We start from the raw sequence: 260,656 nt of genomic DNA on the forward strand, positions 1-260,656 counted from the left end.
TCACCCCCCCCCCCCCGAGGTAAAATGTGCGTGTGAGTGTGTGAGCGCTTTCTTGTGTGGCATGTCCTACTTGAGTTTTTCAGGTCACTTGCTCCCTGCAGGCTCCGCCGCTTCAATGAAATAATGACCGTAATCTCCGTCCTTGTGTCTCCTGCCTCTTTGACTTTGTTTTCCGGAGAGCAGGTGCTGGTGTCAAGGCTTCCCCCGGCTTCAGGAGAGGAAAAGCCTGCTTCAGCAGCTCTTCTGGAAACGCCAGGCGCACCTCTCCTTTCGGGCCGGCTGCTGTGCTGCTGGCGTGTGTAAATGGGCCCAGTGGTGTCACGTTTGTCCTGTCAGGGCTCAGGGCTCAGGGCTCAGGGCTCAGGGCTCAGGGCTCAGGGCTCAGGGCTCAGGGCTCAGGGCTCAGGGCTCAGCCAGGTTTCCAGCCACGTCTCCCCTGCCACCTAGTAGGCTCTGCTGCTCTGCAGTATTTACCGGTTTTTAAACGCAGGGGGAAAAAAAGATAACCCTTCTGTGGTCTACTTCTGTCACTCAGAACTCACTTTTGCACAACAAAAGGAAAAGCCCAGCTACTGCTGGGTTTTAAGGAAGTAGCTTCTGGCCCTTGATGGTGTATTTTGTAAATGCACAGTTGATACATCTACGCATCAAAATTTCTTGCAGCTTCCACAAACAATTTGTTTTGCGCCACCTAGTTTTTTTTTAACCAAGCACTAAATTTTAAGAATCAAATGTTTCTTACGGTTAATTAGAGTTTTGACAGAGAAGTATGAGGAATTTGTGGGTAAATCTGGTAGATCTTTTTTTGTGAGCTGGATGGCAGTATAATGTCTGTACGCTCTTTGTGCTTGTGGGTTATATTTTCTGTTATAACATTTATTTATGGTGACAAGGGTATAATCTTAGCTGGGTGGGTACGATGAGTTTTACATTTTTCCCCCCCTCTTCCTCCAGAGCTGAAACAAGAACCGTATCGCATCAATAAAAGAGAAACAGATCAGCATTTTCCCCTATTATGCATCATATTCTCTGTGCAGAACAGGACAACTGTAATGCTTGGCACAGATGACTGAATACTGGACCAGGTCTGCACAAGGAGGGACACTCTACAGAAGTCACAGCTCTAAATGAGCACGCTGGCTCCATTAAGCATGGCCCTCAACTTAACCCGCTTAGGTCGGCAATGTGCTAAATTTAAACTTGTATTCCAGTCACAAGCCACAAAGGGCTTTCTTTTTTTTCACATGCTAAGGGCGGCCAGTTTGCATTGGACAGTCCAGTCCTAATGCATAGCTACCAATGTCTGCAAAAGAGTCCACCCCCCCCCCAGCCCCCTCTGCTCCTGAAAAGTGTGTCTGTGTGTCAGGCTGCAGGACGGCTGACCGTGGCCGTGGCATTATCCACGCCCTGTTCCTCCGGACAGCGCGTCGTTTTCAGTGTGTTGTACAGGACAGCTTTATTGCAACAGGGGCTCTCAGACTTATCTGTCAGGAACACACCTCTTTTCTGTCGTGTTTAATAAGGGCGTCCCGGTATCTCAAACACATCTGATTGGGATGAGTAAACAATGTTAATATTGATTCTGAATTTCAATTTAGAAGACCCACCTATACAGTGAAAAGCATACCAATTTTACACTAGTTTTATCTACTTGAAGTCAATTTGTCCCAATACGTATTCTCATCTGAAATGGGGTGGATTGAGCACAACTAATGACATTGCTCTAACAATGGCTAAACTTGTGTGCAAAATAATCCACTGAAAAAAGGTGAAATTCTCTCATTTGTCCTAATATTTATATTTTGCTAATTTTATTAGTACACAGCAAAAATGACAAATTTCACATCACTTATACTTTTCATTGTATTGTCAGAGCTGATCTGTTGTGCTGTATTAGAATATTAAGTAAAAAAATCACACTGATGCTTTGGGTTCTCTTATTTGTAGGGGTCATCATTGCCATCATAACGTTATAGTTTTGATAGGTTTCCAGTGTGAAATACTAAGACACTGACGGACTGACAGCAGTCTTGGGAATGTTGAGGTACAGGCTGGATCAGTCTCTGGAGTACTGTGGAGAGTACTGTGCCTGATATTTTGACTTTCTTCCAGTGCAGCTGCAGTCTATTCGGTTGGTAACATTGATGAAGTGGTCCAAAGCATGTTTTATTGGGCTCAGGTCAGGAGGAGAAGCTGGCCACAAAAACACTTTTTTCTTTAAGATGGATTGCAGCCATTGTGATCCTAGCACTGTGAGGTCTAGCACTTTCGTTTTTGGGAAAATCGACACTTACAGATTGGCTTGCTGGAACAGAAAAACTGTTGGCTCAAGCTGGCTTGAACAGTGCAACAGCCTGCATAACTCTCTAGCTCTCACCCCGACGTGTCTACATATGTTGTCTTCTGTCAAGGTTGTCCAGGGCAGAAAAGCATTCATTGCCAAGAAAAGCACTCCACCATTCCCTCTGCTACACTCTGTGATGTTGTGTGACGCCCAGAAAGACTGGGATTTCAGCTTGTCTTGTTTCTTCTTTGACTGTCTTGTGCTGTAAAAGCTAGGACCGTGCAGATTTGCCTGGATCTGATGGATGTGAGGGTCCGGGGATGGTCTGTCCCTCACAGGGCTGGTCTCCTGGCTTCTCCGGACTCGTCAGCTGATTGTTGAAGCAGAACATCTCATTCTCTGGGCAGCACCTCCGCGCAGACAGGCTGATTCTACTCAAGCTGATAGCAGCCAGGTGACCTTCAGCACTGAGGCAGGGCATGCTCAAGTCATTCGCTTTCTTGGGTTCGTTAAAAGCACGTCTTTCTGAATGGTTATTTCTTACCCATTCTTGATCAACTCATTCTGGCAATTAACTCGGCTCAAATTCCAAACGTTTGACGTTTTTATGAAAGTACGTGATCTGAGCTCTAGATTTTTCAGTATCATTCTCCCATTGTTCTGTATTGTTATCCAAGGAAGAAGTGCCATTCAAACAATTGTCAAGCCCCTCTGCTCAGTATATCAATTGTAACTTACATTTTATATGTACCCATTTAGCTATTAATATAAAACTTACACTGCTGATTTTTCATTGTGTATCATTAAATGATGATAATAATTTGTACATTTTATATTACGTATTACGTTTTTAATGGAGTTCTATTTTAAATTTAATCATCTTTATTAGCAGCAGTAGCATTAGTATGGTTTTTTTCTGCATTGATATCAGGCTTTCAATAGACGATCCCAAAGGCATTGCTCAGGACAGAGGGATGAGGTGAAACTAGAGGAGACTGGAAGTGGGCGTTTCAGCATCTGATTCTGACCCCCTGCAGACAGTAGAGGTGGCTCTTCTGACCTTGGGAAGGGGCAGAGGTGAGAGCATCGGAGCTTTGACAGACAGCAGGAGGTGGATGACGATTCCACTGCCTCCCCGTCACCGACAGACCACAGGAAGGTGCCATGAGGACAGACGTGTAGTCATTTGGCTCGCTGTCGAACAGGTCAGATGTCAACTTCCCAACCTCCGATTAGGCTGGGTGCCATTTCTAATTACTCAGTGCTCAACAGGCATCTCAGCAGGGAGCCCCAGCGCCCCTTGCAGGTGAAATAATGTAGAGAGTCTGCCAGCACCGGCAAAGTGGTATCAAACTCTCAAAATGCCTCATATCAGGTTGCCACCAAAAATATGGTAACACTTGATTCAGGCAGCCATGATATATTGGCATGGCCATTTACCCCTGACTGACTTTCAGATCAAACCGCAGCCTGCTGGAATTAAAGGAACTGGACACCAATTGAGCAGCCTAGTACAGCTGTGGTAGAATTACAGTAGATGCACCGTCGGACTGTGGGTAGAGAGTAAAGGATCCTACAGATCTTCCCCTGTGCCTCTCCATGCGCACCCCTGTAGCAGCTGGGGACACTCTGTCGCTTGAGAACAGGTGGAGGTCTGAGGCCCCCGATTCTGGATCACACAAATGGTCTCATCATTTGCTGACCTGGAACAATTTAGCTTGACAGGAGGAGACCTGTAATTTGGAGCTCAAACTCTGCCACAGTTGATCTGTGCCGGCCCCATGCCCAGACAGAGTGAAGCCAGGGTTGGACTAGGGCGTGTAGATAGTCTTGTCCACCAAAACAAAACCTGACTGAAGCCGAATGACCCACAGAGATTAATGATGATGATGATGATGATGTTTGCCTTAGCACTCTTGAATATGTTCTAGCCACCACCAGAAAGAAAGTATTATTTGCCACCCATCCAGAACCCCCCACCCAAATCATACCACTCACCACCCTGAACCCAAACCATTTCTTGAATTTCAGATCCAGTCCTGTCGACTGAGTCCAGATCATGTCGCGGACTGAGACAACTGTGTGAAAATGGCCGGCTTTTTCATTTCTTTTCCTGATTATCACAAACAGGCTTTCCTGACGTTGGTCAGTTTAGGTCTTTTCACAAGGCCTTTATATTTGTGATGAAATCAATAACCAAGCGACAACGTTTAGCAGAACAAGCAGCTCGAAGCGCTCTGCAAAGATCAAAAGGCTACAAATAGGTTGTGTCAGGCTTAGAAGTTAAGTATATTTATCAATGCTATTTTTAAAAAAATGATTATTGCCCTAATTAGTTGCTTGTTTATACAGTGTAGAACTGCATGTGTCGTCGAGCTGTCAGGATCACAGATGACTCACACATTATGGCCGAGGTAGTTTCCACGCTAACAGGTGTGATTCAGCTGCTTGACGGAGAACTGCATGCCCTATGATTTCTTGATTTATTGACTTAAATAAGAGTTTACAGCAGAAACGCCTGTAAAGGCCAGAGCTGGAGATCGAAGGCGTTCGGGCGGCTCTCTGCCCAGTGCAGAATAAAACTTGCTCCCCTGGGCATGTTTAATGCCATTTTCACTGCGGCACGCGGGCAGATCGCAGCTCCCAGAGAGCGGGAAGGTGGCTTGTTGGGGGGGCACTGCGCTGCCAACTTAGGCTGGACCCAAATCCCCTCAGAGCTCTCGGTGTCAGGCTGGAGGTTTAAAAATCAATTGTACTCTTGACTGGAAGCCAGCAGCAGCAGGCCCGAACGGTGCTGGCTGAATTTGACTCATGTCCGCACGTTCAGCCTCAAACGCAGCCATGCTGCAGATGTGGCGGGGCGGGTGGAGCACGTTCAGGTTTCGGAGGGACAGGGCGACAAGCTCTCTTCAGTGCACGCTGGCCACCGAGCACGTCTTCGGAAGCCTTGTGACATTTAAGTCATTATTTTGTGATGCCACGACCACGTACAGAAAAAGAGAGATGCTCAGAGTCAGGTGCTGTCCATATTTCCTGAGGTGCGGGGGGCTGTATCAGTAAGATCAATCAGTCACTTTCTGTGCTGCAGGGGAGTCCCGTCTGTCTGCCCGGGGGCCACAGTAGCTCAGACTTGCAAACGCTGTCTGCAACAGGTTCGTTTTCCGTCTTGGCGTCACATTGTCAAGGCATTTTTTATTTCCTTTCCCTTTCACATTAGGTATTGATACAGCCATATGGATGTGTAACTATAAATATCAATGATACCGCAGAAAAGGCAGCGCTCCGCGATCTAATGAATTCTCCGATCGTTGCAGACGTTTCCGGAGCTGTGAATTGCTGACACAACTCATTTCTGCTGTTTAATGAAACATTACAACTCCCCACGGACGCTGGTGCCAGTACAACTGGCTGCAAATGCTCTTCGGGGAGCTCTGAGGATAATGGCTCGGGATGAAGAGGATGCTTCTGCTCAGGCTGTTACTCCCTGAAGCCCTCTAGTGGTTACTCCCTGCAACTGCAGCTCTGAGAGTCATTAACCCAGATGAGGTCTAAACCTGGCACAGGTCCACCATGGTTTTGAAATGATGGACAAGGAGCACAGGAACAGCTGAAGCAGGCGAACCAAAAGGAATAATTTTCAATTTTATTCCCATTATAGATTTTGGGTGGGTCCTTGAATTTGCATAGGTGTTCTGACACTCTGTGTATTATAAACTAAGAGACGGCGGCAATGTCCAGATATAGACAGAGAGAAATACATAAAACCTTGAAGATAATTTGTCCTTATTGGTCTGGGCATGGAAGAGGACTTCAGACAAGTAGGTGTGACCTATTGCAGGGTTTCCTTGCTCTTGGGAACCCACAAACCTGTTGGCTATTGTTCTTTTAACTGTTACGTTTTTAAATTAAAAAAAAACTTCTAACCTTTGAGTAGAAAAAAAAAGATCTAACTAAGCAACTAACCGATTCCATTAAAATTAATTTAGTACAGAGCTCAATGGCAATGAAAACCAGCAGGTGTGGGGGTGCCCAGGGCCAAGATCGGGGACCCCTGGTTGTATTGCATTCGAAAGCAGGGCTGTAAGGAGAAGACTGAGGTTAGACATTGAGCAGTGGCAGTGCAGGACTCTGGTTGTGCACCATCTTCGCTTCAGATATGGGGGCAGTTGACAGAGAGAGATGACAGGACAGTACTGGACAGTTTTTCCCTTTTTTAACCTTCTGTGATCTAGCAAATTGTGTCTGAATCTCACCCGTTGCTGATGGGATATTTTTGATCAACTGGATAAAAGTCTGTCACGTATTTTAAAAGCAAACAGCAAAAAAAGCCGTTTTTTTTTCGTTTTCTTGCAGAGTAGTGTCAGTCCTTGAATATTCGAGGGCTGAGCTCCTATGCTGTATATCATCGATGCTCTCTTCCTTCCTCCTCAGCTTGTGTGTGCTGGTGGTTTCGAAGGCCCCCTGGCATGTCTGTGACTGCACGTCCTTTCTGACTCACTAGGTGTTCCTCCCTGCGACTCCTTCTGCGGCCATCAATCCATATTATGAGGCGTCTGAGATTAGCCCTGCCTGACAGGCACAAGCGCAGCTGACTCTCCTGATCCAGGAGGCCCTGTGCAAGGCAAGCGAGCCACACTGTCTACTCTTCCCATAGGGAGGGGGGCAGATGAAATTGGATTCGGATCGTTTTAGTTTTAGGAAAAAGTAAACCGCTGGAGGAGGGCGGCTCATGGCTTGATAGTTCGGGGTCCATGAAAAGGTGAGAGCAGGCATCTGTCAGGGGACTGGGCTCCATGACCGGTGTCTGCCAGCAGGCAGAGGAGTCTGAATTCAGGAGAGCCAGTTTATTTGTCTTGGCCTTCCCGAACCACGAAGTTTCGTGTTCAAGTTGACGAGGAGATCCGTCCTTCTGGCAGTGACACAGCACTCGGAAGCGCTCAGGAATAGTCAGCGTGCACACAGTGCAAGTCATTGGTTATTTAACACGAAGGAGTCAGGATAAATCAGATCAAACATGTATCTTAGTCTCGTGTCTAAATCCCATCTCCAGATGTCAGTTTATCAATTTCAAAGAGGATGATTAGAAAAAATATGAGTGCAGTCGGTGAAAAGCTGTAAATGCTGCATGAATCTCTCAAATAATTCACATTACGATGTATTTTCCAAAGAGTATTTACAAATGGGTTTGTAGACACATTATCTAATTGTATATGCTACAATACATCAGAAATTACCACATTACCAAAAAGACTGTATTACATGATGATGGCTAGAAATTAAAATAAATTAAAGGATTTGGTTTTTCCACTCTGGAGCTTGAAACCGGTGGAAAAGTCAAGGAATGGTAGGCAAAGAGGTTAGAGGATCACGCACAATCCTTTGAACTAGGCTGGAATTAGCATCACTTTGCATGATTAAATATGTAAGATTTATTGGACAGGCTTCAAATAGTGCCCATTCATAATGAATTCATGATAAGCTTTATATTTTAATACGTGTGGGATGATCCATTAATGGACATCTGATTCACAGAAATTCAATAGAGATCGTTTGTCACGTCATTCTGTTATGTTTGTATTAACAGCACCCAGTGGACCTTTTTGTTTTTGGAAGATTTACCTTTAACACAGTCTTTGGCTTTTTATTTATATAAAAAGGATATATAAAGGGCTTCTATCTGAATGATTGCCTTATTTGCATGTTTTACAGACTCTTAACCGTCAATGACATCCACTTCACATTTGCTAGGACATGAGGTCACAGTTTAGTACAAAGAGAATTGTAATATTAAATTGTATCTAGATAGATTGTAGGTTGCATCCCAAAAGATTACGAATGGTTTTAAATATCTTACTGATACTGAGGTGCAGAGCTCCCTGAGTGATGCCAGCAGATCAGATGGAGAAGCGAGTTACTTCACCAAGAATTTTAAGGGAGAATTTTAGAAAGATGGGATTGTGCGCCCCAAAGTGGAATTTAACCAGGAAACTGCAGTTAACAGTTTCACGGGATCTTTTATGCCCAAGTAATAAGGGCCTTGGGTTGAAGGCTGGCACGTCCCTCAGCACATTGTTCTCGGCCACCATACTGGGGCTTTGGATTGGAAATTCCTGTCCAGAAGGCCGAGTGCCCCCTACTGGTCTGTCAACACCACTTACAGCATTAAGCTGGTTTTCTTTAGAGCTTTCCCATCCCAGTAGGGAACGGGCCCAAACTTGCTTAGAAGCTCAAGGTGGGAAGGCTGCTGTTGAAGTTCGTTAGACGTTACTTCGTACACTTGTACCTGTTCCAGTTAATTCCACTCCAGAATTCTGTTAATTGCATTGATTTAATTATTTAATTGAAACAGATGAAGACTAATTACGTTATAAGCAAGGGTCTGGGAATATAAACCCTTAATTAATATGGATTGAGGGAGCCACAGTCTTGCCTAAAGAGCCCAAACAGGAGACTACATAAATTGTGCTGTTTTTTGTTCTTTTATAGTTTATCTTCCGCAGAAAGTTAAGACTTTTATTTTTCTGATAATAATGTCTGCAGTCATATGCCATCACCAGATGTTTGTTAGAACTAGAAATATTCCAACAAATTAGCAAAGAATGTAACTTTAACTTTTCTATCACATAGATGAAAATCATCCCTTCTACAAAATAAATACATCTGAAATTTAAGATTTTATCAAACAGATTTAGGATGATGTGCAAATCTTCTCCTGTTTCATTAATTTTGCCAATACCGGACTTGGTCGGATTTTAGTTCTCCAGATGGTTAAAAGGGAATGCATCTCCAGGGAGTTGATATTTCCCAGCAGGAGTTATTCTTGAATAATTAAAAAAAGGGAGAGTGCAGAGTTATTGACATTTTCCGGGAGGGGGGCATCAAGCTCATCACACAGCATAAATGCATGCGTGTGTGTTTGTCTGATATATTTTGATCATCAGGCGTATACGCAAAGCATCAAAGAGAAAGCAAGAAAAGTAGAAAATTCCATCGTCTGCAGGCGCAGTGAAATGCATGGTAAGATTTTCTACCCTTGGATTGCCCTAATTATACAGCGCATTGATTTTACAATGCATCCATAGATTGATTATGCTGCCATGCTCCTCCCACAGGAAATGGGCTGCACACAAGCACTTTTTGATCTTTTGGAATTATTCCCCGAGGTGAATCAATGGAGCTTGCATTTTCTTGTGTCTTTGCTACGGCACAGCGTTGCAGGAGATGTGTCCGAGCACCGAAATGATCTCTTCCACTGGATAATATATTTGAATAAGAACTGCCTTAATGGGTTTGAAAGAAGAAGTGGGCACAAAAAAAAGCAATTTGTTATATTCATCTTTCTGCGTGGGCAGCCTTAGATAACGTACTGTACCTCTCTTTGTCAGGAGGGCTCTATGAATGGAGACATCTTGAAACAACACACACAGAGAAACTAAAACTGCCAGCTCACCTTAAAATGAAGTGCACTGATTTAAGGGTTAGGACGATAAAGCCAACTGTGATTATGAAGTTTAAAATATTTGAATTAGCTTGTTATCTTATTATTTCTTAAAATTGTTCTTACATTCTTGGTTTAACTCCTTTCTTGCATTTTCTTCAGTATTATTCACTAGTATTAAGTAGTACTTTCTGTAGTCTTAAAGCATTTTTTTTACCTTTAAAATTATTGCTTAAATCATTAGAGTCTTTTTGCTTATTTTCACAGCAGTTGGTTGTAATAACCCGCCATATAAATTACAAAAGGGCAAGACAGTTAGGGGAATCTAATTATGGTAACATTTAAAAAGAAATAAATGCTTAGCTCGGTAAATGTCTAAGAGTGTTCTGTTCTTTTGTGTTATCCAAAAAGTATCATTTTAAATGTTATTCTTATAAAACATGATAGTTTGTAAGAAGAAAATGTTAGTTTAAGAAATGTAAATGTATTTGCATATGGCTGAAAATGTGCAGGCATTTTCATTTACCTGTTGATGAAAGGCAAATGCAAATCACACGTCACACTTGATCTTTATGTTAGGGCAGAAAGAAAAAGACCACTGGGATTTAGATTTAAGGGCTCTTCATCATTTTTTTCCTTGCAAAAGACCAACCTGCAAAATCTTTATCTGCAACTAGTGGGATTCATGATGGTTTCTTAGAGCTACACACACGCTCGTTTCCATGTGCTGTTTACTGGGGCTTTCTGAGATCACTCGCACAGCCTCAGAAGACCAAGGTCTAAACTGCTGAGACTTTGCAGAGTCTCGGCAGTGAGCAGCAGGCACGGCACTGCAAAGAGACAAGTTCAAATAAATGAGTTTCTTGATCCTGAAAGACGGGGACTTCAGGGAGTCTTGTCCAGAGAGCAGAAACACAGTTAACAGCTGGAAATGGAAGGAGCTGTCAGTCCAAAATGTATACCAGAGACATGTCTTTGCACACCTGTTAGAGAGTAAACTGAGTGAATTACTCCACTCTCTTTGTGTGAGGTCCTTGGATTACAATTCTGCAGCCCATGTGAGGAACAGAACTGGCTTTCTTGTTTGACATCCATCCATATATTTTCTTACATTAAGACATAAAGTATGTTGCTGTTTCCTGATGTTTTTGCCCAATGCAGAAAAATAGAGATTGTACCTAATTACTCAATGCAATCTCTATAGTTAATCAGTTTCTCTTATGTTCCACACCAGTGCTTTAAGTATCCTGATTCACATAAATGTGTGTCATTACAGTAATGAAGAAGCCTTTCAAATTGTTTCCGTCTCATCACATTGTTCAGCACTTCGTTGTTAAACAAATCAAGTGAGATCCCACTGAATAAGCATATGACAAATTTTAGAAATGTAGGAAAACACAAACCCTCTAGAAAGCACAAAATGCACTTCTGACAACACAGCATTTTTTAAGGATTACATTGTTCCTAATGAACAGAATTGATTAAACACCCCCCACCTCGACTGGTGTGTTATTAATGGGGTTGGTGTGAGCGCAAATTGTGTATTATTCTGCTGAGATTTAATTAACTATGGACAGCACCCTACATAAATGTGCTTATGGAGCTACCTGTCATCCAGAAATCATGTTAAACCACTATGTTAATTTGGTTTCCACCACCGGAGGGATGTAACCCTTTCAATACATTTTGACTTGATTTTTAAATGTTTTAATTAGGAGCACATTTCTTAAGAACCCTCATCGCGGGATTATTTATCAGACCATAGCTTGTTCTTTTTGGCAATAAAAGGAAGTGTTTTGCATTCAGAAAAGGCTAGGAAAAGTCCTTCAGGAAAAACATACTGGCTCCAAATAGATTTTATCTCTTCTGCAGCATCATTTCATAAGACATATTGGGCTTATTTCCAATAAGGGACAGCAAAAGATGAGAAATAACTGTCATGTTCTTGAGGGAGGACATTCTAACACAAGATAATCGCTGAACATTAGGTTTTACAATATAAAATAAGAAACCATTAATGATTTCATTGTCATAATTCCCAAGATAACTATGACTCATTTGTTACCTCTGAAGGAAAACTTACATTGTATGAATAACCTGTTTTCTTCAGTTTCTAAGTGTATCGTGTTCTCAGTGAGCAGTGCATACTATGGAAAAGGAGCAGGATTAAGAGATTTTCCTAAATATACTTAAGACTGAAAAAAAACCTCTTGGCTCACAGGCAGCGTCTGCTTGATAAACAGCTCCGTGTGGATCATTTGCAGATTTTGAATGGCTCTATTTTATTGATTTCAATTCTTACCTGTATGTCTCTCAAGCTGCAGCATTTATTTAAAATAACACTTGATTTGCATAATACAGGGGTATACAATATCACAGTAAATGTTTGTTCATGTTGCATGAGGTTTAAGTAGGAATGTACAGTATAATCCTTGTATAATCTTACACTATATGAAAGCAAATATTTCTTAATTATTTCCGACTTCTCCTACTTTGATGCAAGAATGCAGAGCTCTACCTTCTTCGGAAAAATTTAAGAGGCTCTCAGCACAGCATTCAAGCCCAGAAACAAGAGCTTTCCTTCATCAGATAAACTGCTTTCTTGTTGGAATGATAAATCACGCCTTCTTTAAATGACTTGCTAAAATCAGGCAACACTCTTTTGGTATTTTCTCCTATTTTCTGCTCTCCCCTCAAAGCCCAAAATGCTTGGCATCGGATGGAAACTGCCCGTCCTGCCTGAGCACGCTCCTGACCTTCATTCCCGAGGGTACGACACAAGTGCTTCATTGCGCAAACGGCGAGCGTTTCCGCAGACCTCTGCAGCTCGCTGCATCGTGCACCACCAGGAGTGAGAGCTGGGGGCAGACAGGACCTCACTCTCTCTGCCTGCTTGATGAAGGCAGGACGGGTGGATGAGGTGTTACAAAGGATCACTGCCCAAAGCAAATTGCTATGAATACAGATTAATACCGTGTGTACACTTTTTCAGTAATTACACTGGCTACCATAATGTGTTTCCATCCCTTGCCTTCTGTGACATTATGATTTTCCTCTAGGAAATATACGACCTATGTCAGTAAGAAGTGATTAGGTCTGAAAGGCCTTCTGCCACTAGTAGTCCTGAATGTTACAGCTTTATGGTGTTCCTGCAATGCCATCAACTTTATAGCTGTTGATTGTGCACGTTTATCATAGGGCTGTCAATAGAAATAACTCCACTGACATTGAATGCACCCATGAATCAAAAGAAACCCATCTAGGCTGAGTGTTTGGCCTTATTCTCCCAGCTTTACTCCATTTTTGAAATGAAGAGGCAACAGACTTTTTGCAGTTTGGTGCAAGCAGTTTCATTGGAAACATCTTACGTTGCAGATTCAGAAACTTAATTTGTTTAATTTGCGCCCCGACATGCACACTGTTCCCTTTGTGAAATACCACAGGTGTGAAAGTAGTTGAGTTTCAAATTACAAGGAAGTGTGCTGCACTTTAGAGAGGGACATTTCACGCAAACTCTTCACTGCTTTGGCTATGTATAATGAGAATAATGAGCCATCAGGTCCTGACTCTATCAATATGCCATGAACAGGAGGTTGGAAAGAGTGCATCCTGTGTTCAGGTTGAACATGAAACAAAAGACACGTAATACTGTATATCACTGTCACTGCACAATCATGGAAAGATGCTATAACTGCCAACCTCAGAGGGATTCAGATTCCTTGCACACAAAAAATCAGGTAAGTTTCCAGTTTAGGGAGACCGGGTCTAATTTTGTGCAATTATTACATAAAATCTTATGTGCATTGATTTTCATTAAACATCTGAGAAAAGAACAATAATATAATATAATAGGCCAAAGATAATAACCCTAGCTTCTTGACTCGATGCACTTTAACATTGTCATTTGAGGAACTCTCCTGGTGTGTCAAACCAGTGTGTTTTGCTAGAAGGGACATCAGAAATAGCATAAAACTACAGTAGGATTACTGAAAAATAATTGTAGCTAACAAGACATTAAAAAATGGACCCTGGAGATTTCAACATCCACAGCTACAAGGAAGACACATAGAATTACTGTTCTCTGTCTCTTCGTACTCAACCCAGAAAAGAAAAAAAGCAGAGGCCTTTTCCATAATGGATGAAAGGTACCAGGAGCCCTTTTTGGGATCGATGTCTATAAGTCACTTACCGGAAACTTCAGTTCCACCTGCATAATCTGATCTTTGACAACCTTATTTTCCTCATTTTCCTGTTTTCAACACTTGCTCCCTTTTTCATCACATTCTTCATGGAACTGTTTTACAGGTTTTTTCTTCTTTTTTTTTAGTCTCACTGCATGTTCTTTTTTTTTTGCTTCTAAAGTTATTGTTTCATACTTTCTACGCATATAACTTATATACTGTACAGTATGTCCCTACATGGTGCAGAATGTTAATGAATCCCACAAATATGACAATACTATAGAAAAACTAAAAATATATATATATACTATTTCAACTCCTAATGATAAAGAAGAAAACACAAAAGATTAACTGAGTGTATGTTGTAACAGTATCCGTTTATATGCCAATCCAGTTCAGGAACAGACTCCTTTTGAAGAAAAAAAATCTGACTAAATTTAGTACTGGATGATATGAAGCTTTTATATTCTTGCTCGATACACTTTACCAGTACAAGAAAGCAATTGCATCCTTTGGTAAAAGAAATCAATACAGTTATTAAAATTAAATAAAGTGTTCATATTATTGCTGCCCGAAGGAAACGTGTTCCGGTACACGATCTGTAGGGATACAAGCAATTCAGCTTAAGGAGCAGAGATAATACACCCGAGATTTAGCGCAGAAGTGCAGTGTAGGTGTCTGTGGCTACAGTTAAAGATAGAAAGAGGAAGCTGAAATGCGTTACAGGCTTAGATGTCCAGATTGAAGGTGTGACACGAGAGACGTCAAGGCTGTAAGTAATCCTGTGCCTGGCCTGCTAGAGATGATAACTGTATTTACCCAGCCAGCAGGAGGGATTATAGTCATCGGTCAGTCTGTCACCTATCCCGTGCTGCAAGCTATAGGATTTTTATATCATGTTTCTTGATACTCTGACAGTCCCAGGTTCTCCATGCCAGAGCGCCCCAGGCTGACCTCACTGTTGGCGTGACGTGTGCCGCCTCGCCTCTCCGGTGGGTAGGATCATGCTGAAATCGGACAGGAGCAGCGAAGACGTGATGTGTCGGGGGCCTCATATTGGACATTCCCACAACATCTCCTATTGGGTGACAGGCAGGTCATCATTATCTTAATAAGGAATTTTCAATGTTACCTAAAGGATATTGCTACCCTTCGTGCAATAAAAGAGTTGTGGGTGACTGGAACAGACAGATTCCTTTGGGAGCCTTGAACAAATGGCTGGATGAAATTCTTAGAGTTGTAAATCCCAAAGAAACAAGTCCTCTCGTTTGTAAGCTTGCCTGTGTTCTTTATGACAAGCAATGGATGTCTAGTTTCTCCTTTCTGCATGTGTGGAATATCTGTGGGGAGACCTGATTGGTGGAACTAAACTTAAAAGGAGACCACAGAGCTCTTCTCCATTTTGACCTTACATATCCAATTGACAACATATCCACGGAAACAAAAAAAAAAAACGTAAAAGGTGAGCATAGGATTTCAAATCCTTTTTGTGAGCCAGTTTTTATATTTGGTTTTCAAAAACAACAAAATATGAATAACGCAACAAGGGGTGTCAATTCTTGAAGTTTACAGCAGTAAATAACTGGAAAAGGACAATAACATTATTGTTTTAAGACCCAGATAATGGGCAAATTAGCTTCCTGTCACTTAGTTTTCAGGCAATTAGTGATGTTGTATTGCATCCTTATAGGAAGTAATTTAGTATTAAAGGGCTCTGTTGAAAAGTGCTAACTAAAGTGATGTCTTAAAATAGATAACGTGACCCTAAAACTCCACTCTGATAAGGAGCTGTGGGATTCCAGCAAACTGCAGACACAAGGCTTCTGGTTACTCATATATCATGTTCAAGCTGGTGCTAAACATGAAAGCCCTGCAGTCTCTCCCCTGAAGCCCACACTGGATCCAAACTGAGACACCAATGTATCCCAGGTGTCTTGGTGTTGTCAATCCCAACACTGTTTGTGTTGAGCTCTCTTCCCCATCTCTGATGCTGCATTCACAGTGTTAAACTCTAAGGAGGCTGTGAGAAGTAGATAATGGAGTTTAAGGCCAAAAGAGAGAAAGGACACAATATTATCAGCTACAGGAGAGGAGAAGTAGGGGCAAGACGAATTGTTGAGTGAATGAGCAGGGCACTTACAAAGATAGCAGGTCTGTTCTAGCACCTGCGTTATGAAAACTGTACACTTCTGAACACAAGCACAACGTACCGTTTGTTCATTTATAGCTGGAGGGTCACTGGCTCGAGCTGTAGCCCGATGAAATTTTGAGTAAGGACATGCACGGTGACTGGACATGCCACAGGGCATTGACATCACTGTTATCCATCAGCAGTGGTTTATTACAATAAACATGGTGGACAGGTGTATTCAAATTGTATGTATAAACATGGTCCCATTGGTCCAACAGTCCCATTTGCACACATTTCTGGCTTCGTTGCTTCATGGTGCGTACTCTTCATGGCACAGCTGTTGAGCAGAACAACACACATTGCATCTCTGTATCCTATCCTTTATCAGCAGTCTGCTGTTAAGAGCCACAGCTAATAGAGCCTGTCCTGGAGTTATGACTTGCACAGTGGGGCTCTGCCCTAGATGGGACGCAGTCTTGCAAGTAAGAAAGTCTCCAAAGGAGAAGAGGGAGGTCACCAGACCCATCGCGTTCAATTGGGTTTTAGTAAACTGGAAGTACAGAGGGATACTTTAGAGGTGCCAATATGCCAGTCAGTATGCCTTTGGGAGGTGTGAGGGAACCAAAGACATCCAGCCTATGGAATGAGAAACATGCAAACTCCACTCACAACGTGTCCCAAGCCCGAACAGAGCCTGGGACCCAAGGGCTGTGAAGTGACAGCTCGCCATAACACCCTGACGTTGTACTGTATGTGTTTTTAACATTTTTAATTCCAGGCAAGATTGAAACGGGTAGCATTTTGAGAGGATAGTTGTAGGATGTATCCATCCATTTTCGAACTGCTTCTTCCAATTTAGGGGTTGGGGCAGAACCAGAATTAGTCCCAGCAAGCAACGGGTGCAAGGCAGGATACACCCTGGATGGGATGCCTGTTCATCACAGGGCCCACACAAATACGCACACACTCACACTGGGGCAAAGAACCTCCTAGTATGGTTTTGAACTGTGGGGGAAACCAGAGCATCCGGAGGAAACGCACGGGAACATGGGGGGAACATGCAAATTCCACCCAGAAGGCACCCCATATCCACAATTGAACCCAGAAACCCGGCGCTGTGAGGCAGCAACGCTAACCACTGATTCACAATGCCACCCCACTGCAAGACCAGTTTAACTTAATTAATATTCATCGATGCTGAGGTTTTTCGCATCAGCAGTCCATCAGAAAGGGGGGCTATCCTGCAATGTGTTGATCAAACTACTTAGCTGAATCCCCCAGTGCATCGTTATTCCTGGACTGACAAACCCCCCTCCTGCTTCTGCACTGTTTCTGTAGCCTGCAGTCATCCTGATGCTCATGAAAAAGCTGGTCCCTTGTTTTCCATTTGCACCCACTAAGCAAGAATGCATCTTGCTGCAGAACAAGGCTGACTGTGTAGAGAGTTAAGCCATACCTTTGTGTGAATCGATTTTGTTCAAAGGGTTCAAAATAATATTTAATTTATGAACGACAACTTATATGACGTTGTGCATCTTATGTTTTCCAGAGACAATTTATAATACTCGTCTGACATTTTTAATGACTGTTTATTTATAAAATTAAAAAAAAATGTTCCAGGGGATTAAATTTAGCTGTGTAGTCCAAACGTTCCAGCTCTCACCCAGAAGGGCATAACTTTAAAAAAAAAAGAGTACTGCCTTTTTGCAGTTGTTTTTTTAATCCCTTAATCAATGCTCTAAATAATTGATTAATTGGCTTGTTTTGCAAACCTGCAAAATGCTTAGCTTAGTCTTCATCAGCAGCTCAGAGTCCATGTGCAGGGAGAAAGAAGTGTTTTCTTAGAGCAAAATACTTTTTTGACATTTTTTTTAATTAATAGCAGAGAAAGAACACTCTGACTGCAGACCTCTCTCACCCCGGCAATGTCACGTCTCTTACTCCATCTTCTTCACTCTCGAGAGTCGGGACGTACTGTAGGACTACCTCACTGCGCCTCTCTGAGAAAGTCAATAAGAAGCTGAATTTCTGTTCTTTGCCTCACGAGAGAGTTATTCTCTGTGTCTGCGTTATGTTTTTCATTAAAATTCAAATCAGCATTGCTGAGGATTTGGGCAGAACACGCTCACGAGTTTAGCTGTAAGGAGGGAAGGCCTGCGAGTTTTACATTTAGAAAGGGGTTGCTTTGAGCACATACCTCTGAACGTTGTTTCAGCGACCTTTATCTCATCCTTAGGAACAACCTCTTGCCTTCTTTTCTGATGTCGTCCAGGGCACGTTGTCTCCCGGTTCAGCCCTTTCAGTAAGAACTATGGACATAAAACTCAGTAAGTTCTTCATAGAAAAACTATCAGTCTTCATACAGCACTTTAAAAATATGACTCAAGTGAGATTCCCCTGATCAGGCCTCTTTGACTGGTGTGTGTGGTTGACCTTTGTGATGGACACGCATGAACACCAGTTCCAACAAGCCATTGCACTTGATTCGAAATGTGACTTGCGGTCCTACCGGCTAAGGTCCTCTTTATGGAATGGTTAGGAGATCAGCACACTAGCCATTCTGTTAAAGTATTTCTTGCTTGGATGGACAGTATTTTGAGGGTTTTTTTGCATCCCTCTCCTGTAAACAGAGATACAGTACACTTCAATGTGGCCAGAGTGCCTCAGAAAGACCCCACATTGTCATGATCAATTCCTGATATTAACATTCCTCCATTTTCGAACCGCTTTACCCAATACAGGGTTGCTGGGAGTCGGAGCCTATCCCAGAAAGCAACAGGGGCGAGACAGGATACTCCCTGGACGGGACACCAGTCTGTTGCCAGACAAACACACACACTCACGTCAGGGCTAGTTTTCCCAGAAGTCAGGTCTCCCACCAGCAGTCTTTGGACTGTGAGAGGAAACCCACGCACTCAAACTAGCATTAAAAATCCAGAACTGAACCCAGGGCCCCAGTGCTGTGAGGCAGGAATGATAACCACTGTGCCACTGTACTGCCTTTGCTATTAACACACTTGTAGTGATTAGAATGTCAGTACTGGTACAGATTTTACTTCTTTCCTCAATTCAAGGAATCTTTTGCATATGAACATTAATAGATGGGTCAATTTCAATGAGAATAGCTTATTTTGCAGAACTTCAGTGAATACTCCCAACTCTGATGAATGACGGAACCTAAGCTAAAATGATTTTCACGTTAATGTTTGTCTGAATCGACATGGCTCTGCATTTACTTCAGTTTCCAGTTGTTTCTTGTGAATATCCGTTCTTTTGTGCATAAATTTAGAAAAGTAAAAGAGCAGGGCCACATCCGCATCCGATGAGAAATCCCTGATTTAGAGCACAGCTTCTTGATAACGATTTTTTTCTGGTTCGCTTACATGTTTGGGAATTGTGCAAATTTGCATTAAATGAAGAGGAAGACTTGGAAAAAAAATCAATGGGGCTTAATTGTATTACATGTAACAGAGGGCTTACAGCAGAGTCTGTCAAACACACTGTATAGAAGCCTGGGCTCACATTGTGCTGTACAGCCAGCAAACTGTGGTTAGTGGCTGGAGCAATGTGATTAGACTGCATTTTCTACTTTATTTAGTGAAGTGCTGGCAAATATGATTATAGTAAGTAAGCGGGGCTGTTTCTCTCCTCTCAGCACATCTGCTCCTTTAATTAGTTAAGAAATCTCAGAAGACGGGGTCTCTGAAGGCCGAGGCTTCGGCAGACAGGAGCACGGAAATGCGCTCTGAGGCAAAGCGGGTCCCTCTGGCCTGAAGGGCGCGTCTCCTGCCGGGCCTGTCTGTGTCCACTCTTCAGTCACAAGACACGGGAGTCCAGCTGCTACCGAAAACCGTCGACTCGTCATTTTAGAGTTTTTTTTTCCACGAAATAGTTTAGTGATTGTTGTTTTTTTATGGGGGGAGGCTGATGTGTCAACAAAAAGGACGCGAGAATTTTATTTTGATAAGGGAGTGTGGTGTTGTGTGTACGTTACTTGGACAAGTCAGAAGGGAAAATATATATAAAATTAAAGGGGGGAAATATGGCTCTCGAGTAGACAGTGCGAGAAAAGATATAGCGTGTGCCGACACGACTCGTTCATTAAGGAAAAAGAAACCTGCTATCGCACTTCTTTATTCGGTCTTTAAATTAATGGCTGTCGCGATCATGAAACAAATAATTGTATGTCATTGCAATTCAGACATTAAATTAATATTCTCTCAATTTCTTTTTTTTATCACAGCCTTTTAACTTAAAACTACCTTTTGCTCCATAATCCACGTGGCTCTTCCATCATGAAGAGTGTCGAAAATGACACAGAAAGCCCGGGTCCCTGTTTTCCAGATTTCGCAGCGACAGGGAGCACTTAACATTGCGAGCCCTGAATGATTTTGTGTTTTTAAATAATGAAATAACACGGTGAAAATGAATGACTGCTGTCATGAGTAAATGCTGTTGAGCGGGCCTAATTAAAACCAGAGGCGTACTGCACGGAGGCCCCCTAGTGGACAGGAAAGGCGTGGACGCGCGGAGCTGGGTCCCACAGCGGGCTACCCCTTCGCAAGCGAGGCGTTGTTTACTAATCGCGTCTCCCGTGGAGAGATTTCCGTTTTTGTTAATTGCGCTGCTTAATAAACAAGGCTAAAGGGTTTCGACTTACATAAGGTTGGGGAATTTGAGGCCAGGTTAGTTAAAGCTCTTTCAATTAACTGGGAGCAAAGGCAAATTTGAATAATTGGAATAAAAAAAACCGTATTAAAACAGAACGCACGCCTCACGTCAGACTTTGTAAATAATTAATAACTGAATAAAAGGAAGTTCATTTGTATTTTTTATGGTGACGTCTGCTTAGATATAAATGTGTTTTTTTTCCCCCCCCAGACATGTTCGGTAAAGTGTTTTACAGAAGGGAATGCTTGAATTTGCTTTTCTTTCATGGGAGCAATGCTGTCAGTAACAGAGATACTGAGAATGTCTCTAAACGATACATGGCACCAGACATGGTCAAATCTTTTTTTTTATCATATGAACGAGAGATGGTTCGTTTGTGGCCTCCATCTTGTGAAAAGCTCCGCTTTCATTTAGAGGAGTATATCTGCACATCCAAGGATTTTTAAGGAGTGAGAATCCCATCTACAACTGAGTCAATCAGCTAACTCCCGAACCCCAGTATCTTTACTACTATACTCCCTTTGACCTGCCAGAGACCACTGCTTCACATCTGTATTGTGCCTACCACATAGATCAGGATCGTCCAGCTCTAGGGCTGGCTTCCTCAGTCTCTATAAAGCAGCATCTCCCACAGAGCTGGGAGAAGTTGTTCAATTAGTCCAAATAAGCTGATTTAGGCTATTAAGCGAGGCGCTAGAGTGGAAACCTGCAAGACCAGAAATGGGTCGCTTTGGTGTGGATCTGGACTTTGTGACTATGAGTCTCATCTGCTCACTGCCGAAACAAAGACTTGCTTTTATGCAACCTGTTAGGCAGAATAAAGCAGAAATCTGCTGGATTCAAGTGTCATTTCAGTCTCCAATGCTGGTCAATGCCACATGTAGCCCCATGAGTCCATTTCTTTGGAGCTTTTTCTCCTTTGATGCATTTAAAGTTTGAATCCATTCGTTCAGCAAGAAAGTCATGCATCATATTATAGACCATTGAAGCTGGTATTGGAAACTGACCATGTTGTATGTAGCTGATAGGTTTCCCAACAGAGCCAGAGCTAAATCCCTCTCTCAATCCCATATTCTATATACTGAGAGGTATGTAATATGTGACCTGTGCCGGACTTATCTGGTCTAACTATGGTCTGTTCCAACATTATGTATTATTCATATTGATAGGTCAATATGAAGTGTGCCACAACTACTCACTACATCATTAAGGAATGTATTAACGAGTTGTAGAGTTCCAATTGAATTGAATGTCGAGGCTGGTTTTGAAAAGTGTAGTTAATATTGTTTTGTAGTTTTCAATAACGCATTCCTCTAAATCTTCCTGTAATAGACCTATGGGGTCTTCAGTGCTCAAAAGAAGAATATGCAATCTGAAGTAATAGGCAGTGCATGGAGCATGTGACCTAATTCTTGGAAATTCCCTAGCAACTGCTGCAGAGGCTATATAAGGGGTCTCCCCAGGGAAAATTCAGCATGGATACAAGCAATGCTGTGGTGCAGATGAGAGCCATTATCCAGTACGGATGCTGAGAGACACTGCAGTTCAATAAACAGACAGAGCAGAAAGTGTTGGGAAGGACCCAAAACTGTTAAAGACGAAGTTGTTGAAACTCGCGGGGAATAGTTTTTGGTGTTAAACTTCAAATTACGTTATTTCATTTGGTGGGAAAGTTACTTTCCTGCTTCCCTGGAAATCCCCGCTGCTCCGTGAAACAAACTGACTAACAGGATAATGAATTCCTTCTGAGATTTTAGCAGCAAAGTTCAACACTGTCCGGATTGCAGAGGGCCGTGACCAGTGCCTGTGAAAATCTAGATGGTTTTCAGCACTGTGAAGAGCCGAGCATCCCTCACTTTGACCTCTTTACTGAGGACATCTTCATTTTTTATGGCACCATCTCTTTAAACATGGATTGGGCCTGCATTGAGCAGAGGCTGCAACAATGTCACTCAGCAAAGCTGCTTGTTAATGTGGTCCTACTGCACCCTTGAGCCAGGTACTTTAGCCATGTTGCTCTAGAACGCCAGTATAGAAACCAAATGAGCAACCAAACAACTGATAAGTGCAGGCTTTCACCTGCATTGATCATATGCATTATGTACGTCTAAATTAAAATATATCATGGAAACCTTCATGACTTGGTGTGTCTAGTTTGGGCCTTTGAATTGATCCTAGAAGCTTATTGAGGATTATATACATTTAAGTCAGGTTTCCTCAGTTGGTCCGTGCTGGACTTATATATAAGGTAAAGAACAGGCATCACAAGGCAAGCTTTTCCTGACGATTTTTCCATTCCCATTCCAGTCCTGCTCTAGAGAAAAGAGATAGTTCAGTTACCATGTCAGTCGATGCATTGTCTGATGCTTCAGGGTAATTGTCATGAAAATAGCTCTTCGCTGAAACATACTCTCAAAAATCAGCAAACCAAGTGGAAAAATTTTTTCTCTTTTTATCTACTTATATCCTGAATAGGATTCCACAAGAAAGGAGATTCTTCTGGATTTTCAGACTCATGCACATTGTATGTTGGCTTGAAAATAATTTGCTTGGAAATAAGAGACAAGGTGTGTGTTTTTCCAGGGTCATATGCCATGAAATGCACTGATCACTCACATGGGAATAATGAAGATGAAGTGTAACACTGCAGGTCCATGTAGGCAAATGCACAGACCTTTAGCAGCTTTAAACTGTTGCATGTGAAACACTAAGAAACAGGTAGCAGCAGAGACTGGCAGAGTCAAGCTTGTCTCAGACAGGCCACGGTGTTGTTGGCTTCAGCGTACGAGACGACCGCTGAGGATTTATTGCCAAAAGAGAAGGAGTTAACGAGCCAGGTAACCATGTGCTGTAGCATGTGCCCAGTTCTGTCACATTGCCGTTAAATTCTTTTGCTTGGAATTTGCTATTAATAAGGTAAACAGTTTGCCTCCAGCACCCTGGCTCTCAGCGATACTATAAAATTTTACAGAGGGTTACTGCTTAATTACCCGCTTGATGAAATTACACTACCAATCCTTCTGTCCAGCGGTTCAAAGTCTTGGGCCCCAGTCTTTCTCACTGCACAGACATTTGTGCACTTACACTGTTTCCATGTGCCGCTTTTAATTGAAAGGTTTCGATGACAAACTGTGAAGTGTATTCTCTTCAGCTCTTTGCATTCAGTTCTTTTAGTAACAACACTTTCAGTAACTGCTTATCGAGGTCTGGTTCACCTGCAGTGTTTACCACTTCCATTAATATACAGCTACTATTTGAATAATGTTTTATCATTATAAATATTTGAATTTCTATCAAATGCAACATGCCAATATCCAATATCTGACAATGATAAATAAGAGACAGCATTTTGTGTGCAAAATTAAGCAAATGTTAATGTACAGGACCCAAAAAACAACTGTGCATCTCACCGCGGTTTGTTGAGTGCGTCTTATGTTTGATTCTGCGTTCAAAAAGATTCGTGTTGGGGATGAAAATAAATGTCATTTATTATTTCCACTATATCGCCGTCCTTGGCTGCAGGAGTTTTCAGCTCTGGTCCTGGAGGAAACAGGTTTTCATTCCAGTTGAATCTCCTTAAGCTAATTGATGACTTAATTGATCTTCTTGTTTGTTGAAAACTTGTATTTAACCTGTTTCTTCAGTCAGCCCTGCGTGTCAGAAATACCCCACTTCAAAGCAACGTTCCTAACAGCGTCAGGACACAGAGCTTTATGCAGCGTCTCCTCTCCGCAGTTTGCTGGCTGTTACCTCTGATTAAACGGCTCTTACTGGTTCATCAATTGATGATGAACAGACACAGGTGGGAGTGACACTGTATCAGACAAATTGAGTGTCTTTCACTCCTGCTGAAGGCCAGTTGGTGAATGCGGGCAGCTCTGAAACTCAAAAATTGGTACAGTGTTGATAACAGAGCCCCATATTGCCCTTGAAGAGCTGAAAACAAATTCACAGATGTAGCCCCAAACAGGAAATGAAATAAATCAGCCTGCGATGAAGAACTCAGCTGGACCAAACCCCAGAAGACACCGTGTTCCTCCAGGACCATAGCTAGGGAACACTGCTCTGATGTATGTTAGAGGCCACAGATTTCTTTGAGTGTGATGCTTTGACTTAACAGCTAGATTTTCTTTTACGAATCCACCTGCCTACCGTGGGCGCCCTCTAGTGGCCAGTGAAAATGTATACTACTTTGTGAGCATAATGCCCTGGTGCAGCGATGACGAACTCCATGGATTCAATTGCGTGGAGTCTTTGCTCCTTCATGCAACGCCTGAATTATCATTAATAATCTGCAGCGACTGGGGCAATTAAGTCATTAAGGGTCAATTCAGTACTTATTGGAAAGTTCGAAGTCCTATAACATGGAGTCCAGATGCTCCAGACGAGAATAATTATAAAACAACCCGAAGGATGACGATTATCCATTTTAAGTAAAACCCCTGTGCCCATTGTTACAGCTAGCTCCCCCTGAGCAGAAAACAGCTTGAGAAAACTTCCGTTCATCACAACATGCTCGGAATATGAAAGGGGGATATGGATTGTTCTCTCAGCAACAAGGGGCTGTGATGGTTTTCAGTTCATTGTCGAAGCTAATCGACGCGGAAATGAAAGGATTCGCAGCTTTCTAACAGATGGTTGCGAAAGATAAACGAAGGAAAACATTCTGATAGTCCGGTGGTACCTGCGCACTGTGACAGAAAGCTCTCGGAGCAAAAGAACCTATTCGGATCGGCCAGAGGGCGACGCTGTTGGCTCCACGGTCCACGGTGCTCCCACAGAGTCAAGAGCATCTCAGCCCCAGCTGACAACGCAGCTGGAGCAGAAGAGACCGACTCCGTTCCGAAATGAATTCACCGGCGTGTGTTTTCTTTTATACCTGTTTGAACAATTGTCGAAACGTAATCAGATTTCAGATCACAGCTCTATTTGCCCTGACCAAATCAATATCAGTAGCAGCATTATTTTGCTGATTATAACTATATAACTTAACAGCATTACTTTTGCTAATTATAACTACATACAATAACTATATAATTATAGGTTTACAGACAACTTATATTCCTAAAGTACAAAGGTTAAAAACGTGGAGATCTTCAATGTAATTGTAATATCCAAGGAAACGAAAAAATCAGCGTTGAGGATTAAGAAGTGTACATCACTGGTAGCTATCACTGTTGTTATCGTTATTCTTTCGTAGATAAAATAAGGAGATTTATTACGTCAAGCATGAAAATATTTGTAGTAACATTATTATTATTATTATTATTATTATTATTATTATTATCAGTACAATTAGTGATAATTGTAATGATTACGCTGGTATAGGATTTTGTAGCGTATTTTTGTGACGTTAAGCTAGACTGTGCTTGATGAAATGCCCTGACATCCACCCAAAGACAATTATTTTTATCCATACAGCATAAATATTTCGTTTACAGTTGTATTTGTTCTTTCAAAAACAATCGCTTGCCTCAGCTGTGTTTTTTAAAGGTTTTCGAAACTAGTTCTGCATCACTTGTTCGTAGTTTTTCGACCAAAAACGTCGCCCACCAAAAGAAAAAAGGTTTGTTTTTGTCTTCTTAATTTTAAAATATCTATATATTTTAAAATAGATCAAATCGTCTTCTGGATTTTTTATTTTAACGACATATATATATATTGTATATCCTTTCCCTGCTGCAGAACACATATGAATAAAAAATCTACTTTATATATATATGTTATATAAATTATAAATATTCGTTAAAGATGTACTTATTCCTATAGTTATTCGTGTTTTATTTGATTAAATCTGGAAGCCCATGCCTTAACTCCAAAAACACGTAACAGAGATCAGTTGATTTTCGAGCAACGTGGGATTTATGGCATTTAAAATATTTTGTACTATAAAACACTAAAACATACATTTAAACATCGCAACTATTACACACGCTCTTGAGTAATTATAGAAAAAATGAGGACGCGTGTACCGTTTTAATATGTTACAAATCAAATGCTTTTGCCTTACGGTATGTAATCCATTGTAAATGGAGCCCATGTGAGTTATTGATAATTGATTGGATGACTGATTGGTTTATTTAATCGTTGACTAATTGATGCTTAAAACAGTATGCAATAAATTACGAACAGGAGTTTGTCGTCTCGTTTAATCTGTAGCGGAATTCAAAACAGCGGGGGAAAAAAATTGGCCTAGGCAATTTGCTTTGCGTTAATTTCCAAGTTAACCTTTAATTAACTTAATTTAATTAACCGTTAATTTCTTTCCGTAGTCTATTCATATCAGTCTGTATGATGAATATAACTTTGACATACTGTATGTAGTTCAGGTGGGGAGTTGCGTCAGCATGCGTAGGCTGCAAAGGAACAAGTAATAGGTTTATTCCCTGCTGAAAAGAGAAGAAAGAGAACACAACGTATCGGCCGTGGAGTCTTATTCAGATCTTTCTCCTCTTTTCAGCAGGCAATAAACCTATTACTTGTAACTTTCTACCTTATTTGATTTGAAAATGCGAATTTGTAAACGATCAAAAGAATGTTAAAACGTTGTTGAGAACAATAAAAGTATTTCCAATTTCATTTCGCAGTTTCGAAAATACATCTCTGACTAATTCTAAAGTTGAATGTTTTTCGATTGGTAAAAATAATGGGATGTAAAAATTAATGCATTGCTGCTAATTATTCTTAACAGTCAACTTTTGGTTTTGGAAAAGCAAATTCGACAGATTCAGGAATTAAATTATTCGTTATTTGGGTTAACATTAGACATGGTTTCTTAAGAAAGTGCATTGAAAGCAACCGTGGAATGCTTTTTTCACTTAAATATACATCGTCTGAAAGTACCGAATTTATTTTCTGATTTTTTGGGCACGGAAAGTTTAGCTTTGGTCACGAGATTTATAAAGCGTATAGAGGTTTCAGGGCAATTTTTTTTTTTAAACCCAAAGCGGCGTGTTAGTTTCAGAGTCTCTCCCTAGTGACGTTTTACAGCCTCGCCACCAGCGCACACGGAGAAGTAAGAACAGAAGTTTCCCTAAAACACAAAATGGGACAACTCAAACCATGTCTTCGGTGGGTCAAACGAGTGGCCATCGAGTGACCCGCGAGGTGGAGGTCAGTCAGAGTTCAGAGAAAACTGCAAGTGGCCTTACAACTGGTTTATTTGTTTAATTCCAAGGACTCGGCAAATATGTCAAACATTAGTCCAGTAAAAAAAAATGAATACTGGGGAGAACGCATAGATATTTCCATTTTATACCAACTTTCACAGTTAAAACTACCGCGCTTCCGAAGTCGTCACGTGAAAGCGCAACCTCTTGTTTTATCGGGAACTCCGCTAATTTGATATTAAAATCCGATAATCCTATTAATTATACAAACAAAGGACAAAAGTGCGTGTGTAAGCCGACAGTGTTACAAGATAGCGAATTTGACCAGAAAGGGCATAATACTTCAAAAGTTCTTGAAAATTGTTTCTAGGAACATTTGATGACTCATTTCCTTAAACTGCGTGTAGAAAATGGACACATTTTCCACAAATCGTGTCATCTCTTATCCGTTTTAGAAATATGCAGAGCAGTTAAATTCTCATGTTTTTTTTACATTATTTTTTTTTCTAACCAGTTGATGACTCATTATAAACGATTGAGACTGAAAAGGTTACTGCATGAGTTTCAATTCAAAGTCCAATTCACAAGTTAGCTGCTTTTGCCATGTATATTACATGCAAATGCGTAGTTTGTGTTAGACGTTATAATAATGGATCGTGTTACTGTCGGAGCCATTGTGGCGACCCGTTTACATTAATGAACCCCCTGCTGAGTGAGTGCATTAGAGGGGCGAAAATATTGCATCAATTGAGAAGACTGTATATTGGAGATCTCATTGCTTCAAAACGGAGCTAACGGGGATTTAAAAAAATACTAGAAAGCTAACAAATACCAATATTTTCCGTATTGGACATGTGAGTAAGGGGGTGAACAGACGTTCTTCTGTTTGGTGCGCAAATGCGCACACAGCCGCCACTACGCGGTATGTTTCCCCTACGTTTCTCACAAAACAATATTTAAAATTTACCACCATATGTTCTCAGCATGAAGACGTGTTCATATGAGGGCCGTTTCTCAGACCTCCTCTCCGCACGGCCCGCCGTCCCGCAGTAGGTAGAGACCGCTTGCGTGACGCCACTGGCGGTGTCAGAGAGGTTTAGTAGAAGGGTATCAAAGTCCTGAATTTCACCATCGAGTGACTATATACCAACACACGACTCCTGGGCTGGGTCCTATCGTTCAGGGACGCTCTTTAATTTACAGCTTGTTTGCGTGAGTGTGTGTGTGTTTTTAGCGGTGTTAAAGGTTAGCGAAATCGACCTGGTTCAGTTCAGCTGATGCCTGCAACAGTTCTTGCATAACCCTCTAATGTGGGGAGGCTGGCTAAACAAACAGCGGAGGCACTAAACCGTGTTTTTAACTACCTGATTGTATTAGGGATTAGCTGAATTGCTGCGCAGCCAGAGAGCCCAAGGTATTGCGTTAGGAGAGGCTGGGGGGTGGGGGGACATGCGCTTTTCGAGGAGCGTGGAGTCCGCGTCCTGAGGCAGTGGGGAGGCTACAGGTTAGGTCTGTGCGGTGCTGCGATCGGTGGAGACTGGCTTAGCTCTTCGTTTGTGTGTTGTATCATCTAAACGGGGACCCGAAATTGCCCGAGTCCTCCTGCTACTGCAGATTACTTCCAATTGAGTTGTTTTCACACGTCTTATTTTGATTTCTGCCCAGAATGTCGCTGCCAAACACAATCCATATTATCGGCTTTTGAAAAATGGGGGAATGTCTTAAGTGTGCTAACACCTGTTAGCTTTTAATTCCACTAAGGTATACTAGATACAGAGTCTTAGTCTGAGGTTCAGTGGATGTACTATGAATCTGTGTAAACAGTGATTAATTTTAAATATAAACTTTTTTGTTATAACCTTTTTTTATTTTATGTCCGAGCATCACAATCAGGAAAATAGAGTTGTTTTCTAAACTTTTGGGTTTTTCAGATATTTTCGCTTGCAGGCTACTTATGTAACTTCAGAGATTCTTACATAAATCACACTCCCTTTAGATTGAGTTTGCACCGTACAAGCACGTTTTAAAAACTAGCTGGAGTGCATCATACCTCAGCGTATATACTGTATCTTTATCCATGATGCACAGCGACCACTATTTGGCAATGTCAGATATTTCTTTTAAAATGCTTCTATTAAAAGCAGCACAGTGTACTTCATCAAGGTCACTAGACAGTTCCTGTTACCCTATGATATGATGTCATTTTTCTTATCTGTCTTCAACGTGCACCAGGGCAGTGTTAGCATTTAAGGCTGGAAAACAAATGTAAGTTTGCATTGCATTGAAGCACGGGCACTGTGGTGAGGAATCAGCCTCTCACCTGGTGTAGAAAGAGAGTGGGTATACGTTCCTCACCTTAGGCATGATTGAACAGCACTGTTCACCTGCAGCAGAGCTGCTCAGATGCCATTTCAGTTACATACAGTGTAGGGCTTTTGTTCTTGAATAAATATGTAAGCATGAGAAAAGTAGAATCAAGTACCAGTCAGTTGTGGCACAACTGAAATAAGTCCTGGCATTGCAATTTTCCCTGCTCCATTTACCCTTCGAAGGATCATTTCGAGAACAATATTCTTCAGAGAACGCAGTTTAAAGAGAGAGCTTATTTTCTTGCCAGTCTTCTGAGTTTACTTTTGCTGCTGAGTTGTATCAGGTGATAATGAAGAACACAATCATTTCCATCACAGGTATCTGAAAGCCAGGTTAGCTTTTTCAAAACTAAGCCTTCAGAAATTGAACTCAGAATTAGTAAAGAATTTCGCAATATGGACGTTGTTCTCAGGTTAAGGGAGTTTTTGCTGGGTGAGTATGTGCATATGGTTGTTAGGATAATGAGCTGATTTTTCTGCGAGTTCCAAGTCTTTAAACAGCACTGCTAATTCACTGGCTGTCACTCCAGTGCTGTAGAGTTGTGGATTGCTGCATTTGAAATGAAATGCCTGATAGTGTAGAAAACCAGTCTTTGTTCCAAACTTATTTCCAGGAATGTGGATTTAAGGCTTTGACAAGGACATAGAAATCAAGGAAGAGCCTACCTTCCTACTCCGCAGGCACATTAATGCTACATCTGTCTCCTGTGCAGCAGTTCAGATCCCAGAAACCTGTCTTGTTCCTGTCTCTACTATTATCTCACATTTCAGGAAAATACGTACTGTCAACCAAACACAAGGTGCTTGTGTGAAGCCTAGCTACTAGAAGAGAGCTTTAAACACCAGTCTTTTAGATAAATCACCAAGATCAATTCCCAGAAATAAATTGCTCATGTACATAGTAGAGGTTATCTTGCTACTAGTCTCAACATTTCATTTCAAAACTGTTTCCCTTCAAGCTTTTTATGTGTAAATTTGTTCCACCAGTACAGTGCTTGCAGGCTTTCTGTGTGTTTGACTGTATAGTGTAAATAACTGCTGAACGTTTTGTATTTTTGTTGTGTAATTAACAAGACTATTTTTCAGAAACATTGTGAACACATTTCTTCTTCTGACTGTATTGCTATCAATTTTGCAAATTAATTTGGGAATTTGTATCTCCTGTAATTATACTGCAAATCTAGTTATGGTTACAAAATGTTACAAAATGGGAATTCCACCAAGAACTTTATATTACAGCATATTGAGTTTATTAAAGTACCCAGAGCTTCAACTATTTAAGTTTTCAGTGAAACAGCAAGGACTGTATATTCATACTGCTTATTTCTGTGGAAATACATTTGACTGACACTATATTAATAGGAGATGGAATAATACCTACTATGATCTGCCATCTAATGTGGACGTTGCAATTGATACACAAAGATTTTATGTAGAAAAAATGTCATTTCAATAGAGACAAGCTTCAGTCTCTCTTCCAGGGGTGCCACAATTCAGCAAGTTTTACACATTTCCCTTTACTTAACAATTTCTAAACACTGTCTGTTTTGATTTCTGAACAATGGTTTTTCACCCCTTAAGCAGATTTCTTGATTTTTTTTGTACTGTGTACTGAAAACACCAACACATTATAGCTCTCAAACACCACAGTGAACCTGGTGCAACAGAACCAATTCAAATACGCATTTGATTTAAGCAGACATGTTCAGTGTCTTAACCAATGGAGGTTAAAAAGCAGAGGTGTCTTTCCAGATCCAGGAGTGGGCACCCCTTCACTCTTACCTCCAAGAAAATCCCAAACCTGCCTGTAAGATCTGTGGAGTTGTACAGTAGGTGCCATGCTGTGGTGTGAAGTATTAATGGAACATTGTGCCTGCCGAGGTTATCGCATTCGATTTTTTTACCTGGGTTTCCCTTCTCACCCAGCAGAAAGTTGCCCTCGGAGATGTGGAGATGCGCAGATGTGGTACCAGCTGTGGCTTTTGAGGGGCATGAGGAAGGGTGGCACCTCCCTCCTGCGTGATCGAGAGTCTGATGACATGGCAGGATACAAGGAAGATACTGCAGCACACCAGGGAGGTCGGGCTCCTCTCTAACTTGTATATGGATTACAGAGCAAGTAAAGGACTGAAGTGTTTCACTAAAATCTACAAAAACTGCCTTTGTTCTTTTAGTCACCCCAATGCTACAGTATCCTCACAATTCAAACAATGAGGAGGCACTGTGATGCTCAGGAGCTGGGAAAGGCTAACATGCTGGGGGAAATTCAGGAAACTCTCATCTTATTAGCTATCCCTAATCTAAGGGAAAAGAACATAGAAATGTGAAAATATGTGGATGCAGCAGAAGCAACACTGCTTTACAATTATTACTATAATTAAGATATTTATAAGCCTATGGTCACTAACTAGAAGGTTTTGATACAATTGGACAATACAAGAGGTTCAAATATATATGTAAACTTACACATTCTGTAGTACGTCTACTAGTATTCTCCTATAATTATAAAGTTTGTGAAAGACAGGCTTTGCACATCACAGCCATCAGCCAAAGAAGTTCAAGGGCATCATCACAGGCCCTTATCGGCCCTTCCTATGTAATTTATCACCAGGTCCCCTCGTTAGTGCCAAACTGTTTCACTGGCCCACTAGCTTAACACTGAGAGCTGTTTTTCCAGCAGTCAAGTGTGATGTAATTTGTGTGAAAGTAATTTACGATTTATAGGGTTAGCGCTCTGTCGCCCTGTCAATATTAACTTCCAGCACTTACTTTTTCCAAGGCCTTACTTGTGCCAGGCTGTACAAGTGTGTTTAAATTCCATCAAAACTGTGAAAAGCACACGCCATGCCACTGTATGTTTAAAAAAGTTAGGTTTTTTTGGACGCATGATTGATCTGACAGCTAGATTCCTGCCTACAGACATGCTTATTGCTTTGCTACTCAATGTAGTTAAGAGTTTTCAGAATAATACAACTTTTTTATAATGCAAAATGCAGTGCAAAAACCTGGTATTAAGGACATTTAAAATTGGGTGCCATTTGACTGTATGAACTGTGTGGATCACAAACTGTAACCCTTAAAATGGATGCATACAATGTGAAGTGTACATGATTCAGCTTCCATCTGTTTCCCCAATCTCAGCAGCATGGAGAAAAGACTCCTCATAGTCACATGAGATTGCTCTTCATCAGTACCATACTCTTCATTCTAGGCTCCACACTTGGCTAGTAGGTGAAAAACAAAGGTGAATCAGATGCAGGGCTCATGTACTTGAAAATGAGTTTTCCTGTTGAACAATTGGGGCTTTCTTGTTGTCATCTGTCAGAGTTTACACAGTGAAATGATTGTCCTGGATTGCCCAGTCTGCCATCTCTCCATTTTTCTGCCTTTTTTCAGAGTGAGATCCTGCGTTCACAAAATGAATTTGCAGCAGTGCAGTTGACACATTTTATGCTCTGGTCATATATGCATTCCATGCCCTCCATCATTGTTCAGATTTAATCCTTCATTTTTTTTTCCCTTCCTCTAGATTCATAGCCGGCTGAAAAGCATGACTGAAGAGGAAAGCGAACATTGCTTGTGCAATCCTTGCTGCTAAAAAAGAATCTTTAATATGCACACTTAAATATTTGTGGCCCCGTGGATCGTTTGCCATTAAACTGACAGGAATGTCCTGAATGTTGCCACATAGTCTTGAAAGCTGTTTGTTTTTACTTCAGATCAATGCAGCTGGAAACTTGTAAATGGTTGCAGTAGGATAACACACAGCCCTTTATTGGATCTGAACCCAAAAAATGACTGCAATTTATTTTTTCTCATCTGCTTTGGCATGCTTTGGTAGGCCATACCATGAACTTACTCCAGTGCACCCCAGATGAAAGAGTTGTATAGACAGTCTGGCCTTCCATGCTGCCCGATGTCTCTTGTGCACTGTTGTCTTTTGGGCCACCACAACCTGCTTCCTTCCTGAGAGCCGGGCGCGGGCCTCAACAATGGGCGGTGGTGTCTGGCACAGGGCTGCACCTCGCCATTCACCCGGGTGGGGTAGCTGTACCTTCAGCAGCTTGAGTATCTCCCTCCCCACACCGTTCTCCACTTGTTGCTCATTGTTCAGCATTTCACATTTGCCAGCCTCAGCCGTATCTCTCTCGTCACAGTCTACCTTCCCTGTTGCACAAACCCATAATAAAAACTCAGTTCTGTACGCACTGCGCTCTGTCAGCCAGTGACGTTGCTGAAGTGCTATTATAGACTTGGCATGAAGTTCACACAAAATATAATTCTGTTGTAAGAGTTAAATGAGATATATTGAATCAACTGTGTGCTTATTATTCATCTTTTAGTGATATAATTAGTACACTCATCATATGAGTCAGAAGTATAACTGTTTCGGTTCAGCATTTCATGATATCAACATTGTAGCAAAATCATTTTTTGATTTTTTGTGCTGTAAATTTTTTTTCAGTGAGGGGTATCCGCTGAATTTTTGGTTGACATTTTGATGTCCTCTATCTAAACGGTACATATTTAGGACTTGTTCACTCTGTTTACATTGCCCTGACAGTGCTATCTTACACTTAAGGGTTATCTGCCACCTATCTGTTAATATCAACTCATTCTCTACACCTACCGATAACTTATTCCAGTAGTTTTTAAGCAATCACATTTCTTTGGTGGATATAGTGAAGTCCTGTTACTTGACTGCATTAGGCTGAAGATAATTTGAAGATATTACCAAACATCTGTTCTAATTAGGAAATAACAGAGCAATGATAGTGCAATTCACCTCAAGTTTGCTAGACACAGCAGCTTCCTAAGTTGGTGAAACCTTTCAAATTTACTTGAATACTTTTAACAGTGGTCACATTACCATTCTGGGCTTGTTTAATCATTGCTGGATTTTAATATTGAAGCTGCTTGCTCTGACAACACACCTGGGCTGTATATCACATGTGCTGGCTTTTTATCCAAGACCTCTTGGGAACTGGAGCCTAACAATAGTGTCTCCTGAAATTTTGACCCAGCTTTCACCTCAGCCTACTGATTGTGAAAATCTGAAATGGCAACCCCCTTTCCCACCCCATGTATACACACACACAAGCGTATTTGTGGACTTTAACCATTAGACTACTACGTTGGGACAACTTGCAACTGTCACATCCGTTCTCTGAGTCCATTCCTAGTATACAGTAGGAACATGTCATTCTTTGAAATAACAGAAGAGGTTGTTTACAAACGTATCTGGAAAAATTCTGTTAACCTGTTGACAATGTGGGTTTTATTTTGACACCAGTTCTTTACAATATTGAGTTATTATATACTATATATACACTGATAAAATCCTAAATCACACATCACCCATCACCTATCTAACCCATCATGCATGGAGACTGTAAATAGCTTATTGTTTTGTGTGCTAGAATGTGATTGGTGCTCACTCTCACATGTGAGAGTAGACATGATGCTGTGCTGCAGTTGTTTTTTAAAGAAATTCCCTTGAAAGCAACTAGCTCCTGAACCAAGGAGATGTTGATATAATCTGCAGAAGGAAGGAAACTGCTGAAGTGCTGTAATTCCATTGCAAAGTCTTTAGGTGCTGCTTGATTCCAGCATCCAAGCAAACAGCAGCGAGAGCAGCATAGCCTATATGCAAGTGCATATCATGCATCATGAACTTTGTAACTCTGAGGATAATATATGTTCTGCATACATAGCAACCAATCTGTGTTGACATGGTAGGAGGTAATTAAACATGCAAAGGCTGCTCAGAACACTTCATAGCCATAATATAGCTCAGTAGTCTGTACTGAGCATGCATTGTAAATGGTGTTAATGTAATCTCCTTTAAAACTAGAGAGGTGTGGGACTACCAGAACAAGCCAAGGCTACTGATGGGAAAAAATAAGGTTTCATAATTACTGTTACATAGCCAAGTATGACACAAATATTGATAGCATTTGTATTTTCCCCCACCACAGCGTCTGGAAAGCAATACGGTTTTGCTTCCCTGACCTTTGCTAAGAGGGCACTGCAGGCTGAGCTCATGGATGGACTTAGCAGAAACCAAGGGGGAAATGTTTTGTTTTCTGCGTCACCAACTCAGGTGCCTGTTGCACAATGCAAGAAGTGCATCTAGTCTAGCATGATTCATGTTGCAAGCACCAAGGAATATTGACAGCAGCTACCAAACAGCTATATGGGCTGAATGGCTCCTCTCATTTCTAACCATTCTTGTGCCAGATAAGGGAAACTGAAAAATCCTGTATGCACTCACTAGAATTCGCATGCAGACAAAGAGAAATGGAGACAGTGTCTCCAAAACTCATACACTGAATGTGTTCAAAGAGACTTAAAGTTGTGCAGTGAATATTTTTTTTTATCCATCCATTTATCAGAAAGCTACTTTTTTCCTGCTGAGGGTCATGGCCACCCGGAGTCTGTCCTGGACGCCTTTTTTCAGTCTTTATAAATAAAACATAATATTGTTCTGGACTGATATTATCGCTTTATAGCTCTATTCAAACAATGATAACCCATTTTGTGTTTTTCTTTTTTTTTTTTCTGCAGCGGGTGTATAAATGAGCGCTTGGTGAAGGAGCTAGTGGAGTCTGGCAGGGAGCTCCCACAGAGAGGGAGAGCAGAGATAGCGAGTGACAGTGTGAAATGAAACACGCAGATAGGAAGCCCAGAGCAGGCAGACAGGAGCCGGGTTCTCCTCGCCGAAGATTAGTCAGACTCCTTCTGCAGAGACCTCTGCACTCCCCAGAAACCCAGCCTCCGAGCGGCTGTCTCCAGCCCTGGGATGACTCATGTGAGCCAGGCCTGCAGAATAATCACACACTCCTTTCAAAGGCTTAAAGGAAAGATGCTGAGATTATTGGGGCCTGAACTTTGCCCGCCGACCGACATGCTGGTTCCGCTGGTGGCACTTAGAAGTGAAGTGGCTGGTAATTGAACTGCAGCTACGTCAGCTTACTTTTAAACGGATGCCGAATGAAGCTGTAATTAAATGCTGATAAAGCTCTGGCTTGAGTACAGTGCACTGGCTTCCTCAAACCGCAGACTGGCACATGGCTCAAGCTTTGTGCCTGGTTTATTCTCGGTTTCGGTGGATATCTCCCTTTATGTCATAGAGGTGCTGTCTTTAATGATGATACACTTCTGATCTATAGCTCTTTTCCTCTTAAAGGATTCTCCTGCAGTACCTTTAGGAGGGGGCTGCTCTCCCTGTCATTCTCCGCCGAGAGGTAGTCCTTATGCCCCAGCAGCCACACTGCCCGGCTGATCGGGCAGACGGGAGAGGAATTGCTTCATCGATGAATTTGAACCGGAGCTGCTGAGAGGGAGGCAGGCCTGCTTGTGCAAACAAGCCCTAAGGGGAATTTATTCAAGGCGGCGACAATTTAGCGCTTGTCTCCCTTACACTTTTTTAATAAGCCTTGGCCCAGGCAGTCATGATTTAACATCTGTGGTGAAGGACAGTACCCCCTATTCCCCATTGGGTACCCCATTGGGTTGGAAAAAAGAGGGAAGAGCACCCCCTACTGGTCCACCAAGACCACTGACAGCAGCTATTGCTTTTCCTTTGTTTCCATCCCTGTACCCCCAGATCCAGCCCTGCTTCGGGTCCGAGCTGTGACGAGACCAGGCTGCATAGTGGTAACGCAGCTGTCAATTACGATCCTAGAAACACACGAGGGTCAGAGGTCGCATTGATACAGCGGAAAGATTAGGGAGGGGCATGTGGGAGAGCTCTGCTGTCTCACAGCTTTTGGTTCCTGGGTTTAATTCCTGGCTGGGGCTCCTTCTCTGGGGAGTTTGCATGTTCTCATGTGTAGGCGCTCCCATTTAAGACTGTAGGATTAAGACATGCTGTTCAGCCTGACTGGCATTTCTGAATTGCTCTACCTACTCATCTGTGAGTGAACGTGTGTGGCCCATCTTTCGCTCTGTGCCTTCCCGATTAGGTTCCTGCTGTCCGTGATCCTCTAAGGACAATCCTTTTTAATACAAAAAAAAAAAAATGAATAAATACATTGATTAACATCAGGCATATAAGAGGATTCATTGCAATTTGACTCAATTTGGGAAGTAAGCAGAAGAAAAATGAATGCCTTTTTGAACTGCAAATGAATACAAATCACACATGTTTCTGGTAGGTGCGTTATAAATGTACTTCTTATATTTACATAACCGGGGTTCACCAGCAAGGCCTCTGTCTCAGCTCAGTGGGAAATGTACAGTATGTAAACGTCAATTTAATGAGCTGAACAGAAATGGCTCACTAAGCACCTAATTTGAAAGTGCAGTATCAGCCATTTATAACGAGACATATATTGCAGTGCTTGATACCAATTGTATAGGTAGCCGGTGAAATATGTAGGATAAGATAACTTATCGCACGGAAAAACTGATTTATATCCGGAGGAACCACACAAAACTATTCTACAACCTGGGTTTATGAGGAAATGTCTGCTGTGTTTTTGTTCGGGGATAGACCATAAACGGAGCCTTTTTTATAAGAAAAAATCCTGTAGTTATGAATCCTTTCCTTTATTTTTAAAATGTTTAAAAGAAAACACAAACGCTTCTCTGACCGCTGATACTCAAAACATCTTAATTGAATATAGTACCCATTAATGCGTTTGAAAAATATGCAGTATGCGTCTTTTAGATTTCTCGTAGGTCTCGTAGGTATTGATAAATGGAATGTCATGTATTTGAAAAATTGAATTTTACTTGATGTAAACAGATGTAGTTTGGGAACTTTTAATTAGTATGAAGAATTAATTTCATGCCATGCGCTACACTTGTTCGACACAGATCACATCACACTTCTGCACGTAAATATGACCGCATTACCGAAGATTACTACAATAGCAGATGAATCCCGTTCGGTGCCTTTAATTTGGATTAAGAACGCATGGATGCTTGTTGGAAATTATCATGTATAAAGCAGTACACACTGCCATATATGTGGTGAACTCCATCCCTAATTCACTGGAGAAGTCTCTCGTGTATTAACAGATCACAACAGGAAAGAAACGAACTCGCAGTCTGAGACAAGGGGAATGGCCCAGCGGACGACTCCGTGTGGAAAAATTTAGTTTTTGATTTGTTCCAGCATTTCAAGATGGATCTGTTTTCGGCAGTATTCAGCAAATAAGGTATATAAGCAGCAAATAAGCATGTTTGAGAAACAAAAACTAATGCATTTCACATATAGAGCCCTTAAACGCGTTTCACGTGCTTCGTTTATGAAGAGGATCAGTTCCAATTCGAACCTGGTACCGCTCATTAAAAAATTAAACATCCCGTGGATATGTGTATAAATACATTTACAGACTTTGCTGAATGATTCTGGAGATTAAACCTTTTAAATCTAGAGGTGCAGACGAGTAGCGCTTTTTTACGGAGAACTTGAAATTCTCGCGAAGATGATAAAAAAACAGATTTTCTTGTTTTATATTTTAAAAACACGACGAGTCAAGAGACTGTTTGATTCGGTGGCCCACTTTATCCTCGCAGCGCCAGATGCGATGTACTTCACGGGTTGTGATGTCACCGCCTTCCCCCTGAACAGCACAGGCTGGCGTTTCCTTGTGCTGGAGTTCCTGCTTTTTTTCCAACAGGATACTACAATGCGAAGTGATGCTACAGTATTCGGTAACTGATGATGATGATAAACACCAAGACGTTTATTACTATCACCGGTAAGTGGATAATCTAGACAATAACAGATGATTGATTAGCGAGTAACAGCAGTCGATAGATTTTCTTAGGTCAGTTTTTTTGGCCAGCGTTAGAAAAACCTGCCAAGATTACCACAGATTTCGGACTCTGTTCCCACTGCCAGTGAGAAGCAGAGACATGAATGTACTTTCTACGACACTGTAAGAAATTCTCGGACATTACATTGAGAAAAAAAAACATTCTACCCAAAAATAAACCAAATCCCAGAATTCCCACACCTGCCAGAACAGCTTCCAATCCCAGCCGGGGAGGAGGGAAGAAACTCTCTAGACCTGCAGCCCGGTGTGTGCTCTGTGTGATCTCCTGTCACAGCCTGGGGAACAGAGCGTCAGCCTCTCAAATAATGTTATTGGTCTAAATGTAAATGTTGACTTTTTGTTATTGCTCCGGCAGCGCCGTAATTCATGGGTCATGCCAACAAAGCTCTTGAAATTTGAATTTGAAAAATGCTGCTTGCTACCTGGGTAAAATTTGTTTTCTAGAATTGAGCGTAGCCGCCACTTCGGACGTACGCTGTAAACCCAGAAAGAGGTACTGGGACCACACGCCCCTTTATGTGTGATCAACCGGTAGTTTTCTTTTAAATGTTCATATTTTAGGTTTTTTAAAAGTGAATAAGACTGAAGAGACGGGATGGGTTGTGTATATACTGTATATAGAGAATCACAAATATTTAAATATTTTTTCCCAGCGCAGTTATACTAGAAGTCCGTGTTTTTACAGCAAGAGGAAATGGATTCACCTAGGCTATAGTATAGAACAAAACATATAATATATTATATAAAACAAAATATTTATAGAAAATTCAGTTGTATTTCTTAAGCCTAGAAATGGTCAGTTTCCTCATAAATCGAGTTGTTGTAGGTTTAAGTATTAACATCCACTTTTAGAACCTTTTGCTTCTATCAAAATAGTGGGGTTTAAACTTCTTATGCAACTTCTCTTACTCGCTTAAATTATTTTCTAAGTAATTTTTAAAGTTCTACATACTGTTCCCTCACAAGTCTCAGTGCTACAGATCTGTATGAATTATTATGGAATTAGCGGAGATTTACACGGGATGTTTTTCTACATCTGGAGCTCTCCCGCTCCTTGGTTGCAGAACAAAAATAAAACCATTCTTTAAAATCAACCATTTGCTAAACCAAATACTTACGGAAACAAGAGTATTGTAACAGTTTTATTTCCTGTTATTTAAGCATGTACAGTAGCGTATCTTCAGGTAACTGCAGAAATACTGGAAATTTCAAAGGGGGGCTAATTACTAACCTTTGCAATTGAACTGTGCGGAATAATGTGCCAGAAACTAATATTTGGACAAGCACGATGAAATTGAATTATCTTGATTGCCCTTTTCATCCAGGCTCAACACGTTAGATTTACTAAAGCACAGAGCGGTCTTAAAATGCAGCTCCAGATTGTTTTAATAACAGCGATGTACTGTTTTGAACGCATGCTTTGTATGACGAAAAGCGAAGATAATCTTGTGTTCTGATTTTACAGTGTTAAATGCTGATTGGATAAATATTTCTGCACAATGCGTGCTTGCCCTCTTGTTATTAAAGACATCTCTACGCATGTTTAATATGCAAGCTGTTGTACTGGATAATTTATTTTTGTGACCTTTGTGGTGAGGTCAGTGTAAAAATGAAACATAAAAGTTGTAAAACACGGAGCCCAGACCCAGTCAGTGGTTTATGTAGTCTGGGATTAAATGCTGGACACGACACCGCGCTTTTCTGCCTCCCGGTTCCGTCGCTGTGTGCGCAGAGCCACAGTGGAACCAGGGTCGATAATAGTATATCCTCGTTTTTAAAAATCACAACTTAAAAAAAGGCAAGATTTACACGTCTCTTCAGAATATTTCATGCATGTTCTCCCGCAGGTCACCAGCCGGAGTGGAGTAAAACCTATATACTGTCGAGGGCGGTTATCGCCGCGCTAAACTCGCTTTGCATCTCCACTTTTAATTGATGGCTTCACACTCAATTAATTTTTATTTATTGCTTTATATATTTTTTTGTTTAAAATATATATATATAGTTCGACTTTGCCTACCGTTTATCTTCATTTTATGTTTCTGTTTTTCCCCAACACCCAATCTCATCATGTTGTAACCTATCGAATTAGCGCATGTTCTTGTAGAATAATCCGTGTGACATTTACAGATTAACATTGGTTTTTTTTTATCTTGGGTAGGTAGCCATGAATTAAGTGGGGAGCTGCTTGAATTTTGGTCTTATGCGCCATTATATTTTTCTGTGGGGTTGTAAAAGCTACCGCTGTGAATTTCCCGGTCCCCGAAATTCAAGAATAAGTACAATGAGTGCAACTCGTTTTTTGTAAATAAATAATTGTTGCGGTTGAAGTGTTCTTGCTTTTTCACAATTTGGAGGCGCTTTTACCCTTAAGTGTTGTCCACAGTTTTGCTTTTGATCGAAAAAGACGTAGATAATTAACTTCGAAAGGCCGAACGTCTCCATGATTAAAATGAAGCGTCTTACATTAACCTACTGGAGACACCCTGCTTCCATTGTGTTTTCCGAAGAATTATCTCTTTCTGGTAGCGATACAAAAAAATCAACACCAGAGTTCGAGTTATATTAATCCTGTTATCTGTCTTATCGAGTGAAATGATTAACGTCCCACGTATATTTAAAAAAAAAATACAGCAAGAGTTAATTACGGTTAGTAGGCTCAAAAATAATTTGATTCTTCATTCTTCAAAAATAATTATTCTTCATAATTCTAGGCGATGTTAGTACCTATTTCACGCCAAAGTGTCTATAAAGATCTAGTTTGTATATTGGACTAAATATCAGAAACTCTAATATTCTAATTAAAGGGCTGATAGTCCTCATTGTACAGTAACAACACGATTGCGATATTGTTGGTAAAAGTTCGCTTTTTGAAAACCCTCAAGTCCCTTAAACTTTGAAATACTGAAAATAAGTAATTAAAATGTAAAATCTAAATTACATTGGTGACGTATAATATATTACTCCTATCAAAGATTAGCCCATAATTGCGACGAATCAAAATCAATATACGTGACGATAATGCTTGACAAAATAGCTCCTACAAAAGCTCACTTTCAGACAAGAGGGAAAACTCCAGTGACTCACGTATTAGTGGTATCTAAACTCTTAACATTTTATCTCCAATCAAATTGTAGTTTTGATTTTGCATCCATAAAAATTGTCATCCCATCAAGCCCAGTATCGTGGCTTTGTTTTTTAACTACCAGTTATACATCCCGCTTATTATAATTATATTAGTTATCGTAACCTGACATATTTTACAGTTGAGATAAATTTGCAAATAGCGATTTTATTGGTCCCACTCGTCTTTTTTACAATGATTACATTTGATTGTAATAAAAAAAAAAACTATTCTCCCTATCGTCACGGACCTCGGAGATTTACACCGCTTAGGATTTATTAAAAACCATAAACCGGAGAAACCTGGAATTTAACAGAGAAAAAAAAACCCACGTTCAGATACAATTATTTTTAGCCAGATATAAACATTTACTAATTAACCGGCTCAGAGACGCAGATGTAAAATGTTCGGCTATTGTATGCAAAAGAGCCTGGAGGCGTTATCAGACCACAAGACTGGTTTCAGCGTATAGCTACGACGCGTCCGTGAGGAACTGATCATATTAAATGTGAAGTTAAGTATTGATCCAGAGGCGATCCGGACTGCAGGTAGACTCCCACTTTCTCCGAACTCCGTGTCCAACCTAGGAGTGGTCACGTGGCCCTGCCCATACAAATAACTTGCTGTAAAGTTCCCCCAGTCACAGCGAGGCGAACGCTTATATCCGAGATAATCAGACCCAGCAGCAATTTGCAGATAGAGCTTGTCAGCGTTTTACAAGGAACGCGCTGGGCTGTTCGGATGCAGTTTTCACAACGCGAGCTTCTCTAGGTTTTTTTTTTATATATTTTGTTTTAAAAACCTGTTTCAGCGGTATTTTCGTTGGGTTTGAAAGAAAAGGGAACCGGCGCGGTTCGCAGCTTTCCTGGACCCTGCGTGTGAGCGGCGAGCTGGAAGTCATCTGGGTGCTTCACTGAATGAAGTTACTGACTTTATCTACCAACACCAGTTCTTATCTGGTAAGATAATGCAACGAGCGATTTTGGATGAAATTGTATTAGTCTTTCGCGAACAGTTATCAATATTGTTATGTGATTTGTATGATCTATGATTAAAAAAATGTCTGATATGGTCCGGTTATCTGTCGTTGATGAGGCTGAATGCTTTTTTTCTCCCCCATGACGATATTTACAATGTGGAAGCGGGAGTTACCTTCGGGTGATTGAAATGATGTATTTTTTTAGATTAATAATTATTAAATTGTGGTCGATGGAAATTTAAAAGAGTTCAAATAGGAATATGTCGTCATTAGTATTATTAGTGCTACGTTTTGGGGAACTTCATCGCAACATAAGTAGTGCCAATTGGACAAAACTTCGATACGAATTCCAAGATGTATAAACATTATATTTCGGCACAAGTAATATAAAATGTTCATTTCTTAATAACGTTTTCTTTGTCAATATTTCTCACGTCTCAGCTGAACTTTATATAAAAGAGGTTGTTCGAATGGCGAGGTTTTATAAAACCAGGCTACGTCTGTGTTAGTTTAAGGTAGACGTTCTGCTCAATAGTCCTTCATTTAAAAAAAAAAAATCTGTTGCACTTTGGATCTTGAAGTTGGGATCTTTGAAGTTGTTTTGATGTGTTAAGGTGTAACTCACAGGTATAAGCACTTACACTCCTCAGGGTGTTGATTGAATTTTGTTTATGGTGACCCGCCATTGTCTTGTTCTGTTCCAGGTCCTGACGAGATTATAATTACGCGGACAGTTCTTGATTGTGATTTAAATTGAAGAGTTTTGTGCCTTGTTCACCCAGACCACGGGGATTTCCACTGAAACTGGACCGCTGCACCTGAAAACCTCGGGAGTGCTCTGACATTTACTCCGGACTCGACATCAGTTCGTGGTTCATCAGTGAAGGGGAAGCAGAAGTCCGCACCAGGCCGCTATAATGTACCAAAGCTTGGCTTTAGCTCCTAACCAACCTCCCTACGCGCACGATTCGGGAAACTACATCCACTCCTCTGCGAGTTCACCTGTGTATGTACCTACAACTCGGGTACCCTCTATGCTGCAAACCCTGCCTTACCTCCAGACTTGCGACTCCGCTCACCAGTCTCACAGCTTGGGTAGCCATCACGGTTGGCCGCAGGCTGGAACAGACACCTCGGCGTTTAACGCCGGCAACCCTCCGGGATTCAGTTACTCTCACAGCCCCCCGGTCAGCGGCGGTACCGTGAGAGAAGGAGCGTATCAGAACCCTTTAGTGATCAGTAACGGCAGCCGGGCAGAACAGTATGGAAACGCCTTGGTGCGCTCGGTCAATGGATCCTACTCTAGTCCGTACCCTACCTACATGAGCCCGGAGATGGCGTCCTCCTGGTCACCTGGACACTTTGAGGGCAGCATGATCAGCCTGCAGAGCAGGCAAGCGGGACTGTCGGGAAGAAGGTCCAGCCTAGGTATGTATCCGATGTGGTTTCAGAATTTCTCAGGGTGTAACGTAACGAAGAGACGTATTATACGGAGTACGACAGAGATCTGTTCAGTATCATCCATATTTGCATTGACTTGAACCGCTGAGATTAATATTCAAGGGAGGCTGCAGTTCCAGCTAACTGGGCCCCATTTTAGGCCTGTAGCAGAGAGCTCATGCAGATGTTTTCTTTATTATTATTATTAATATTAATTGCCCGATCTCGAATCCTCTTGTGCCAGCGCCTTCAACAGCACGACTTTTTCAAATCCGCATTTATTCGAATGTAATTTATTCGAGTGTAATTATGCCCAGTGACTTTACAGTGCATGTTATACCTAATTTATCCAAATCTCAAAATAAAAGCTTCCATAGTTTCTTAACCGTTTTAAGTCTTATGTCGTAAAAGTCGATTTCCTTCTCTTTTCACTCAGTCTGATAAGTTGTCTCTAAATACTGTCATTATTTTTTTAAAGGTGTCACATAGAGGTTAATGGCGGTTAGTCGCTAGGTCGTCGCGCGTTCACGATTGTTACTATGATTTTATTGACCGTATAATTACCATCTTCTTCCTGACCACTGCGTTTGAATCATTTATTTGGTTTGTAGCTGTTAAGATTAATTCTGAACAATCTGTGGCTACTTTTTATTCTCGTTAACATTAAGATTAAGTCCAATTTTAGACGTTCCTTTCACGTTGCGAGAAAAATAAATATTCCTCGGCCACGTTTTAATCACAGTCAGACGGTTACCAACCACAGAAATATGAAAACCTAACAGAAATTAGACCAAAATCAGCTGTGGAGTGTTGGGTCTTTATTTTGTTCGCCATTCACCAAGTGAATATGGAAATATGCAGTGGGCTTTTTACAGGAGTGTGTGTTTCGACATCTTTGTTTGAAGGTGATCGCACTTGTAAAGCGGAGAGCCCTTTCAAGTCATTTATTGGGGCAAATTGGTTTATATTGGAACAGACTCGTGGTCTCCTAAATTCACGTCGCCTAAACAATTCCTAAATAGCATCAGTCGTCTGGCCTCTCATCAAAAGACGGCGGGATTCAATCAACATTCGAGCATGAAATCTCATTACTTTCTAATCCACAATATCGAAATTACAGACCTACCTACAACATACCTGTTTTGGCACCGTAATTGAAATGCTAATTTGATTTGAACGGCTGTTTTTACCATAAGTGAATTCTGGGCGAATGACACTTTGTGCTGTTAAAATGAACCATTATCACCCTTTACAGCTCTTTAAATAGTTCAGTGTAATTTAATTTTAAAAGTACAAGGTAAAGGTTAAATTAACGGGTTAAACAGCATTTGGGAAATACATCTTATTGTCATTAAAATCCAAGAAAGTTCGAATACACACGAAATACACACCAAGGTAAATAATAAAGTGCATCGTTAACTGTGAATATGCAGTAGCTATTAAAAAATACCATTGCGGGTATGAATAACCACGAGCAGGAGAATTTTCTGTAAAACTCGATTATTTTTTTACCATATTTTTAGCCATAGGGTAATATTTTAACCGTCGTAACATTAGTGCAACGTCTAAGGAATATACCATGAGACTACCATGGACTATCGCAAAGATTTCTAAATTATACACACTATATGAACACCATTTTCTTTTAAGTCATCAGTTCTCAGTTTTCTTGACATTCGCAAAAAACTTTCGTTCGCGAAGTCACTAGTTTCATTTTATATCCGTGTGACTAAAAGAGAGGTTTTTAAAATGCAACCAATATTCTAGCCAAAGAATCCATTTTATTTTTAATATTATTTTATTTTTTACTGCCAGTCCTTCAATTATTTTAACCATTATTCGTTCCAATTTGTGGGTTTTTATGCCCTTCTGTATTATTAAACAAGTCACCTCTATATCGGTGTTTTTCAAATAAACAACCCTGTCGTTCGGGTCATATATTATACTATTGCACTTGTAATTTCTAAAGCACAAGTAAGTTGTAATTTCTGCAAATAACATGTTGTTTACATCCTTATTTCCGTGCTGAGAGAGGAAAATTAGATTTTTCTACCCATTTTATTTTACATATCGGCAATGTACACTTTTCTTAAACTGGTTTTGTAGATCTTGATTAAATGGGCAGACGATGTCGATTTTGTCCGCACCGGTGTGGTTATGATTATTTAATAAAAGGGAAACAATAGCGAGCGGTCTTCTCACAAATAAACTTAATCTTGCAATTTTTTCCTTCAGCTTGACTTTTCACTTTTTCTTGTGCTCAGCATTACAAACCTACAGTAATAGGTCCGGCGGTATTGAATGACGAATGAACAGCTGTTTTGTGGTTTTGTTTCAGAGCTGTTGGAAGAGTACCCGGGCGAGGGTAGAGAGTGTGTAAACTGCGGTTCCATTTCGACTCCTCTGTGGAGGAGAGATGGCACAGGACACTATCTGTGTAACGCCTGCGGACTCTACCATAAGATGAACGGTATCAACAGACCCCTCATTAAACCACAGAAACGACTAGTAAGTTGTGTTTTTTGTCGGACGCAGACATTTCCCTCTATCACAATGAACGACAAAGTTTGATGTTTTGGATAATTTAAGAAATCGATACTTTTAGAATAATAGACCTATAAAACTCATAAGCCGAAGGTTCTAATTCTCATGAATTCCATTTCTGTTTCGTTGGTCTGCTCTTAACGATAAAATGTTTCACAATAAGGTGAGCTCATTTGCGCCATACCGTTCATTATGAACAAGAATTGCAATAAAAGTATTGCGTAGACGAGGCAAATTCGGCTTTTCGTTATTTTCGGAGAAAACTTTAAATTTATAACAGGAAATGTGTACATAAAAGTATTTTGGCTTCAGGCGTTTCTAATGAGCCTTGGATACACAAGCCTATATTTCATACGTTTCTAATGAGCCTTGCATAGTCTTGTTGAATACACAAATTAGGCGTGTTAAGGGATGGAGGAAAACCTCATACACAATACAAGGTCAACAACTTCCTTGAGAAGGTCAAGTTTGCAATTGGAGTTATTCAGGGACCTCTTTCCCAGGAATAAACTACTTGAGAACCAGCGATAAATAATTTTAGTTTTCGTCCTTCAGAGATTGTGGCCTTGGTTACTTGTTTTTGGTGAGACTAAATGAAAAAAGAAAACAATGTACTGTGTCCTTTTCTTCTCTTTGGGATGTCTTCTAGTGTTAGTGCAACAGCCAATTTTTTTTTGTTTTAGAGACCGTATTTTGCATCTTAGTTTGTCATTAAAACCCCATAGCTCTTGGAATTCAGTAGTTATCACAATGTAGTACACCTGTAGTACTTTTGTGCTCTGCGGACTCTGTGGGGCTTGTATTGGTTAAATAAGGTAAATATAATTAATTGTAAAGGAGGGTGTGTGGGCTGGCAGTTATTGACCTTGAGCAATGAGAATGCGCAAGATGATGTTTAAATGGTGTTTTATGTGAAGGTTGTGATCTCGTGAATCAGAATTAAAAATGTGGGGAGGATACATTTAGCTGAGAACATAGGCCTTGTAATCACAAAAAAATACTTGACAGAACAGGAATTAAGTGTAAGGGTGAAAACACTAATTTATCCACTGGAAATAAGAACAAAAGTCTTCCAAATGATCAATACCAGACACATGTATGATTGTTTTTGTGGTATTGTTTTACACATCAGAGCTTGTGTAGCTTGTTAAATGTCATGAAGTAATGATAGGGCACATTGTGTCGCAGAGCCCTGATTTACAGCTCGGGTAGAACAACGATTTGGGTGTCGTAAAGGTGCGCAGACGATGAGGGTGGCATTTTGATGTCCTCAGAAACAAAGTAGACCATCTGGCATGTTCCCCTCTCAATCGGTGCATCACAGCTGTCAGAGGGTGTTCTTTAATTTGGTCATTTTGTTTCGTTTAAGGGTTGCGAGTTAACTTTGCTTCTGCGTCTCAAAAAGTCCTGCGAAAACAAAATCCTGACAACACCCACTCTGCTCGCTGTTTCGCGTTTATGGACCTGGTTTCCTCCTTCCCTTCTGTTTTGGGATTTTGAACTCCTGTTGAGCTTTCAGAACCACTGTTGTGTTTCCGCGAGAAACGGTGTTCGTGCACGAACGGCCGCTGACCGGCTGTCTGTCTCCTGTCTCCAGCAGACCTCCTCCAGGCGAGCTGGCCTGTGCTGCACCAACTGCCACACCACCACCACCACCCTGTGGAGGAGGAACGCTGAGGGCGAGCCCGTGTGCAATGCCTGTGGCCTCTACATGAAGCTGCACGGGGTATGTCTGCGTCCATTAATGCTGCTGCTGTCTGCATATAAACTGCTGTCTGTAATCCGCGCTGTTGAGGTTCTTGCTCAGGCTTTGATTTTTAAAATGCCTTTAAATAAAAGCTCAGACACTCTGGGCACAGCATAAGAAAAAGAAAGACAAACCAATGCATGCTTTTTTGGCCAGTGCATGGCATTTAGGACTGTTGAAATCCCACGTTGTGTTTACCCGTAGCAGCGCGTGATGGTTATTGTAACAGAGCAGTTACATGGATACCTCTTGTGAGCCACCTTGCAGGAAACGTGCAGTCGGGTCTAACTGTAGGGTCTTGTTTCAGGTTCCAAGACCACTGGCTATGAAGAAAGAAAGCATCCAAACCAGGAAAAGAAAACCAAAGAATGTTAATAAATCCAAAAATTCATCAGGTACATCTTATTTTCTGTTTTGGAACAATAGGCAATAGCAACCGTGCACAGCAAAACTGAGGTGTTACTACGTGGCTTTGCAATCTTTCATTCTTTAATGTACACATCTCATAGTGGAGCAGGGCTGGAGCAGGGATAGGGGACCCGAACCAGCCATTCAGATAATGTGCTGAATATTAATCTTGTGTTAGCTCTCAACAGCTCAAATTCACATCAGTTCTTCAATTAACCATTCTGATAAGAACAGGGCACCATTCAGCATCTCTTACCATGTTTATGTAAAGCTGTTTCTTCTCACATCGTTCTGCAATGTATCTATATAGCTTATTTCTACAAATCTACTGCAAAGCCTTATGAAAATGCAAGAGATTGTTATATATAGTTAGTTTTACAGATATTTGTATGATTACTACAAATACATGACTAACTTGTCACATATGTATGATAACATAGCAATGTGATTCTAAGAGGTTTGTGTTGCTTTGTTAATTTACACTTTTGCATGTGATTTAGGTTCCTCTGCCTCTGGTACCAACTCGCCTTCCTCCTTCACCCTCTCTGAAAATGCCTCCACCATAAAGAGCGAGCCTGGCACAGCCCCCTCTCCTTTCGCTGGCCAGACTGTGGTGTCTGCAACTCAGGTAAAGATGTGAAAACTGCTGTTTTGCCTGTTGTAGCTGAAGACCTCGTTAGACCTGCTCCGTAAAGTACTGCAAGCTCATCTTCAGTGCTGACGTTTAGCCAAACTGTGTTTTTGGTCCCCCAGGAAGAGTGGATGTTTTTTAGTTCACTCCAACACAGTGGATCTGTGCTCGCAGCATTTTTTCATTCCTAAACGCATTCGAAATATACACTAGACTAGTCTGTGGCCTCACTATGTACACAAGAAAGTGTTGTGCTAATAGTTCTACGGATTTATAAAACGTAATGCAAAATCTTGTATTTTATTCAGTACTAAGATCTTTAAAAAACAATCTCATTTCTCAGGCTTCATCTCAACTGGAGAATCTTAACTCTGGACATCCGGAAGTTAAATATGAGGATTATCACTTCCCTTCAACATCCATAGCTCAACAGAATGGACTTTCTGTGCGGCAAGACTCCTGGTGTGCTTTGACATTGGCGTGAACGCTGGGCTCTGAGCTTTAGCTTCTGTTTTCAAGACCAGCTAGGATCCTGATCTGGAAATTGCTGTCACACAAGAACTACCTAAAGACTTTTTTTCTGAAGAGGGGATGAGGAGCTTTTCAGCATTAATATCACGATCACATGTAACTCGGAACACATTACTGTTGGTTATCAATGCTTATTTTTATACGATCTCTGTGTGGTACTTGGTTTCTCCAGGGGTCAAAAGCTCAACAAGCCATTTGAGTGGAATTGTGACTGTAAATATTTCTTGACCTCTTGTGACTTGATTCCTTATTTTAGTGTACATTTATTTTTTGAAGGAAAGGATGTACTTTCTTGTGTACACTATATGTCACAGGATAATGGCATGTTTCAAAGAGCTGGCGAATCGCGGAGTGACGATATAAGGAGTAGCCAATGAGAATCTAGCTCAAGTGGCCAGAGCGCAAGAGGAAAAAATACTGGCAAAAGGAGAATATGCAAGCTCTACACAGACAGGCACCCCAGCTCAGCTCAGAACAGAACTCAGACCCCAGATGTTTTGGGGGTAGCGGTGCTACCCACCAATTCACCATACTACTTGGGATTCATTAAAATAAGGACATTCAAAATGTATAGAAATCGATGCTTTGTATTCTGTAATAAAATGCATGATGGGTCACAGAGGACAAAAACTAGAGTGAGAAGAATGGATGAAAGGCTTCCAGTGATTTTTACAGTACATCTGTATGACAATCTAAAGTGCAATGACTTTCACTTTTCAAGAATAGACGAAAAGGGGACACTATTAATAATTTTTAATTGTTTTGAAATAACCTAATTTTATTTGTCATCTTTATAAGCTGTAAGTGTATGAGGGGAGTTATAATTTTAATTTTATTTTGTGGCTTTTAAGACAATGCAAAGAAAAAATGATTTCAGCTCTGGACTTGAATGGTTTTGGCCTGGCCATTTTTTCTTTGTTATAACACTTTTCAAATTATATTTGGAATATTGTGGATTTTGTTCATGAAAAAATGAAGGTAAAAGCTATTGTTGAGGGAGGGGAAGAGAAACTGTCCTTTCTAATAAAAAAAAGCAAAAGTATTTCGCATTGCCTGTTATTCTTCATTGACTGAGGTTTGGTGAATCAAATATAATTCTCAAGGTCTAAAATGCATTTTGCAATGCATGGGATAACAATATTGAATTCAAATTTAGTTTCATTGTTTGTGTATATATAAATGAAGATATATCACACCTGAAGAAGGCTCCACGGCCGAAATGTTGTGTTTTCTTTCTTCTCTTTTCAGCAGGGAATAAACTTATTGTTCCTATATATAAATGTGCTTAGATGTATCTCAGTGTTTATATATAATGTTTTCTCTATATGTAACAAGGATCTTATCCTGAATTAAGCTTTGTGTACTTTGTCCCTACCAAACAAAACAAAAGGCCCTTTGGTGCAAAATGAGTTTGTTAAACCACTGCATTTAAGGAATATTTTTAATGAGTGCATAGAAAAGGGCTGTTTTATACTGTGCTGAATTCTTGGGTTTACATCTAGCAAAGACTACCGGGGTGTTGTGGAAATCCGCTGTAGTGTGACCGAAGAGGACGGGTCAGAAGCCTGTTATCTGCTCAGCCACATTTACTTGTTGGGATATGTTGCATTCAGCGGGTGAACAGGTTCTGGAGCAGTTGGAGAGTTTTTAGATGTCAGATGAATAAAGTTGGGGATCTTAGCCTGCAGATGGCTAGCACTCTGCCCATGGTGTGGTTGTGTCTTGTGCCTGCCAGGTTCAGCTTTGCCTCACCACAAGCCTCTAAAACTAACGCAGTGCCTGACAAAAACCCAGTCAGCATTTCTCTCCTTTTATGCATGATGTGTCTAAAATTGTTGTGATTTTGCTTCTCATAAGCCCTTTAAAGCCTACGAACCCTTTTCTAGTGAATAACCCAGGCACTGTTTGGTGTTGACTTTAATGTATGTGTTGACTGTATGCGCCAACCAAAAGCATGCACACTTTTTCAGCCCTTTCATACAAGCAACACAAAATAGTTTAGCCAGGTACAGAGCTAATGAATTTTGTGCAGCCATTTTAAGAAGTGTGTGGTCATCACATTGTCTTTGCATTCTAAGTTTTGATGCCTTGCAGCTTGTAAGACTACGGATATGCTTATGTCTTGGTTCAAATCTCTTAAGGTTCTGTTCTGTTTAATAGAGGAAGAAGTAATAGTTTTCCTACCAGGTGTGGAAGGAATGCTATGGACTTTCATTCCTTTGGTATTCGGGGTTACAGTCATTGAAGTAACGCCCTGAAGTTTTGGGTTTTTGGATGTTAAAGCAAAAACTTCTTATACTATAGACTGTTGTATAATTGGCTCTCAGCCAGAGGAAGAACACTGGCCAGTGTCTATCTTGATTCACTGAAAATGCTCCCATTCCTCTCTCTTTGAAACCCTACAGTATGTCAGAGCGCATTGGCTCCTTTTCTCACGGGAGAGGCTTTCAAATCCCGAAAGCCACAATTAAGGAAGCGGTGTGGAATAAAATCGTAAGTGAAAGGCTGTGGGTCCAAATATTATGTGAGTCACTGCTGGTGTTCCCTCGAGTATGGTACCTCACTCAGATTGCTATAGGACAATGCCCTTCTCTCTAAATGGGTACAATTGCAAGTTGCATTGGGTGGAAGTGTCTGTAAAACTAATAATCTAATGCAATACAATGATCACATACAATCGTAATGGATGCAATAATACATCCAATCAGCCTCTAGCGGCTTTATCCATAGGTGCAAGGCAGGAGACACTCCGGATGGGACAGGATAAGAATCCTTCTTAGAAAGCTCTTTATTCAGGTAAGGCAAGGTAGAACTCTAACCCTGCACAGGAAGCCAGTCTAAGGCAGCATTCGTAACTTAACTGAATGTAAATCCCATCAAAGTTTCAGGTTGTTGTCGAGTACACAGAAAGCTCAGGATAAATCTAGAAGCTGGAGGTCCGGAAGGGAAGGCAGAGGAGGTGTTTTGATTCTTCTTTTTCCCTGTCTCCATTGGCGCTGTAACCAAAGGTTAAACAACAAGGTTTTAGTCCTGCAGCAGCAGGTCAGCAGGTATATGTGCCGCTTATGACAGGTGTCAGCAGAAATCACAGGGGGGCACGACAGAGCTGGGGCTTCTCCTTCATTTGTTTCGTTTTTGTGTTGCTCAGCCCTGTTACCGTGAGAGAGAAATTACTCATGGCTCTCAACGTGTCTGTCGGCTCAGGCCCCAGGAATCCTGCGGCAATAAATCGGGTAAAGGCCAACTTTGTCATTCAGAAAGGCAGAGCTAATAAATTAATTAAGCAAATCTGACTTTGATCGCGCTGTTGGAGGATTTCTGTTTGCGACAACCGAAAATGGATGGAAAAGGCCCGAGCAAAACAAGTGACACATGTACAGCTCACAGACAGCTCTGAGTTCCTTGTTTGCTTTTCATGTGAGGTTTTTTTTTTCTTTTGGGGAAGAAACACAGTAGCTCCCAAACCAGCTTATACAAACACTAAGCCAAATGCCAACACGGACAACTGAGGTTTTCCCCACACATCTCAGGAGCGCTAGGTGTTATGTGAAAAAAAAATGGATTAAATTTGTCAGTAACCGTTGATTAAGAAAAATAATTTGGGACAATTTCGGCCATGCAGCTGTGGATAGGGTTCTTTCTGGTGTGGTAACTGGACAGTAGTTTCAAATCCCAGGTTTTGTGCCTGTGTATGAAGTGTGTGATGAAGTAACTTTGTGAAGATAGTGTGTATAACTGTTTTAAGGAAGCAAAATAGTTAATTTGGGTTCAATACATAACTGTGATTGGGTGTTTTTTATACCAGATGGCTTATCTGTGAGTGACATAATACAAAATCTTTGTAAGGATCATTTATAATCGTACCACAAATTTTCAGTCATAATACACAAACTCTGGCCAACAGTTCCATAACCTAAATACACAAACTATGGCTGACAGTGCCTTAGTTTGCGTATTAAGTTAATGATTGTATGCAGGCTTCAATCCCCTACTCCAGTGAAGTAGTTAAACACCATTGTTCTTGTGCAAGCATCACTTTCAGAGACTTCATTTCAAATGCTAAACACCTTTACCAAGACCATCTAAGGCAGGTTCTGTTTACATACACATTTGCATTGAATTGTCTGAGACCTAAGTGGATTGATACAGTGTAATCTTTTGTAAAGCACACATGCTTTCATGTTTGAAGTGGTTCACAAAGAACTAAATCAGTCTACGGGCTTTGCTGTGGCAGAATATAGCAGGACCTTAAACGGAAAAAAAAATCAAACTATTTTGAATATTATTTAAATTAAAATAATCTCAAAGCATAGAAAAAAGGTCCTACTAGAGAGAGAATAGAAGGTTTGGAGTGATTGAGCAAGGTTAGTTTCAGGGACAGGCTTGCTGTAAGCACACAGCAAGAAGACAGTACAAGCATGGCTTGTGAAATTACATTGCAGCTTGCTCTGCTTTAACATACAAATCATGTCCAGAAAACTGCAAGGAGAATGAGCTGGTTGAAATAATACGAATTAAATTGGGAAAATTCAATTGAGTCTCGAACTGACTTTTGTTGAATAGTTAAATAATTAAACTCACTTTAATTTGAGTTTTATTATTATTCGTGGCAGGGAGAGAAAGCCGGGGAGCATTTTCAATTAGTTTTCTTTAAAACTGGTTCTGGTTTTCATCTAGTTTTCATTCTGTTTTTTGAAAAACAATATCTGTATTTAATGGCAATCACTTAAACTATTATAGTTACAATATTAATTTAATCAAATATGGAAACGTAGATGTAATAATTGTATAAAAGCTGGCAAATTTAAATATATATTTAAATCAACAGTACCTTTATGACAGAGAATTATATTGTGTCGCCACCTGAACTGAGGCCCCAGAAAAAAAAAACTGCCCATTTATTCAAGTGTCTTGTTTCCATGATTAATGTCTGCCTTTCCTTTATGGAAGTCACCTTTTCCTCTCCTTTCCAAAACCTGGTCTGCCTCTTTAGGTTCTTGGTTTCCTACAGGTTTTGCTGTTGATAGATTTAATACCATTCTGTAATAAAAAAACATCATCATAATATAAAAAAACAACCTGCAACATTTCGAGCTGTGTAGAAGATTTCAAGTTTTCCTGGTCAGGGGTTATAGAAATAGAACTATTTTCCTGGGTCGTGCTCTTTGCGGTAATAACTTATACACTTGTATTCTTTATCTTCTGCAGCAAACAGGATATTGTTTTTGAGTTTTAAAATGAGATGGCTGTCCCGTCTAAAATATAGACGTGTTTTTCCGTGTAATCCCAAAGGTGCAATCTATTTCTGGGTTCTGGCATTCTGTCAGCGAGTACTAGGTAGAAGTAACTTACAAAACAAGAGTACCCCTCCCCTCTCCGATACTACGACGCTTTCTCTAGCCTGTGTGGTTTAAACAGCAGAAACGTAAAGTTGATAATGGTTATTTTTATTTTGCCATTTTAATTTTAATTGTTGCTGTAAAACACACAGAAAGACACAGAGCAAGTCTATATTGCCCTGCCTCAAGACAAGCAACCTATCTGACTTGCAGAAAAGAGTCCAGTCTAAAAAAAAAAGCTTACTATCATGAGCGATTTCTAATACTGTATTCATTCTTCAAGAGAATTGTGGTATTATTTAACCTTCGTGTTAAGTATACCAGCAAGTTTACTAGCCATTTCCCCTGCAGGGATGTTAAAAAATCTTGGATGTGAAGATTAATTATAATTGCACCATAATTTTGCATCAGATGGATCAATACAAGATAATATGCATAAAGAGGGACTGTTTATACTATTAGTATAATACTTATGGTCAATACAGTATTCACCGACTTAATTTTATTTGTTTCTAACATCAATACAATCTTTCTATAAAGAATATGAACTTTTCATAATCGTTTTGTAGCAGACAACGGTATAACATAAAAATGCTACTAACTGTTCCATGGCAACACAACATATCTGTGTATAATGGTCTGGAAGATATTTACTTAGAATACACACAAAGACTGCTTGTACTGCCTTAGTATAAAACAAATAAAACATTTTGGCCAGAGTCCTTGTACTTCTAACATTATCCCATTACATAATGTCTCGTAATACAAAAAGCATTTCAACTTCCTTACTTTGATGTAATCAAACACTAAGTTTCAAATTATTCTAGAAGTACTTTTCAAAATTACTCAAAGACTAAGGAAATAAAAAACAATATTCATCCTTCATCTCTGTTAGAAGACTTGGTGGGTGATATTTTCTTTACTGGGATATAACAGTTTGACAAGATAATATAGTCACCTAGTTTATGATCAAGATTTTTCCGGTATGGAACTGTGTTTTTGTTCTTAATGCCAAAGAAAAGAAATATATTTAAGAAAAAATCACAAATGGTTTGGCTACATGTCGGTGGAGACCCGTATGGTTTTCCAAGCAGTTGAGTGAAATGTAGTGATCTCAGCAACGTGCCGCTGTCCTGAACGCTGTACCAAAAACCGTGCAGCATGTTGTCTCCTCCCTGTCTTTATTAAATCTGTCTTGATAAATGTTGATGTTGCTAAATATTTAGGGAAGCCTTGAGGATGTTGTCTCTCCGTTCTCAAAGGGTTAAATCAGGCCTCAGTAAATCTAAATCTATAACCTGACGCTGGACAATAGTTGCTAAAAATACTCTGTCTGACAAAGGGGCCTGCCAGTAAGTATAAATAGAAAATGTGGATAACTGTGGTATTTCTTCTCTTAAATCTGATTCACCTATGTGTCATTTGGGTGTGTGAGTTTATAAAATCTAAAACCATAGATGTTTTAGAGACCATACACATTTGCTCAAAATTGGAAAATGTAATGTGTGAGAAAAGGTGAAACTTTAATGTCTGTTCATTTTAATTTATATGTTGACTTACATCAGTTTACAAGTTTACATGTGACTTAGCTCGTACTGTATTTACAACATCAGTTGTCGCTTTGTCTTTCTTTTCTCTCATACTGTCTCAAAGTAAGTAAGACTACTGGAGCTGTCTTATTTTAATAAGAACTGTGACGTTGAGCTTAATGCTTAAAACTGTCTGGAGTGACACAGGGCTGGCTAGCCTCTGGTTAAATTGTCATCCAGATAACGCAGCAGATTATCAGATTCAATTAAAGAGCTAATGGAGCTTTGCAACAAGCCTGCCTATTATCATGTGACAAGAGACACTGAGACTGGCCGCCTCTCTGTCAGAGTCTAGAGTGCGTCAGGCCTGCGGTGACTGTTTGATTGTTTGGCACCTTACTGCTTAAAACAACAAAGAAGTTCAGACGCCACGGGCTTTAATCTGAAAACATGAGGGACGAGCTCACACATGCAGCAAAGTTAGCGACGTACAGACTTTTGAATTTGTACACCACAGATATAAAATTTGGAAAAATAAATTGTTTTTTTTTTTGGGGGGGGGGGTTTGGTTCCATGAGTTAAACAGTGGTGAATCACAAAATCTGAGTTTTGCTTTTAAGGCATGTTCTGTCACACAAAAGCCACAAGCACACAGAACTAACAGCCTCGTCATCCAACCCGCCTGGAGAGCCGAAAGTCAGTCGTTCACTTAAGCCTTGGTGAAATTATCATCATTCCTTTTTGCATGCATGCTTTTGTCCAAAAGAACTTCCTTTTGTCTCATTTCTATAGCTGGACATTTTAGTGCCTAAAGCAATTTGCTCAAGGAGGCAATAGCAGTGTGCCACCTGGGTTTAGATCCCAGAACCTACCAGTATCAAGTCCAGAGCAAGAACCACTACTCCCTCTTTTATTTCCCACTTGCTAATCTCGCACACACTGGGCGTCGACGGAATCGAAATGGCTACACTTTCTGCCAACTATTTCTCCACAGCACACACAGTGCACAGATCGTTATGTTGGGTCACACAGATCAGGTGCTTTACCCTGAGCTCTGATGAATGCACAGCGCTCTGCAGCCGAGGAGTGAAAACAGTGGTCATGTTGATAATTCATCGTGACTAATAGAATTCCTTTTCTAAGTAATGTGCACGCCCTGGGATGGTAAACATGCACAGTTTTATTTGAAATGTCTTATCTTAATAAGTGCAAAAACAGTGGTCTGGCACTTGTGGCCATACAGTGACTATGCCATCAGTGTCCCTAGACACTTCAGGGTACAAATGTGAGATAGGAAACATGATGTATTACGATAAGTCCTTTTAAGAATGAGAAACTGACACCTCCATTTTTATTCTGCCCCTTGCTTCTTATCTGCACTGCAGAGTCATTCACCTTATTTGAGTTCCAGTCTCAGTCTGGGCTTCAAACTCAAGGTGTTTCTTGCTTTACAAGATCCTTCAAGGGAGATGCACATTCTAGCTCCAGAAGTCTTTTATGGTTGCTATGAGGATACAGTACAGAGCAAGTCCGTGAATATTCTTTGCCCACTGATGTTGTGGACCTAGAATAAGCTTGGCTTTATTGGTTAACATAAACTGAAATTGGAAAAGAGTCTTTTACAAGGAAGTGTGACTGCTCACTGTTTCATTGTTCTGCAAAAACGTTTCCTAAATCTGAGTTTGAAACCTGAATTTTAATGTGCTTTCATAATGAATGGTGAGATTATTAATATGCTTATTCCCAGTTCCCACAGCAAGATCAGGTCTCAAAAACCAAATAACTTTATACGCTCACACACCAAACATATTTTACTCACACAAATGTATGATTGTACAATTTCAACAGAATACTTTTGATTCAGAGGATGTAAAAGAAAAGAAAAAATGACAATTGAGAAGAGACTCATAATAAAAGTCCAGAACAGATTCAGGTGGCAGATTGTATCCTTGTGATCTTCAAACGCTTTCTTGAATAACAAATTCACACCGTCACTGAAACGCTAAAGTTTTCACTTAGAAAATAAGAGAAAGTTGTTATGTTGTGAAATCTTTTTTTTAACATTTGGATAAGACAGAAATCTCAAAGAGGAAAAAGTGTTGTTTTACCCTTAAAAATAGAGCTGCCAAAGAGCACAAATAAAAGAATTAACCATGTTTATAGGAATGAAACAGTCTAGCTAAATAAAGATCCCCCTTAATTTATTTTTCAGATGAGAAATTTCTCACTGTTCCGATTGATCTGCTGCATACTGTGGCTGCTGGCTTACAATCACAGCCACTTGCAACCCAGGTGCAAGCTGGACCTTGTTGCTGAGTGACCTGGGCCCCCTCCTTTATGTGAAGTCCTTTGGGATCCTGTGGTATGAAAAGCTCTATGTACTGTACATGCAAGGAATTATGGTGGTCTGTGCTGCAAGGTGCCACTGCAAAGGTAATGAGCAAGATATCCATCTTTCCCTGAAGCTTATTGTTATATAATACATCCATAAAAGTAACAAATGAAATATCAGCTTTTCTGAGGAATAAATAAGTTGTTTAATGGAGCAAAGATGTTGCATGTGCAAATAGCTTGCCTCTCAAAGGTCAAGAGGGTTTCAGAGCTCTGAGCAAAGGTTCCCTTACAACCAGCCGTACAATAAACCAAAGTACGTCTCCAGGCAATGTGCACTGCGGGGCATTCAATATCAATAATAGGAAACCAGTGTGCTCCTATGTTAACATATTAGACAAGAGTTTATTTTTATGACATTTAAAAGGCTCCATAATCTAGAAGCAATGACAGTCCATAAATATCAGTGTTTTGGTTATAGCGCTGTAAATGGTAATATAGGAGGAGGTAAACATTAATTCTCTTGGCTTCAGACACAGCGCACTTTGTGGCTCGGTGAGTCAACAGGCTCAGATGGGTGCCAAAGTCCTTGCATGGGGGGCACCTCCTGTTGTAAAGAGAGCCGGACTGGCAGCCACATGCCAGCCTTTCTCCCACACAAACATTCCCACTCTGAGTCTCCCTGAACCTTGGAATTGCTCGTGGAAGCTAAATAAGTGCATGTTTGCTTCCCAGAAGCCTGAAAGAATCTGAAGGTATGTGAAGGAAAGCCCACCTGGTACGGCTTTCTGACATACAGTATATGATGTTAGTCAGCACTGGGCTCACCTTCTGAGATCATCTGCGCAAATAACACTGGCAATCTGTATTCCAAAAGGAATATGAACATGATTAAAAACATTATGGTCATTATTAATATTAAGGAAATAGCAGTACTTAACACAATTCATAACGATAAGATCTGCTAATATATAATAATGCACAGCGAAAAAGCTCAAAACATGATAATGTTAAAAAAAACAAAGTAGATAGTCCCTTTTAACTTTAAATTGGTGGTTGGTGACGTTCCATATTCTGTCAAATATCTTCCTTTGTCTCAATAAAAGTAATTATATTGTTTTTGTATTTGGAAAGCACAGACCTAGATAAAAGGAGCTCTTGGCGCATGTTGAATGATACATATTTAACAAAGGCTTTTTGAACTCATTCTGTTGAACGTGAGGGTATAATCTGAACGAGGAGCGCTAACCTAAACTGTTTCTACATTCATGACAATTTTTGTTTTCCAATCCACATCCTAGCACAGGGAATTCAATTTCTGGAGATACAACCTGCTGAAAAAAAAATGCAGCAAAAATGACAAAATGAAAAGCTTTGGAAGTTCTTGCCCGTGTAAATTTGGAAGCATAACTTTAGAAAGCATGCACATGAATTCAAACAACAGGCTACGGTGCTGTAATCCCAGATTAACGAACACAGCACTTACATGGTTTGAACTCCATATGTTGACCTTGGATGGCAATACACAACTGACCTCAGTAAAGTCAATAGTCCTAGAAAATGTTTTACCATTTTCCTTGACCCTTGCAGAAGATTTCCTGTTGAAAATGATTTATTACAGGGTTATTATTAGGGATTGCTCGCACATTCCGGACTGTCCGTTATTTTTTCCTTCTTGTGGAGAACGAAAACGACGAAAGACACAAACAGGACAGAGCTGATTAAAAGCTGGCACCTTAAACGTGCTTCACAGCTTCCCACCATCCAGAATATGTGGTCTCCTTTGGAAAAGGGAAGTAGTCTGGGGAATGCTACAACAGAACACCTAGAAATTCGATCAGAGAGTATTATGGAGCTGGGGAAAGTTAGTTTTATGGATTATACAGATATTTCATTTAAACACATATTTTACACAATGTTCATAACTAGATATGTGCCAGGATTGGAAATCACTGTAGGATAAATGAAAATTAATTGGTTTTATATACAGCTTTGTGTTTCTCACTTTACAACATTGCCTGAAGTTCTTCAATACAAGTTAGTTTCTCAATACAATCCGCCTCTAGGAAGTATCCATAAAAAGGGGCAATAGGAATGATTCAGTGTGCTAAATTCAAATAGTGGATTGCATTTAGTGGTTTTCCACGATTACAGCTGCTGACTGTGAAATAATGAATCATTTATTCCCTTTGTCGATAATTCAGATAATTCGGACACCACTTTATGTATCAAAACACAGGAGCAAATTTGGAATTTAGACCCAGCCAGATCTGTATCATTTCCAGGAAGGGCAAGCTCCCTTTAAAAGGTATATGAAGGAAGAGCTCCAAAGATAATCTTCTAATTAATGAGGTAATTGCCCACTGTTTTTTTTTTGTTACCTTCAGGAATAGACACAGGGGAGGAGAGAGGTCTTTATTTAGCTGTCATCATGTTTGCTGTGCCAGTGTCTGCGGCAAGGCCTCCCTCTCCCCCCCCCCCCCAAAGCCATCCATCTTCACAGCTGACGGGGGTTCCTGCCCGCCAGGCTGTCCAGGAAGACACAGTGGAGCCAGGTCCCCAGAGGTCAAGTCCAGGTGGCCGATCTCGGTGGCACCCAGCCTGCCCACTCCTCCTGCCCCGCGCCCACCTCTGGGGTGGGGGACAACGTCAGGGTAAGGTTCATGCATGGTTCGATGACCAAACAACCTTTTAACGAACAGCTACCTTCTGCCGGTCATTTATTTCACTTGCACTCACCTCACTTTTTATACTGTTTTGTCATAATAGTGCCGTTAAGCATCCTGGGATGCCGCACACTACTGACATCTATCACTACAGTACTCCAATGTATTTAAGTTGCATTGTTATTGTATATATCATTACAAACAGGGCTGCAAAAAACTGATTTTGGGGGAACACAGGTACCAATGGCTTAAGGTGTGTAGAGAGATTTTTTTCTTGTTTCTTTTTTTGGCTGTTTTTTTTTCTGGTCTGATTTTCTATTTGTTTTTCACTTAATATCCCCCCATCTTTTTGTTTTTTTTATAAAGGGAAAACAGCATTGGCAAACGATAGGCGCTTTGAGAAGCTACCTTTAAAGGTGCTATATAAAATAAAGTGTATTATTATTATACAGTATGTCCCAGCGTGCCATCCCAGCATGCACCACTGAAACAGGCCTTTTCAGGAGGGTTAGCTCTCCGAGTTTTACTCTTGTACTAAACAAGCCAGTTTTTCAAACACGCACAGAGAAAAGCAGGATAAGGGAGTGATGTAATGTACCCAAGAATCTTGGGCGATTGTGCACACAATGCCAACAATCAAAACTTAGAAAGGAATTCTTGATATTTGCCTTTCGAAAGTTTAAAGCACATTCCTGACAGTTGTGTACTCCTCAGTTACAGACCCAGAAAAATGCTGAGTCCTGGAATGATCTTTCTTGATTTTTCTTGTTAACTCCCCACACAGAGAAGATTTAGAGTGACGTGTGGTCATTCTACACTTGATCATATCACAGCTTTGATCCTTCCCTTTCCCTGTTACACTAGAAAAAACAAAAGTCAATTAAAGAGGCCTAATTAAACTGTCACCAGCTGCTCTAACAGCATGGTTGCCGTAATGCAGTAATTAGCATGGCTTCTAAGAAACTATGAAGGGCCATCGCAAGCACATTATTGGAGCATGTCAGTTTATCTCGAAGTAGGCCAGATTTTATTCATTTCCAGGAAATTGTGTCTGTCATTTTTAGTCAGTTGTGTACACCACTGTAAACCACAGGGTGAAAGACACAAGAGACCCAGCTTCTGCATGCTAAAAATGTACATCTTTACTCCAAAGATTAACACACAACTGGTATGGCCCCTTCTGTTACTGAAAAAAAAAGTGAAGCATGATCCTGTTTTTTTTGTTGTTGTTTATTTTTACCTCCATAATAAGATGAAGTTTCGCAACATCTATATAAAGCCTGCCTTTCCTTTCCTGCTTTCCCACTGAGACGCTGAGCTCTGTAGAGAATGTCAGGTCCTGCCCCCATTCAAAAAATAAAGCAAAACAAGTTACTAATAAATGCTATAACTCCAAAACACACAACAAGTTAAAGCTGACAACAAAAGATAAGATGAAATGGAAGAAACAATGTGGGGTGTTTGGGTTGTGGTCTCAGTAACGGAGCCTGGTCTATCAATAAAATTGATGCAAGCCTCCCAGTGCCCCCCCAGCCAGAGCACAGAATATGTAGATCTTTCCACATGACTTACTATGTAGGGAGTAGGTATAGGGAGTCTGGTTTGGATTCTGCCTTCATAAGTCAGATTGATAGCCCATGTTTGTGAAGCTGCAGGATGCCTGTGGGAATGCTATGTCACATTGTCCTTTCCGGCTGTTCTCATGCTCAGACCCTTTTCCATCAAGGTGACAGCACATTTCTGCATCTTGGAATATGGAACAGAAACACAAGGAGCTGTCATGACCAGCAAGAGGTGAATGCAAACTGTGATTGTAGCTGCAACTTGACCACACAGGAAAAAAAGTTACCTACACTATATCTCCCATGAGCCTTTGCTACAAGGATAACTTCATGATGTCTGATAATCTGCACTGTAATCGCTGCATTGTTTCTCATATGAAGCCTGAACCTCATATGGGCTATATTGTATGACGAGAACAGTGTTTGGGAGAGTAAAAAATCTACTTTTTCAATCTTGTGTTTGCAAATGCCTTGAATCTAGTACTGACTGGGCCAGCTGGACCAGCACACCAGAACTACAGTTGTTCTACAGATCTCAGTAGCATGACACTGATACTAGTATAATTAACTAATAGTGGCTGCTTCCTAGGAAAGTCCATTGTTCCATAAGCACTTTAACTTTCAAATATTAGCAAAAGCAGGCACGTTCCTTGCATAGACTCATTCCTGAAAACTATTTTTTTTTTTTGCTGAATAATGGAGAGAGAGTCTATGTACCTATTATCAGAACATTTTTTAAGAGCTGTGGTTTTAACAGGACTTGCCCTGGTACGAGCTCCAGCTCCACAGAATGGTTAACCCTGCAGGGCCCAGGCACGCGTGGAGGTGGCAGCGTGTGTTATCTTGCAGGAGAGAGCTTTAATGTAATACCATCTTGGGGAGAGCTCATGGAAGGAGGGGGCTGGGTGTTGAGTGATTGTTGCCAGGTACAGTTATGGCATCACCTAAGCATGTGCTGTTTTCCCACAGAGACACCTTTGGAAACTATTACGCTATATTCACAGTTATGCCAAGGTTGTGTGAACCCATTCTGTTATTTTTATTCTAGTTATTGACAAATTGGCAGTGGTTGACCCCCCCCCCCCCCGTTCCTGTTTGCGGAACAGCATGTGTTGTTTTAACTGGTGTTTGTGTGTCCTACAAGTCTCTACAGCAGCATGATTTTCCAGCATTATAGAGGGAATTATTTGAACTCTCAGATTTTAATTGTAGGTTTTGCAATGTGGATAAATAAAGCTTTTCAATTTGGTGCACACACACACGTATACAGATCTCTTCGCTTTGCAGCTAATTTACCATGCATCCTGCTGTCCATGGAAATATTCCTTTGAAAAACTAAACAAGGCTTATAAAACTCTTGGCAACTATAGTAGGGTTTATTAACAACCTGTCAGTAGTGGTCCTATAGGAATACCTTCGTGCCACATCATTACCACTGCCTTACACAAACTCGTTAATTCACTCTGATTTATGTACTCCGTACCAACTGATACCCCAGCCAGTATACTTGCCACACTCAAACTGCTGTTCAGAATGAGAGAGACAGAGCTACTTTTTCCCTTATGCACTTTGGATAACCTCAGACATGCTTTCTTTCCCTTCAGATAAATTGAAACCATTTTTTTAAAGAAATGTGCTAAGATGCTGGTCATTTCACATTCAGAAAACCTTGAAGAAAGGTTACACAGGGAGTCCATCCGCAGATTTATAGATATGTCTGGGATCCTCCTTAAAAATTTAAATCATGACTTGTTTGATTGCATGGAGGAGGGCTTCTTTTTCTTCCTTTAGGGAAAGCAGATTGCCGGACCTTTTTCAAGCCATGTTTGGTAGCTAGATTTCGTTCTCATACACCTCAGTGTGTGTAGGGCACCATCCAAAGCCTTGTTTCACCATCAAGAAGCATCCATTAGGGGGCGGTCTCCGAACCACATAAACATTTCTGAATTCTTCTCGTTTTTGTGTTGCCTATGACCGTGTTGCCTATGACTGCCATTATATTTGCACTATAAAGAACACAAGAGTTTAGGGCAATGCTTTCAAAGGGTATAATGAGCGTTATAACCCATACGGACAAAGAAAAGTAACTATAACAGGGGCAGATTGTGGGTCACACCACATCCTAGTTGTTTTTCCTTGGAGTACGTCAAATCCATGAGGATAGAGGACAAAAGACACAGCGTATAATATCATATCCATATACTTTAGGTGGCATTTTATACCTGTTGCATGATTTTTTTTCTTTCTGATAGTCTTGTGTTTTTGGTCCCAAGGGATTCTACTAGTAAAGGTTCTCACTGAGAGCACGATTGAGTTCAGTGACCCAGTTGCCATTAGTTCAGGCTTGGGTGACATCACTGGCCAACTATACCCAAGATTCCCTGATTATCAGTGCCCAATTGGCTAAATACGGCAGGGAGGAGGGGCTGGGATCAGTTTTCCCTCTGAGAAAACTGCAGCTTCCCAGGTCCCCACAAGCTTGCAGTGACATCAGCAAGAGAAATGCTGCTCTTCCAATCAGGGCCAACTCTCCTGTCAGACGCTATAGAGGAGGCAGCAGGTGGAAAAGGAGACTGGCTTGTGAAGAGAGTGGACAGGAGGAGCCCTGGCCCATTCTCACCCTGCAGTGCAGGGGTCATGGCAGTGAGCCAAGATGCAAGCAGACCTCTGGCCTCAAATAAGAATTCCAAATTAAAAATGCAAAACCGATGCTCGAAAACAATTTGTATTGTGTTTTTCCTTACTGTTTAGCAAATGCACCTCCTTGGAAAAACCCCCTCAATGTGCTTTAGTGAGGAGGTGTTGGAGGTATTGAGTGCCATCTAGAATATTTCCAGACGTCTTCACTCATGTTCAGGGTCAGAAATTCAGCGCTGGAATGGATTTGCTAGTACTGTACTGCTCACTGGCGTGGCAAAGGAAAGTGGCTAATTGGACACCCGCAACCGTTTAGTAACAGCACAGCAGGAACAAGCTGCCGATATTTAAAAATCCTTTTAAGACCGAGCGCTGCGCAGACAATTAAAATTGACCGCAGGTTCTTACAGTGCAGCACAGTGGGGGAAAGTCTGGAGCTGTTTGAAGGTCCCTTGTTATTTCACAGGCATGGTCTTATTGTTCCAGGTCCTGTAAGACAAAGGGTTAAGTAAATGTTTTTAAAAGATAAGGTCCTCCTGTTGACAGCCAGCAGGCTCCAATGGCCCAAACAGGACAGCTCCCTGACTGTGATGAATGAGAAGGGCAATTTTTCTCTCTTTTTCTCATTTTCGGCGGCCGGAGGAGAATAGGTAGACGCCAGGGGTCACGGAGGAGGATGCCAGCCATGCGATGGGTGACGGGGAGAGGTACTTGGTGTGAGCGTGTGTTTCTATGTGTGTGCGCGTCGCGGAGCTGGTACGGTTTGAGAGGGGAGGGGGTTCGTTTGCTTAATGGTCCTGTAGCTGTAGCTACTATCTGAAAAAGAAAGACTGTGTGTCTAGCCAGAAAACAAGTCTTGTATTTGTTTTAAAGCCCTCAGCTAAATTTTTCCATTCCCAGAGTCCATTCCATTTCACATGATAGCTGATAAGCACAGGAGTGAGTGTGTGTGTTAACTCAATGCACAGAGACTTACAGTATCCCCTGTCTTCTCCAAGTATCCTTCACAGTCTGTGTGCGCCTTTCTGGGAGTGTAAATCTGTAACGTGGGACAGCTGTTTGCTTCTGTCTGTCTATCTACCAAACTATCTCTCAGTTTAGCCTGTAATTGTACCTGGTAGATATTAAATTCTTCAGTTGTCCGTCAGCTGTAGGTGAGAGTACAGATAACACTGTGTGAAGCCCCATGGCTTCTGGAGCTCCATAAGCGCTTAGAGTCTGAAACAATCGTCCAGCTGCATTCCCATCTCTTTCTGTAATCCACCATCACAATTTGACCCGAATTACTGTATGTGACTTCCAGTTGAATGGAGGGAGCTATACGAATGCTGCACACCTCTGATGGCACATCTGTAATAGCCCCACACATCTCTAAAACGATGAAGAAAACTCAACTTTGTTCCCTGTCAATTTATTTTTCCAGTTTTTCACATTATAAAGGGAATTGAAATTTTCTAATAGAGGCGTAACACACACTGGCAGAGTCTGTATATGTGCAGTCCTTTGCAAGTAAACAATTAGACATTTAGGTGGGTAATGAATTAGGCAGTGAAATAAACAGACTGAAAATTGCCTAGACAGAAATGCTAAACACTCAAATAGATTATAAACCCCAGTTCATTATTACTAAGTAATAGTACCTTGCGGTATTTTGCTCAATGTGTGCTCTTATCTTAAAAATCATAGTGTCCTGACACTCTAAACCTGACAAATAAGAGGTGCAGAATGTCTGTTTAAAAAACAGCCTTCTTTTTTAAACTATTACTCCCCTGAAGTTACAACCTAAATATTACACATTGGCGGTGCTGGATTTTAATGTTATTTAAAGGATCAGCCCCAAGTGATATTTGTTATAGTTAATTTCCAAAAACATTGCGGTGCATCAATTCTAAACCCACTCGTGCCTCAGAGTGTCAGTTCTGTGTAGAGTGATATTATTTCAGGAAGTGGTGTTTATTCATTTCTTCAGGTGTCCCTTTTCCGTGGGCATCTGGGGTGCGTTGTTAACATCTGCCTGGAGTGATAACGGGGTGATTGCACACACTGGATGACATGTCAGCTAAAGAGTGCACTGCCTCTCACGGCTGTCGCTGTTTAATGAGCTCATCCCCAAGACTCTGTAATATTAGGCTGCCCTGCGAATTGTAGTGAAAATCAGAAAAGTCGGGCAAGCTTCTGGCTTTTTAAGCCTTACAGGCTGAAAAGCTCTCCTAACACAGTAATACACCTATAAGCATATCAGCTCCAGCAAAGCTCCTGGGGTTGAGGTGATACCTCATCCCCCGCCTTCCATTTTTTTCAAGGTGCCATCTTCTGTCTGTTATGCTGCGTAGGGTTGAAAAGAAACAACAACAAGTGTATGTTAAAAAACAGAAAGTACCAACCAGCTGGCCCGCTTGAGTGTTTAGACAACCAGAACAATGCTTCCTTTCTTTAGCCAAGGTGACGGGAATGTGCAGCTGCCTCACACATTGATATTTTTAACCTTATTCCCAATTAGACGTGTGAATTGTGAAATACCTTAGCCGCAGAGCAGTGGTGGGAGAGCCAGGGGTGGCATAGTGGGCTGAGGGAGACAAACCTACAAGGTTTACTCTCCTTGCCTTATCTGTGGCCCTGGTCAGTGTCCTGCTGTCAAGCCTTGAAGTAATTTATGTCAGAGCTCAGAAAGTTTACTTATCTCTCTCCCCCCAAACACACACACACACCCACCCCCTCTGTGACTGGCTCCCCCTATCCCAGTCAGGCTGTCTCCTGCACAGAAGGCCGGCCTTTTCCTGCAGCAGACAGGAGACTGGGAGCAGGGAGGGAGGCGGAGGAGGAGGGAGAGAGGGCGCTCTAAGAGTTACCACCCTGTCAAAGATACAAGGGTGTTTTGGAAAAAATATCACCGAGTGGAAGGAGAAGTGGAGAATTGTAATGACCAAAGCACAATGCCCTTCTCTCTTGGTTTACCGAGGCATACGTCAGAATCTCACAACACTATTTTCTGCATTTTCTACATTGTATGGGCGACAGGGCCTTCTCCTGCTATGCCCCCAAGCTCTGGAACTCTTTACCCAAGGATATTAGAGAGTCACCTTCTCTAAACTCCTTCAAATCCAGACTCAAAACTTTCTTCTTCAGTAAAGCCTTTACTTAACTGGTTCCATTCTTCACCCCTCTGCTCTTCTTAATACCATCTTCCACGGTCTCCTCTATTGTTATTGTTGTATTGTTGTAATTATAATTGTGTCCTGTCTTGTGAAATTTTCTTATTTATTGTTGTAGTCTTCTTATTTATTGTTATTGTCATCCTGTAAAGCGCTTTGAGAAGCCACCTTTAAAGGCGCTATATAAAATAAAGTTTATTATTATTATTATTATTATACTATTTTCCCCCAACCCACCCCTCCTCTATCTCCCCTCTCCCACTCTCCTTTTTTACATCTACACAGCCATCTGCACCGTGTGGACGCAGGCCTACTACCTGCTTTGTGAGGCAGTAGCTGTGACACTGTCCCCCATGCAGGTCTTGTTGTTAATGAGAAGAATTCCTGTCCCATACTGCAAAGCTGCCATGCAAATAAAGAAAGTAGCTTCTATGTTTGGTGGTTTTGGTTTCTAGGAAAGCCTAGAACTGTGCACTCGATGAACTAGATGATTCAGGAAATCGCTCAGTTAATTAGGCAATCAATTTGCTGTGCTACAGACTGAAATTGTGTTGGCACCAGACCTGCACATTGATTGCACCAGGAGCCTTTACAAAGTACAAGAAAATCTCTTTATAGTTTCATCCTAAATGGTGGTAGCTAATATTTCATGGGAGTTGACTGTTTTGACATGGGATATGAAGACTTATTATAACAGATGGACTTCAATAGCTATGTATACCCATTGTCTTAAATCAAGAAATAGGTATGCATACCCACTGTCATAAATTAGTTTATCTGAGCACAGTTTAATCAGTGAGTGCCCACTCAGCTTAGAAGAGGCACCATTGTCAAATTAGTATTTAAATTAACACGTCAAACAAAATTTGTTGCACATAATACATTTGTGAAAGTAATGTATTTGAAGGGTGTTGTGTATTTCATTTTGTGCTTGAAAGTCTCTTATCACGTCTACAGTTACACTTCATTGAAAAGTATTCTGAGGACAGTATGCGTTTCACTCCAATGGCCTATTAGGCTATTTTCATTGGTCACTTTGTGTTGAATTTTGTCTGCGTTGCTCCTGCCATTCTTTGAGGGAAGATAAGAGTTAAAACGCTCTTCTCTGATGTAGAGCTCAGTCGTTTGAGCATCGGAGTCTGGGGCCTTTGTATAATCAGGACGAAGCCTTACTTTTATCCATTGTCAGATTTTAGTTGTTGTAAAGTTGCGCTTTGATCTTTCCTTGAGCCGCTCTGTAAAAGCAAGAGAAATTTGTCCTAAACCAATTTTTTCATAGAGGAGTCAGATAATTTAGACTTTAGAAAAACAGGAAAGTTGATAAACAGCACCATGGTTAGTAAAACTGTCAGCATTACGTAAGAATGCTACAAATGAGAGGAAGTCATTCAATCCATCTAGCTCATTTGTTTTTATTCATACATTCATACTGATGTCACTGTGGAGCGGGTATTAATAGCTGCACAGAACAAGCGATAGAGATGATGCATTTTACAGGGAAAATTATATGTTTGCTTTTTAACTAAGAACTTAAACTTCATTTGAACTGTTCGATCCCATACTAGGAAAGAAATTCTGTGATGTTTTGAATTCCTCCTCATAATCTGAAATTTCACGATATTTTGGGGGGTTTCTTCAGACAAGATGAATTATGTGAACGTTTTAAATGCACGGATAAACTTTAGCTTCATACTCGCTCAGACCCATTACAACAGCGTGTTAAAACTGAATTGATAGTTCTTGATTAGGATTCTCTCGTATTCAGCATTCCAGGATGATCCGGTTGTATTGTCCATCAATCCTAGTTGTTCTATAGCTTCCCGAAGGAGGATTTTTCAGGAAACCGTTGCAGAATTCATCATTCTTTTTGAAGAATTACTCAAATGACAGTTGAATGAACCCTAAATTTAGTGAAAATAACATTTCAGTATTTCATTTTATTAATTCTGTTTTGTTCTACTAACAAATAAGACACATTTATTTTATAACCTCATTTTAAGTTATTGGAGAGGTATTTTTCAATGATCACAGGTATTCCTTAAAAGCAGACAGAAGCTGAACGAGATTCCAGGCCCTGGCTGTAAGGTGTGACTATGTACCTATGGACTCATTGAACGCATTTGTCCAAAGGCTGTCCTGTAAAGAGTATAACAGATCTCAAAACTGCTTATTAGAGGCTTTGATGTGCTTTAAAAGCTCAATGGTTTCTGCTTTGTATCGCAGGTTACAGTGACAATTGTTTATTAGTTTTGAAACTGCTTAAATCGATGTCAAACATTCGCTGCGTTGCGAAAAAAAATGTTTATGGCTTTTTATCGCGGTTTATTTAAGTGCGCATGTTTGGCAATGTAACATTAAATGTAACAGAAATGGACCACCCAGTCACCATTATTGAAATTAGAACATTGATTTATAAGGTGTTTAGGACTTTTTTACTTGATTGAAAGACAGTCTGCAGTGACCTACGGAAGGCACTGCGCTTTGATTCATTTAGCCTAAATTATAAACCTATTTAAAAGTGAGTTGCGTGGGGGATTAATGTTAAATAGGTGTAACTAGTAATCTGGTAGATTGCAGGATATTTTGATTTATTTCAACATAAAAGGAACTGGTTTGCCAGGTACAAAAACAACTTTTGTACGGAAAAGTTAAAATGGTAAAAACAAGGGCTACTGAAATTCTCACGGGCACGTAATTGGCTTTGCTTGTTTTCAGTTCCACCAGCCTTTAACAATCTGCTTTTTCTTTATGCGTAGCTGGTAACCAGCAGACTAACGGTCCCTTCCTCAGTGCAGCGATTGTTATGGCATCGGTGTTGCTGTGATTTTAACAACGGATTGTATTGCACATTCTGTGAAATGGATAGAATATTCAGACCAATCTGTTCCTGTCATCGCAACGCAAGCATTCCCAGGTTTTTCAAATATATGCGGCGGGCGGCGGTAAGTAGTCATTCTCCCAAAAATTCATTTCGTCATTCCTCGCCTCTTCAAGACTCGTCAATCTTTCTTGGTAAATACTAACTGCATTTGCCATTCAAGGGTTAAAACTGATAAACTCTGTTTATTTCTATCAGTCCTGTTAAAAAATCAAATCTATTTTTCCCCCAATAGATTTGGAATGCTCTGGAGGGAGCACCCAAGTAAACGGATTGACTGTTTGGTCAGTCAGTCGTTAATCAACATTAAGCCCTTTTTTTCCCCAAGTTACCTTTGGTATCTTAGGTATTTTATTGGGTAAGGCCGAAGAGCGCAAATTCGCTGTTCCAGCTTTAGAAAGTGACTTGATCCTAAAAGCTGGAGGAATGTCAGACCGTTCTCTTTCTCCAGAACAAAAAAAAAGTGCGTTTATCTGCGAGTGAAAGGGGGGAAAAAAAAACTCGAGTTGTACGTTGAAAATAACCTGACTTTGTTGCTTCTCTCAGACCTATCCCGCACATTTTTTTTTCTTGCTGGTATTTAATTTTTAGACTTTTCTTATCTGTTCATAAGAGGGTAAGAAAACACTGGGTCGGCTTCGAATACATCTACATTTAATTGCCTAATTACTTTCTAGCAATCTGTTTAATATCACTGCAGTCATGGCTATAAACACTACTGCAGAGCACATCCCTTTAAAGTCTGATTGATCTTTTCCTATCCAAGACGATTCCAGGATAGATGGACACGCTGACTGGCAATGCTCTGCAATCAGGCCTAATGGCCTTATAAATTCTCTCAGATCATCAGAGGGGAATGAAGCCGTAATATTCAGATGGTTGCTCTGGGACATCAGCCATCTCTTTCGTCTTTCTTCATTGTTTACGTCAACTTTCTTCTGATTTAATAGCATAACAAGAAGACTTCTCTTCCTGTTAATGAGCGGGCTAATATGTTTTTTGACATTGATATTCGTTTGGGTGCCCTCAGAGGCTGTGTTTTTTTTGTGGTGGTGGTGGGGGTAAACTTTAGGACACACTTCGCTCTGTTAGCATAACTCGGCGGTTGAATGATTACTGGAAAAGAAGAACAGATCCTTTTGCTGAATTTCTGGCGATTGTTAGTGGGAACTTCTGGACTCTGTTTAAAGCACTGTAAGGCATTAACCTTGTCAAGAATCGTTGAAAACACCACGGTGGGCAAAACGGCCGAAACGAAATGTTAAACTAAATAACAGGCTGATTTAGTGCACTGCGGACAAACCACACAGGTAAGCGTGTTGTCCATCGGGCGGCGCAGCACATCCTGAGGATGGATTGACTGAGGCGTTACATTTTGTGCCTAACAAATATTCTCGGGCGTGAGTGATAAATCGATAAGAAGGATTCAGAGTCGGGTGAAGCCCGAGAAGTGACTCCACAGACATCGGATTTCATCCGTTCCTTATTTAACTAAATTGTGGACTCAGTTCTTTGCAGGGCCTGACGATGAATAGAGCTATGCTTCCTATTTTCTGATATTTTCTGTTTTAAAGTTTTTGAAGGCTAGAATTGCACAGCCGTGCGCTCTCTGAGATATTCTCTCTGAACCCAGAGAGACGGACTGCCAGCCGAGTTTCTTTCCTGTGTCTCGGCGACAGGCACCAGCTCACTCGCGGGGTCTGAGAAAAGGCGGCTTTTGTGACTGACGGAGCCCAACTGTGGCTGCTAGTTCGTGATGCGAGCCGTAAATCAGGTGCTATTAGCCGGGGGTGTGATTTAAGAAGAAGGTTCACTCCCCTGCCTCACGCAAGACATTTTGTCTCCAGCGCAGAAGCACTCGGTCATTTACAAAAGCCTGTCTTACAGCAGGTCACCGCCGAGGTGAAAGAGCTTTTGATTTCAAGGCACTATATCTTTTTCAAGGAGGGGAGGGGAGGAGGGGTGTGGGTGGGGAAGTTAACATCTGCCTCACTTAAACACACGTGACTTTAAAAAGTTTTTTTCCTTCCCTTCGCCCCAATCACAGCCTACACATTCTCCGTGATATATGTTATCCTAATGCTTTTCCCCAGCTCCAGTCCAGAGCCATTATTGTAAATGAAGATGGATACGGTCATTTTGCAGTTGTAGTAATTTATTGGAGGTAACCCCTTTCATGTTTGGCAGCAGACGTCAGCATTATTTATAAGAGAGGGATTATAACTCGCTGAGTCCGAAGAAGTGTTCTCTGGATGAGGCCATGAAATTTGACAAGGTTATCCTGCTCTTCTTCAGCCCGTAATTAAAGTCTTCTCCGGGCTGCGATTTGTCGACATATTTTAATGTTGTTGGGGTTTTTTTTTGTGTGTGTCAAGAATGTGTGACATTAAAAAAAAAAAACACCCAGAGACGTTGGTTGGCCTGTGTTCACCGACTTGTTCAGAGGGTTTCTTTCTAGATCCTTTAGTTGAGTTTTAAAGATTTCTATTAATCCTTTATTGCGTGCCCACCTTAAATTCCCACCCAGAAGACATAAATCGCGGCGAGCAAGGTTTGAGAGATGAGCACTAGTTTCATAAAGTTCAGTAGTTTATATAAACGGAAGCTGTAATCACAATACACGTATGCTACAGTAATAACTATTGTAATACTCTCGGTGGAGATTTGATCCCCAGGCACGGCACGGCTGCGACACCTGTTTGTCTTCCAGAGACCGACGAGCTTCATCACGGGCGCGCAGGCCACGCGTGTCGGGGCCTTCAGGTAGAAAGCTAGTGTGAAAGTCGCTGCTTGTTCTTTTTCCATCCCTCGGTTCAAGAGGCGGACTGTTAACTTTGTCTTTTCTGGACTGTATTTCCGAGTGCAGTTGTGTTCTGTTAATCCCGGAATGCATTATCAAATTAAAATGCCCCATGCTTAAACGCCAGCAGTCCGATTGTTTTTTTTTACCGCGGCCCTTGATTTATCATTTGTGACAACACGCGGATGTCACCCCCTTTTTCTGCCTTCCGGGTCCCCCACCCCCCAAAAAAACCAAAGTTTAGAAAAAGTTATTTTTAACGCACAACCAAACAAACCCGCAATTAACCTTATGAATCAACCCATAATTAACGAGCCTTCTGTACGGGTGCATCAACAGCATTAACAGCTCGCTTATTTTCACGTCCAGTACTTTTTGTATCGCATAAAATAAAAGCGCATTAGCGTTTTGACGACTGCTAGTTTAATAGGGCCTTTAATGAGGAAAAAGAAATGCTTTTTTCAATCAAGGTCACTTACTCCGCCTAGGACAGCCTGTTTTCTTTAGCCTTTCGAGAACCGAAACTTCGTAACACCTACGGCCGGGCAATATTGTTATACAGGTTTATTTTTGGAAAACCTCTACAGTCTTAATGGTCCCTCAAGTAGAACCCGAGGTGGCGTTTCTAAATAAACGCCTGAAGGTTAGAACAGTCTGCAGTAAGTAAACAACTGCGGCGAGAACAATATTAAAAGGAAGGCAAAAAAAAACACCCCCTTGCCAAGATCCTATTATATGCAGAACTGACTAACCACTTCCAGTCCTCTCCTTTGTATTGTGAATGATGGAAGTTCAGACATTATCGAGCCGAGTCCCACTCCGGCAAGCATAAATCACGGCCAGCCGGTGTTTGACAACACAGCTCCTTGAGGCTCGTGGGTGGCCCCCGAGTACCTGCTCACTGAAGGCTCTCTGCAGTGTTTGTAAGACTGCTGCAGGATGTCCTTGTATGTCCCGGACCCAGGCCCAGACTCCCAGGGGCTCTGATATAGCGGGGCTGTGTGAATGAAATACAGGCAAAGAGGCTGTGCTGATTTAAAGACCATGGACGCACCAGATGAATATGTCAATATAATGTGCACTGTTACGGTGAATGATAGGGTAATATCCTTACCTACGTGCTCTAAACGATAAGGTACGGATAAATGAAACAGACCGAGATAACCACACAAACTGATCCATTCCTAAGCCAGTGCAGTTAATTTGTTAAATAACATTAATTCGCTTTAATGTCACTTAACCTCTCCCCAAACTGCGTAACTGAAGTGCCGGCAGGGGGAGACATATCGTTTCCAGATACACTCGAATGTAAAATGACGCTTTTTCTTACACTGTACAGTTTCCGAATTGATACGGTCCAGGCAGCGATATATCGCAAACATTGTGAAGCCCCGCCAACAAAACAAAAAGGCATGAAATGTCGGTATTTTCGAACTACATGGTTATCTGGAACAGTTATGATGTTTTTCCATACATCTGTTAGACCAGGGTACTTCTGCAGAGTGAGCACTTCTTCAAATTCAGCCTGAAGAGAGCTGGGCTGTCTCAGTGTGAAGAAAAGCAGGGGTCCCCAGTGCATGTCGGCGTTTGTTTAAGAGGGGCTCCTCACTGTTTAATTGAACACCAAATGAAATTCAAGGGTTAGTCCTGAAACCCTTCTGAACTGATTTCTTCCCTGAAACTGTTAAAGGAGATTTTATTTTATCCATAGAAACTCCAACTTGTCTTGAGCACATCACCTTTTTGTGAAACCCAGGAAACCTCACAAAGGTCCAATTAACACCTTATTTTATTCAATTAAGGGACCAATTAAGCAGCGGAAAGCATTCAGCGAAGCGTCAGTCCAGATGGTTTGAAAAGCAGCTGACACTCAAGAAGCAGGGAGCAGTGCTTCAGAGCAGAGGGGATCTGTGCTCTGAAGAGATGCAATGTCTTGTTTGTTGAAGCCTGTTTCACTGCTACTGCATCCTGGACGTCACTGGACACCACTGTGGGCCATTCCTGAAGTGCCGTTTCTCTTTTGACTAATAACACTCATATTGTAGCAAAAGCCTGGGTTTATAATCACTATCAGGGGTACCCAGCAGGTCCTGTTCCTGAATGCTAACACACCTGCTGGTCTGTGAGCTTTTATTTACACAATCGAGCCTTTTGCTGCTTATATAATCTGGTTCATTAGGATGGTTTGTTATTTATCGGCTCTTTATCATGTTGGAGGTTGCCTTTCAGCTTTGGAATTTTGTAAGTATAAGTGAAATCCCAAAGTTTTGGGTACAAAGCAAAGATGTCCAATATTCCAGTCGTGCTGCCTTTTGCGTTCAGTGATGCAGGTAATTAAGCTTGGCTGGAGTGAAAACCAGGAAGCGCAGGGTTCTCCAGGAGCAGCTCTGTGCCTGTGCTGCCCGGCTTTAGATGACAAGGAATGAGAAGGTGTCTTGTTTCCGATTCATCTCTCCCCCTCTCTCTGTAGGGTCTTGTGTAACAGAGCACGGTGACATCGTCCCCCTCAGAACCCTGGACAGTGTCGAGCTCTGCTGCGGCTCCCTCTTGTGGCGGGCTGTCCAGCGGAGGGCACTGTGAGCACTCTGAGCCCACAAGCGACCAGGATTGCAACCTGGCAGGATCTAGTTTGACTGCGCTTCAGTCCTGCACTCTTGCGCTGTCCAACATGTCTTCGAACCCAGGACACAGTAACTCCAGCTCCTACTCTCCCAGTTCAGTTCAAGGATTTGTAGGATGAGCCACTGCAATGCAATGCACCATCATCTTCATCACCACATCGCTTTCGATAACTGCTATTCCAATTCAGGGTCACGGCACACACACTCACACCAGAGCCAGTTTTCCCAGAAGCCAATTTACCCGCCAGCATGTCTTTGGACTGTAGGAGGAAATCGCTCTTGAATGACCTTTCCATTAAAACACTTTCACAAGCACCATCAGAATGTAAACATTAACAGTCAACTAATTAAAACATAAAGGCCAGTACAATAATAAATGGCTGTCCTCTTATTGCTCTGTGTAAAGTTATGTCTGCTTTAAGTGATCTTATCATAATATCAACATGTTAAGGGAAGTAGTTTACAGTAGTTACTATGGCTAAAGTGGCACCAGTTGTTTTACAAGCTGTGAACCATTGAATTTTAAAATATTTTGTAATTAAAGAAATATGGATTACATTACATTAAAACTAAATTCTGTTTACATAACACTGGGGAGTATTTGCAGGCTGACACGAAAGAAAAAAAGCCTGACAAATTTTTATTAACAATAGCTTGATTTTCTACTTCCTTAAATTCCTTATGTCTGGAAAAGCTTCAAAAACTGGAAATGGTTTTATGCACTTCCCCCAATACAGAATCGCCAACTGTCAATCAGATAATCAGCAAATTAAGTTAATTAAGCGCATGTCATGAATTTCTCAAGGGCACCTTTCCTCCACCTGTCTGACACGGTTCTGTTAAGACCCCTGCTCTGGCCTTTCTTATGCTAAAATATTGCTATATATCTTCATGCAATTAGATTGCAGTCATGCCTTACGTGATTTACGGATTGGCTTTTGTGGTATTCTTCAGAAAATATCCAGAACTCTGGGGCCCGAGAACTGACTCTGCATCGGCTCATAACTCCCTTTCTTTGTTGTGTGTGCTGTTGCACTTTAATAATAATAGTAGTAGTAGTATAATTCTAATATATAATAACCAATTACTAATATAATAATAATAATTTATTATTATTATACTAATTATAAGTAGTATAATTATACTAATTATAAGTAGTATAATTATACTAATTATAACCATAATTATTATTTTATCATCATTAAAAGAGGATTACAGACAGAAGGAAGAAAACTCAGTTATTGATGTTTTAGACAATAAAGACCTAAATGAGCCAATTATGTTCATAAGTAACCAATTTATCTGAATCACTGAAGTCTGAATCAATGGAAAATCTTGTATTTTGCTTCCTGTCTTCATCAATAATATTGCATAAACATTTATGCAACAATATTTTCAAAGCTATTTGCAGTTGTGCATAAATCTAGCCTTTCTTTGAAGCCTTATCAGTGCGAGGTTATTAGGGTGCTTTTAAGTAGGCTGACATAATCCAGGTTCAATCGTTTTGTGGAGACTTCGACTTTTACAAGATCCCTGTTGCAAACATACGTCTGTGCCCTTCCAATCAATGAAAAGAAAAGGAGCAGAATGCATTTCCTGTTAATCATGGTGTCTCTCAAACTGACAGCTCAGGTGCAAAACATTTCTTATGAGGTTTGCATGTCATTGAGAGAGCCCCATTTTATCACACTTTGCACCCCTGTAATCCAACTAAAGAACCTCAACGTTTAACATTATAACGTTACATTATGCAGATTCCTTCATGAACTCTCAATGATAGCATGATAGACAGAGAGAACTCCATGCTATTCTGGTTTTCTGCATCACACTTACATCATACTTATATTCAGCACCAGCATTAAGGTCTGAGGGTAAGATAAGCTTTTGTAGGCTATGGTAACCTTAACCAACATTAAAGAACATAACTGTTTTCAAAACCATAAATTTCAGTGTATGTTATGGTGTAACTCTTAATGTTTTTTTTTGTACCAATATATCATTTTGAGTGTCCCAAAGTCCTCACAGTTTCTCTTGTTGAATGTTCTTACTTGCAATCTTTATAACAGTGCCTATTCTTTGTCCTTTAGAAATAATTGAAAAAAGCAGGTCGCACAGAGAGTGCATTATCAGTACATGTTGAAGGTATTTTCTATGCCAAAACTTTGGTTTGGTTTAAAAGACCATAAATATATGGAGTTAAGTGAGTGTGACAGTTGTTACAGGTGGATTTCCATTGTTATCTTTTTGAGTTTTGATTATTGTCTTTTACTATGGACAAGAATATTACAAAACCTATAAATCAGGATGATCCATGTGAGCCATCTTCCTCATTGTTCTTTAAAAGCATTTCAAGTCTCTAGCATGAAAAGATTTCATCTTGGCCTGCATGCTTTATTTTATCATCTGGCCTTGAGGATTTTAGACAGCATATCCGAGCTGCAGAAGGTGGATTTTGCAAATGTGCACGGCTGCACCACAGATAAATGAGATCCTTTCTGTAATGGAGACCTTGAAAAATGGCAGGTCAGTAACATGAGCACAAAGCATAGTCAGGAGACTCACAAAAACCAAGTCCAGGAACAGTTTTGCCCTGTTCAATAGCTCTGCCTCATTACTCAGGTGAGCATGGTTTCTAGTGAAAGGCTGAGTTTGCAGAACTGCCTTTGGGCAGAATTAGCAGTCATGCGAGGATGGTGCTAGGCCCTCAGGTTTTTAGGAGAACGAGCAGGACAATTGTGTCAACAAAAGAGAAGCACAAATTCCATTCTGTGTCAGCGTGGCAGAAACTGCGTTGCCATTTCTTCTGCTGCGAGTGTGTGCTTAGTAGCTCCTAGTAATAGAAAATACTTATGAGGCAAGTGGGGGAAAAAAAAGATATTAAAAAATGGTTTTCTCCTCGTTGGCAAACCAGAGAAGGAATGCCTTATCCTTTTTAGGTAAAGAAATGGCTACACTTGGCAACATTTTCAAAACCAATGCATTATGGAGGGACAAGGTAGTGTGTGTGGTTTATCTCATCGTTCCCAGACATTGTAGAATACATTCATCCTGGTACAGTTTTTGTTTGCATTAGTTACTCTTGAGTTTTGCAATTCAAACAATAGGTCCACATTCTTTTGCAGTACGTTCTGCCTGTAAATGCTATGTGCCTACTTCTCCTTTTTACTAGTTACACCTTGTACCACCTTTCATTTCAGATCGGATCCCAGTACAACTTCTGCAATGTTCAAATGGAACACAAAGAAGAACTGAAATGATGTGTGTGCACTGGCAACTCACTCCGTCCTTTTAACAATCCCAGCTCTGGCATATGAGTCGCAACGTCCTGAATCGAATGGGGAAAAAACACACAAAACAGATTGGAAGTTGTTGATCTTCAACCTTTGACCTTTGGCCCCGAGAAACTCTCCATTATTAGACTCAGGTCCACATAGCAGCCTATCTTTTGAAGTTTTGCTTTTAATCTCCTTAAAAAACAAACTCCCCCAGAAATCACAAAATGAGAAGCTACAACTGAAAGGTTAACGTCAGAATATCAGCTTGATGCATCTATGTCACTCTTGGTCCAGTGTGATAAATGCATAAAAACCTGCTTTAGTGAATCCATTCATCCCCTTGACCCAGGGTCACTGAGGGTCAGGCAGCTCAGACAGGTTGAAATTAATATGTTGGTGCCTAATGACCAGGAAACAGAACAAACACAGGAACCCAAATGAGGAAAACATGTCACCTAACCTTTTTTTTCTGTTGCGGTCGATCTCCTGAGTGATAAACACTGACATGCCTGCCTGTGCATATTTGGCATTCCTCTTGCACAACATAACTCAAATATTAAAAAGGGACATTTACAGTGTGAGTGGTTTGAACAAAGACAAGCTGTCCACTGGAAGAATTTATAGTTTCTCAACATTTTTCACCATTGCTCCGTTGGCGATTATTGGAGCGGTTCTGTCTCTTGCAACTTGCGATCTTTCGCCTGAGAGTGTGCAATCACTAATCACCAACATCCAAAACGTACTGCATCTTCTCTATTCGTTTTTGAAATTCAATGTCAGTCTGTACTCATTACAGTGTGACGGTGGTATCTAATTTTTTGTCAACCCAGCTTTTCTAGTTTGAGAATCGGGAAATCTTGGAAGACATCATTGTGTGATGATTCACCTGCTTTCTACTAAATGCTTCACACTAGCTCTTCTTACTTGAAAAGAAAAGACATAGATTATTGAGGACACTGGTGGTTGTGGTTGGGCTTTCTACTTTAAAATCGAATGAATATTTGAATTACTGTCTTCGAACTGAACTCTTATTTGTACCAATTAAATCTCTGCTGGCATTCACAACTCTGTCCCAGGGATTTTGAAACGTACCAATTTGGTGAGAGCGTTCATATGAGGAACACAGATTCACGACATTCCACCACAAATTCTGGCCTTACCTGCAGAGCCACAAGCATGTGTCGACAAAAGAATCATCTTAATCTTTCATTCCTTAAAAACAATATATAAAATTAATAATTTACCAACACACTTCAGGTAGAACGGTTCCATAGACTATGATAACTAATCATTAGTAAAGCTAAGATGAAAACTCTGGGGTCTCGTTTGATCTGGGAGTGAATGAGAAAATGTCTTAATGGAGTAATTCTCAACTATACCCAACTGACTTGTTTCCTAACTTATTAGCTCTGACCTCTACCTCAACTTTCTTAGTGTAATGTGCATAGCAGGGGTCTCCAGCCTTGGTCCTGGAAAGCCATAATGCTCTTAATCCTACAGGTCACCCATTTTAAAGATTTGCAACACCGGTAAGGTACTGAAGAATCAAGCAAGTAATCTGTTCAATTAATAGAACTCTGGTCCTTAGGGTGGGGAGTTCTTTGATTTTAGTCCCAAACGACCTCTTAATTGCTTGACCAAATTGCTTGTGTAATTGATCACAATGGAATTGGTCCTTCAATGGTAGCCTACAAAACCCTCTGGATTTGGGCTTCCCAGGACCAAGGCTGGAGATCTCTGGTATATACTGTAGGCTGCTTAGAAATGTTGTTAGTTTAATCAATTTTCTCTATGAGAACTGTGCAGAGGGGCAATGGAATTCTGCACTGATACTTGTGAAACCGTGCAAAGCACATGGTCAGTGGCAGTGCACTTTTGAAGGCACTACAATCATAGTGTCCACCAGTTTTATACACTAGGAACATGCAGCTTGTCCCTTGTAGATTGGTGATGTTTCCACTCTTGGCTTTTGATGTTCATTAAAAGGTACTGTATATGTGTGTGTGCCAAATTTCTTTGTCCGCAGTGCATGTTATTTTATGACTTGTGTGAATATGCTAACTAACTTTCTAAGCACCCAAAATGTTTCTGGATTGAGAAACGTGACACGTTCAAAGTCCTCGTGCAGACCAAATTTACGTTTGAAACTCCCCTAACCAAACAACTTCCCAGGGCCCCGATTCAGACCTTGAAAACTGTTTGAATAGTTTTTTTGCTCTTTTTCCAAGGGTGGAAGTGAAATGAGCTATTTGGATTTGCTGGTGTCACGAATCCTGTTTTGCCAGTTTTTTAAGATTACTGCAGAACTGGTAAAGTTACTTTGAACAGGCTCTGCCTCAGTTCCAGTTGTGTGCCGCACTGAGGCCAAACTGCTCTGACAGGTTCTCAGAGACACACGGAGCTGCTTGGGTGTGTGACTGTGAGTCTGTGGATCTTTTAAGGTTCTCCGGGCCTTTCTTTTCGTCTTCCTTAAAAATGAATGGAGGAGTGGACCAGAATTTTGGAAAAAACTAACCAAGGGGAGAACTGTCAGGTAAGTGAGCCATATTTATTTTCTTCCCCTCTCCTGGAGTAGACCAGTCCAGTCTGACAGCAAGTAGAAAGCTCACGTGGACCTAAACTCTGAACTGTGTTGCTGTTAGGAAAACAGTGGGGTTTAGACATTTGGACACAGACCTCCACAAGGAAAGATCAAACCATTCTGATAGATGCCCCAAACTCTAATTTAGTAACAGATGGTATCCTTCACAGTGATAAAGGGGCTAATAAGACCACAAACCTGAAACTTTGAAGACTTGCACTGTCCTGTAGTGAGAGAGGATAATCTTTAATGTTTTTTTACAAAAATGACATCTCCGATTGTTTGACTCTAGAGCCCTGGAAAGTTAGAAAAGTGTGTTTTTGTGTTAGTAGCTGCGTGAAGTAATGGTTTGGGCACAGGATTCATGACTGGATGGTTATGGCTCTGACCCTGGGTGGGGTAATACAGTTTTGCCCTTAAGCAAGCTACTTCTCTTGGATTGTTTCAGTAAATTATTCACCCATACAAATATAATGCACTTATCTAAATAAGAATATTTTTAGTGACAGATGTTTTGAGATTGGATGGGTTTTCATATTTACATTGTTCTTAAGACTTTAGACTGAACTAACTCAGCATCTGACACAGTTATGAATCTTGAATTAGAAACCCCAGGCATTTCAAGCAGAAACCATCTTTATTGACAAAAAAGACAAAAACTTCAAAGAAAATGGCTGATTCACTGAAGAATCATGGCATCAATAATTCTATGTTTAAGAAAGCCAGAAAGAAACAATGGGTTTTGACTGTGCTCTTGTGAACACTTGCACTCTAGAAACCATATGCTGTTTTAGGGTTTAAGTAATGGGTAAATGATGTGTGGCGTTTAACTTTTGAGGGGCGTTCAAGAAGGTCTAGCCAGGCTTAAAAAGAGATTAACAGATAGGTGGACGCTTTCTATGGGAAAGGCAACTCTGAATGCCACTGTGGTAAAACTGATACAATGTATAGACATGTCATGACAGTACTCACAGAATTCAGTCCTGGAATTTTGACAAGACTCACTGCTGCATCAGGTGCATCATGCTTCATTGGAAATTCGAGATATAAAATCAATAAAACAATTGATGAACAAGTTATCAGTAAAAACTTAGTGGGGTGTATCCTTTAAGAACGAAGCCCATGTCCATTTCAGCACGTACAGGACTGAAGCCCCCTTTTCAATAAAAAAAAATAGCACATTGCTTATAGAGAGGCTATGTTTAATAATAATCCCTTGCTTTTACATAGCGCCCTTCGTCCCAGTGGATCCCAAAGTGCTTTTCACAAGGGGAGGACTGAGGTCACTGAAGTGCAACCCCACCCCAACCCAGGTGACACACAGCCATCATTCATAAAAACATCATTTTTGTTTTTATGAACACTCCCATAGGGTCTTTAATGTCTAAGTAATGACGCGCACCCCCTACGGCACCTCCTTCACCAGTCACCCCACTTGGGGTTTAGACTGGAAATTCTGCACCTGGTCCAGACCACTAACAGCATGATACATGATTGTACTTGGTGGGTTCTCATCTCATTTTGCTGATGTTACAGGTTTGAGGTTTGGAAACCTTCAAAAAGAGAAGAAAATGTTCTGTCACATATTCAGACATAATATTTTACCCATATTACAACACTTAATATATGATAATATGTTATGCAAATGTGTTTGGAAAATGTTTCTTGGGCTTGTTTCCTTCACAATATTTTCAGAACACAAAGGTCCAAGCTGACAATGCAGCAGTGTTGTTAACATTCTATTTTATGTGTGGCAACATTGCAAAAAATGTTTGTATGACATGCTTTATAATGTTGCCATGATGCTATCTGCTTAGCTGGAAAGCTGGTTGTCTTTATATGAGGCATGATGCAATAGTGCCTATAGCAGTAGCACTGCCTTCTCAAAAAAAGACATAAATTTGACCCTGCAGGATGAAAAGAACTGCCTGGCTTTTATGGGAGGTGGAAGGTGGTTATTTTCTTCTGATGTTAAAATGTCATAATGAGGATGTAATTTCCTTGGTTCCAAACAAGGAGTCTATAGGTAGTGAAGCTTAGGATTATGTCGGTTATTAGTTTAGCAAGATTTGAAATGCCCAAGATTTAGGTAATAAAATAATATTTTGCTCACTAAGAGCTAGGTCTCACGGATTCCCCACCTATCCTCCTACGCCAGCGACACTGGCTTTCAGGCTCCACAAAACATTATTTGTTCCCATAGTATCCTGAATTGTGGCTGTGCAGTGCATATAAGAGGAGGAGAACCTGCGCCACAATGTTCTGTCCTACGTTGCTGCAGACCATTCTGTAATGAAAGGTGCATTTCAATGACTTGTCCTCAGGTTTCGGTGCTGCAGCAGATCCCATAATACAGCCACAGTCCCTTTCTCGTACAGCTTTTATTTACAGTGTAGTGCGTCACTAGTATGTAGTGTGGCGAGCCACATTCCACGCATATTGTTTAAAGGAGTTTAAAATTAGCTGGGGAAAGAGGAAACTGTCTTAATATTTTAAAAAACATATTCATCCATAAACATTTCAATAAGCAATAAACCTGGTTAGTTCCAGGAATCTGCTAAAGAATGTTTTAAAAGCAACAACAGTGTGATAAAGGCTGATGAAACTGTCCCGAGAAAATAATCAATATGTAATAAATAAATACTTGCTCATTAATGGCCAAATTGCTTGCTAGTCTGAAATTAAAGAATCTTACTCACATTAGAATGATTCACATGGTCAGCTCTTGTCACAATGTAGAGAGACACATCAATATCATGTATCAGTCGGTTATTTACTAAAAATGAAACATGTTTGGTTTCAGGTATGTTTGAAGGTGTGGCCCTGTAACAATAAAACAGAATCGTAGAACAATAAGTGGAAAAGGTCTCCTTCAGGCTAGGATGCAGCAACAGCATAAGAGTAAACTAACTGGTAAGAATTATTACACAAAGCATGCACCTAATTCAAAGTAAAATAAGCTTTGTGCTATAAACAAAGTGCAAGTTAAACATAAACAATATTAGCACTCAATTTACTATCTTAGCTGTTTAATATTGCAAGAGCTTGGTGTTACATGGGCCGTAATTCCATTTGTCTTACTGAAGAAATAAATATTAAACATTTCCTCAAATGTAGCCCAAAGAGAATTTCCGATTGTATGTGTGCTGCTGAGGTATGGAATGCAGGCACAGCTGGATTAGTGAGGACTGTGTACAGTTCAGATAGGAAAATACTAATTGAATATATCAGTCATCACAGACCAGGCTGACTCCAGAGAGCTTTTCCACAGGGATTTTACAGTGATCACGTCTCAGGATCCAGCTGAGCAGGAGACATTCCACATCAGTACTTTTAAAAAAATACCAACATGCATTTGAAGGCTGAGGAAGTTGCACATTTCCAGAATTCCTTTTATATATTCAATTTATCCCTTCATGTGAAGAATTTCTCATTTTAACCTACTGTATTCATAGAGAAGGGTGTTGTAATGTATGAGAACCAATAGCCTTCCTGCTACAGGTCCAGAGCTCGAGCCACGTTTCTACATGTCTGGACACCGCCTTTGTGTTGGGTAATGCAAGGTGTACAACTGAATGGTGTGCCAGTTAGGCAGGAACACAGTTTCACACCTCCTGTTAATGTTACTTAGGAACACAGTTTCACACCTCCTGTTAATGTTACTTTCTTGTTGAGCTTTTCTATGACTGATGCTGAGTGAAGGGTTACACTCAGGCTTCTAATAATGTGTACAGGTGTACTCAAGTGGGTCAGATGGATCAAATTCACACATCCTGTTGTGTTGTGAGGATTTGCATAAATTGTAGCTAAAGGGAGATGACTTCACTGGCAATCTCTATATTGAAACTGCACGTCTTTTGAAAGAATAAATTCTCATTCGCTATGAGCTGCTTTTTTATTACCTAATTGAAACAGCACGCATGCAGATAAGAATTGCAAGTCATTTTTTACTTAATAGCACTATGGGTAAGTGGGATCCTAATCTATTGACACTGTTAGAGAACATGCAGAAAGGGTACACTAATTGGTTTTATCCCTTAAAGAGAGGGATGTTCTGCAGTCATTACAATACTCTTGACAAATGATCAAATTTCTCTTCAATGATGTGTAGTTTAACCTGTGAGCCTGTGCAGAAAGATGACAAGTTGAAGAAACTGTGGCATGCACACCGGGTAAGATTAGGCACTGAATGCCCAGTCACTGCAATGAGGATTCAAATGCTAGTCTCTCGTTACAAGGCTTCAGCTACCAATTTGTAGGAGGGGATTAACGCCTATAGCTCAGCACTCGGCAGACTACTAATCTAGTAAGAACATGCAGTTTCTTGTTTGGAGCGTTTGATACAGACATTTAACATATCCTAACTTGTTAAAAGCGGCTGACGTTTAAATACAAATCAAGAGGCTCACACCCTCAGAAAGTCTGCTTTATCACATTTGGGAATTTAAAAATGTTAGTGATGTTACAGTGCCCTATGCATCATACACATGGAGTCAGAGGCAAAGACATGCATACTATAGGCAGAAATTCTACTTTCCTCATTACATGCTTTTGTATTGGCTGTAGCACCACTATTTCCTGAACAACGCCTGTCTCTTTAGGGGAAACACAGAACACAACTCTCCCCACTTGTAAACTTGTTAACAGTGTCAGGTATTTTATATGACTCAGAAAGTATGATGACAGGAGAAGGAAAGAAACCTCTTTTTGGGTTACCAAAATATTTTTTTCTGATGTTCATCCCAATTTTACCATAATAACCTATATTTTATACAGCACTTTTCAGAGCGCATGATCATTGTATGTAATGCTTCCCGTTTTCTTTTCATCCCATCCTTGCTAACAGAGCACTAAGCTTTGAACCAGTTCGGCTAAGGCTCATTTCCTCTAACCAGTGGAAATGTAGTGAGGAAGGCAGACTTTCCTCCAGTGTAAGTGTGTATCACACAAGTAGCCACTCACTGTTTTACATACAAAGAGCTCCAAAAGGACTTATTGAAGAGTTGGTAACAGCTCTAGGTGAACACAGCGTGAGTGCGGCACTGTCATCTGGACAGCTAACTCAGGAACAGCCAGTCCAAGCAGCTTCTTGTCTACATCTTTGACACCCCTTGAGTGAAGGTTTTCACTAAAAGAATAAGCATTGCAGAAATTCATTAAAAACTCAGAAGGACACCATTTAAGGCATAGTATGCTCCAGCCACGCCTGTTGGTAAACCAACACTTTTATACTGTGGTAGGGACACAGTTCAAAGACCTGAAGCACCAAAATAAGCGTAAAGCATGGAGGACTGTGACAAACCGACTGGGAAACCTCTGCAAAGGACATTTCTGCAGTTTAAACATTGCTGTGAAAAACTGCAGAAACCACTGAATAAAAAAACTGCCTTTATTGCTTTGCTTTGTGGTTTCCATCGCCTTCACCACTGTATATAAAAGCTCAAACCGAAGCTGTAGCATGACAGTTCAACAATTAGGATGTCGCCCATTAAGGTTACCTAGTGATTGACCAAGTCTGTTTTAATTTTTTTTTAATTTTGATGTCTGCATGTAAATTTAATACTAATGAAATGATCCTAAATGTATATTTAAAGCTGTGTATCATCTCTCTGCAGAAAGAAAGACATTTTCTGGGCTGACTCACTTTGGTATACATGATAAAACAACTTACTCTTAATGTATAAGAAATACTGTTAACTTGCAAATAATATTGCCGTAAGTGTTTTTTGTTCAAAAACTACAGCAACATGTTTCAGGCAGCTTCCCCTACATAGATAGATCACATACATTCTTCAGAGACACCTCCATATCTCCTCTTTCTACATGTGCTTCTTCAACAGTGCCAGCTGAAAAGAGTCTGGGGATTTTAGTTTTAGATTTTAGATTTACAGTTTGCTTCAAAGTTGATTTTCTTTTTAAATGATCACCTTTCTTTTTACACCTTTAGAAATCAACCATTTGTGTCATGCAGCCTGACTTTCTTCTTGTACTTGAAAAAGGTCCATTTTCCACTTCCGAAAGTAGCTGTGAAAATAAAAACCACTCCTTTCTGCTCCAAAAAAAGTCAGCCTTAGGCACTTTCCCAGAAACTAGAAAGGCTGGTTCAGTTAATTCCAGCCTGATATGGGTTCAGCTTTCTTTGGAGCGGTTATACACTTGCAGGTACAAGTTTTGGACGACAAAACTGCTCTTTAAAAAGACAGGGATGTGCATTCATATTCTAGGGCTAATGAAGAAGGCAGGAGTGGAAACCCATATTAGAATTATTTTCTGGGTGGACAGAGGCTTGGCAATATAAGTGCAAGCTCTAGTTTTATTGCAGGACTTTCCAGGGCTTGAAAACTTAATTCCCTGAATAAATGTAGTAAGAAACAAGTAGTGTTGCACAATTGGCAGAGCAAAATGTCTTCAGGGGCAGTACAGGACTTAGTCAGTCTTGGCAAAACAGCAACTGTTGTGACTTCCCAGGTGCCTGTGGGCTTGCAGTGATGTCAGGGAGAGACATCATCAGGCACTGACTCTCCTATAAGGAGCTGAGGGGCTCATATCAAGCTCAAATGATGAAACCTCTGTGGGTGTGCAGGTTCAAGGAGCGGCTGGCAGGATGAGGAATCATTTGTGTGAGCTGAGATGGAAAGAACATGTTAAAGCAGAAATCAAACCAGTTGTGCAAAAGAAAAGCAAAGTTTTACTAGAAACAACAATAATCTACTGTTTCTCGTAGAGCGAAGCTTCCTTGGATTGTAAACCTTTTCGAATATTGTAAATCGTTTTATTTTTTGTGCGATTTAGGAACCAGCAGGCATCTGCAGAATAAACACTGCTGAGACCCTATAAGTGGTTTTTAGACATGGCAGCAGAGAACTTCGATGATGTGCTGAACAAGCTTCGAGACTTACATGACAAAGAGATAAGAGGTACCCCCTTTGACTCTTTCCTGGTTTCATATCTTTTTTAAAGGACCATAGCAATGAAAATATTTTACACATAAAAACCTCCAAGCTTTATTAGAACACTTATGCTAGTGGCTGGCTCGGGTAGTTTGAGACATGGAATTTATAATGTTAAGGACCAGTGTTTGATGTACTTCTGGTACCAATGAGGAGATAGGCATCCCATTTTGCCATTGTCAGTTTCTCAAGAGTGACTCTGGTGACTATCTGCCTTGAATTACTTCTGGGTTTGATGTGATGCTGTTCATGAACCACCTTCTTCTAACTGGTATCTGAAGTGCCATCACTGCATGTCTATACTAACTGTTTTTTATCGTTCACTAGCCTGGCAAGAAAAAGTGACAGAGCTCAATAAGGAAAAATGCTGGTAAGTCCTGAGACCTCTGTGTAATGAAATGAGTTATTCCATATTGTGTGCAAGGATAATGTAAGAGCTGCCTCAATTTACCCTTCATTAAGGTGAGGTGTGCTGGAGGAGTCAGTATACCACACCTTCACCTTAATGCACTCTCTTAAGGGAGCAGCCAAGTTCTTTCAGTTCAGTGTAGGGAGGTACAGCTCCACAGTACCTTGACACTGCATCTAAATACCTCAGCTATGGTTCCAAATCAGCTGGCACAGCTGCATTAGTCCTCCAAGGCAAGAGGGCAGTGTGCAGGGCATGCATCTTCTGAATGGGTAAAATCCATTTCAGTAAAAGAGGCATGGGGTTTTAGAATCAGGTTTGCATAGAGAGGATGGCTGGTACATGGGTTGGACTATTTAAGTCATTTTTTTCTAGACGTTTTTCAAATCAAATACAATCTTGCCTTTAAACAGTTTGTGATTATAGTAACAGTAGAATTTTTCTGTAGTCCTAGAATCTTCACAAAGGCGACAACCTCCCTACAAAATGAAAGTGGTGAACTTTATGTGGTTCGGAAGGGCAACACATTCACATTATGGAAACTACCATGTGGTGCATGCCTGGTTGTGCCTTTTTCTTCATCTTTTTGCTTGAGCCCTTGCCCTAATGTTGGCTTAGTTCATTCTGTTAGGTTACACCATATGGTTTCACCTACAGTAATGAATAAAGGGAATTAGGCCTGTTCATCCCATTTGCACAGATCTGGGTTACAAAAACTGTGCCTGTCACGATACTGGCTTGGGAGCTAAAAGTTATACTATTTATTACAATTCTGAGGAAATTCTTTGCTTCCTTACTTGACAATACTTTGATTATCAGATGCTGTTTCAGTAGTCATAAACATATCAATAATTTAATAATCTAATAATCTATTTATTGGGTAAGCAGTGATGCACAAAGAATGGATGAATTGTTCACCAAGAACCAGCAGTTACGAGAGCAGCAGAAGATACTCAATGAAAACGTGAAGCTCTTGGAAAATAGGTGAGTCTTCTTATTTCAGTTCTCAATTATTCACACGGTCATAGTTTAAATTGCATTTTTAAGTTCTGTCTTTACCTTTGCCCAAGTTGGTGTTTTGGTATGAATCCTCCACTCTCTTGCAAAATATATCTTGTTAGATGACAAAAGTGTATGGGTATATACTGTGTTCTTGTCAATGAAGGGGACTGGGCTGAGAGAATGTCCTAAGCATATTCTTAACATAAAAGTGCCAAAAATAATTGTTTAAGGTCTATTTTCACCTCTGTATGGAATTTCATTTGGGTGGAGTGTGATTATAAATAAATGTAGAATGAGAATTGATAGAAGTCCTCACAAAGACACCAATGCAAATGGGTGTGTTTGCCTGCACTTGTGCATTCCACTTCTTTGCTAAACATGTTCGAGACTGACTCGTCTGCCTTGCAACTCTTCCAGGTTACGAGCAGGTCTGTGCGACAGATGTACAGTCACTCAGGATGTTGCCAAAAAGAAGCAGCATGAATATGAAACATCTCAAATGCAGAGTCTGCAGCACATCTCCATTTTAGGTACAGTTGTCATTTCAGGTAGATTCCTGTTCTTTCATGTAGTCCCTAAAGTAACAAGCTGGTAAGGTGGCAGTTTGATGCATTTCAAAGCCATGATTACACATTAGTCTTACAGTATTATTTACAGCACCTAAACTAAACGAACAGAACGTTCTGCTCGGGGATCAGCCAGTAAAGGCACCTGTTCTGAGCACAGGTTGAGCTCTATGATCCAGATGTTGTGAGTTCAAGCTGTGGTCAGTAGCCTACTGTAGCATCTCAAGGCCCAGTTAGATCAGAGCTGGAAGTAGCTGGCCAGGGCTCTCATGGATATGGAAAAGATTGGACAAAGCTGTGACCCCTGTAGTTTCCTGTTCTTGTGCAGGCTTGCCATCAGTGAAGGATGTGTGACTCCACCAGTTGGTACAGGACCACTGAACCTTTAGATTAGTGTGAAACTCCAGATAAATAATTGGCAACTACATATAAAAATAATAACAAGAAAATTATTCCTTTTTCTCTCTCTGTAAGGTAGTTTGTAGTCAAAGAATCCCAGCTTGAAGTATTGGCAAGGCAATAGAATTGCTCTACTAAAAGTGCACTGTTAAAACTTACAAAACACGATAATACAACCATTGCAATCCAACAGCCAGGGGAATGAGATGAACCGTGCTTGGTGACAAACATTCCTTTCCTGGCGCTGTGCCCCGTGCCTGAGTGAAAGGTGTTGCTGTGAGAGAGAAACCCTGTGAAAAGTTGCCTGGCTCACTTTCCAGCACCTGTTGTCCTTGTCCACAGTGAATGAGATGACCATGCTGAAGAAGGAAAACAAGAGGCTCCTGGAAGAGGTCAAGAACCTGCAAAGTATGCTGAAGTAAGTCCCCCCCCTCCCCAACTAAGTGTGCTAGAAAGTTCTTGCCCCTCCCCCAACAAAGTGTGCTGCAGTAAGTCCCTGCTGGATTTTTACATGACTGTGTCACAGTCACACAGATGGCACACATGCACTTATACATCAGGTGACCCACTTCATCTACCCGCCCGAATAATGTGCAGCAGCAACTCTGCACCAGCAGCCTGACTATTTCAGGTAGAGAAGTGAGAAAAAAAACTGCTTCACCAGCTGAAACAAGATGGAACTTCAGGGAGACCACATCGTCCAAGCCCTGAGTGAAATAAGTCCAGGATAGGTTAAAGGAATTCTTACAGTCCGTGCTACAGGATCTTTGATGGCCAGGTTGCCTGGACCTGAATCTGTATTGTCTGTATGTCTCACAGTGCGCCCAGTCACCATACTGGGACACAGATTGGGAAATTCTGGTCCAGGGGTCCAACCAGGAACACCTGCAGGCCCGGGGCTGCCTGTTAGGTTGTCTGATTTTTTTAGGTCTAGTCGTTATTATCTGTGTCTCAACAGCGAACAGAACGGCAAATGTTCCACCGCGTCCACCCCAGACGCAAACCTGTCACCAGAATCTGCGGCCGTGCTGCCTCCGCTGACCTCTGTGAAGCAGACAACAGAGGGTGCTCTTCCGGGACAGCCCATCTCCAGGAACCCCGAGCAAAGTCGACAATCGGCTGGTGACGGTATGTGTGATCTTTCCATTTTTTTCCGGGCAGGATACCCTAAGGCTTTCGAAAAACAGAAATCTAGATGATCCTTGAGCACTTCCTTCAAGGAACATCCCTTAAAGTGTCTTTAAGGGATGTTCCTTGAAGGAAGTGCTCAAGGATCATCTAGATTGTGTGCTTACACATGAGTTAGCAACGGCATGATTCATTTTTTTAACCACATTAAAACAAGGAAGGAACAAATATTTATCAGGAACTGTTCCGGTATATGACAGAGCTTAATACACAACATGTCAGATCTAAGAAATGATCCCTCTTTTAAATATTTAGAATTATCCACAGGTTTGTAAATTACATAATATTATCACATAACAAGTATTACAAAACAATAAAAGAACATACATTGCTAGCACTGATACAATATTGTTTGTACAGATAATTTAAACAAATCTACAAAGCCCTCTGTTAACATACTCTTTGGACTACGGTTTTCTAAAATCCGTCCATTTTTGTTTCAATTTTGTAGATGGTGCCCATCCTCTCAGAAAGCTGCTTAACTGGAATGGACAAGACACTCATGTAAGTATTTCATGGTTTTCATAGTATTGTTTGTCTTGTTCAGATGTTGTAAAAATGCATCACACATTAGCTGTTATTCTAAGCAGAAAATCAGGTTCATATAAATTCTTCAGAAAAAGATTAGTTATTAAGAATTAGATGGCTGTACTTTCTTTTGTATCCTTTATACAACACTAAATTAAATAAATTCCTTGAAACATATATCTCTGATGGTGTAATCTTTTTTTTTCTATTAGATGCATTCAGTTCCAATGTTCAGTTCAGTTAAATGCATTCAGTAGGAACAAAAGTGAGGTTTCAGACAAGAAGAGGCCTGTGGGCTCCTTTAGGAACAGTAGGCAAAGCTGCACACAACTCCGTCCTTAACAACCATCTCAGCCTGACTGTCCCTGTTTGTCCTGTCACTGCACCACGCCCAGAGGATGTCCAATACACTGCACAGCACCATAGCTGTGGTGTCTCCGGGTTCGAGAGAGGAGAGGAGTAGTTCCCAGGGCAGTCCAGGGATCGAGAAGAGGTGAGAGAATTGGGAGGGTGCCTTGGCTGTCCATCCGCTGTGTTGATATCGTACAGTGCTCCTGAAAGAGCTACTTTAGCTGGTGGATCTAGACAGGAGGATTCTTGTGCATCTAGATTTCTGTAGATAGATAGAATGTGTGTTATTATTTGGAAGGCTGTGACGAAGCAAGGATTTTCAGCGCTTTGAGTCCAATCGAGAATGCTCTGAATGCGACTAAGGAGACGGCATGTGTTTATCGCCCCCTGCAGGGCGAAGAGAGTGGAAGTGCGGGGGAAGTCGCGCTCGCCCCCGGCGGCGACCAGGAGGGCCGCTCCGTGCGCGAAGCCGCTCCACCAGGTTCACGCGCCCGTGCCGTTCCGGCCACACGTCGTGGACAAGGGCCAGCACCTGGCTTACAGCTGGCCCGCGGGGGGCCCGCCGGACTGGTTCCGCGCTCGGGAGGCGCTGGACAGCGGCGTACCGGTGATCGACCTCTTCGGCAACCTGGTGTACATGAAGGACTACCACCTGGACCCCAGCCCCCGGAGCCTGCTGGGGAAGAAGCCCGAGCCGGAGTTCTGCTGGTACGACGGGAAGGCGGCTCTGTACCGTGCCTCGGCCAGCTCTCTGAACAAACTCCCGCCGGCGGAGAGCAGCCCGAGGGAGGGGGGGAAAGCCAGGGCCAGCCTCGATCAGAAACTGGGAAAGCTGGTCAGCCCTTGCCAAAAAACCCTGGACAAGCCGCTGGACCTGTCGGAGCGCGGGAAGTTCCGGCAGCTCAGCGAGCCGGCCGAGGAGCCGCCGGAGGAGGTCGACTCCCAGGCGGAGAGCGACGGCCCCTCTGGCGGGAGCCCGAAGGACGCACAGCCCTCTGCGGCAGATCCTCCGCTGCCCACCCACGGCTCCTCCAGCTCAGATCAAGCTCAGTCCCCTGCGGCAGACCACTGCCCCCCACAGGAAGAGCAGGGAAAAACAGCTGAGCAATCAGTGAGTAACCCTGTGAACTCTTAATATAATAATACTGAATCTCACACTTCTATAGCGCTGTTCTGGACACTCCACTCGAAGTGCTTTACAGGTAATGGGGATCCCCTCCACTACCAATGTGCAGAACCACCTGGGTGATGCGACGGCAGCCACAGTGCACACAGTACGCTCCCAACACACCAGCTCTCAGTGGGGAGGAGAACACAGTAATTAAGCCAGGTCATAGATGGGGATTATTAGGAGGCTATGATTGGTAAAGACCAGGGGGGGCATTTGGCCAGGATACGGGGGGAACACCCCTACTCTTTTTGAGAAATGCACAGAGAGGCAGGGCTTTGAATTTATGTCTCATCCAAAGCACGGCGCCCTTTTACAGTATAGTGTCCCTGTCCCTATACTGGGGCATTAGGACCCACACATACTGCAGGGTGAGCTCCTCATTCATGCTCTCTTCTCTTTTCTTCTTCATTTTACGAGTGCAACCACATTACAAAGTGAAGATGTCAAACAGCCCTGGATTCCTTAGGTTTGATCGACACATGATCATGGCAGTGATGGTGTACCTTGTTTTCATTCAGAAATTGATCTGGTAATTTGCTTCCAGGATGAAGCTGAAGAAAAAGAAAAAGAAAAGGAGGAGACAAGTCCCATAATATCCATTAAATTTTCACCAAATGAACAGAAAAGCTTAGGACTTTCACTTTGTCCAGGTACACAATTCTGCATATTGTGCAAATGTTAATGTATCTTTTGCAGTGTTTAAAGCCATAACATGTTGGCCTTCCAAAGATCTTTTTTTAATACGATATTTCTTGCACGCATTCTGTAATCTGTATTTTAAGTTTGCTGTATCTTTGAAACTGGCAGTTCTTTTTTTATTTCAGTTTTTCATATTTGTGGTATTTTGGCACAAATTGCATTTAATTTTTTTTTGTTCTGGCACAGAATACATTTCATTTTATTATTTTTTTACTTCCGTAAGCATTACCTTATGCCTTTGATATTTAGTAAAATTTGTCTTTCATGGTTTCATAATGTTTCAAGTTCTTATAATACAGTTATTAATCCAGGGTCTAAGCAATATGCTACACATCTTGAGAGCTGTCAGTCCACTTGTTCAGTTTTTATTTGATCTCACAGAACATTAAGGTTGCGGCAAGATCAGCTCTATATGCCAATAAGAAAAAACTCCAGTTTACTGATACCTGGTGGTAGTCATGAATCTGTCTTTGCAGTGGTTGTCCTGGAGGCCCTGAAAACAGAATCAGAGGACCACGATTCTTCAGACAGTGAGGTTAGCATCGCAGTAATCTCACTCCAGCCTCGATCACTTAATCATTCCGCAGGCCCGGAGAGATTGTGCGAATGTTAAACATATTCAGAATGACAGTCGTGTTTTGAATTTTGCATGAGAGCGGCTTGAATTACTGTGGGAAAATCTTAATTACAAGTAACGTCGACTCTGATGACAAGATATCTTTTTTTATAGAGCTGCGTAGGATTTTCAAGCCAGGGTACGTCAGTGGCCAGTGTGTGTAGCCGCTAGTGTGAAGTTGAGATCAGTCTGCCAAGGCTCTCTTGGTTTTCCAGCTTGCAGCTTTGCGGTCTTGTCAGAGAGATGTGCCACTCCCACAGCCAGCTGGCACTCGCTTTGCTGTAGTGCTCTGTGGATCTGCCACCATGGGAAATGACATACAGTATGGCTCTAGAAGTGGGCGTGGCAGATGTATGCATCCACATGTCTCATTCTCTCCAGACCAGGACAGCAGTAAACCTCAGAGAGCAGAGAGTCTTAAAACATTTTTTTTAAAGTATCCATTTTATGTGTGCATATGTGCTGGGGGTGTAACACAACATAGCTTGTAAGCGACCTTTATGACTCATCTTGAGTTAGTTTTGAAATGCTGAAGGGTGGTTGAGAACACGTCTGCTTGAAACAATGTCAGCTTCTCCTAGAATTCTAGTAACTGGAGTATTTTCTAGGAATGGGTCTTTGTAAAGATTTCACAGAACTCCCCTGCACTGTAAGCTGGGCTTGTGAGTCTGCAAACACAACCCTCAAATAATGTTACAAATCATGAACTCAATCACCACTGCCCTTTGCATTCATTCTAATTTCTCAGTGATTGACATAAAAAAGCACGTGGTACCTGCAGCTTCTGCAGATGGAAATGCTGTTCTAAGTGCCTTATCAGCTATATGTGTTGCGTTCATGTAGATGACGATCACGTACGATTCTGAAAGCAACCAGGAAATGCTCTCTGAAGACACTAGCTCTCCCAAGAGAAAAGAGAACATGAGGAAGAGGAAAAGAGGCCCAGCTGAGCTTAAGGAAGGTAAGGGACACACGTTTGCCAATTATCTCCTAGCAAAGGTAGTGGAGTCAGATCTGCGAGAGATGGACCTGCTATGAGGAGTGAAGCATTGGCATCTGGTTTTGGGTCACCAACAGCCACTGTTGGGGGCTCCCATTCATTGTGCACTTCATTCTGATCGTTGTATTCCACATTTCCACATCTTTCCCCTTCTCTTTTAAACTGTGGAATCAGTGATTGTTAATCACAATTCATCAGCCATTGTATATCAAGATTAATCGGTGATCAAGATTAATCATTTTCCTTCCATGCTCTTGAGAATCAGTGCTAGTTAATCGGGATTAATCGGTAATTATTGATCACGATTAATTGTTTATTTTTTATGCTCTCGAGAATTGGTGATTGTTAGTCAGCGTAAATCAGTGATTATTAATCAGGATTAACTGGTTGTTGCTTAACTCCACAAATCCCCTCAGATCACATCAGAGCCACCGCTTCTCAGACTGTAAATCCAGCAGTACACAGAGGGGAGATTTAGCACTGGGGGGAGGTCAGTGCTGCTCTCACAGACACCACTGCATGCTCACAACTGGCCCACCAGACCCAGGGACCAAGTCAAGCCTTTCCTGACCCAGTGCCACTCGGGCAGTCATGTGTGTCACCTACAGGAGTCCTGGGAACAGTCAGCTGGCAGCATAGCTCTGGGCTGTGTCTGGTTTAGAGGCTCAACAAGCAGCCTGAAGACTGCCTCAACTGGTTAAGCCACTCAGGAGCCCTTTTCCCATTTTTTAATCTGTTTAAACAGTACGAGGGAAACTCTTTTCCCCCGATGGCACAGATTCACTCCACTCCGCAAACGTTAAAGAGGAGCCACACCTCCCGCCAGCACAAACAGGCAGAAGGGTTGTCCGCCGTCACGCGGACTCGCACACGCCTGTCGCCTCGCTTGATTAATGAGAACGCCGAAATATGAGGAAAGATTGCAGGCTCCGCGAAAACAATTTCTGGGGCTCTGTCAAACACCTGGGCTATTTGCTCTCGCTAAGTGGTGTACACACTGCCCAAGTGTTTGCCCAAGGTGATATAACTGCATCATGAGAACTATTGATAAGGCAAGTTAGCTGATCCGAAGAAGACTGAATGCAAGAAGGGGGCAATAACTTGTTCTGTGGTTTGCAAGGGTCGGCTCTGTGCCAGTGAAAGCATTTTCAGACTTATGTTTGCACAAATATGCCTCCACTCCGAGTTCCTGCATGGGTTATCATAATTAGTCTTGATTGACAACTCCCGCCCCGTTCTATACAGCAGATCCCTAGATACGGGGATGTGTTTCATACAGACCTTGTTTAATTTTAAGAGTCTTTCTGTAGACGCGGCTGTTTGTGCAGTCCAAATTGCTGAAGAGGGATTTCCTATAGGTTACCAAATACTGGAAATCGACCCCGATAAGAAGGCTGTTGGAAGTACTTAGTCCACATTTTCTCATGCAGAGATAATATTTGTTCTGTTAAAGGTAAGCTGCTGAAGGACACAGTCTTTTTTTTATTCCTTCCAAGGACAATCACATGGCGAATTAACCCTTGTGCTGCCATATCTACAGGTGTCCTAAATAACTCCCAGACAAGCCCTCCACACAGCAGCAGACTTTGCTCTAGTTCAAAATATTGTCATGGAAACCTCGGTGCTTTCCACACCCACAGGTGACTGGAGCTTGTCCTGTTGTGCACAGACCAGTGTCCTTATGTCTGTATAAGCACATGTGCACGGGACCAGAATTTTAAAAATCCCTCCACAGAATAACTTAAATAGCTGGACCACTATGAGCACCATTCCCTGCTTGAACAGGGCGTGACATGTATCCTGCTAGGCCCTGAATTCTTTATTCTTATTTAAATTGTTCTTGCAGCATAGCCTTTGGCTGAGGTGGTGATCAGAGCAATGGTTTGTGGGCTTGAACTACACGTTCCACTGCTTCCACCAGTATTTAGTTTTGAGGTCTGTAGGTTATTCTGTCCCAGGAAGGTTATGTGTCTTAAATTGACATATACATGTTGATATGTCCCTCCTTCCTTCCCTGTTCTGTTTTAATACACAGACGCTTACATGTTCAATAAAACAGGCAGCATGCAAACATACACTCACAATAGCACATTAATAAAAGACACTCTGAACTGTATAAATAATTCAGCATCTATTTACAAAAATAGTAGTTAAAAAATGTCATTTATGCGATACAATTGTTATAGTGGTCTGAATGGATCTAATCCCAGATCCTACGTCAAGTTATAATGAACACTGAACACAGTTATGCTGATGAAACAGTGGAATAGATTAATACTCTTCATTCTGTGGAATTAATGTCTGAGATTTGGTTTCAAGCACAAATCAAATCTGTTTAGGTCGGCCTGAGCCCCCAGAGGAAGCCTCATTTGACATACAGGGGTTTCCAATATTTGGCTAATGTTTACAGGATCGTTCACTTATCCTGACCAGTTTAACATTTTTTAAAGAATTTCAGCACTTGATGAAGTAAAGTGACCTGCTGTAGAAAACCTGCTGGCCCTCAGTGAATCTGGTCTGTGTATGTATATGTATTGTATTTTTGATATGATATAATTCAAAGATTCCAACAGTGTTTGATTCCTGTAAAAATGTATGCATGATAATTTTTCTCTTAAGTAGAGTGTACTTCACTTTTCATAAGCTCTAGGAGTCTTGCGTTCTCAGAAAACCTGGGAGAAATTCCTCTGTATGGCAGCAAATGCAGGAACAGGTTCTCTGTTACTTTGTTATTGTGGTTTCCAAAGCAAGAATGAAGAAGCTCATCTGGCTCTCTGAGTGACAGAGGCCCAGACACACTTGAGGTGAATTCAGTCAGTTGTGCTGCTAGTCACGGCCGTATCTAAGAGCAGCATTTCATCTTAACAGGAAAGGGAAATACTGTATCAGTTAACAGCAGTCACATTATCAGACACTGAGTTCATGATCAAAAAGCTTCACACTAATGGCTATCTAACCATAACAGCTAATATATGTAGTATCAATTGACTTATGGGGGCCCTCTACATGCTTGACATCTTTCAACACTGACAGTCATTTTAGTGCTGCCTGTATTGTCTCTCTCTTGCTATCAATTCCTCATTTTCAGGGTATGTGCACTGCAGCTGTTTAAATATTCATCAGGCTCTTTTGGTGTAGGCTGACTGTGAAAGGCGAAACTAGGCGGAACTGGTTTTCTCTTTTTATTTCCAATTACCAAACCAAATGTATTCACAGGGGGCGACTTTATACTTCACTGATGGCACAAATTCTCAGTGCTGTTTTGCACATGATTGGTGTGTCGGCTCATAATCCTTCCGGTGATTTGCTTTTTTTTTACTATTTTTAAAATAATTCAGCATTTGATCTCACCCGATTTGGCATGCCAATTGTGTGGATCTTAAGGTGCCACAATCCATGCAACTGCACACATTGAGATTGAGGGAGAATGAGGAAATGTGGGCAGGTTCCTCCGACCCACCCACCTGCGAGACAGTCATGATTTAACACGTCACAAGCAATGCAGTCCTGCACTGCCGATTACAGGAGAGACATGTCCCTCTTCTGGCAGTACTCCATGCCTACAAGTGCCAGGGGTCTCTGTGTTTGCTGAGAGACAAGAGAACGCTGGTCAGTTAATCCAACCCTATCCTCTGTGGTGCACAGTGTGCTCCACTGCTTGGGAATTTCTGTCTCGAACCCGTGATCACAGAGCTCAAACTGTGCAAGAAAACCCTGACCATCTATCAGGTGTCTCGCATCCTCAAGCACCAACAGCTTTTTTCTTCAGCTTTTAGCTCCTCCCCTAACCCTTGTCTCCTCCACCGACAATATTCAGCTCCTCTCCAACAAAGCTCAGTTCCTTCTCCAATACACAGCTCCTACTCCTACCTACAGCTCCACCCCCACCACACAGCTCCTCCCCCAATACTCAGCTTCTCTCCCACTGCTCAGCTCCTCCCTCTGGATACATAGCCCCTCCTCCAGCCCACAGCTCCCCCCCACCACACAGCTCCTCCCCCAATACTCAGCTTCTCTCCCACTGCTCAGCTCCTCCCTCTGGATACATAGCCCCTCCTCCAGCCCACAGCTCCTCCCCCACCACACAGCTCCTCCCCCAATACTCAGCTTCTCTCCCACTGCTCAGCTCCTCCCTCTGGATACATAGCTCCTCCTCCAGCCCACAGCTCCTCCCCCACCACACAGCTCCTCCCCCATCACACAGCTCCTCCCCCACCACACAGCTACTCCTCCAACACAGAGCTCCTCCCCCATCTCACAGATCCACCTCCAACAGCAGTGAATTCCACTATACCAAAAGACTGGTGTCCTTCCATGGGAGAATTCAGTTACAGGGGTCCCATGAGGTGCCGAGATTATAACAGTCTGTTTCTATGAAAACTCAACATACACACACAAACAGAATTTGCAGAATTTATGGACAAAATTAACTGTGCATGAACACTGTCACCAGTGTCACATAGGATGAGTGAGTTGTTATAACATATCCAATTGCAGTTTTTATAAAGTATTTTTGGCAAGACCTTAAATTTATGGACAAGCCAACTAACGAATGTGTGTTGCGGTTTATTTGTTATACAAGCAAAGGATTGCAAGGCATTAATTCATAATAACACTCTTGTATCCTCAGGGAAAGGCAACTCTTCTGTTACAGGATTTTAAACAGTTCAATAAACTAATTGCTGAACTAATCCTTAATTGATTAATTTACCCAGGTGCTGAGGATCACTATTATAAGGATTAGCTGGAGCAAAGACTGCTCTACACATTGAACATTATTTTGACTGCATGTTGTGATTTTAAATCTACAGTTTTGCACAGCCGGTTTCCAAGAAAGGTGAAAATGAGTGCCTCCCTGATGCAGAGCAGATCTCCCAGTGACAATGAACAAGGCTAAACACCGGAGAGGTGAGTGAGAGAGAGCACGGCTGCGCACTCAGATAAGAGAGCTCATTTCTGTTCCACAGCCAGTAGAGGGCGCATTGACTACATCCCAGACACCGACAGTAAATGCTGCACCACACATGAACGCTGTGGTTTGGCTTTTCTCGTTCAGCTTCAATAACAATATGAATGAGATTTCTTTCTCTTAAGAAAAAACGAAAGAAGAAGTGGATGTTCAACTGCTTTAGTAATTGAGCAAGGTCCTGCACCTCATTTTCAGTGGCAGCAGTCTATCCATTTCTCCAGGGTCATAGTGCCCTGGGGCCCAGCAGGAAAGCACAGGACACAAGGTTGGACTGCAGCCCACGAGTGGACTCACAGACAGATACAGTTCAGAGACCCCAGTTAATCCAGCTGGCATGTCTCTGGGAGCTGGGAAGACACTGGAGCTCTGGGCAAAAATGACAAGACCATGCAATATCATTTTTATGGATTGTTTTGCTTGTGGGCCCTTTTTAGGGTATGGAAACAGCTGATTCCAATGTTCAGAAGAAAAGAAGTACATAAATAAAAGAAAGCCACCCAATGACTTTCTATTTAGCATAGGACAGCATAGGACAGCACAGGACAGTAATCAATGATTTAAGCTTACCACAACTTAAAAATTCCATAGTGCGTTTTGTAGCCTATAAAGAGCTTATTTGGAGAAGGTTTGACCCTCTTGTCATCAAAAATAAGCAATAAGCAAGCATTCTTGTTATATTTGCTCTGTTTATCCGTTTAGTCCTGAATATTATTTCAAACCACAGAGATCTTAACATGCCTAATTTTTTATTTCTAATCACAACCATGCAGTATATGTATCGGGAACAGACTAAGGATGTCTGTAAACCTTTTTACTGACCACAATGTTGAAGGACTGAGAAAAGTCTTGCAAGATGAGGAAAAACGTCTTTAGGTAAATTAAAATTCCCGAACTTTTCGTATTTGAAATTTTTATATAAATACGGGTTCAGTATGCCGGAAATAGAAAATCATATTCTCCAGTCGAGTTGTCTAGGTGTGCATGTAACATTCAGTATTTGACAAATCATTCTCATTGTCTCTCCGGTATTGCAACGTCAGGCAGGCTAAGAATAGCACTGAAATATAAACCCTTTTATTGCCTGTACCCATTGTTAAGGCCCTCTGTGCTCTGAGCTGGTAATTCTAGTTTTACCTGTTCCAATGTGCTGCACCTACAGTTATCAAATAATGTGCATTTAAGCTTTAATAAGGGCAAGTCTACTATTATGGCAGCAAATACAGCCAAGCACTGTTTTCTGTACAAATACAGGTGCTATGTATCTAATGTAACATAACTGATTATGTTTTGTTTTGCAAATAGTGTTTCCCTTGAATTCCAAACCAACCAAAGAATTTATGATTCTGAAGAATTGAACATGCATTACCTGGTATAATTTTAGACCCAGGGGGAGCACACTGTTATGTTCTGTTGTTTGCATGTTTCTTTGTAACTTTGTAACTCTGTTGTATTTTGTGCCATGAAATGTAATTTAATTGATAGACATAGGGTAGTTCAGCTATTCCACAGTATCACCGCAGTACCAGGATTTCCGATAAGCTTTCAGCCCCTGAGTGAACATGAGCTGGACTGCAAACTCTATGCCTGCACACAGTCCTTTTGCAAATATAAGTCTGCCCTCTAGTGGATCGGAGTCTGGGCCTTTGGCTTTGTTTCAGGTCTAGTTCCCTTTCTTTTTACAGTAGGTAACACCAATGAAGACAACAAAATGATTTATGAGATAGGAAGCATTATGGAAAACTTACTTCCAGCACATCCAGCTCTGTAGTTCCTGATACATTACCCATCAGCACTCATCTGCAGGCTGCAAGAGACTCAGCTGCAAGAGCATTCTGCCAAACAGCAGCTGGATGTGACACCTTTCCAGTGTGACATTCAACTATTTAGAAATGTCTTCTTAAGGAACACACTGATTGTATCACAAATCATGGACGCAGGCACAAAACACACATTTTCATGATGCAAACCAAGCCTTCTGGGTGGTTTCTGATGAAAAATCTGAGCACAGATTGAATAGTTTTAAATTTACTTCCAATTGCCTTCAACGGGAGTGACGTTGAAAGAAGAAGAAACTTAATTCATATAAAATATGATCTTATATGAATATAAGATCTATTAAATATATCAATGACTAATTAGTAATAAACACATTGTTATAAGATAATATGAGTATATGCTATCATAATACATATCATAATAATTAATATGATAATCATATATGTATATTTACATAGAAAAAATGAAATTTAAGCATGAAACTTAGACAGCTGCCTGTCATATTTGGCTCACGAGAGAATCTCAGCACGTCTTGTATATGCAACTGCGTGTGGGGGTGTGTATTGTGTTTGCAATTACATAGCTACCTGCATTGCTCTAAGACAACCTTCAATTCTTTTGTTTTGCAGCCACAGTCCCAAAAGGTAAACATCTTCTGTGCTTCAGTTTTGAAACAACACAATATTTTGAAGATTACCCTGGGATTTATTTTCTTTAATAAGTCATGATGCCAGAGATCTCATCTGGGACATTTCCTTCTCCGTCTTCTTTGAACTCTGTATCAGGAGTTGCTAAGGTTCGAACAGTGAAGGTGCATGCAGTTCAGAGTTTGAGATGGAATTAACAATTGAATGCTGGATATAGTACTATTTTGCTGTTATATTCTAGATACTTAAGTTGTACGATACTACTGTACATTTGAAAACTTTGCAAGAAGCACTTTAGGACTTTCTCCATTCAAGAAATGTGCTACTATTTGCATCTGCATGACAATCATCTTGGCAGAATAATGTGCTCTGAAGCAGCAAGAGACAACGGGAGCTGTAAAGATCGTTGCTTTCAGCAGAGCATCCTTGGATGTAGTGCCAGGGTGAAGTTTGGATGTATACTGTACAATAATTGGTTCACATCTTTTTGGATTTGTAACACAAAGGCATTGAGCTATCATTACTTTCCTCTGGCTCTGCTGAAAAAGGTTACATCCTTGCTTCGCACAGACTAGGGAATAGCTAAAGACGCCAGACTGAGCCCAGCTTGAAACTGAAGTCAGAAGTGAAAACATTTGGTATTTTCCAGTTTCTTTCATTTTTGCTGAAATCCGATTGGTGCAGGGAGATGGGGAATCACCCCAGAACCAGACCTGTGGCCATCACACTGTAAATTCTACATTTTTTTGTCATCAGAAGGCAGGCTGGGTATTTTAAAAACTTAATTTATGCTTTGTTCAAATGTAGGTGTGTTGAATATGTTTGTAATGTCATGCCGTCTGCAAGTCCAATGATAAGCATGTCCAGTTGATGCATTCATGGAGCCTTGGTACCTCGCAATTAGTCTATATTTGCTTAACTCCAAATACTTTACACTGTACAGTACAGGCACTCTGAATCATGCACCCTAACATGCTTATGGATGTGGTGTTGACATCTAGGTATTAAACTTACATGTTCGAGTAGGGAACTGCGTCACTGTGCATTCACTGCAGGGACATTAAGGAACACGTTAAGGTTAATTCCACATTGAACATAGAAGAAGCACATGTCACCTTCTCACCTTCTCACCTGATGAAAGCTCTACAGTCGAAATTGGCATTTCTTCTTCCTATTTTTCAGCAGGAAATTAACCTTTTTGTGTTCCTCAAAACTTACAGAATAACCACAAAAGACCTTTGAGGGCTTGAATAACATTGTAGTGTTAGGATATCTGCCTTTTCAAGTGTTATCAGGTAGTACAGTATGGCCTAAAAGTACGACGAGTACAAATTCATTTTAAAACCGAGTGGTCCAGACAGCTACAACCAGACTTCCTAAAATCACTGACAGAAAGGGATCAGACTCCATGATACAGGCAATGTCTCTTCTTCTGGCACTAAAAGTTGATTTGCTTTGCTACATGGGCACAAGCATTCTTGTGTGTCCAGAAATAATGTCTGTGTTTTTTCTTAATGTGTGCACACTGCAGTATATTAATATATGTTTTTTTTCTACCCTAATTTGGCCCTTTGTCTTTCTTTTGGTGAAAGGAGTACATTGATAAGCATGCACTAATTATTTTGCTTCAATGTTAATCTGCAAACATCTGTTAAAACATTGTTACCCACTTACCAAGATCTACTGTTCCACTTAGCAAGATCTACTGTACCAATGTCAATATCGCTTTCACAGAGCAAAAACTGATATTCTTAAAACTTAAAAGACTATATTCAGTCAGAAACACTCCCACTCTCCAACTCAACGTTTACATGTTCCTCCTCATCCCACACTCACTTGTCTTACATGAATACACCAAGTTATACAGCATTTGAATTTCCATCTATACATTAGCCTCCTCATATTTTCCTCCGACTTCTTGAAACACTATATAAATTGTACTTCAATCACATACTTTCTTTGCAGGAGTCTAAAGCTCATTACTCTGGTTTCCCCAAACCCTTGGTGCTACCAGTGTCAGTGGCATACGTTGTAATATCCCTTTTATGTATTGTGAAAGTCTGCTTGTGAAAGATGTGCACAACGATCCTTTTAATCAGAAAATATTAGTTTCCCTTTTCCTAGTGCCATTTAATAAGAGTCTGGGTACTGTTCAAAAGTTTGAAAATACCCTGTACATTGACTCAGTATTGGTCTGTCTCCTGTACGGCAATCCATATATTCACTACTGTCTTTGCACAGTGCTGCCTCACTGTGTGGGGTTTGTTAGTTCTCCCTGTGTTTGTGTGGGTTTTCCCCCCACATGCCAAAAACATACTGGTAGGTTAATTGGCCTCCGGGGAAAGTGACCCTAGTGTGAGTGTGTGTGTTTTTTGTCTGTGTTTCTGCATGGCAAAGGACTGACGTCCCATCTAGGGTGTACCCTTCCTTGTGCCTGTTGCCTGTTGGGATAGACGACCCTGTATTGAGTAAAGTGATTAGGATGTTAGGATGCACAGATCTTTGCATCCTCGAACAGTTCAGTGTCTTGTCCCCTTTTAGAATATGTACCAGTCATTGATGATGAAGTTCTATGAGTACAAACCCCGGATATGTCCTCTTTTTACTAGCAAAGCTGTCCAACAGAGGAGTGTTATCTTCTCATGTATCAGCTTGGAGTACAGGCTTGTTGCTAATTAATGTAAAGATGTGCAAGTGCAGCCTTTACCAAAATCAGAATAAGCACCTCTTCAAATAGGTAACCCAACACGATTTAGCGGACAATATTAATACCCTCCTTAATTGTAAGGACACATGAACAAGATAACTTCCTCACAGATGGCTGGACTCTGTCTGCTCAGGGACATTGCGCAGGCAAAAATGATAGTAAACCTCAGGATTGCATTTATCTCTAAGCCTTCCTGTATGTGGTGATTTCGTCATTTTAAGAGGGTATACTGTATAGTGCCGGATGTACTGTACATATTGACACCCTGTATCTGTGAGTAGATATTTGCTTGTTTGATGAGCGCTGGGTTGCACAATGGCACAGTGATCAGCATCGCTGCCTTGCAGCTCTGGGGTCCTGTGTTCAGATCCTGAGGTGCTGTCTGTGTGGGGTTTGTCAGGGTTTTCACTGGGTTCCCTGGTTTCAGTGTCAATTATGGTTAGGATTTCCTCTGCACACATAAGATGTCCACGTAATGACAACTGACGCAAAGGTCATTGCACTGACGATGCAAACATTGTGACTTTTCAAACCGCACAGCAGGGTGAGTAGTGGTTAGGGCCCCTGGACTCGTGACAGGAAGGTTGTGGCTTCAGATGTTTTGGTGGGACGCTGCTATGTGCTCCGAGTTACCTTCTGGGGAAAGATGTGCCTCTTGTTCTTGGTTTGTAATAAACTTCCATGTGGTTTCTATTTTTGCCCTCTGGTTCTTGTTTCCCTGTTCGTTCTGAAATTTGGGGGGGAGGACTTTGTCAGTGTCAGTGAAGATCTGTAATACTTGCTTGTTTCCATTGGGCAAAATCTAGGAACCTGCACTCTTGCAGCCAGCTGCCACCAAACGTCCTGTCTGTACGAGGTGATTGGATGGGGAGGCAGAGCTGGGTGTGAACTGAGTCCGCTTCGGATTTTCCCATTCTGTCATTGGACTAAAGATTGGAGCTGTTTTTATTCCAATTTTAAAACAATAAAATGAGAAATGAAGAAATGATAACCCACAGCACCTGGTACACACACATCATGAAACCTTGGAGTGGTGCTTCCCAGTCCTGGCCCTGGAGCCCCACACACACCTGCTGCTTTCCAGCAGGGGAGAATTGAAGCCTTACTGGACCTGAATAGTTGTTCCCGAGTTGTGTAACTCGGGGCTCGGCTGCAATCAGGATCGGGATTGAGAACCACTGCCTCAGGCCACGGAGATAAGCGTATAGCTGACATTGCTGGGATGTGTTGTTCTTTCCCTTTTAAAAGCATCGCTGAGCATAAAAGAACGACGCATTACACATGGGCCTCCAAATACACGTTATCATTTTCACTCGCTGGGCCAGCTCAATTACAAATAGACACTGGCACGGCAGATCAGTGAAAAAGTGTCTCCAGCTTGCTATCGAAAAAAAAACAGCACCGAAGTGGGAAGACTAAAAAAAAAATGCACTCTTCCTCTTTTGACTAAAAGAAACACACATTTTGCAAGACAGAAGTTTCCGTGAACCAGCTGTTGCAAAGGGCAGCAAGAAATCTACCAAGACTAGCAGAACTGTGAAAGGAGGTGGATTTTAACGCTGGTCAGCATTGGAGTACTGTACCTCCTGGCTGAGAAATAACGGCAAAAGACATGGGAGAACTTCAACCCCGTTGCCAAGAGAGTGTTGACAACGTACGTTATCTAAAGAAAATCAGGAACGACTGGGTCTTTCAGAAAGTTAAAAATTAAGGTATAACCTCTTATGACAACCAGGAAACACTTAAGCTAAACATCAGTCGTCAAGCCAAGCAATGCCCCCAATATACATCTGCACTGCAGGCGCTCTGCACACACACGCATGTTAGCAGCTTTTCCGATGTGCATTCACTTTATTTACGACTTGTGATAGACGCTCTGTATTAAGTTCGCCACAAGAGCTCTGCTCGTTGACAACCAATGTCTTGTGATATCTTGAATTCTTTCACTCCGCATGCTGATATTATTGACGATAACTTCCTCATCTCCTGTTTGCATATCGTAGGCTTGCCGCCAGGAGATAAAAGTGGAAGAAGAGACTGGTTTGTGCTGCCTTGATACCAGACACTCACACAACACCTTTGCTGTCTAATCCGCGTTACAGTGATTCCATATTTTAATCGGTATTCCCTTTAAAGCAACTCATCTGCAGTACGCAGGGCTTTACTGAAACACTGGTATGTTTCGTTTTTTGCATTGGATATGATGCTGTTTTTATTTAATCCACAGATTTATTATAGTAGAGACTGGCACGATATTCCGACTTAAAACAATCTACGATCATTAATTGATCCTTCCGCTTTCTTGGGTGGTAAGGTGTATTTCATAACTGGTGGGCTAGGCGTTGAAGTACTGTACACATAAATAGAACCCACAGGAAGTCAAGAAAATAACTTCAGTTAAGTTCTTCATTAATAACTTCCACGATACGTAATGCAAGGGGGAGTCTCAACAGTCCGAAACTGGGGCTCTAATCAAGACCGGGTATTTTTCCTAGCAAGTGAAGCCAGTTTACGGGATTGTTTACACCGGTACTTCTAATTTCGTACCAAAAACACTGGACACCTAGAGGCGCAAAGACACACCCCCATTGAAGATATTTAAAACTTCACATACTTGTCAATTCTAAACTTGGCTTAATCTCCACAAAACTCAACTAAAGCCCAAACCTGCCCTCTGGCAAATAAAATCAAGCAACGCGCGTTTGCATTCGGCGTTCAAGAGCTAGTTCTAGCAAGGCATCAAGTGATCTTCCTGCACGGCTCTCACGACTATCTCCATCAGCAGAAATAGAGAAATAGCGTGTGTAGGGCGGGACTTCCCCGTGATACTGCCCAGCCCATTCTGATCTGCGTTAGCAGTGCCGGTCACTTCCTCGTGTGTCTGACATCCCCGCTGAGCTGCGTTTTACACATCAGCGACATGGGAACGGTGATCTTTCACGAATAAAACGCCGTATAACAAAACCGTCTCGGAATTTCGAAATCTTCTGAAGTTTCAGTGCTGTTTAAAAAAGTAAGTGACAGTCTTTGTCTTTTTTTCTATACCGCATTGTTCCTGCACTTTTCTACTGTCCTGTATATTTGGAGCAGTAAGTTGTGTTATACACTTTTTTTAAAATAGAATGTCACCATAAAATAAAAGACGACGGTAGGCGTTGCTAAAAGGCTTTGCGGATAACCCAGGGTTTGTGTTGATAGCCTGGGGTCTAAACTTCTGACCCTTGCTTCTCTTTTCTGACGCCTTCTTCTAAAACCGCTCTTGACGGACTTGAGTGAAACATCACCTTGAAAAACAAATTATTGCTGCTGTGGTGGTTTATCAGAGAATAGGTGTACATTATTTTTTTTTGCTGCAACAACGTCGTCGAGTCTGAATTGTAGGTCGTGCCTGCCTGTTTTGGAGTACATAGCTCCCCACTAGCTTGTATTGAGAAAGTCAAACCCGACCCAACCACAAGTTTCCTTTTCCAAATCGACCATGCCTCCAAGTTGGAACCATGGATGAACCACGAACAACTGCAGAACCACTGCGCACACTTAAGAGAGAACAGTCGCAAAACACCGGAGAACATACAGTATTCAATCCTAACGCGTTATCAATTTGCCATTAATCTTGATTTGGGCTGTTACTCTTGAAGAAACTTGTCGCAGTTCAAGATGACGGCTTGAAGCGGAATGGTAAAACCGGGCCATAGATTGTCGAACAGCAAGAGACCTTTTAAATCGTTGGCTTTGACATTGCTAGCTGAACTTGACTTCGGACTTGGCGTTTTCACCGAGCACTACACCCGTGTTGCAAAGGGAAGTGACGGCTGTTTTACCCCCTTCAGCCTCTGATGCAAAGCAGAATAGCACCTCTTTTAACATAGCATGTTACAAGTAGCGCGTTCAAAAGCGGCGCAGATAGTCTGATGCGTTTTTTTAATGGTGCCATATTTGATTACAATGAAGTGAAAGTTATTTTCTTCGTCGTTCCAGCTTTGAGGAAGTTGTCAGTCAACAAGGGACTTTTGCGACTTCCGAGCTCCCGGAGGTGTATTTAATACTTGATAGGGGCGGGGTGTTAATACTTTTAAACCGGAGCTTCGCGGAAGGACATCACGTGTTTAGAAACACTTCTGCCAAAAGCGTTGAAACAGGCTGGAAACGAAGTTCATAACCGAGATACTATTCTGAAAGATGTTTGAGGCAATTTTATTACGGCTACTAAATGTCTTTTGTATAAATAAAATATATCGTGGAGGTAATTCCACTATTTGTTTTGCTAGCCTCATCAATAAAAACGGTCAAGACCAGACATTAATCAGTTACACAGCAAGTGTTTCCAATTTGAGATCGCTTTTACAGAGAACAGGCGTGAATGACAGCGGGCTCGTCGGTTTAGTGCAACTGGCGTCTAGGCTCTGCACCCGTTAATATCTTGTTTTTTAATATGTCTTCGCATCCGACCAATAAACTCAAATACTGCAATTAGACATGAAGCTAGGTAAAGCTGTATTAACGGCACACAGCCGTTCATCGTTCCAGGTGCCATGATTAAACAGACATTATCTATCTCATTATTCTTCCGTATGGTCCCGTGCCTTGGCAGTCAATACTTCCAGCTAGATAATTTCTTTTTAAATTCATGATTTTTTATACAATCTGTGCTTTTAACAAGTAATCTTCAAACGTGCAGCTGGTCTCACTGTTGCTTCTCAGCTCTGGGGTCCTGGGTTCAAATCTGGCTCTGCCTGTGCGGAATTTGCGTGTTCTCCTCTTTAATTGACTTCTCTAAATGACCACTGGTGTGTGTGTGTGTGCCGTTCATGGACTCTGTGCCTTTCGGGTAAGGCTGTGGCCCACATGACTGTCTAAGGATATTGTAGTTAGTGAGCATCGTGGATGAAGTTATGGGTGTACCCATGTCAACATGAAATGTGGTACAGGTATATCATGTTGAGCAAAACCTAGTGAAATGCAGTGAAGTCAAAGTAAAATATTCTGAATCTATAACGCAATGCTGCAAACCATCTCAAAACAAACGCACAACGTAAATAAAAACTACCAAAACATGTAGAACCACTGCACACATTTAAGAGAAATCAATCACAGAATACCCGTGAAAGTATTCAACCCAAATGTATGATCTATTTGCTGTCAATCCTAGTTAAAGAAGAGTCACGAAACAATAAAATTCACAGATGATAATGGAGTTTAGAATGGGGAATATAACTTTAAGTGCCTTGCTTCACTTCCTTTGTCAATTTAGATCAGCAATCGGAACTTTAAAAGGAAAAATAGCTTGTAAAATCACTATCTAAGCATCCAATGACATACCAAAACCCAGTCTTGTTATCTTGAAGTTTGAAGTTGGTATAACAAAATGACTAGCTGAACAGCATTTAGATGAAAGCCAGATTTTTACAGGTTGGACTGGGAATCTTGTTTGCCGGACATTTTGCTTGGTCTTTCATGAGTCGGGCTCTGTCTTGAAAAATCCTGGATAACTTAGCTTGCGGCATTTGCATGTGACTGAAATTTGAATCCCCTTCCATGTCTGAAAAAAAAGACATGTTGTACGTTTCCTTTCTGCCTCGGGCAACCAGCAGTATGATTTTGCTTTGCAAGCCTCTGGGGAACGGTTAAAATTATACAATTTTAAAATAGCATGCAAGGAACAGCGGAGGACTTCTTATCTTGAAAGTCGATTTATCTAGATCATTTACATGTTCACCCAGTTCTAGTGTTGGAAAACACTTTTCTTTTCAGTCCACAAATTTTGTGTGCGACGGCAATCTTAAACCAGCATCTTCTGTTTCACGATGATATCGGGGAAGACTCAGCTCTTTGCATCATGTAGCTCTGAAGTGCTGGGTGGAAACTGTCCACATTTTCCAACATCTCTTTAACATAAAACTAACATGAGAAGAGGTGGAACAAAGACTCAACAGTCGAGTATTTCAGCTGCACGTATAACCTCGGGCAGCTATGCATGCATGAATGAAGACGCCGCAAAAAATAACTCGGTCTTTCCTTCCATTTAAAATGAGGGTGAGTTATATTAAAGATTAGAAATGCTATTTACATATGTTACCAAAATGACTAAAGATTTAACTGTTTTTCTGTTGCCATAATCATCAGCCTGAAACTGAAGATTCAGGACAACTGTTAAAGTGAAGTCAATTTCTCTAGTCCAAATCTTTTTCTGCTGGCACATTAGATTAACTGAAAAGCAGATATTCTATTCTACAACTGTTGTGCACAACGTGATGGATAATCTGATTGCAGGTATTTGAGCACAATGGCCTACTAGACTGTATATGGAGAGCAAAGAAATGGGAACGTGTATAATTTTTGGCCATTTTGGTGGTGCTTTACACTGTACAGAGGACAGTGTCCTCTGTAGTCCGTCAGTTAATATGGTTTCAAGGACCAGAGCCATCTTATTCAAAATTTATAAGGCTGCGAACCTTAAAAAATAATTGATATTGGGTTTCTTGTCTCCCTTTCCAGTATATCCCCAAATAGGGAGGAATTTCATAGACTTTCTATCATTGCCTAATAAATAATTGTCAGAATGAAGAAGAAGGTGAAGTCCCGCTATGATTATTTTTATTGCCTATTAACATTCACATGCAGTGGTGCTAGATGCCACTAATGGAGGGTGACTGGTTTATCATTCCTTGGAATCATAGAACAAACTCCCTTGTTAAAGCAGTGCTAAATTATGGAACAGATCAGATTGTTTATCAAAAGGAAATAGTAGCTGAATGATTTCAGAGGCTGGAGTAATGTCTATCAATGTAAAGATCGGAAGGTGAGAAGGTCATTGCTGTAATAATATTCTGCTTTTATTTTTTATATTTTGTATCATCTGTTGTTTTCCTCTAGATTGGATGCTGATTTCCATAGATCTAAAACAGAGAAAATAAATGCATAAAAAGTTATCTAAGTTACAGACATATTAAACTTTTATTTTGTCATTGATACAGTCCAAATATTACAATATTTTACAGTTTACAGTTCACTGTTGGACAAAAATATATTTTCTTTTATCTTGCTGCCATTTAACCCGGTTAAATTGGACCTGATAGACAACTGTCTTGTAAAAAAATTTTTTAGAAACCTTTCAAAATCTTTGTTCATCATTTAGTCTCTGGTAAGATGAAAATCTTTGGTTTCAGAGGCATAGCCGAGCTTCTGTTACATTTACAGCACTGCTTTCTGGTTGTTCTAATCTAGCTTGTAGCCTCCTGCCCCTGTGGACTGTGGAGGGTGCAGGTCAGAGGGACGATTGCAGCAGTGCTACAGAAGGAAAGCCATGGTCCCAAGACCTCTGCAATCAGAGCTCATCCTCGGCTTTTTAAATTGATCTTTTGGCTCTGGGAAAGTAATCCGTTTCATTGTGGCTGCAAGTGGACTTTAACTTCAGGTTTGAACTGGGGCATTGTGAAAAGGTTTGACAGTTGCCTTTCTCGAAGGTGTGCTGTGGTGGTAAACCCAGCACACCATCTCTTCTTAAGTGTTGACTCCCTGCTTAAACAGGGTGAACCAATGACTTGGGCTTTTCCTAAGTCCTCCCAGCCCTCCTCTGTGATGGCAGTCCAGGCAAAAGATGAATTGAGCATTTTCGGTGTGAATTCGAGCTCTGCAGCCACTGCACAGCCACCATTCCGTAACCAGGTGCCACACATGGTCATCACAACTTACACCGCATGGCTGCTCTCACCGTAGGCAGTGTCGTGCAAGTACAAATCTGTGTGGCAGCACACGTAAGAGAGTAGATAAGGGAAAGTGGGATTGCCTCAGCTCTGACTCAACCAGGCTGAGTTTCAGATGAGTTGCTGATAGAGAGTCATGAGTGCCACGCAGCTTGTCCAACATTTGGCGATTGTTGTCAAATGTTTGTTGGGATACAACCAATTGCATCATGCCAGCAGTCAGTTCCAGTTCAGTTTAAGCTGTACTATACCCTGGGGGGAATTTGTTTTATAGAAAAGCACAAGAGTCCAACACAACAAATGAAAACAAGCATCACCAACAAAGAATACAGTAGAGGAGTGTTTCAGGAGATCAGAGTTACTTCTCATTATTTGAAAGTGAGATTGCAGATGGGATTAAATATTTCCAGAGTCTATTATCATTACTCATGGGGACACAAAGGCATTTTCCAGAAGGAAGGAGTGTAAATTCACAGGGAAGGGGCTGTGCCAGATACTCCATAATGCTCCTAGCCTTCTGTACTGCCCCCTATAAGTGGAGGAAGAACGCTACTGACAGATACCTGTGTTATTTGTACACTTGATTGGCTTCAGCTGTCATTTTGTTGCTCATGTGGTGAAAGATATCAAAGATTAATCTTTGTCCCTCTTGTCTCTCTAATGTGCTGTTTACCCTCCCTATGACTGACTGCGCAGCAAAACAGAACAAATGCTATAAATAATACCGTAAGGGCGATGCAACTGTAGGTGTATCCCCTACCATAATCTTCTTCTTTATAAACAAATAATTGGTAATTGGTGATTTCATGAAGGTAGTTGGGAATGCTCAATGACTGCATTCAGAATTTCTGCTGATGTCCAAATTTTACATGACTCACTTGGTTTACTTTACATCTGTGGATTAAATTCATGACTGATTTTTTTTGGGGGGGGCAATCTTCTGCATGTTAATTGACTGAAATATTACAGGGGTGCGTTGCTTGGTTTCTTGTTTTCAGTGTTGGTGAGGAAACTAGAATCTGATTCATTTCAAGGCGTTTGCTGAAGGTTTCTTTTTAATGTTCATTTACATAAAGAACACAGCAGTCTCTCTTACAAGTCACTTTATTCCGAAAATTGCTTTTTCAGTCTCTGTTGTCACCATTGCTAATTACTACGCCTGCATTTTGGTATATGGAACGACATGGGTCACAGACCTGGAGGCAATCATGTATACAGACTTACCGGTTTTATTTCACTCTTCAGTGGGTTAAAGGAAGTAGGAGGAAGTGTCATAATCACATGTGTGAAGGGTGTAAATCCGGTCTGTGTTGGCTGTCGCTGAATGAATACAATCAATCCATGAGGCTCAATCAATCCATGGGTAATTGTATCTAGGTAGCCTGTATGGATACTGCATGTTATACTAACCACCAAACATGTTAAATGTGCTGATAGAACTCTTCCCGTTTGTAATTGTAATTGTTATACTTTTACAATTGTCTCCTCCTTAGTGGCTCAACCAGTACAGGGACTCACTCTGAGCTCAGGTTAATTTTTTGTAATCCAGACATCAGTGGTCAGCAAATTAGAACTAGGATTCCCCAGGTGTCATTGTGGTTTGAGTGGTCTGGTGTCAGACAGGGTATCCACGTCCTGCCACTAATTGACTGGCACCTGCGGGCTTATGACAACATCAGCGAGAGCTGCTTCGCTCCTCCAGTTGGTGCCGATGCTGTTGTGAGCAACATGGGAGCACGTGTTGAAGAAATCGTGCTGTAGTTGTGCTGCTTGTGTTTCTAAAACTGTGTAGGGGGATGTAAAGGGAAGCTGTACTTGCATGTTTACTATATGCTGTAGTTTTACAGTGTGTTACCACACTTTACTATGCTCTTACCACAGTAGAGCACAGTAAACATTGGCAGGTCAAATTATCCTGCTACCACTTCCTGAGGACTCGGCTACAAAAGTGAAGGTCTGAATTGATTGTTCTCTTCTAAAACGTGTGTATGGAATTCATGTAACTAGGTAGTAAAAGTGGTTTTACGCCCTACAGTACAAACTTTCATCACCAGGGTTGATCAAAAGATGCTGAGCCTTTGTACAAGTATTTTTGGCTGACAGATTACCAACAATATAGGCATTTAGCATTATGATTCAAAGCTGTTTCCAACAATGAGGTCCTTAGAAACTAAAAAACAACAGGTTCTTGGAAAATGCTGATTACATCTCAGTGAGAATATCTGAATAACTTCCCGCAAAAGACAATGGCCATTCACTGCAGGTAGTTCCTCATATTTTACAGAGACCACTGCTAACAGGTAGTCCCATGAACATGACCGTAACTGGCACAGTCCATGAGCAATAGGAATTATACATTAAGAAGCAGAGCAAACATTGAAGCTAAACCATGCCACGCGTAAGGGACACAAGTTCAGCACACAGAGCAGGGAGAGTAATTGAAAGGGATGTTATCAATATTGAGAAAAAAATCCCATGGTAATAACTGATTTTATGTTTGTTTTTGTGTGACAGGGAAGTTTAGCTGCTGTCACAGCTTGGCATTCATCTTGACTCGTCTTAACGTTACAGATATGGCCGTGACTCAACACTGTCAAAGCAGTGGTTCTCAAGTAAAGCCTTTTAAAAATAGCCAGGCCAGTTTTTCTACTGCATTTGTCACTGTCACTTGCCACCCGCCGAATGTTGAAAGTGTTACATTTCGCACAATTTTTTGCACTTTGCGCAGTGCACTACACTCGGTCCTTTCTTGGGTGAGAATTACCATAATTCTATGTTCAGTTCTCTTTCGAAAGGGCAATGAAAGTCCTGGGCGAGTTGCATGTGTCTCTTTCCCTTTTTGGCCAGCTGGTTGAAGCCCTGCCCTTGAGTCAGTGCCTTATTTACATTGTTTCAACTTGAAGGAGTTTTGCCCTGCAATGCCTTCCCCTTTCTCAACATCCTGCTGCATCATCTTTTCTCCATGGGCAGGAAGTGGGCAGACTTTGCTGCTCAATCATTCAGGACTCCTGGTCAGCTTGTCAAACACACTGATCGCGTGAAACTGAGAATCAGTGAGCATAAAGCAAAGCAATGTCCCGCTCCTCAATCGCCATCTCTGTGGGATTCTCGCTCATCTTTCCCGCCCTGTGTTTTTTGTTTGGATTTCAGGCAGGACAATGGGGTGTATAAAGTCGAAGGAGGAGCAGCAGGCCAGCAATGACAAGATCGTGAATAATGACTCAGTACGTAAAATCCAACAAGCTCATTATGTGAAAGATCCCACATCTGGTAGTAAGACAGTAAGTAGGAGTCTGTGTACAGATACTACTGGTCGAGGGTGGGCTGGGGAAATGATTGTGATGATGGCGAGGGGTGGGGGGTCAGTGGGTAGAGACCACTTGTGTGATAAAGAGGTTTGGGTGGAAATGAAGGGAGTGGGTGGGGAATGTGGGGGCTTTATGCTCTCGTTTTTTCTGTTTCAGTCTGTCTTTGGCACTTACCATATGGTAAATAAGTTTCTCTAATTACCAAACAGAAAGAGCTGAAAAACTTAAGATGCACTCAGAGCTGTTCCTTGTGGGCACACAATTCTGCATCTGAACTTTCTGCAAAGCTTAAAAAAAGTAATGTTAGTGTTAACAGCGATGACAATGTAAAAACAGAGCAGTCTGAACCATGGGCAGCTGTTCCAACTTTAGCCATAAAAATACCCCTAAATATTGGGAAAAGCAAAGCACCCTTTAATGCATTAAGGTATTTAATCCCAACACAATTTATACACAATAGAAAGCCAAATCAATCCAACAAAAAGAGCTTTTTTTCTCTGCGTCAGGGCCTGTCATGCCGTTTGGTGATTTTGTACAGATAACAGATGACTGCTGACGGGATGTGTCTTTAAAAGACGGCTAAATAGGAAGTAAAAGACAATGGAAAGATTGTTCTGCCGATTGGTAAATGGCACAATGAATTTCCCAGAATCCTTTAGCTTGAGCTTCACATGTTGAATGGGTTAAAATTAGTTCCCTCTCGTTTATTATGCTATAAGTAGGATTGCCCTTGCTGTGGCGCAACAGCTGATCCTGCAGACATTTCTTCGTTTTATTTCCGAGAAGGTCTTGCAATCGGAGAGAACAAGGAAGTGAGAGAGTCTTAAAGCACTTACATTTTCGGTGAGATGCCACCCTTAATCATGCAGTGCACTGAAATTCGTGCCTAAACGCGTTACTAAAATACACAAATGTTGCTGTCTTTTTACCACACACAGCTGAAATACAAATTCCATGGTACAAATTGGAGCAGTCTTAATGTGGGTTTAGAATCTTCATGATTTCACTTCCTGTACCCTCTGCCTGGGTGAAATCTGAACCACCCAGTATTGTCAGTGGAGCCACATGTGTCTGTAGATGTTTTCCTCCCGTCGGTCTGCTGTCTCACAGCAGATTTTAAAATCTGTAAAGGGCTGAATGTGTTGAGTGAATTGGGGCTCTTGTCCGTTTTAGAAGGCACTCCAGTTGAATCTGCGCTAAAGGCAAATTACCGATGCTTTCTCTTTCTGTGAACCAAAAGAAAAACGAGGAGGAAATGGCCACTTGCGGAAGATCAGATGTAAGGAATGTGGAAGCTGCTGGAAAGAAATGTGCAGATTCTTAAAAACTGCTTGTCCTTTGTCCTTCTTTTCTCATAGACCCAAAACAGCTCTTCCGCTTTGCCACCATCGCCAGGACACACAGATGGTAAGAGATACTGAACTGCAGACCAGCAGAACACTTTTCAAAATGGGAATTGCTATGTTTTTTTAACCTCAGTTAACGACCGATTGTGTTTTATTAATATTAGCCTTGATTGAATGGGTTCAACAGCGTAAACGCTGTGTACGGAGACGTCTTGTATTTCCTACCAATCCTTAATGCCTCAATGTGCTTCTTACTGTATGTAACACTGTAAAACCTTTTACATTTTACATGATTTACCAATAATTTTAGTAAAAGTATTTGCATGTTAACTAGTGCCAAGAACAGACATGCTGCATGCGGAAAGGAAGGAGATGCCGATACAATCTATTTAAATACCGTAAATGATCAATATGAGTAATGAGTTCACTATGCAACAGCCACCTTGAAAATTTTAGTTTGGTGCTCAATTGAGAAATCAATTAAATGACCATATACCATTAAAAAAAGGAATAATTCAGCCTTCAGGAGATTGACCTTATGGATTTTTAATTTATTTCAATACCCACATACAGTAGCTAGAGAGCTACTTTTTTACCTCCTGTTCCTATGCACAAATAAATGCACGAGCTGATCATGAACTCTATAGGACTGATAACAATTGAACCTGAAATTCTGTACCTGTTTGCAGGAACTTGCCGAACAGGTTGCCCAGCTAATATAAAAGATTCGTTTACCAAGGAATGAACCGTAAAAGAGGAAGCACCCCCTTACAGCAGAAGCTTACAGCTTGTAATGCAATGGGCTTTCCTCTATCGATCCTTTATTGTTTGTGCAGTACTGGATTTGCTTTTGTGCCCATCCAAGTCCATCATCTAAAATAACTCGGGTCCTGAAAATTGTGCATGTCCAGGTGATCATCGGAAGTTGTTTTCCCTATTGGGATAGGAATGAAATTAGCACATGTTTACAGTGTTTTGGTTTCAATTTTACAGGAGAAAAATATTCTGAGACTTAATTCTCTTAAAAACTGATGCCCTTGGCCTACCTGTACGTCAGCAATCAGCTACTGAATATTTGCACACGGGATTCAGAGTGATAAACTCCAGACGGGAAGGAACCATTGTACACTACTGATACTGAACAGCCGAGATACAGCACAGCTGTAGTACAAACAAAGAACTCAGCAGCAGACAGGTAAACCACATCAAGTGGGGTTAAATTCAGACTGCACCGTAAAAAGAAAGGAAAAACTCAGTGTTGTGGGTGCTGAGCCCAGCACAGGTTGGGTTTAAAAATACTCACGTCAACCCATGCCAAACGGGCACCCTGGTGATTCACAGCGCTGTTTCACGTCGTAAACTCTCAGAGGTGCTTGTGTAGGGTATGAACGACGAGCAAGCTCAGAATCCGCTTTCTGTCCTTCGATGGATGAGGGCAGGTATAGTGGCGATAAACCCATCAAAACACAAGTCCTGATAGTGTTCTGGGGGCTAGTGTGGCTTGGGAAACAGTGAAGCCAAGGAGACCCTACGTCTGCATTATATCCATCCTCTTACTTTAGAACAAATGACAATTTCCAACTACACATACTGTATAAGCAATGTCTTTGTGGTATTACACAGCAGTGGGTGTTTCTTTTGAATCGCTTAAGCAAGTACTATGATCAATTAAGTAAATTAAGACTGGAACTGAGAAGAGCAACACCACACACTAAAGCCGATCACTCCTCTTAAATGAAGAAAAGTCTTGTTTGGTTAAGGTCAGGTTCTAGAATCTGCCAGTCGTGGTTCTGCAGGGGCTTGGCTGTCCTATCTTCTGTACCGTTTATTTATGTATTGATTTGCCGAGAATTTACTGAGACTTTTCTTTATTCAGTTTTTTTTTTTTTACATTTTCCTTGTCTTCCATGCGAGCCCACTAGATGGAAGACTACATGACTGAGATATAAGAGGGCCAGGCCACACCCTGTGAGAGTTTCTAACAACCTTTCAGTCCAAAAATATGGAAGATTATATTCTCAGTTTAACACTTTTTTATAAAAGCTACCACAGCCAGAGCTGTTCATTTGGCTAATGCTTGGTGTTGCAAGCTGCTCTAGAGCAGCTGACCACAGTTTTGACAGGGCAGGCCTTTGACTAATAACAAATTAATGATACTCGCCAAGCTGCTGTTTGCGAAGTGTCTTTGAATCAGCATGGTGAGGGAGACGGCTTTAGTTTAAATATTGGATTAAAGCAAGATTGGAGAGAAGCGATGGGGTGAAGTAATGTCTGTCATCAGTGTTTTCACAAATGTTTTTAAAAGTGAAAAGCTGGAAACCTCCAGAGAGTGGTTTACATGTCTGCTGCTGGGTTATTTGTTTGTACTATAGCTGTGCTGTATCTCGGCTGTTCAGTGTCAATAGTGTACAATGGTTCCTTCGCATATGGAGTTTATCACTCTGAATCCCATGTGCAAATATTCAGTAGCTTGTTGCTGACCTACAGGATGGCCAATGTCATCAGTTTCTAGGAGGTTTTGGTGTCAAAATACTTTTCTCCTGTAAAACTGAAACCAGAACACGGTGTCTGTATATTTTCTTCTCTCTTTTTAACACTGAAGCAACAAGTAACTAGTTTCATTTCCAGTCTGCTAAAAGGTTGTTGTCACTGAAACCTAACGGGGTTGTGGAACTTGCTATACGATGGTCAGAGTACTGTGTCATGGTGCTTTCTTGTCTAGAGCCTTACCTGACTGCCCGTTTATTTCAGTTGGAATCCAACTGTCGATTCGAATATGTCCATTCGAACAAATCGATCTGAATATGTCCTGTGCTTCAGGTGGAGAATCGATCGTCATTACGCTGTACGACTATGAAGCAATCCACGATGGCGATCTTGGATTCAAGAAGGGAGAGAAGCTAAAGGTGTTACAAGAGTGAGTGTGTCCAAACACCAGTCTGTCTCTTTTTATATTCCTGGGTACCCTGGAGTGGGTACATCTTTTGATTTTTATTTTCAACCCTTTCACTTCTAATATTATCATTACTGAATATATGAGTAGGATTATTGTTGTTAGAATTTATTTAGCTGCTAGTATGGTCTGAGGCAACTCATTCAAGGGTACTGCATTATGGAAAAACAATTCAAATTCATGGAAGCTGTGAAAAGCGCAGTCATTCACATAATGCAAATTAACAGCGCAGAAAATGCAATCAATGGGGCATCCGTCACATTAATTGCAATCGATGTGCAGTGAGACCTGATCACAGCACAGAGCAGGAGCAGCACCACCACTTGTAGGAATGAAGCAGAGCAAGATTGGTCTCCAAACAGGTAGGTTTCGAGCAGGAGCTAGGTGGAAGTCACGGAAGATCGAGTCTAGATTTAGGGAGTGAGTAGATAATGTAGTAGCAAAACTCTGTGAAAAAATAGGACATTTATGGGTTTTCTAACACTCAACTTTTTGGTGTGGTTTTGTGTGGATATTTGATTGGTAAAATCTTTGCCTTCAGCTTTTAGAGAATCCTTTTACCTAATATGTTTCAAGTTTTCCTTTATTTATTTTGGAGAATTTTAATTCCTCTTTAGAATGTGAATTGTACCACCCTCTTACTGTATCAAATTAAAGGGTTAACGGAGCTCAGAACAAAACTCAGTGCGTCTGAAACTGTACCAAACATGGCTCCTGGAGAGTAATAATTAGGTCCTGACTTCCTCTTTTCACCCACACTGCTGTTTTTTTCTGACAATTGCGTAAGGGTGATGTTAAGGCGCTTGGCGCTCTTTGATGCTCTGTTGTAAAGCAAGGTCATGGAGCTCCCAGCCACCAGGGGTGTGGATGTAGAAAGGGGAAAATGTGACAAAATACAGCAGGATCAGGATTGATAATCATATAACAATGACCTCTCAATGTCATTTTTATTTTCTGTATGCTGCGTTGTAACATCATTTGATTATTTTAAGTTGAATCAAGGGTGGACATCTTAACAATCTGTCCTAAAAGAACTTCCAGACATGAACAATGAAAAGGGTAAAGTGCCCGCTCTTTTAAGTCTTTAGTCTTTGGAGAGTTTTTAGTCTTTTTAAACAGTCTGGCCATTGCAAGAACCAGGAATGTAACCCAAGATACCATTCAATATTCCAGGGATTAAGGTGATCAAACTGTGTGCTTTCTCTGTTGGAAGACTGGCTGAGTGGTAGTTGCTTATCCCCTGTCCCACTAGCCTGCCTGTCTGTGATGTATTCCAGGTCAGGTGAGTGGTGGTGTGCCAGGTCGCTCAGCACAGGAAAGGAAGGCTTCATTCCCAGTAATTATGTCGCCAAAGTCAACTCGTTGGAGACAGAGGAGTAAGTACTGCATCGCCATGCTGGTACCTGTCAGGGACAGCCCCGAGCACAAGACATTTCTGTGATACGCAAGAGTTAGCAGGGGCAGCTGATTTAGAGAACATTATTGCAATCAATACATTTTCAGATTTAGTTCTTAGATGCAATGTGTTTTTTTTCCTTGTTGCCCGAGTGGTTTTATGCCATTAACGTGAATCAAACATCTGAACCAAAAACAACACTTCTGAACAGCCCCGAATAACTTGTAGGTTTTTAAGTGCCTAACAAAGCCATTACTGCTATTTCTAATTCTGTCAGGAGTGATGGCTTTGAAAGACTCTTGTGAGAAAGAAAACGAAAACTGCTTATCTGGGATATTTTTGCGATACTATGTTGATTGTTTTTGTTGGTGCTTTGTTCTGTTACCTAAAAAAAATTGATGGAGCTGGATACTAGATTTAGATGCTGGCAAGATTCTCACCTTAGGAATTCGTATTGAGTGCGTGGATCCTACTAAGAATGGTACTGTCAAGGAGTGTGAACTTTAATCCATTTTATGTTTTTAGTGACGCGTCGGGAATTGACACGCATCCAAATTGTCTGCAGATGGACTTGCTGGAAGATTCTGTGGTTTTATGCATTGTCCATGAGAGAGGTTCCTCACCCTGGTCCTGTGGGACACCCACATGTGCTGGGTTTCAGTTCAGCCAAACTCCTTATGTTCTTTGGTGGAACAAACAAATTGCTCGATTGGAACCTTTGGAAATCTAAGTGGACCAAAAAAAAAGTTGAAGAGCATAAATTACTTTTAAGACAACCTCCAATGATTAGGAACTGTAAACAACTGAAGAGTCTTAATTTTAATCCAACCATCGGGTCAGTTAAGTCTTCAATTGTGTAACGGAGAGCTCAGCTTGAGTGAAAAACAGTAATGGACCAAGGGCTCAGTACCAGGGGTGTTGTATGTATTTAAATAATAAGGTACGTTGTGTAGTGTTGTAAACCACAAGGGTTATTCTTGTTCCTTAGATGGTTCTTCAAAGGCGTCAGCCGCAAAGATGCAGAAAGAACTCTTCTTGCGTCGGGGAATCGAACTGGTTCCTTTATGATACGAGACAGCGAAACAACAAAAGGCAAGTCCTATTGTCATGCCACCAGCATGCCTGTGAACTAACTGTGTTTACAATGGAAATAAGATCTGGGGACTGTTACATGGTGAGATTTGCATCTGCTAGCCTATCCCTGGGAGGAACATGGATTCAAAGAAGGTTAATGGTTGTCATGCTGAATATACAACACTGCCGTTTTACTACGATTCATTATTAACTATCCATTTTTTTTTCTTAGAAAATACTTTTGAAGTACCAAGCAATTTTCAGAAATTTCTTCTTTTATGGGTCTGGTCCTTTCTTACATGCTGTGTTGCTTTACCTACAGGTAGCTATTCTCTGTCGGTCAGAGACTACGATTCGCAGTCCGGGGACACCGTGAAACATTATAAGATCCGGACACTAGATAATGGAGGATTTTACATCTCCCCAAGAATCACTTTCAGCACCTTACAAGACCTCGTCAACCACTACAAGAGTGAGTACTGTCTGACTTCGAACATCTGCTGTGATAACATTGGTGTCTCTGTCCAAGTTCTTATCTTAACAGAAGTGAAGGTTATCTATATTCAGCGGATGGTCTGTTACAAATGTTCCACATTTAGACTGTTTTTAAAAATCAGCCACTTTATCAACAGCTGAAAATTATGAAGTGTAGGATGAGGGTGGAGCCAGAGAGGAAGTTAACTTGATCTTTAAAAAGATTATTTAAGCGTCTTAAAAGTTTAACGGTTTCTGATTGAAACTGACATGTCTCTAGAGCGAAACTAAACCTTCCCACAGTGGATTTTAGAAAGTGCAATGGAAATTCTGATCATCCAGACCCTTCAGAAAAGCATTTAAAAAAGGGTAAATAACATTAGTCAAAAATGTTTTAGAGAACTGTCTTGTCTCCCACCTCTGTCTGTTTAACTGAACCAATCATGAAATCTACTGTGACTTGTGTAACTATAACCTGGACTGTATTGTCCACCCTGGTTGCATATTAACCACAAAGATCAGTCCAGGATCACAGCTTTAAGACCATAGTCCTTCCTTCACGTGTACTTCTGCATTTTAAAGAAACTCCTGTCACTGGTCCATTAATTGTCAGAGTAAATTAACTTTCAAAGCACGTTGACATTACAGAAGCAAACAGTAAGCTGCCATATGCACAGAAATTAAAAAGAAAGTGTTGGTGATTTTGTAGTAAAAGAATGTGTGTTGTAAATTAGAATGTTTGAGTTCTGCACTCCGATTAATCAGCATTTCTTGCTATGTGAACATCCAACAGCAGCACACAATTATCCTTTTGCATACTAGCTCTGAACCGTTTGGAAGAGGGCAGCTTCACCCTGGTAAATTTATTTCTGTAAAAAAAGTAAAAAAAGTGGCATTTATTCCCTTGTGGCATTTCCAAGTTGGTTTGCAGTAAAGAGACTACCTCAAACATAAAATGGAGAACTGCAAACCCAAATCGATGTATTCTGTTTCTTGTAGATCATTGCCCAAGTTCTGTACAGGCTGCAGGAGAAGTAAGCTAATAATATCCAGGAGCAAAAGTCCCTTTCTTGCTGGTATTGAAATGTTTGCATCTGTTATATTACAGTCCCAAAATGGCGCTCATGGGTTTGTACAGGATAGTGTCACATCTGCCTTAGTTTCGTATACTGTACGTCCCCTCATGCTCCAGGAAATCATCACCATCACCGCTACTTAAAGCAAGCAGATCTTTATCATGTCTGTGGGTCTTTAGGTTTTGGCTGATATGAAGTGTCTTGACAGAGCAAGGAGACGGTCTGTGTCAGTCCCTGACGGAGCCCTGCATCAACCCCAAACCACAGAAACCTTGGGAGAAGGATGCCTGGGAGATCCCCCGGGAGTCGCTGAAGCTGGATAAGAAGCTGGGAGCTGGTCAGTTTGGGGAGGTGTGGATGGGTAAGTCGCACATCTCTTTCACGTAGGTGATGCCAATGCCTGGCAGAGAGGAAACCACTGGGCCTCAGACCCCCAGCAGTTTGCTTTTTCCCTGGCAAAGTTTCTGTGTTCCTCTCTTCTGTACCCAATAGTTTACTGCGCCTGCACGTAAAACACCTATTGTGTGTATTCCTCTGGAGCTCTCTGTGAAGATTGTGAAGCCCTTACTGATTCTCTGTGCTTCCAGCCACCTACAACAAGCACACCAAGGTGGCTGTAAAGACCATGAAGCCTGGCAGCATGTCTGTGGAAGCCTTCCTGGCTGAAGCCAACCTCATGAAGACACTGCAACATGACAAACTGGTGAGGCTGAACGCTGTGGTCACCAAGGAGGAGCCCATCTACATCATTACAGAGTTCATGGAGAAAGGTAGGCAACTGTTCTGCTCAACACCAGACACCCCATATGGCAGCTGGCCAGATCATAGGAAATCTTGCTCACTGTGCAGCAATCACAGATTTGCTATTGAGCACTGGAAAGTGTTTTTCGTATTATAGTGCCTTGTGACGGCTATTTTTAGTTTCTTTTGAGATTATTATAAAATACTGTACTGATCCCCGGTGTTGTTTGGTAGTGGTGCCACCATATGTGGCTGGTATCTTTTATTTATTCATTATCTATGGCTTGCAGTACTGTATGTAAATAAAATGCCCTGAGGAGGGTGTGTTTTGTTGCACACTTGAAGTGAATTCAGCTATTAAAAAAAAAAACACCAGAAGTTTACTGCAGCATATTCACTCAGCTTTAGTTTACCTGCTTGTAAGATACATCCAGTATTGTGTATTCAAAAGCATTTTATTTTCTAAAGAATCTGTTGATCCGTAGTCTTCCTTAACTGTTCTCCCATTCAACCCTATTCTTGCTTGCAGAACCTGTGTGCACAATGGGGGCATTTTGTAATGTGGGAAGTGTGGTAGAGGCTCTCTATCACAGTGCAAAGATAGCAGCTCTGAAGCCTAATCAAGGCCTGACAAATCACTACATTTTGCAATGATAACTGCATTATAGCGGTGCCATTCAGGCTACTGACTTGATCAGTTTGTGGTTTGCAATTACAAAAAATGTCACTCATAAGAGAAATAAGAGATGTACACTTCTGCTCCTGCTTCTGCTCCTTGATCTAAACTTCTAACTACCTTTGAGCAAAAGCTATATTAATAAATTGCATAACACTTGTGGATAGAGTACCCTATGTAGCATAATTACCTTCTCCATAAAAGACTGTTTTCTGCAAGAAAGATGATTTTTCAACCCCTAAAAATACTTCAGCTCAAATCTGACAAGTGTCTTAATGGGTCTGCAGCTATTTTGTGAGGCCTGTAAATATGTTGTGGACAGTCTCAGATGCCTAATGACCACAGTCTTCCTGGCCTTGTCAGCAGTCTGATGTTTATGAGGGTTTTTTTTTTGTGCGTTTGTGGTTGCAGCTTAGAAAATGAAGAGAGGCAGTGAAGCACCATGACAACAAACCAGCAAATTACAGATAAGAATGCGTGAAAGCAGAGATGTCACCATGATGGCATTCTTGGCATTCTCCACATTAGTGGTTGTCCTGGAGTTCTTGAATTCCTTTCTTTCTGATGGCTTTCAAAGGCTGTTCTCGGCCTGCTGACTGTGTGTTTCCTGACTCTGTAGGCAGCCTACTAGACTTCCTGAAAAGTGACGAAGGCAACAGGTTGCAGCTTCCGAAGCTCATTGACTTCACGGCACAGGTGAGTGCTTCCTCTTCTTCAGTGTGTTCCTGGAAGGGAGCATGGTTGACCAGAATCAAAGCCGTTGACCCTAGTGCCAAAGCTAGGCCCTTTTTTCCTTTCATGCATTTATTTTAGGTGCACTTTTTTTTTTTGCTAAAGATCTGAATTGTTCACAAGTGTATTGAATTCTCTGCTCTTCTGGAGAGTATGAGCTAAATACTGGTTTAGAGCTCTACACTTTGATCAAGCCAAACATGAATGGTACACCATGCTAGACAATGTCAACAGTATTATTTGTAAAGAATAAGCAAGTGTTTCCTCTATGTGCGGTTACATTTTAATATTCAAATCTCCTTACTTTTATAACAGCCCAGTTGTATTGCATCTGAATAGCCATGCCCCATGCTGCTTCTTCATTCACCCCCTGGCCCCCTGAATGAACCCAGGGTGAATTGTGGTGCACGTGCTTGTTTTGCAATGGTAACTGGCCGATGTAGCATGAAAGTCTGACCGGGGGGCAGAAAGTATTTTTCTTTTTTTTCTAATGAGACGCAATGAGTTAAATCTAGGCTACGAATGGGTTAACATTCTGTTTATCCAGACCTTTGAATTAATAACAACATCCTACAGTTTTGGCATTTGTTTTATAATCACCCACAGAACCATCTACAGCATTTGACTATACTGGTGTGTGTGTTTTGCATTGCAATCTAAGGTATGTTTATTTTGTCCGCTGTGATGTACAAATCTGCATTTTTTTCAAATACTCATTTGTATATGAGTTTTACAAACACCAGATCCCATGCATAGGCTTTGTTACAAAAGGGTGCATTCACCTCTTTGGACAGCTTTGTTGGATGATTTGTCAAATTTAGTGGTGTGCCCTGTCTCGCCATTTCCTCTTACACAAAGATCCCAAAATCCTTGGACACTGAGAAGCTGCGGTTTGTGGGCTTTGTCTGTGAATACTGGGAACTGGCATCTGAGATGGGTCAAATGTCGTTGAAAAAGGAGAACAAGGATGGAAGCACGTGCTTCTCGCCACAGATTACACGATGCAGACAGGGGTAATAATGCAAAAGGCAAGCCAGGAAGGCAGAAATAAAGTCGGGGGGCGGCTCTAAAAATACTCCGAATTGATCTCTTGCATGATGTTGATCTGTGCTGAGAAAGGAGAAGAGGAAGCTCAAAAAAGGGGAACTTTCATCATTTGCGATCCCTGAGCTGTCTGCAGAGTGACACTGGGAATCGCTAAACCCCAGCAGCTGTGCTCAGCCATTTTCCAGCGAGTGGGATTTCCCGTTTCTAATTTAAGGGCATCTCTTGGCACTTCCTGTTCTTGTGAAAGTGGTTTTGCTGGTTGCTTGAAAAAGTACGCGTTTCATTTTTTTTGGCTCCGGAATAGTTTAGTAGTTGTATTATATCCTAGTGAATGCGAAAGAGGGATGAGTTTACTAGAGGTTGTTGGCAGTAACTCGCTTGGCTGAAAGAAGTGCATCTTGACAGTAAGAATGAGGCTGAGTGAACCTCCCTCTCTCAGTTTCAGAAGGAATGAGCCAGGGAGCTGCTCCAGGGGTGAAGTAGGGGTTGTGGGTGGGGTGCCAGAGAAATGTGCAGAGGGATGTCCAGTAGGCCAGATAGCATATACTGTACGTAGAAGAGTGGGAGTAAGAGGGATTAGGTTCATCCCAAGCATCTGTTATATTCTTCTATTTTCTTTTAAAACTTCACATAGTTTTAAAACTGGTTTACTCTGCTTTGAAGCCCAATGGCCAAATCTGGGTAGTCTATTTCAATATGAAAAATGTGAATTGTGCTCTAGTAGCAGATTTGTGTGCTGGTGCAAGATTTGATGTAAAGTAAGGACGTTGTTCTCCGCAATACAAAACGGCAAAATAACAAAACACCAGAAACAACAAGAGCTAAACAGCAAATAAAAGATGAGAGACTAGACCCATGTGTTTTCAAGATTCACCATCTATATGGTGAAAGCTCTGTTTCTGCTAGTTTGATAGAAAAACCAGTTGGTGACAGAAGATCAGGTACTCAAAGCATTACAGAACTGGATGCATGTTAAATTTCAAATATGTAAATTTGAAGGTTGTTTGTGTGTTTCCAAGTATGGGACAGCAGTAAAACAGAAATACAGAGAACAATTACTGGGTCTGTCTGTGGTCTGGAGTCGCATACCAGCTCATAATTACTTTATTGAAGTAATTATTAGCACTTTTTAAAAGCCTCCAGCTTTTATTGTTTTAACAAGAACTAAAAAAAAACAGTACTGAGGAGTGGAGCTGTGCACCTGTAAAGAAAGTTTTGTGTTTATTTTATATTATATGTTGGATCAATTGTTTGGCGGAGCGGTGGCTCTGTGGCTCAGGATCTGGGCCTGTGGCTGGAAGGTTGCTGGTTAGTATCCTGCAGCTGGCAGAGGAATCCTACTCCGTTGGACCCCTAAACAAGACCCTTAACCCCACTGCTCCAGGGGCGCCGTATAAATGGCTGACCCTGTGCTCTGACCCCAAGCTTCTGTCCCTGTCTATGGGTCTCATTGAGAGCAAGTTGGGGTATGCGAAAAGACAAATTCCTAATACAAGAAATTGTATATGGCCAATAAAGTGATCATCTTCTTGTTTCACAATTGTAAGTACAATAGCACTAGATAATAGTGAGAGTCATAATAAATTAAAAAAACATGTTACTTTTTTGAATGATTTATCATTTTAGGAAGGGGAAGTAATGTGTAACTAATGACAAAAATGTGCTTCATGCTTGCTTGTAATACATTTACATTTAATTACAATTGTAAAACCGCTGTAGGCTGAATACAGTGTTGTACTGTATGTTACAGATAACTGCAAATGTTAAAAAGTAATCAACCTACAAGATGCTTATCTGTGCTGATTCCTTTTGCACCAGGTTATTTCCCCACAGAAATGATACCTTAGAGTAGAAATGACTCCGTAGTCCGTTTGTATGGTTAATGCTGAAGGTATTGTTTTGTGCCCAGAAATGAAGATATACAGATATACCAGAAATGGAGAATCATGGGTTCAGACCTAGGCTTTGCAACGTGTGATAGCTGATGGCAGAGGAAGAACAAGAGAAGGAGAATGGGTGGGGTTTGGCTCTACTCTCAGCTGGGACACATGTGGCTGGTGTCCCACTGCACAAGGGGTGGAGCTGTACTGTACTGGTAACGTTCTGGATTCACTGTACAAAAAGAAGCAGTTGGTAGGTCCATTGAGTTTGCACTACTTACAGTGGCGAGATGAGTGGAATAGCAAGGCAAAGCCCAGCTGGAATGTGCTGTCAAAGGTGTGCACTTCTGACACTGAGAATCACGCTAAAAAGGTGAATTATTTTTGATTGAGAAGTCAAATCGAGTGTGCATACACTCAGTGTAAAAATACATTCAGTGTAAAAATACGTTCAAAGATGGCAAGAGATATGTGGTTTCAGATACGTGTATTTGCGTAGACGCATTACTTTTTTGGTTGCTTTCGGCTAGAGAAACCACCGTCTAAGAAACTTTAATTTTAAATGCAGGCTCGTGACAGCAGATTGCCTGCGACGATTTTAAGCAATGCCAAAGTCGCATTTTTTTTGCAACCCCCGAATGAGGAAATCGAAGCGGGCCAGCTGGGGATGCTGAGAAACCCAGAGGCCGGGCCTGTCAGCTCTGAGTCGTGCTGACGAGTGAAATATGCCGCGTGGTGTCTGACAGCATTAGTTCGGATGCAAATCATTTGCAACCCAGAGCAGGAGTTTCCACACCCTCTGAATGTGCATGCCTTTTTAAAACCTGTCTAAAATCACATCATCCATCATGACGGATTTTAGAGGAAAATTACGGGTGTTTTTAAACGTACTTTTCCAAGGTTATGTGATAATCAGTATTATACTGTGCCATAGGTATTCATTTTATTATAATATGTACGTATTATTTAAAAGAACTACTGTTCTTTTAAATGTTCTCCATTCATTGGAAGTTTCATTTCACACCTCTCTGCACCCATTCTGACTTCACACCTCTTGATTGGCCTCTCTTTCTGTCCCCTGCTCCCGCCTCTCACTCCTCCTCCCTCCCAACCTTTGTTCTCCCGCTACTTTACCTTTGCCTACTGCCCTGTCTCTCTCACACCTGAAGAAGGCTCCACGGCCGAAACGTTGTGTTCTCTTTCTTCTTTTTTTTCAGCATGGAATAAACCTATTACTTGTTCCTTTGCAGCCCACGCATGCTGATGCAGGTACCCACCTGAACTAATATGTACGTATAGGTTAGAGTGGACATCTGCATCAGCTTGTGAGCTATCAAAGTGTGGAACTTGTTCTTATACGGTATACAGTATGTATTCTGTCTGTTATAAAGATAACTTTCTAAGTCATGTTCATAACCAGGGGTCTGGAACTGCTAGGGGATCCTCATACTGGCTTGGGAGGTCCCCAGAAATGAATCCATCGGTTGGTATAATTGACTCTTTCCCACAGATCTATCTGCTCTGAGCAGTTAAGGGAACGTCTGTTGATGTACATTTCTACTTGAATATTTTAGAAGAGATGGCGCCATGGTTTATAAATAGTGTGGATTGGGTGGTTCCATCTGGAGTCTGTATTTAGGGGCATTTCTTTTAAAGGAGAGCACGGGAGGCCAGTCCAGAACATGGTGTCTTCGTAAAGCACACCATGGGCAAATGTACAGCTTGCGTCGGATTCTGTACTGATTACTTAAGCCTTCAGACTGAGACTGCAGGTTCGGTTTCATGGCAGAGTATGCTTTGTACTGAGCCCCACCCCACCCCTGCCGTTATCTGTGCTTAATAATTGCTGGGTAATGAGAAACCAGAAATGTCTGGTGAAGTTACTGCAGCACTGGAGCAGAGAGCATAAGGGGGAAGTTGTCTCACTGATAACAGTGTAAACGCTGAAAGATGGCAGCTGGTTTGTTTTTTTTTTGTACTTTCCACTTCTGTACTTGTACTTTTTAACCTCCCTTCCTCACGAAACGTGGTCTTGATGGGGAAGGAAAAATATGTGGCTTTTGACTCTGCCAGATCTAAAACGAAATTTCTTTCAGATTAATTATATCTGATGTGAGAACTCAGTTAAGCAGATTTTGAGTTGAAAAAAGCAATGAGGAAGCTGACAAATAAAAGGAACAAGAATTTTAATTAAAAATAAACAGTACCCAGAACAAACTGTGCATATCGATGTATATCATGATCTATCATTATAATGCACTACTTTTTTCCCCACAACCAGCATATATTTTAATTAACCTGATTAAATTAATTGTTCATTGGTTGCCGGTGTTAATGACAGGAATGAGCTACAACAGAAGTTACAATTGGACCAATTCATTTCTGTGGAAGTGTTTTTGACATAGGATTTACTATTTGCTGAGCAGTACCTGGATTGTGAAGACATTCCTGTTTTTTATTAGCTTTTTTATTTCTGTGTGCATTCTTTTTATGTGTTTTTTTTGTGGTGTGTTGGTCTGATTTGGATTTTTTTTTTTGGGTTGGTCAAAGGTACAGTCAAATCATTGTAAACATGTGGTGAGGGTATGCATATCTCGGGAAAGGAAAGGAAATACATGCTAGAAGCAAGGTGCTTCATGTGCAAAGGACGAAAATACACCACAGATGGGTGACTCATGCTCTTGGTGCTGTTTTCCAGATTGCAGAGGGTATGGCGTACATAGAGCAGAGGAATTACATCCACAGAGATCTCAGAGCAGCCAACATTTTGGTGAATAAAAACCTGGTCTGCAAGATAGCTGACTTTGGTCTGGCTCGCATCATTGAAGACAACGAGTACACCGCAAGAGAGGGTGAGCTAGACTGGCAACTGCTGTAGCATTCATATTCCCTGTAAAATCTGTCATTGGGTCCTTTGTATTATAGTTTTATCTTAAAATTTTTACGGGATTTGCTGTCCCGGTTCATTAAATTTATTGTAGATTTCATGTATTCCTTGCTTGCTCGTGGATAGTAATAACAGTAACAGTAATATTGCAGCAGGCCCAAGAAACAAAAGTGGTCAAAGCTGCCTCTGTAAGTGACAAGCATGATGTGGTTTTCAATTTTTGTGTCCTGGTGCTAAGCCTACTGTGCCACTTGAGAGAAAAGCTGAAGAGTGCAGCTCAACAGGCATTGAAAACATATGAACTGGACTCTTATTTATCTATGCTTAGGTGCAAAGTTTCCAATAAAATGGACAGCTCCTGAAGCCATCAACTATGGTTCCTTCACAATCAAATCAGACGTCTGGTCCTTTGGGATCCTCTTGACAGAAATCATTAGCTACGGAAGGACTCCCTACCCAGGTGGGTGTGGTGTTTGGTTGTATGAGTGTGTGATGTGAGTATTCGGTGCAACTGACGTTCTGAACTGTCCGGAGGGACAGTTCTAAGGAGGGACCTAAGGATCTGCGCCTGTGGCTGGAAGGTTGCCGGTTCAAATCCCGCAGCCGGCAGAGAAATCCTACTCCATTGGGCGCCTGAGCAAGGCCCTTAACCCCAACTGCTCCAGGGGTGCTGTACAATGGCTGACCCTGCGCTCTGACCCCAGGCTCTCTCCCTGTCTGTGTGTCTCATTGAGAGCAAACTGTGGTATGCGAAAAGACGAATTCCTAATGCAAGAAATTGTATAGGGCTAATAAAGTGATGTTATGTTATTTTGTAGCATAGAACACGCAATGTTACTGATGTCAGCTTTCACACCAAATGTACTTTAATTCAACAGTGGCCAGAGCTCTGGACTTGTAACTGGAAAGTTGTAGGTTCAAATCCCAGGTGGTGCACTGCTGTTGTACCCTTGAGTCAAGTGTTTCACTCATGTTGTCAGTAATTACCCAGCTGTGGTCTGGATAAAAGCAACTGCCAAACAATCACATTCACTTTAATAATAACCTCTAGTCTTAGAGGAACTTACAAGCATTCCTCAAGCCAGGGACGCAGAATGCTGCTGAATGCATTCAGCACACTTAAGAGAATGCACTGTAACTGATAGAACAGTTAACTTAAAGAAAATGGCTGGGGCATAAAAATCAGACGGGTCAGAAAGCAGGGTACTGTATTTCTGTTTCTGTTGAGGTCAGCTGTTGGTTTTGATGTGGCAATAAAGGCAAATGTTGCCAGGCAACTAACAGGAAGCAAAAAGAAAAACAGAAACTTTTTTCCTCTTATTTGTTTTTCTTTAAGGACTGCAGAAGTCATTGAAAGGTGACGCTTTAAGTGTCCGCGTGTTAATGAAAAGTACATACGATGTAAAATGTTCGGATTTCCTGTGAAATGCACTTGACTCAACAATTTACTCCTGGGCTACTCAGATAGGTTGAGGTTTTCTCTTGTCTGAGAGGCGTGTATGCTGCTGTTTTTGTGTTTCCGTCTAGCTGTCAGTATTCGCGAGCCCAAACGCAGTGTCTCCTTTGTCTCCCCTCTACCCCGTCTCGCAGGGATGTCGAACCCCGAGGTGATACGATCCCTGGAGAGGGGGTACCGCATGCCTCGCACGGAGAGCTGTCCCGAGGAGCTCTACGACATCATGATCAAGTGCTGGAAGAACAAACCAGAGGAGAGGCCCACCTTCGAGTACCTGCAGAGTGTCCTGGAGGACTTCTACACAGCCACAGAGAGCCAGTACCAGCGGCAGCCTTGAGGACACAGAACGTGGAGCAGCACTGCGTGAAGAACCACATCTCTGCTCGCTCTTGATTGGGTCCCACAGCGCACTATGAATTTGCCAGCTCCAGGCAAAAACAAAAATGTGATTCAGACTAGTCTTCTATATTTGCTCTCCTGTCCATTGTTTCTGTTTTTATCTTTCTTACCAATCATTCACAACATCTGGAGGAGCCTTCACAGAGAAGAATGCCGCTGAATGGATTTCTGTCCCAAGCCCCTGCAGACTCATCTTGGTCCCGAGACAGCAGTTTTAACATGTGGGATAGTGAACGTGCCTTAATATATCTGTCGTTCTCTCAAAGCGCTCACAGTACTGTTTACTTCCAGATAAGGAATTAAAATTAAGGTAATTTAATGTGCATTACTATATTTAGCTTTAGATACTAAAGGAAACTTTGGTATGTTTGTGTTCATTAACTTTCTCTTTTTTTCCATAAACATATTTAGTTGTAGAACTCATGGTACTTTAAAAAAAGTCCTTATTTTCAAGTGCTTCTTATAGGATTTCAGGTGTATATTTTTTTTATGTAGTGTGTGTGAAAAATACATTGTTAAAATATACATTCCTACTGCATGTGAAAATTTTTAAAAAGCATTTCATGTAAAATGTGGCACTCCCTGTTTACGGAACGTAACCCTCATTTTCATTTTGCAAATCTTTCAGTTGTCTTATTTCACTTGCGTAGTTACATTGTTTGCAGGACCCACTGAAGAGTTGCAGAGAAGAGCACTTCAGAATCATGACTGGATTTCACAATGCATCTGAGACTGCATGAACCTTTTTCACAGTCCAGCTCTGTTCCATGTAGAAATATCAGCCGTGCAAGTTGTCTCACTCATGAGTGCCACAAATTCAGGTCACCGGTATTAAAACATGTATGTTTACTAGACAGTCCAATCAGGTGTAGCTTTGAAGAAATGCTGAGATCTGAGGTTTTATACAGTATATAGCCTATATTAGGCTTTTTATAGGACACAACCCTTCTGTTAAGTTTAGTAACCACACATGCGTCACACTTGGGTTAACAAATCGATACTGTACTGGGTCTCAGTAAAGAGGTAGGCCTTTGAGTTCATTTCCCATTACCAAAAAATTGTGAGTAGTTGTTTCATGAAATAGGAAACCACAAGTTACCAGCAGAGGGCGAACTTCACATCACTCTGCCCCCTGAGCCCACTCTACGCTGTAACTTATTCATGTGGCATCCACTGATTTACCAATCGCTCCCTTCGATTCAGGGTCGGGGGGAGCTGGCACCTATCACGTGCCATTTCTTTTGTGATTGTGTTTGTGTGGTCATCATTGTTCTAAAGTTAAAGCGCAGACAATATCTTTGAAAGGTTTTTAGCCTTTTAACACTGAACCAAAGCAAAAAGCCTTTTGATTTCAGAATTGTTTTCAAGACGTCTAATTCTCCTATTGCTGGAAGACAATAATAATTTGTATTACCTTGAAGCATCCTGAGTTTATTTCAAACTTTTCCATATTGACAACATTGCCACACAAAATATTTCTGAATTTATGATTCCATTAAATGACTCCCTTAAAAAGTGATTGCATGTTTTGCATTTCTTTTAAGCTAGTATTTGTTTCAAATTCAGTCATTTTTCTGTATCCGTCATGAGTAAGCTGGGAGGTGTAAAATATGCAATATATTTGTGTATACCCAAAGTTTTGCATTTTAATTTATTTTGCACGGGTTTTGTTTTCATTTTTTTGCTTTCCTGCTGTATGAGAAATGTGTACTGTCGAAGAGAGTGGGGCTTAACAAATAGCCCTAAGGAGGTGTCGTTTGTTATTATAAATACAATTTTAAAATGATGTATTTAAATTTAGTTGTTTGAATTCTTTAAACATAAATCTTGTAATTGCTTCGTTATCATGTAAATGGCTATTTAACGCGTTCTGCTTTTGATAATGTTCACTGTTACTGTTCACACTTAATTTTGCAGATGTCAAATTAAAAAAACAACGGAAAAACAGTTGTGTTGCTGTGATGTACCATGATGATACAAGTGATTTTGAACTAATCTGGCTTTTACAAGAAAAACACGGGGGTCCGTTTTTCTCTTCACTCTTGACTTTGTTTCAAGCTTCAGAATCAATTGTTTCAACTCAATCAGGTTCCTTCTGAAAAACCAGCCTGGTAGAGTGTTGGCAACATGCTTTGATCAGGAGCAGTAGTGCTCTTTCTGTGCTACTCTTAACTTGGCCAGTTTGGCAGTTCTTGCTAAGCCTCTGAATCAAAAGTGGTCAAAAATCAAAAGTTCAGCTAAACTTGAAGATTATTTGTAATCCTAACCCGTACATGGCACAAATCAAGCTTAATTTATATTCCATTTCAGCAGCAGGTTACATAAAGTAAAAATCTGGAAATTTGAAGCAGATTTACAGCAGATACATTTAAAATACTGAATAAAGCTGATAATTTCAATGTTTGTGACTACTGTGGAGTTATTTTGGTACTTTTTGAACACGGTGTTTTAAGGCAAGGTTCTAAAAGTGCCACCACTCCGCCCCATATATCAGTTTAGCAAATTTAGCTTGTGCCGTAAGATTTTTCATCCATTCGGGTGCGGTGCAGAGGGCAATGTGCATTGTACACTGCTTCCTACTTTCACGTTCTTCTGCATTGTTCTGGTGCTCTCTTTCGTCTGTCTTGTGGTTCCTGTTCCTCTACTGGATGGCACCACTGGCAACGCCTTCTCGGGGCACATGGGCACAGCGCCACGCAGAATCTGGTTCATAAAGACCAAAAAGGCATTTGAAAAGAAAAACATTCAATACTCTGGAAGATTAGTAAAGCACACTGTTGTACCCTCTCAAGCGGATGTTATTGTATTATATATCAGATTTGGATTGCTCTTCACTTCAATGCAATATGTCTTCTTTGGGAAAACTCTTTCCACTAAATTATGGTCCACATTAAAATTTAGAAAATGACAGACTGTACCACCGTTCGACTGTACCACTGCATTATGTATGTTTCAACAAGTAGAAAATAACTCAATATTCAATATCATGTGTGAAGTTATGAGCTTTGGATACCATTGCCTGGGTGGCTATGTGACATGAAAAATGCACTGTTCTGAAATATTCATAATGGTCACAATATATATGATTGCAATTCAATATACACTGAGCACTCTTTTTATGCAAGTGTGGTTTTTAGTATATGGCTGTTGATATTAATGTATATTAAATTGAGTCACACGCCGTTTAACTTGATTAATGTCAAGAGATAAAAATACAGAAAGGAACCAATATATTGTATTAATCAAAATAGCAATGCCCTTATGTCAGGTACATGCTGGTGCAGGTGCATGCTGTTCAGGCAGGCTCATCCTGACACGACAGACAGATGAGAATACAAGAGTTGTGCTAACCATGCCTTGCTTGCCAAACCTGAGCCCACACTGAATGTCTCTGGGATGAGTGGGGATGATGAGGGGCACCTCGGTCTTAGAAACCAGTAAACAGACACAAACTTGTCCAGATTCTACCAGGGGGGGGTGGACGGTACAGATGTCCACAAGACAGAATCTGCAACATGTTGCAAAGCATGCTTGTATGGCTTCTAACGGCCAACTGCTTCAAAACAGACCCTTGCGGATCAATCCGATTAATGACAAATGTTAATGTGAATTACTGCAACGAATTTACCAGTGGCACACGTGTTCAATAAAACGTTGGGGGCATCTCTTACAATTATTTTCACCTTTTTCCTGAACACAACTTGGTGAAAAAGCTAGTCAATGCTCAATCTTCAAAAGGATTAATGGGTACGTTACTAGAGCTGGACACATGCAGACTGTGGATTTGCAGTTTGTTAACTACTCTATATTCTTGAACCACAGGAAGCATAACTATTACTGTCCTGTCTCGAGTTGCCGTTAATCATATTGTAGTAATAAAGGCAATTACGTTTCTTTGAGATCGTGTGTGGCTAAAATAGTTTAATTTTAAAGAATGCAAGTGGGTTATCCTCGACAGAAAGCAGTAAACCGATGGAAGTCTCCTTGAAATGTTGAGCACTACTCACTAACAGCGCCACTTTCCTAAATAGTGTATTCATGACGTGGAGTTTATCCGCATGTTAATATCTCAGCATTGATTTCATGTTAGAACTCTTGCAACATCAGGTATTGAAAGGTCAACAAAAGCCACTGTTTTGGTTTCAGGCATAAATACTACTGCTTCCCGGTTCGTTGTCTAGAAACCGAGGGAATCTCCAATTACCTCCCTACCGGGTCCGGGCTCGTTCATTGGTAAACCCCGCTTCCGCTGACGTCACGAATGACACGTGTATTCAAGATGGCGGCGGCGATGGTGAGTAGAAACGAAAAATTTTAATTTCTTTTCTTCTTATTCGTCTCTCACGGATCGGTAATTGGCAAGGTCACCTCGTGACAGCATTTAGCCGTAAACCGGGAACACTCGGAGGCACTTGGATTTCTGTTTTAAGACGTTTAAGATCATTGTTTGGATTGGGAGGCCGATTGCTTCCTGTGTGTACTGTGGTCTTCATTGGACCTGGAGTTTTTTTTTAGGACTGGGAAGCCGAAAGATGAATAAATGGTCTAAGGAAATATTGGCAACAGTTGTTTGAGTTTCAGATTCGTCTCCACAGCTAGCTGTATGTATTCTGGTTGTTAGTTTAAACATTCGTCAATTTATTGTATCAAAATGATGTGAGTGTCCATACGGTTTGGATTTTATATTTTATCATTTCGACTTATTCGCCTTAACTGCGGTTTTGGTATTTAAGGTGTTGCTTTGCCTTACAGTAATAATCTGACACGCATGTATCCACATATACAGCCGTGTATTGCAGTGTTTTGTTTCGTAAATGGAAGCTAATGTCGTCCAACTGGATTTCTTCGTTTATGAGGTATAGCTGTAACCACCGCCAGAGATGAATCAGGCTTCTGTTGGGGTTTTATTCCTTAATGTTCTGCTGGTGTGGCAGATGAACAGGTAGTGGATGGAAAAATTACAACACCAGACTTAATAAGACATTTGCCATCACAGGTGTCGGTATGGCCTGTATGTGCCGTGGCATAGAGTCTGCCGGTGTCTGGGATTCTTCGGGGGGGGCATGGCTCCATGGCTCCATGCTTCCACAAGGGTCAGCTGATCCCATCAGTGTTCGCCCGGGTTCAGATGTGGTGATGGAGAAGTCCATATGGATATGGACATATGCATGATATCAGCGTCAGGCTCATCAAACCACTGGGCAAGCACTCTGTGGATGGGGGCTTCGTCATCCTAAAAGACACCCCTTCCCGGCAGGAAGGAGTTTTTACAAATATTTGGTGAAGATGATCCCTCATTAAGTGAGAGAGTTTAACCTTGACTTCTAAGGGAATGAAACCATTCCAGGAAAAGGCACCCCACAATGTTACAGAACCACCATCTGGCAGAGCAGATCCTCTCCACCATTTGTCAAGAACATAATGAAAGATCATTCATCTGAGCATGTCACTTTTCTCCACTGCTCAGACGTTCATGGCCTGTGCTTTGTTTGCACCACTGGAAGGCGCCAGGATTGATGAGCCATTTGAGCACTGCAGTCGCATCTACAGTACCCTGCTCTGTGGAGTTCTTGACAGACTGTTGTTGATAAAACTGGCTGCTGATGCCCCCAGGGTGAAATTGGCAGAGAGTTGAGCTGCAGCTGCTCGTCTGTTTTGCATTTCCCTTTGAACTAAGCCTCGGATCTCACAGAGTCTGTGTTTCCGCCCACTGATGCCCTTTGCTGCTGATGTCTTCCCCTTGGAGTTCTACACCTTAAGCCACTGCATGTGAAACATCGGCCTTTCCTCTTAAGGCCAAGCCAGCTGTAATTATAGTCAGGCAGGCCTGTCCGGCTTTCTTATACATGACCCTAAGCATGTTTGCTTAATCAACCCATGAGCCACACCTGTGTGGAAGCCTCTACTTTCAATATACTTAATGTCCCCCATTTACCCAGATCTTTCATGTTTTGTCCACTATCTTAATTTATCCACAGTATAATTTTAAATATAAATAATATGAATGAAACGCCATTGAGTGATCGTTTGTGTCATATAGGCATGAAAATGTATTTAGAAACCCTCTGTCTCTTAAGATTCCGAACTGTTAATGTAGGAGATCCCTGGTCGATGTGTGGATGGGCCCCAAGCTACAGATATTTCTTTGAGATATGCAAAAAGTATATTATGTGGAAAAGAATAACAGCAGTCTGGTTTAGGTATTAACTTGTCACACCACAGTGACGCCTGCTGATCAGCTTGCTAGCCTACAGCCAGGCTGAGATAAAACCTGGGTTGACAAATAAACTACAGTAGTTGACCTATTTCTAAACATTTTGCAAAGCAGTTATTCTGAGGAGTTTCATGTGAAGGTGTGCACAGTACTGATGCTTCCATAGCCCCAGTAAAGTAACTGCAGTGTGTTAAAGAATAGTTCGGTTTTATCTGCACGGTTGCAATCCTTAATTTTAAAAATGTTTAATTTTAAAAATGGGCAATCAAGAAGAAACCACAATTACATGACTTGTGTTACATCAAGGTACAGGGTTGTCTGTCAGTGGGTGTCAAGTAAAAGTTTATATATACCGATATAAAAGTTGAATTTATTGTATCGTTTTGTGTAGATTCAAAAATAAAGTCTGAATGTATACATGTTTGTTTTTTTTACAGTTTGGAAATGAAACTGTAAACCTTTGAAAGCTGCCACAAAATGAATCGTCAAAACACATACAACTTATGCAGAGTCAAAATGTTTAGCATCAGAGTGCATAAATGATACATTTCTGTATATTTTGACTGTTAATTCCCTGCTTAAGAGAAGGCTTAGTTTTATAATGTATATAAAGTTTTATAAAAATAAAGTATGAGGCCTGTGTAAATTATATTCTTTGTACGTGGATTGTACTGAGGGTAAGTTGATGTGGTTATCTTTAATATTGGGTTTGTATTGAGGTCTCAAGCAAGAAATAAGAAATTAAAGAATGGGGTGAATTTCAAGGACTGTGCTTTTCAAAAATTATAAAAGCAGCTTTGTTTGAAGCTTCCCTTCTTCCCTTTAGAAGTTTAATTTGTAACTAGTCAATCAGCCAGTAGTGACCACAGGTTAAACTTGTGTTGAATCAACCAATGAAACAAAAGCATGAGCTCTAGTACTGTAGGAGATGCATGGTGAATTTTTGTTTGCACAAGGCGAAGCAGATGGGGAAAAATGTTTGTTTAGGGGAATGAAGTGTCAGGTAGTCTTTCTTGGCGAAAGAATCTGATTTATGCCAGTCAATGCACTAAGCTTTGCGAATGGTTCTGGCATGTGTTACCCCAGTCAGTGCACTAAGCTTTGCGAATGGTTCTGGCTTGTATTACCCCAGTCCTTGCACTTAGCAGTGATAAGGGTTCAGGCGTGTATTACCCCAGTCAGTGCACTAAGCTATGATTGTTCTGCGAAGGATGAGTGGTGTCCTCTTCTTTCTTAAAATCTCTTAATGAAATGTGGAGGGGGGGGGGGGTATTTTTGCCAAGCAGGGCACTTATGGATCATTTTGAATAACTTATATTTCTGTTTATTTAAATCCTATTCCCTCGGCTGTCATTTGGATCACTCACAGAACGAATTAGAGAAAGAACCAAGACAGGCCTCATTCACTTCCTTCAGAGCTACACAGTGTGCATCACAGTGTTTTAGTCAAAACACCAAGGAGAAGAAAGGAGAAAAACGTGCAGAAGCAAATGTAATAATCCCAGCCAAACACAAGAAAAGTAGACTTTGTCCAGCTCCTCAGACTAGTCTTATCTGCTGCAGTTTGCAAAGAAAACCCAGTTGTTGAGAACGGAGACAGATCAGTGAGTAACTGCCCTTTTGGGGATAGCAAATAAGGATTTAGGTTCCAACTTCCTGTTGAGTGAGGATGGATAAGCCTATAAAAAAGAAGACAAGTTGGAGCAGCTCTGAAATTTTGTTAAACATGCTCAAACTGTTTTTAAAGATTTCAATGAGATTGTTAAATCTGTGATGTTTATTGAACATTCTTCACCCAAGCAAACACTATTGAAGGTTTTGGGTGTTCAGGCTAAGATGTCAATATGCTGCTTTAATGGAGTTTAGGAATTGATATATATGCCAACATATCTATTAATGTTTTGGTGGGTTTGACCATTTTCAAAAATCTGTTTTTGTTGTACTGAAAATACAGAAACACGTCCTCACCTTGCAAACTTAATTTTGTTTAAGCCAACTTTTATACCTGTTAATTACTGTGTCAGTTTGAGGAGAGCTTGGGGGCGTCGCCAATATAAATGATTTCTGTCATTGATCTGTTTGTGTTTGTGAGCCTGCATGTGTGGATGAGTCATGAAATTAAAGACATTTTGAAGCACTTAATATAGTTAAGGAGGGGGGATATGCCTTTTTATAGCCTTTGGATACAAATAACAGGATGTTTTCTGAAAATAATTTGTAGTTCTTAATTGATTGTGGCTGTGTTTTACTTTCAAAAAGTGAAGAGCATATATTAAATTGTTAAGCACTTATCCATAACTGCTTTGCTGAACAGGTTAGTAAATTAGTAGGTTAGATATAGATTAAAAATCTGGTCTTTTGTGGACTGTGTACATATAAAAGGTTTCAGTTTGTCCTGTTCTTCAAGATGACCAGTCAGGCCCCATTACAAAAAGCTGTATCTTCTGTTTCAGGAAACATGGCTGTTCGTGCTGGTGTCCATTCTGCACACTACCAATTCCTTCTATGTGCCTGGAGTTGCGCCAATAAACTTCCACCAGAATGATGTTGTGGAAATCAAGGTAAACTGTTAAACTTTCGAATAAGAAGGCAAAAGGGAATAATCTTCATTTCCGACAGTTTAACCCTGAAGATGGCCTTGGTGTTGTAAAGTTGTCACAGTGAGCGCCGTGTTCCCTCATTCTGTGTGTTTCCTTGGGATTTGGCTGGCGTGTAAACAGGACTCATGGCTCTTTCTTTCCGGTGTCCGCAGGCTGTTAAACTGACGAGCTCCCATACCCAGCTGCCATACGAGTATTACTCCCTGCCATTCTGCCGGCCGGACAAAGTCGTTTACAAGGCCGAAAATCTGGGTGAGTTCGTTTGTGTGCAGGCACACCCGGGGAGACGCAGCCCATGCCAGGTTGTCCATGGTGATTGCAGCTGTTGCCCTGCAATATACTGGCCCAGGATTGCGCTCCATGAGTTATTTTATAGAGATTTCTCCGAACTATCCAAACATCTTTTGAGTACTCTAGCAGAAATCCTGAAAACCTTCTGCAACAGAATTGTTAAGTTAAAAGGGCATGTCAATAACCCTGATCAAGGTAAAAGAGCTGCATTGTGTTTTTGACATGCTGGGTCATTTCTTAAATTACCGTGTTATTATTAGCATGCAGTGAAAGTTCCGTTTCTTGGCACATGGGTATCGGTACTGAGCTCGTGCTGGTTTTCTTTTGCTCTGGCAAGTTTCCGCTTCACACCTTACAATTCCTCTCTTAACTGCTCAGCTGAGTGACTTGTTAATAAAACTGGAAACAGCCAGCTCGCAAGCACCGTGTGACGGACGGGGCGCCGTGTAAGGCTTTTCACGAGAGGTGAGGAGAGAAGGTGCGTCCCGCACTCTGCAGTGTTGTCCTGAGAGCGGGTTGGTTTCAGCGCCAGTCGGGCTCTACGGTGCTAAGGGTGGCTGTTTCACACAGGGGAGGTGCTGAGAGGGGACCGCATTGTCAACACCCCCTTCGAAGTTCGCATGACCAGCGAGAAGAAGTGTGAAGTTCTGTGTGACAGACCCAAAAAGCCTTTGAAGCTTTCCGTAGAGGAAAGCAAGCTGATGGCGGAGCGCATCAAGGAGGAGTACTACGTCCATCTGTAAGTAAGAAAGCTGTGATTGCTACCCTGCTGGCCCTCGATGTCTCACTAGGGAGGAGAAGATAGTTCCACTGTGCCAGCACTTGTAGCAAAACTTCTGTCTTTGGCAGTGGAGGCATTTTAAATTGAGCTCGTCTTTAAAGTGCTGCTGCAGCTTAAGAGAGCACTGACATCTGTCCTTCACTCTGAAGATCATGCCTGTTCAGTGTTGCAGCTTTCAGACATGTTTGTATGAATCAGTGTGTGTGGTTATTTGGGCCCATTGCACAGAACCTGTTGCCTTCATTCCCTCTTACCCCTCTGTCAATGGCATGGTGCTGTTCTCCTTCAGCTGGTTTGCTCTGTTGCGCTGTTCCAGCATCGCAGATAACCTGCCAGTGGCCACACGACTGGAGGCCTTTGCAGAGGGGGAAGGTGATGAAGAGCAGAAGAAGGACACGCAGAAAGATGTGCAGTTCGAGCATGGCTACAGGCTGGGCTTCACACAGAAAGGCAGAGTACGTGTCTGGGGCTGCAAAATGTATCATCTGCGTTAATTGTATTCCCTTGTGTCTGAAAATCATTATTACCTACTCAGAGCTACAGGACATGCATTTAAAACAAATGTACTAAGTGCAAGACTGCAACTTTTAAGCCTGTTTTGATAAGACAGCTGGAAAGTTTACGTTGTGCTCCAGCACAGGCTTTGCATACTTAACTGAACTTCTTTCATTGCCTATCCCTAGTTTAAATTTTTAGAGCCTGTGTTTAAAACACCCACCTTTATTTTTCACTTCATGTTGTGTAAACCCTTTGCTCGGCAGATGCCTAGGTTTGTGAAAGCCCTGCGCAGTCACATGGCACTAGTACAGGAACCCAGAGTGTTAAACTGCAACCACTGCGACAGATTCTTATCTCTGAGCTGTCCACATTCTTTCAGTTCTTCCTGCACAACCACCTGTCCTTCGTCCTGTATTACCACAAAGAGAAGGTGGAGGAGGAAGAGGAGCCCAATTTCAGAGTGGTGCGCTTCGAGGTCATCCCCCAGAGTGTCGCCCTGGAAGGTAGACTCTCCTGCGCAAGTGACTGCTTCTCCTGCTGCTAGCACAAAAGCAAAAGAAATTCTGTCACTTGCCAGTCACGTTTGCGTTTACTGCAAATGTTTTGCAAGGTTTTTTGCTACAAAAATGATAGTAATAGAAATAGACATTAAAAAATAGGTTAAAGTGTAAAATGCATTTAAACTTTGTGTAGAGGTTTTGTTTTTCTGCGCATGATCTATTTCTTCAACTCCTGTTTCTGAAATTCTACCATACAATCTTTCCGTCACCTTCTTTGTGTTCCTCTTGTTTTTACTGCAAGTCCACGCCCTTAACCACATTGCAGGGTCCATATGGCATTGCTGTAATGCCACAGTCCTATGTGTGTGACCACCCTAGTAATAAACTGCACTTGCTGTTGAAAAAAATACAATAAATTGTAAGAGTGTTTCAGCTATGGCCTTTTTAACTATCCACACGATCTGCTGCTGTCGCACAGACACAGCAGTAACAATGACAGCATTAGTTGTGCTGTGGTCCACTGAGCACCTGTTCAGGCTGTTTTAGTAGACTAAAAAACTAAACAGAATTAGTCATTGTACCCGATGCTAGTTCTGCATAGGATAAGCTAGTGCTGTTATTGCTAGGTTTTATACCTGAAGAGTCTCAGAGTAGTAGACATGATTGGACTCCGTCTTGTCCTCTTCAGACCTGAAGACAGATGACAAAGGTACCTGCACTCTGCCTGAGACCAGTGGCAATGGTTTTGCTGCCCAGGTGATAGACCCTGCGAAGGAGAATGAGGTTCTCTTCACTTACTCTGTCCACTGGGAGGTAAGAGGGCCGCCGAAACACATTGAACACTGATCAAGCTGAGGGAACATGATTCCTCGAAATTCCTTCAAGGAACATGATTCCTTGAAGTCTTTATAATCTATGTTTTTCTGTCGTGGCACTTCTCTGAACTCATCGGCAGGCAGTACTGATCAAATGTTCCAGCTGAGGCAAAAATCACTATTTGCAGCTCAAATGTGACCAATCCTATTAAGTTTGTGAGTTAAAGCTGCATCAGCGGCCTCCTCTGCACACCTCTGGGCAATTTCTCAAACATTATTATATCAGTTTTAAAAAGGTTGAGTTTGCCATGAACTGAGTCTTCCTGCCTTGGGCTGTTCTCAGCAGGGGTTGTGAATCTGTGACCTCAACCTCAAAAGAGGCTGCCTCTGCACAAGATTAGTTGGACTGGAAAATAACTATTAACAGGCATATCATATATATATATGCTGTCAGTATTAAAATAGCAAAAATGCAGATTTAAACTGCTTTGTAAGAGAAGCATTTCAGAGACTAAACCGTGATGGTGCCCCTGCTTCTCTTGGTCATGTTACAACACACCAGGTCTTCTTCTGTCTTGTGCTCCACAGGAGAGTTCTGTGAAATGGGCCTCTCGCTGGGACACTTACCTCACCATGAGTGATGTTCAAATTCACTGGTTCTCTATCGTTAACTCTGTTGTCGTCGTCTTCTTCCTGTCAGGTAAAGGGCGGCGTTGTCTGTTACTTTTACTGTTAAATGGCTGTCCATTGAATATGAAATTTTATAGAGAAAAAAATTCAGGGTATCATACCCAATATAGTGCTGCACCTTTCTGGTTTTTCTTCATTATCCCAAGTCTCTCAAACTCATGGCATATTGTACCGTGCACATGTGTACCTTTTTCTCTGATGGGGTGACATCAGTCAATGTAAAATTACCTTCTGCTACACGGATTACGCCTGTGATTTGCAGCAGTCAGCAGTTCACTTCCCTGTTTTCCAGTGGTCCATACTTTGATTTGGTACAGAGAGGGCTGGAAGTGAATTGGCCAGGCCACTGGTCAGATGGGTTGGCCACTGAACATATTTTGTCACACCTTAAAATCCACTGGCCTGATGCATCTCTCAAGATGTCTTTTAATGTAATAAAATTATACTGTTTCTCACACGAAAGGAAGAGGAAAACAAAAATACTTAAATATCTGAGAATTAATCATCTGCATTTGAGATTCCTAATGACTGCACTAGACTTGGAGTGATAGAAATCCTCCTACCCACAAAAACGCCAGAATGTTGGGTTGTTCCCTTCTCATATTCCAGGGATTACAAAACAACTGCAGTTCTGTAGTCATGTTGCATGATCATTTCATAGTATTATTATTTTATACACTCTACATCTAATTCAGACTATTTTGCATGCAAGACTATGCGCTACCATTTAGTCAATAATAGCAATGTCAGTGCCTCATTTTGCTAAGCTTGTGGGTTATAGCAGTAGTCACTAAGAATGCATGGCTTTACCTTGTACAGTACGAGGAAGAACATGGGCTGCCTCTGGAATTAATGCTCTGGTCGCTCAAGATTTGTTTTACTTACAGACAGTGAACATTAATTGCCATTCGGTAAATGTCACAGAATATTTTGAATAACTGGATCTTAAATTTATTGTGCAAATAATTTATTCATATCCGTGCTTCCGATGTCAAAAGGGCTTTGGAAAATAAATTAATGCGATAATAACTTTGTTTTTTCAGGCATTCTGAGCATGATCATCATCCGAACTTTGAGGAAGGACATTGCTAATTACAACAAAGAAGATGACATTGTAAGTAATATCAAGTGTGGGAGACTTTAGTGAAAACCTTTCCTGTCCTTTTGTTTTCGTGTGTTGTGTTTATTAGAGAAAGTGACCCTTGATGAGATTGCACAAGACATAGAGATTAAAGCTGTTCCAACAATTTTCTGATCAGTTTATTGTCATTTCCTTCTTCATGGTAATTTTACTTTTACTTATCCCTCTCAGGAGGACACAATGGAAGAATCAGGCTGGAAGAATGTTCATGGTGACGTGTTCCGCCCACCCCAGTATCCCATGATCCTCAGCTCTATGTTAGGTTCTGGCATTCAGCTCTTCTGTATGGTGCTGATAGTAATCAGTGAGTATTCTGGCACAGTAATGAGATTTAATGGTTGAATCCTTGGCAGCTACTGCTGTTTCTGATTTTCTTTCAAATGCAAAGTAGGATCACCATTACACTTTGTAGGCTGGTCTAAAAAGTGCATGGATAGATGCACTTTAAAAACAGTTGCATTAGCATTGACAAAGGCTCCTGGACCTCAAAACGACATAACTTGGTCTAATTGTCATGCAAGAGCTCACTTGGATCTGTTGTTTTTCTAGTTGTTGCCATGTTGGGGATGCTGTCGCCATCGAGCAGAGGAGCCCTGATGACAACAGCCTGCTTCTTGTTCATGTTCATGGGGTAGGCACCTCACTCTTACAATGACAATCCACGGCCTGCAAGTGCCTCACTGATTCTCAGTTGGTATTGTCTCTACCCTGACTAACCCTGTCAGGCTCTTGTGGACTGTGGCCTTCTGAGTGTGACTTTGATTATGGTTCTGTCCCCCCTGGTAGTGTGTTTGGAGGGTATTTCGCTGGCCGGCTGTACCGCACTCTGAAGGGGCACAGGTGGAGGAAAGGAGCTTTCTGCGTGAGTAACAGTCACCATTGAAATGGGGCCTTTATTATTGCTAAAGTATGCCATGTTATGAATTTGGAAATACGTTAATATGAGTCTTTCATGAATACGCTAGTGTCAGCGGCACAGATTCTTGTCCCAGTTGTTCCTCAGACTCCAGTTACGATTATCTCAGGATGATTTAGGTGAGCAAGACTCAGACTATTGCTGAAGCGTGTTTGTTTTTCCTACACCTTTCAGACTGCTACCTTGTACCCTGCTGTCGTGTTTGGGATCTGTTTTATCCTGAACTGTTTCATCTGGGGAGAGCACTCCTCTGGGGCGGTAAGGCCATGTGGAACGAGGTCTAGTGTATTTGACTTTTTACATAAGTACATAAGACAGGGCACAAAGGAGAGGGGGCCATATGGCCCATCTAGCCTTTTTGGTAGATAGTACCTAATTGATCCCAGCTTCAACAGCATGACTCCCACCAGCCTTTTTTTCTTTTTTTCTTTTCATTAGCACATGCCCTTAGAATTTCTACCAAACATTTTACAAATTTACAGATATAGTAGTTCAGGTGGGTAACTGCATCAGCATGCGTAGGCTGCAAAGGAACAAGTAATAGGTTTATTTCATGCTGAAAAAAAGAAAGAAAACACAACCTCTCACCTCTTTATTATTATTATTATTATTATTATTATTATTATTATTATTATTATTATTATTATTACTGGCTAATTGACATGCTCAAGCCTTGGTGGTGTCCAAGACGCCTCAAGAGTGCCCTTGAGATTTTTTTTTTTTTAGTCCAGCCTTTTGTTTTAGAAATCTTTAAGATCTTGTAAGTTGTCTGCTGTGTCCACTGATGTTGCACTGACGGTGCTGTGTGTCTGCTGGAAGGTGCCGTTTGTGACCATGGTGGCCCTGTTGTGCATGTGGTTTGGAATCTCCATGCCGCTGGTCTACCTGGGATACTACTTCGGATTCCGGAAGCAGCCCTACGATAACCCCGTGCGCACCAACCAGATCCCCCGACAGATCCCCGAACAGAGGTGGTACATGAACAAGTTCGTTGGGTAAGGTTAATTTAGTCACCCACCGCATGTTTCAGTCTTCAATTTGTCAGTTTGTTTCGGTGTTTAATTTTCGGCTTTGTTTTTGTTCCAGAAGCTTAGAATCTGTAGTGTTGACGTCATTACTTACTTGGCTTGAATCTGTTAGGGATAGGATCCATCCAGCTTTGGGAAATATGTGAACAGTAACATTTAAACAGGGTCATTGTATTCGATAAGTTTCTTGTCACCCGGTTCCAAAGCTTTGCTTTTTATTGGTTTTTTTAGAATTCTTATGGCTGGGATTCTGCCTTTCGGTGCAATGTTCATAGAGCTCTTCTTCATCTTCAGTGTAAGTCGGCCTGGATTTTACAACGGACTGTTGGAAAGATTCAGCTCCATTTACAACTCATACCTCAAATGGATATTAAAATGAGTCGAAAGCTTTTATAGCTGAGGTCTAACTTGGGGTAGCATGTGATTTGTAGGCAGTGTCATACTGCCTTTGGTGACTTTTTGTCTCATAACACTAATATAATATATCAGTGTCAAAAGAAAGTTGCTCATTAATCAACTCATTATTTGTTATTTTTGTAAATTTATACAGGCATAGTGTGTTTACATTGTTTTGATTCTTTGTATATAACTTTTTATTCATTTTATTTTCATTTGTGAAATTACTGTTTTATTCATTTTAGAAAATGTCTGAAATTTCCTTGGAAATATATAATTGTAAAAAAAAAAGTATTCTGGATCTCTTAGTGTCATCATCGTCATGAGCTGGAGGTCTAACCAGTTTATTCTAGAGAGGGTTGGTTTATAAAATTCTAAAGAGTGAAACCTTTTTTGACAAGTTTAACAAGTGTTCCTGTTTCCCTCCTGCAGGCCATATGGGAAAACCAGTTCTATTACCTGTTTGGATTCCTGTTTTTAGTGTTCATCATCCTGGTGGTGTCCTGCTCTCAGATCAGCATCGTGATGGTTTATTTCCAGCTGTGTGCAGAGGTGGGTTACAGTCCTCATTGTTTTCATGTGTGATCCTTAAAACCTTTCAGAATATATAGAGACACACCAGCACATCCGAAAACCCTTTTTTTTTAGTTAAGTCAGTTATTAAAGGTTAAATGACCGGCTGGACTGTGTCTGTTTTTAACCTGTTTTTATGTTCTTTATACTTCATGTCCTTGTCAGAAAACATTTCATTCATAATCACAGACCTAAGTAATGTATCAGTACTCCTATATCCACAAATTGCTAGTATTATTTAATTTTGTTTCAATCATACTATGCTTGATACTGATGTCCAAGTATTGAACACTCATCATCGTGGTAAGGGGCAATCAGGATTTCAGTGAAATAACTAGGTTAAGGCAAAGAGAGTGAACACATAATTTCTGGAGCTCAAGAGAAAAAGTACATGCACAGTGCCCTGAATCTGAGGTGAGTGATCTTTCTGAGACATTGTGGAATGTTTTCTTCAAGTCATACCAGGAGGTATTTCAGAAATCTAAATCGCTGAATGCTTCCATCTGTTGTATAGGCAAAACGTAACAAACAAAAGTTCTGAGTTGGAGATTCCGAAAGCAAAGTGTAACCACAGTTGTCTGCCTGCAGGATTACAGGTGGTGGTGGCGAACGTTCCTGGTCTCCGGAGGGTCCGCCTTCTATGTTCTCATCTATGCCATCTTTTACTTTGTTAACAAGGTAAGGCTCGTTCTCAGATAGGGTAAGTACAGGCAAGCCGATCATTCATTGAAAAATACACATTTTGAAGCTTTGCTTCTCGGCATCTGTGAAAGTTACTCTGCTGTTCTTTTACTTTTGCTTTAACGGTTTGCAGAAGCACAAATGTGGGATTTGTTGGGGGTGTTTTTCGCACCTCAAATTCTTTTTAACAGAATTTCGGTTGTTTGTGTCATAACAGGCACACTTAATCCACCCCTGTTAAACAGAATGTGTATATAACTGTAAGCTACCCAGGGATGGTCAGTAAGATCCACAGTGTGGCAGGTCTTCCTCTTTCTTCAGTTGTGAAAAAGTTGGTAAAACAAAACACGATTTCCAATTGGCTGGTACAGACTGGGGGTTCAGCTTCCTGTTTGATCGCTTAATGTTTCTAATTTGTAGATCCACTGTCCGCCTTTTTTCTCCTCATTTTCACCCCTCCGGAGTTTATGGTAACCAAGAACCCTGCTGCACTGTGAATCTCTAGAAATGGACACGATCCCTGATGCTGTTAGCTGATGTGAAGTTTTTCATTCCCCGCGTTGGTGAAAGACGACCGATTCGGCTTTGACCAAGAGTGGTGCTAAAGTAATCGTTGCCCTACTGATGTGACTTTTTTTTGTGGTTGCAGTTGGATATTGTAGAATTCATCCCGTCGCTCCTTTACTTTGGATACACAACTTTGATGGTCCTCTCCTTCTGGCTTTTAACCGGGACGATCGGATTTTACGCAGCGTACATGTTCATAAGGAAAATCTACGCCGCTGTCAAAATAGACTGATCTGTGCGGCCGGAGCGCTGACCAGAGTTTCTGCTTGCATACGGGGGTGGGGAGGGCCTTCGGCCAGAAACGGACAGCCAGACGGAACCAAATTCTCGACTTTAATTTTCCTGTATTTGCACCAGTGTTCGACGGAATCACAGAGCATGGGCAAAAGGTCATACTCAAAAGATCGGGGTGTTTTGAATGGAGAATGAAACAATTTTTAATCCGTTTTGTTATGTCTGAGTTTTAAGTTTAACATTTTTCCTTACGGAGTATAGTTTTTACAGGGTTTTGTAAATTCTCATCGTTTTCTTTTTCTGCAGCTGGGGGAGGGGCAAAGGGTCTTTATAACATAATAATAATAATGATGAAGATCATGAGCGTAACTTGGAAACAGGAAGGCAGTGGTGATATTTTTGTCCTAGAGAGATTACTTCTCATAAAATGTAACCTAGAGTGCCTGTACACTATGGGGATGTGATCCACTGATGTTGGCAGGTGATGTGTATAGGTGATCACCGTGGCTGTATAGAGACGAGGCAAGAGTGAGGGGTGAATGTGTTTTCTGTTGTTGTTTTTTCGTTCCTCTCCATTTTCATGTCTGCTGTAACGGTGTCAAGCAAATGTGCTGCCAGCGGGTTACACTGGCATCCCATGGATTTGTGCAAGTGTGTGTAAAATACAAATTTTGTGACACTATGGGTCTATCGAATTTGTTTACTTTTTGAAACAGGTGCTCCAGGGGTTAACGTTAAGCAAGTAGGTTTTTTTAAAACATATATAGAACAAAATTTACCATACATTTTAAGATTTTTCTTGTATATATACATTTTTTCAGTTTTATATACTAGATTGCGTAATGAAGATTTCAAGGCTTAATCATTGGTAAATTATTTGCAAATGTCAGACCTCATTTTCATTGGTGGTGATGCTACATGACTTTGTCTCTTCATTGGAGTATTAAAGCAGACCTCGGCTTTCAATTTCAGCTGCTGTAAAACAATCACGTTTTGTGGACTGAGAGCTACTCAGTTAAACATTAAAAACTGCTGTCAAGTGCATGAATTTCACTTACAGTTGATGGATTGGGGGTGGGGGCATGTTTAAGAAGACTGATGTAATAAATTATTATAAAACCACTTTTGACCAAACACGCAAAGGAAGCTGTTATGGTATTTTCTCTTTGTATATTTCCCTGGTTTTGTAAAGTGGAATTTCTTCATAAAAAGAGCCCCAGTTGTTCTAATTTACAGCCTGTTCCACTATGGCGGCACTGTTTTTAGCTGAAGTGATTTCCGGGTTGTAGTCCTGCATACATTAACGAGACTTCTGCATGTTTGAGGAAATTAAGTGTTATCCTGCCAGAACCATGTGTTGAAACTATTTTATTTGCATCGTGGCCTTCCAAGTGTTGCCTGTTGGCCATCTGAATCACTTATTTGAATGACGTGCAGATCAGGTTGTTTTGAACAATATTGTAATAATGACAAGAAAAGTTCCTGGCTTGTCATTACATGTTTTCCCCCAGTTATGGAGATTTAGTAACAGTCAACAGCCGGATACGTTCACTACAGGGTAAGGGGTTCAGTTTATGATCTCCAGCCATGGTTTAACAATACAAACAGGCCAAGAGACACTAAACGATGTTTTTCTCTTTGATCTGTCAACTTAGTCTTTTATATCATTTTTTGTATTGCTGTTCCTTGTTTAAGACCTTTCAAGATCTCATCAGCAAGAATGCACAGTGTTACAGGTGTGAATCAGTAAGGTTTTTGCATTGGCACAAGAGATGCCACATGAGCCCCCTAGACTCTCCAGCAGCTGTCAGTTTCTTGCTGAGTGTTCGCCGACTTGTGGCGATGTTGGAGAGACGCTCTCCCCTTCCTCCAGTTGGCGTGGTCACTCCTGCACAGTGCTGTGGAGCGTAAGGTGCTTTAAAAGACCAATGTCTCTGCAGATGGGCGCGTCTGCACAGAACCTTCTCTCTTGGAAAGGTGCTTGGTAGCGCCGCTTGAGAGATAAGTCATACAGACACTCGGCGATTCCAAATCGGTTGGGTATAAAAACAATTGGCAATTCCAAAAAAAGCACATTCACTGTGCCCTTCCCTGTTGACCAAGTGGGAGCATCTGTTAGCAGAACACATCTCTTCTCTTGTTTGCTGCGTTTTGTATGTTTGTCTGTTTCCTAAGAGAGCTGGCGGAAATAAAAAGCAAATGCAGGTTTTGAGTTGTAAATGGTTCGATGAGATATTTATGGTACCTTGGTTGTAGATTGCCTTCATCTAGGAGTTGTAGTTGAAAAGGATTGATTGAGCAAAATAAGTTGAAAGCAAATGTGATTGGTTGCTCTGAAAACCTTTACTGCACTGTTAAGTGAAAATGCACAAAAATATTTTTTTGCAACTTGCAGTGTTTCTTTTTCTCCTTAATCAGTTGGCAACTCTTCCTCCGGGTGTATCTGAGAATTTTCCTGGTTTGTGATGAACCAAATGACAAGTGAAGACTGTTCTCTTCAATCTGGGTTGCGTTGGCATGATGTTCAGCAACTAGGAACAGTCTCTGTTACTGCTGGCAGGGAGATGCAGGCTATGGAATTTTACAGCTCAGGTGTTTTGAGTGTGAAAGTCAAAGCAAAGAATATATTCCTTTTAAGTAAACATTGTACCAAAGTTATGTGCAGTTGGGTAACTTGATTTCCATCCTCCAGCAGGAAAACCTGACAGTTCAGATTCACACATGTTGATAAAGCAGGATAGTGAGCCATCAAATTAAACACAAAAATGTAATGCATGAGGTGTGAAGTGTCCTCATCACTATTCTGCTTGTTAACAGTGATCACAGAAGCAAACCAGCTTTATTGATTAAGGTTGAACATGCAGAAATGTAACTGTTTAAAATTAAAATATAGCACCCCCCTCTGCAACCTTACCAGGAAAGACATGCATTACACTTCAGCCCTGGAGTACAGAAATTCAGATGTGTTTTAGTAGGAAGAAAGCAGAAAAGATTCTCTTCAGATGCATGTGTTTTGAATCCAAGCAGAGAAGTAGTTCTGATCTCTACAGTGAGTTGAGAGCACTGTAAGTTTTCGATCGTTTTCTTTTTTGCAGCCTCTGAATGATTTTATCAGATCTGTTCTTTGGGACCTGTCACGTCTGAGTACATATATATTTTTAAAGATGTAATATTTGTGTATTTCTGTAAATAAAGGAAGCTTTGCAACATTGTTAGCTGTTCCTAGGCACCATCTGTTTTGATCATGGCATTGTTTTTGAGTCTGCATGTTCCATTTTTTTTTTAAAAGAATGTCCAGTTACATAGTGTATAAAAATAAAGTGCCGAAAAATCCAAATTTGAACCTGTGTCGCACTGTGGATTAAATGGAGTTTTGTAAGTGGTGCTCTCTGTAAAGATCGGCCCTGCTACAGAATTCATGGTTCAAAGGTCAAGAGTTGGGTCCTGCAGTTTCACCAGTTGGGGTCTTCAGCATTACAGCAAAATATGCAAGCCTTTTCAGACCACCCTAAATCCAAGCTATCAATTAGACATTGTCAGCCCCTCGTCCCCAATTCGGGAATCTGAAGTGTTTACGTGTTTTCTTTTTTAAAAAAGACAAAAGCATTGAACCATGTTTGTATTTTAATCATTTTTACCATAACACATTAAAAGTTAAAAAGTACAACGTTCTGTACAATAAGTAAATATGTTTGCTGTAGCTTTTTTCTTTGGATCAACCAATATAAAAAAAAAATCTGTCATTTTACATTGCAGCAACTGATTGTATGTGGAACCTTTTTGAGCACAAAAAAAAGAAGACATCTTTCTTATAAAACGTTCTTCCTCTCTCTGAAGGATTTTTTACAATTTCCCTGTAGTATGTAAATACCATGCTATATAAAAATAGTGTAGGATGAACACAAAACACCTTTTGTTTTCTTTCACTTTTTTCTGAGGTGGCAGTAATAGAGCATACTAAAAACTAGTTACTAAAGATACATAAAGAACTTGGAATGCAAGACTTAACATTAAGCTAAAATATATAAAACTACACATGGATTTTGTCTTTAATAGACAGTACCCAGTTTCTCATAATAAAGCAAAATCAATATCACATATATATATAGTTGTTTTTAGTTTTTTAAATCTGATTTTCTTCCTGGAATTCACTTTATTCCCTTCAAGATGTGTTCTGTACCTACTAGTACAATATTTTAAGAGTAAGTGCAGTACTAATAAGTACATGGAGGTTATAACTGGCTGAAACAAAACAAGACAGATGTACAGAAAACTGCTCTCACTAATTTAGACCCATGCTAGGAAAGATTTAGTTTTGTGCATGGTAAGAAATCACAGAAAAGGGCTTCATTGAGTCATCATCTCATCAGTAAAGCACTTTTCTGAACCCTATCTCACCCCCTATGAGGACTGATATGCAGCTAAGGCTGTATCATCTCTAGACAATTAAAATTATTGGTATCTGAAGTGACATAGGGGGACACTGAAATAGCCGTCACTTCTCCATCACACAGATTAGTGTATTCTAGCTTTATTTTTGGCATGGTCTCTCTATCTTCAAACAAGCTTGAATGCAATACTGCAAAGCAAACGCCCACTTGAATTTTAATTTTAGTTTGGTTTATAGAAGTATACCCTAGTTTTCTTGCAAGGAATTTTCATTAGTCTTTTTGTTGTCTGTTTTAAACTTGACTAAGGGTTAATTCAACTTCAGATCTACTCCTTTGTTGCTTTTATTGTTCTTATTCTCTTTCGAGTTCTTTGAGGACTTTAATGGTGTACTACAACGATCAGAGTCTACAATCGTGGGTGCAGTCATGGGGAAGGGGGCAGAGTTCTCTCCCCCTCAGTTTTACTAGGAAGACCTTTAAAAACCCACAGCCGGTATAGTCCTGCACTGCGCCACAGGTTACAGCAGAGAACTGTAAGATAAAGAAGTAGAGTATACTGAAATTCCCAAAAATATATATTTTTAATTGAGTTCCAGGGCAGAAAAGGCTGCGTTCTTTGCAACTACTTTCTAGGGAGTTTTATGCAGACATTCATGGAATCTTTACAAATCTGAATTACAACATTACAGTGAAACTGAATTTTCATTTTCAACTTGATGCGATAAGACGTTTGAGGAGCCATTTATGTCATAGTTTGTTTTCTCTCAGCCTGCCAACTCTAGAGCAAAAGGCACCCTTATATGCAAGAAGGAAACAGCACCGTTAAAACCTATTTTATGTCCAAGTATTTTTTTTGTAAAAAGGAAAACGCGTGGAATCATAAATCTGTTAATGGCACGTAAATGTACAAGATTAAAAATACCTCTTTTTAAAAGAAATACTCCTTCTGAATTTTGAAAGTGCTAGAGTTCAGACAAGCTCACAGAAACCTTAGGAGGAAAAACAGAATAGCTAATGACCTCACATAGCTAAAGAAGTAGTTCTTGCATGTTTGGGAGACTTAGAAACACCAAACACTTTTTAGATTAAAAATATGACAGCCCTAAATATCCTAGTCACGGTCTGTAAAGGCATGGTCTTATAAACCCTCCCTTTTGCTTAGCAATGAATGTGAAGATCCTGCTGCATTTAATCTTTAATATACCTCTAGTTTACTTCTAAAACACTGCAACAGAGTGCGTTGAAACTGTCGACTGACCACACCTGGAAATTCTCAACAAAATTAACATGATAGTAAATCAACACTGTGAAAAATAGAAATCAAGTGGAGATGACAATTCAGAAACACAGGAAGCAGTGTGGACCAGGTCAATAACACAGGACCATCCCTGTCCCTTGGGAACATAAGCTCAAACTGTGGCAGACCCTTGATCTGTTCTGGATTGGATCTGTTCTCTGTGCCTTTTCCCAGACCCACAGATAAGAATCATGGAAATATCAGCCTTGAGAGGGCAGCTGTCTGGAGAGAGGGTTCTTTACTTACTATCGTATCAGTTTTTTGTCTGAGGAGAAAGGGCAGAATCTTCATTCAGTAAAGACAAATGCAGCATGCATCAATTATAAGATACAGTAAATATCTTTCAAGATGCAACTCTATGTTGCTTTTTTAAATCAAGTCCATTATCGGAAAACTATTTTACTCCCGGTGGCCATTGATTACCCATCACAGTTACATAGGATACAAGGCGGAACTACAAACTGGATGTCAGGGTATCACAGTAAGTTTAGGACACACAACAGCCAGCAAATCTTTGGAAGATGGGAGGAAACGTAAGCAAAACCCATCATAACATGGTGGAGAACATGCAAACTCCACACAGGAAGTGTCCCAGTTTGGAATCAAACCCAGGACCCCAGAGCTGTGAGGCAGCAATGCTGAATGCCACATCACCACCCCTCCCTATTCGGTTTTTCCTCCTAGATTGTTAGTAATAAATTCTCATGAGGTGGTGTGTTGTTGTTCTGAGGTCCTGTATAATAAACAGAAGAAAAAGAGAAATCCATATATAAAACTCAACAGTACTGCCTATTAGATTTTTTTGTTTTGTGTTTCTGAGTTATCATTGCGTGATCTTGGTATTGTACAACTTTGTCATTATGCTCTTGAATTAAAGCAGCCATAGAAACAGAATGAAAAGACAATGTACATTAAATAAAATATCTGTTTAAGCATACTTGAAGCAGCAGTAAAGTAATAGTGGGGTTTCAGTTTTTTAAGTGAAGGGCTGTACTCATAAAACCAGTAGTGGTTTCCTAATGGGTTTCCAATGGTACATAAATGTTATATACAATACTTCAGGTTCAGGTTTGTGAGAGCAAATGTGATCCAGTGATGTGAATAACTTGCTGTACGTCGTGGGTACTCAAATAAATATCACAGGAAACCAATTTAGCTTAGCTTTATCGGAAGAAATAAGACTTCTTTAAGACTTTTCTCATTCCTACTTTTCAGAACTTTGATTACCTGTAATCAGCTTTCCTTCATTCTCATGAACAGCAAAAGGCACGTTCTAGATGCCTGAATGCCCTTTTTGTCAATTAATTTAATAATAGTTTCATTTAAAAGGAATATGTCTCTTGTACTAGACCACACTTCATCAATCAAATGGGGTCTTCATTCTGTACTCTGATGGGGCTGGTATTTACATTCCCCATGGGAGGAAAGAAAAATGACTCTCTTAAAGTTAAGCACATTATAGTCCTCGTTATGCAATTGTATACCTGTTAATTCACAAATCACGTTTGCTCTAATTTAGCTCCTATGAATGAAAGGTTAAAGAGAAAAGCCTATCACAGACATCTATTGCTTCATCCATCTTTAGACCAGTACATGTATGACACACGTATGTAAACTTGAATGAACACCAGTATAAAAACACTTTATACAACTAACTATATTCAATTTTACTGAAAAAAGTCATTTAGATATATTTTTGTTCGTACACTGCAAAATGTTCTTAAAATGTTTCTGTTTAACTATTCACATATGTCAGGGTTATTAAAACAAATGCCTAAAACTGCCTAGATTTAAATATATATAATACAAGGCAGAGTGTCAAAAGACACACAGATCTTAAGGATTTTTACTTTTGTAAAAATTAGTGTCAGAATGAAGACAACTAGTTAGGAAAAAACAGCTGGATGTAGATCAATTCTACTCTTGGGAGAAGGACTTTTTGAAACTCTATGCTGTATGTTTATATATGTAAGAAGACCTTGGATTCAAACTGTGAGACACTGAAATACTCTCTCAGTAAGATTGCAGTGAATTAAGTCATTAATGTGGAGTTTTGTCTTGTGACACTTTACAATGGTTACTTAAAATATTTCGAAGGAAACATTACAGAAGGCAGTATACAGCAGATGGAATTCTGTCCAATTCACGGGGAAATGCCCAGAAATTCAGCCATCAATACAACATTTGTTTCCCAGCACATAAGAACTACCCTGCATTTGACGTGAATGTTATCTGGAAAGTTTAAGGCTATTTTAAAGCTGTTCTCCAGTTTTCCTTGTCATTATACAGCAAACAGGTTTTGAAGGTTTTGTGAAAAGGCATCATTCTAATTTACAAAACAGGCAGCTTTCCTTCTCTATAAGTCCAGATAAAGTTAGCACCATATTGACTTGTTCACAAATAAAGTAACATGCTGCCCTTGTTACTTGAGATGAAGACCTCAGCATAAGTTTCTAAGTTTACTGACTCTGCAATGCTAATGAAGCTATCATTAACACCACAAAGCAATGCAGACAGGCAGTACATTACGGCCAGGCTTCATCAACAATCCCAACGTGTCAACTAAAAATATCTGGTTTGTCTCCTCGCCCTAACAAGTATGTTACAAGGGCAACACCACCAGAATTAAGACAAAGTCTCCGTTCAACAACACAGCACAGTAATTGAAGCCTGTGCTAATACTGAAGACATTTAAACCTTTAAAGCCAGAGTATTTTTAGTTGCGAATATGCAATTTTAGAATTTGTCATTTCACTAATGTTTTTATCCAAAGCACCTAACGGAGACCCAGGGATTGGAAAGTGTGCTCTTCAGCCATTTTCACTGGTGCCCAGTGCAATGGACCCTGGCCTTTTGGACTCGTGCAGAGTTCAGTCACAATGACACAAAGTGAGTGAGTGAGTGGCAGAGTCAGGGATTGAACCAGAATAGAATGTGAACTCTAACCAGCAAAAGACTGAAAGCAAATGGAGTGTTTTCTCCCCTGGCCTCCACTAGCTTCGGACTGCATGCCTAGATCACGCTTCTGTTTTGCTTTAACAGAAATTGAAGCTGCCCCTCCTTATTATTCACATAGTACACATACAGCTGTACATGCATACACATACAGTAGTATGATTATTTTTGGGTTGCATTCTTTAAATAAAATGCATGAAGTGCCTCCTTCAGAAAAGTGCTTCTTCTTATTAAGACCAAAACTCCCATTAATTTCTGCAGCTTCTGTTTCCATACTGCCCTCAGAAGAAGAAATATGCATGTCGGAGTGGTGTATTGCTGAGATACAAGATGTACAACATAGTAAGCAAACCGACCACGGATGAAACCTTCCAGAAAATTTGCTTTCGGGCCCTTCACAAATTTCCCCGCTGGCAATGTGAAGGGGAGCCTGTCTGCACCTCAGAATATCAGCTTGCAAAGAAGTGCCTGAGACACAGGAGAGGAAGAGAAACTGCAGGTGGCATATTTCACATTTGAAGAAAAAAAAAACTCTAAAAAATCAGATCCTTGCTTAACTCACTCCAAACGCGTCATGCTCCCTCGAAAAACCAAAGGATATGACTCTCTCATAACTAGTCTTTTACCATATTACAGTACCGTACCTCCTTAATCGACTTGCCAATGCTGCCATCTAGCTGAAGAGGAAAAGAAAAACCCTAATGAAAGCTCCTCGGCGAGAAGGCGTAGCTGTCCTCCCATGCCTCGGAGAAAAGCTTTGGGAGCTTTAATTAAGGCTTCTAAGCGTTTGTCTTTTCGAGGGGAGGTTGCCGTCAGGAGGAGGTGGCCTACTGAAACGCCTGGTGAAAGCGAGGCAGAGTGGTTGTACTGAGGCTGCTGGTGAACACTGGAGGCAGAGGGTGGAGAGGCCCAAGGCTTAAGCTGCTTACAGAGCCTTGAGTCTCTTGAGGTTGAGGTTGCAAAGAGGTTAGAGGCGGCTGGGGATCGCCCTGGGAGGAGTAGCCCATGACCAGCCCGCTGGAGGACATCGGGGGGTTATATGGCGGAAGGTTCAGTGGCAGGAAGCCCAGCAGGTGGGAGAAGTCCATATTAGCAGCGCAGAGAGACTCGGCGATGATGGCCGGGCTCTTGGACAGGAGGTGCTCCCCGGAGAGGTCATCCAGGGATGGCTGGTGTTCCAGCCCATCCTTGGGCGGAGAGGGGTGGGATTCTGCGCACGAGACAGGGAGCCCGCTCTGCAGATCCATGAGGAAGCTTTCCATCTCCACCTTCAGGGGCTTCTCCAGCAGATATGAGGTAGATCCGAGCTGATACTTGGGCGGTGGGGGCTGCTGGGGAGGGGGTGAGTGGTGGTGGATGGGGGAAGGAGACTCCATGGGGCAGCCCATTCCCATGGCAGCAGAGAGAGAGTTGGGCATCAAGCTATGCGTCACCCCCGAGTTGGACATGCTTTGCAGGTGGGGGTTGTACATGCCCATGGGGAAGTTGTTACTGAAGGACTTGCTCATCATAGAGTCTTTGGAAGAAGCCATGCACATCATGGGGCTGAACTCTTCCTTCACAGAGATGGGTGAGCCAGAGTTCAGGAGGCCCAGCATGTCAGGCGGCTCCGACTTGATCTTCAGGAGCTCCTGAGAGTGGCTCTTCTTGACGTGCCGGGTCAGGTGGTCCTTGCGGCCGAAGCGCTGGGCGCAATACTGACACAGGAAGTCCTTGCGCCCCGTGTGGACCACCATGTGGCGCCGCACATCTTTCCGGGTGTAGAAGCGCCGGTCACAGTGGTCGCAGGGGTGCTTTTTCTCCTTGGCACCGCCTGAGGACTTCCCCGAGTGGCTCTTGAGGTGCTCCAGCAGCACGGGTGTGCTCTCGTAGCTCTGCAGGCAGACCTTGCACGTCAGGTCACCACTGGTGGCCGCGTGCATGGCCACGTGCCGCTTGTAGCCCAGCTTGGTATTGTAGTTCTTGCCACACTCCTCACACTTGAAGGCCTCCTTGTTGGGGTCGTGGGTCTGGAGGTGGTTCTTGAGATGGTCTTTCCGGTGGAACATCTTCTCACAGAACGTGCACTGGTGCGTCTTCTGCGGAGAATGTGTGGCCATATGCCTGTAGGAGACGGAAGAGATGAGGTGGGGTTACAGACAATTACAGACGAGAATACTAGGAGGGTTTTCTTCCTCTCTTTAAATGAATTCTATCAAGAGGTTTTGCAGTAAACTGTGTGTTGCATCCTGTAATGCTTTATACCAAGCCACGATGTTTAACTGAATAAAAATGGTTCTCCAATGTTCTACACAGTTCTGTTTCAAAGATCAAGTTGGAGAGCCTACGACCATTCCTCAACGAAGCTCTACAGAGTGGATGAATATTTGGACGCCGCGTAGTGTCGTGTAGTTCAACCCAGAGTTGTGTTGTTGCAATAACAACCCCGCTCGGTACGAGAAGATCCGCAGGTTCAGAAATTCGCTGCCTGCTCTTGGCTGAGGAGCCAAAGGTGCGAAGCTGCCACCTGAGGGATTGTGATCGCATGGCTCCAAATCAGACTCCCCACCCACCACCACCACCACCACCAAAAGGTCACCGTCTTGACCACCCATCTTCCATCTTTCAATCCCAGCGCAGCCGAAAGTCCTCTGTTGATCACCCTGCGGTGCTTACCTGAAAAGCTTGTACTTGGAGACAAAGGCCTTGGCACACTGGGGCTGGGAGCAGCGGAAGGGCTTCTCACCAGTGTGGCAGTAGGTGTGGATCCGGAGCTTGTCCTGCGTGCTGAACAGCGCCCCGCACACCTCGCACTCGCAGCTCCTGGGATTGCGGTCGTCCCTCTCGGCTCTCTCCGATCGCGGCGGCTTGCCTCCGAAAAGCTTGGCGGCGGCGGCGGCACACTCGTCCTCGTCCTCCGGCGTTACTGCGGTAATCTGGCCTGGGTCATCGGTGGCAGCTGCTGCCATGGCAGTCTTAAGGGGCCGGGGCCATGAAAAGGCAGATTCTGCTCCCCACGCTTCCAGGCTCCTGTGTGGCGGCTCGACGGCGGGCGGGGGTGGGGGGGGGGAGGGGGTGGAGAGCGCGAGCCGGGTGGGACGAGATGCAGGGGGCGGCTGGCTTCAGGTGCCCAGGTCCGATCTGAAAAACATCAGCCTCTGTATCACTCACCACCCTGGAGTTTTTACACTCATGTCCTGGTCCGAAGCCACACACGTCCTCGATAACCCCGAGTGCCCTATGTCCTTCTGTTTTGCCGCCCTGCGAGAAGCTCTTCACCCTGGTGCTTCTCAAAGTGCTCGAAGCTTATGAGTGGAGGCCCGTCTGCGCGGGAAAAACTACCCCATGAACTGTCTGCCCTTAAAAATTTTAACAGACTATTTGTGTTCATTTCTGCATTCTGAAAACGTGGACCAAAAAGACAGCTTGCTGTGGCGATGCACTGCTCTTGCGCTCCATAGTCTTGGCAGCGTCAATGAAGGTCACAGACCTCGGTGATGAGTTGACATCTCAGCGCCCACAATCTGCCCTTTCCTCTATGGCCTCATTTCCTCACGTTTGCACTCGGTAATAAAAATAAAAAATAAGACAGAAGAGACCGAAAGCCCTCGAGATGCAGGGAAGGGTCTTTACCTTTCAGATGCAAGTGAAAAGAGAACCCCACTTCGAAGCTCCTTTTCACCCAGTCCCAACAGTGATGGTTGGGGGTGAGGAAGATGTAGTACAGCACATCCTTAGCACACTGCAGTGAAACACAAACAGGGTTGTTAGCACCACTCTGCTCTCGCCAAACACAAGACAACAGACAACCTCCTCTCCGCAGAGCAGCTTTTCACTTTTGAAGTGGGTGTCTTGCTTGATCGGTGGCCAGCACAGAAGACAGCACAGTTTCAAAGCACGTTATTCATCGCTCCACACTTTTAAAAGTCTAATTATAAATGTTGGTCGTTCCCACTGCAGTAGACCCAGGAAAGACAGGAAGGGGTGATAACCGCTGCTCTTTCGAGGTGAATTGACAAGACCATAGCCATTCAGTGGAACTGTAAAGGAATTTGATTCAAAGAGCTTTCTGCTACACTGTTAATTTGACAAATCAAGGCAAAACTACTGCATGTCTTTGTCTATATGATAATAGATGATAGACTAGAAACCATGTTATGGTGAATGACCTAATTGCAATGGAAGTTGCAGGAATTATTTCCTGATTGTGAAAAGGACGATAAAGAACTATACCTTTTCCCCAACACTTACTTTATATGATAACCTAGTTTTCTAAAAAAAAAAATCAGTAATCTCCTATTATCCCCTGGCTGCTAAAAACTAGATTACAATCTATCCTTAAGACTGCTTTGCTTTATCGATTTCCCATAAGTCGTACACCAGTAATAAAGAAGCATCTTTTCTAAAGCAGACAGGCTTTTGATCACTAAAGATGAATACATGCACTGAATCCAAGCACTGCGAGGCAACTCATAATTGTCCCAGACGGATTTTAAAAAGATGAAGGACAATACAAAGCTATTCTGTGACCCCTGACCCTAAAAGAATGTTTGCATTCTAGAACGGAATGCTTGAGAACCAGTCCTCCTAATTCTTGAGTTGAATCAAGGGTTCAGATAATGGGTGCCCCCCTTCACATTTGCTATCATGCTTCTACATGGTGGTCTAGTAACGTATAAATCTCAATATGAATAATAAGACGGTCTTCTCCATTTTGGGAGATGCAGTCTGTTAAGAGGAGATGACAACTGGAATGCCCCCTACCCAGTATGTGACATGATTACATAGCCATCACACAGCAGGCACAGAGGGAGAAAATGACATCTCTGCCTTTCGCTGGCACTGGGAAGTTCTGCCTATTGTTGTGTTTGGCCCATGCAATCTGAACATGAAGCCTAAGGGCAAAAACTGGGGTGCCTCCAGCCCCTGCTATGTCTATTTATGTCACAGAGAATCTCAACCCCACAACTCACCCCAATTTCCCAAGATGAGCCCTTCGGCAAAGCAGAGACCAGTTTAAAAGCAAAAAGTCCCACAGGACATCTTTGAGGGACCATACTTAAATAATTCTTAAAGAGCCCTTGAATAAAAACAGGCTGATAAAACAGATGAACAGAGTGACATCAAGTTCATGTAAAAAGGATGACCAACCACCACCTTGTCCATTTATAAAGTAGAAACCTATTGCTTGATGAGAGTTGATTGAAAGCCTGAAACATTTAGCTGATGAAACGCGGTCATGTATGTATGGGGTTGCATGTCGAGATGACGAGTTTTAATTCAAATCAAGGCCTACAGAACTGCATCACCTTCGACAACAAACTGAGCACGTACTTGCCTGGCTCACCCTCTGCGATTTACTAGATCTCGTTCTGCTGAGACCGATGTGGTTCAACCGGATAGTCCCAATACTGACAGCTCTAGGAGCCTGCAGCCTGGGGGACATATCAAGTGTCACACAGCGGATTTCTCTCCTCAGAGAAAAATCACACACCGGGGGTACTGCTCCTGCTTCCTGCACACCACACCCCTGCAGACTTCAGAAACGATTCCAGGCCAGGAGATGGACACGGCTTAGACCAGTTCGTTGACCGAAAGACCGAAGAGATCCATTAAGAGTTCTGGAATCTGAACCTGAAGACTGGCTTCCCAGGAGTCAAAACATCATGTTACTGACGTGACAACTTAAAGCTCATTTACTTACCCCCAAGACATTCCTTCTTTTCGACTGTCACATCATACCTACAAAGGAAACGCAACTCAACAGGTGTTTGTACACAGCGTATCATTCGAAGTATCCTGCTTTCTTAAAATACTGTAATATGGTTGCGTGTTGAGATACTGGCTGAAATGGTGCTGTAGTACCTGTAGCTGGAGTGAAGATGGTGCTTCAGCTGAGCGGATCCAGTAGAATGCCCAGCTGGATAAACCACTCCAAATGCAGAATTACTTGCAATAGGAAAATATGCTGAACTTATACAATAACAGAAAGAAATAAAAGGAGACATGTCTTAATAAAAAATAAAGTTACAGCAGTGACATCAGAATTCCGCTAGGTGGCAGCAAGCGTTATTTAATCTCACAGGCTGCCTGAGCCTTTCGAGTTTCAAAAGTTTAACCTCCGATAGCCCTTGACCTCAAGATATTATTCACCAAGCACCTCAAGAGAACTACCTGGAGGAAGGAAATATGGGATACAAAGGGGCAACTAAACTCAGCCCAGCTCAAATAGCAAAAATTCCTCAAAAACTGCAACCTGTCTGGCTTTAGGTACTGACAGCGTGCAGAAAGAGCTACTGTGACCCAGGGAAAGGTGTTGGGTAATGAGTGAATGAAGACTCCTCCTCCCTATAACAGCACAAAGTGGAGGAGAGGGGAGGGAGGGGGGTTAAATACTGGAGCTTGCCTTTAGTGATAGTTCAGTGACTCCAGTGAACAGGATGTCAAGTCATGCTTTAGTGACCACATTGACACAAAGTGACAGCAGAGGAAGGGAAAAGACTGTTAGAGGCAGATCTAAAGAGGGGAGGGGGAGGGGGATGGGGTGGGTACTATCTGTTCTTTTCCACTGAGCACTAACTGCTGGTGGAGCTGGCCATGTGCCCCTCCTTGCTACTGTATGTTCACTACCTTCCATTCCCCAAAAATAACATTTAAAACATCTTGGTCCGGCAGCCTCCCAGTGTCTCTAGACCTGAAGACGCAGAGATACTCTGGGTGAAAAGACACCCAAGAGCCCTGGTATTCCTGAAACTAAGGCAAGCTCGTCCTAACTAGGTGAATGCAAAACCAGTTTGCGCAGGTAAATTTCCTCAAAGCAACCAGTCAAGAGCAAAGTTCAAAGGTGCAGTATTGTTGTCATCGAGGTACTTTACCAATTAGAACAAGGGGACAAAATCATACGTAAACCTATATTTTAAGTCAGTCTGCTTCCTTACTAATGGATTATGAGTTAGGCTTATTGTGTTGCAAATCTTGCAATAGTTCTAGAAAAGGCTCCAAAACATTTGATTTCATCCTAATTTTAGCTCCACTACTAAGGTCATGCAAACTATCTGGCCACAGCTGTGTGTAAGGCTAGTGCCCACACAGCCAGGTGGAATCTCCAACTGTTTCACAGCTTCTTGGCATACACACGAGGAGGACAACGAGGATGGGCAGACGTACCCACCCGTTACAGTCTGCATTGTAGACCCTTTGAGCTGCACGGTGTGCGCCTCTCTCCCAGCCTGCCGCCACCCGGCGGCTTGCTGGAGTACAGATTTGTCAAGAGCCATGTGCTTCCTGGCCTCCAGCCTGGCCTGAGTGGCTCTACCGATTACGCCCAGCCATTTGGGAAAATCCCGGGCACTGTCTAGTGACATGACCCAGGCTCAGACCTGCAACACTGGGGAAGTAGTGACTTGCTGATGAGATTCTCCCTCTCAAAAGAGGTTGATGCATTGTTTCGATCAGAGCTCTGCCTTTGTCTCTTCATCGGTTCCAGTTGGACTCTGGCCCAGAATACACTGAAGTCTTCAGCCGTCTCTTAGTAATTCCAGCAATATATCTAGCTTGCCACTCCACATGGTGCACACAACACAAAGCCCAGTGCATTCTGAACTCCCACTGGCAGCTACCTGTTACCCTTCCTCTTACACAACACATGTTCTGCCACCTGATGGCATAAATATAGAGGTAAGAGGATGCCAGGACAAATAAAGCACCAACACTGAAGGGACTTGAAGTGTCCATCAGAGGCAACACAAGTTGCAGGACAGCAAACAGTAAAAAAACAAAAGAGACTTTTGAGCCATTCAGTTCACTATGCTACTCGTTGCTAATTAATCCCAGTTGATTGCTCAGGGGGACGTTCAAGCTCAGATGTTACTGCTTCCAGCTAGGGGGTGTGAAATTGTCCAACATGCAGATCACAACTGGTCCAGCTCTGTCCAGAGCCTACTGAACAGCCTGTGAGAACCGCACGGTCTCTCCAGTCCCTGCCAGCTCCCACAATGCCCAGTTCTGACGGGTGGGCGTGTCGCGGCAGTGCATGCACAAGTCTTTGCGTTCCTTGGGCAGTACCAGGGCTGCAGCAGGAGCCAATGAATGACTGGCTGTTGGAAAGGTCTAAGAACATGCATGCTGTTTTTTTAATGGGCCCCTCATTCTAAGGAGGACGACCAGCCCTACAGCAACATGTTTTGCAGTCAGTAACAGGAATGGTTCAGTGTGGGATAATGAGTTAAATAAAAAGTGGCGCAGTGGTATAGAATCATTAAAGAATCGCCACCCCAAATACCAAAGCAGTCACTCACTCAGCATTAAATGCAACCTTCGTTGGAGTAAGAAAATGCCACCCACCGAGCTGGGCTGTCCCAGATGTGCTCTCCTTGAAATCCTTTTATGAATCCTCTTTCGGATTCAACAACTTCAAACCAGAACTACAGTTAATCACTGCAGCCGTAGCTCACCCTTCTGCGTCCCTTTTTTTTTCCTTTTCCTCCCACAAACGAGCAGCAACACTATTTTTATCCAATTTCTTCGCACTCCAAACAAAGAGGGCGAAAGCAGATGTTTCTTGCACGCTGCCCGATATAGCACTGCTGGGCAAACGGATCCCTCAGAGGCGAGAGAGAAACCTTCCTCGGGGTGAAGCTGGTAAATCTGCATTATTCGTACACGGAGCTGGACGAGATCCCTTCTTTAAACTTCTGCGAGCAGGATCGCTCACACCATGGCATTCAACAGAGCAGGGCGAGGACTGTATCCAGCACCCCAATAACCTCCATGGCTTTGGGTTTAGGAGCTCTGTGACCTGAAGTCACAAAATCAAGCATTTAAGCTTTAGGCTCTCTTAAATCGGCACCCAATTACTGGTTCCTCCAGTTTTTTCTGAGACACAAACAGGGAATCGGCTCCTAACCTGCAGGCTGTGAATGGGTAATCACCTGGATCACCACGCTTTCTTGGTTATAAGAAGATTAAAGGTGACAAACCCAATCTACACGCTCATTGTACTTTTTTAGCCACTCGAGTTGAAGTTTCACGAGGGAAGAAACCTTGACCTCCTGCCCTCAATGGGTGGCGGGCGTGAGACCTTTTTCGTTCCATCACTCAGGAACCAGCGTTAGGCTGAGTGCCTCACATTAACGCTGCAGGGCATCGCGTACCACGACCCCACGACCCACTGTCCTTGAGGAGCTCGAGACTTGTAGCCAAGAACTACTCCTTTATCTCACTAATTCAACACCTGATGCTAATTTTTTGGGTCGTCCAAAAGGCTGCCAGCAGTAAGGTTTACTCCATGCTGAAAAGAGAAGAAAAGAAAAGAAAAGCAACATTTCAGCTGTAGAGCCTTCTCCGGGTGTGAAGAGAGACCATGCAGTTCTTCACACCCGAAGAAGGCTCTACAGCTGAAATGTTGCTTTTCTTTTCTTCTCTTTTCAGCAGGGAATAAACCTTACTTGTGCCTTTGCAGCCTATGCATGCTGACACCGCTACCTACTTGAACTTCTCTGAATATAGCCCTAAATATGCAACTCCAAATACACAAAAAGTATTGCCTCATGAGTAATGTCTGTAAATATATCTTTTTTTAGATATCAAATCTGGACTGGATGTTAAATTCCGATTTTGAAACAGGAAATCAATCTTTTTCAGCACGCCTGGCAAGCAGAGTCCATCCACTGAACTGGAGAGACCGAAAAGAACATTTCATACATGTCTATAGAAACAGGATGAAAACATGATATGCCATCTATGTTTTTCATGGATCTTTCAACAAAAAGAAAATTAAGTTTTCCAAAGCACAATCATGCGTTTTAGCATCTGCTAGTTCTACTGTTAATAACAGAACAGTCAATAATTTAAACTCCGAATGTTGCTATTAACTCCGTCAGGTTATTGTGCTAGTTTTTTTGTTTCATTTAAAGGAGTGGCCGGTTACACACAAGATGGTCTTTTAACTGAAGTGCCCGTGCATCATTTCCTGTAGAGGTTAACAACACAGAAAAATTATACTGACACAAGTTGGAGAGGAAGGAAGAACTGCATCACCAAAAGTTGTCACAGAAGATTTACTGACAACAGGATGATAAAGACAGCCTTAACTGGGGCTTCAAACTAAGCACACAAAGAGGGAGCACTGGCTGTGCAGTAAACCCTGTCAAGGGCATTATCAGTGAGAGGGCTCAGAAATCCATCAACAGATTACACAGGGTTGTCTTAAGGAGTAAGATACAAAGGATCACCGCTGACCAAACTTTGAACAAATCAATACCTATGGAAAGAATTCATGGTCACAAGTCACAGAACCACAATTTCTTTTTCATCAGCAAACTGAAGCAAAGGTTGCACCGCCTCCAAAACAGGTCATCGCTGGTGAAAGGGACTATACGTCATGCCAGTGTACATCTGTATATTAGACACAACTTTATTTTTTTTCCCATTATACGTTTAATTAACTGTAAGCCATTGGGATGATATCCTGAAGCTTTCGAATTTTGAGCTCAGAGTAGAAAGACGTGCCCAAGGGTTTGACAACTGCCCTTGGGCCATGCTGGATTTTTTCCATGTTATTCCAGGGGAATGTTTTTCCCCACCGAAACGCAATTTAAGTGCTGCATTTTCTTGAAGTGTAACCAGAAAAGTGAAAATCACTTCCTTGTTGCGTAAAGAAATGTAATTTCACAGATACAAAGAGTGGGTTGTGTGGTTTTTGTATCATATTACCAACACAAGGTAACGTCTTCACATCGGCAGGGACTTGAAAAATGATACAGAGCTCAGCTATTGGGATAGGTCACAAAAAAAACAGGCATCACTGGTCTTGTGTTAGCCATAACTTAGCAGGGCTAGACACAAAATCTCAAGTACAGAAAATGGTTCAAGGGAGTTAAAGCACAAAATCAATTTTGAGAACCAAGAGAATTGGGGTATTAGAATCACGCAACCTTCACCAAACAAAAATCTCTCCTCCAGCCCTTGTCAGTGAGCCATCCATTTTGCTCAAGTCTGACACAAGGCAAGTCTCAGAGCACACAACTGTCCCTCACCCCCCTGGGGTGACAGAACGCCAGTCCGTTGCAGGGGCAAACTGGCACGACATCAGGAGGTGGGAAAATACAGAGGAGAACCAAGGCAAATGTGTAAACTCGCGCCCAATGCCAAAACTGAACACGAGACCCTGGAGCACCGACTACCAAGCCACCTGGAATCAAACAACAGAAAAAACACAGGATAATCCTGTAAACTTAAGGTACATTTGAATGGCATTTACAGAATGTCTGATAATATGATAATATGCACCATGCATCACAATATGTTTTAATATTAAGATTGCAGAGAAAAGATTGCAATATGGGAGAGACAGAACATTAAAATAATTTACAATAGGATTTGATTTATATTATTTTTCTGATATATTCTGAAACACTGGTATTACTAAAGACTTCAATTTAGACATTCTACTTCTCACAAAAACATTTCTCCCCCATCTGTCCGGTAAAATTCTTCTGAAATACCGAAAAGGAACTCTAGCTTATCGGTCATATTAACCCTCATTTGTTTCTGAATAGCTTAAAACTAGTTCAAGTAGGGAGCTGCGTCAGCACACGTAGGCTGCAAAGGAACAAGTAAAGGGTTTATTCCCTGCTGGAAAGAGAAGAAAGGAAACAACGTTTCGGCTGTGGAGCCTTCTTCAGGTGTGAGCAGCATGGAATACACCTTTACTTGTTCCTAGTTTAGAACTACATTTCCCAACCCCAAAAAGACTTTATGAACTCCATAACGATCCGCATGATCTGCACTGAATGCACGGCTCTGATATGGCAAGTCTGAATGAAACCTTAAACAATTCCGTATTGGGTACAAAAGCCTAAAGCTCATTTGTGAAATATTCTTCAAAACATACCACACATGCCTACATTTATATGCAGGAGCCTCACCTAGAGGAATCTGCTGCACACTTAAAATGTTACAAGTTGTTAATATTTCCCCAAGGCAGCTCTGTCAGTGATCTCAATCTGTAATGTTTCAGGGCCCGTGTTTCTCCAATCAATTCCTTTCTTTTCTTCTTTTTGCAAAGACTACTATTAAAATGACTTCTAACCGAGAATCCAAACCTTAAGAGATCGCTGAGCAGCCCTTTCTGCAAAGCCTGCTAACGTGATTAAAAGTTTGTTTGCATTTAATCTTTGCACCACGAAATCTGCAAAATTCAAAACAGGCAACATTTATTCTCTTTGGTGCCAAAAATAAAGTTGCGTGGGGGATATGTTAAGCACTTGTAATTTATTTTGTGTAATTAAAAGCAGAAATTAATAATCTACAGCTGGGCCAACTGGAGCTCCCTCTCCCTGCCAAGTTCATGTCTCAAACTAAAGATCTTCCAGATTGTTCAGTCAAACCTTGACACCAGGCCAAGGAATGGGTGGAGCCACTCACCTGCCCTCTTATCTGACCTGGGACAGCTAGTTACAGACAAGACCGGCTTCTGATCGGGCTGCATCAGGAGCACTTGCAGTATGAAATGAATAGCAAAGTAGTAGAAGACCAAAAATCGATACTTTGATGGGTTTAAAAATATCATAGCTAGCAGGGTTTGTTTTCTGACACACTAACAATGCTAGACCACATTTCTTTATGGTTACTGACCAAGTCCGAAAGACTGCAGAAACACAGACTCTTCAACCCTTAGTGTCCATCTGGTTGATCAGTTGACCAGTCCTTCTCATATCGTTCTCAAGTCAGCTGCTGTGTCTCCTTAATCAAATGCATGGGCTCATAAAGAAATACGATTGCGGGACCAGAAGAAGTTTGGGAGAAATGAATCAACAAAAATCAAGAATATAAAACAGTTGCTTTTTAAAAGTATTTCTACATACTATATGCATATTTACAGCACATTGTAAGCAAGACGAGGTCACTGGGACCATTTTGCTCACTTAGTTATCAGCAGATAATTGACGTGAGGATCTCATTCAGCTGTTACTTGAAGGATCAAGCAGAACCAGCTTCAACAGCAAGGCTGTGCAGCTTGTTCCACACAACTGCCACGCTTTGTGTACAGAAGTACATGCTTTTCTTTGTAGTAAATAAACAACAAATGCATGTCAATAACACTACACTAATAATGGAAAGACTTTAATTCAATTGTCTGAAAAAAGTGGAAACCATTAGCTTGTCAATAAGAAATGTGTGCGTGACTTCATTTTTGCATTGAGTAAACAGCTTGCCTTTAAACTCAGGGACAGCAACAGATGACTTAAAATATTTTCTGCCAGGTGTCATGGAGTCAAGGGGCATGAGGTTAAAGAACAGAAGTGCTGAGAGAGATTGGAGGCAACTATGGAAGCTGCTCTCGCCCAGTAGCACACTTTTAGTAGCACACAGCCTCAACACAAAGCATGTCTGTTAAACCACAGAGGCTGTGAAACCACAGTCTTAGTCTCCAGCAAACCTGCGAGTTGCCATCCTTTGTCACCTGACAGATAAAGTGAGGCAGCTTAAAGGCGCTGTATTTGCCTGGTACAACTGTGACGCAAACACTTTTAAAAAAAAAAGTTATGACCTAGTTTCCCCGACATCAAGACATCATGGAGAAAAAGGTCGTTAAAAATGGCGTTAGCTGCTGCGAAACCACACACAAGACCACCCCCCTCGAAAGACACCATGAAACAGCCTTTGTAAGCAGCTGAGTGTGCTTTGTAAGGAAGACGGACATCCACAGCCGACAAATTGCACTCTACACCCAAAGACGTTTTGAAGTTAACTGATGTATGATAACGAAAAAAATTAATTAAACAGCATAATACAATCTTGGATGTTTACAAGGGTATCCTCTCTCTTGCGCAAAGATGGGTTTCCTTGACCACCACCAGAGCAGAATCTCCTCCCTGCGAGAGATGCTTTGCTACTGATGTCTAACTAGGCACAAAGATAGCAAATCACTCCATAGGGTTGGCATTCAGAACAAAACAGTGGGGAAAATGCCAGCCAACGGCAACAAGAGCTACACAGTGGAGAGCACGCTAATTGTAATTACAGAACAAGAAACAGGCAACCCTTTGCCTGGGACGCCAACCCAAACACCCGAAAATCAGCACACTCGTTCCGATGATTTTTTAATCCCCCTGCGGTCGCTAAAGCAGCCATACCTCAGATGCCCCCTGCCAATCCGCTCTTGTGTTCGAGCAATACCAAAATAAACACGCTAGATTAAAGTGCCCCAGAAGACCGACCATGCAAAAGCAACCACATCTGGCCGCCTCTTCTCCACCTGGTGCCCGGCTGGGTTTTCGCCACCCCTCTGCAATCTCTTCGATTGACTTCGCCTGGTCCTTTCTGCTCTCACTTCGCCCAGCCGTCACCCGTTCACGGTCAGACCACCCTCCGCCCTCCCCCAACACCCTCGTTCTTCACTTGAACTGCTTGTCCCTCTTCACAGCAGACAGCAGGGTTCTGAGCAAACTTAAGAGCACAGCAACAGATGACGACTGGACCGACAGGATACGCAACATTCACCTCTTTTGCCATCCCAGCTAGATCCCAAAGCTAAACAATGTAGGCAGAATAAAAAACTGGTGCAAATCAACAAAGTACTACGTTATAAATTTACACTAATCTAGCTACGTGCACAGCAATAAGAGCCAACAGAGACGGATTGCAGATTTCAGCAGGTCCTGGCAGGTGGCAAGATATGCTGCAACCAAGATATGCTTAGACATTGTGTAGGTACCCTACACAGAGGTCTTTTCCCCCCAGAAACTGTGATTAACAAACAGAGACTGACCAGAGTGATCACCATATAAATACAGAACCACAGCTCTTAGACACTTTCAGTTAAGACTAAAACTAAAACATTGCAAACCAGCAGACCACTATCTTTGACCCATTTATATCCAATAAATCCCATATATAAGGCATGTTCTCAAAAGATGCAAACTGCTCAGCCCTGAATAAATGGGGCAAGAGCATTCTCAAACACCTGTCTCCTACCATTATTAGTTCACCACACATAATAAACGTTATTACAACCGATTTGTTCATTGTTCCTTGTTACATCCAAGAGTAGGTACACTTGTGTGACAATTATGGCAAACCTTTTGCCAATACTAATTTACATGTTCTCGATAAGTTCACCTTAGATGTTCACCTCACATGGTTTCAGGATGTGCTTTAGTTTTGAGCTAATAAGAAAAGCAAGAAATGTTCAAAAAGCCATCTTGGTAAACAAGACCCTAGAGGAATTACAATAATACAGCCATAATCTTCACCGGAAAAAAATGTCCATTCTGACATGGGTGGTATGAATTAGTATGGACAAGACATACACTCTTTGTTCAAAATAATTTAGATAACTTTCTCCATGATGTATGGGTATAAAATACACTACCTAGAAATCTGATTCAGTGATATCTGAGGAAAAGGCAGCATTATTTCATACTTCACACGTATACGTGTAAACAAATATTGTCCTGCAGTGAGTATTGGTGACAGGGTGAAATACCACGCTAAACAAAAGCCCCGTTTTGGGCTATTGATCCAAAACCCAAACAGACAGCAGTGCACGAACAATTGCGGTATTTTACCAACACACAAATATTGCTTTCAATATTTTGTCAAGACATCTGTGCTGCAAGCAGTTTTGGATCTAATAAGCAATTAACGTGGTCCAATTAACTCCCATTCCCCCTCTAGTAATCTGCCGAAACAACGGAGAGAGAGGGGCTCTGGCAAGTGTCTCTCGTCCCACTTTCACCCATCGGCCAGGCCTACAGGAACCGCAGAGCCAGTGTTTGCACAAGTAACCGATCTCCTTCCAGGCTTTCAAGAGCTCAGGGGTGGTAAGTGACTTGACAACGCCAATGGCGGCTTGTTCCAACGAGCCTGGATAGGATTCTGCATGACAGCTTCTGAAATGTCACCAGGTACTTTGGCAAAATGCAAGACACAGGGGTGAAAGTGAAACGTGTACAGAGAACAGCTCTCAGAAGAGGAGAGACTAGAAAAAGAGACAAGACCCTGCCATTATAGGCCAAAGGGTCAAGCTCTGTAGACTTTACATTCTCAATAACTATCTCAAGGGAAGGCCCTTCCGTTTCACTATAAATGCAGTAATACGGTGCCTCTACCCTTCCTATTTATATTTTTCTTCTACTCCATTCTTGACATAAACTTCAGGCCTCTCGCAGACCAAATAAACATGGAAGCAGCATTATATAAATACACAGAGCGTACTGAAAAGCACATATTCAAGGATGATGTTTTCCGATGTGCTTAGAAAACAGTCTGGTGTCTCAAACAGCGTGATGTGAACCGAGATGCCAGTTTTGAAAATGAGGCAGCGAAAAACCTTCGAGTCCAGCGGGCTTGGAATGATGCCTAAGCAGTAAACCTGTGTTACACAGGTGAGCATCATCCAGCCCTGACCCACTACCTAGGAACCACGAGACCTCAGCTAGAGAGCACGAAGCATCCCCTTCACCGGCGCGCACTGTAGTTGACCTGAACAGCGTCCCCAACACCGCGGCCAGCGGCCCTGCCTCTGCTGACCGGGGTTCCGATAATAAGGTGAGGGAAACCCTACACTGGCAGGGAGTCCTGGTCCTGACAGAAACAGCTCTGGAGCAGCGTGCGCTTTGGGCAGCCTGCCAACGGGCAGTCCGCCAGCTCCATCAGCCTCCTTCTGCACTGCGCAAAGAGGGGAAGCCCAGAGAGAGAGAGCGCGCAAACGCGCGCGCACACACACACAAATGCTGCCTCGTGCATCTGCTCCATCCCCTACAGCCTCTGGAGCTGCACAAGCATGGGAGCTACTGTCAGCCCGACGCAATGCTGCTGCCATTCTGCTTCCCACCATTAAAAGCTCCTGCTGCACTGTTTTGCGATGCTGCAGTGAGAAACTTGTGTTTGATGGTTCTGCTCTGGTGTTCGTCTCATATGGTTGTTATTAAATGCGTTAAAGTGGTGGGATTCCGTTGTCGGCCTTTGCGCTCTCATAACGATCTCCCTAAATGCAACAACAATCTAGATTTTCTCTGCAGGCACCTTCACCGTGTTGAATGCAGTGATCATATTCTCCGAAATTGGGGTTAAAATAAAAGCACTAACCCAGTTCCCCTTATAAAAAAAGTGCTAATATATTACCTCCTCGTGCGACTCCTAAAGTGTCAGCAGTGCAGAGAAAAAAAAAAGTCCCTTTCCAACACTGATGAGATGCAATGTCTCTTTATGCTGTAAATTCGTTTTAGATGTGGTCAGCAACAAACAATTTTTAAGTCCGGCAAAGTCAGCACTGCTTAAAATAACATGTACTGCGCAGGGTATTGTTTACCCAAATCTACAACAGCTTCAATAGAGAGGTTTCTCTGCTCTGTCAATTAGAGGAGAAACAGTTCTTTTCCCTTTATTATTATTAAATTATTAGATTCAGCAACAAATTTCATTATTTTTATTAATGAAGACACCCTTCAAAAACTAAAAAAAAAAAAGGAAAGCAAAAGAGCTCTATATATATCAACTGTGCATCAATGCAACTTCACATAGGCCAAATCCAAGCAAGAAGATATTCCACGCATTTCTTTGAAACCTCATTTCAACTTTAGATCAATAATTTCAAAACATTCGTTTCAGAAACAACACCTCACTCAGAAGTCTGAGGACAGAAGTTAGACCACACACCGATTCAGTTTGAAAGTTTTTTTATTACACATATCAGTCCACAGATATTTAATTGTAATCTAAAACCAAACAACACATTGGATTTTGTTAGCTGTAACCTTTCAAGAGATGGTGTCCACGAAACTAAAATACTCTACGAGTTGTACGGAACTTTAATTAGAAGGGAAAACGCCAGTTACGCTGTAAATATCACTCTCTGAGCCCAAGAAGCTGAACACAAGGAGCACCTTTTCATGGCTTTTTTGAACGTTCCTGACAGCGATTTCCAAAGAGAGCCACGTTTTGAATAGATTCCCCTGTGACAAATGCAACAAACCAACTGCAGCCGGCGCAGTTCAATCGAAAGGCCCCCAACCCCCCCCCCGCACACACACACACCTCCCATCGGCTCCAGGCCCCAATAAAAACACTCCAGTCCGCGGAATAATTAACACGTTTGCGAGGCTGTTTTTTGCCTTTTGCCGAAAACGAAAAGGGTAAGGCCGAGAGCCTGCAGGAGGGTGGTCCTTTCTCCCAACACTAGGAGCAGGGGAAACGGGAGTTTTTTTAGTTCGTATGTGTGTGTGTGTGCACTTGTACAGACCATACAGTATTCAGCCAGGGGATTAGATTACAGACGCTTAAGCAAAATAGTTAACAGATTGTCCACAGCCACACCATCTTGGATTCAGCTACTGCCTGAGCCCATATGCAGGTCTGCTCAGCCAGAGCCTCCCCTCTTATCACTGCGTCCTGGAGGTGGGGGGGGGGGGGGGGGGGGGGATCATTTTCACACATCCCTCCGCACATCAAAGTTCTCCCAGCAGCGAAGAGAGGCTTCATTTCTGCATCCCCGGGGTTTCTAAAACCTTCTCCTCTGTGATCCCCGTTTCGCTACTCAATCTTTGCAATGCTGGACAAAGTCCTGAATGATGCCGATTTAAAAAAAATAAAAAGAGCTACGACCTCTGTATTCTCCGTTTAGATAAGGCACGGCTTTTTTGACCAAATGTAATATTCTGATTTGTTGACACATCACACTTTCTCCACCCTTCTCATAGATGCCACCTTCAGTGTATTGGGGTGCAAAGGATAAAAACCAGAGTTGTATTTTACACCCTTAATCAGTCTGCCATGGTTAATCCCATGAGTTCTCTCCACTGATACTAGCAGAAGGCTGCACCCACTGTCTACATCCCAAAACACACAGGGTACCCCACTAAGTAAATGGAAGAACACCTTCTGGTGTGTCTTTCGCAATAACCCTGAGCTGTAAGGCTTGTTGAAAAGCTCAGAATGCACACAATTCTGCACTTCTCAGCTGTAGCAATGGGGCATGAATCCATACCAGCTATTTTCAGCTAGTGGTTCTAGCTGTCCACACAGGTAGTGCCAGTGCCAGGGTGGGATACTTAAAGATTAAAGCCTCGTTAGACAATAAACCTCATTAATATTTTGATGACATTCTGCAAAAACGTGTGCCATCACTCACAGGCTATAAAAAGCAGCAAAGGATATATGTCAATCTTTAAAAACATTCCTTAGAGCCTCCTATGCTTGAGAGTTGAAAGGTACTGAGGATGTATTTGGCCTCCTAAAATAGGCATGGTTTAAATACGTCGCTAAAAAAAATCCTGCAGGATACCACTTACATTTTGTGGTTCAAGCAGCAAGACAAAAACAGGGTTTCAGCAGCCTACACCTGCTCCACTGCCACTTGTGCAGAAACAAAGAAGGAAAATACTGTACAGGCCTGAACAAAAACAGCCCCAACAGCCTAACTAGGAAGAAAATTACAAGGCCAAGGATTATAATTTGCACAGCAGTGCAGAGATAGCTAAAGTCAGTTCCTTAAAAATGAGGCCATTGAAACCACATGGATGGTGGAATGCCCTTTTCCGATTGGCTGAGCAGGAGTCACATGACAGAGTCCAGCAGAGAGGGTAATAATAGACCCCTCTTGGAGTGGAGAGGGGAAGGCTGGACTTGTACCAAAATCCCTCTACCACACACAGGCATCGCATTGTTAACCATTCACCAGGCTCCATCGCGGGGCACTTTATCATTCAATTAGGACAGCTTTCACACCGCACACCACAAAAAAAGGGCCTTCAATCAAACTAAAAACTTCACACTGATGCTGGAGGGGTTGAAAAGGGGCTTGCAGTCGTCATTCCAGGTTCATTTTTTTTGTCCTGGTGTTTGAGGAGAAGAGAGCGCCATTTGTTAATGTTTGGTGTCTTTTCCTTTTTTCTTTCCCTCTCTTTTTTTTTTGTCCGTAAGGGGGACCCTGGCAGCTGTGCTCTCCTCGAACCCCGTGGAGCAGCTCGGGGGGTACAGAGGTTCTGTGGTGGAGCGCACAGCAGCAGAGGCGGGTTTAAGTACTCAGGCACGGCAGCGAGCGTTTGGCGTTTCCAGGAGAGGGGTGGGAGAGAGGAGAGGGCGTGGAGGAGAAGGGGGTAGGCCTACAGGAAACCTCAGGATGTCCTCACTTTCCGTCCAGCCTGACTTCTGCCCGGGGACGACGGACTTTAACGCCTTGCCAGCTACTGCCCCTGCTGCTGAGCATGTCAGCGGACTGCCCGGCCCGTGGACGTGGGGCGAGATCTTCAGGAACGCCCGGGCGGAGAAATCTCCGTGAACTCTCGGATGAAACGGAATGTAGGGTAAGGAAACCTGCCGGGAGCAGCATGGGGGGGAAAAGCTGTCCTTTACGCACTTGACTTGCTCAACAACGTGCCGTGAGAAGCTCAGGACGTCGCCAAGAAGAAACAAGAGTGCAATTGTAAAAGAACGAACTCAAACAAAGAAGGAAAATGTGCGACTCCAACTCACGGAAAGTCGATACGTTGCATGTTGCAGAAGAAGCAGAAAACCCTCTTTTTCAAGAACAGGTGACTAAATGGTATAATTATAAACGGTATAATTCAGGCTGCTCTTGCATAAGGATGCACAGGAGTCTGGTCTCATGTAAGCTACACACCAGGAATCTAAGGAGTGATTGAGCAGAGTCTGGAGGTGTTTCGTAAAAAACAATGGCAGATTATCCAGTTACCCACAGTAATAACAGATTGTTATGTAGATACAGTTACATCCCAAAAGAGTGTTAGATGTTCTGTAATGCAAAAATCAGATCTAGACATGTGAACTCTCCCAATTTTCCTCAGAAAACTGAGGAAGAGACAAAGGGTGGAGTTTTATTTGGACAAAATAGCTCACAGAATGGTGTGGTCTTCATTGGCTACAACGTGTACATGTACCGTATGCGGGAAACGGCTCACAATCGCCATATGGTAAGCCAGACCGAGAGTGGAACTTAAATGGCATGGAGAAGGATCATCAGGAATGGTAACATTGATACATAAACATCTTCAACAGCAGTTGTGTAATGGAATTAACATCTTATGATTCCATTTGTCAACAACTTGGCATGGCTATGATGCTGACCTTACAAGCTAATGTTTGCTGTCATGATGCTCAGCTGGATGAGGTTTTCCCTGTAGATGAAGTATCCACTGGGCAGACCTAGTATGCAAGATGTCCAGATCTAAACCCCACACACCTAAGATACTCTGCAAAATATTCTGTATTCTAGCAACATGGTCACAGAAAGATTCTACAGATTGTGAATATTCCTAAGGTGCTGAAAAAAAAGATGACAATGAATCCATGCATTATTTCTCGGTGACACGTGTTGAAAAAAGCACAGTTTAAAACAAAGTTTTTGCTAAAACGTCACAAGGTTGAAGAAAATCTCAGTGAACACTAACTCACTGCAGGGCCAAGTGCTCAAGCTGTCAGCGACTATAGCCCCAGAAAAGGTGAATCAGTTACCAAACTATCCACTCAAAACAAATCTCTCGGTTCCCCTCCTCACCCTGATCTGCCACTCTGGTGACATCTGCCGCAAAGCCAACACAGACAAAGTGATCCATGTTCTTTTGCTACAAAAAGCAAGAAAACTTCCTTCACCAAAGCCAATGCATTCATTCAGTGGCAAGTCTAAAATAACCTCCAGTCTGGATAATAGCGATGTTAACAGTTTTACTTAGACATGTTGTTTGCAAAATTCCTATTTTTGGTGGGCCCAACCTGAGTAACACCTTTTAAAGTGAATTATTTTATTTAAGGCAACTGACACAGACCTTGCAGTAAATCTAGAAACAGGAGTTAAGGAGATTAGCCAAATAAATTGACTGCCATTATTCTCTCTCTTAATCCTAGAAAATTAATTGCCTCAAATTTCTTAGTTTTGTAACACAATGTAAGAGATGCAGATTTTTAGCCTCTGAATAAAAAGGGGGCATTTATTTAATTTGCAAGTCTTAATGCATACAATGTATTGAGAGTCTGCTGCTTCCAGTTTTCATTTGCTGTGCATTTCCATCCTCTCAGCATATAATGTTTGTAAGCATCATGTCGTAAGACAGAAACATCTTGGCTACATTGTAACATAACACGATGTATGTCATCTTAACTGATCATTAATCCATCTGAGATCCAGTTTGACAGAGAAGCCTTGTGTGCACATTAAAAGCAAGTGACTGTTCTGGTAAGCAGTGAAGTTGCTTTCTAATGGCAAAGGTATTTGAAGAGGGCTTGGTCTCATTAAGCTTTAAGTCCATGTATAGCTAAGATGTGAGTCACAGCAAATGCATATGCCTTTGAAACAGAGGTGGATGTTGGTCACTGTAATGTAAAGGGGCTCTTCAGGGATACACTACAACCCGTCACTGACAGCCGGCACATTCTGGGGCTGCAGATGCTGAGTCACTTGGCGAGTCATCCCTCGACCTTCCTCTCCCCCATCCACTCGATCGAGAAAGAAAAAACAAACGGATCTCTCGCACTAACCCCTGTGCACGCAAGGACACGGAAATGAAGAAAAACGATTTATTTTTCCCCCTTGACGTCTTGGCGCCCGTAAGAATTTCACAGCTCTGAGATGCAGAGTGGGAAGTCTGAGTGAGGGATTTCACTGAGATCTTTTAGGAAATCCTAGTCTCAAGGAAAGCAAGGCAATGTGATCCAGATGCCCCCCTGGGCTGTAGGAAACTCAGTCCTCCGTCAAATTCTAAAGCAATTCTCCCCTGTTACTACACTAGTCTTAAAGCCAGGACACAGCAAGAAGAGAAGAGTGATCTGAATGCATGGACTGGGCAACACCAGAGTGACCAAGGCTGAAATCCTCCTCCTCCATGATTCACTAGACCTCAGTGTTAACAGAAAACAGCTAAGTGAGCAGAGTGATACTCGCATGCATTTAGTTGATGAGGTTTTAGGAGGTGTACAGTAGCTCTGTGCTGGGCAAAAGTTGGGGGATATTGGATAAGTTAACAGTTAATAAGTTAACACAGCTCTTCCTTAGATTGTCATCTGAATTAAATTAATTCACAATCTCATCTCAATGGTCCGAGATGTGCTGTGCCGAGTGTGTGGCTTCCCTGACAGTTGCTCCCAAAGATGAATGATGCTCCCTCTATCCCACAGCCTACCCTTGAGCATCTTGGGAGCAATTAAGACTTCCCAGACCTCACGTTTGCAGTGGATGTGCTACATCCTGGATTTCCCACCACTGTTCCAGCTCTTCAGGCATGTGGGATCAGTATGTTCATCTGCCTGCCTTGTGAAGAAGGGAGGGAAAAGCTCTTTTGAGACTGGGCATGGCAAGCGCTACGGACTGTTCCAATCAATGTGATCGAGATTTAATGATCCTTTAACCCTTTGCTTGCAATTAACCAATTAACATTCTTCTTACTGATGCTGGGCAGTCCACATTACTCTTTTTGACTTAAGTACAGTGCAAAAGTAGCACATCTTAATAGTAAAGCAATTCTCTTACTCCAAAATAAAACCAGATAAAGAACAAACATAGCGAGCAGGAGTTGAAAGACCGTGATTATTTAATTTGTTTTTAATTTAGTATGAAAGGCTGTCAAAAAAGCAAATTTGCTTTAATCGATTTTATGGTGTCCATCACAGGGGTGAACAAACTTAATTCAGCTACAAACAATTTAAAGAAAACCTTAGAAATTTAATAAAAGTCTGAAACCGGCATCACTGTGCTTTATTTGCAGGATGTGTATTCGCACGGATCACCAGCTTTAATACACAGAAAAACAACTTAAGATTCTGGACAGTTTCTCCGGGGCAACATTAATATGGTCTAACAGTAAAGATATTAAAAATCTTTATCCCAGATCACAGCCAGCTCCTTCTACCATTACAAACTGGAGCAGGGGCTTTTTTTGCTACAGAGGATTCACCACGAAAATGTCACATCTCTCCAGCATCATGAGGTTCAATGAGGTTTATGAAAAATTACTTAAGAACAGGAAGGAAGGGGGATGTGTCATCAAAATCATAACTATTTTCCACGTGAATCATGGAGTTGTTTATATTTTGGAGAGCACATTTCTCCGCTTTAGTTTAGAGGTTTTATAATTAATTCTTCTCAGTGGTAAGGCATTTAAGTTGTTTGCAGATCAAAAAGTGCTCTGTATCTGTACACGTACTGTAGTATATTCTATAGTTAACTGAGATGGCTGACACTTTTATACAAAATGACGCACATTTGCACCCATTTATACAGTTGGGTACTTTACTGGAGCAATTATGGTGAAGCACCCGAGTACAACAGCAATGTTACACCTGGGATTACGAGACCAGAACCCTCACCAATGTACCCCCACATCTAAAATAGACGCGAGAGCTATTTCCACATCTTTCTTGTAACATGATGTAACATCTGTGCTACAGAAGAAATAATCACTGCAAAACCTCCAATGTCTTTGCTTGACACCTGAAGGTCTATATTTTGCACCAGGTTGAGACTGACTTCCAGGTTTTCAAAGAAAATGATCATGATCATGTGCGATGATGAGGATGACATTGGCCACCATCCCACTGCAAAGCCTCAAGACAAATTTCACATGAGCGTGGCTCAATGAAGACCATTCCAACAGAAAATCACCCCTGTAACTCCTGTCAGTGTGCTGCACAGGTTTTTCAAGATAAAGGAATGTATATCAAACCAAACCGCTACTAAAAACTCTGATACAATTCACATTTTCTGCTAAACACCAAGAACTTGTTTACTAAACCCTAGTGCATTCTCCACTATGTGCCTAGTCATATTAAGTCTCTTTATCAATCTATTTTGCATTGATTTAATTTATGGATACCAAAACAATGTTTTTTTTTAGTTATCTTTCTTGTGTACATGGAAGAACTGGCATTTTAATTTTAACATTAATGTTAAAAAACAAACAAATATTAAGTAAAACAAACTTCATTTAGATTTTATTCTCAAATCACCTTTTATTTTTTTTTCCAAACAAAGTGATGGGATAATAAAATCAAATGACACAGGCAAAAACTATTACACAGAGTAAATCGGATAAGTTTGTCAATTTCAGCAAATTCAACTCCAGAGTTCTGGGATATTCCAAACAAAGGCACAACACCACTGTTTATGTCTTAGAGTGGAAAAGGAGGATCACAGTTTTGTTTAAAATAAGCAATAGGACCCTTGTACACAACTAATAGTACACTGGTGTTTATTTTTTACCCAGAATTCTTCATATGCTGCCATTACGAAGCAAAAGGAAAATTAAAAAGGATCAAGAGAGGCTGTGGACTGAGCAAATCTGTGGATTTCATTTCCAGATCTGGTTGTGCAGCCACTTTGCAACTCTCCTCTTTACTCAATTATTTACAGAACTTTAACCAAAGCAAACACACGAGCACCAATCGCTTAAGGCTTGTTGCTATACTGTACAGACAACTGCGGGCAGAGGTGTACAGCCATTTGACATGCTTCTATTTTGGTATTTATTAGAGCAGCTAAATACACAACAATCAATTTACACTGAGGAGCTGAAACATTGGCCATTTTAGTAAGCAGTAGTACAGTACATCTGACAAGAAATGCAGCAGGATTAAACATATCCTAAAAATCAACTAGGATTTCATAAGGAGAATGTGTTTGCATAACAACTAGTCTCCCATACAGTAGGGCACTTTAGAACATTACTTGTTGGTCTGCAAGTAGGCCCACTTATGTAATTAATTCATCAGGGCTCTATGCAAGTTAGAGCCACTGACATTTGCATAATGGTTTGTTTTTGAGGTTTGGAGAACTACTCTGCAAATACTAGTTGCTTGCAGACAACCCAAACAAAAACAATTGCAATGGTGCAATTACAACTTCTCCCCCAAAAAACTGGACCGAAAACATAATTTCACAAAGTTACAAGAATTAAGGATGTTCACAGGAAACATCCAACTCAGAAGGAAAGCCTGTGGTCGGTTTATTCTTTTGTGATTTAAAATTATTTTGTTTTGGCTGGTGTGCCTCACAGATAAACTTCAAAAACGATACTTGCAGAATGTTAAGGACACAATCAAACGTACCAAAAAAAAAACAAATATAAAAAGCACTTACACTTGTTAACAAATCGCAAATTCTTACAAATCAGCACTTAAAGGAACATCTTTTATCTTTTTCAAAAATCCAGAGAAAATAAGACGATGCATACCTCAGTGGTATGGTTATAAAAATGATACAATTAAGGTCCTTAAAAGTATGCTTCAAATACAAACACCAATCACTGATTATTAAAACTTGGGATGCTTCCCTTTGAAAGGTTCACGCACACCAACAATGAAGAAAATTTAAGAAGCAAACAAATACAGAATCCGATAATCCCAGATTTAATTACAATGGAGCAGAAGTGTACAATTCAGGAATGTTTAAACTAAATAGTTAGGCACTTCAGTGGAAAGCCTTAGGAATTATCACAATATGGGGATCAAGTATCTCACATCTTCCTACTACTTCAGATGCTGAATACTGCAAGTTGAGTTAGAATGTGGATGGTGTCCTGCACAGTGGGTCTGTTTTTCATCAGCACTCTGTTCAACAGGCTTACTTTTTACTGACTTTTGAAAAACACAATTGTGAAAGAATAGTGGTTTGCATGCCAGGAACACAACTCCAACAAAACATTTCAAAATGCAAAGGAAAGTTCCTTTCATCCGGTAGAGCGCAATGTGGCCGAACACTTTCAGACAACGACAATGAATTTGTACCCTGAAATGCTGGCAAATGCGCGCGCCTAAATTGATTGGGTAATAAGTGGGCATGCCCCAATACTGGAGGATCTTTTTTTGACATGGCAATGTCAATTAATCCTACAATATTTTGTTAAAGAAGGTTGAAAAAGAAATACCAATCTGGCAGATTGACACAACCTGTAGGTTGTGCATCAGTTGTATACTCTCACATGTTCGCGTGTCAAAGGAGTGCTGGAAGGTAGGGGCCCTTTACTGAATACATCGAAATATAAGACTGCAACAAAATTAAAAGAGAGGTACACCACCAGAGAAATGGTTGTGAAAGAAATGAAGAATAGATCATGGAGTTCCACACCCGCTTCCCCCATCGAATACCATATATAGAGATTAAGATTTGCTTTTAAGGGGCTACTTCACTCTAAGAATACTTCAATCATTTAAATTTAGTTGCCATAACGAATCTGCACTGCCATTTCAATCAATCAGGACAAACACGTCTTTTACTACCTTAACATCACAGTATGCTCCTATTTTATCTTTATCAGGAAGATGTAATGTTATAAATGATCTAAACGTCACTCAGGATGCTCTGCAGAGAGACAAATTAAATAAATGTTGAAAATGATTTACTGCAGAAACATCTATAACAGATTTGAGACCCACAATGTACAGAAAAGCAGATAGCGATTTAGTACTGTATAGCTCAGTTGTCTTTCCATAGTGGATACTCCCCAGCTTTGTTTTGCATAATGCAGTACTTTTGAAGCAAATTTATTCTCAGAGAATTGCACAGTTAAGTTAAAAGCAGAAACGATTTCAAAGAGGTCTCTTTGAGCTCAAACTACCAGACATTAATCAAATAATGTTCTTGTAACAATAAAAAAAAAAGTATTTTCAAATGCAAACTGGTAACCAGGTCCTGATTTAACTGCACAAAATCCTGCCGAGCCTTTGCGGATTAAACGAGATCAATAGTTTTGCTATAACAGGTTATTGTTATTTTTTCCAACTTAAGGGGCAACCTGAGAGACACCCAGATAAGGTAATGTGACCCATACATTGGTCAGGTTTATGGCAACAGAAAAAAAACAACACGTTAATATCTGCTTTGTCTTGCACTGCAAGATCAATAAGAAAACCATTGTCTCGTGACAATCTCGTTTCCATTTCCTTATTATGTAGCTTTCGGCTATGGAAATAGGTGAGGCTCTAGAATGTCTGTCACTGTTCTACGTAACAAGAGGATCATCTTTAAAAAATGAACCGCTGCAGGACATGGTGTAGAATCTGGGTCTGCAGTAAATTGTTTAATAAACAAAGAAGAAGACAAACTCTAGTTCTCCTTAGTGATCACGGTTTTCGGTCTTGCATGGTCTGAAGTCGTTTTTTTTTTAATCAAATGCATTTTAAAACTTAGACGTAGCTTGAAATTAAATAATCGGTTATGTTAAAAAAAAAGATAACTTTCACGGAGCTCCTCGCTGCATGATGCTAAAACAAGACAGGTGCTTGGACAGACGTTTATTGACAATCACAGCAAAGATGTGCATTTTTTTTCCAAATGAGTATTTTAAACAAAAGCAAAGACGGATTGTTGTTAGAGTAATTATACATTACTCGTTCGCTGTCGGATATCGGTCGTTCAATCTTCAGCCTCTAAAATTGTTTATCACAGTTCAACTTTTTAAAAAAAATCAGTTCAGGGAAATAAGGATATTCTGCGAGTATGTGCAAATTTAGCTATTCGATATTTTTTCTTCCTTATAGCGAAAGAGAAACTGCTGACGAGCAAATCGTCAAGGAAGAGATACAGCACTTAAAAGAAGGAAATCTATTGTTCCTTAATTCAAGAAGATAAGTGGTTTGCAATGTTTTACTCGTCCCCGCAATGATACACATGAAAGCCGTAAACTACTGGAGTGGAAACAGTACTCATGTTTCTTAAGCAAACCATCATATTCTGATGCACAGTTAGAAAAACGCACAACCAAACTCTTGAAAAAAAAAGAACAAAATCAAACTCGGTATCAGTTCAGCATCGAAAGCTGGCAATAAAATTACTGTGTCTTTCTCGTAGCAGGATGCTCGTATTTTTCCCGGGCAGATTAAGTAAATAAGAAAACTAAGAGCCAGATTGTAAAACGGAAAATAATCTAGGAAAAAACAACTGACGACAACACCAAATACAACATCGCTGGGTTACACACTCGAGATATTCGGGGAGTTGGGGGTGGTTACACATTTTCAAATTGTTTAAGTTTTTTTTTGTTGTTGCTTTGCAGCACTTCTACAAAGTGGAAACAATATTGCGCAAAACAAACAAGCAGAAATCCAAAAGGCTTAACACTTCATAAAATGCCTCAAAAATGAACCATGAACGCTCGCTCGGTCCCTGTGTCTGTGTCCAATGGCACGGTCTCCATTCAGGAAAGATAAATACAAATTAAATCCGTAAAAAGTAATTATTCCCGTAAAACTCACCCAGAGCATCAATTAGATAAGTAAAGCCCACCGGGAACGAAATGCATTTTGACCAGAGCACAATTAAATTAAAACCACGCATATTTATCGACAAACTTGCAGCGACCAGGCGATCACGTAATTAAAAATTAAATACCCCGATGCTCATACATGCTCCAACTAAACAAGTAGCATAAAAGTGGTCTTACCACACGAACGGTCACTTTTTAAAAAACGCATTTGGAAACAAAAGTGATAGAAAATCTGAAGTTAGTGCTCTCCAACGGGAAATCGCACGATTACTATAACCTTTACCGTTCAAATCGTATTATAAAAAATCCCATCACAAACTGTAGCCACTTTTAGAAGACTTGCAAAAAAAAAAAAGCACAGCTATAACCACCAAAAACTTTCCAGCACTTCAGTAGTCAATGTCTCAAGCAACCCCGGCAACATTTTATCCCAGACCAGACGCAAACCTACCGTGGGATCTCCCACATCACCTTTCCTGGCCTTTCTCTCCTCGATCAGCGGTTTTATTATTTTTTCCAATTTTTTTATATTTTTTCTTTTTTCAGGGCCTGAACGTTTCTTCTCCCCAGCCTGCGGCACCACAGTTCTGGAGCGGGAGCATTGTGGGAGTGACGTCAGGCACTTTCACAAACTTTTTTACGGGGCTTGGTAAACTACATTTTTTTTCCGTCTTTTGGCAGTGTTGACAGTCCATCAGAATAAAACAATAAATAAACGCATTTCCAGATATAAAAATAAAACGCGGGGAAAGTAGGAGCGCAAATAGCTGGTAGGTTTGACGAAATCAATAACAGACTTGCTTTAAAAGATTCCAGAAAGTCGTTGTAACTTAGTGATCGGTTTCTTAAGTAAAGGGCTGTTTTAACAATGAATTAAACGAACAATAGACTGATGGTGTTCCAAGCAGGGTGATGTACTCATGTTGTTATGGACGTCTTAAAAATAACCGCACAACTTGCATTGATTCATGATTTGGTACATAAAATATCAATCAAAAGTAACTGTTCAATAAAGGATGTACGAAAACATTTCTCTACAATTATATCGGAATATCAGCCGAAGACACGACTTTTCTGATATAATATTATTGTGTGGTTATCTGGAAAATAAAACATCATTACAAAATTATTTTTATGAGATAAATCCCTTTTAATGTCTTAAAAGTTTTCTTCTTCCTTAAAATGATGGGGTTTTTTTGTTATTTGGTGGTGTTACACCTTGGTGTATTCTCGTGTTGTCTAGATTGTGTTGACCTGTTAAACGTTTGTTCAGTCGAGTACAGAAGAGTCCAAAAGGTATGCACAGGTGTATTTCACACATGGCTCACATCAGAATTGACACATTTCTCATGCCTCTGTCTGAGAATCGAGAAATTTATGTTGTAAAAGCCGAAGAAAACGCTCAAATTAAATAATGTTAAGCGCGATGAATAGATTAGCCCTACAGATACCTTCGCATTGCATTGTGTTTTATTGTAAACATTTCCCCTATCCTATTTTAATAACCAGAATTTCAGATTTCAGTCTTGTGGGGGACTTGTAGAACCGTTGGTCTGCATTATGCAGTTATATTTGCATGATTCATTTACAGCCTTAAACAGCGAGGTTAATTTTGCTTTGAAAACCATTCCACTGCTCAAGGGAACTGTCCACGTTTCCAGTGAGACCACAATGAGGACTAAGTACTGGGCCCACGTGTGGAGCTGCTCTTGAGCCTCTTATTCACCTTGTGTTTGGGGGCTTAGGAATTACTTCCAGGGCACATTTACCCGTTTCCTCACCCAACCCCCCCACCCCCCCCGCTCAAGACATTTTCTTCACCGACGGGGGAAAAAAAATCAGCAACTAATATCTGCGCCCAATTTTTGCTGCCTTTTTTCGTTGCGTCAGACAAACGAATAATTATCTTTTTGTTCCTTGGAATGTCTCTTCATAAGCTTAAACACGTGCTCATCGGGTGGTTCATTTTTCTCACAATTTTAAGTAGTAGATTGCAAACTGGTGGGAAAAGGGGAAAAACTCTTCAGTGGGAATGCCAACATAGGGAGACATCAGGTCTTTCCTGGTGAAATTCATGTTGCAACCGCGAGAATCTTGTTTTCAGTTTTAATTTTAGAGAAATAAAACGTTTTTCCTTGCAAGAAATTGATAGACATAAAAATGTTGTGTTAAAAATTGTATTTCCTATTTTGCCTGGTTTAAAATCTGAACTAACTGTGGTAAACATGGATTATAATATACGTTACCTTTGCATTTACTCCAGTTTGGAAACATTTATCTTAAGACTTATTTGTTACAATTAAATACATAACTTGGTCTTGAGAAGCCAAATAAACAGAAAAAATCCTCTTCAATATTTGAGAGATTGAATTTTGCTCTGTATATTTTTTTTAAATATTGTTTTTAAGTCTGAAAATAAAAGTAACAAAGTCCACTATTACATATTTAAAGTGAAATGATACAATGTGTAGAAGAGTTTGTTTAATTTTGACAACAGTGTTTCATGGACATTTGTCTTATATTTTGATTGTAAAGTAACAAGAAAGCTTAACATAACATGTATTTTACATTTACAGAGGCAACTAATTTGTAATGTTTGTTAAATAAAACTGTAACAATTGTCATAAAATAATGCTGAATGTTATATCTCAGACATACATGTTTCTTACATTCCAAAAATATACCTAATGAAAGCATCAATTCCACTACAAAACAGAAAATAAAAATGTAAGCTATTTCAAAAACAAAACAATAAGAGATGATATTTACAATTACACAATGGAAAACGATTTAAAATAATTTACTTTTTATTTATTGTTGTGTAATGAAACATAATAATTCAATGTGTTTTTGGAAGTGCTCACATACAACACAAGAGTGCTGATAATATCTTTCTCCGTTCTTTTTCAACATCTTGATCAATTGCAAAAGCCAAAATAAAGTAACAAAAAATGAGTTTGCCAAACCAAAAGTTTAAAATTATCTCTTAGTCTGCATTTGATTTATCCCTGATACATTTCTGAAATGTATGCTTTTTTCATCACGAAAGTATCAGTGAGGCAAATCCAGTCAGGGCAGATTTAATTATTTAAAAAGAAAATATCACCGGGACTTTATTTAGAACTTTGTTGTTTTTGTTTTTTTCAAAAGACAGCTATTTTCAAATGCAGGACTTTAGAAACATTTCTGAAAAAAGGGTATAAATATGACATCTTCATTCATAAGTAAATACCACTTACAAAATTCTAAATATAAAATTCTAAACATGTTCAACATAAACTACATGCAGGATAATTAATTCTGGCAATTCACAGAGGATATATTTATGTCTGAGTTGAAAAGTTTGAAATTACTCTGTGAAAATCTGGACTTTGCTATGACAAAAACAGAGAAAAATTAAATAGGTTTAATTATTTTGCATTCTTGCCTTTCTGTGCTGGAAGTCAATGATAGCTACAGTCATGTTGTCATGTTGGTTTGAAATCTCTATTTTTAAATTTACTCTACAAAACTAGCATGACAAAATACAAGCACTAAATCCTTAAAATTATTGTGAACATAATTTCATTGGCATAATAGTTGTGTTAACTGATTGTTTATCTATCACAATTAGACCCCACTCGTTTATTTATACAGAGACTAAAGGGAAAGCAATTGGTCTTCAATTAATTAAATTGGTAAAGTTCGTTTAACTTGGTAGAAATAAAATAATTTATATTGAAATTTGGAATAGGAGTATGTCTACATTGTCAGTTTTGCTAGAAAAACTACAGAAGGCTCAAATCAGATTTGGGTGTTTCTGGAGGTCAATGCTGGACAAACGGGATAAAGTTAACTTGTTCTCGTTTTCTGTGTCTTGGAAATATCTAAAAATTAGGTTCATTGTGTGAAAAACAAAACACATGCAAGGTAAATGAGACTGGACAGCAATGTAGACATGATTTCAAAATATTTTATAAAGCTGTCATACTTACAGATGGAAAAACAAAGGAGTGGAGTTTAACATTTTTAGTTTTCTTAGTTATAAATTGATGCATTTATTTTTGCTTGAAAAAAGAGTCCCCTTTCAATTGAATTACAATTACACATTTAATTAATTCTAAGTGAGAAAACACACATTTCAGCATGGTACTGTATCTAATCCCTTTTTCACACTTAGAATTAACTTTCCGAGAAATTGTTCAGATCTCACCAATGTACTGAAGCTGGTCAGTGAATTTACTATTTTTTGTGAATAAGGAGGGAAAAGGTGATATTTGCTAGAAAGTTTAATTTCTACGTAGTTTGCTATGACAAGCTTTATTACAAGTCTCTGAGTTTATGTCATTCAGGTTGCGTATTGATATTCAAAGTATATTGAATTTCGTTGTAATGCTTCTTCTGTTTAATGATAATTTCCTCTGGTTTGCTTTTAAAAAGAAGATGTTTAAATGTTAAGTTTACATAGTCTTTCGCCACTGCAAATAGGGCTTGGGAGTTAAAGACCCTTTTAATACGGTTTCCCCCATACTGACAGAAGAGGGAAGTCTTTGAAACATCTGTGTTTGTTTACGGATAAGTAGCAGAGGATTTTAATCCAAACCAGTTTGTGGTGTCATCCCAATTTCACTGTTTTATCCTTGATACCCCCAGACCTAACCCCTGCGTGTCACATGACCTATCTGAAAACATTTCTCTCTGCGCCTTGCTCTCTACAAATATCTAAAAAAAATAAAGCATACAGTAGAGCTTTATAAACATCTGGTCCTTATTTTTCACTATTAGAAAATAACAAACAGGCCACCACCTCTAATCCTTGCACAGAGTAGGTTTATTAATAGATGTCGGTCCAGATCCATAAAGTTTGGTCTAATTTGCTTCAGACCAGACAAATTGTTAAAGTAAAAAGAGCTGATAATAAAGGCATTTGTACATACAGAACTACTAAAATATCCGTATTGCTTGTCAACCATTTCTAGAACTCACAAACATATCAGTTGCTTTCCATCATTTATCTCACAGGTATATCTCTCATGTTCTCTGCAAGTGAATCATAATGTTGCAGATACGAAATTCATTATTTATTAAAAAAAATTATCCTTCTCTATGTGTTTTTTTATCTTTCCCCTAACCTGAAATCCTTGTTCTGCTGCCTTACTTCACTGCTGTGGAGGAGATGAATACTGTAGGTGCTCACTGTCTTCTACCCTAAAAAGCATCAACAGCCAACACCCCAGTTATCTCTATGCCTATATTAGTCTCTCTCCGGGTTAGAAAGCTTTTAATGCTCTCTTTACTGTACGAATCAAGTACCCGAAGCAGATGTGATTTTATTTTAATTAGCTGAGTAAGTGTTCTGTTCCTTTATTTACCAACAGGAATGGCAAGCATTTGCCTTTCAAAATGTTTGTATTGCATTTTTTGAGGAAAACATAACCATATACAATTTTGCTGGCTTTTTTTTCAAAAACTGCTCTCCCGCTGAGAAAAAAAAAACAGCTTATGTTGGTGCATTGTAAGTAACAATATCATTCTGAAGTGAAAGAATTATTTTAATGCGGGGTTTAAATTCTTTCTTTGCTCCTGGTCTCAGAACAGTTTGTTGTCACTTCAAACTCCAAACCATTTGATCTCTCAGGACTCTTGATTGTGTCGAACCTGGGATTCCTTCACACGTTTCTCCCCAGCAGTCACGAGTCAGCTCACGGTGGGGTGTGACATCGCCAGCCTCCACCCTTAGCTTCCCCATCTTTTCTTGAGCCCCTTTTCTCCAGCTTCCCGAAGAGGATGGTTTTATTTAACTGGGAGTTTGTACCCCAGGGAGCTTGGTTAGCATTCCAGTGGCACTGGCGACTAGACAGTGGCAGTAATTACACAAGGAACAAAATGCAAAAATGTCCATCGGAGTCCGTAACCCATCATTTGGAACTGAGCAGTATGTACAACTAATTAGGGTAAACATGCTCTGAACAATAATTATACAAATGAACACAAAGGATTATATTTTAATTCTGTTTCCTGGAAGCTGTACCTCCACTCCCATTCCTTCTTAAGTCTCCAACACAGACATTTGCAAGTCTGTAGCTTAGCATGCTTCCCCATTGAGTCTTAAAGTAGCATTCTGAGCTATGAGTTTGTTTTTGGAATATGTACCATTATAGAGCGAGTTAAAAAGAGATTCAAGAGGGGATCCGTGTCTGTGTGCAAACTGTAAAGGAGCAGGTGGAGGATAAGTACACACAGGAAAGTTCAAAGAACAATATTTCTGCAATGGAGACTTCTTCAAATGATTTATTCTCTCAAAGTAGGTGGCGAAATATTATTTCCCAAAGACTTTACCTCAACAACTCTATCTCAGATAAATGTGTTTTATAAACAGACTGTCTCAGATATTTTTTTAAATAACAAAGGAAATAACCCCAAAAATGATAACATTTTATGTGCACTTGAAAATGACGGGGGGGGGGGGGGGTATTTGTCATTGTTGCTGTATGAGTGAGACCCCTGAAAGTGAAAAACTGAAACCTGAAAGTCTTCAGGCAAAGCTGAAAGCTGAAACAAACCACTCTTGATCATTTCCTTCTAAAAAAACTGGACAGATCATAAGGTGTACGACAAAGTGTATATTGTTAAGTAAATCACTCGTGTTTATCTGTATGTGTCTGCATTTATAAAAGATTTGAAATTAGCTACAGCAACTTTATTATCTTATTTTATACTCTCACAAACAGAAAAGCAGTTAGGAGAGTTAGCAGATCCAGTTTTCCTGTTTGGGGCTCATCAGTGCAATGTCACAGTACTAATATTTATTTTTATTTTATAAAGCGCCTTAAATAGTCTCAAAGAAAAATCTTATTCAACATGTCTATGTTTTTGGTGCTCTTTAATTCTTCATTTAAACTAGCAGGTATAGACATTGCTGACAATGAAGATGCCCTAGAAGACTGTAACTGAAACACCAATAGCCCCATTGAAATGCCTTAGTACTTTGCATAAATTCTCTTTCATCTTAACTAACACAATGGCATGCAAACAAGCCAGAAAGTGTTGAAAGCTTCTGTAGTCTTCAGAAGGTTTCTGTGATAATTTGTGACGTTGTTTTTCTCAGCTGTCTCTAAAGGTGTATTTCAGAGGAGCATGGGTAGAAGCACTGAAAATAAAAACAAAAAAATCATCACAAATATAAGCCCCCCCCCCCACCAAAAAAAATCCACCTCTTTGGAAGGTTCATTGCAGATAACATCTCTGAAAGGTGTCCTGTTTCTCCTTTCATGCATGGGCAATGGGAGAACGGGAGAGAGCTCAGAGGCAGAGGCAGGGGGATGGAGTCAGTATCTGATCTGAGTTTTCAGTACGGTGAGTCTGCACCCAGCTGATAACACCCTGGGTGGATCACACGTTGTCTCGGAGACCAGAGGGTGTCAAACATTCTAAGCTACTGCTTTTTCTACATCCGTGACTATGACTGTTATTAGTATATAGCTTGTGAATTTTCCTAGTCCTGTGAAAGACGTCTTGTTAAAAAACATACAGTTCTTGTCTTGAGATGTTTTTTTCAAAACCCATCCACTGTATTTGAAGTCCTCACTTCTGATGTACTAGGTTTGCACAAAGTTTACTAGCAAGACCAAAAACATGATCTTCAGTCTCTGGCTTTTGAACACTTTTGTAACAGCGGCGTTGGGTCTTGGACAACTTAGGCAAGCAAGACACAAACAGGCACAAATCAATCAGCTAGCCTTCTGGAGTTTATTTCAACTCTTCAGAAACAGACATGAATTACCTGATTGAATCTGTTCTTGAACTGTTCATGTACCACATTGACTCTCTTGAGGAAAATGATCTGGGAAGACAGGGAGCAGGTAGGGAATAATTGCTGAAGGATCTGGGATTACTTTCTTCAGGTGAGCCCAATTCCATTCCTCAAGAGCCACTGTACTGCAGGTTTCATAAGTCTCTTTACCGCTCCAGCTTCTCAAGAGCATGGAACGGCTTCAACTTGTCCAGTTAAGCAAATAATGAGTTCACTTAAATAATTGATGGGCTCAGGTGGAAAGAAAACCAGATCCATTTTTCCCTTTAGAACTAGAGTTCCACGCTCCTGCCTTATTGAAAGACATCTGAAAAGGGTCTTCCCTGTTCTGAGAACCGGCAGCTTTTGAAGAATTCACTGATTACCTCATAAGCAGTTTCTTTTGCCAGCTCTGCCTATTGTCATGCTGTCAGGCACAGAGATTGTGAGACAGAAGGGGTCTTCCTTTCCTGGCACATGCTGGTTAATGCTGAACCCGCTACGGATATCAATAGAAAGTCAGTCGTGCACTCCCAGCGCTTACTCTGTTGGGCACTTCCTTTGTCATTTTTGTGCAAATAGGGTCTGGTGTCTTTGTGAGTGTGTGGCAGCTGACTGGCATAGTCGACACACACTTGTGCCCCCAGCCCCTTACCCCTAAGGACTCATTCCACTTCATAACCCTGATCTTTCACATTCAGTGTTAAATGCTTCTCAGCTCAGCAACCACTGTTGTCTTCTGCTGAACACTGTTTTTCCTTTATCCATACAAGAGCTTATGTGATATGAAACAATGGAGACCCATGCAGAAAAGCCTGTTGGTGGGGGGGGAGGCTGCCCAGTTCTTTGATTCAGAGAAGCAGAGTCAGCAAATAATTAGATGGCAGCGTGTAACTGTGGTTAGGCTCTGGATGTGTAACTGGAAGGTTAAGAGCTTAGATCTCAAGCAGGGCATTGTTGTTGTACCCTTGGGCAATATACTTCACACTGATTGCTCTGTGCAAAATATATACAAATTCAAATAGCCCCAGATAAAAGTATTATAAGTCACAAACATTAATATCAACGAGTTATCAATAGGAATATCCAGGAGCCCATCTGTCCTAAACCAGGCAAGGTTTGAATCTCAGGTGGGACACTTTCCTTTTGAGCAAAGTACCTTATACCTACATTGCTCCAGCGAAACCTACTGTGCAAACATGTACCAAATGTGTATTAAAATAGGTTTTTGAACCATGTAAGCTGCTTTGGCTATATGCATCACCTAAGTAAACATTTAATAAGAATGAATAATTGTATGTCTTCCTGTGAGCTGCATACTGATTTCTTATGATCCCCTCCATTGCCTTGTGAGCTTTGTAGCGCAGTAATTACCTGAACAGCTTTTGGCACTTTGGCCATTTATTCAACAGTAAACCTGAAGAAGGGGGTGTCTGTGTTCCAGAGCCGGAAAATGAGAGGAGCAAACAAGTCTGCTGATAAAAATAAAACACCGAACCAAATGAGTTGGAGGGGGGAGGGGGAAAGGGAGAGAAAGGTGGCTGCAAATGAATGAGATCCCATTTCCCAAAAAGCTTGTTTCTCTTAGGAATTGCCCAGAACAGGCAGCCAGCTCTGCAACCTGGTAGCAATTGACCAGGGTCCACAAGACATCATTCACAGAAAAATTAACATACTTCATAAAGTATTCCTTGTGCTAAGAGCCTGGTGACTGAGACCGGTCAAGGGGTAACAGGACAGGAAAAAAATAACACCATCAGGGGGATCTATCTGCAAAGTTTTTTAAGTAGATTGTGTAGCATGCATTCCTTGATTGCTTCATTAATTCATGTATTCAGGAGAAAGTTACACAATCAATGAGTTTCCTTCAACTTTACACCCTCCACTCTGAAATCCTTTTAGCATATTCTCTGTTTTATTGAGTTATGGTTAAAGTTGACAGCAATTATACCCACTGTGCATTAATTATAGTAATAAATAGTAATTAAGTAATTAGGGAGCAATTAAGTTTACAAGGTACTGCAGTCAGTTTGAAAGTCAAACACATATGTATCATCTGCAGCAACACACTGCACTTCTAAATCATTCAGTTTTAGCAAGCATGTTTATGTTGCTCAACTTTTTGTGTTAACATATTTAATAAATGATTTTAACTGGAGAGTTGCAATGTTTATGGTTGGGTTACTCTAATAATTTGTGATCCATGTTTGCTTTTTTTTTAATGTTCAAACCTGTTGCATCAATCTGCCTATTCTCTCCACCCTTGGGATCTCCCCGTTCTTATTCGTCTCTAAAATTACATCTGGAGTGTAGAATAAATTGTATAGTATATCTATAATGTCCAGTAAAGATGTTTCACCTCTAGAAATCCAGTGGGCATAGGGGAGAGAGAAATATGTGGAGATATTCTTGTTGCATGAAAGTAATTTTCTTTATATGATAAAAATAACAGATAAAGATACCCAAGCCTGAATATTGGAAGACACAAAATGTTAGAAAACAACAAATCTGGTAGTGCTTCAGAAAGAGTTTTTGTAACAAAGCTATATTCTCAAGGGACCATAAGAGACAAAGGCATGTTTATTTTTTGTGCATCCTTTTAAAAACCGTACTGATAACATGAAGGCATACTGAGCCCGAGAAACATGGAAACTGATGAAGTGATTTTATAAGATTCCCTTGAAATTTTAAGAGCGCTCCCCACACCTCAGATGAAAACACACTATTGCACTTTGTTGGAATCAGGGTTTAGGCACGAACACAGTTAATCCGGTCTCACGTGCGATTCATTCCAGTTGCAGATCCAGCGCGTTGGTGACTTACACAGTATTATAACTGATTGAATTAATTGACAAGCTAAATTAAAACCATACCATGTGCATTTTTAAAGGGGCAGTTCTATAAGTGCACTTCCACTGTGCTGCCAGTGTTCATCATTTTCCACTTGCCATGAATTTACAGTATGTCATGATGCAGAAGCTCTGATTGCATGCTTTTCATTAGCTAGGCTGTAAATAAAGCAGAGATGCTCTGAGGACGTGTGCTGTGTTGACAGCTGGGATTGAAGTCAGGTTTTAGGCAGCTGTCTACTTATAAATGATAACTGCTCTGGATTAGTATGTGCAATTTCATTTTATTTCTCTTTGTTGAAGATGTAACAGCAATTCTATCAGTCTATGTGAAGCTAAGGGAAACCAGCTACAGAACATTTTCTTTTTTAAGCAGTTTGTTTAATGTGATTTCTGTCTGAAAAAGTCAGACCAAAATAGTCAAATTGCAAACATCTCTTTAATGGTATCAATGCCAATGCAAATTACCTTTTACAATACTGTTTCTTACCACACCCTGTACTCAAAGCTTTTCAAAATCACATTCATATGCAGACTTTAACATGACAATATGAGCAGTGCACTGTAGCAACGAGATCTTTAAATGTGATCAGATAAAAGACAACTATTTGACACTATTCAAGATAAAATAAAAACATAATTTCTCCAGTTTCTGTAAACTTACATCTGAAATAGCTGACACTTTGTACAGAACTCATTTCGTTCTAGTGCTTTAATGAACAACAGAAATATCTCTTTACCACAGCAGCTGGGATTCTGAATACTGATATTTGTGTGATAAATATAGTTGTAGCCTACTAATGATAAGATGCGAGGCAAAATGACATAGGCAGGTAAACAAAACTGTTTAGAGTTTACCGTTTACTGTCTTAATCTAGAAGCAAAAGTCTCATTGCATTTTTCAAAAAATGTATGTGCATTTTTTAGTGTTTATACATCATATGTATGACACATGGCCAACAGACGCTCTAAAATAAAATGTCTAGATTTATTTACAAAGAGCTAAGGCAATTTGTTTAATAAATACAGGTTATGTACGGGTACCAATGCAAGTTGTTACCAAATTCAATTTAGATACAAAGCATTAAAATAGTTTAATTAAACGACAATGGGGTTTCCTGAAGCCATCTATAAACGATCAGTTGTAAAACTAAATAAAATATTTAATCGCGTTCCGTCTGTCGTTTTTTTCGCTCGCAATTTTGTGGTTTTGTTCGAACATGTGAAATCAATTCAGAGCAATTAATACCCCCAAATTAATCTCTTCTGTGCAAATAAAATAAAAAACGAATCACAGCATTCCTTGACTTTCAATTAGTATTTCAACAAGATTGATTGCACAATTCTCTGTTACAACAGCAAACAAAGTATTGTTCCCTTAACATCCGCTTACCTTTTCCAGAAAGGAGTTAATACATAAAAACCGAAGGCTGATAATTAAGAATATAAGAAATTATTGCGGTCCTTAGAAGTTAACTTTTAACTTATTTTCCGTCGTTTATTGTTATTATTAACAATAACAACATAACTGAAAGCGAACAAATCAGAAATTAATAACGATTTCATAACGATTGAGAATTTTTTAGAATTATTAATTCAGCCTTTAGATAAAAGTATGTACACGGCATACCGTAAATGCTTGTTTTAACAAATGCATACTGAGAACGGAGACGTGGACGTAGGTATTTATTAGTCTTCCGTTTTTTTGGAAAAGAAACAATCACTTTTTTATGATTCCGCATGGGATAAAAAGTTTTCAAGAGTGTGAAAAGGCGACCGTGAAGCGATTAGACTTGTTCACATTTGTTTCCACCTAAACCACGTACAAAACAACAGGAAACAAAGGGGTGAAAAGAAATTATGGTTACATTCAAACTTTTTTAGATTTATTATTCGAGGGGAAAGTCTTAATAGAAAACAGCTCAGTGAAGAAAGCTGCATTTAGTAAAATATTGCGCACACACACACAAAGGAAAACGTGAAGAGCTTCGGATGTCCAACTCTTCAGGCGACGGTTGTTAGAAAAAAAATCAAAGTAAAATATACATTAATAATATTTTTTAATTATTTATGCAAAGATTGGACGTAGCCACTGAAACATCCAGGTGATTACTTATGTCTGAGTAAGCCGTCTTGTTGACGATAAAAACTACACTTAAATATGAAAACAGTTTATACTGTTCAGAATTGGATTATTTTTCAATCATTACGCATGTTTACACCGATTTCCCTTTGGAATTGTATCGTTTCTTTTAAAACCAAAAGCGAGTCTTTCCTCGCAGCAGTTAACGGGTTAACTACCAGTTGTCGCTGAGCATTGTGGGTAGCGGTAATGGCCGTTGACGCTATGAAACATAAACTTTTTAGTCGGTTTTGTGTTTTTGTATTGGTTTTATCGCCGTTTTATTTTTCTAATGCGGGCGAACTGCAGTGGGACGATAATGGATACATACTGTACTGCCCCTGCATGGGTAAGGGCCTTTCAACAATTTAATTAACAGTTTCTCCTGATCATTGTGTGTGAGCTACAGCGTTGAGCAAGACAACAGGTTCAGTTCGCTGCTAGATACCCTACACTACTTTTGGCAACAAAATATGACTTGTTACGTGACTTGTTCCCGTTTTCATTCGTCAAAAAATGTAGAGATGAAAGTGAAACATTTTTTTGCATTGCCGACTTTAATAATTTAGAGACGGGTAGTTATTGAGAGGCGTGAAACGTACACATCTGTATGATTGTATGTTGTGCAAACGCACGTTTCGGCATGATCTGTTGATTTTTTTTTTTGCTTTTCCAATTACTGATACCTTAGCTACAGTTACCGCCATCTGTTATTCAGATATTTCTAATCATCATTCTCTTTTTCTGTTCCAGGTAGATTTGGGAACCAGGCTGATCATCTCCTGGGTGCCCTGGGGTTTGCACGGATGCTAAATCGTACTTTGGCTGTGCCTCCGTGGATCATCTACAGGCATCACTCGCCGCCCTTCACGAATGTGCGTATCCAGTCATGGTGTTCGTTTACTCCCACTGGCCAAAATATTAGGATACCCCCAGTAAAATAATCCAGGGGTGTTTGTTTTGACCCATGAAGGTAGCGAACAAACGAGGATGTATTTTTGTTAAAGCATACGTATCAAAATGCAAGTTTTGATTTTTTTTTTCAGACAAACGCTGTCATTTTGTGTAGCAGAGTTGTAGACGGGCTAGATGAGGATACTGCTGTGCCGTTGATTAGGAGAGTCTCCATGGGAATGTACTGTTGTAGTCTACAAGTCTAAAAGCAAGCCAGGTGACCGTATTCAGTGCCCAGGCAATGTGTATCAGAATGATGCCCTTTCCATCTAGCCCTTCATTGTGATTTGCAGAGTAGGGGTGTTCTGTCTCAATGTATTTACCACCCTCTCCCCCCCCCCCCCCCCATACAGCTGCATGTTCCTTACAGGGAATTATTCAAGCTGGAGCCTCTGCAGCAGTTTCACAGAGTCGTCAGCCTCGAGGACTTCATGGAGCGGCTGGCCCCCTCTGGCTGGCCCCCGGGCCAGCGAGTGGCTTACTGCTTTGACGCCGCAGCGCAGAGGAGCCCAGACAAAAAGAGCTGTCCCATGAAGGTAGCTGACGCCCGGGGAAGCCCCGAACCTCCCTGAGACAGAGATGTTCTTCGGGAGCGGGGCAGTGGAATGTGATTACTGGTTCAATGCTTTTATGGCAGCACGAGGCTGTCATCTGGGAATTTTCACCCATTTCAGATACGGATCACCTTTTTTATACCTTTTCCATTGTACATTATTTTCATATTACTATCACGCGGTGCTTTTTACTTAAAAGTTTTAAAATACATAATGCATTGATGTTCACTACCAGTTTTACAGCACCCCAGACTTTTATCTTTGTTTGGTACCCAGAAAATGCCCAGGGCCTAAATATCTGCTAACCGTGGGCAATTTAGACCAGTAGTTCTTAACCTTTACTGCTGCCTGCATCCTTTAGGTTCTTCAAATATTTCTCACACCCCGTATCAAAAATTGTTGAAGTACGTCAATTCTTTAAACCTGAGAATTATTAAGACTAGAATAAAAGAGAGAGAATTACTTAGAGTCCCTAGGTTGTTGAAACAAAGTAGTTGTACATATGTGCTTGTGCTTGATTAGCGTTTTTGGTGATTTACTTTCTAAACAAATCTGGCCTGACTCACACCCCCAGAAAGAGCATTTTGCACTCCAGGTTAAGAGCCACTGATTTAGACCATGCCAGTAATTGGTTCAGTTAGGTCCTTAGTAACTCGGGTGAAAGTGGAAATTAAAGGTATCGTAGCTCACCAAGAAAAGGAGTCAGTATGACTGCTACATGATTGGGTCAGTATACAACTACTACAATAATAAACATAGACCTTCTATCCAGCAGCTTTAGACAGTAATTGTCTAATACTGCACAGATTAATTCTAGGAATATTTATCAGTCAAACCTGTTAAGTGAGTTGTGGTAAAGTGATACATGCTAGATTTAAACATCAAGCGTTTTGAGATTGAATACTGAGGTGTCCACGATTAAGCTTAAAAGCAAAGCACCTTGTCCTGAAATGCAGGGAACTAAAGATAGCTAACGTAATAGGAAAATACTGCCATCTAGGGGGGTGTTAATAGAATTATTTGTTATTTTTTCAATCAGTTCTGCAATGTCATGTATAATTTATGGGAGCTGAATATAAGGACTTTAAAATATTACTCTTTTACCCTTTAGTGTTACAGAATATGCTGTGTTAAGATATCTGTAGTGTGTCAACCCTTGCTTTTCTTTTTCTATATAACGTTCACTGTAGGAGGCTAGTGTTGTGCTGTTGTGCTCTTCATGCTGTTGCCAGACATAACTATTTTATGTCTTTGTACTCCTGCTAATAAGAAATTTATATATTTTTCCCTTTAGGATGGGAATCCTTTTGGGCCTTTCTGGGACCAGTTTGGAGTGGAGTTCGATAGGTCTGTCCTCTTTGGAGGCATTTCCTTTAACAGTTACTACAAGCAACACTGGATCAAAAAGCAAGTACTTTACATGCATATTTTCCCTGTCTGACAGATAGCGTATTACGGTCTTTGATGATCAAAACGACGGTAACACTATTTTTGAGACGCATTGTGTCTTTCTGGCCTTGGTATGTCAAATTGGCCTCAGTCTGCTTACAATTCCTCTGCCTTTTTCTTCCCAGTCTGTATTCAGTGTAGCTTCTGCTGACTCCTGCGGTTTGAAATGGATGTGTTAAGGCAACTGTCCTTGTGAAGTGTCTGTTGTTCTGTGAAAGTCTAATGTGATTGCTCTACCACTTGCCTCTTTTCAAGATATCTACGGCATAACAGAATTTCCATTCAGCACATGATCCGGTCCATCTGTGTGAATGCTGTTTGGCTGTGTTGATCTGCTCCTTGTTCATATTTTGGTCTTTGCTGTCAGATTCCCTCCATCAGAGCACCCTGTGGTGGCTTTTCCAGGGGCTCCTGCCCAGTTCCCCGTGCTTGAGGAGCACGTGGGTCTCCAGCGCTATGTGGTTTGGGCTGATCAGATGGCCAAGGAGGGGGAAAGCCACATCAAATCCCTGCTTGTTCGGCCCTACGTAGGGATACACCTGAGGATTGGCTCAGACTGGGTAAGGTTTGTAGATTCTATTGAGCGGGCAGTCATGTAAGCAATACTGACTTGCCTTTTTGGTACAAAGTCCTTGGATATATTTCTGTACATGCTTAGATTGTTTGTAGTGCCTTGTTTTCACTGCCAAGTAAAGACTTGTTATTGCACACTTCTAATAGGAGTATTCTTTACAGAATACCTGGGAGGCAAAAATCTATTCATTTGTGCTGTTAAAAAAAGAACTAATTTAACGCAATCTGTTATACAGTATTTTGTGTTCCAGGGAATTGGTGTGGGATGGTGTATGTGTGTTTCTTCTGTTACGGTGCTTACAGTTGAATATGTTTTGTTTGCTTTCATCCATAATTATGAGGAACACACTGACATGTCAAATCCTTACATGAATGTTTTTCTGTTGTGAATAGACGTAGCTCTTCAGATATATGGTATATAAAAGAATGGTTTTTCAGTGAAAAGTGTCCATTTCTCTAAGAAGTGAGTATTGAGAGAGTAGCTGAGGGAAGGTGTTTTCCTTGCTGTTGAAGATCTGTTCTGCCTTTGACAGCAAAACGCCTGCAAGCTGTTAAAAGATGGGGAGGCAGGACCACACTTCATGGCCTCCCCGCAGTGCGTGGGGTACAACCGCCAAACTGCTCTGCCACTCACCATGGACATGTGTCTGCCAGACCTGAAGGAGATCAAGCGGGCCCTCAAAGTGTGGGTGAAGAAGACCAATGCCAAGTCCGTCTACATTGCTACTGACTCTGAATCTCACAGCAAAGAGATAGAGAAGCTGTTCAAGGGAAATGTGAGTATGACTTCGTTTCTCCCCATGCTTGCTGAATCTTTAGAATTTCAGTTGTTGCAAACTTAATTGAGAAGGATTAGGGATTCCTTCTGTGCCTTTGCTCATTTATTCTGCTTACACTTCTCTTTGTAGATGATGCCCAATGTCTTTTAACTGAGTGAAAAATTGTTGCAACTGTCATTAATTGTATTTGTCTTGTATATTTAGCCAAAGTAACTTTCATTTGTAGCCATTTGTATGGCTGGGTCTCTTACTGGTGCAATCTGAGTGAGGCACCTTGCTTGAGAGTGTAACAGCAGTGCCACACCTTGGATTTGAACCACATGTTTACAGTTACAATTCCTAACCACTATGTACTCCAAAGTGCTGCCTGTCAGGCCTTTTTTGTTTGTATTTATTCCCTAATCTTTTTTTCTAGCTTGGCAGGTTTTGTAAAAGGGAGAGGAACATTTCTAATCTTCAGATAAAAGAAAAAAAAGAAAAAAAAACAGTTCTAGGACCATGCAGAACCATTACTTTTTCCGGCATGTTTTTGATGATTTATCCTCCTTCTTTGAACAGGTTAAGATTGTAAGTTTGCAGCCTGATGTGGCTCAGATAGACCTGTATATCCTGGGACAGGCAGACCACTTCATTGGGAACTGTGCCTCCTCTTTCTCTGCCTTCGTAAAACGGGAACGCGATGTTCACAACAGACCTTCCTCGTTCTTTGGAATGGACTATCCTGGAAAGAAAAGAGATGAACTGTAAGACCGCAGCAGATGAGGTCATTCACTGTTGGTTGCTGTGCTGGAAATAGCCAGGCTTCTAATAGGTTAGGTAAGAGGGGGGAAATGCAAGTTTATTTTTAGTGAGCCTTCACTTGTGCAAAGAAAACTTTACTATATCATGACTGACAGTATACACTGACAGTATACACATTACACATAGTATACTGATCTCATAACAATTAACAGACACTCTTCAGAATTACTTCTCTTCAGTTTTGTCATGTTTTTAAAATCTTTAAAAAAAAGTAACTGAACTTTGTCTGCAATCCTTAAAAAGGCTGGATTACTACTGTTTAGAAAAACTATTTTCTGGTAAAATTTGGCTTTAAAAGAATATATGGGTAGTATATTCATAAATAGTCACAAGATTTTCGATTACTTTTCTGAGATCTGCGATTTAATGATCATGCATATTTTATTTTGACATTGATTTTAGTACCCATTCCCATTTTTAATGACTCTTTCTTTCAGTCTCTGCTAGAACACAAGCACAAATTCTGGTAAATTCTGTAATCTGTGGATACAGAAAGCTTCAACACATTACATTTGTTTCAGCAGTTTGATAACAGATGTCTGATTTGTTGTGGGAGATTGATGGACGGGTTTATTAAACTTCCAAGAATGGAACAGAGGAGTTTTAGGAATTATGGTTTTGGTGCTTCCTGATCTTGCTCTCTGTCAGGAAATCTGGGATAATTCAGATATCTCGTGTCCATGGGACTGGACAAAGTGAGCAAGATGTGAGAACTATAGCTGTAGTTCTTTGGAAGTACATAATTGTGTGAAACTTTCTTAAGGCTAAGAAAAATTAAGTGTTTTTTTCTGTTGCTTTTGTCATTTTTTACTTGCTCAAGTGTATACATGTATATTGGGGTTGAAAGATTAGAGATGGGTTCTTCCCTGGTTTTTGTACAAGCTTGAGAATACCAATTGAAACAATTTTTTTTTAGGAACAAAATGATATAGATGTTCAAAAGCTGAAAAAAAAACTGTATTTTTTTATACACTTAAATTGAAGATTCTGAGTACATAGAGTACCTGAGCTCAACTGTATTACTAAAAACCCAGAAAATCATGGACTGTCAGGAAGATTTTAGAGCTTTTTATAGCTTTCACTGTGAATGCCATTAGCACTGTGGATGTTGGGATTCAGTGCTACGTTTAGATGTACTATACTCAGACATGACTAACAAGATAATCAGCTGTGTTTTGATACTGTCATTCATTTTGAATTGTGTATTCTGAAATATCGGAAGTATTTTTTCAAACAAAAAAAACAATTTTACATGTTTGTCAGTTTTGTCAATTTGACATCAATTTCTGTCGGTTTATATTGGATATGTATTTTGTATTAAATAAACTGATTTCACCGGTAATAAACTTTTGAAGCGATTTTCTTACAATACATGATTGTGTAAGCTTTCTTTTTATTCATGCAATAATTTAAGAAGATTAATCCTGGGTTACGTTTCATTACAATATTAATTTCTCTACAACATGTTAATTTTTAATTTTAGGACTGAGTCACTGGAATTATATCGGCTATTAAATTACCAGCACCATCTAATTTCATAATGCGTTTTTTTTTCTTTTAAAGGGAGAGTCACGTTCAATTAAATTGGCAAATTTAATCTCCTCTGGGTGTCTTTTTTAAAAAAAAAAAAAAAACGACTCGGTTTTACAGTGTGGCCGGACTGGAGAACAAATAGGTACGCTACAATATGTAGTGCACGTCTCGAAAGCTGACTTTAAAGCAGTTGTCTGTGCTCAGTAGGATCATCGATAAGGTGCCATCCTGCACCATTTCATTATCATCGCAGTTGCTCTGTGTAGGGAGGTTTACTTCAGCCGGTTTCCAAGGAAGTTCTCTTTCCATCCGGGACAGTGGAGGCTGAACAGTAATGGCTGACGACCGAGAGGGACTGAACTGCAGGTAACCCCGCATTAAGCGCAATTTATCCGTGGTATGGTTTTGCCTGACCTCGTCGGGAATTAAATTAAAACCACTTTAAGAGCTAGCGTGCTTCGACGGACGAGTAACAGGATTAGAGGAGGTTGGGTTTTTTTTTGTGCAAATTAATTTGTTTTGCCGTTGCTAGGCCGCTTCTCGGGTTGCTGAGGTACCGTAGTGATTCGTTTTTTTTTTTTGCTTTCCCAGTCAAGGAGACGTGATTCACATGAATGCTCTTTTAAATATGGGCACAATCTTTGTAGACTTAATTAGCTTCATTACGTTTTAGTTGCGTTTCTAAAGGTTGTTTTGATTGCAGTGCATTTTTTTCAATGGATAACGTACAGAATGTCTGTTAAATGTTGAATATCTGACCAGACATAATATTAGTTTTCAGTCAAAAGTATGCAAGAATAACCGTAATTTTGTAATACTTTGCAGTACATCTTCTCTTGTTTTCTACCGTCTTGTAGAGTAGCTGCCTTGTGTTAATGCGAAGGAGAAAAATGCCCATCCCTAGTATGCTGTAGCGCATCCCAACAGCTGAGAAAATCGTGGTTTGAAGAACGCAAAAAATAAAACAAAAGTGCATCTAAAATCTTTAAAAGAGTCCTATTTAGTGTTAAATAGTTTAGTTTCCCGTACCTCTGCTGCATGTCAATAGATAAAATATCGTTTCATATTGGAGATGTCCGTACTGTCTGTAGTGGTGGGTGAGGTAACGATTTAAAGGCGTATTCGAGAATTATTGTGAAAAACAAATGCAGGGACAAGTTTTAGAAAGGCGTTCAGGGTAGTCTTCAATACCTTTGGGGCCTCATCGTCCAGTAACTGATTTGGTTTCAGGAAATTCAAAGACGCTATCCGAGGTAAGGTGCTTTTGCTGAGCCAAGTCTGAATAACAGCAATCGAAACTTGCTTACTCTAAATGGGGTACCTAATATAAGTAGTCTTGGATCAGAGATGGAATCTGTGAGACTATTCTGCATATTGTTTGAAATTATTTTGAATATTATGAGAGTGATTTATTTAGCTAGTGATGTGCTCAAAACAATTCTGTCATTAGATCTAACGTGTTTTCTTGTGGTCTGCTGCCCTTAATCTACAAAGCTAAAACCGTAAAATAAAACGGTTTCAGTTACGGTGAACCAACTTTTCCTTTTTTTTATGCAACATTAAAAAAAAATTAATGGATTGCAAAAGCATGTTGTAGTATTTTGTGTCTCAGTAGCACTAAAACCTCAGGGATTGGAACAGGCAGAGGTAATTCGTGAATTTGCCACAGCTGAAATGAGCAAAAAGCAGAAAAGAAGCCTCTAAGATAAGTAGCTTGCATACGGAATTCCATCCTGTATAGGCCTGAATTTGACAATCTCTATACTCTAGAGTTTCATGAACACCGAACTCCTCCGTAGTGTTGTTATTAGGATAAAGATGTAGTCTGCAGGAGCTGACAAATCGAGTAATCGGAATGGTCTCTGTTCACATCCTCCCAGTTAGTTATTCATGTATGCAGTGGCTTTTAGAAGATGGGACTCCACAGAGAGAAAGGCTCTCTGAATCTTCCAGTATCTCTGGGAAGCAGTAAATATTCAGTTAGCCCTCCTCTGTTTCTAGCCGGCATAGAAGCAAAGCATTTATTTGGGATGGGTAGTAGATTAGTGTCCCCATGACCTTATTTCTAATTAGTTTTAAACCATTCCCTGAGTATAAAATACTCAGTGATGTCCTGTTTACTAGTCAATTCTCATGAAACCTTCCCATGCAAAATTTGTTGAAAATACTATGAGACTCATATCCTCACTGGTGAAGGTTGGTGCAAGGAAAGTTCTGTAAAATTGATGTTTTCACCACTGTATTGTAGGCACTGCTGCCAGCACCAACAGATGGATGAACTGATATCAAGTGCATGACATGTTTTTACCGTATACTGTTACACCAAGGGGTTGTTATGTTTAATTTGATTATTGATTTTGAAACAAGATCTCTTGGCCCCAAATGTGTTGGGCTATTCTGTCAATATAAACATTGCATTTCAAACAGATGCGCGTTTAATGGTGAACAGTGAATCACTGAGACAAAAGTTTGGTAAAATCTTGCTGGGGTTGCATTATGACATTTAATACATTTACTTGTGGCAGCAGTGTGAAACTGTGGTTAAGGTTCTGAATTTATAACTTCTGGGTTCAAACCCCAGTAAGGTACTTCACCCAAATCACTGCAGTAAAATACCCTACTGTATAAGTAGATACAAAGGTATATAGAAATTTGTGGAAAAAAAGTTATTTGATTAGACAGGTCCCCAGTCTAATCAAATAACCCTAGTGAGCCCTAGTGGGGAAGCACATTGAAAATTAGAAGCATTTTCTAATTAAAGAGCCTCTGAAGTAAAAAAAAAAAGAAATTAATCTTTATCAAGTTACAGCAGATCATAAATTCATTAAACATTGCTTTCAGGCACTGATCGAAAACAGCTTTTACAGCAGTAATATTGTCTGATTACATATTAAGAATCACATACAGAATTTTATGACTGATACTAAAGAAAGTTGTTCCTAGACTCAGGCTGCTAACAAAAATGTTCCAGCACGAAAATAAACTAACAATTGTGTGTTTGCTTAGGGTTTGAAACCAGATGACTTTCACTTGATGCCAAGAAACATCGATTTTCAAAATGTCTAAAACCAAAAGCTCCGAGTCTGTGAAGGTTGTCGTCAGATGTAGGCCGATGAATGAGAAAGAGGTTGCTGCTAACTTTGAGCGAATGGTGTCTGTGGATGTGAAACTAGGGCAAGTCTCTGTGAAGAATCCCAGGGGAGCACCCAGTGAACTTCCCAAGACATTCACATTTGATTCCGTGTACGACTGGAATTCCAAGCAGGTTGACCTCTATGATGAGACCTTTAGACCCTTGGTGGATTCTGTCCTTCTGGGTTTTAATGGAACCATCTTTGCATATGGCCAGACAGGAACTGGCAAAACCTACACTATGGAAGGAGTGCGTAATGACCCAGAGAGAAGAGGAGTCATCCCTAACTCTTTTGAGCATATATTTACACACATATCTAGGTCCCAGAACCAGCAGTACCTTGTCAGAGCGTCATATTTGGAAATATACCAAGAGGAGATCAGAGACTTATTATCAAAAGACCAGGCCAAAAGACTTGAGCTAAAGGAAAGGCCAGATACAGGTGTTTATGTCAAAGACCTGTCATCTTTTGTCACCAAAAGCGTGAAGGAAATTGAGCACGTCATGAACGTCGGAAATCAGAACCGATCTGTGGGAGCCACCAACATGAACGAGCACAGCTCCAGGTCACATGCCATCTTTGTCATCACCATTGAGTGCAGTGAGTTAGGCTTGGATGGGGAAAATCACATCAGAGTGGGAAAGCTCAACCTGGTGGATCTAGCAGGCAGTGAACGTCAAACTAAAACAGGAGCGCAGGGTGAGAGGTTGAAAGAAGCCACCAAGATCAACCTGTCTCTGTCAGCATTGGGAAATGTAATCTCTGCCCTGGTGGATGGCAAGAGCACCCATATCCCATACCGTGACTCCAAACTTACCCGTTTGCTTCAGGACTCCTTGGGTGGTAACGCCAAGACAGTCATGGTGGCCAACATCGGCCCGGCCTCATACAACGTAGAAGAGACTCTCACAACTCTGCGGTATTCCAACCGGGCAAAGAACATCAAGAACAAGCCACGAGTGAATGAAGACCCGAAGGACGCCCTTTTGCGGGAGTTCCAGGAGGAGATAGCTCGCTTGAAGGCTCAGCTGGAGAAGAGATCGGGCAAGAGGAGGCGGAAGAGACACAGGCGACATGTGGGCGAGGGGGGAGAGGAGCTGGGTGAGGAGGAAGAGGAGGAGGAGGAGGAGGATGGGGAGGAGGGAACGGAAGATGACAAAGATGACACAGATTACTGGCGAGAACAACAGGAGAAGCTGGAGAAGGAGAAGAAGGCCATCATGGAAGACCACAGCTTGATAGCAGAGGAAAAACTGAAGCTGCTCAAGGAGAAGGAGAAGAAGATGGATGACCTGAAAAGAGAAAAGGAAGCGGGTGAGATGCTGGCTGCCAAAGTGAAGGTTGGTGTCAATTATTAACGTTGTTTTCACAATAATGTGAGGTTTCAAGACTGAAGTTTATTTCCATGTTCAGAATTATCTTGATGCCAAATGAAATTGATTCTGAATTTTGTCTGATTTAAGAATATTGTCTTTAAAAACAATATGATGTAGTTTTCAACTAGGCTAATCTTTTAACGGCAACAATGTTTAGCAGCAAAGTGGTCTAAAGCTTTGAAGCTACTTTGGTTAATTGTGTAGCTCTGATAATTAATTTTTGTTTTTCCTTTGTATTTGCATTGTGGGTGTCAGTGACATGGTGGTTAGCACTGCTTTCCCGCTGTTTGGTCCTAAGCTTGATTCTGAACTGGGGTGTCTGCTGAGGTGGAGTTATGCACCTTTGCATTGGTTTTGCCAGGTGCTTCGCTTTCCAAAGATTTGTTGGCTAGGTTTATTGACGTCTAAATTGTGCGTCAGACGGGTTCCCAGCGATAAACTGAAATCCAGGGTGTGTTCCTGCCTTGAGCATTATTGTCCTAGGATAGGCACTCAGTTGCCATAACAGTAACAAGGAATAAGTGACTTTCTGGTAATTATAGTGGATATTGTCATGATCACTTTTTAGGATTTCGTATGGATGAAAATATCCTTATAAGTAAATGGTAGAATGTTAGTTTCCAAAGGGACCTCTCTTTTCTCCAGTTACTCTATAGTTTTGTCTCCTGTCATTTTGGGAGTTTTCGTTTAACTGCTGCTCTGCACAGTCAGGACAGTATTAGATATCATGGATCAGTGATTTGCACATTAGTCGAGAAGTTCTTTTAAATTAACATCCATTCGTGGTATTGCCAAGTTAAAACTGCAATAATGTGCCTTACTGCCTCAAGAGGTCATCTCTTGATATTGCTTGAGATTTCACTCTGTTCTTAAGTCATGAAGGCACTTAACGCACAATATCAGCATATCAGCAAGGTACCTTAATTATATTTGATAATCATATAATAGATCTCACAGATACTGCTGAGCATTGCAATTTTGTTCCCTGTGTTTAGGACAGAAATCTATTGAGCTAGTTTTATTAGTGATACAAATCATGTTTTAATTTAAATTGATCATGCAACTTTGTTGTGCTGTAGATCTAAAATAACTTGGAGGTAATCATTGGAAAGATAATACATTCTGGCAGGTGATATTCTCAGTGTGAGGAAATGTCAAATTGGAAGAGCTGTTTGTGGAAAATCTCAGATTAAAATAGGAAATAGTTTGGTTTATTATATTTCAGTAGCAACAAATATAGTAATTCAGTCTTTGCAGAAAAATGCTATAGTTCTTTGTGACTTTTGTGAGGTTTTGAAACACTATTATGTACATTATCATAAGCCATATTATGATAATCTTAAATAGCGTTTTGCATATAACATAAACATGTTGTACAAGTATTGACCTTTACTGTAATAGAATATTATATAAATGCATTTTGTACAGCTAATGCTAATGCAAGCAGGCATCATCTTAAAAATGTGGAATGCTGTTGTCACCTTTGAGCTTACTGCGGTGTGTTTTTTCTGTACCTTCACAGGCCATGGAGAGTAAACTCCTTGTGGGAGGTAAAAATATTGTTGATCATACAAATGAACAACAGAAAATACTGGAGCTGAAACGACAAGAAATTGCAGAACAGGTGAAACAAAAGCAAAGTCACAGAAATATTAAAAATAATAAAAACTACAGACTCAAAGCTGTTGAAAATAAGAATGGTTTTTAAACCAGAGGATATCATTTGCCCCATTTAGCTGTCTGTATACATTAGTGTAGTATTAATTTTCCAAAAAATGTGTTGGTGGAAGAATTACTATTTCACTATCCCGTTTGGAAAGAACCTGTATTGCAGATAACAAAGTACTTCAGCCACTGCTAATGTATGAGCTACACTCTTCCAGGTTTTGTCTTTAATATTTTAGCAATGCAGTATTTTAATCACTTTTAATGACTGTATTCTGTATTATTTTTGCAATGATTTGTATGGTTTTTAAAAAATGGCTGATAGTAGAGGATCATCTTTTGCTGTTTTCTTCATCTCCCATTTTAGATGTATACATATTGTATTGTCTTAACATCTAACAATCCAGCAAAGCTTATTCAGTGGCTAAAGACTCCCCTTGTGTAAATCATCACAATTTTTAGGTGGATAAAAAAAAAATCAACAACATGAATCAACTTTAAATTTCAGTTCACCAATGGTAGTCATAGTAAATCCAGCGTTTTCACTCATTTCTGATGTCGTTATGTTACTTTTTAAATTCTGTTATTTTTTAAAATCGGCTAATAATCTGGTGTTTGTTTCACGTTGACATGTTTTAATTGGGGGTTAGAAACGAAGAGAGCGGGAGATGCAGCAGCAAATGGAATCTCGGGACGAAGAGACTTTGGAGCTGAAGGAAACCTACAGCTCCCTGCAGCAGGAGGTGGACATCAAAACAAAGAAATTGAAAAAGGTTTGATGCCATTTTGTTATTTACTAGAGGTTTTTCTGTAGGTTACCGAATAACAATTATACTGAATTACTGTTGAGCAGGTATAACTGTTATTGATGTATTTGAAAAGTTAAAACATTTAGTGTCATTTTTCAATGCATATTCAGATATCTTAAAAATATTTTTTTGACTTTTACGTCATTACTATTAATAATAATTGTTTAGTGAACACTCTTATAGTTACGTGAAATTCTTGAGTTTTTCATTTTTTGTACCAACTGGGCAAACTTTCGCTTGCAGAAAATGATTTCCTGTTTTCCTCTTTATAGCTGTTTGCAAAGCTACAGGCAGTTAAAGCTGAGATCCATGATCTACAGGAAGAGCACATTAAAGAAAGACAAGAACTGGAGCAGACTCAGAATGAGCTGACTAGGGAACTGAAGCTCAAGTATGTAAATGATACATAACTGAACACATAAATGATGCTTCTGCTGAGCAACATGTTTCTAAGGGCATTGTGTTTGCTGTTTTATGAAAAAGTATCAAACTTTTGACTTGTTTTTTTTCTTACTATTTATTTACCTTGTTTTAGACACCTTATCATTGAGAACTTCATCCCAATGGAAGAAAAGAACAAAATTATGAACAGGGCATTTCTCGATGATGAGGATGATCACTGGAAGTTGCGTCCCATAACTCGGATTGAGGAGTACGGATTTATATGATTTTCTTTTAATTAAATTAGAAAATGAAGTTGGAGTGTTGGGCTTCTGCTTCGTTAAGCTTTCTATAAATGTTCCAACACAGGAATAGCACTAGATTGTTTACCGTGTAAAGTTATCATCCTTCCTGTGCATTCTGGGCATTATGTTTAGAAAGTTAAAGCTACATATTTTTAAAGTGATGTATGCCATTATGACTGTGCACGAATACTGCAAAATATGGTCATATTTTGGATCATACACTTTTCTAGTGTATATTTTTAACATCTCTTTTCAAAAGAGAGCCCGTAACTTGGACTTTTACCCTATAGGTGTTCCAAGAAACTATGAATTATGAAGCCCTTTATCTTTCTGTCCTGCTGGATCATTCCTTGCAGTAATCAACAGATGATGATCAGGCCCATCTCTGCTGTGGGCTACAAGCGGCCCCTGAGTCAGCATGCAAGAATGTCGATGATGATGAGACCTGAAGCTAGATACAGGGTGAGCACTTTTCAGTTCAGTTCCCTTTCACATAAGAGGTGAGTTAAATCTTGGGTCAGCTGAAATCAGATCTATAGGTTGGTTTATTGAATACCAAACCAAACTTCAGTCCTCTCAAGAGGGTTTGGGCATTTCTTCAAAGATGGACCAGTTTGATTTGCAGATATCTCGCACCAGGGCTTTATTTAACACATGTGGCAACTTTTAGATCCTCTACATTAATACTTTCTAGGCTGTTGTTTTAGAGTTAAATGCAGTCTTATGACCCATATGCTACAAGGAGGTTAACTAAGTAGACAGAGGTGAATTAAGGTTTTTTTTTCTGTAATTATTTTTGTCAATTCTTACCTCCAGTATATTTAAAAATGGCATTTTTTGCCATTTTGTTTTCAGACATTTTTACAATGGCAATAAAAACATTTTGCAATATTTGTGTTGTTCTTACAGTGCTGATATCTGTGCCTGGAATGAGCCTGGTTTTGTAATACAAGAAATGGCTGTAGCTAAAACCACTTTAAATGGGATGCCCCTCATATTATAAAGAAAAAGGGCTCCAAGCAGCCTCCTGCCGGTTAATAATGGGCATTAATCTTTTGGCATCATACCCTGACAGGCCGAGAATATCCTCCTGCTGGAGCTGGATCTGCCCAGTCGCACCACAAGAGACTACGAGGAGCCGGCCATCGCCCCCAAAGTGGCGGCGGCGCTGGAAGCTGCGCTGCAGGACGAGGCTGAGATTCAGGTGGATGCGTCGACTTTCGAAAGCTTTGGCAACAGGAAATTAAAGTCCAGGTGAGATGCTGCATGTAGTGTAAAAAGAGGCCTCCCTGCTCAGCCGTTAACCATTTATTCAGACCCTTTCTATGATGTCCCATCTTGTGTAGCTACAATATGCTACATTTTTTAACTTAGAATTAATTTACTTAATATTTTATTAAAAACCTGGATGTTCAAAATGAAGAGTTTTAGGTCTGGAGCAGGTTTTCCTCCATAATATGTCAGTACTTTCCTCAATCTATGTCAGTTTTTATAAGCTTGCCAGTCCCTACTGACTATAAAATAATGCTGTCACCACCACGCTTGGCAGTATGGATAGTGTTGGCTGAATGATGCATTATGCTGGGCTTGCATCTAATGTAACAATTAGCATTTAGGCCAAAAGATCTGACTGCAAAATGTTTTCCACATGTTTGCAGTATTACTTAGGTACCTTGTTGCATACACGGTGCAGAATTTGAGATGTTCTTTTTTTTCAGTTCTCCTTATGCCCTCTTTATGAAGTGACTGGGATATTGTTGACCCATGGACATTTTTCCCATCTCAGTCACTTAACTAACTCTTTCAAAGTTTTCTTTAGGCTTATGGTAGCATCCCTAACTAGTTTCCTCCTTAGCCAGCAGCTCAGTTTGAAGGGACAAACCTGATCTAGGTACTATCCGGGTACTTCCCACTTACATCTTAAAGATTGAATTTACTATGCTCAGAGGTTTTGGATCTCTGGATGTTTTTTCCTGTGCTCTTGATCTGTACAGCTTAATCCTGAGTTGTTTTGAAAGCTTGTTCTTCATGGTTGAATCTTTGCTTGAAATTCACTATCTGCTGTAACTGATGGACCTTACAGAGACAGGTGTATTTATTCTGAAATCATGTGAACCATTTTTATTGTACATGGACAGTGGCCACTCAACTAATTGTGTGGCTTGTAAAAATACTTCTGTAAATGTAAATGTAGGTTTCCTGCAGAAAAGAGTTTGACTTATGTGTAAACATGCAATTTGTCTTTCATATTTACTTATTGCTTTTTTATACTTTTAATGTATGGATTAGGTTATGTATATAATAAATATTAAATTGTCAGGACAACAAACTTTAAAGCACTAAAACTGCACAGTGAAATCTATGCAAGGTACTGAAATCTTTTGTTATAGACTATATGTAAAACTTTTTTTTTTCTGGAAATAGACTGAAAACAGGAAAGAAGGCCAGCACCCCGACCTCATCGTCTTCCCCTGGGAGCGCCGGAAGTCCCTTGTACCCCCAGTCCCGCGGGCTTGTCCCCAAATGAACCTGTCACGTTTCTTTATAAGGCCCTGTATTAAACTGTAAAGGGCAGACAGGGAAGCACTGGTTTGACTTAATTTTTTTAACTGATGCAACTGAAATCTACTATTTTATTTACCTTCTGCATTTTCACTTTAAAGGGTTTTTGTAGGATCCCTGGAAGAAAATTGACTCTTGAATTTACTGTAACACACTGCAAATATAAAAAAACATACCTGCCATTAATGGGAGGGATAAAAACTGGTGACAATTTGCGGACTTTTTTTAATATTGTAATGCAGGCACTCACATCAAAATAACAATGCACTGAAGTCAGTTTTTGCATTCCTTTCAAATGCAATATAATTTTTGCAAGAGTTAGAAGAAAAACAATTGCGTAGTTTAAACGTTGTGTTGGTATGTCCCTAGAACTGTATCCTTTTTGAAAAAGGATTATCCTTTTTAAAAATATGAGGCAGTATTCAGAGGAGCTGTTGACACTGTCAGCTGGGCTAGACAGGAAGAATCAACTTAGTCTGTATCAGCCTTTTCAGATAAAAGAAATATGAATTTGTTCAGCAGTCTTAAACTTTCCATCTGTGAAGTACTACAAGCACTCTCATGGTCTTTCATTACTTTAATCACAACAATGCAGACCAGATCGGAGTATCCTATTTCTTTATTTTAGTATATCACAAATGCTTCTGAAAATAGCAGTAAATAGTTAAGAAATGCGTTCTGGTAGGATCGGGATAAAGATATATTCATTGCATTGTAGTTCTCATTTGAGACAAGCTGGCTTGGGATAACTGTGGTACCTTAAAGACCTATTTTAAAAATACCAAATTTAAAAATCTGTACACTAAATATATAAGGACTTTGTGGTGCCTTATAAATGGGTAGGACCTTTAGATTGTTGGATATCATGAGACAGCATGAAGTATTTGTCTTGAAGGCAAGTAGACTGTGGAACATAGGCCCTGACGTTGTTCCCTCCTGGGAATTCAGTGTTCTGTGCCCCCAGTTAAAGAACCCTGTCATGTAATGCATCCACAATAAGACCTCTGCAACTTTGGAGTAACCCCTGTGCCCTCTGGATAGTGCCACTGCTTGCTGCTATTATGATACATTTCTTCCTGTATAACTTGCATACACTTCATGTATATAAAGGAATGGATACTTTGCATAGAATGTTGAGGTGTAAAAAAAAAAGAAAAAAACTAAAATTTTGCAGATTGCTACACTCTAATTTATGTTTGTTTCTGATTTATGAATACAAATGTAGATAAACTTTGTTTTTTCAAATCTTTATTTTCTGAACAAGCATAATTTTTATTTGGGATTGTATAATTTAAAGTTATGTATAAAAACTTATTTTTGTGTATCTTTTAGGCTGAGTGAAATGTGAATTTCTTTTCTTCTTATGTTACATACAAGAATATGCTTGGAAGTGCTCCTTTTTTGGAATAGCTTTGTATTTTTACTTGCATTGTACAAACCTGTTGTAGGAAAATAATTACAGAGGCCTGAATGAACAATATTTCAGATTTAAAACATTTATGGATTGGTGTATTAGATATAATTTTCATTCACAATCTAGTTGTATTGTTCTACAGCGATGAGACATTTAAAACCACAACATTACAGAGGTCTTGTATGTGATCCTAGAAAGCAGTGCTATGAGCTCAGTCCCTCTTTTTCTGTTTGCAGATGTGATCAAAAATACCTTGCCCCATTATAGTTTGACATGTAAGGATTTTAAATTTAGTATAATAATGAAAATTAATGAAAGAAGAAGGGCAACTAAAATGACTAACTCTTCCCATTTACTGGAAATATAAAATTCGAATTAGTGTTTTGTACAGCATGTATTGACAGATGTTTAGGATGTATTTTAAAGAGTAACAAATAAAATAGTAATAAAATGTGAAGTATACATTTTAAGTTTCAGAAGCTTATGTGACACTTTTATTTCAGCTAGTCATTTACACTGAACCTAGAGTCCATAACTGATTAGACAAAAGGAACTTAATAATTGGTTTGGCTTTATCTTAGACAAACCAAAGTTATGTTTTTGGTCCACCAATGTCATTGTTCTATGTCCAGCTGTTTCATGGTTTGTGATGAAATGTTAAACTCATTTTGTCTGTTTGCTACCTTTAGTTCAATTCATTAAAGAAAGAATGTCTGTTCTTTGATTGGTTTGGTTTTCCTGCATGAAACAAATGCATTTTTAATGTTTTCTTTTTACATGGTAAAAATGGTACATGTTACATGATTGGTGAGAAAAGAGCGCTTTTAAGATTTCAGTTTTAGTTTGAGTTATTGTTGGTTTATCTCCTAAAGCACAGCTTTTAACATACCTGCTTAAAGGTATTCACTAATAAAACTGGTTTTCTTTTTAGTCTCTTCAAAGTTTGGATTAATTTTGAACTGCAAATTCCTTCAATGTTATTCATCAAGTGCAAAGTGTCGATTTATTTTTAAATTTCTGAAAGTAACATCGATGTTTTGAACAGTAAGTACAGTTAATCAAAGTCCAAAACATTTTTCATCATTACTTTCTCTGGGAATTGTGGTGAGTATGCTGTGTTTTAAACTGAGCATGAAAGGCTTTCCTATTTTTACCTCCAGAAAGAAAAAGAAAATGCATGATATAAAATAGATTGAAGGTTACATAGAGACTGAGCTGTGCTGCTGGTAAATGAAAGTAAACATTAATGGTACCTTGTTGTAGAAAGGAGAAAATCACACTGTAGTGCCTAAAAAAGAAACTTTAGAAAATAATTATAGAAAACAAAAAATGAATATTTGTGTGCCCATGGGGGAGAGGTGGTGGTTTGAATACTTATTATGAATGAATCTGTTAGTGGGCAGGGCAGGGTCAGGTGTTTTACAAGGTTAGTCCAGAAGCCTTTTAATGCTAGCGTATGCAGTGTCTTGAGTTCAAACAGGTTGCAAATGCAACATTAGGTTCTTGGATTAGCTGGATGTTGGCTGACGACATTCTGCATTGCAAAATGAACTTGGCTGTAAGTCAAACTGTTTTGATTTAGCAGGTGGCCAAATCAGCATTGGAAGATGAAGAGCAATGTGATTAATCTTGAACCCTTGATGCCTTTACACCCAACCCCAACCTTGTGCCTTTAACATGTCTAGTTAGAGGTTTTTCCTTGTAAAACATTTTACAGTCTTCTGAAAGATTCATTGACATAGTGCCACACAAATTACTTCTCTCTAAGACCTGCAGGATTCATTAAAACTCTGAAGTGCAACTCTTGGAAGTTGCTATTTCTGCTTCAAATAGAGGCCTTAAAGACTAGAAATTACAACTAAATTAACAGGAGATTAAAATGTGTATTTTCAAGGCCTGTGATAAAAGCAGATGCCGGATAGTGCGCATATTAAAGCTGCAATCTAATTTGTCCATTAGCAACATACACTTTCACATCAGAGTCGATTTCTGTGATCTGAGTGCTGTGTAAAATGTTTTTTTAAACTTTTCTCTTTTGCCTGTGAAACACATTCAGCTATTAAACGGTAGGTGGAGTTGGAGCGCAAATTTCAGTATTTGTGTACTGCGACGCAACTACATCACATGTACTAGTAATGCTTTTGAAAATTCAGTACAAGAATAACAAACTTGTTTTCGGAGAAGTACTAGAAATGGGTGTGCATTTCGTTTGGGAGAAACGCAAACAGATTTTACGGAATTTGCAGCTATAATACGATTAGTACTAGCAAGTGTGAAGCATTCTTACGGGAGGGGATAAAATTGGTTATTGGTGAAGTGCAAGAATAAGAAAAAAACGTTAAATTATTATACAGTTTTCAGTTTTTTCAAACCTTCATACCGTGTTTTAAGGAAGGGTGCAAAATTAAAACATTAGTATTCCGTATATACAATTGTCTTAAAGTGCCACAACCGAAAGTAAACAGGAGACAATAATGTATTCAATTATTTTACAAAAACGCAATACACATCAGCTTTCTCACTGGACATTTTTGGAAAAACAAAGTGAGACGATGACAACGACGCCATTGTGGCTCCATTTCATGTCTACTCGTGGCGATAGCGGGGCCGGGACGACCAGAGCCAAAATGGCGAACTCCGCCGTGCATTATCAAAAGTCCTCCCTGTTTTTTTCTATTTCCAATTACCACCTATAATTCACAATAAACATATAGCATCCGAGACAGGGATAGCGCCGATCGTGGGGTTCGTGGCACAACAATTTCCTTTCATGTGCACTCAAAGATATAAGCACCGTATGTGTATATATAAGCAATATTTACGAGCATGTAACGTTGGGTAACTGCACACGTGTTTAGCTCTATTAACCCATATTAAAAATAAAAATAACCTATAATAACACAGACATCTTTAACTACACCTTTATAAAATCCCACATTTTAAAGATGTATATATATATCAAGAAATTCGGGGAACGCATATATGCGGATATCTGATTTTAGAAAAAAAAAACACGTTCATTGCCGGTTTAATTTAAAGAATGCATTGGGTTTTTTTACGAATATTTTCCGAAATCACAAAAGCCAAATAATGCTCCGGTGCTCTCTGATAGTGGGGGGAGGACGTTGTTTAGTGTTGCATTCCTGCAGTGTGTGCACTTTGACCCTGTAGTTACCCCCACCCCCACCCCCCCGCATTCCTGAGTGAGAGGATTTCCTGCAGCAGAGTGCAGTGTGAGACTCGTCTTCTCTCTGTTTACAAAGAAGAGCGGACAGCGCCGTTCAAAACCCGCTGCCGAGGCTCACGGAGGAGAAGAAGAAGAAGAAGAAAAGAAGCAGGAAGCGACGAAAAAAAAAGGGACGCATTTTATTCGGAGGGGGTCTTGGGAAAACCATCCTCATCCTCCCCAGCAACATCAACATCAACAACAACGTCGAGAACTTCGAGAAACCCTGCCCTCCTCTCCCACAGCCCCCTCACCTCTCTTCCAACAACAACAACAACCACCACCACCGCCACGAAAAACAGCAAAGCAGGTTTTTGTTGCGTGCGTGTGTGTGTGTTATTGTTGTAAATTGCAGTCCAGCACGGTCGGCGAGGAAGACGCAGCGGCCGCAGGAAATGAAGGACAAGCAGAAGAGAAAGAAGGAGCGCACGTGGGCCGAGGCTGCCCGCATGGTAATGCCACTGTGAAATCATCATCATCATCATCATAACCGTAATGAGGAGAAGAAGCGCAGTTGCATTAACCCTTGCATGAAATGGGAAATCGCCGTCCTCGTCGAACAAAAGGACGCGTCTAGTTATCGGAGTAGTTGTGCTGTGCTTGGAGGAGGAGGTGGTGGTGGGGGGTGCTCATTGCATTGCATTGCATTGCCTTGCCTGTGTGTAGCAGGGCGCGATTTTAAAAAGGGGAAATGCATCTCAGGGCGTTTTGAAAAAAAAAAGCTGCCGTCTTTGAGATGGAAAATGTACGTTTGGCCGTGGTTGTTTTCAACATGATTTTCCTTCCTATTAAGCGTATAGGAATGACCTGGAGGTTAGGTCTAACCCCCTCATGCAGATAAAGGCTCCCCACTCAACATTTCTATCCTGTTGGCAGTGTGTTTACTGCAGATCCGGTAGCCTGTGCCTTTTTTTCTTTCCAGTCTTCCACCGTGTTTTGCGAGATCTAGCTTTCTCTTTGGTGGTGAAATGCGTGTTTTTTTTTTTAATACAGCAGAAACGTAGCATGTTGGTGCGCATGTACGTTTCTGTATCGTCACAAAAGCCCACACGAGTGATGGTTTTCTAAGTAGGGTAAGGCTGTTTTTTGGTTCAACACGTCTTATGTAAAAGCAGGGCGGGTCGAGCTCAGATCACGGTTTAGGAACAGTCTACACGCCTTTTTTTTAAGCTGGAGGAAACGTCGAGTTCCCCCCCCCCAACAAGACACATGACATTGCCAAAAGTAGTAAAAACAATATTTGTCGACATTGTTTTAGCCTGCGTTTTGTGCTTCCACGTTTCATGAAATCCACATGCTGCAAAATGTTTTTTAGAATTTAAAGGTCACTTTGTACGTTTTTAAGTCGCATACGTAGTAGTACTCTGATACCTCTGAGCAGTTAGTAAGTTTTTGACTGGGGGGTTTATCTGCATGGGACTGATTATGCAGCGACTGTTTTATATGTTAGGGTTTTGTGATTCGAGATATTTCTAAAAGTTGTTGAGGACTCAGTCGTCGTCATCAGTTGTGATCCCAGCAATTTTGGGATCTGAACCTGCATGTTCTTATCTGTGGTTGCATAGTTTGAACCATGGGGCTTCCACTATTCATAAAGCATCTGAAAGGCTAGATTCAACTGTTCCAAACCTATGAGCATGCCAAATAAATGTCCCATGCGTTTATTCCTGGGTACCTTAATAATGTTATATTTATTTTCTTTTTTTTGCCTTAGTTCCATGTGAAAAGAATGTGTGACATTACTGATCATGTTGTCATTATTATTGCGATTGGGTTTTGAAATAAGTATTTTTTTCTGAGCCGCGCTGAGACGGTTTGCTTCTGAAATGACACTTGTCATCAAGGTCCAAGGTGTGTTCACGTAGTTTCCGCAAAGACACCGGGCATGTTTTCCTTAAAATGTCTTGTATAAACTAGCCAGGTTCCGCTAATAGCTTAGTGATTTTCTTTTTTTGTGTTATGTCAACTTGGGATTAGGACTTATGCTATTATTTTTTCCCAACCTAGGTGGAAAATTCCAAACTGTGGGGAAAAATTGGTCAGTGGGAATACAGATGGCACCATGCAGTGTGTAGGATATATTTTGAGGTTTTTTTGAACACACAGCGTTCAGAGATTGGTTACCCAAGGACTGTAATTGATCCTGTGATTTACTGCCTTATGTTATGTGCAGTAGCCAGTACTGTCCCTAGGCCCTGACAGCTTGTAGGCCAGGACAGTTTGCTTTGAAGAGGTCAGCGCAGAGAACAGGCGTGCGTTTCGTCTTGCATTTTGGCTATGAGTTTCTGAGCAAAGTCACGGAAGAGAACATTTCTTTGCATACAGGGTTCTTCTGTAAGGTTCATTCTTGCAAGATGTTGAATTGCTGGTGCAAACGACAGGATCCTCAGCCATGTGAATCCCTTGCTAGACATTTCTCTTCTTTTCTTTCCTCATGTGATATTGAACGAGATGGTAAGATGCCAAATGTTTGTTTATGGCAGGGTTGAGTAATGGCTGGTCTGGTAAAAAGTTTACTTGAAATGAAGAAAATATATATAACAATTATTAATGACTTAAATGTTTATGTAACTTCACACCCATAAAGCAGTCAAAAGTACATGTACACTATTTTTTCCAATTCAAAATTGGTAATATCCTTTTTCTGATGTGATCTATTTGATGTCTTTACTAGTTTCTTTTGGCTGTTGCTTTTTAACAGTACAAATCACTTTTTATATAGGCCCTCATTTATGCAGCTGGATATTTTACTGGAGCAGTTCAGGTGAAGCACCTTGATCAGAACTACAATAGAAGTGTCTCGCCTGGGATTTGAACCCACAACCTCCCAGTTGTGAGTTCAGAACCCTGTCCGCTGTGCCACCACTCTGTTGATTTATATACTGGCTTTAAACCGCTGCTTCCTATCCTAGTTTTGATTTTGTACTATGAGGCACTTAACTTAACAATTCTGCAGTTTCTCTACTTTAAATAGCATTACACACGCACAAGAGATGAGGTTCTTGAAATTGGCTGTGCCATATTGTGAAGGCTCATGAGTGACTGATTACCACAACTCAACTGAAGTTTTTAAAATGTTCTTCAGTTGGGAAAACTGTGATTGTGGTGATAGAATCTGGCAAGTATAGCGAGGTCTGACATGTTTAGCAAGCATGCTGGTACTTATTTGTACATGAGCTGTTTCTCTGTCCAATATCAATTTTGACATTGCTTAAAATAAAATGCATAGTTTCAGTGTTGTGAAATCTGAGCACGGATATTAAACGTTCGTAGTCTTTTCACGGAACAATCTTTTTTTAAGAACATGAGCAACAAGTTAGAAGAGGGTCTTCCAGATTATCTAGCTCGTGATAGCTGTCGTTGCTGGACGAGATTTGTGGATCGATGTTTTGAAAGATGTCAGGGTGTCGGCTTCAATAGCACGACTGGGCGGTTTGTTCCACAGCTCCACTGTTTTTGTAAAAGTCCCTCCTTTCTTGGTTACAGATGCATTATGTCGTCATCATCATTGATCATGAAGACATCTCCTGGGTTGACTAAAGCTAATGTTTCTGAAATATGTGAATACTTTTGAAGAATGTTTGTCTCGGGGCCCCTTATAAAACCCTATTCAGAACTAACAGGGATCAGTACCTTCAGTGTGTTGGTGTAGAACATTCTCCGTAGCCCTGGAATGCCTCTGGCTGCCCCCTCTACACTGGGTCAGAGCAGCAGTGTTGTTGGGGCAGTGTGATGACCAGTCATGTTCTCAATTTTCTATACAAGGACTTGAATGTGTTTTACAATTTGAACATGGCAAGATGGTGCAGTGGTGGGCATGGCTGTGTCGCAGAACTGGGGCCATGGGTTCAGTTTTGGACCTGGGGTGCTGTCTGCGTGGATTTTGAATGTTCTCTTCATGTCCGCATAGGTTTTGTTTTTGGACTGTGGGACATGCTGGTAGGTTAGTTGGCCCTAGCTGTGGGCGTGCGCTTGTGTCTCTGTGCGTCCTGCGGTAGGCTGGCACCCTGTCTAGGGTCCTGCCTTGTGCCCGTTGCTTGTTGGGGAAGGCTCCAGCTCCCTCAAGGCCCTGAATTAGATGGAGCAGTTAGAAAATGGATGGATGGAACATGGTGTGGATTTATAGTAAAAGTATGCTTTGAACAGTGTGTCCTAACATCTTGTTGGCCGTTTTATTGCTGCCCCACATTCTCATACAGTCATTCGCGGTCTTGGGTCTGGTGTACCCCTGTATCTCTTCTTGGCTCCAGCCAGGCCCTTAATCCCCAGTGCTGTTTGCTGCTTATTGCCAGGAATTGAGCTTTAGGGTTTTTTTTTTTTACGCTTGGGCCTTGATATAAATCATAACCTAGTACAGTGTCTCTGAGTCCCACTGCTGGGTAAACCCCATCTCTTCTGACACTTGTTCTCACTGAGTTGTTAAACACAGGCTAGGTTATTTCAGTTTTCTTTCTGAGGCCTTTTGTATTTGATTTCAGTTCTTAAAAAGCCAAATGGGAATTGTAATTGGTATAAACCCTTTGCTAATTAGTGAGTTTCAGAACTGCCCTCGTTAAGACGTTCTAGCTGAAATGTAGCCAGTTGAATATGAGCAGGGGAAAAAAAACATAGTGGGCACATCTGTCTGTCTGTCCTCAGTTGATTACCAATGAAGAGCTGTTTAGTCAGACATAAGGCAGCAAATTCTTAATTAACCAGTTAAGAAAAGACTGTAGAGTTCTGTGTGCCAAACTTGTAGCAGTGCTGACCACAAGTCCAAAAAATGTCAGGCATATCAATTAAGGTTCCCCATTGACTCTGCTGATTAAGGGCCCGTTTGAAAAAAACAGCAGACAGAGGACCCGGATTAAGACACTGATATAGAAGATGCAAGTGAAGAGACAACATCAACATGTCGGCCTAAGTCGATGTCATCAGCACGATCTTCAAATTCAGTGTTTACACACAAATTTTCTTTTGCTGCTTATGGAGTTCTTGCTAATGTTACCAATTTGGTATTGACTAACAGTCTACTAATTTACAAAGTATGCCAGCATCTATATCATTGATATCGATAAAATAGTGGTTTGGGTACAGAGCCATCTCTGGGCATTCACCCGTTATTGGTATGTTGTCTTTTGTTCATTTCCTTGAAATCCTAGCACTTGCCTCTGGGGAATCCTTTGTGCCTAACTTCATTGAAAGGTTTCTGAAAATCTAAATACACTGTATCAAATGCTCTGAGTGTCCATGACCTTTGCAGTTTCTTTAAAGAACTTTTAACAGTTTGCTTGAGTGGGATCTACGGGTTGTAAATCCTTGTTGATTATTTCGCCACATGGAGAAGATTTGCCATGGACAGGTGCATAAATCATTTAAAAATATTTTGCGGCCTTCTGTCCTAGGTGTCAAGTCTGCATATCAGGTTTTGGTTTTCAATGAAATGAAAGCCATTTTTCTGCATGTCAAAACACTTGCATGCATGCAGTTTGCGGTAAATGTTTTAAAAAAAGTTGTCCTTTGTGTTGTGCCATACAAAGGCAGATTTGTGCGGAATCTGGCACTAGATTAAAAAAACAGTGGCCTTATGAAGAGGTTACAGTGAGGAACTGACTGCGTAAATGTGTGGGCTGCAAAAGGAAAAGAACTTGAGCTTAATGCCACCCTAAAAGAACGTGAAATACAGAAAGACGTGGCAGTAGAGCAGTATACAGTTGCGTTATGTTTTGCACTACAGCCAATTCAAAGACTCTAAACCCAAACTGATGCCATTACTAGAGGGACTGTCCTTGGGCAACTGGGTAGGATGTGCTGACTCAGTGAGAGGGGGCTGCTGCTCGAATGATAAAGTGATCAGTTTAGGGAGCATTGGCGCAAATGCGATCTACAAGCCTGACTCCAGATCTGACTTTTCAAGGCAGTCCTCTGTAATTTCAGTCTGGTTTGTGAAAGAGCGCTTTTCTGAAAACTATAAAAGACAGTCCTCACTCTTTGATCAGTCATGCACTGCTGGTATTCTGTAATAGATATATATATCTATCTCCAAGTGGGCTGTTTTGCGGTGGGAGCCTGGTGGTCAAGTCTCAGATGTGACTGTAGGGTTTCAAGCAGATATAGAGCAGACTAACTTATTTCCTGTATCCCTATAGTGCTATAGCTGGTGCGTTTATGGCTTCTTTATCCAATACAGGGCTGCAGGTGAGCCCTAGCCTGTCCTGGCAGGTAACAGGCGCAAGGCAGGATATAGCCAGCCCATCAGCTTTGATCGTTTTTCTTTATCTGTAGAAACCCCCTATTTAAGGAAATGTCTCTGTTCAGTCTGGGATTTTCGCTGAGCAGAGGTCTGAAAGGTGTATTTGCACACAGTTGTGTGTCTGTATCGGACGTGTATCGGGGCAGTTGCTCCCAGGAGAGACGCAGACCTGCTGTGTGCATTGCGTTCGCAGTGCGGCAGTGTGGATTAGCGGCCAGTGCTCTGGATTTTGAAACGGAGTGCCCTGGGTTCGAGTCTCAGGGCTGATGCCTCTGTTTTGCTCTTGAGCAGGGTTTTTCAAGGGGCTACTCCAGTTAAGTGACTTGCTGTCTAAACGGCCCCCCCCCCCCAGCTTGTTCTTGTCCGTGAGAATTCACGCTCGGTAGTGGAGATGTTTGGTTTATTTAACCTGTGGGTGGAAGCACCCGGAGTGGTCTTGAAACTCATTAACGATTCTGAAAAAGTTGCACCGCACATCTCTTGAAATAGTGGAAAATTCACAGAAGGTAATTTGGCGGTCTCAACGGTTGTGTCTTGAACTGTATTGCATGAAGTGTCTATTATTGTAACTGGGCAGGAAGTCGGTATTAAATGTATGCTGCCCTTCTGACTTCGCTTAGCCAGCACCAGGGAAATTCCCCCCCTGCTGCTGAAATGTGTTCTCAAAAAAATCCCTGTTAAGTCACAAACAAAAATTCCCCCCTTAGAATGTTTTTTCTGATAGTTTTTTTTTTAACGATTTTAAAGTTTTGTTTGAATGTCACGCTAGGGCAAACCCTGCAACGAAATAGAAAAGCAAATGAAAAAATGATTAACTGATATGGAAAGTTTCACACGTGAACAGGGTGCCATGGAGATACGTGCTGCTGCCTCCTCACTTTTGGTTTTGTGGCTTCAGTTGTGACAGAGTACCTTGTGTGTGGAGTTTGCTTGGTCTTCCTCAAACTCATAGGTTTTCTCTCGGTGCTCCAGTTTTCTCCTGCAGTCCAGAGACATAAGTTGACTGACATCTCTAAATCATCTAAAACGTCCTGCCCGGGGTGTATCCTGCCTTCTTAGTTTGCCAGGCTAGGTTCTGGCTCACTGTGACCTTATATTGGACCAATCGATCATTTTCTTTTGTACTGCACCCTTTATAACACCTCGCCATAAAGCTTTTCACATATTTCACAGTCAAGAATGTGGTTATTGACATTGGATGGATGCTCTGATCTGAAGGTGTTTAAGGGGCTTATTTTCCACTGAAAATAGTTTTATACAGCACAGAGGTACTGTATATTCATGCTTGCAACAAATGCATGTATATCTGTCCTCTGTTTTTGATTTCTTGCTCGATTATTCTGACCTTCTCTGCAGTTTTTTCCCTATTATCCTTGACCTCTGCATATTACCCATCAACAAAGTCTATCAATGATTGTAGGTCGTTTAACAGCCCGACCTTTCAGAGGTGTCGATGGGTAATTACCCCGTGCAACCCTAGAGTATGCAATATTTGACAGGGTTTAATAAAAATGTCATTGCTATCTAAATGGGGCATAGTACTTTATAGTGATTACTAGATCAGAACAGAAATACAGCACTTTCACAAGTGTACACTTGTGAAATTTTTTTTTAAGCTAAAATACAAGGATCTCACAAGTGCAGATGTTGTGGTCAGATCCTCCGATTCTGGGTTGCAGAGGTTGCTTGAGAGAGTGCAACGTCAACAACTTTGTTTGGTTTTGACTGGTGTATTAGTTCCCAAGGGGAGAGATTCTCGTTAGACAGGTTATGCACTAACTCTTTGCCCGTTGCAGACCACTTGAGAAGAGGAGTGAAATTTCAGTAGCTTTTATTGTTAGATGTAAACCAGGATGCCTCCCATAAAAGAATTTCCACACGGCATCAAGTTCCGGCAATGTGATTGTTTTCTGATTCTGTGGGCTATTTTAATTTAAAAATAGATATTTCCCACAATTTTGTAGTATACCAGGGTAATGTAGTGATTCTCCTCCTCTTGCATGTAATTTGTCGGTCTTGAGGGGAGATCCTTATTTTAATTTATCCGATGTCCACAACCACACTTTTCCTTCACATGAATTCTATCTAGAAACATGGACGGGATTGGTGGCATTGTGGTTGAGCACTGCTGCCTCGCATCTCGCAAGTTCTGGTTTTGATTCTCAACTGGGGTGTCTTTCGTGTGGAGTTTGCATGGGTGTCTTCACATCGTTCCTGTGTGCCTTATGCACGTGCAAGAGACAGACGTCCTGTGCAGGGTTCAGTCTCGCATTTGTCCTGTGATTTCAGAATAGACTCTGGGTTGCCATTACGCTTATCAGGCATGTAGCTCAGTGGTAGAGTGCCCGCTTCGCATGTGTGAGGTCCCGGGTTCAATACCTGGCATCTCCACACGGATTTCTGCAATTTCCCTCGCGGGATCAATAAAGTATCTATCATAAGCCGCTTTCTGATAATGAGCAGTTGGATGTACCAAACGAGTCTGGAAAGAGCATTTGCGTTGTCTCAGCTCACAGCCACAACTGGATACTCACAAGCGGAAAAAGGGGAGTTGCAGACAGACTCCTCCAGTCCTCACTAGAGCCCCCTGTCATCTTTTTGGTTGATCTGCAGTGACAGTAGGTTGTGTGAGAAGTGGAGACGCTTGGGCAGATAGGAAGTTGCGGGGGTCACCATGCAATCACCGTCACTTTGTGTGTCAGTGCCACTTGGTGGGGAAAAGGACGCTGGACACAGCAGTCAAGTGACCTGACCCAGACGTGGGCCTGAGATGCTCAGAGTTGGCGCCTTCACCAGTTTTAGCCTCTCAAGAATCGCAGAAATGTCTTTCAGATCTGAAATCCCTGCCACCTGACCCTGATAATATAAAAGGTTAGACTGTCTCTTTTTGAGATTGGTTGCTTACTGCTTCACTTCATCATTGTCTCTTACAATGCTGCACATATACAGGATCTAAGAAAAAAAAAAGAAATATGAATAAACAAACAGAAATAAAATCTTCTCTTGAAGGCATTGTACATAAAATGATGTATTTAAACACAGCAGTGAGCAACCAGGCCTCCTTTTTTAAAATTCTGGGATACTTTGATGTCGAGAGGCAGGCTTGTCTTGGCATTTGCATGATAAAAGGCCTGCCTGATCTCTCAGTCTGTGCATGCACATTGCAGCTCTCCCTCTCTGAGAGCTGGAATACAAAAACACAAGGCCTGATCAGTGCTTGGCCCCACCACCGTCTTGTAACCTTAAGACACGACCAGTCCTGGCAGTAGCTTCCTTGCAAATTTGGTTTGTGATTATCCTTGGCTGTGCCTTAGTTAGTTGAGAAGCATGAAGGCCTTAATATCTTGATTCTTAATCCTACCTGCTTAGATCATATTAACAGAAGCTGATTTAATTTTCGGGGTTTCTGGATGGGAACCTTTGTTCTAAAGGCACCTTGTTCATGGTGCCTTTGCCTTATATGTTGTTAGGCTTTCATATTATTGTTCCAATTTTCTGGCTCGCTAACTGATGTTGCATTGTTTCCCAAAAAAAATAACTTTAAACTGTAGGTACCTTCTTGAGTGTTTTTCTACATTAAGCTAATCCTCCGATCATCCACCTGGTGCTTGTCGCCCGATTTAGCTTGCTGTGGGATGCCTTATTTGTCTTATTCCTCTCAGCTGGAAAGTCTGTTCTTCAGAAATGTCACAGGGTACGAGACTGAAGATCTCGGGGATTGTGGAGTCCGTGCTTGCTTGAAGGACAGTTGCCTGCTGTGTTAGTGTGTTCCCGTTAAGATGAGTGTTTTATTCATGCTTTACAATTGACCGACCTCAGTGCAGCTGAATTATATTTTACTCTGTAGGTGTTGTCTCTCCCTGCGTGTTGTGATACAGCATGTTCTGTGGGTCACCAGCAGTGACCATCCTGGCCACCTTCTGAATAACAATGCAGTGAGCTATTAGTTTTCCTCTGCCAGGTCATGTTTTATTCAATTTCCAGGTTTTGTTGGTCCAGGAAATAAAGATTCTGTCCAGCATCCCTCTCCAGTAGGCGATTCAGGCCTTTGAAAACGAGCCTGTAGACTAGAGTGTGAGGTTATTACACATCAGTCTTAGGTGTTGATGAAATTACATCTAAGAACAGATCAGCCATGTGAGTGACTAAGGTTTTTTTTCTTAGTTTGTCCCTTTAGTTCACAATCTATTTGAGTTTGGCTTCTGACATTTAAGTGATTTCAGTTTTGCTCATTTCGGTTGCACTTACAGTACAGTCATTGCAGGAGCACAGAACACTTGAGTGTGGGTTTGTCTTTCCTTTTAAGAGTTTCATTCTTGATGTTTTGGAAATGCTTTGCCATTTGTTGGCTTCATTCAGCATGCTATCCAAATCCAGACAGTGAATTATTTTAAATGTGGTTTAGTTAAAACCTTATGTGTTATTTAAAAGTGTAGTTTTAATGACATCGGTGATGTATCCTTTAACTGACTACCCTGAAGGTTTGAAATGCAATAAATGAAAATGTTTTTGTTTAACCTCTGTGGGTTTTTATTGGCCTGTGTAGGAGGGTAATGGAAATAATTATTAATAGATTCTTCTGTTTTTTGCGGTGGTAGGACTTCTCTTCAGGACACTCTGACACTGCTTGTGTTGGGGGGGAGAGACCAGCTGTCCAGTTCTTTGAAGTAGATAAAGGAAATTTGATTTGTACTGACTTTCGATGGGTAAAACAGAATATAATTTTAAAAAGTTGAAGAGATTATAGAAAATACATTGCGTATTTAGGGTGATGGTTGATCATAGTTTAGGATTTTCCTCTCTGGCTCTTTCACCAGTTCCACCCTCCTTCCAGTGCTGAGTGCATTTCATAAGGAAACGGTCTCACGTGAGAAAGTGTCTATTTGTGGTGTTACCAGGAAGTAGCCTAAACACATGGGGGGGATAATGCCTATTTTGTTGAGAAGCAGACATTCCCAGGAGCATTTCTACTGTATAAGAAAAAAAACCTATACAGCTCGATCACCTCTGTACTACCATCCACTGCTGCAGCACCTGGGCTGTCAGCATTTGTCCATGCAGTCATAGGCAAGACTTCAGCATGTCAAAGCCTGCATTGAAATGTTGCAGCTCCTACATTTTAAACGAGTACTTAGTTTTTTTGTGTGGATGAATTAAAGCCATATGTTTGGCTTTGGAAAGAGCCAGGAAGTTGGTGGCTGTTGAAGCCTGGCATTTAGCAGTTTCTGAAAGGCATGCAGCTGGGGATGCTCTATATTGGTAGGCATCCTTATTTAGCACGTTTTGAATAAATCAAGAAGATTTCATGCGGAGATGATTAAAGCCGTTTGTGTGAATCGGCACGAAAAGTATTTTTCAAGTCGCTACTGAAAAGCAAGCGCATGATAGCAGTAAGATGGGACTTTTCAGCATGACTGCGGTTTTGTCTGAAGAGTATCAAACTGGGAAGGATTGGAATTGAGTGCGGTATGGTTATGATCTGAGGAGGTGGCTGAGTGTGAAGAGGTGGCTGTTACTTTGTTTTCCTTCCCTAGGAATAATGATGCTTTTTTTCTCACCTCTCTGTAGGTTTTGGAGAACTTTTCAGATGCTCCCATGACTCCAAAACAGATTCTGCATGTCATTGAGACTAAAGGACTCAAAGAGATGAGGTCAGTTGTTCACTTTTGTTTTCCCTGACTAAATTAGGGTAAAAGTACGCTAAGCAGTATACGTGAAAAAAAGTCATTAAAATAACAATTTTCTTTTTTGGACATTTTCCTGAATTTAGCCACAAAAACATTTTGCTGTAGTTCCAGGGATTAAATAAGATGGCATATTTTTTATTGACCACAACTGTGCATGAAGACTGTTTGTTTTATGTGTAGTTAAACCACAATCCAATCTGAAAGTATTTATGTATGTGTTTTTAAATTATTTTTCTTTTTTTCCCCTCCCCATTCTTGTTGTTCTGCAACTCTTCCTGGAAATAGAAGGTAAGACATCCCTAACCATGTTAGTCGACTTCCTCCCTAAGTCTGTGTATTTGAATGTTGTTTCTCTCTCTTCTGGTTATGTATATTGTCAGTCACAGTGTTTATCCCACTCTTTTTAGTATGTCTCTTGTTTCTCTGAATGTTCCTTCATTTTAAAGTAGCAGCACAAATAAGTAATGATGAGGCATGAAACTCTGACTGAAATTTTAACCTTATAACAGCTACAGAAAAATCTAATTTTAGGGAGTAGTAATGATAAGGCTTACCAGTTCTGCTAGCACTTAGCAGTGATAAGTGGGGCTTCTCGATAGACTGTGGCCTGTGTTTTCCAGAAGTTAGTCAGACATTTACATCTGCTGCAGCTGCTTTAGTTCGAATGTCCTGGGAGTCATGATTCCACCGTGTCTACAAAGCCTGTGAGCTTGCACAGGGGAGTCGGAGGACGTGCAGGCACACTGCTCTGATCCGATCGCAGTCCCTTCCTCCCCAGCACTGTGAACTGGGGGCACCAGGGGGGTTTCTGTGCCCCTGAAAGAACCCTGGCTGGCTCTTCCCACTCTGGGAAAATTACACCCTTCCCTGCAGGGAACGCCAGTTCCGGTCTGCTAGGGTCTCCTGCCTCACCTGGGTTGTAGAGTTTGACCCAGCCCTCGGCCAACGGAGCTGCTCGGGAGCTGCTGAACGTGTGATGTCGTTGCTTGACAACCCCTCACTGACCGAATAATTTCACTGTCGTCAGGCGTGCCAGGGTGCAGCTGTGCTCCGTGGGTGTGCCACTTTGATGAGCACAAGAGCATGTGAAAAACAAAAGCTAGGAATGTTAGAATGTGTTTTGCAGTGAAAGATTACGGTGATGCTGTGTTCTCTTTATTGGTTGGAGTGCCGTGGAGAGAATGGGGTGCGTTGTTGTACCAGCGTGTTGAGTTTTGGGATTTCAGCTTTCGGCTGAATTGAGAACCAACTAGACGTCCGACAGAGCTGTTACAGTGCCAGTCTGTCGGCTGTTTGCCTCCATAAGGCGGAGACTGTGACACGCGCGTCGATAGCCTTGTAGCCTACGGTCCTGAAGCCTGTCCTTGTTGACGCCGTGTGGTTTCCTCCTCCGCAGTGGCACGTCCCCCCTGGCCTGTCTCAACACCATGCTCCATTCCCAGTGCCGTGGAGAGGACGGGATGTTTTTCAAGCTGCCCGGCCGCCTGAGTCTCTTCACTTTGAAGGTATCGGCAGGCCCGCTGTGTGCTTTGGGACCCGTCATTTGCTACTTCCTGTTGTGCTGGCCATAACGGAGCTCATCCTTATCCTTTACATTTTTGTTATTGTTTCCACTGTGTAGCTGTAGCGTAAACCTGAGGAATTTTCTTCCTTAGCGCTTTCTGCTGAGATGGCGGCCACTGAAACGCCAAATAAGACTCAGGTGAAATGTTGGAGGGAGTTCGTGTGTCTCGGTAAATTAAACTCGTGGAAATTGTCACTGAACACCTTACATCCTCTTACAATTTTAGAAGAAGTGAGTTCATTAAGTGTATAATAACCGCTTACATGCAAGTTCATTGTAAAATATGCATAAATGCGTAAAATACATCCTTTTTTTTTACTAACTAGATAAAGTTCATGAAGGTCATTAATTCCTACGTTTGTTTCACAATGTCTTGCAATGCTGGTGGCCTGACTAGCCACTGTTAATCATGGCCAGTGTCTCTGTGTGCAGGTAAATTCTAATACAGCCATGAATTTTAAGTTTTTGTTTTCCCCCCAATAGCCCCTACCATTTTTTTCTGGCTGTTACAGAAGAAAATCTTGATGGAATGCTGAAGCTTTTAGCACAGTTGTTAGCTTTAATTAGAACATATATAATTAGGTTTCTCAGAACGACAGCGTGATTATCCGCGATGCATCATGAAAAAGGGTGACTGTAAAAGGGTTATTCCATCCTGGAATGGAAGAAAATGTTTTGAGTGTGACACTTTCTAAAAAACGGAATTTTTAAAGACATTGGTGCTTTTGTTTTACAAAGCCTTTATTTCCCAAATAATTGGCTCTAACTGGAGCCATCAATTCAGAATGTGAAGCCAGAGCTTATGATAAATGAAAATGTCAAACATCATTCTGGGTCTGAAAAAATCTTCCAGTATGTAAAATGACCTATTTAAGATGCCTAAACATGTTTTGTTCTATTACTAACTGGTACTGAGCCTTCTTTGTTAAAATTGTGAATAAGAAGAGAATCTTGATGACCTAGTTAAGAGGGTGAATCCTGCTCATAGTGTGAAGGTTTTTTTGTTAGATTTTTCTGTTTATGATGGATATTTTTTAAAACAGCCACTGTATATTATTCATGTTCTAATGGCAGGAGAAATGTAATTAGTGCAACAGCCCGATTTGGGGAAGTGCAGGTATCTCAGGTGTGTGTAGTTCTTCTATTGCTTTTTTCTAAAAAGCCAAAAATGTGATTTATAAACATTTCAAAATCACGTTCTAATGCATTTTCACGACATTGCCTTGCTTATAATGTAAGGGGTAGAAATGTGGAAGGCCTAAGCTCCAGTTTACCAGACCTGAAAAAGACGCTTCTTTTTGAATGCAGAAGGACGCTCTGCAGTGGTCCAAGAATCTGACCGTGCAAGAAGGAGAGGAGACGGAAGACCGGACTGAAGTGGAGAGCTGCGACTCCACCGAAACCACCACCACCGCCAGCGCTGAGAATGACGGTACACTGCGTCAAAGACCCTGCTCCTTAGTTCAGCCTTGTTAGCCCTGTCTAGATTTTACTTTTCTAGATGGAGTGGTACAGAGTTTTTTTTTTTTTTTTTTTTTTTACATTTGCTTAAGCATTTTCTTAGTCCCTCTTTGCTGGTCCTAGAGTTTCAAATGTAAATCTGATTTGTTCTCCAGATGTTGGTGTTTTATGGAAGTAGTGACGAAAAGGCTTTTGTGACACCAGTTTTTACCGAAGCAATAGGAAGTTGTCATCTTGTTATGTTTTTCTCCAGTGACAGAAAGGGAAGAAATGATTCTCTGGATGAGAAAAATCGTAAAACACTGTTCAATTCAGCATCTTGTTCCAATAATTTGTTTAGCACTGATTTTGTTTCATAATCTTGGTTTGCGTAATTCGCAGCCCTTCCGTTGTCAGTGTTGATGGGTTTTGAGACTGGAAACTCCAGCCCTCTACTGCAGGAAGTGCTGGTTGCCGTGGCAACCATATTTGTGTTGCTGCTTGCACTTTCTAAAATTCCTGCAGGCTTTTAGCGTCTAAAACCACAGCTAGCTGTGCGTTTCTAATGGGCATGTCGGAGAGATGCAGAGGAGGAATGCTCTTAGTGCTGCGGAGAGAAATACTGCTTCGTTTGATTTCTGCGAACGTGGCCTCGCATTAACACACTGGGCGTGACCTCAGAAAATGTGGACGTGTTGAAATGAGGGAAATGTGTCCGTACACAAATGCAGCTTGTCCACACCTTTCTTTCAGGAAGTTAAATGGGTGATGTATTTAATTTTTCTGCTAAAATGGTGGGGGGAAAAAACTAGCCTTAAGTTTTCTGCTCAATGTATTGATAAGTGCTTTCATTTTTTTTTTACATATTGATTACGTAACCTTTTAGAAAATTGCAATAGTAGTATTTTGTAGTATTTTTTTTGTACTTTGAAAGGTGAGATTTGTAGTTCCTGTGTGAATGTTCCCAGGGGTGCGTAGATGTGTTTTGGCACTCAGTATGCCCTTCTCTTACCAGTTGGCTGTGATAATTAATTTGAGCTGGGGTTAATTTTATTCCCAAAATGATTTTCCAGATAATGAGACTTCATTATGTAACATGAATGCAACGTGCCGTATTGTTCTCCTGATAAGTGGCCCTTTTTTCTGACCCGTTGCCGGGGATTTGTGAGAATTTAAAAGGCGGGGGTCTTTGAGATGTGTAGAGTGGTGGGAGTGATTTCTTCGTGCCCTTTGGCTCCTGCTGTGAGCTGTCCCGGGTGTGCTGTTCTCTGCCCATCAGCCAGCCAGTCTCCTGGGGGGGGGTGTTTTGGAAAGGATTTTCATGCTGGGTTGGGAGAGGTCAAAACTGCCGCGGTTTTAAAAGGTCAAAGTCTGCTTGATTTAAGCAATTCTGGTTAGTTTTTTATTTTTATTTTAATAGTCTCCCTAATGTCGTGAAATGCTGTCAGGATTCACAGAAATACAGGAAGCCTAAAGCTGTGCAGTGCAGGTTGGCTCACATAATCTGTAGGTTCCATCACAAATAAGTGGGATCTTGAGAGAGACTCGGGAAAGAGCAGTGGCTTATTTTGTATTTATCACTATTTCCCAACTTATTTTTACTTTTTCCCCCGAACAGAACTAAGAGTAGCTCGTTTTTATGTTTTAAAAGCATTTAAAAATAGCTTTGCACATAGTTGGGAAAGGGAGGAACACTGAAATGCCCATGATGACACAGTTTAGGAAGGCTTGTGAGTCCACGGCGCGGGGGGGGCTTTTCAAGTTGTATGTGATTGGGGGGGTTTTGATGGCCTGTCTGTGCTTTTTACTGCAGTGTCTCTGGATGAGACCTCCTCCAGTGCCTCCTGCTCCACAGAGCCTCAGAACAAACTGAGCAGAGCCGCTCAGCATCCGCAGGTGAGTCACCCGGAGGTGGGGGCAGAACCGCTGCCGCTGGAGTCTGCTGAGGGTCCTTTCACCCTTCCTCAATGAGCCGGCAAGGGGGCCTTCCTGCGCGGATTGGCAACGCGATAGCTGAGCTGGATGTTTTCTGGGGTGCGTCCCCTCAAAAGCAGTGGTCTGCCGCAGCCCAGTTTGTTTGCTAGAGTAAAAACCCGCTCGGGATATATCCCGAAGCGACGGGAGAAAACTCCCAGCGGCCCCCGCCAGCACTCGCTGCCATCGTCTCCCTGACGGCATGTATGCCGCCCAGCGTCGGGCTTCCTGATTGTAAAGTGCATGCTCTTCGTCTTTTAAACCCGTGAGGAATGTGTGCTCCCCACCCCTTCGCTTACACGCACATGTCTGTGAGAAACACTCCAGGATCGTGGCGGAGGAATTCCGTCCTGAGACAGTAAAGGCAATAAACCTCAAACCTCCCGACTCCTGAAGAGGGTTAATTTTCACGTGCCGTGACTTGTGGGACAGTTAATGATTTGAAGACCTGTGGGCCTTTAACCTCCTTTTTCTGAAGGCTTGCTTACATTCTTAAATTTCTAAATGAAGATGCTGCTGTTCCTCAGTAACTTTCGCAGTAGGCAGGGTGGAAAAATGTTAATTCGAGATCCGTGGCGTTTGCCGCGGTGTGCCTTTTGTTCCTGGGTGTTGGCTAACCCTGTGAAAACGTCTTCCTTTGTCTCCCGCAGACAGGAAGACAGAGGAAGAAGGGAGTCCTGATGCCGCGTGTCGTGCTGACTCCCCTGAAAGTGAACGGCGAGCACGTCCCCTCAGGTGAAGTGTGTTCGTGTTTGTTTTTCCACCGGGCGAGTCGCCGAGGATGGCTTCCCAGACCATGGGGGCCGCGTCTCGCCCGTTGGCGGGGTGCCGCGTGTTTGGAAGTGGTCGGCGGGGGAGTACCGAACGAGGGTGGGCCTACGGCCGCCACTTCCCGTGTTTTGCGGCCTTAAGGGTGGCCTGAAGCATGTCTTCTGCTGGTTGGCGAAGAGAAATCTGAAAGCTGAAGAGAAAATAAGGGTGGTGTTCTCAGAGTGCCAACGAGTCAAGGTGGTCTTCAGTAACATAAGACGTATAATTCATTTTTATTACTTTATAGAGGCAAATTAACATCTTGCATCTTAGTTCAAGTAGGGAGCTGCATCAGCATGCGTAGGCTGCAAAGGAAGAGCCGGGCCATTTCTTTTCTTTCCTTCTCTTTTCAGCGTAGAATAAACCTTTACTTGTTCTTTTCCATCTTATATCGTATTTTACATACAATGTTATTTTCTTAGTTTATATTAATTAATTATGGTTAATTGTGGCCTGCAAATAAGACCCCCTTCCCCCCCAATACCTGTTTGTTCCCTTCTGTGTGCACGTTGTGTTCTTGCAGGATTTGGTTACCAGGAATGTAACCCTCACGTAGGCAAGGTTTTGCTTTATTACTATTTTGCAAAGCATCACGCGCACGAAAGCCATGACCGAGCTTAAACGCCTTTAAAGGAACTTTGCTGTAATGGACTTTTCAAACCGGTTTTGGAATAACTGCAGCATGACCTTCCCCAGTCACTGCAAGTGAGTCTCTAAAGTGTTGACGGTCTATCCGTATCCATGCTCTCCAAGAGGATCCAAGATCCCCCCCTTTCCTTATTCAATTAAATTCAATTCAACTTTGTCATTAAATTTACACAGGTGCATAGTATAATGAAAAGTGTTTCTCATTAGTCACTCAGCTGCAGTATATAAATAGGACAGAAGATAAGACAATAGACAGTTACACAATAACAGTAACATGTAATAACATAACATAAATAACATGTAATCAAAACTGTGCAAAATTCCGCAGACAGAGAAAATAGGACAAAAACAGTGCAAGGTAATTCTTGGAACAGTGCAAAAAATAGTATGGTTAAAGTAGTATGGTTAATTAATAAGTATGAAATATTGTTATACCTGTTACAGTTTTACTGGGCTATCGAGGGGACAGTACAATTTCGGCTTACGTGTGTGTGTGGTGGTGGAGGAGTACAGTGGTTGTGGGTACAGGAGGACGTTAGGAGAGATCATAATAAGGTGGAAGGGAGTGGGGGGCGTCACCAACTTGACAGCTCTGGGGAAGAAGCTATTTTGGAGTCTAGTTGTGTGCGACTGGAGTCTAGTTATGTCTCTCTGAACAGCCTTAACGTTGGTGCGGGAAGAATTAAAATGTCATATTTTCTTCTCTTGGTGGGAAGGCCTGCCTCTGCCTGCCAGCTGCTGGATTGTCTTACTTTGTCTAGACTTGCTTATCTCATCTGGAGTTCTTCTGGGCGACTTTGAGTTACCCAACACGTTCCTGCTCCGATTTGCCAAGCTTGGTTCGTTTTCAGGGTTTGAGTTGTTGTTTTTTTTTTCCTCTCCCCGTGTTCGCCTGTGGTGCAGGTTTCCCTGGAAAACGCAGGGAAGCGGAGTCGAGCAGCTCCTGCAGCAGTAACTCTCCCGTGGCCTGCAGCACCTCCCTGCACGGCAGGGCGGACCTGAGCCGGAAGCACGGCCAGCACTTCAAAGCCATGCGCAAGGCTCACCCAGGTAGGCGTGGGGCCGCTGCCACTGGGGGCGGCGTTTTCCCCGGGGCGGTGGGTTCTCTTCTAGCTGCGGACCTGCCTGGAATACAAAGGAGCTGGGTGCTGTAGCATTGTAGGAGGGCAGCTGTCTGGTGAAGTACAGCCAAGCGTAGTGGCCAGACAGTTTCCAGAGAGGGGCTGACAATAGGTTTAATGTTGTACACACAAGGGGGGTTTAATATTTAGTTTTTCCTTTGTAATATTGAAAAATGTTATTACGCGTTTGTGTGCATTGAAAAATTACTTACAGGTCTGGTGCTATTGACTCTATATAGTTTGAGATTTCATAATGCTGGTTATCTGGTGTGATCCTATCGGAGCACTCGAGACCAAGGAGGTATTGCCAAGCTGTTGTTTCTTTAGGATGGGGAATGCATTTCATTTTTTCTGATGGTTTCTAAATGCCGCAGGCTCCATGAAGAGGACCCGGGGGGTGGAGGTTGATTTCGAGACGCCGGGCTCTATTCTGGTCAACACGAATATCCGCGCGCTCATCAACACGCGGACCTTTGCTGCCTTCCCCCCGCACTGCCAGCAGCAGCTGCTCTTGCTGCTGCCCGAGGTGGACAGGCAGGTGGGTGTGAGCGTCGCCCCGGCGGGCCTTGGAAACAGCCTCGCCGGCAGGCCCAGCAGCCCTGCGCAGGCCGTCTCCGCCCTCGTGTCCTTCAGTTAGTTGTGTCATCGTTTCGTTTGTATCTCTGGTATGATTGGTTTTAGTTGAGGGTACTCGATTTAAGAAATTGCTTGGAAAGCGGGCTGGTTTCCCCCTTCTCAGTTGTTCTCTCCTCTTGGAAACGTCTGGTCCCGGAAAACCCCCATTAAATTCTAAAGACTTGCTAGTTTTTTTTTGCTTTGAATGAAGTCATTTAGACATCCTTCGGTGCTTGAAGGAATGCCCTAAAGGCTGAACGAACTGGAGCTTTTGGAGTGCAACAGAAGAGTGCGAACAGACCTGTTACAGTTATTCAGAGAGGCCAAAGACTTTGACAATGCCAACACAGCGGGTTTCTTCAGACTGAGCTCTGAAATGTGAACCAGGGGAGAGGAGTTTGCATAGAAACACAAGTGAGACGGGGAGGGGAAATTGAGGCTCAATTAAAATGCTCAAATGCAGATTAGTTTAGTGAGGTGATCACCTATGTATAGAGAGGTGGCTGGTAAGGAAGCCTTATAGAGGAAACAGGCACAGGACCAAAGGCAAAACAACATGTCTTGCATTACAGAGTTTGTAATTCGTATGCCTGTGGATGTTGTACATGTGTTAACAAGCTTATGGACTTCAAGCAACAAAATAATCTCTTTAGTTCTGATGTGGGCAGAATCTGTTTGGATTAAATCAATGCAGACAGTGTGAAAAGAGTTCTGTGTCTTTGCAGCACTTCCCTGCTGTTTTCATATCTCCACTCTTAAACACTCGGGCTTCAAAGGCTTTGAGGCTTAACTGTGCAGGTAGTGCTTTGGTCAGGGTTGCTTGGCCCTGGCATGCAAGGTACAATGCTGGTCTTATCCAGCAAGAAATGAATATGGGAAACCTTGCAGGCTGCAGTGACATTGATGGCTTTATGACCTCCCCTGCAGAGCTTGGTACACCTCATTGTTCCGCTCTGCAGCAGTTTCTAGTGACATCGATGCCTTTAAAACGATACTTTGTTTTTCCAGGTTGGGCCTGATGGGCTGGCACGCCTCAGTAGCTCTGCACTTAATAATGAATTCTTTGCACATGCTTCTCAATGCTGGAAGGAGAGACTTGGTGAGGGTGAGTGTTGGTAATGAACTGGAGGGGGCTCTCTAGTGGCTCAAACAGTAAAGGCACTGGTGTGGAGCGCGATTTGGACTTCACTGTCCAGACATCCGTGATTCGAATCTAAGATGTGTCTCAGTGGACTTGCAAACAAGAATATTTCAAGTGCATTGCAGATGCTGGGGTGGAAATGAATGCTATTGCACAGATTGCTTAGACTGGAAGTCATATCTAGGATGCACATTTCTGTAGCTCACCCTTTCTGCTTTGAAACTCAGAGAAATTGTGGTATTGTGCAGTACAATATACTTTGTCACTGAGTATTGTTGCATATTTCTACAGTAATTGTGGCCATACAGGACATGGTCTTATGTGCTGCAACCAATTGTAGATTTAATAAATTCTGCTTATCTGATGGAGTCTAAGAAGCACGGGTTGCTGTCATTTACCTAATTTGCTAAAAAAGCAAATAGTGTTTTTACCGTTAAGTGATACATTTTAAGTGGATATCGGTGCTTGATAAAGCACAATATGGCTGAAATACAGAATTGCTGACGAGAGGAATACTGGTTCATACACTTGCCAGCTTTGCTTTAAATGTGATGATAAAGATCAGGGAAGATTTGTTCATGAGAAGAATACAATACTTTTAAGAAGAAGGTTTTGTAAAGTGTGCCACATCTCCAAATAATTTCAAGTCTTTGAAGTGGGGAAATGTAGCTAGGATGGGTTTGTTACCGAGATCAAAATGTACTGTTGCAGCTGTGTTTATAATTTCCTAACGTTTGGATCGGTAAAGCACACATCTATTTTTCATCCTATTTTTGTATGTGCAGTTACATACAGCATGTGCAATCACTATGATGTGAAACAACTGTAAAATAGTGGTATGACAGTTTTTAAAACATTTTTAGTGTACATATGGCGTCTGTGTGTACATTTTGAAATATACTATACAAATACATCTATAATATAGCTATACAATGCTTCTTTGATATTTAAGTAAAATGCTTTAGTGTAGATGGAAATAAAAGCTTTCCATCTTTGCGATTGGCTGAGCTGAGTGGACTTCAGTGAGACCGTGTCCTCACGATCTTGCCTGAAGTCTGAGCTGGGAGTGTCACGTTGCTGAGGGTTGCGTCTGTTCTCCCTCTGATGCCCAAGAGCTCCTGTTGGCAGTTTGGGCTCACAGTGGGAGTAAAGTTAACAGCCTGATGCGCACTTATTGGGAGGACAACTTTTGCTCACAACTTAGCAGGTTTTCTTGGTTCACCTCCGTGTGCTCCAGGTGAATTCACTCATGAGATGCAGGCGCGATTCCGTCAGGAGATGGAGAAGGAGAAGAAGGTGGAGCCGTGGAAGGAGAAATTCTTTGAAGATTATTATGGTCAGAGGTGAGCACAGTCTATCCATCCAGTGAGAGCTAGAGTTAATAGGAGCTCTGAGCAGTGAGCAGAGTCAGACCCTTGCCTTTTATCCATTTTCTGATCACATTATTAAAAGGAATTTATCGTGACCATAACATTAAAATATGAAATAATATTTATTATGTTGCATACAGGAAGAATTATTTCCTGAAAAGGCGTCCGCTTGATAAAGCCCTTCAAAGCATCCCTTCCTTCCCCATCCCAATGGATTTACTTCTTCTCCCCCCTGCTCGCCGTGCAGGTCCGGATTGACCAAGGAGGAGTCCCTGAGGCTCACGACGGGAGAGGAGAACTCGGAGAACCAGGCCGGCACGGCCCCCCCGGTCGCCCCCCCGAAGCGCCGCGCCACGGGCCGCAGGCGCAAGGACGGCCGGGTGAGGCGGCGCTCCAGGCCGGACCTGCGGCGGCGAGCCCGGCGGACTCTCTGCAAGCAGCCCAAGGCGCAGGAGGAGAAGGGGAAGCCTTTCCCGGCCGCGGCCTCCTCCGCCCCGGGCGTCGAAGCTTCCTCTCAGGTAGAGCTGCAAACGGACCCGAACGGCCCCCCCTCCGAAGCCCCGGCGGAGACGGACGCGCCTGTCCCTGCCGCGCCGCTCTCGGACGCGGAGCTCTCTCCGCGCCTGCCTCCTGACAGTGCCTCCTGCTCTCTCGAAGGGCAAGAAGCCAGCCCTGCTGTCACTGCTGATGCCCTGGACCACAGGGCCATCCTTGCTGCTGCTGCTTCTGCCCGCAGCCTGGACAGCGGCGCCGAGGTGAAGGACCAGAAGAGGAAGTCCGACGAGCCCGCGGCCTCCACCTCCTTCCCCGAGAAGAAGCCCCGCCTTGATCAGTCCTTTCGTAACACAATTGACTGTGTTCACTCAGAAAAACCACAGCCCACCAAAGAAGAGCCCAAAGTCCCTCCTATCCGGGTATGATGCCAAACAGTGACAGCTATGTACAACCAAAGTCTGGTCCTAACGTCCCACACCGGCCATTGTATTCTAGATACTCTAGATTGCCCAGTTGATCTCGTGACATGGCTCGGGTGTTCTGTGTTAATTTCTTTTCTAAACCGCTCTTTAATAGACACATGAAACTTGACTTGGGATTCTCAAGAACGAAAACGTTCATAGTAATTTTTCGTTACCTCGAAAAGAACTGATAAAAATTGCAGGAAATACTGCTGTTAAAGCATTGTTTACTCGAATGAGATCATGCAAATTGAGAAAATATATAGTGCAGTATAGTGCACTTTCACGATTTGTTTTTAAGTTTAAAATGGATTTTGATTTTTTTTTTTAAATGGGGGGGGGGGGGTGGGTACACTTAAGAGCAAAGTTCAGTCCTTTCTAGCCTGTTGTGTTTTTAGAGTGAACCCGTTATTGTTGATAGACCTTCCGGTTTTTAACACATGTCTAAAAGGCTCACGGCGTCTGAACATGTCTCGTTTCCTTTCCCCCCCACTTCAGATTCAACTCTCCAGGATCAAACCTCCCTGGGTGGTTAAAGGCCCACCAACCTACCAGATATGTCCCCGCATTATCCCTAACAGCGAGGCTCCCAGCCGGGGCCGGACTGGGGCCAGGACTCTGGCTGACATCAAAGCCCGTGCCCAGCAGGCCCGGGCCCAGCGAGAGGCCGCTGCTGCTGTTGCAGCCACTGGTGAAGGCGCAGGGCCCGGGGGAGGCCCAGGAGGAGGGGGTGGCAGAGAGCACCCGGAGCCTTTTGAGCCAGGAGGCGGCCAGGGAACACTTGCAGAGTCTTCGTCACAACATCACTCAGGAGCACAACTACTGCAGGCCCCCGCTGAGGTGACAGTGAACGAGCCCCCAGCAGTGGAGTGTTTAGAAACCTGCGAGATTGCTCAGTGGGGAACAATGCCCAGAAACGAAGTGGAGGCTCCAGTTCCCTCTCCGATTGGCAGTCCCACTTCTCCTCCAGGTGTCCTAGCGCACCTGCACGCAGAACCTGCTGAGATAACGCCCTCGGCCGCTGCTGATCCGGGCTGCTGTGGAGCTGACCTCTGCAGAGAAGAGGCGATGGCAGCTTGTCATGGCGGTGAGCCCGAGGAGCCTGCAGACACTGAAAACCAGGTGGTGGACATGGAGACCGAGTCCGAGTCTTGCGTGGAAGAGCCACGTGATTCAGAGGAAGCCGAGTGCCGAGATAGTGAAGCTGGGAGTATTTCTGTGATGGAAAAGTGTGCCGAAATGACTGTGCTGGCACCCACATCTATACCAGACACACTTCCAAGGTTTGGAGCCCGAGGAATTGATGCCATAAGAACTTTAACTTCGTTTCACCCCTTAGAGGGTGGTCAGACCTCTAAAGAATTAAACGTAGATAAATGCAAGAACGGTGGCAAGAATGGTTTCAAAGTTGCTTCCCAAGAGCCATCTTTTCACACTAGTATTATGTCGGGAGCGATGGGTTTCAGTGATGCATCACGTCACACGAGTGGGGCATCCCATGTCGAACTGGAGAGGGCAGATGGCTCCCCTGAAACGTCAGCTTGTGTTCCAGAGGACTCTGGTTTGCACAGCGACTCCACTGAAACTGCTTCTGACTTTGAAGATGAGTTGAGTGAGGATCAGAACACCTATGCTGAAGCAGACTTGGACAGTGGGCGCATGCCTGATTCACAGTATCAAGCTGTCCACTTGCGGCCAGCGAACGACCGGAAACTGATCGGCACGTTGCCCAGAGAGTCTCTGGCAAGACCCCGTGAACAGTCTCGCAATGCGAAGGAAAAGGCAGAAAATGGCCAGATGGGAACAGCCAGTAAAGCCCAGGTTGTTCATTTAACAGGTCAGAGAGGTGTCGAGGCCCCAAAAAGGACTCTCAGCTCTGGTCGACAAGTGTCCTCCGTGGAAGCGAACAACCCCCTTGTCACGCAGTTGCTTCAAGGCAGCCTTCCACTCGAAAAAGTGTTGCCACTGCCTCATTCCGTGAGCAAGCTAGAAATCAGTCGAGTGCCCTTACCTCCTCATGCGTCACGTGAAAGTTGCCCTCAAAAGATGGAGGCTCCCTGTTTTAGAGGCAGGCGTTTAGGTCACTCAGGAACTGGGGGCGTAGGCGAGAGCCACAAGGCTTGCACGTCGTACAGTGACCCCTTGGTGCCCTCACACGTTACCTCAAATGGAAGTTCCCCTTTTGGGGGCCAGACCCTTTGCTCTCTCGGTCAGATGCCTGCTGCTGCGATTCCCAAATGGCAAGATGATGCACCAGCTGAGGAGGGGAGGTCCGCATGTTTGTTTGAGGAAACCGGCGAAGTAGCGGCATCTCGGGCTGCTCCACAGCCGTTCGTTTTGCTGGAGAATCCGGCCGTGGGGGGAGGCCTTCCTTTAAATCCACCAGCGTCCTCCAAGACCCATCCGGGCTCCGCCGCTAAACAAAGCGCCGCCCTTGAAACTGCTGAAAATAAGGAACGCTCTGGAGTTCAAGCCCAGAGAGCTACTTCTGAGGAATACAGCGCAGAAATGGCTCCGCAGCCGAATGCAGGCAAAGCCTATTGCAGCAATACGTCGGCCGAGGGAGCATCTCCTCCACAAAATGGCTTGTGTTCAGCGGACGTTGTGCCCACTGTTAAAATAAACTGGCTGCCAAAGCAATCCGTTGTTAAAGGCGAGAACCACCCTTCTTGTCAAACTCTTCCCAAAAATTCCACCAGGAGCACAAAAGAGGCGCCGAGTTCCGCGCAGCCCAAGGACCAGTTCCCAGCAGGGATGCTGAATATGGAAATGGCTCTGATTCGGTTGGCGAAGGAGCCCGGAAAGCCCTCCCCGTGCCCTCTGGAGGCTTCCTCCATCCCCTTCCAGCTGAGCATCCAGCAGCAGTTCTACGGGAAGCTGCCCAGGCTGCAGTACGGCCCCGGCTCGGGCTTCAGCTACACCGCCAACATGTCCGTCGTGGACACGGCGCTCACCGGCCTCTCCAAGAACATCGCCAACAGCGTGATGCAGCTGCGCCAGAGGAGCGGCTTCGCCGGGGGGGCGCACGCGGCGCTGAGCATCCAGGCCTTCGCGGAGAGCAGCATGGAGGAAGTGGCACTCAAGTGCTCCTGCCGGCTGAAAGCCATGATCATGTGTAAGGGCTGTGGCGCCTTCTGCCATGATGACTGTATAGGGCCTTCGAAGCTATGTGTATCCTGCCTTGTTGTTAGATAGTTAACAGTGGGCACTGGGGAACTGGGCCGGGTCGGGCAGGGGCTGTTATATTCCATGATGGTCTGTATTTTTACTGTGGCATATATTTTCTAATGCTGTTGTTAAGTGAATGCTGGGCACAGTTCCTTTTGTGTATTTTTTTTGTTCAAACTTTACGGACCATAACCCTTTACCTCTCGTCTCCTTAGACATTATTACTCTGTACATTGGCAACTTGTGTCTCTCCAGCCTGATTGCACTTTGGAGAATAGAGATCTGTTCTTTGTGTCTTGTCAGTCTTTCAAAGAGATATTTTTTTAATAATTAAATGAATAAATTGCCTTTGTTTTCCAAGTACTTTCTTTTTATCTGTATTCAGCAGTTAAGCACAGTATTATAATAAACCTGGCATTGAGCTGATCTGTTGTTCTGTAAATCCAATACTTAAGATGTCAATGTGTGGTGGACTTCACTAGAGCTCTATTAAAGATCGTCTGCTACTTGCTGAGTAATCGTGAATGTTAAGTGTCTGATGTTGCAGAGATGTCTGTGGTGCTGTTGGGTTTGAGAGGGTCTGGTTTATTTGTAACCAGCACATGTTTTTAAGTGCAGCTGAAATGGAATGGAAATTTTACCCAAGGTACTTCTCAAATAATACCCTGAGTTCTCGGCGTCGTGCACTGATCTTTCAATTTTAAATGGGATAGTAGTCCAGTAAGAGTTCTTATTGCATGCTGAGGGTACTTTAATGAATAAGATTTAGTAACTGTATCTCCTGATATTTTTTAAAACAATCTTAAGTCGGTGGACACATTAGCTCCAGTTGTGTTTAAGAGCCGGATACCACCTGCAGTGTTGAATCTGATGATCTGGAAGGTGCACAATTTCTAACCGGTAATTTGTCTTTTCTTCGCTAAGAAGAAATTCCCTCCTGCTGTTGACTAGTGCAGGACATGATAAAGGAAGTTACTTCCTCAGTCATGCTTGCGCATTGTTGTGTTTTTTTTTTTTTTAAGGAAGATCCTTTCTTTTTAACCACTGAGATGAAAAATGTAAGTTTTCAGTCTGGGTGACATTAATGTCAGTGGTCTACAAAATTAACTTGCTCCTAATTTGAGCAGTTCTAAGAAGGATTTTTATTCTTGGTTTCAGTTATGTTTAGCGGTTTAAAGAAAAAAGGTGCATTGCTGGGTCATCTTTTTTCAGACGCTGGTGGAGCTGGGGATTTCATGGATGCTTAGGTCTGTAGTCACTTAACCCTTAAATCTGCTTCAGCTTGTAACGTATAGGACAATCATCCCTCCATCCATTTTTGAGGTTGCTTTATCCAGTACAGGGTCACTGTGGCCTGGAGCCTGTCCCAGCACGCAGTGAGCGCAAGCAGGGCTTGCCCTTGATGGGAGGCCAGTCCATCACAGGACACAAACACACCAGGGCCAGTTTTCCCAGGAGCCGTTTAACCCACCATCATGTCTTTGGCCTGTGGGAGGAAACCGGAGGGCCCACCGAAAACCCACACAAGCTCGGGGAGAACAAAGACAAACTCCCCACAGACAGCCCCCCAGGAACCGAGCTCAGGGCCCCAGCGCTGTGAGGTAGCAGTGCTGACCATTGTGCCACTCTTGCAGGGTCATTAAACTGTTATATAGTGCCTATAAAACTATTTCCTCTCAAGCTGCTTCATTTTGATGCCGAAAATGTCCTGAATCGTTTTTTTGGGCCGAGCTGCTTCGCGATCATCCCAGTTCCTGTCCTGGGAAGCAGATCTGTAAACTAATGGAGCTGCATTTGTATGCAGGGCAGAGAGGAATCTGCTTACCTGAGACCGATTAAGTAACCTTCTGTTCCCCAGTGAGGACCATTAGCATTTCAAACCCAGCAAAACCTCCTTCATTTGCATAAGCACCACACAACCTGCCTGAAACATCCCTTGCCTAAACTGGCCTAATTTTTTGGAGTGGCACTTTCAAGTTGGTGTGCGCTAAATAAGTCTCGACATGAGCACGGGCTGATGAGTTAAAAAAAAGCCTTTTCACTCCCATGAGAATCAAATGTTTATTACAAATGCTTTCCAAATGAAGGTATTGCCTTTATGGGCAGTTGGTTTAAATGTGTAATCAGAGTCTTCTAGACACCTGGTACAGAATGCATCTGTCTGACAGGAAAATGCGCATCTACAAGCCATCAATTTTTTGATGCTTTTGTATCTACATTTACCTGGTCCTTGAGCTTTACAGCTCAGCGGCAGTCTGTGCTTTCAGGGAGAAATGATACATGCAATAAGTTGGAATTTCTTTTAGTAGAATCTTTGTAATGCTGCTTTGTACGTGAAAAAAGAAAATAAAGCAATAAAATTGGTGTGTGTGGTTTATAGGGTAGAGAGACATGCTTGCTTCTCTCTGTTCATCAGCTTTCATTATCTCTGGAGTGGTTCCCTCTTTCTCACCCTCCATCCCTGGTGTGAGTGTATAATTCGCTGATCAGGGATGCACTAGTCTTATCACACCCATGTGCAGTTGAAGGCATTTTCTCAAACTGCTCATTTTGACACTTTTTCTACAGTGTCGTGTGTGTCTGGGGAATGCTCAAGACTGGCCTTTTTAGTAAGATGTGGGCACAAGCTTTGGGATATTTATAGAAATATTTAATGGTTGTAAATAGACTGCTAACAGAACACTTGTAAATGTCTTAATGATTTCTGATCTACACTTAGTGTACTGTACTTTTTTACATGCACAGGAGAACTGTTTTTATCTGTATGTAGTTTATTGATGGATAGTTCAGTTAAATCGGTCCAAATGGCAATTGGTTATCAACCTAAAATGTAAGCGAAGCAGTGATTGTACACTTCCTACAATGCATTGACCTAAAACAATTATGCTGGCATTGCTTCCCTTAACTGGCAAAGATGTTGAACTAATGAACTGTGCTCAGTCAGTGTGTCTCCGTTTCTTTCTTAGTCTGTGGATCTTAATGTACGTTCTTTAGAACCTGCTGGGGAAAATTAGGAAATCATTCTGAACTGATGCTAACCGCTTTTCACCAGTAAGTATTAAACTTAAGCAAATCTTTTTCCTGTTACATTGTAAAACTGATGGGCATCTGAAAGTTTAAATGTAATAAATTGTGCATACTTGTGCGTTCTGTACTCGATGGAAGATAATTTACCTCTTCAAGTCAAGATCTAGCAGAACTTTATGTGGATGTGAACGGGACCTTGGTGATGGGTGAAGTGGAAATCTCGCATAGCTGCTGCTTTTTATTCTAGAATGGAATGAGTGGAGCTCTTCAACTTACACCTGTAATAGGGTGTTGGTTTCAGTTAAGGCAATTGCATTTTTAATCACTGTAATGGAAAAAGGTTTAAGAGACTGAAGTTGAGGAAGAATAAACCTTTTTGGGTGTGCTTTTTGTTCACTCCAAGTACATATAAATCTACATTCTAAAGTGTTATGGTTCTGAAAGCTATTAGTTTTGTGGAATGGCAAAACATAGTGGGGTGGTGGAGGTCAGGGCTCTGGACAATTTGTCATAGAAAATGAGAATTTCTTCCTAATTGACCTGGTTAATTAAAAGAAATCAAGACGCCTGATTCAGAATACTGAGCCCTGCTGGTGAGGTTTTATGAGGGGGTGTGCCATGGTCTAATTCGTTTTTGCTTCATCTGTGCTGGTTTGCGTCATTGAAAGTAGCGTCTGAGGCACATCTGTTCTCAAGATATAGCACCTTCTTTTTGGGGGGAGTCATAACTTTGGTCGCCATTGAAGGGTGGCTGAGTGACATCACACCACAAAGAAATAAGGCTCTATATCTGGGGACTGAAAGCAGTACAAACTACTGTCAGCGGCACAAACCAGCATAGACGAATGTGGTGGGTTCTGTTGTTGGTGCTGTTTGTAAGGGGACCAGCTTCACCTGTTCACTGCTTTAAGGTTCTGGGTTTGATTCTAAACTTGGCCACCTGTGTCTCTGGTGTTCATAATGCTGTTGTGCAGTGGTGTTTTTTCGCTGGGTGTTGCAGTTTCACTCAGACCCGTGCAGGATATGGCTGACTGGTAACTGAACTGTATTGGTCCGTGTTGTGGGGGGGGGGAGTTCAGAGGGATTTCATACTTGGCTGGGTTTTTTCCCCTCCATGACCACAGCATGCTACAACACTACAAATGCAACTCGCTGAGCTCAGTTTTTCGACACATGACCTCTCAGGTTTGTCCCTTTTTCGTGTGGGGATGTATGACACTTTTATTTTGGAGCATTTTTCAAGAAACCGTGTGCCATGCAGTAGTATACACAACACACAGCAGATCAAAAATAAAAAGTACAGAAGATCAATTTCAAGAAAATGTGCAAAAGGTATTCATGTGCTCTTGGTTAGTAAGTTATGAACATGAGCACTGAGCTCTCCATGTATGATGGTGACCCCAAGAAGGTTCACCCAGTTGGTGCAGCCTGGTGTCTGATAGTTTCAGAAAGCCAAAAGCAGCTGATCTGTAAGAAGCACTGTGGGTACCTGTGTAATGGACTCAGGGCAGGCGTTGTCTCCTGACTTTTCTGAGTTAGTGTGCAAGGCACAGAACTCAATACCAGCTGATGCGAATGTTCTTTTCATGGAATGACTGGAAGTCCTAATCATCCAATATCACAACTTCGGCATGAAGCAGGACCCGGATCTTAAGGAGTATTAACCAAGTGGACAAAAGATGCCCATCTGCCATTTACTTCAGATGAAAGACCAGAGTCAGAAGATACTTCCATTAAAGGCAGCAGCACTGAAACTGCCAACTGTCTCTGTATCTGAAGCTGGGAACCTGTGAGCAGAACCTCAGGCTTGTGGAACAGTTTATAAGTGCTGTTGCACCCATCTCTTGGGATGTGACAGATGCCAGTATGAGCTGTACTACAAAGAAGCTCTCTGCCTCTGTTAAATGTGACATGCATTTCTAAGGTTGAGCCCATGGAATAGTATTGCGTGAGGGAAACAAGTATAATGACATGGCTTCCCTGGGAAGTCCGGTTTTCCGAAGAGATATCT

The 260,656-nt window shown here is 41.4% G+C and overlaps 8 protein-coding genes and 4 long non-coding RNA genes across 21 annotated transcripts; 10 read left to right on the forward strand and 2 right to left on the reverse strand.

Moving 5' to 3' along the window:
• Positions 1-14,276: 14,276 nt before the first annotated feature.
• LOC107079593 (uncharacterized) lies at positions 14,277-28,924 on the reverse strand. 3 transcript variants are annotated; one of them, XR_001480541.2, is made up of 4 exons: positions 28,785-28,924; positions 25,390-25,584; positions 18,232-18,343; positions 14,277-14,981 (listed from the first exon to the last, which is right to left on the reverse strand). It is a non-coding gene; the product is annotated as an uncharacterized lncRNA (long non-coding RNA). The 3 variants fall into 3 exon arrangements; XR_001480540.2 differs by having other exon boundaries at positions 28,782-28,924; XR_001480539.2 differs by lacking the exon at positions 25,390-25,584 and having other exon boundaries at positions 28,782-28,924.
• On the forward strand, positions 27,539-39,197 carry LOC107079592 (uncharacterized). The gene is made up of 3 exons (XR_001480537.2): positions 27,539-27,818; positions 32,113-32,262; positions 33,713-39,197. It is a non-coding gene; the product is annotated as an uncharacterized lncRNA (long non-coding RNA).
• A 61-nt stretch (positions 39,198-39,258) lies between these two features.
• gata5 (GATA binding protein 5) lies at positions 39,259-52,420 on the forward strand. Of its 4 annotated transcripts, XM_069179451.1 has the most exons (9): positions 39,259-39,350; positions 39,816-39,896; positions 43,910-44,057; positions 44,782-45,505; positions 47,856-48,025; positions 49,659-49,787; positions 50,116-50,203; positions 50,717-50,844; positions 51,191-52,420. In XM_069179451.1, exons 4-9 carry the CDS (start codon positions 44,995-44,997, stop codon positions 51,329-51,331), a joined length of 1,167 nt encoding a protein of 388 aa, XP_069035552.1. In that variant the 5' UTR covers positions 39,259-39,350; positions 39,816-39,896; positions 43,910-44,057; positions 44,782-44,994; the 3' UTR covers positions 51,332-52,420. The 4 variants fall into 4 exon arrangements, with proteins under 4 accessions (XP_069035552.1, XP_069035554.1, XP_069035555.1 ...); XM_069179453.1 differs by lacking the exon at positions 39,259-39,350 and having other exon boundaries at positions 39,778-39,896; XM_069179454.1 differs by lacking the exons at positions 39,259-39,350; positions 39,816-39,896 and having other exon boundaries at positions 43,629-44,057; positions 49,662-49,787.
• Positions 52,421-68,013: 15,593 nt separating this feature from the next.
• On the forward strand, positions 68,014-84,164 carry LOC138223317 (uncharacterized). Its single transcript, XR_011181743.1, has 2 exons — positions 68,014-68,149; positions 82,091-84,164. It is a non-coding gene; the product is annotated as an uncharacterized lncRNA (long non-coding RNA).
• LOC107079597 (uncharacterized) lies at positions 73,248-79,284 on the forward strand. The gene is made up of 2 exons (XR_001480546.2): positions 73,248-73,536; positions 78,743-79,284. It is a non-coding gene; the product is annotated as an uncharacterized lncRNA (long non-coding RNA).
• Positions 84,165-84,260: 96 nt separating the features above from the next.
• Positions 84,261-108,582, forward strand: rbbp8l (retinoblastoma binding protein 8-like). Of its 2 annotated transcripts, XM_069179517.1 has the most exons (16): positions 84,261-84,701; positions 85,980-86,062; positions 91,542-91,666; positions 92,027-92,069; positions 92,997-93,092; positions 93,528-93,640; positions 94,418-94,493; positions 95,034-95,203; positions 95,715-95,767; positions 96,187-96,284; positions 96,536-97,253; positions 97,858-97,963; positions 98,489-98,547; positions 99,472-99,589; positions 104,440-104,536; positions 107,003-108,582. In XM_069179517.1, the coding sequence occupies exons 3-15, from the start codon at positions 91,600-91,602 to the stop codon at positions 104,523-104,525; spliced, it is 1,803 nt and encodes a 600-aa protein (XP_069035618.1). In that variant the 5' UTR covers positions 84,261-84,701; positions 85,980-86,062; positions 91,542-91,599; the 3' UTR covers positions 104,526-104,536; positions 107,003-108,582. The 2 variants fall into 2 exon arrangements, with proteins under 2 accessions (XP_069035618.1, XP_015220508.2); XM_015365022.2 differs by lacking the exon at positions 85,980-86,062.
• A 3,984-nt stretch (positions 108,583-112,566) lies between these two features.
• On the forward strand, positions 112,567-141,274 carry hck (HCK proto-oncogene, Src family tyrosine kinase). 3 transcript variants are annotated; one of them, XM_069179600.1, is made up of 13 exons: positions 112,567-112,740; positions 120,581-120,711; positions 122,097-122,145; positions 124,905-125,001; positions 126,315-126,413; positions 127,422-127,529; positions 127,834-127,979; positions 129,266-129,418; positions 129,645-129,827; positions 131,094-131,170; positions 136,832-136,985; positions 137,349-137,480; positions 138,611-141,274. In XM_069179600.1, the coding sequence occupies exons 2-13, from the start codon at positions 120,589-120,591 to the stop codon at positions 138,811-138,813; spliced, it is 1,524 nt and encodes a 507-aa protein (XP_069035701.1). In that variant the 5' UTR covers positions 112,567-112,740; positions 120,581-120,588; the 3' UTR covers positions 138,814-141,274. The 3 variants fall into 3 exon arrangements, with proteins under 3 accessions (XP_069035701.1, XP_069035703.1, XP_069035702.1); XM_069179602.1 differs by having other exon boundaries at positions 120,581-120,654; XM_069179601.1 differs by lacking the exon at positions 112,567-112,740 and adding an exon at positions 115,742-115,760.
• Positions 141,275-143,085: 1,811 nt separating this feature from the next.
• Positions 143,086-160,143, forward strand: tm9sf4 (transmembrane 9 superfamily protein member 4). Its single transcript, XM_006639627.3, has 18 exons — positions 143,086-143,169; positions 147,543-147,650; positions 147,842-147,941; positions 148,551-148,719; positions 149,078-149,216; positions 149,639-149,762; positions 150,448-150,572; positions 151,163-151,274; positions 152,308-152,378; positions 152,577-152,709; positions 152,955-153,036; positions 153,192-153,267; positions 153,496-153,579; positions 154,141-154,316; positions 154,581-154,644; positions 155,178-155,297; positions 155,907-155,996; positions 156,649-160,143. Exons 1-18 carry the CDS (start codon positions 143,137-143,139, stop codon positions 156,796-156,798), a joined length of 1,956 nt encoding a protein of 651 aa, XP_006639690.1. The 5' UTR covers positions 143,086-143,136; the 3' UTR covers positions 156,799-160,143.
• Positions 160,144-160,412: 269 nt separating this feature from the next.
• On the reverse strand, positions 160,413-195,224 carry plagl2 (pleiomorphic adenoma gene-like 2). The gene is made up of 4 exons (XM_006639626.3): positions 195,087-195,224; positions 169,056-169,164; positions 168,099-168,563; positions 160,413-167,546 (listed from the first exon to the last, which is right to left on the reverse strand). Exons 3-4 carry the CDS (start codon positions 168,389-168,391, stop codon positions 166,271-166,273), a joined length of 1,569 nt encoding a protein of 522 aa, XP_006639689.2. The 5' UTR covers positions 168,392-168,563; positions 169,056-169,164; positions 195,087-195,224; the 3' UTR covers positions 160,413-166,270.
• Positions 195,225-207,572: 12,348 nt separating this feature from the next.
• pofut1 (protein O-fucosyltransferase 1) lies at positions 207,573-213,858 on the forward strand. The gene is made up of 7 exons (XM_006639625.3): positions 207,573-207,726; positions 208,131-208,252; positions 208,685-208,867; positions 210,180-210,292; positions 210,702-210,894; positions 211,441-211,683; positions 212,245-213,858. The coding sequence occupies exons 1-7, from the start codon at positions 207,588-207,590 to the stop codon at positions 212,431-212,433; spliced, it is 1,182 nt and encodes a 393-aa protein (XP_006639688.3). The 5' UTR covers positions 207,573-207,587; the 3' UTR covers positions 212,434-213,858.
• A 341-nt stretch (positions 213,859-214,199) lies between these two features.
• On the forward strand, positions 214,200-226,390 carry kif3b (kinesin family member 3B). 2 transcript variants are annotated; one of them, XM_006639624.3, is made up of 9 exons: positions 214,200-214,386; positions 217,027-218,494; positions 220,053-220,154; positions 220,846-220,968; positions 221,277-221,395; positions 221,540-221,656; positions 222,047-222,152; positions 222,766-222,944; positions 224,115-226,390. In XM_006639624.3, the coding sequence occupies exons 2-9, from the start codon at positions 217,079-217,081 to the stop codon at positions 224,215-224,217; spliced, it is 2,265 nt and encodes a 754-aa protein (XP_006639687.1). In that variant the 5' UTR covers positions 214,200-214,386; positions 217,027-217,078; the 3' UTR covers positions 224,218-226,390. The 2 variants fall into 2 exon arrangements, with proteins under 2 accessions (XP_006639687.1, XP_069035435.1); XM_069179334.1 differs by lacking the exon at positions 214,200-214,386 and adding an exon at positions 215,052-215,273.
• A 2,795-nt stretch (positions 226,391-229,185) lies between these two features.
• asxl1 (ASXL transcriptional regulator 1) lies at positions 229,186-256,124 on the forward strand. Its single transcript, XM_015365106.2, has 13 exons — positions 229,186-229,344; positions 240,693-240,775; positions 241,097-241,099; positions 242,208-242,316; positions 243,684-243,807; positions 245,629-245,711; positions 246,440-246,524; positions 248,151-248,297; positions 248,743-248,906; positions 249,992-250,088; positions 251,362-251,467; positions 251,742-252,408; positions 252,949-256,124. Exons 1-13 carry the CDS (start codon positions 229,288-229,290, stop codon positions 255,643-255,645), a joined length of 4,422 nt encoding a protein of 1,473 aa, XP_015220592.2. The 5' UTR covers positions 229,186-229,287; the 3' UTR covers positions 255,646-256,124.
• The last annotated feature ends 4,532 nt before the right edge of the window (positions 256,125-260,656 follow it).

Source organism: Lepisosteus oculatus, chromosome 16, assembly GCF_040954835.1.
Source record: "Lepisosteus oculatus isolate fLepOcu1 chromosome 16, fLepOcu1.hap2, whole genome shotgun sequence".
NCBI classification, from domain to species: domain Eukaryota; kingdom Metazoa; phylum Chordata; class Actinopteri; order Semionotiformes; family Lepisosteidae; genus Lepisosteus; species Lepisosteus oculatus.

Coding starts and splice junctions, on each gene's coding strand:
- gata5 (XM_069179451.1), top strand. CDS start 44,995: ATGTACCAAAGCTTGGCTTTAGCTCCTAACCAACCTCCCTACGCGCAC. Junction 45,506..47,855: donor GGGAAGAAGGTCCAGCCTAG/GTATGTATCCGA, acceptor GTTTTGTTTCAG/AGCTGTTGGAAGAGTACCCG. Junction 50,845..51,190: donor CTGTGGTGTCTGCAACTCAG/GTAAAGATGTGA, acceptor CTCATTTCTCAG/GCTTCATCTCAACTGGAGAA.
- rbbp8l (XM_069179517.1), top strand. CDS start 91,600: ATGGCAGCAGAGAACTTCGATGATGTGCTGAACAAGCTTCGAGACTTA. Junction 91,667..92,026: donor ACATGACAAAGAGATAAGAG/GTACCCCCTTTG, acceptor ATCGTTCACTAG/CCTGGCAAGAAAAAGTGACA. Junction 95,768..96,186: donor GGAATGGACAAGACACTCAT/GTAAGTATTTCA, acceptor CACCACGCCCAG/AGGATGTCCAATACACTGCA.
- hck (XM_069179600.1), top strand. CDS start 120,589: ATGGGGTGTATAAAGTCGAAGGAGGAGCAGCAGGCCAGCAATGACAAG. Junction 127,980..129,265: donor CCTCGTCAACCACTACAAGA/GTGAGTACTGTC, acceptor GTGTCTTGACAG/AGCAAGGAGACGGTCTGTGT. Junction 136,986..137,348: donor CGAGTACACCGCAAGAGAGG/GTGAGCTAGACT, acceptor ATCTATGCTTAG/GTGCAAAGTTTCCAATAAAA.
- tm9sf4 (XM_006639627.3), top strand. CDS start 143,137: ATGACACGTGTATTCAAGATGGCGGCGGCGATG. Junction 143,170..147,542: donor TCAAGATGGCGGCGGCGATG/GTGAGTAGAAAC, acceptor CTTCTGTTTCAG/GAAACATGGCTGTTCGTGCT. Junction 147,942..148,550: donor TTACAAGGCCGAAAATCTGG/GTGAGTTCGTTT, acceptor TGTTTCACACAG/GGGAGGTGCTGAGAGGGGAC.
- plagl2 (XM_006639626.3), bottom strand. CDS start 168,391: ATGGCAGCAGCTGCCACCGATGACCCAGGCCAGATTACCGCAGTAACG. Junction 167,547..168,098: donor TCCAAGTACAAGCTTTTCAG/GTAAGCACCGCA, acceptor CGTCTCCTACAG/GCATATGGCCACACATTCTC.
- pofut1 (XM_006639625.3), top strand. CDS start 207,588: ATGGCCGTTGACGCTATGAAACATAAACTTTTTAGTCGGTTTTGTGTT. Junction 208,253..208,684: donor ACTCGCCGCCCTTCACGAAT/GTGCGTATCCAG, acceptor CCCCCCATACAG/CTGCATGTTCCTTACAGGGA. Junction 210,895..211,440: donor TGAGGATTGGCTCAGACTGG/GTAAGGTTTGTA, acceptor TGCCTTTGACAG/CAAAACGCCTGCAAGCTGTT.
- kif3b (XM_006639624.3), top strand. CDS start 217,079: ATGTCTAAAACCAAAAGCTCCGAGTCTGTGAAGGTTGTCGTCAGATGT. Junction 218,495..220,052: donor TGCTGGCTGCCAAAGTGAAG/GTTGGTGTCAAT, acceptor GTACCTTCACAG/GCCATGGAGAGTAAACTCCT. Junction 222,153..222,765: donor GACCTGAAGCTAGATACAGG/GTGAGCACTTTT, acceptor ATACCCTGACAG/GCCGAGAATATCCTCCTGCT.
- asxl1 (XM_015365106.2), top strand. CDS start 229,288: ATGAAGGACAAGCAGAAGAGAAAGAAGGAGCGCACGTGGGCCGAGGCT. Junction 248,907..249,991: donor TGCCCGAGGTGGACAGGCAG/GTGGGTGTGAGC, acceptor TTGTTTTTCCAG/GTTGGGCCTGATGGGCTGGC. Junction 251,468..251,741: donor GAAGATTATTATGGTCAGAG/GTGAGCACAGTC, acceptor CTCGCCGTGCAG/GTCCGGATTGACCAAGGAGG.